The 288,358-nt window shown below is 42.5% G+C and overlaps 1 protein-coding gene and 1 non-coding gene across 4 annotated transcripts; both read right to left on the minus strand.

The window, feature by feature from the left end:
• Positions 1-77,127: 77,127 nt before the first annotated feature.
• Positions 77,128-220,231, minus strand: Hivep1 (HIVEP zinc finger 1). 3 transcript variants are annotated; one of them, XM_075969823.1, is made up of 9 exons: positions 220,138-220,231; positions 214,038-214,180; positions 141,105-141,158; positions 103,305-109,240; positions 99,987-100,117; positions 99,143-99,318; positions 95,889-95,990; positions 80,175-80,680; positions 77,128-78,770 (listed from the first exon to the last, which is right to left on the minus strand). In XM_075969823.1, exons 2-9 carry the CDS (start codon positions 214,075-214,077, stop codon positions 77,646-77,648), a joined length of 8,070 nt encoding a protein of 2,689 aa, XP_075825938.1. In that variant the 5' UTR covers positions 214,078-214,180; positions 220,138-220,231; the 3' UTR covers positions 77,128-77,645. The 3 variants fall into 3 exon arrangements, with proteins under 3 accessions (XP_075825938.1, XP_075825937.1, XP_075825940.1); XM_075969822.1 differs by lacking the exon at positions 220,138-220,231 and adding an exon at positions 217,461-217,579; XM_075969825.1 differs by lacking the exon at positions 220,138-220,231 and adding an exon at positions 217,060-217,189.
• LOC142849142 (U4 spliceosomal RNA) lies at positions 128,678-128,822 on the minus strand. Its single transcript, XR_012910538.1, has one exon. It is a non-coding gene; the product is annotated as a U4 spliceosomal RNA (small nuclear RNA).
• Positions 220,232-288,358: the final 68,127 nt, after the last annotated feature.

The raw sequence follows: 288,358 nt of genomic DNA on the forward strand, positions 1-288,358 counted from the left end.
CACACCCCTCTGCTTTTTTCCCCTAACACCATGGCAAGCATCCTCTGGCCCCTGTGTGAACTTTGAGCTTCTCTTCCTGTCCTTGTCAGTTTCACAAATGCTTCCTAGCTTCTGATCCCCTTTTCTTAGGGTCCCATGGGACCCATCTGGGGCCTGAAGGCAGTCTACAAGGGCCAGAATGAGCGTTTTGGTAACTTGACATGTAAAATGTTTAAACTTGGTCCTTTTAGTTTGCACATCGCTTTGAAAGCAGGCTGTTTGCTGTGCCCATGTCTTCTCTGTATGTGTGGCATGCTTATCCTGCCTAAGAACCTTGAATTTCTTTCATTACACCTCGCCCTTCACTGGTAAAGGATAACTGTTCCCGTTTCTGTTTTGTGTCCCAAAGGCAGATTTCAAAAAGCACTGGGCTAATGACTCTTTCATGAGTCCAGAGTTAATTGCCCCCCATTAACAAGGGAGATGCACCCTGAAATCCACCATAAGTTGAAGGTATTGTGTCAAAAGTGTATTTGCTATAACTAACCTGTAGCCTGATTAGCTGACTTTCACTGTGCCCGGAACATTTATATGAGCGGTAGCAAAACCATTAAACACAAAGTTTTTATGTTTTATGTTTTTATTCTTTATAATATGGTGTTACTGTCTCATGGAACTGATTGAATGCAGTGTGCAATAGATTATACCGATGGTTCATATGCCTCATGATCCCCTGGGAGCTGTGGTTTGTTGATACTGCCCCACATCTTGGGAGAAGATCACATTACAGATCATGGGCCCGGGAGAAGATTCAATAATAATCCAAGTGTTTGTCCTACTGAATGCATAAGGCTTGCACACCATGCTGAAGTTGAGAAGCATCAACGGGAGCTACTATAGGTCAGGAGCCTCCAGTTCCCAGAGACAATTAACAGCTCACAACTAAGAACACAGTCTAGCTGTTCTCCCTCTTCTGCATCATGCTAACAGTGCCTACATTCACACATTAACCTAAAAAAATAGAGCTGATTTTTTTCTTAGAAAAATTCCTACAGGGAAAGCAGGGGGTCAAAGTCCTTGAGGGTTCACAGGTTTGGCAATATAATGACAACCTGCTTTGTGGGGAGGCTGTAACAATTCACATTCCACCTGTGGATTTTGAATGTGGAGTGACTCGCCACACCCACAGAGCCCTTCAACAAATATGAACAGTGTGGCCAGATGTAGGATTATGGGACAGTGATCTAAGACCAAGATCGAGTTTCTAGTATGCCTACCATGATAAAGTCTTTTTTTTAAATACCATAAAAGCAATGACTGCTATAAAAAAATAAAAGCAAGTAAAGATTCCAGAAAGACAGAGGACAAAGCGCCATAAAAGACACACAATCATAAAACGTTACTGGGACATGCAGGAGAAAATATTTACACGGCCATAATAATGTAATGATTTAGAAGTCATACAGTTGCCTGAGCAGGACGGGAAGGAGGGCGTGTGATGAGAGCGGACACCTGCTCTGTTGGTGTAAGGAGCTGTGCCTAAAGTATAAACTCATTAAACAGCGAGAGCAATGGAAGCAGATTACTCAGAGATCTGAAGATTAATGTGGGAAGCGGCGGGGCGAAGAGTCAAGGCTGTGGATTTCATTGGGAACTCAGCTGGGAGCACTTTAACTCCGAATCTGAAAATGAGCCCTCTCTTCAGACACCGAGGCCTGTTAGCAGCCTTTCAAAGTTTGTGTTCTCTCGAAGAAGTACAGCGTTCATAGAAGGATCTGAATATTCTGATACCCTCTTTCTCCTGTCACTGTCCTGTTCCTGTACTTCATTCATCTCCGGACACTGCAGGGTTTTATAGGAGGTATATATAAAGAAAGCTGTCTGCTTGGAATCTTCTTTCTAATGCAGAACAAATGTAGCCAAACATACCAAACTTTATATACAGAAATTCCCAGTTGAGTTAGAGAGTCATTAGCATTTTTTCTATTTCTAAAGATTAGATTTATTTTATTTAAAAAAAAATAAAATATATTTTACTACCTTATATTTTATAAACTGTTCTTAGATACCAATTCAATGATTTCTGTATGTTGCTGGTCTCCCTAGGAAGCTGATCTTCCTTATGTATAGAAAATTTCATGCTTTCTTCCTAAAACCTCTTTTTGATTATGCACCTTGTTTAAGATTTGTTTTTTTTTTCCTGTAAAATTACTTTTTGAATGTGACTTACGCCTTCAATACAGGACCAGACATAAACTCCCTCCCATGGAGAGCAGGTGTCAATTTCAATCAAAAAGTGGCTGGTGAGCTCCATAACAGACGTGCCACTGTTGCGGCAATTGGGCATCTTGCCTGGATGGTAGGTAGTAGCACATGCAGGGTCCACAGCTGAGTGAGACAGTTGATGAGTCTTCTCCCCCAGCAGCCTTCACAGCACTTCCTGTGAGGGTTACCCAGCAGGGAGGAAGCTTCTTGATCAGTTCCGCTTGATTTCCCTGTATCTTATGACTAGAGCATGTAGGGTGTTACCACCTAGTTCTGATGAACAATTAATATTAGTGGCAATAGCCTTTATTGTTTTGAGGCTTCCAGGGGGGCTCCTTGCTCAACAACTTATATAGGAGTAGCTCACTGTTAGCAATGGGCTTTTCACTTAATGATCTACGGCTTCTTGGAGCAACTTTATCCACTTATGCAGATTCTGCCATGCAAATTCTTCATTTTGAACTCAGCTTATCATGTGCTGTGTTTCCTAGTGACACTTTCTGCTCATAGGTTTTTCAACACGACATTGATGTCATCTGTAATATTGTGTCTCTTATCTTTCAGGAATTATATTTCAATATTTAATGCAGAGAAAGTCTTTTAGTTGGTATTTTCAAATCCCCTACTAAATATAGAAATACTAGCTACATACACATTGTGGAGAAATACTGAAAAGCCAAGTGTTACAAATTAAACAAAAACCGTGCTAACACTATGTATCATCAATACAGAGTAAGCAGCAGAAATACAAACAACCTAAATTCTCACTAGTTCTACTAGTGAATTTTGGTCAGTTCAGAGCAAAAGCGGATGTTCAGAACATTCTTACACATAGAATGGCGACATTGTGTCCTGATCCAGGTTCTGGCTTTAATAAGCGGGATTCTCTGCTCCTTCAATAAGCAGATTCTCATTAGCAGCCTGAGCAAATGTCCTTTACAGCCTCGCTTTCTAAGAATTATCACCCCTAATGGTAGCAAAATGGTTTTATGAGCTGTCTGATTTTTCCCTCATTATATCCTTGATTTAGTATGCTAAGTTACTTCTCTCCTTCAGTTGCTCTTGAATCCAGGACAACTCCCATCAGATGAGCTGCATGATTCATGAAGATGGCTTATATTTTTATTGTAATTTTAACAAGAGACTTTGGCAAATTATGTCTGAGGATGACTCAATTTCACACACAAAAAAATGCATATTACTTATTCAACTGTTTGAATCAGAACCATTTCATTTCAGGAAAATGAGTTTAATTTTTGTTGTCTCGCTCTGGTTCATGGAAAAATGATCTAGGCAAAATTATCTGCTCCATGGAAATATGAGGGCTGTAAAGCTGTCTTGCTCACTGTTGCTCTTTGCCTTTGAGGTAATAATTTGAGAACAACTTCAAACTCTTTTGGTTGCTGGAATTTTCAGCCTTCTTAATTATTAAAACACTTTTGATCATTTATGTTTGTCCAGGAAACTGGTCATCTTAAAAGTCACTGTAAATCCTGAGTGTACATATAAATATTCTTGATATCTACTGCTTTTCCTCGTGCTAAATTTCTCAGTGTGCGTTCTCCCTCTTGACTAGCCACAGATCCACACACAGTGGTACACATATTTCTTTTCAAAGAAATATCGTTTTTTGTCTTTTTGAAAAAATACACTGGAACAGGAAGTTCAAAATGGGGAGGGAAGAGGGGTGTGACAGAGGGAGCATAAGACTGTTAAAATTAAAGGCCATTTGAGGGATACTATAGAAACCTATTACAGTAGAAACTTCCTCAAATAATACATATATGAAGGTGATCTAACTGAAATTGGCAAATATTGGGTGAGCTAGAGCCCCAATTAGATCCCTTTTGTCACTATATGAAGATTCCAGTACTGAAATCAGGTTACATCTAATTGAATTGTTGGCTAAAGGGGTCCCAGAGGAACACCCAAACAACTCAGGCTGTTGTCAAGACTATAGGTTGCTCTCCACAAACTGACAGCAAGGCCCTATTGCTGAAGACAACACCTACACAACCCATTGAACATGAAAAAGTTGAACTGGTGCCTACATAGAACCTTCATCCCTATGTTGTAGAGTCTCTGGTACAGAAAGGTACTTAGCATGCTACCAAACAAGAAATGTAAACACCAGTCCAGCCACAAACCCTTTGATCTGTAATGGTGTCCTGCCTGCAAGACACGCTAGTACAATAAATAGTGTCACAAACTTTGTGAGAGTAACCAGCCAATATCTGATTTAACTGAAGGTCCACTCTGTGAGATAGAACCCATACTCAACACTTCTTGGGTGACCGAGAAACGGAGACTAGATAGCTTAGGGACCTAGGCTAAAACCGAAGCTAACACTACAGTGAGAGAGAAGGAGAGAGAGATAGATAATGAAATTATTCCTAATGGCATTCTGCTGAACGCATAGATCAATGCCTTGTTCAGCCATCATCAGAGACCCACAGCAAGCAGAAAATGACCTTGCACACCCAGTTCTAAACAAGATGTCTCCATCAAATTCCTCCCTTCAGGCCTCGAGAACCCCCAGGAAGAGAAGACAAAAAGAGTTTAAGAGCTAGAGAGGATGGAGGATCCCAAGAAATCAAGGCTTCGAAATTGACATGACCAATGCACACATGACCTCGCAAACTAAGGTGACATGGACAGGCAGGGGCTGCACAGGTCTGCACCAGTCTGGGTCCTAGAGCTGAAAAGAGAAGTGAACCCATGTCCCCATCCTTAACTGAAACACTCTCTCCAGTTGATAAGTACTTACAGATGAAGATTTCCTCCAAGAGAGTCTCCCTGGGGAAACAAACCCCTCCTAAGGGGAGCCTGCACGCCCAGCAGTAGATGATCAAGAGAAAATAAGCCAGTGGCATCTTTGGAGGGTTCCTTGTCTCAATGTCATGTGAGGGCTCTTCCTTTTACTCCCCCAATCTTATCCTGATTTTTAATTTTTATTTTATTTGTATTTTTTTTCTTCTCCCTTTTTACCCTATTGGCCTTTTGCATGGACGTTAGGCTTTCTAGTCTAGTGTTTTCGTGGGATTCCTGAGTGTGGGAATGAGTGGGTCTCTGTTTCTTGTGCCTTCTCTTGTACTTGTTTTCCTCAGTTTGTTTTTCCCAATTTCAATGTGTGAGTTTTTGTTTTGTCTTGTTTTATTTGATTATTATCCTTAGAGGCCTGCTTGTTTTCTGATGGGAGACATAAAAACGATGGATCTGGATGAGAGGGGAGGTAGGAAGGAGCTGGGAGGGATGAGGGAAGGGAAATCATAATTAGAATATATTATGGGGGGAATCTAATTTCAGTAAAAGGGGAAAACATTAAAAAGTTTTACTTGAGTTCTTTTGTTGATTTCTGTTGGATTGTTTTAGACCTTTAATTTCTTACGCTGTTTTGTTTTAGCTTCTTTAAAGAAGTATTATATGACCCGGCCATGGGGGTTCACTCCTTTAATCCCAGCACTTGAAAGGCAGAAGCAGGCAGATGGCTGGGTTTGAGACCAGCCTGGTCTACAGTGTGAGTTCCTGCATAGCCAAAGCTAAACAGATAAACCTTGTCCTGAAAGAAGGGGCAGAGGAGAACTAGGAAGAGGACAAGGAGGAGAAGGAGAAGTATCACTGGTAATGAGAACTCTCTTGGGCAGACTTTTGAATGGATAGTGTGATATTGCAGTGGACTGGAAAGCATGCTGTATTAGAGGACCCTCGAGGGGTTGGCATGCTTAGACAAACAACTCAGCAGCTTTGGCAGAGTCAGAAAGATTTGCCAGAAGGAGAGGTGACTAAGCTCAGAGTTGGAATGGGTAGACAAGGGGGCCTAGGGGAAGAGAGGTAGAGGGAGAAGAGAGGAAAAAGACAATGGTTTGTAGTGATTTACAGTTCCCTGTTAGTGGAAAGTGTCTGATGTGATACAATCAGTCGCTAATAAATATATAATATGTATGCATAATATGTGTATATAATATATGCATATAAACAACATATATTATTTTTTAATGTTTATATTTTTATTTATAAGTGAGGAAAAATGAGCAAGAAGCACATAGTTTTCTGTGCCCTCTGTCACTGCTGATTTATTTTTATTAGTTATCTTTGTATTTTAAACCAATAAAATGAGTGCCTTTTCCCTAGTTTATTGTATTTTAAAGTAAAATGAGGGCCAGCATGACAGCTCTCACTGAATAAAAGCATTTGATGCTCTACACATCCATACTCAAAGAGGCGCATTACACATATGCACACACACACATGCACACACACGCACACACAAAATGTAGAATGTAAAAAGTGAAATATTAGTTGATTCAACTGAATTTGCTACATTCATGTGCATTCTGAATTTTGAAAGATTATTTCTTGAAGATAATTATTCCTCTGAGAGCTTGAACTGCTTCTCATACTCACGCCCTAGGTAGGCTTGTGAGTCACCTACACACGTCAATGTAAAGCCCATATTTAACCACATTGTGCTGTGTTTGAAAACTGAACAGAACCAGAGTTTCAGCTCATATGCCCGTGAAAGATCAGGCATCATGGCTGAGTAAAAAATTACTTACAATTTTTAAAAGAACTCGAAAGGATCTTGAGGATTTTAGGAATAAAAGATAGCTTTTCTTTTTCCCTCTGTTGTGCTGTCGGAAATCTGGTAGCAAAGAAAAAAAACTCACTTTTATTTTTCTTTTATGTTGTTATGTTGCTTGAAGGGGCATTTGCTTTTGTAACTTTGAGACTAAGTCACAGTCATTACAGATTAACTGTACAAATTGGCATCTAAATATTTTCTACAATTGAAGAAAAATAATATTTTTTTAAAGAAAGGGAAGAGAAGACACGGGGCAGAGGAAGACAGCCTGGGCTAGGCCTGGGAGTGGGAAAGAGCTTCATCCTTATTTGGGAAATGACGTGTTCCCGGGGATAGACATAAAAAGTGACAAGACCCATGCCCGCCTGGAGAGATCCTTGACAACCACACTGTAAAAGGGGGGGATGAAAGAGCTTGGACGATGGGATGCCAGAGAGCTGAGAGCATCTGCAGAAATGCAAATGGTGACGCCAGCAGATTGGAATCTCAGAAGATTACTTTGATCCGTTGTGTGGAAATGAGAAGGAAAGCTGGGGAACAAGTTAAAAGTCTGTGGTTGAATGCCCTGAGAGACTGTGGTGTCCTACAACAGCCATCATCAGTCGGCATGGAAGGAAGATGGTGGACTAGTCTGTGCCTCAGAGATAAAAGTGCAAACCCTAACAGCTAAGGGGTCCCGTGCAGGGATGAGGGAGCAGAGGATCAACAGAGAAGTCTGAGTTGGAGGTGGAAGTTTTGGGGTAGAGTTCCATGTTAGGAAGGCAAGAGGACAAACTGGGTCAAAAGAGCGGTAGGATGGGCTTCAGCGGCGCAAAGTCTGCTTGCTGTCTTATTTAATGCTGCTTGTGCTGACTTTGGCTTTGTAGAAGGAATTGTATTTCCGTCCTGTGCTTTGTACGTGTGTGCACCTGTAAATGCTTGCAATTATCCCTCATTTTTTTTTCTCCCTGCTCTGTAAGATACAGGAACTTAGCTCTCTTCTGCTTTCCTCTGTCTCCTTAGATCATTCCAATTTGTGTCATTAGGATCCGTGGTTTTCTACCCAAATCTTTGCTAATGTGTGATTTATAACGTGGCTTTCATTTATTTTCTCCCATCTCACTTCTGAATCCTGAATAATATATACTCCACACAGAAACTCCCCTTTTTATCTGTTTAATTAACTTTTTTTTTGTTTTGTTTTTTTGTTTTTTGTTTTTCAAGACAGGGTTTCTCTGTAGCTTTGGAGGCCTGTTCTGGAACTTGCTGTGTAGACCAGGCTGGCCTCGAACTCACAGAGATCCACCTGCCTCTGCCTCCCAAGTGATTATAGGTATGCACCACCACCACTCGGCCCTTGTTTAATTAAGTTTAATTTCACTGATTACACCAACATCTAGCAGGTACTTCTGTTTCTAATAAAAGTTCACTGCCTCGCTGAATTCAAGTCTCCTTATGTAATATGTGCTCACGCATGTTCTGCCGAAAGCACCCATGAGCGCGGGTTTTCCAAGACTCCACCCAGAGGGTGATCCAGTCACACCCCCTCCCCTCTGTGACCAGCCCCATTGTCTGCTGTGCTTAGAATTTGGAAAGAACATTCTGCGAGAGTCGAATTTCTTTCTGGTCTTTCATAGGCGACCCTTTCTTCTTGGATGCAAGTTGGGCTTTTTTCTTTATCTTTGAAATTTGAAGTTGTCTATTCATCGCAGACACCTTTATTCATTTTTGTATACACAGCATCTTGCAGACCGTGTGGCTAACTGAAGGTGTGAGGACTGGACTGCAAGGCAGCGATAAAGGCGTAAGGTAGGCCAGACAAAATGAAAATGGACCCACTCCTTTTCTGCTTCTCATTAGTCTCAAGTATAGCCAACATTGCCGATGCTGAAGGGAATCGGACCAGCTACTACACATTCCTGAAGATTTACTAAGACTAGAATGTTCTGGAAGCTACCCTAACCCTCTAGAAAGCTTCCCACCATAGCAATCCAACTCCGTTATTCTTTTAGTACCTTGATGAGCGAGCAAATTGAGAGCCTTGCTTCATAAATTCTCTTTTTCCTCCTTATGAAAATGGAGAGTTTTCATGTGATGAGGAATCAAAATGAAATTTAACTATTCATCGCTTTGGGGATTTTGTATGAAACAAAAAGGTGTTGAAACATAAAATGGGAATGATAACAAAGACCTAGGAAACAAATAGCATGAGAAATTAAAACCAATCTTTATGTCCCTTTCTCTGCTTCCCCACTACTAGTCATCTAAGTTTCAGCAGCCAATAGTTGTGTGTGTTTACTAGAAACATCCTCAAGTCTTGCATATCAGCCAGACCTTAGCAGCAAAAAAAAAAAAAAAAAAAAAAACAGAGAACAAAACCAACAGAATCCAACCCAACAATACCTAGAAAGTGTATGCCTGTGGCCTGACACACAGGCAGAGCATGGAGAGGGCAGGGCGAACCATATGCACAGATGGACAGGAAGCAGCCTTCTGGAAGAGTCACCGAGAGTGTGCTCACTTTAAGCAGAGTGTTGTCTCTTAATGGCCTTTCCCTTCCATCTTGTTTTTAACATCTTAAAATTTCACTACCATGCTCTGCCCCTAAACACTTCCATCTAACGGGTTAGCCTTCAATGCCCGTTCTAAAGGTGTTGTCTCCACCACCACAGCATTTCCCTAGCCTAGACCTTCCATCTGCTCAATGTTCCTTTACTCTGTGCTTGTGGTGACTTCAGAGGCATTTCCCCAGTCAGATTGCTATGGCTTTAATGTGGCCCAAAAGGCAAGTATTGGAGATTTAATTGCCAGTGTAATGGCATTAAGAGGTGTGAAGCTTTAGAGTGGATTGGCTTTTGTCCTCAATGCAAGGGCGGGTTCCTATAGAAAACTGAGTTCAGTCTCTTTGTCTTCCTACCCCTAGCCTCCTTCCTGCCGCTGATGTCACAAGAAGGGTCTCACTAAAAGTCAGCACCTCGGCTTGGTCTTGAGCCTTCAGAACTGTGAGAAGGTAAGCTTTATATTTTGTAGAAATCACCCCATTTGAGGCATTGTGTTCTTGCAACACAGAACAGATGGAGACACAGATTTCTGCAAACCTTTCCGTCTCTGTAGGCGTGGGTTAATCTGTGCTTCATCAGGTAAACAGAAGAGACTTGTTGGAGTTTATTATTCATTTGAATAACATGATAGGCAATGAATATATGGCTAACCTCCAGCTGTTCTGCGCAAACATGCCAAGAAGTCCAGACACCTTGTGCCTAGGCAGCTCTTGACTTCCCTGCCATGAAGGGCAACTGCCATCTTGCTCTAATTTCTTTCTCCTCAGAAATGCCTTTTGAAAAGAATGCTTAGTTTTATTCTAAAGCCATGGCTCTCAACCTTCCTAAGGCTGCATCCTGTTTACACAGTTCCTCCTGTGTGATGGCCCCCAAACCAGAATATTACTTTTGTTGCTACTTTGTAACTGTAACTTTGCTACCATTGTGAACTGCAATGCAAATATCTGTGTTTTCTCTCTTGGTCTTGGGCAACTTCTGCGAAAGGGTCATGACCCACAGGTTGAGAACCACTGTTCTAAAGGACCCCTTCTGCAGTATTAGAATGTAGCTTAGGGCTTTATGTTTTCCCTGTCCACTGCACTGTTCTGCAGTTACCTGCCAGAAAGAGGGAAAAGCTATGGCAGCGTTGAAACTAGGAAAATGCTATCTGTTCTCTCCTCTGCTGGACTCGTGTGGGCCTTTCCTGTCCCAATGCATACATTTGAGACTGAGCAGTGTGGGTTGAATTTATTTGCTAACTCATTGCAATAAAATTATTGTATTTTTAAAAATATTTTGAAGAAACTCTTAACTAAATTAATAATTTGTGTGAAGTACCTATGATGCTGTCTAAGACATGGCAGGTTCTCATTAAGTATTAAAAACTATGGAAATAAACTAAGATGCTTTTCGGACTAATTGGGGTCATAGACCCTGCATCAAAATCACATCAGTCAGTGTTCTTTCTACAGTGTGCTGACAGATTCACATCGACCAATACAAGCAAATTGCTCTCAGAGTACTTTATCTGTAAGAGAATCATCAATTTAACTCTTGAAAACCATATTGTATTGATTTCTGTGCAAGAAAAAAACAAAACTAGTGGTAACTCATCACAAACACAGAGACCAATGTTAGTTCAACCACAAATGCTGAATAAAAATGAAAATTTATCTGTATTTTTTTAAGTCAGATTTGGGGCGTTAGGTCACTAGGCGTGCTCCTCATGACCAAATTTGAAACTTGGGGACTATTTTCCCTTTATTAAGCACTACGTAATTTGTATAAACAGGAATTTTTCATAGATTGTGCAACATAAAACATTTTAGCACTCAACCTCACCCAACATTTCGTCCATCAATGCAGCTCACTTTGATTCATTTCAAAAATATCCTATTCATTGATAATGATAAGAAAGCCAGACAGTCTGAATTACTTTGGTAAAGAGCTTAACTCTACTGATCCTAAATAGATTTGCTGCAAATCAATCTGTCTGCAAAATATTCAGCTTTTTACCTCTAGCCATAGCGAGAGGAGGCTGGAGAGATGGCTCAGCAGTTAACATCAGGTGCTACTCCTGTAGAACTCATGAGCTTGCTTCTGCATCTGCTGTCTGGAGCTGATACCTCCGATCTCTTTGGGCACCTGCAGTGTGTGTGTGTCTGTGTGTGTCTGTGTGTGTCTCTGTGTGTGTAACACACACAAACTTGCTTGTGCATAATTAAAATAAATTGTAACTAGGCTAGAGGTATGTCCCTTTAATACCAACACTTGGGGGAGACAAAAGTACGTAAATTTCTATGACTTCAAGGCCAGTCTGGTCTATAGAGTGAGTTCCAAGTCAACCAGAATTGTATAGTAAGATAGGAAGAAGAGGAAGGAAGGGAGGGAGAGAAGGAGGGAGGGAGGAAAAAAGAAGTGAGAGAGGGAGAAAGAAAGAGAAAAAAAATGAGTGAGATAGTTAGAGAAATGAAGATTGTATTGATAGTGTCCATCTCAAGATCAAGTCTGACTGGAAAAAAGAGAAAAGACTTGGGTATCTCAAGTTCAAGGTAGCCCAGCTACATAGCAAGTGGACACATACATTACAGCACACACACGCACACACACACACGGGGGGGGGGGGGGACACAAAATAACAGAAAAAAATGTGCTATGGTTTATGCACTTAGGCCACTGACAACCAAGAGAGGCCATATTGTTTTCAAGAGTCAAATCATCCTGGATTGTACGGGACATCTCTCACCTTAAACGACACACACATCGCTGCGCACGGTACATCTCCATCTGCTCTAAAAGTACAAAAGATTACTTCACGCTGGAGTTTCACCTTTCCCTCGACCCTGGGAATTTCCTTGTTTCACCCACAGGTGAGGCTGGGTCTGGCAGTGCTTGGTGTCTGGGAGAGCTGGGTAGGATCTAAACAAGCCTAAAATCAACGTCAGGTGGGCCAGGAACGTCTAATCAGCCATAGGAATTTGCTCGTCATAAATCTCAATGAAGTAAACCGTGGCACACCCATATGCTCACCGAGCCTTGCAAATAAGTGTCCCAGCTTCCCTGGCTCTTGCCAAACGTTTCAGTGTCTTTCCTACAGTCTGGGAGGTACGCAGTCATAAAATGATGAAAGAAATCTTTATATATCCTCTAGCCATTGTTCATACCACGTGATTGGATGCTTACCAAGAAGCCACGCCCTAGGCTCAGGTGAACCATGCTTTCCCTTCATCATGAAGCCTGTCATGCTTCTGAGGCATAGAAGTCTCAAGTCCCTAAGGGGAGAGGGCCTCTATTATTTCCTGTCACTAGAAGGCATCTGACTTGTATCACGAAGATCTGTTTCCTATAAATCAATCAATCGATATTTTTTAGACACATATTTATGTCAGTTCTTTGCCTATCAGGTCCCTCATCATGGAAGTTTTCAAAGCACAACATTTCAAATCATGCCTTTGAAAGAAACTGTAAGACGAAACGACTCGATCTTCCCCCAAACACCTCCTATTTCAGTCTAGCATAGATTGTCATAGACCTTCCTGTTTGTAAGAGTGACCCATGGACCAGAATGACCAATACAAGTTGTCATAAATTCAAAATCCAGGACTCTTCCCAAATCCGCTGGGTCAGAATTTGTATCTTTTGTTTTATTTTGTTTTGTTTTTTTGAACAGGGTTTCTTTATATAACCTGCAAGCATGGGCATGATCACAGCCCCACCATGGCCTTCAGGAGAGGGACTTTTGAACAGATTGATATTCTTGGCGCAGGAGGGTCATGTTGCAATTCCTATGCCAACTGTTGTCTGAGGAAATGGTTTTCCTCCCAGACAAGTTTTTCCATATGTTAAGGAGGGATTGCATCTGCATCCTGTGTGTTCCTGATGTCGCTCCCTAACTCCGAGTGGTGGAGGGCAGCAAGGGGCTGAGGACACAGTTCTCCAGCCACCAGGTGGCCCCATCCAGACATGCTCCTTCCGCATCAAATCTTGGGTCAAGATTTGAAGGACAGAAGGAATGGTGGACGTAACAAAAAGAGTAAATAAATCAGTGAGCAAAGGTTGTTATGTCTGCTTATTTAAGTGTGGGCGTGAAGAGAAGGGCATGCATACCGCACTGTGTACACTTAAAGGTCAGAGGACAGAGAAGTTGGCAGAGTCAGGTCTCTGCTTCCACCACAAGGCTCTCCTGAATCAAACTCAGGCTGTTAGATTTGGGACCACTTGTCTTTCCTTACCGAGCAATCTTACTGGCCCCAAAACCCCTTTTCAGAGCAAAAACATTGGATGGGTGGTGCTCTTTTCTGCGCATAAAGGACAGAATATGTTTCTCTGAAGATCTTTCTCCACCTTGGAGAGGTAAAAAGTGATTCATATAAATACAGGATCATAAGGCAATTGCTCGATGGTGTCATGAAGCAAGGGCTCCAGTAGGCCTAAAGCTAAGCAACCAGGACTGGCATTTTAAAGTGACTTCTATAACGATAGGAAAGGGGCTCATGGTATCTATCCTCACCCACACCCTCCTCCCCTTCATCTCATTCTGCAGAATTTCTCAAGATAACCTCAAATGGCTTCCAACAGGCCAATGGCCTCAGAGTCCTTGACATGGTTTCCCCTCGTACTAAAGGAAAAGGAAAAATGCTGTGTCCTTTCAGAATGAAATCCTCCAGAACTGTGGGACCGAAAGCTCTGTCATCCCAGGGTGTTTCTGTAATCTGTGATTCTATATTTAGCAAGTGATGCAGCCAGGGCTGAGAGAATTTCTTTCCGTAAACTCACGCCTATCAGGAGAAGCTGGAAAAGTCCGTGGTGCTCACCCTGTCCCTGTGGGTTTCCTGCCACTTGGAAAACTCCACATTAGGAATTCCCAAAGTTATAGGGTTTCTCAGAATCTGTCATCAATCTGTTTCATTAAAATGGGACGAATTTGCTGAGACTGACTGGTAAGTGGCCAAGTGACGGAGCGGAAGCCTCAGGAGAGGCCTTAAAGAGAATTCTCCAGGTCTTCCACCAACTCCCAGGCAGTTGGGGGCGCGGTATTCCCAGTGGGTGTTGCTCAGTCCCTTTCTTCCCCATTTCCTCCCCTTGTGATATGGAGTCAAGGCCTATGAACCAGTACCACAGAGATAGCTTCATGTTAAAATCTGTGTCGACACTGACACTTTAGGGAGGCACAGCTGTGGAAACTACCTTCAAAGTGTGTTCTGTACTCGGTGTATGCAATGTCAACCAACTCTTAAATTACAGACTGTTTCTAGGGACAAATTATTTAAAAAAATAATAAAAGTTTTATTAGTGTATTTAAGTATACCTAATTATGGATTTCATTACATTTTAATATATGCATATAATGCATTTTAATCATATTCATTCATATTATTCTTTCTTATCCCTTCCTGTTCTGAGTCTCCCCCCCCCCGCTTCCTAATTAGTTCCTCTCTACTTTCAGGTGTGTGTGTGTGTGTGTTTGTGACCAAATCAGTGAAACTCATTTTGAGATTTTTTTTTCCATTTATAGTTTTGGCTAATTTATTTTTAGTGCATTGGTCTGTAAGCGTGCTGTGTGCACTATGAGTCAGAGTTTACCAAACACACACGTGACAGCTACTTCTGGAGAGCTAACATGGACATCTCCATCTGACAGATGTAAAGACTGAGGCATGGAGAGAAAAATCACCTGCCCACTGCTGTGCAGGAAAGGAGAAAGATGAATTAGAATCAAAGCAATTTGACCCTAAAGGTCACAGTCTTCATTTCCTTACAGACCACCTTCTAGTCTAAGCATTAGACAGCAGCAGGCTCTGGTCTCACAGAAAGGCTTGGGCTAACCCACAGTTCTCTGTGCCTTTGCATGTCACCATTCCTATTCCCCGAGTTCGATGTCAACCTGGTCAGCACTGGTCATAGAATTGCACCTTCTTTTAACAATCCCTTCAACACCTTGAGACACCCCACACTTCCTGAAGGCCCCTGGTATTTAGGTGGACAAATCCTAGCCAGGCTACTGCTTAAGTCCTACTCGTTGCTTTGTTACAAAGACAAATATGCTATTGAGGAAATTCTCTCAACACTGAGTCTTCTTTTCCTTCCTCATTCCAGATAAGTTGCATTCATGCACAGTCATTTACCTAATGCTGTTGTGGTTTAACTTCCTTCTCTCAAGCCTTTTAAGGAAAAGCCATAAAGACGGATGAGACCCTTTTCAAACAGCACGGAGTGGCTGTTCCAGGAGAAATTTATAGCACCCTACTTTTGATCTCTTCAACATACTAAGTTTGATATGCACTAGGCATGTAAGCTGGGGCAATTCCCAAAAGTTGCTAGAGAGAATTCTTAATATGAGAGTGGAAACCGTGACGGTGTCTTCAAAAAAGTGTGGCTAAAGCAATTGTCCCCTGTGAAGAGAAGAAGAAACTGGTTTCAACTCCAAGATAAGTTTCCTTTAGGAAGGAAATGAATGAGCACCTGTTTTTAAGACCCATTTCCCAGAGAACATTGATGGGTCTCATCAAGCGAAAACAGCTATACCTTTGCAAATATCTTTAATACGTTTTGGAATTCCGCCCCTGTTTCCCCCACCATGATCTCCAACGGTGCCCGCTTAGGAACGGGCATCCTGCATTGACCACAGTGAAAATATCTTCCTAGGTACAAATGGGCTCAGCTAACAATTGGAAATGCAGAATAGAAGTAGCTTTGAACTTCCTGGAAGTGTGCACAGCCACTAACATGAATGGGAATGATCCAGGGTGACTCAAAGGCTCCACCACAGTCTGAGCATCCAGTGTTTCTACACGGCATTACAGCATCCTCGGCACACAAGAGGACCCCACGCCGTCATCACGTTTGCATTCCAGACATGGAAAGTTTTTTTAACAAGAAAAGATAAAAATTTCATTATTTCCTATTAAAACACCCCAAATTGTACAAATCAGTGCTATTGTGTCCTCAACTCTTTCACTGACAAAGGAAGAATCAACACCAAAAACAATTACATCATTTGTTTTACTGTGTGTGTGTGTGTGTGTGTGTGTGTCTACTTCATTTTCATGCTTAAAAGAATTCAACCTCTCTTACACTAAAGCTCAAGTTTGGGGGTGATATTCTTTTGTCTTCATTAGGCATAAGTCTGTCTAACTACTGTTCTTGGCAGGCCTGAGACTCATATATGTTTTTTTCCTGATACAATACATTCAGGAATATCATAGGTAGAGAATGAACTACAGACAACCATTTATCCCATTGAGGAAAAAGGTGAGACTCATGTCATAACTATTTGTCATTGAGAGTGATCAGATCAATGGTTAGAGAGCAAAAAGAAAAACATGCTTGCCTTTCAGACAGGCCTCGATCTCATACCCTGGAAAGAAGGTCTTTGTATAATGTCACCTGGGGCTCTCCCACTTGATATACTACCTTGTCTGTGACATTCTTCAATATGTGCTCTTCCTCAAGCTGCCTCAGTTTTCACTGCCTTTCTGCTGAGCTAGGCTCCAGGAAAGTAGTCTTTTTGGTCACCTTTTGCAACGCGGGCTTGCAGACTTGCCAATATGAAACTTATGGGTTTGTATTTTAATTCTGCTTTTAAGCAACTGTATGAACATTGTCTATTCACGCTGTTTATGCTTCATGTCTGTTATATTTCACTTTGCGACCTCTCCTCAATATCCACCATCTCTCCATTTCTCTCTCCTTTCCCTCTCTAATGTTCCTCTACCTGACCTCCTTCTTTGCATCATCTTGCTGCAACCATTTCAACAGTTTCTCCTTGTGGTCCATATTGGTCTTTCTAATGCAAGCCATCATACTAGGGTTCTTACAGGAGGAAGTAGGAGCAAGTCAAGAGAAGGGCTAGCTTTCCCTTCAAAGACAAACCCTGAGAACCAAACATATTCCTCCTTGTTTATAACCACTCAACAAAGCTTAGTCATGCTACTGTATCTAACTACAAACAGGACCTAAGACACACAGATTTTCTGGTCATGGCCAAGACAGATTTCAGAGATTTTTTTGATAGACCTGGGACAGTTAGAAACAACTGGCATCCTACCCCAGGGATATTGAGAACTGCTATGGGGAATGTATGTGCCAGTCAGAATGGGGTGAACAGAACCGAGGCATTCTTAGCAAGGTGCTACTTGCCTCATTTGCCTGCTCTGTGCCCACACTTGTAACAGAGCCCAGAATAATGACACGTGTCAATGGATGAAGCTTATAATTTACCAAGCCTGGAAAAACATTTGCCCAATTTATGCTCGATGAATAAGGTTGTAAAACCTGGGATTTTATACCATCTACAAAGAGATCAGCTGAAAATAGCTAAACCCTTCCAATTTATTATCAATATATAGTGTTTCAAAATTTTGCCCCAACTCTAAACATATTCATCACCAATTTAGACATAGCATATGATATGGGTCTCTTCGATTTCTAATTCTAATTCATTCTGATGTGGGATTCCCCTCTGTATGCTATGATTATGTTTTATTACTATTGGTTAATAAAGTAGCATGAGAAAAACACATATGAACTCACAGAGACTGAGGCAGCACGCACAGGGCCTGTATTGGGTCTGCATCAGGTCTTTTGAGTATACATGATGGATTCCAGTTTAGTGTTTTTAATGGGATTCCTGAATGTTTGAATGAGTGGGTCTCTGTTTCTTGTGCCTTCTCTTGGATTTTGCCCAATTCTAATGTGTCAGTTTTCATTTTATCTTATTTTATTTTATTTTTAATCTCTTAGAAGACTGCTGTTTTCTAATGAGATACAGAAAGGAAATATATTTGGGTAGAAGGGGAGGTGAGGAGGAACTGGAAGGAATAGATGGAGCAGAACTGTATTAGGATGTGAAAAAACAATCTACTTTCAAGAAAGGAAAAATCAGAGGTGGGGGGGATGGTGAAACCTTTAAAAGGTAAGGAAGTAGTATGAAGTGGTTAGATCATTGGTGGCAATGGCCTCAGAAGTAACTAAGGTAGTTCTTATGGCATTCCAATGAGTTTCTACAAAAATGAGCTGTTTGCTATAGACAAGCAAGACTTGCTGTTTCCAATTTTCGGCTTTCTGTCACACACACACACACACACACACACACACACACACACACACACACTTCCATGGCACCTGTCATTATACCCTCACCAGGGATGCCTGACTTTGGAAATTCCAGCCTCAGCATAAATCTCCATAAACTCCCGAGGCTCAGGAACTTTTCTATAACAATTGGCAAGGATTAACAAGCTCTGATTTTGCCCTTGTAGCTATAAAGGTGAGGTCTTCATTTCATGGCTATCCAGCAGGTAGTACCAAAATACCCTCAATTTCTCTTCCTGCCAGTGTTTTAAAAACAGCTTCATCTACCATATTCCTACAGAGTATTGACTTTCTTTCCTTCCACGGTGACACTGGGTATCCAAGCGTTGTACTTATTAGCATAGCAACGAGCTCTATGCATGTCCTTTGGTAACTTTCTGGCAAGTGTGTCTCAATCTTGTGGTCCAGAAGTCAGTGAGTCTGCGATTCTTAATTTCCCAAGAGGCTGAATATTTCAGTCTCTTTTAACCACTATTTTGGCCACTTGAGTAGGAGCTGAGTGGGTAGGGAAGGCTGCTTCCACTTCCTCTGTATGACAGAAGTCTTTGACATGGACTGGTCTTATCATGGAACAGATGTACGCTCACACTAACAAAACGCAATATCCCTTCCAGCTGAAATTTCCTTCCTTGAAAGTCTAATAAGGAATAAACAATGGTACGTATGACTTGGTTTCTGTTCTAGTTTCATTTCCGTTGCTGTGATAAAAAAAGAAAAACAAAAAAAATCTAGGAAGAAAGATTTATTTCCATGTTGCAGTTTATCATGTGGGGAAATAAAGGAAAAGTTTCAAACAGCGAGTCACACCACACCTACACTCAAGAGTAAAGTGAACAGATGCATACGTGCTTGCTTGTTTGCTTGGTTGTGTTCCACTCAGTTTCTTTACTCTTAACTAGTTCAGGATCCCCGTCTAGGGAATGGTCTCACCCACAGTGGGCTTGTTCCTCCTACATCACTTAAGTTAATTAAGAACATTCCCCACAGATGTGCCCATAGGCCAACCCAATTTAAACAATTCTTCATTGAAATGCTCTTTTTATATGGGATGAACTGTCATTCAACAGAGAAGTCCTGAGTTCAGGTCCCCAGGATCCATGTAGAAAGCTGAGCACAGAAACATGTATTTGAAATCCCAACCATAGATGGAAGGGATTAACAAAGACAGGCAGATCTCTGAGAACCTTCTGTAGCCCAGTCTATCTGAATCTGTGAGCTCCTGTCTCAGCAAAAGATCCTGCCTCAAAAAAGAAAGAAGGAAAAAAAGAAAGAAAGACGGAGGGTGAATGAAGACTGACTGAGGAAGATACCCGCTGTCTACCTCTGGCCTCCACACACACACACCTAGGCAAGTATACTTGCATACACACACACACACACACACACACACACACACACACACACACATGCATACGCCACACACACAAATAGTAATAATAATAAATAATAGAAAAGAAATTGAAATAATTCAAAGTAAGAAATTGGGAAGAAAAATCACAGGAAGGAAACAAGAGAGGAGCAACTTTGAAACAAGTGAGCGAGGGCTTGGTGTTTCTACCCAACTGTCCAAGGGAAGGCCATCCACATGGTGCTTCCTCTTCTTGTATAATTGTAAAAAGGAGGCTTTTCACTTTCTTTCTTTTTTTTTTTTTTGCTCTCTGAAAAGGGACTTCCTACCCCCTAGCTTCATCTAAACATGAACTATATGAATTAGCCTCCCTTGGAAAAAGTAGGTTCAAAATTCTGCAAATCAGCCTTGCTAGAAACATTTTCCAATGAGACTGTAGGCTTGCAAAGGGGAAGGAAGTCTGACCAGAACGGACTTTCTCCAGAACAGAGACAGTTGAGAGTCACTCTTTCCACCAGTCGCACTGCGCCCTAGGTCAGGGTCACCTTTCTTGGAAAGGATTTCTCAGCCGTCAAGTGAGAAAATGGTGTCCCAGAGACAAAGTGATCATGTGCACAAGGATATGTACAGCGTCACAAGACCAATACAAGCTGCCCCTTGAATTCACTCATATTCCTATGACTTACCTTACATGTCAGTCAGGAAGATAGCTACCCCTCTCCCAAAAGCAACATACCTAATTAAATAATTACTTGGTTAAAGACTCTATTGCAGTTAGAGTAACCACTCTAACTGTCCCAATGAATTTTTGTCAAATATCACCTCTTAGCTTTGTTTGCTTATGCAGTAGTTGATGATCATGGTCTGTGTTATTGTACATTTTCACAAACAGGAATTATTCCTTTTCCTCAGACTATTTCAGAAGGTGGTGGGGTACCAGTGAAGTGCCCCTCTCCAAGTATGGAACCTTCTGGGCCAGTGCAATGTTGAAGAATGGGCAACTTCAAATGCAATCAGAAAGTGCCAAGCAGGACTCTAGAAGCTCTGGTTTGGGGGTGGGGATCCTGGAAGCTTTGGTTTGGGGGGTCTGACAACTCTGGGATTTTTATTTTGGGGGGGGGGATGGATGAGGGGAATTGACAGGGTCTTGACCTTATGGCCAACAGAGCCATAGTTAAGAATAGAGACTTTATCTTAGAAACACTTGACTTCTAAACCTTCTTTTAGCTAATATGTAATTGGGCCATTTGATGACCTCAGCCTCAGTTTCCTTACTTATAAATTGAAGTTATTAGCCCCATTTCTCTGTGATTTGAGAAGAATTAGATGATTATAATGTATGACAAACACGGTACATTAATGTCCCAAACCTGGGACTCATTCCATGAAAGAGTGTGACACCAGCAGCTGATCTAAAAGTCTTTAGAAGCAGCAGGAAAACTCCTTAGGGACTCTTGCTTCGTCGCCCTCCTAAGATTCCATTTTCAGATTCTGGCTTCTTTACCACCAGCTGAGGGAGCATTTCCAGCTTCAGCGCTCAAATTCTGCCACTTTAATAAAAGCATCAGACCACAAGGTGGTGCTTTATTCTAAAGTTTGATATCAGGGAGCTTTTCCAACTGCAAAGAGGGAGCCATGCATGGCAAGTACATTCACTGTCATTAAGTCCAACTTCCTAAGCATGATACAAACCTCTGTGTGAAATCCCTAGCCCTGTGGCTAATCAGGGCTACATAAAGGCTTCCCAGGATAGAAGGAAGGTAAGAGACATTACATGGCCAATGCCTTTATTCAGTTCCATATTCTATGGTGCTACATAAACCCTGCACCAAACCCACATTGGTCCAGTGGCCTTCAGTCCCCTACTAAGCAAAAATTCAAGGAATAATTCAAGGATATAAGGGACAGAAGGAGGATGTCCTTGTGACATTGATCCTGAAGTGGCAAATTATCCACTTGCTCTATGACACCTTCAGCCTAAAGCATGAGCCAGGCTCATGGGGTCTCCATGTGAGGCATATTGCCACTCTCCTTCACTCTCTACACACCCACACGTATGCCACTGGGTCTTAATGATCAGCCATCCTACCATCTGTGGCTGCTTGCTCATGGGTGGGAATCTCTGTAGGCAGTAAGTTTCCTGAGTGCATAACTTTCACATCTGCAGACGCAACCAGATATACATCAAATGTTTATATTTGCCTCTGAGGTTCTGGGGCTATGGCTTAGCTTTAAGAACACTTGTGACATACACAAGAGCTCTGATCTCTAGCACCCGCATCCCTGGAGTTTCTTAGCAGGCCCGGTTAGACAAAGCTACAATCTTCAGGGTCAGTGAGAAACCAGATCTCAAAGTCATAAGGTAGAGAGCAATGGAACCGGATGCCCATCATCCTACTCTGGATTTTACATATGCATGGACACACACACACACTCCACATCACTTATACACACACACACACACACGAACAGACACAAATAAATTGTCTCTGTAATGCAATCTGAACAGATTTTTTCCTTATCATCATTACCTAAACAACCAAGAATAACAATTTTTTTCATAGTATTATCTTTGCCTTTGATATTGTAATTTCAACATTTAAGGTACATAGAAAATGCTGGAGAGAAATGACTCAGCAGTAAAGATTGCATATTAATCTCCCAGAAGACTGGAGTTGAGTTCTTAGCACCCATATAGGACGGCTCACAACCACCTGCAAGCTCCTACTCCAGATGCAGATCTGATACTTTTTCTCTGGCCTCCTCAGGCACACACACACACACACACACACACACACACACACACACACATTTAGAAGAAAATAAACCTTAAAAACTAATAAAGTATATGAGAGGATGTGCGTAGGCTCTGTGCAAACATTGCTTTACTTCATTTTATTGAGGAGACTTAAGCATCAAAGGGCCTGGATTCTTCAGGGGCTTGAAACCCATCCATAGATTCTAAGGGCCAGATGTAGAATCAGCAGCTTTGCCCTGGAATTTGGAGTAGATTAGACTGTCAGGACATTAGAGCTATTATTTTAAAAAAAAATGGAGAATTAGTCCTGAGAGATCATAGTTCAATCACCAACTTTGGGAGCTTCTGCAATTCCTGTTCTTTATAAATGGTGGAGAAAAAAAAAAGACAGCTAGAACAGAAAGCGGCAAAGACCCTCTGTATGTCTAGTATTCTGACGCCAGGAATGGAGGTTTGCTACTGTAATCCCAGCACTTGGGAGGCTGAGACAGGAATGCTACAAGTTCGAGACCAGTCAGGAGGATGTAGAGAGTGCTAAGCCAGCAACAGCCTGCATGGCAAGACCCCTGCCCTCCCCCACAAAAAAACGAACAAAACCCTAGCATTCTCTAAGTCAGTCTTATCTACCACCACCATCCCTCAAAGTCCTTAATTAGTGAAAGTTAGGGAAATCACAGATGATGATAGGGATGGAGGAGAACTCTAGAGAAAACCAAGCAAAGGGACTTCAGGTCAGAGAGGGCTGGGACAGGGACGGTTTGGGAATGACAAAGCCGAGAAGGGAGCAAAGGAGGGGCGTGAAGGAGGGGCTGTAGATAGGACAGGACCGGTGAGTCTTGCAACTTGAGATAAACTCGAAGGCAAACCCAGATCTGTTCATAATGGGAAATTGTCCCTCTAAAGACCAAAAAGAAAAGAAGAAACAGCCTCCCCAAATCTGTCAGGTTTAACCCAGAGGATTAGCTCCCAGATTGTACTATAGCGGATCCTCTTTTTAAAGGCCGCCGGGACTTCCCTTCACTAACCTCCCTGACCCTTTAATCCTCCTGAAAGTGACCTGTCCACTCCTTCCACTAATGAGACCAGAGAAAACCAGGCAAGTTTTCAGGCGGCCTTTCCAGGAACATTCTGTTGATCTGTCACTCTTAAGGCCGCAGGCAACAAGCTTTCATCAAAAAAAGTTTTTAAAAAATTCTCGGCATGGCTCACAATAACTGTGGCTCATGAAGACACTGGAAAATTTTTTTATTGCAGAAAGTTCCTTTAGTCTGTTCGTTGACTAGAATAAACTTGACTTTAATAGGTGAAATTTCATTTTAATTAAGAAAGTTGTCTCTTTTCGCCCTAATAATGAAAACATTAGCACTTAAAGGAAGGCAGAGGGGGTGAAAGATTCAGGCATCAGGCGGCAACATGAGAGGCCGCCACATTCCACGAGTTACTGCATTTGGAGGAGGCTCTGCTCTTTAAAAATGACCTGACTCAGCGCGTTTGAATTTTATGAGTGCCCTGATGTGTCATTTGGAGACTGTGTGACCCTTATTTATTTGACATTGAACATTTTATTGTCTAGTGAAAATAATAAATACCATAACTAAAAGTAGAAACAGACTTGCCATCTGGAGACCTAACGAGGCAGAGGTATCCGTGGAATCTAAGACCTCATTATCAAAAATAATACTGACATATGTACATGTAATAGCATATTTGTACCTGTAATTAGAACTAGAATTATATAGTTTATATACAAAAAGATTCCGTTACAAAGTGGTGTGTTACTTGTTTTTGGGAAAATGTCAACATTGTACCCCTTTCTTTTATCTACTCCAAATGCTAAAGAATTCTTTATGATTTTCAAGTCCATGTTTCAATGGTTTTTAAACTTTTGACTAGGTAATGGCTAGGAACTTTTGTCAATAATTTTTACTTCCCTTAAATATCCGCTATAAGTGATTTGATGAACATTCATTAATAAATATATGAGATTATAAGATTGAGAGTTATCATAAAAAAATCAGCATGTATGTCTCTTGTGGTGTCTGTGTGAACAGCCTAATGGAATACAGCAGACAATGGCTCCATTCTAAGGAAGCAAGGTTAGGGACTGGTGTCTAAATTTCACCTACGCCTCTCCTGTTTTAACCTTGTCCTACAGGTGTGTGTGTAATCTAGGCTGTCCTCTCTCAGTTGGAGTCTAAGAAGCCACAGGATGACTGTCACTTCTATTCAAAGCATGGCCCTGGGAGAATCTATCACAGTCAAATTCTCATAGAGGAAAAACATAATTTTAATAAAAGATAAAGAGGAATGGGAACTGCCTCAATAAGTTAAGGCACTTCTTTCTAGATGATCCCCAGAAATGACGTCAAGGTGGAAGGAAGAACCGACACCAACATATAGCCCTCTAACCTGCCCACATGTGCCATGGCATCTGCAAGCAATTGTGGGTGCGTGCACACACACAAACACAATAATACAATTTAAATTTTGGGGGACAGCTTGCTGGGTTTTTGGTTTGTTTGCTTGCTTTCTTTTTCAAGGCAGGATTTCTCTGTGTAGCCTTGACTGTCCTGGAACTTGCTCTGTGAACAAGGTTGGTCTCAAACTCATAGAGCTCTGCCTGCCTCTACTCGAGTGTTGGAATTAAAGGCACGAGCCTCCACTGCCAAGCCATTTTAAATGTTTTGAAATAATTGAGAAAGGGCGGTTAATGTACAGGGAACAACAAGAAATTGTTTCTTGGATTTTATTTTGTATGACTTTCATTTTCCATCAGGTTTGGGTTTTCTTCATCGCATTTAGTGCTTTTATCTTCTGTTACATTTGGAATTGACTTTTGATTAATTAAATAGGAGTTTTGATTGCTTACTGCAGTTAACATTTCAAGCAAAGAGCGTGGATCCTGGCAGCCGATGTGTGTCAGCCTCGTTAAGGTTAAGCCACCCAGTCTCTGATACTGAACGGGAAGTCAGTGTTGGGGTGGAGGCAGGAGGTTCAGCGTTGGATGGCTGAGAATTCACGGCCAGTTCTGGCCTGGATAACCTCATGGCTCATTGCCCAGCTATAAATCTATTTCATTAAAATACAATAATACTTACATGGTAACAGAGTTCACATGTGACGGCAAGCATTTCTCACCTGAAGAGAGCCACAGACAGACGACTAGAGATGAGAGGAATCTGGTGTCTCTGCGTTGGACCAGCTGACTGTTGTTTTGGTTCTCTGTCTTTGGTAAGTCGTTTGCAGAGGCGTCTTAGCTAACCCACAACCTCTCAGCCTTTCTTTCTGCTCCCCACAACAGACTTCATTACTCAATAGAGAGGAACAGGTACGGCAGACTTTTATTTCCCATGATTTCTGTTCTTTGCCATTTTGTTTACTTGGTTTATGGTCTCCAAATCCATTCCCGTGGTGTTTCAGGTGATTCGCGGTCATGCACAGAAGTGACTTGCTTAACCTCTCAACATGTGTGCTGCTTGCTGAGCTCAAATGAGATGATAAGAAGTTCTGCCATCTTAGCTCCCACACTGCAAATGGACCCTGCTTGTCATCTATTTTATGTTCCTGCATTGTGTGTGTTGTGATTTGTTGTTTAAAATGACTCCTTGGTGTAATGCTGTCTAGAGCCCAGGAGTTCAGGAAAGCTACAGTGCATATAAAAATAAACATTTTAGATAAAGTTTCTTAGGGCATGGTTTAAAGGACTGTGGACAGTGAGTTCAATGTGAACGAATCAACATATACATTACATAAGGTGCCTTCAAACAAAATTACACGTTGCAGGGTTATCTGCTGACTGGTGAGAAACGATGCAGGAGCCCTGGCACACAGTCAGGGCTCGCTAACTTGTGGGCACAGAGGGCTCACGGGTGGCAACTGCAATGAGAATAACAAGGCGAGAATCCTGTGAAGAGTACAGATTTTGTCTAACATTGGTAACACTTTTCTTTACTGCAAGGCATGTGCCCATTTAAAAACGGGGGAAAAGCTACTCATTGAGAGAAGACTAACTTTTTATTTCCAACAGAAGGAGGAGAAGGAATAAGAAGACCCTGCACTTCTTGAGTTTAAGAAGACATGTGTCATCAGAGCAGGGGCGCAGACAAGCAGAAACAGCCTTCCATCAAAGCAGACATGACCCTGCCTAAACTTCGGAATGTTTTAACTGAATGAAATAATAGAATTTTAGACACTGAGTTTTCACCCTCAGAGAGCTTCATGGAGAAAAGAGATAAATGATATGATTTTGCATAATCTCCTAACCTGAGCTTCAGAGTTTCTGAGAAGACCCTCTCTAATGGGCTCTCCAGAGTCATGGGATTTTAAGACAGTAGCCCTCCACAAGGAACCCTGCTTGACTGAGACGTGAGATCTGAGATTGCAGGAAGTTGCTTCCCAGGATGGAACTAACTACTTTAAATCCCCATATAGAGATTAAACTAAGCTACTTAGCTACTGTGGGCTGACTGATATTTCCCAGGCCTGAAGAAAGAAGGTCAATTGTTAGCGTGTATGTGTCTGTCTGTCTGTCTGTCTGTGTGTACAGCTCAGTCAGTAGAGCATGAGACTATTAACCACAGGGTCATGGGTTTGAGCCCCATATTAGTCAATATTTGTAGGCAGAGTTTCTGTGTGTCTCAGCAGCTGCTTCCCAAATAACCACTCGGAGGTTTAAGATTAGTTATAAATGCTTGGCCAATCACTCAGGTTTATTACTAACTAGCTCTTACAACTTAAATTAACTCGTATTTCTTACCTAAGTTCTACCATGTGGCTTATGGTTTATTACCTCATTTCATACATGTCCTGCTTCTTCTGTGTCTCACTGGCAACTCCCCAGACTTCCCCCCTTCTTCCCAGCATCCTCCAAGCCTGGCTTTTCTGCCCAATCTCTTTGTTCCAAGTTATAGGTCAGTCAGTTTTTTTATTAACTGATGAGAGTAATACATATTTACAGTGCACAAACATTGTTCCACAGCACCTGTGTCAGCGTGTGTATGCATGCACACGAGCATGCATGTGTGTGAAAGTAGTGAGTTTCTTTTTATAATAATTTCTATTTTATATAACAATCTATTACTCCATTTTTGGGAATCACACAGAAGTGAATTTGAAGCTTCTACTCACAACCTTCTAATTCCTTCCCTGGAGAGTGGGTGACCATGCCTTCTTTGCAGGATTGCTCGAAACATTCCCTTGGTAGGTCCAGTCCCTCTATGGCCTTTCTAACCCTTACACACACCCCTGCCCAATCCATTCTGTGCCCAGCGAATTATAAGTGGATCAGGAAGTGTTTGCAGCATGTGTTTTCATAATCCATGTTCACTGGGTCTCCTTAAGAAGCCAGATCTAAAACTATACATGTCTTATAAATAATTTCCTTTTCAAGTCAATTCCAGGTTAAAATTGTTCAGAGGTGTGTAATGGCCCACTGAGGAAAAGTCAGACTTCTCAGGATGCCATGAAAGCTGTTCGTGGTTCAGCCCATGCTTAGCAGTTGCGCCAATTCGTTTTTAGAGTCACCTAGGAAGGGGAACCTCGGTGGAAAATTGGTCTGACTTTTGAGTACCTCTCCCTGGGGAATTTTATTTTATGTTTGATATGGGAGGGCCTAGAGCAGTATGGACCGTGCCACCCCTATCCCCAGACAGATGGCACTGAGCTGAAAAAAAAAATCTGAGAAAGGCATGGAGGACAAGCTGCTTCTGACTCTAAGTCTCTGTCTTGAGTTCCTGCCCCAACTTCTCTCCATGGTGGGTTGTAACCTGTAAGGTGGAGGGGAGAAAAACAAAAACAAACAATAAAACAAACAAACAACAACAACAACCAAAAAACTTTCTCCCCAGTTTGTTTTTGGTAAGCATTTTATCACAGGCATAGAAAAGCAAACTAGAACGGCGACACAACTCGCCTCGAGGTTCCCTGTTTCCTCTTCGAATGCTAGCACTGGCTGTGGCAGTTCATGTGTGAATGGACTTGGGCACAGCAGAGAGATTTCACCTAGGGGAAAATAGAAATGTCTGTTCCATTCGGTTAGCCTATGCAGGGGACACCATTTTGCAATTTATCAACTTTGGGCTGATACTGCATCTTATTTTGTCCAAGAGTCCATGGATAAAGTAAGGTCTCCTGGGGTCTATTGGACAGATCCATTGCATACCCCTAGGGTACTCCAATACCTCTTTCTTTAGGACCTTTATACCACAGCTATTTTTCTTTAAAGCCTGGTTTAACACTATTGCTCCTCAGGTATCAGGTTAGATATCATACATTCTTCCAAAACTTGACATGCAGGAGACTGAGATACTCCAACTTACTAAGTTTGCCTCTCCCCTGGAACTTCTTTAATTGATTGCTTACATGCGAGAGACTACAAACACTCCTTAACTTATAGGTTATGCCCCAATATTTCCACCATAAACCAAAAACACTATGAATCAAATACTCCTACAGACATACTGGCTCCGCTTTGCAGGACAGTGGAGAGTGTTACTGTTTCTCTGACTTCCCCACCTCGGACAGCATCCTGTGAGACCACTGAGCCATACCTACTTAGCTCAGATTCAAAATGCTAGGCACAGTTTCGAAGCAAACATTGACCGCATATCCTTAGCTCAGGTTCAATACACCAGGTACAGTTTCTACTGAATATGGATCACTTTCATACCAATGTAAAGCCTAAGAATTGAAAAGTGAACCTTTCTAAATTGGAAGGCCATGGGTTGCTAGCCAGCACGAGGTACCAGTGCGTTCACAAGATGGTCCTTACGTTCTGTTTCTTGGAGTTAATGACCTGTCAGAAATGCAAGCACAAAACAAGCCACTGCACCAAAGATGTTTGCTTTTAATTACAAAGAGATCACAGGTACTTGGAGAGGGTGTTTCATACTTGAATAAGAAAACCACCCTCCTCAGCGTGTTTCATTATTTCCTAGTTACTTATGTCTCTCTACTTGGGTTAATAGACTTCTTGAACTCTGAATCTCATTTCTTTCTAAGTCATGGCCCCAGAGCTTAGCATCGTCATGTACCTAATAAATTATCAATATTATCATCTTGGAAGCAGTTTCTAGAAGGCCATACAGTTGGTTCTCTATGACAAAGCAGATCCTGGAGTTCCCTGGTCCACATTCATTATTTGTCTCCTATTCATCAGAAAGGTCAGGAATCAGTTTGAAGAAAATCTTGTATAGCTAGAGGCATCTACTTTGAGAATATCATTCCCTTACCCCTTTTTCCTTTTCACCCTGGAGGCTGTTCACCCCTTCCCCAGGCTTTGAGTGCTTTTTCCTATCAACTGAGCTGCCACCACTCTTCTTTGTCTGACACACGCTCACACCTGTGTGTCAACTCTCCAAGAGGCAGCATTTTTAGCCTTCACTCAAATGCTCAGCACAAAAGCCATGGGTTCTGCAGAAAGAATGCCAGTCAATTCAGAGTTAAGAGGAACACCAGTCTAGGACCCAGTCCTGCTGTGTTAACTCAGTGCCCCACAAATATTTCTGCTACATGCAACAAGACCTATATATGCCACAGAAATACATTTCCATGATTCAAATACTACCAAGAATAAATTTAGTAGCTTTAAATTTTATTTGATGTTCTTGGTTTCAATTGACAAAAGATAACTGCATGAGGCACAGGGTATGGAATAATGCTTTGATAGATGTGCAAATAAATATATTGTAAAAAGATACAGTATAAAATATTGAAGCAAACTAGTGAACACACCTATCTACTTACTTATTGGTAAGAACATTTAAAAACCTTCCCTTTCAGTTTGACAGGAAAACGTTTTAGAGGGCTTTTTACCAACCTGATAACCACAGTTAACAAGTTATTATATAGCTTAAGCTGTTAAAAGTAGATTTTAAACGTTCTCACCACACACCAAAAAAAAAAAAAATGAAGATGTCAAAGGATAACAGTGGTCGGGGAGGCAAATTGGTTTGTTTGGGTGAGGAGAAGGAACCTCAAAAGGTTTAGGAATTCTGATCTGCAGCCCACTGAATGCCGAGGCTGAAATTTATTGCAACAATAAACTGCTCACACGCATCACCCACACATTAGGTTACAGATGAGTAAGAACAAGACTGCTGTGAGCCTAGACATGTCTGGCCAGGAACCCTTGGAAGCTACCCGAGGTCAGGCAGGCTAAAATGAATGTCCACTGGTGGAATTCATCTTTATTTACCTGCCATTGTGCTCCTTAAGAACTGCTTGTCATCCAGAAGCAGGTTCATGGAGTGATGGAAACCCCCCCGGGTGGTGTTTACAGAGCCTAGCCCCACACCACTTGAGATAGACCAGGGGTAGGTGACTCTCCTCCTCCTGTCGGCCATAGACAGACTCTCCTCCCCATTCTGGACAGACACTTGGCCATTTGCAGATGCATCCATATGTTTGTCAGATGTCCTTTCCCTTTCTGCATGACAAAGTCCATTTAGGAGGATTCTCCTTGAACAACCATTTGCAGTGTCTGTTATCAAAGGCAAACCATTTCTTTCTTCACACTGGGAATCACACTTGAGTCAATCTCTTTAGCTCTGTTCTTTTCCTGTTTTACAACAGCTAACTAGTATTTTCTGGTTAGTGTTGTTTGCATAGGACACAGACAGACCAGCAAACCTCCAGATATACGTCATCTTTGCTTCTTTTTAGAGCACCTTGGAAATATGCCAATAACCTTGCTAGACTCCAGCGCAATTATCTCGGGGTGGCTGCCTCTTGCCCCCTCGGATGGGTTTAGCTGCCTCTTTCATTCTCAACACACTTTCCCTGAGCCTCATCAACTCCGTCTATCAAATCCAGGAGTCTGGGCAGCTCTCCATCCAGGAAGGCGGTCTTTACAACTGACTCGGGATGAGACACTGTGGTTCTGTGACTCCCCAGAAAGGGGAACTTTCTGCCATGTGGAGTGAACTCCACCACGGGATGTCTTTGTGAGCTGTACATGTAATCAGAGGCATGAAGAAAAGCCTGAGGGGAGAGAGGAGAATCAAGCAAAATTGAAGATGCATCTTAGGGTATCAGATGCTTTCCATGGAATGATAGATGCAATAGCCATGTATACCACGTACGCCATCTGACCTGCTTCCTACACTACAGTTTAGAGCTGTCATCTGAGAACCCACACTGAAACCCCACCTCCTCTGAGTTCCCAAGGTCAGATGGGACAATGTGATGGGGTAGGATAATAAAAGGAAAACTGACAGGAGATGAAGAGAATTAAGAAAGGTAGACAGGAAGCAAAATAGAGAAGGCAAATAAGAGACCTGGGACTGGAGATGTGGCTCAGTGGTAGAGTGCTTGCCAGGCACGCACAAGGGCCTGGGCACTGTTCCTAGTATCGAGAAGAAAGAAAAAAGAGAAAAAAAATAAAAAACAAATGAAGAGTGGGCTTTGTAGCTTATGAAACCAGGTGAATGGGATAAAACTGTTGGTAGCCAGAGGCTTAATCCAAATTGAGAATCTCTGTGGATACCATGTATTCAAGCCTGATGAAGGTTAGACCCAAACACTAAAGTATCCAGTGTTGTTCTAGAAATACAACATCCTTTGTGTCCTGAAATGGACTTTTTTCAGTATAGACCAAGAAGAAATAAGTGTGACAGAAAGTCAGGACCTAAGGATTCTGAAGGAAAATGAAGTCCAGGGTGAGATGGGGATTGCAGTTGACGGGAGAGCGGTAGAAGCCATGTCTTTCTATGCAGTAATGCAAAGAAGGAAATATATGAAAAATAAAGACTGCAGAACTCAAGTGCCTGAAACAAAAGCATGCCAAGTTTTGAGAACAGCGGCCAAAGGTGAGTAAACACCACAAAACAAGATTAGAGAAAAGCGGGGGCGGGGGGCACACAAGAAAGCACAAGGAAAGCCCAAGAAGGAACTTCCAGGGCCTGTGAGCAGGAGGACGTTCTACGGGGTGTGAAGAAACAGCATCTGCCTCTTATGTGGGCCTTGGGATTGGGGAAGCTCTTGGGAAAATGCATGGCAGAGCCTGCGACACCAAACACACAGACACAACTGACAAAGCTAGCAGCTTCTGCCCACCAAGAACCGAGAAAGAGCAGACTGTAAGCTATTATAGCACAGAAGATTCATAATTATAATGATCACTATATGTTTATTCATGCTATCTCTTGGGCCAGTGTGAAGTCATGGAGTTGAAAGTCACATTAAAAGCGTGGGAAGCCTCTTCACTCACTTCCTCTGCAACCGTGGGAAGGGGCAGCATGCCAGTTATTGGGTCCGCTCATACTATGCCCTGCTTTACATAGGGGAGACAGGCAAGAGCCTGGATGCTAGTCCTTGAAGACTATGAAAGCTTTAAGCTGATCGTGGAACGTCAGATAAGAGGAAACATTTATAAGATGGAGAATAATCAACTCATTTGCAAAATATCTTTTCGCCACAAAATACATTCATCCAAAAATTGTGCTGGTGAAATCATTATTGGGTAACTTAGGAAACTGATGTGTGCTAATTTGGCTATCCACATATACTGAGCCTCACAGAGTAGTGTGGTTGCTGAATTAACAATATAATTAATAGCAGATCTCTGTGAGTTCGAGACCAGCCTGGTCTACAAGAGCTAGTTCCAGGACAGGCTCCAAAACCACAGAGAAACCCTGTCTCGAAAAACCAATATATATATATATATATATATATATATATATATATATATATATATATAATTAATAATAATTCATGACAAGTACTGGGAAAACTGACCATATAATCCATGCCACCTGATGCCATAAACTTTATGGTATACAACAGTTTCTTGATAACTGGCTTTACTGATAACTAAGAAAAGGTTCCAGTTAGAAACGGTAAAATGACATAGGATTATAAAAACCAATTTTTTCGATTGCTCTAGATAAAGCACATGTTTTTAAAATGTGAAAATTTCCCCAAGAGAAACCAGATAAGGGTAAGACATTATGTTATAAATAGTTTTTAATATCTAGAGAAAGAAAATGAAGATTTTGAAGTACCATGGCTTCATGTACTTTGTCCTACAACGATACTAGGGAAAAGAGGTCACCATGCCTTATGAAAGTCTTGTAACATAATTTTGAGAAAAGCAGACTAAAGGTGATAAGAATGTCTTGGTACAATCCCAGAAAAAAAAAATCTAAGGTTCAGCAGTCTCCCAAAAAAGCAGAAATCAACCTGTAAGTCAGACTAAAGTCTGAAGGGTCAGCACACATGCACGGTTTCCCATACGGAGATTCCACCAATCTCTGATCAGAAATATTTACAAAACAAATTGTGTCTACACTTGGCCAGTGCACACTTTCCTTATTCCCTAAACAGTGGAACACAGCGACTATTTGCTTGGCCTGTGTGTTGCCGTGGTGTATTAAATAACCTACGGAGCACTTAGAAGTGCCGCTGCACACGACTCAGTGGGCAGGATGGGATAAGCTCTAGCAACTGGATCAGGTTGGAAAATTGCATAAACATCTGTCCTAATATAAAGCTATGCAGTCTGAGTCAATCACTCCCTCCAAGACTTCTTGATTCAATCAAAAGATGCTATAGCACAAGGTTTATGAGGCTGTCCCATTCCATAGCAAGTTTTATATGTTCAGAAGTAGAAGTGAACACAAAAATAGTGATAGAAAGTATAGTTAGTGCATAAACAGTCACTCTGTCTTTTGTTAGCATGATCGAGGATTCTGTGTTGAACAGAATCAAGCGTGCTCTGCTTTAATTTGATGGCAGCTTATTGAGGGTATTTACCTTGGCATTGCCATAAACCTGGCTCGTATGTCATGTTGTGACATTACCATAGCTGAGGTATCACCAGGCAATAGGGTTTTCTGGTTCCATTATGATCCTGTGGGACCACTGTCATGTATGTAGTCTAAGGGGTGAAATACCAGTATGTGACATGTGGCTGTATGATGGGAAGGGCATAGATTTCTCTGCAACTGCTGAACCATTTAATATAGCATACAGTAATAGCATTGGTTGTGAGTGTCTGCAAGGGCCCTGGCATGACTCCACCATGAGTTCCAGGAGACAACATAGTTAGTATTATAGCAATTATTATAATTGCAAGTATAAAGTTTCAATCTCGTAATGGCTTCGTCATCTTGCACTTGTGCTTTGAGAAGTTTTTGAAGACAAAGAATTTAGGTTTGGCCATGGTTCCAGTTTTCATGACAGCCTGTTTAATTTGATCAGGCGTCATTAACTTTTATTGTGATTTTTTTTTAGATAGTTGTCTCCCTAAAATTTTCTTATTATTGACCAATCATTTGACAAGCTGTTTGATGGAGGAAGGTCATTGGCTAATAAAGGAACTAACTGCCTTGGCCCATTTTATTGGTTAGAAGATAGGTGGGAGGAGTAAAGAGAAGAGAACGCTGGGAGGAAGAGGAAGTGAGCTCAGACTCCACAGCTCTTCTCTCGGGGGCAGACGCCTCAGAGAGACACCATGCCTCGCTCTGGGGCAGACACACGCGATGAAGCAAGCCGCCAGGTTAGACGTGCTGAATCTTTCCCAGTAAGACCGGTGCTCACAGATTATTAGAGATGGGTTGATCGGGATGTGAGAATTAGCCTGTAAGGGCTAGAGATAAAGGGCCAAGCAGTGTTTAAATGAATACAGTTTGTGTGTTGTTATTTCGGGCATAAGCTAGCCGTGCAGGCGGCTGGGATGTTGGGGACGCAGCCCACCGCTCAAATTACTACAGCTGTTCACTTTTCGATGTCTATCTGCCCACCCATCTAATCCTGCAAAATAAATACCACAGCTAATGGGCTCCTTTCCATATTTTATTTATCCCACACAGTTTTAAACAGTTTGGGGGAAATAGTTTGAAACAGGGAGTTTCACATGAAAATTATCAGTCCTCACAGGTCAAGAGGTTTGACACCTATGGGACCATATTTGTGCCTGGAGCCGTCTGCTTTACTGAGCCATTCTTGCCCCTCCTGGCCCCAGCATGCCCTCTTTATTTTATCACATTGGACCTTGGCTGTAACAAGAGAAGTTGCTTTTATTTACTATTGGCCTTTTATTGTTATTGTCCTTAGAGAACAATTTCTCCGCACAGGAGGGAAATCCCACAGTAGCCTCAGAAGCACAAATGGGTTTTATCTTATACCCAGCCAATCTCTACCACTCACGTTCCTTTGGACTCTCAAAGGTACTTTAGTTTGCAAGGTAGACTTACAGAGGCATAGATAACGTTTGGCATGGCCAATGGTTTTCTTTGGGGGGGATGTGATTATGTATGACTTATTACTTCTTCCTTCTTTCTCCTCTGTTAATTTTCTTTATAATGCAAGCATATTCTTTTTATTGAAAACTTTATACTACAAACTTACATATATACATGTATGTATATACACACATGTATATGAAACACACATATGCATACATAAATGTGTATAGTTAAACAGACACTGTTTCTTGTAACAAGTTAATAGATTTGAAGCACTTGTCATCTGGGAAATCATACAAAGTTTTTCTGGAAGAGAGGAGCATGCACAACTCTTGAGATCGTCTATGAATTTTCCTTTGAGTTAGGAAAATGGGGTTTTCATTATAATCTTCAGTCAGACTTCCAAAGAGGAAGGGGGAAGGCAGAGGCGGGGGATAGACCTGAGTTGTCAGTGAGACTCTCATTGTCAGAGTATTGAGAATTCACAGAATTTCTAAACAGCATTGAAAACAAAATTGACTTTTTCCTGTCACATAGGAAATGCTTTTGGAAAGGGGAAAGCCATGTCGAAATTACAGAGCAGTTTTTGTTTTGTTTTGTTTTATTTTCTAGGAAATAAAAACCAGCCAGCAAACGTCATCTGGATATGTCATGAGGTTTCCGTTATATTGGGTTCAATTAATCTGCCCAGGACTTATCTGTAATTTATTTACAAAACTTTATCATTTCCCTTTTCAAAATTAGTCGGTTCAGCCCCAACATTGTTTCCCAATATATTGAAAGCCAGAAATGATGAAAGGAGGAAGACAACAGCTTCACCCTTGTTACACAACTTTTATTATAGACGCTGTAGAATATTTTCTTTTTCCCAGAGTCTGCCAGCAGTATTGACATTTTTGCTGTATGCTTGGCCTCAGCATCTCTAAACCAGTCTGTGTGGAAACACATAACAAACGAAATTCACGGTGCTTAAAAAAACAATGAGTGTGAACTGCGATGTTTCAAAGGAATTATCAGTTTTAAAACGACCAGCTTAGCAGAGGCTAGCTTTCATCGTGGGGTCAGTAAGGAAGGGGGTCATTTATGGGCGGAGGTCCAGTATATCTGCATATCCAGTCTTTGTATTTCATCATGGCATTTTTTTTGCTCTGGGGATGACTTTATTCTTTCCTCTGCTGGACATATAAGGCAAGGACTACACACAGCATTGAAGCTCAGCAGCTGGTAGCACTGGCCCCCATTTATCACAGTCTCTTTTCCGAAGAGATAAATCATTCTTTGTTCTGAGCCAACGTTTCCTTACAGGCTTTATCAGCAACTCTTCAGCTTCCAATGAATTCCTTTGACATTTTTCGTGATTTTACAAATCGTGATTTAAAAAAAAAAATGAAAACATCAGCATTTTTGAACAACACAGGGATATTTTGATCATATGAGTGAAGCAATTATATCAGGTAGGGTGCCTTGCCATAGGTAGACCTGTGAATTGATTAGTTTAAACAGTGCTGTGTATATATCTTACTCAATCCACATAATCACCACAGTTAATTCACTACTTCAATAATTGTTTCTTGAGAACCCACTATGTGCCTGTCACCGTCCCAGAACTCAAATCCATCATCGAGGGAAACAGACAAATTTATTCTTTCATGGAGCTTGCCTTATGGTGCAGAGGTGAGCTGATTAGACAAGAATATGGGATGCTTAGATGAGGAAAAGGTACTAGAAAGAAAGGATAAGTAAGAAAGGTATTTAAAGAGGTCCAGGGCGGTAAAAGGTAGAGGTTGGTGTGTTGTGCTGAGCGGGGTGACGAGAGAGAGCCTGGCTGAGGAGGTGATACAGGAGAAAGACTTGAAGGAAGCCAGAGAAGGATCTGTCCAGACACCTGAGAGGAGTGTGTACCAGGCAGAAGGAAGAACATACCAGAGGGCAGTGAGGAGAACATGGCAGCTGAACTTGAGGGAACCCGAGGGCAAGTAATATTTCCATGGCCACCTTGTGTTCTGTGAATACGGGGAGTACTGGAAACAAACACTCGCTAGTTCCGCTAGTCCATTCGCAAGGGTCACCACAGCACAATGGCCTGGGAGCCCCCAACAACAGGATTTATTTCTTTGTAATTATGGAAGCTGGAAGTTCCAAATCAAGGCATGGGCAGGCTAGTTTCTCCCGAGGCCTCTCTCGGTGGCTTACATGTATAGCTTTTGCTCCCTAGATCTTCACATGGTCTTCCGTTTGTGTACCTGTCCCAATGCACCTTCTCATAGGGACACTGACCACTCTGGATCAGGACCTGCCTTGGCTTCATTTCACAATAATTAGCTTTGGTCTGACCTCAAATTACGGACACAACTCCGAGGCATTGGAGTTGGACCATCGGTGTGAATTTTGAACACTTAACCTATAATCCACACAAGGACTTCCTTTGTGGTCACAAATAGTGGCAAAATTCCCTTACAGCAGGGTTCCTGCCTACTGCCTGAGTCTCCTAATGAGATGCTAGCTCCAGAGGAATCTGGGGACTCAGCTCCCTTTATCAGAACCACATCCTCTCATGGCATTCATCAATGTCCCCGGGCCGAACTGCAGCAGAATGCTGGGGTTACCAGTGAATTCCACAAGATTAAGTCATCTTCTCATCAAATAGAAGGATCAGAGCACATAGGGGTCTCTGAGCCGAAAGAGAAAGAATGTAATTACAGGGAAACACGGTGACGTCATAATTTCCTAAGCTCCCCATTTGCAGCTGCATCTACAAAAAAAGAATCTGAATAAACAGTGTTGGTCATCTGTCTCCTCTTCCACATCTTCCACGGTTTCTCTTTCGGTGCTTTACCAGGAGCCTCTTCTGTGTCTGGAGATTTGCTTTTTCCATTTCAGTGCACAACCAGGATGTGAGCCATCAGCCTCGTTCTCCAGCTGCTGTATGGTCCCCATTCTGAGGGACCACACCTCCAGTCTGACGTAGAGGAAACTCTCCTCCCCTCACATTCTTTGTATGAAGTGTTCAGTATGACCCCAGCATGTGTTCTGTATGACCCCGAACATGTGTTCTGTATGACCCCGAACATGTGTTCTGTATGACCCCAGCATGTGTTCTGTATGACCCCAGCATGACCCAAACAAGTTGCCTAGATGCGTCTATTCTTCACTTATCTCTCTTTGAAACTGAAGATAAATATGGCTGTTTCTTGGGGAGAGTTTAGAAGCTTACCCCCCTCCCGTGTGTGTGTTTGTGTGTGTGTGGTCTGTGTGTATCTGTATGTGTTTAGATGTCTTTAGCCCATTCAAGAGCCTTTGGACAAAGTTTAATCACACAGTTCTTTTCCACAAGCTATCCTTTCATCTCTACCCTCGCCCCACTTCACACGCCCACTTCTGAGAGAACGCCCCTCCTCGCATCTTTCCGATCCTCACCAACTGTTGGGGTTATATAGTTTGGATGTGGGATGTTCCCATAAGCTCACGTATTTGAACACTTGGTCCCCAGCTGATTTGAAACCTCTGGGCAGAAGGCCTTACTGGAAGAAGTGGGTAGCTGGAGGTACCTTGAGGTTCATCACTCAACCCTGTTTCCACTTTGTGCTCTGTTTCCTGACCCACCAAGATGCGAAGATGTGAGCAAGCAAAAGCATGTTCCTGCCACCACACCTGTGACCCATTCCCGCTACCGTGCTCCCCACCATGGTGGAATGTATCCTGAAACTAAACCCTTCCCAACACCGTGCTCCCCACCATGGTGGAATGTATCCTGAAACTAAACCCTTCCCAACACCGTGCCCCCCACCATGGTGGAATGTATCCTGAAACTGTGATTCAAATCAGATCCTCCCCCTCCTGAGTTGATGTTGTCAGACATTCTGTCACACTGATGAGAAAGATGGTGTCTCTGGATTCTGGTTTGTATCACTTGACAGCCTTGTGTGATCATGACCTAAACTCAGCCATGCCTTAGTTAGCTCACTTGGGAAATGGGGTAGTTATGTCTGTTTGTCAGGGTGATTTAGGGACTTTTAAAATATATGTCTTGACCTAGGGAGACAGTTCAGTTGCTAAGGTGCTTGCTGTTCAAGCATGCTTGATCTCATAAATCCATGTTCCAAACCCAGGGCCAATGGCAAATGTTTGTCACGCCAGCACTGAGGAGACATAGACAGGAGGACCCTTGGGGCTCCCTGGCCAGCCAATCTACCTTCTTCAGTGAGGCCCATAAGAGACCCCACCTCAAAAACAAGGTGGATGAAACCTAGCGAAAAACATCCAACACTAGAAGTTAAAACGTGGCCCTCTAATGCACAGGTACACACACACACACACACACGCACACACACGCACACGTACTTATGTCTCTGTGTACATGCACATTTTAATAGCCACTGGTTCCCAGCAAGCACCACGTAAAAGGCTTGTTTTCATTACCATTACCCTTTTCTAGGAAATTGCTCAAAAGTCAGTGCTGCAAAACATCCTTCTAGGTTAATGAAACATGCAGATTAAGAGATATAAAAAAAAAAAACCAACCCTCATCACGATCCTCCTATTGAGAAATCACCATTAAGGAAGTGCTGCCTTCGGTCATTGCTATGGAGTTTCTTTCTTTCTCGGGTAACCAGCAACGCTTCTTAAGGGAGAAACTACACATTGAATTTAAAATACTTTTGAAAAAACTCTTCTAAAAATGTCAACAAAGTTGATTCGAATAAGGCCAATGATCCTCCACACTGTTAAAGCTTGGGTCTTAGATATCCCCCAGGCTCACCAACTTCTGGTGCTACTGAAGACGGCAGAATGACTAGCTGGTTAGTGCAATGGAGGGATGTTGTGTCACTTGGGGTGTGCCCTTGGGAAATATATCCCAGCCATGCTCCCTTCCTTTTTGTTTTTGCTTCCCTGATACCATGTGGTCTCTGCTGTAACTTTCCTTACTACCACAGCCCAAATACAACAGAGTTATGAGCCAGACTTCTGTGACTACGAGCTAAAAGACACCTTTACTCCATGTTAATTGGCTGGTGCCGGGTGTTTTGTCACAGCGGCCACTCCATGGCCCTTAAGTTCATGATTCTTGTTTCTAAAGCAGTTAGGAGGTTGTCCAACAACCTATCAGACTTGGGGCTGTTGGCTCCACTTGTTCCTGAGACTGTCACAGCAGTGATGGGGACATTTTCCAAGGAAAAACTACTTCTTTATGAATGGGTCATGGGTCCATTAATCAAGTAAGGAATTTGAAGAACTAGGGGAGAGATGAAGGCTGAGGAGCAACTATTCATTGTACATTTCCACGTCACCGCGCTGCACAGACGTTAAAGACACGTGGAGGACATTAAAGCATTGGTTTCTAATCAGGTCCGTGAGGAATAACTGAAAGAGGCAAAATTCAGCTTCAGCGAGCACATCACCTTTCCCCGTGGGTGCTGCAAGCAGTCACTGCAGGAACCAGGATCCCAGGCTGCACGGAAGCCACACAGCCGGCAATCAGGTCGAGGTGCGCTGCCAGGCTCTCCAGGTGCCGGCAATCGCGCCTCATCAGGGATAACATCTCATCCTTAAAAAGTCAGCAAAATCCGAGCAGATTTTTCAAAATGTGTCTGATACTTTGATGTGACACTTTTCCCCCACAAGATCCAATTTCCTCGCAGCTTTACTTGATCAATGTTGGCAACCGCCTAAGTTTATTAACAGGTGGTGTTGGCAGGTTAATTACAGGAGGAAATTAGCGCACATCAGCGGCATAGGTGATCACTCCCGCTTGCACTTGCCTCTGATTGCAAATGACTTGTTACAGCATCCTGTTCAGCCTTTGGGCCAAGGGTTTAGGCCACACACAGAAGCTGCAGGATCCACATTTTTGCAGTAAGCAGATCTGGGTGGCCGGGATGTTTGAAATAACCGAAACACAAATTATTCCTCTCCTAGGGCTGCCATAGGGAAGGACACCTGGCCATGAGGCTTAGGTGCCAGACACTTATTCTCCAGTATTTCTGGATGCATCTGGTCCAAAGCCAAGGGGCTGGCATGAGTAGGAGAGAGACAAGGAAAGGGCCCTTGACTTCTTTCCCAGCCTGGGGTGACTGCTCTGTTTCTGGCAGTTTCTGTCTGTATCTTCACGCAGGATTACACTTGTAAACAGGACGGCAGTGTTAATGGGTACAAGCTCACTCTCCTCAGCTCATACTAACTTATTGTTCCTGTGGAAGTCTGTCCCCAGGTCAAGTCACGTTATGAAGTACGGGCATTAGGATAGCAGCATGTATATCATTAGACAGGAGGAATTTTTAATTTATACCTCATGTCACTCTCTGATGAATGATAGTTTCGTCATTAATTGGACTAACACACCTAAAGCTGAAGAAGGGAAGAGGAACGCACTATGTTGTATGACAATAAAATGGGCACCTGTGTCATACTGATCTGGATACGAATTCTGACCTGGTCATGTATGGTGTGTAGCCTTTAAGGCACACTTTGTTAATTACTGGAGGATTGACCTGAATTACCTTAAAAATTTCTCAGACATACTTTAAAGTATATTTATTTCATACTTTTAGCAGGCATTCACTTCATAAATATTAACTTATCTAATCCTTATAACAAGCTTAGGGGATAGGTACTCTAGTCACACACAAGATATGTCGTTGGCTTCTCATGCAGCCAGCAAGAAGCAAAAGCAGGGTTCCAGTATAGGAGGGTGACTTATAGACATACCCATGGTGCAATGCAGTGACTCCTGCCCTGTATGTTGTTTCTCAAAACTTGAATCCTCAGCTTATAAGGACTTAGAGGCTTGTGAGCCAGTAAAACTGTCGCTCCTTCCACTTCTGTAGCCTGCCTCCTATGTTTCTGCATCGTCACGATTGCTCCAGCCACAGGGCTGATTTTATTTTTGAACAGGCAGACTGGGACTCGGGACTTCACATCTGCACTTGTCTCTGTCTGCAACGCTATTCTTTACCAATGGTCCAATCGCTCCCTCCAAAGCCACTTCCCATCTGGCCAGTCTCTCTGGATGCACTATCTCGGTTTTCATCCTGTGGAGCAGTACCGCCAGATGTGTGTTTATTGTTCATCTGCTCATCGCTCCTCTTTCCCCAGCCCTCACCAAGAGTTGCATATGGTCCACACAGGATGGGAATCATGAGAGGATATTCAGGCTCGTGAGCCTTCCCACGTTCGTTCACTACCGTAAAACCAGAACCGGGCAAACCACAGGGACTGGAGAAGTATTTGCAATTGAACAAATGCATTAAAGAGCGCGCCGACTCCCACGAGATCTGCTCATAAATCCCATCAGTAGTGAATGAAGTTTGCATCCCAGAAACCAGAACTTACTGAAAGTAGCACAGAAGTGAGTTCAGAACAAAACACTCTCCCCTAGGGCATCCCCTCGCCCCTCAATATTTAAGAGGGGTGAGGGGATTGCTGAAAATCTCCATGTGTGGTGTGGGGCCCTCTGAGTGGCACAGAAGGGCTCAGGAAGCTGCGAAGAGTGGGAGAGAGGAAGAAGATGGGGGAAGGGATGATGCTGCCTTCCGGATGATGCGACCCATGCAGCCCGTGACTGCCTTATCAGAAACATAACAAGAAACCGAGACATACATATAACACTATAAAACAGAGCATGGCTCTCACGGTGTCTGTTCTCGTGGGGGTCATCTCGCACCGCTTGTGTACTTGGTTTAATGCATAGGTATTGAGGAGGAAGAAACTTTTAGAAGGGAGACATAAAGACAGTGATCTCACAAGGGATTAATGTCTATTTTGTGAGAGTGGGTTAGGTCTCCTGTACCTGACTTCCTGACAGAGAGAACCGGCAGTTATAAAGGAAGGCTACCCAACATGCTGTGCGCGGTCTCGTCTTCACACAGTTATTTCATTTCCCCCCTCCCTACCCTGCTATAATGCAGCTGAAAGCCTCTCCCAGGGCTGACCAGATTAAGCCATGTCATCTTCATCCTGCAAAACTGAGGTAGCTGAAGAGTTTTCCTCCTTATGACGTAACCAACCTAGATGATTCTAACAACACCACATGGATTGAGAGGGAAGGTAAAGGGTAGCAAGAGAAAGGGGAGGAGGGAAGTGTGAAAACCTTGTATGTGCTGGGCAGTGTAAGGATGCGCTAGAAAACAAAGATGAAAATCGAAGTGGGCATCTGAGGAGCGCTGGCGTCTATAGTTGGTGCGTGTCCCCCACAGAGTGAGGAGACATGACAAAGCCAGCAGCCGCATACACACAACAGAAGCGATCTCTGAATGCTTTCATTCGCCATTCTTTAAGAGAGGAAAGAACCTTCTCAGAACCCCAGAACTCCATGTCTTAAGCCTCAGTTATACCAAGCCCAGCCTGGAGCGTCTTTCACCAGGGTAACATCTTCAGAGGTGTGTCCTCTCAGCGACAAGAGCAAGTCTCTGCCTGGCTTCTTTCACTTTCCTATCACATCCCCAAAGTACAGGTCAAATACGTTCTGATGAGCTCTTCTGCCTCTTCCTCAACAAAGAATAACTTGCCAGTGACTCTGGGTGCCCGTGTCACCTCTATAGCCTTAATGACCTCGCTGAAAGGCCCCACAGCAGAGCAAAGTCACCCCATGGGACGTACGTATTGGCTAGAGAATTCCAGACGTTTAAAAGAAGCCCAGACCAAGTCCAGGTGGGAATATGTAGCGGCAATGACAGTGACACACTGCTCGTCCCAGATCTGAAAGCAGAGCCAGTCCCCTGGCATCGCCGCTGTCCCTCCTCCGCAGAACCACTGTGTTCCCGCTGTCGGAATGTCCTTATCAGCATCTGATGGTAAACGTGAACCAATGCTGCTATATAAGGTCATTTCCAGCTGCCCCCGTGCAGTTCTCAGGGCCAAAGCCCCACAGGCTAGAACATTTTCCCACTGACTTCAGAAAGAGATTTCATGAATGACAACATTTGAGTCTGAGATCACACAAATGGGTAAATATTCTTGCAGTCACGGTATTCCTGACACCTGTCTACAAAAAAACATGTGTCTGAGAAGATGCCCTGTAAATGGAGACTGTGCTTTTGTTTCTCGGCCACCCAGACCCGAAAATTCACACAGAAACTATATTACTTACAACACAGTCTGGCCAACAGCTCAGGCATATCCCTCGCTAGATCTTACATCTTAAATTAACCTATTTCTATTCTTTTATATTTTACCACGAGGCTCATGGTTTGTTATCTCACATCTTGTGCGTTGGGTGGCTACACCGTGTTTGGCTGACTCTGCCTTCATTCAGTTTAGTTTTCCCGCCTAGCTGTGTTACACTCTGCCATAGGACAAAGCAGCTTGTTTTTTAACCAATGGTGATAAAAACGTATTTATAGCATATAGCGGGGATTCCCACACCAGATGCCCCAAGTTTTGAATCTACAAAAAACCAATTCCTTGGGTTCAAAAATATATATTCTGAATTGGGGTTCATCATACACATTTGAAAAGGTATATCATTTGATTACTTAATTTTCAACAAATTTGAAGAAGAAATTACTATTTCTAGAGAGCCCTCCAATGTCTTTTGACTAAAGCTCATCTCATATCATAGGTGATGGGTCACAGAAAGACAGAAAGGGAGTCTGTATCCACGTGACTAGTTGTGGGGTGGATAGAATGTACTTCTCATCCTCGAGATGGGCTTCTAATTTTAATATTAAAAAGTACCAGAGGTGCTGTTACATAGATGCAATCTTAGCACTCAACTGGCTGAGGGAGGAGACTGTAAGTCCAAAGCCTGCTTGAGCGATGCACTGAGATTGTCTCAGAAATAAAGAGGGAGAGGCAATGGGGAATCACAGAAAGGCAGTGCTTTCTCAACACAGCAGGGCAGTTGTGCGCAGGAACTCATAGCAGCTGTGACAGCGGGCAAGGCCTGCCCAAGCTCAAGCCAGACAAAATCCCAGCACGAAAGAAGGAGACTGTAGAGAAGTACCACCCCTAGCTGAGGAGCTATCGGCAAGCAATGGCTGCTACAAGTTGGAGGACCAGATGTCTTCAAACATGCTGTTCCCAGAAGGCTACCTATGATGGCCCTGCACCCAAGCACACATTGTAGCAATACATAGACTCAGTGGGTTTAAAAACAAAAACACCACAGAAAACTAGGAGGGAATGATTGTGGAGAGGATGGGGGGAATGGAAGGGGAGGGAGTGGGTGTGAACTAGATCAAAACATAGTGCAAGTGTGAAATTCTCAAACCAATCTCAAACCAAAAACGAAGGAAAATAACACTAAAAAGTTGAAATGAATTTGCACTTGGGAGCATTTCCTAGTTAGCTTCAGCTGTCACTTTGACGTAATTCAGAGCCAAGGGAAACCCATTGGGAATCTGCCTTGATCAGATTGGCCTGTGGGCATGTCTGTGGGACATCTCCTTAATTTCTTATTTCATACAGAAGGTCCCAGCCCGGTTGTGAGCAATGACACCCCTGGGCAGGTAATTCTGGGTTATATAAGAAAGTTGCCTGAAGGGTCTGGAGAGATGGCTCAGTAGTTAAGAGCACTTCTTGTTCTTACAGAGGGCTTGGATTCGATTCCCAGCGCCTGCATGGCAGCTCCCAGTCCTCTGCAACTCCAGTTCTAGGGAGTCCAACACCCTGTTCTGATCTCCGTGGGTACCAGGCATGTACTTGTTACACAGACATTCATTTGAACACAACACTGTTTATACACATAGAAAGTTATAGAAATAAAAGTGAAGAGCCTGGCCAGCTTGAGTAGGGAGGCAGCTCTGGCAGGCCTTGATCTTCTCCGTCACTCCCTCCTTACTAAAAACCTGTTAGACCACACTCCTAAAGCTAGACCCTAAGGTCTGTTTCCTTATATGGCCAATCCTTCCTCCTGAGACTGACTACCTACCAAGGTCCCACTAATAAAATATTGAAGTTCAGCAATCAAAATCACCTTTTGGCTCACCTAAGTAACATGCCCAATTAAAATTATACACCTCTTCCTAACATGGGATTTCCCCTTGTACCTTTATAAACCACCAATTTACTATGTGTCATGTCTGTCTCCTCTCTATCCAAAGGCAATCCTTTGTCCTCTGAGACAAATACCCTTGCCTCCTTTTTCTTGTTTGCTTCCTCTTCCCCATCGCCCTCTATCTCCTGTCTTTGTCCCTTATCCCTGTTCTCTGTCCTTCTGGGGTAAATAAATCTTTGTGTTGAGAACTTGGTCTTGGATGTCTTGAGGCGACTTCAAGGTTCCCTACAAGGAGAAGAAGAAGAAAGCTGCCTGCGTACGAACCAGGGAGAAGCCAGGAAGCAGCATTTTGCTATGGTTTCTGCCCAGACTTACCTCAGTGATAAAGTGATGGACTGTGACCCAGAAGTATACGAAGAAGTAAATCCTATCTCCACCATGTTGCTTTTGGTCCTGGTCTTTATTCATAGCAACAAAATACGAACTGAGTCAGGGCTTAGGCCTCTTTTTTTGGTGATGCTGCCAAGATTTATCTACCACACACTCACGAGCTGGAAGGGAAAGAGAAGGGGCAAAAAAAAATGTGACACTAAAATAGAAATTTCCTATATCAAGTATCAGAAGAAAATTAAGAAGCAGGGTTACATATTTCTATAATCCTAGCACTTAGAAGGTGGCGGCAGGAGGATCCGGAGCTCAAGAGCATCCTCAGCTACATACAGGGTTCAAGCTAAACTTGGTTACTTGAGAGCTTGTCTCAAAGAGACAACAAAAACAAAACCCATGCTACCTAAAAGAGTCAAAATAACAAGGAAGGAGGCATCCACCCCAAAACAGGAAATGAAATAAATCTCTCAAAATAACAGAAAGTACTATGATGGAAAGCTATAGAAATTTAGGATCTGTCACCTGTGGTATCTTAAGATGGTATAAAGTTTGTTGTTTCTGGAAAACTGGGAAATACAGAAATAGGTTAAAGTGCTTTTCCAAATCACCAAATTGTAGAAAAATAACTCCTTAAATGTAAAGGGTACCGTCCTGGTCATGGTGCAAGGCACTTGGACGATATCCCACTTTCTTCCATCGTATGAGTCTGCAAACATTTATTTTAGTGGCATTTTCAAGAGCCAGCCATAAAAGCAATGAGCCTATAAAGGCTTTACCTAAACTGTATTGGAAAGAAACTAGGAAAAAACCTTTTAAAAGTAACTTATGGGCATGGGAGATGGCTCATCGAGTAACATGATTGCCAGAAAATCTTAAGGGCCTGAATTCAGATCTCAAGTACCTATGTAAAAAGCCACATATGGCTGGTGCAAGCCTGTAATCTCAGTCCCTGTAAGGTGGAGACAGAAGAATTCCTGGGATCTGCCAGCTAGCTAGTCCAGTCAATCTGTGAACTCCGGATTCAGTGAGAAATCCTGTCTCAAAAACATAAGATGAAGAGTATTTGAGGAAGAGACAGGGCATAAACCTCTGGCCTCAACATGCATTCATACACATGTGTACATATACCTGAATACACACACACACACAAGTAATTCCCTGCACTGCGTACCATAAGAGGTCATCTTTGGCTTCCCAACTGAGCTTCTGCAAGCATCTCATCAAAAAACCAAAAATGAGATGAAAGTAATCCCAGTAACAGTATTGGAATTAGAAATGAAGAAAGAACTAGATTCTCAGATATACTCAGGAGGATCTCACCCCTATCACCAGTGAAAACTGAATCATGTACATGAAATCCAAATTAATACATTTTAAGAATCTTTAATGCAATACACCACATCTTACAGTGCTCAACAAAGTTTCTCTTTTAAGTGAATGGCAAGAAACTCTAAAGGAAAAGTGTATATCTGAAAGCCCATGGATTAATGAAACAGCATGAGAAGACTGTGCCAATTAGCCTTGGTTTATTAATCACATCCTTGGTTCCCACTTCTTTCTCAAGTATATAAACTACAAGCCTTAAAAGGTTGTGTCTGGGGCTGGAAAGATATCTCAGCAGCTAAAGATTCTTACCCCCAAGCCCTAAAACCAACCTGAGTTTGATTCCCAGCATTCATACATGGACCCAACTCCACAAAGTTTTCCTTTGGCTTTTAAACATGTAACATGGCACACACACACACACACACAGGTTGTGGTGATTTGAATAAGAATGACCCCCACAGGCTCATAGATTTGAATGCTTGTTCACCTGGGAGAGGCACTATTACCAGACTGTGGCCTTGTAGTAGGTGTAGGTGTGGCCTTGTTGGAGGAAGTTTGTCATTGGGGTTGGGCTGTGAGACTTCAGAAGCCCAAGACAGGACCACTAGTTCTTTCTTTCTGCTGCCTGCCATTTCAGATGTATAAGTCTTCAGCACCATGTCTTGCCTGTGTGCTGCCTTGCTTCCCACCATGTTGATAATGAACTAAACTTCTGAAACTGTAACCCAGACCCAATTAAATGTTTTCCTGTATAAGAATTACTGTGGTCATGGTGTCTCTCCACAGCAATGGAACATTGACTAAAACAAAGGCTGTGTGTATGGGGTGTGTGTGTGTGTGTCTAACTTAATGAGTAGTTGTGTATTAATCTCCAGGCCCATGTCTCTCCATCTGTCTAACGTGTTCTTGTTAAAGTCGTATAAGGGACATTATGTAGGACTCAAAGACTAGAGAGTTGACTAGGCTGGTGACTTCTACAGAAGTCATGACCCTGGCCCAACCTTCTGTTCTGAAGCTACAGTTCCTTTCAGATTCCTGTCTGCCCCTGTAGGTTTTCTAAGCATTGAGACTCAGCATCCTAGTACTGAAACCAGTAGCATCCTTAACAAACTGTCTCTCTAAGTAATAGCCTTTCTTGAGTATTGCCTGTATGTAGTACTAACCAAATTGTCCAGGCCAGAGACCTAGGTTCTTTATGCCCCCTCTTTCTTCCTCATTCTGCATCTAAATTTTTAGGGGGAAAAACTGTTTTTCAATGCCACCTCCTAAATTTCTTTTAAACCCATTTTCTTTTAGAGGGCTCTCTTCAGACTCCGCCTTCTGATGACTTTCTGTCCCTTTTGTGGTCCTTCTCTTGATTTCACCTTCCAGGGCTACTGAGTTGGTCTCATAAATCAAGTTGTGATCTAGCTCACATCTCAGAGGGACTGCTGATTTATGTGACTAACTCAGAAGACTCCCTCCTTCATGATGACTTAACTGCTGTCTTGATACTTTTGTAGTATCACATGTATGCTTCTTAATGGCATGAATCAGCTCAGATGGAGGCAGATTTGCTGTCTCCATCTCTCTAAACTTTGCATTATTGAGGATAAATGACGTCTTTACATAGCTTTTAAAATCCCCCACCCTCGCCTCAGTTTCTGGCACAAAGTAAGTGTTCAATAAATCATAAATGCAATGGCAACCTCCCTGTCATCTCCTAGCACAGCACAACCCCAAATAAATCTTAATTAAATGAAATAGATGGAATGTGATACCCAAGGAAACTTGAGGTTAACTCAAAGCAGAAGGCTCCTTTCCCAAGGAAAAGGACTCCTATCGTGCAGGGAGAAATGCAGCTACTCCCACCAATGGAGAATCAGACCACTACCACAGTTGAAAGCAAATCTAAAGCAAGCTTGAATTAAATTCTGGCCAGATGGGTGGGCTCTGACCCGGTCCATATCCAGGTTCCTGGGAAGTGGCTCAGAATCACAGTTTGCAGCAGCTTAAGAAGGAAAATCCACAATTCTTTGCATTTCCCATTAGGTCCAATCAGGGACAAGCATGCATCCTGTTGTATTTTCTGCCTGTGACCCTCCCACCCACCTGTGATCAAGCAAATCCAGTACAAATGGGTCACACAAACTTGTCTAGGGGAGTGAAAACAGGTGACTTGTTATCTCCTGTAGACAATAGCCTCCAGCGTTTCGGGAACTCTCTGTTCTTGGATAAGGGCCTTGCAGGTCAGAGGCCTTGTTGTTTCGTGCACCTCTTAGGCATAAGTAATTAAAATATAACTTTGGCTTTCACCGGGATCATGTGCCAAGAAAGAAAAGAGCAGGCATTAGAAGCATGTTCAGAGGTTGAGTCTAGCACACATGAGGAAAGAGGAGGGAGGAACAAGGAAGCAAATTCAGAGTCCTGGTGATTTGAAAGGGGATAGGGCAGAGGAGGGTCATGTTCAAAATGAATGCCAAATTACATAATGCAAGTTCCTGCTGGGGCGATGAATGAGATAAGTGGAGATATCCCCAAGTCTTGGGGCACAGACAGTAGTACTGTTGGCTACCAAGAAAAAGTCGGTAGGCAGAACCAAGGAGATGCCTGGTCTACAAATACCCAAGATCTTTTATGAATTATTATGGGATTAGGGACATGAAGATGCTACCAATTCCTTCTGTGATATTTAGCAAACCAAAGATTTCAGATAATGGACTACTGCTAACCATCGCTCACTAGACTTCAACTATAATCCCCTCTTGTTCTTCCAGAGAGTGCTTCTCAGCCACAAGGTTTAAAAGAAGATATGAGTAAAGGGCAGTGTGTCAGCTACTGAGAAGTTGTGTTGTTGACTTAAATTGGCAATATTACTTTCTCCAAGTCATTGACCATGCTGTTGAGTGTGAAATGGCAAGGAGTGAGCTGTGAACCACAAGACTATGATTTCTTTTTCTTGTATTGATCCATTGATTCTCTGTACTTGGGACAAATGGTTTCACATTCAACTGAGGAGTCTGACTGACAGGAGGAAGACTTTGCTGCAAGCTGATCAGCAGTGTGCTACCCACGCAGCTAGCTTCCGGAGCACACCTCTAACACAGCACTGGGAGGCCAAGACAAGAAGGTTGCGGGTTCAGCACAGTACCACCTAGATAAAGAGTTCAAGACCTGCCTGGGCTGTATGGCGAGATCCTATGGCACAATCCTATAATGCCAGAACTTGTGAGTTGGAGAGTCTGCCAGTTTTGACAGCATGGCAAGTTCAAGGTCAGCCTTGGCTATAGGAATCCTAATATCAAAAAGCCAAACCAACCAAACAATAACAATAGCAACAACTACTACAAAAGAAAAAGAAACCAAAGAACCCAACAGAACGAAGCCTAGTGTGTTCCTCTTGTTCTGTTTATCATAAACAAGTTCTGTTTATCATAAACAAGTGAATGGGTGACTATTGAGATGGGAACTTCTTTAAAGGATTCTTGTGAAAAATCCCTCACCTATGGCACTGATCCTTTAGTAGTTGGGTTTTTTGGGTTTTTGTTTTGTTTTTAAAAGAAATTAGTAGAGTTCAGAATTCTTGGTCCCTTTGCACACAGGTTGATTCACAGTAAGCACAATGCCCTAAGGGAGCAGGCACTAGAATAAAAATGCCAGGCCTGGGTCAGGCGGCTGCATTCCAGGTGGCGGGCCTTGTGTATTCCAGATGTGGGCTCCCAAGGCACACGGCTGGACTGCTCTGGGAGAACACGTCCTTACCTGCACATTGTACAGACCGCCAATGAATGGTGCTGTTCTGCCAGCTGTACTAGGCATAAAGTTCTGGAAGACTCCTGGAACATTATGCATTTTTAAATTCATCCACTACATCCGCTAGAATACACTTTTCCCTCCTCCCAATATTTCAGGAATTTCTCTCTTTCTGTTCCCTTGTGCTACACATTACCAGATGCCAAGCAATGTTGTAGCTACTGGAACACAACACTTAAAAGAAATTTATCCAAGTGCTCATAGATCCCAAAACCTAGTGGCAAGCTCTATATGATGTTGGAGAAAACACACACACACACACACACACACACACAGATTATCAATGATTTCATATAAAAAAAAGTTCAGATACAGCCCAAATGGAAGTTTATTTATAAAGTCTGCATATTTATATAAATATATACAAATATTATATATTAGTTATTTATTGACAGGATCTCACATAGCTCAGATATCATGGTTTGAATAAGAAGAATGGCCCCTTGGGTTCACCGAGGTTTTAAAAGCCCACCTTCTTCCCAATTCTCTGTCTGTCTGTCTGTCTGTCTGTCTCTGTCTCTGTCTCTCTCTCGCTCTCGCTCTCTCTCTCTCTGTGTCTGTCTGTCTGTGTGTGTCTGTCTCTGTCTCTGTCTCTGTCTCTCTCTCTCTCTCTGTCTCTCTCTCTCTCTCTCTCTCTCTCTCTCTCTCTCTCTCTCTCTTTCTCCTTCACTCCCAAGCTAGTGGGTCAGGATAGAAACTTTCAGCTACTGCTCCAGTTCCATTCCAGTTCCATGCCTGTCTGGCTGCTGCCACATTCCCTGCCATGACATGATAGTCATGGTCTCGCCCTCTGAAACTGTAAAGGCAAACTCTCTGCTATAAACTGTCTTCATCCAGGCTTCTTATCACAACCATGGGCAAGTAACTAAGACCCCAGCATAGCTTTCAACTGCTGATTCTTCTGCCTCCACCACCCAAACCCCATGATTACAGGCAGGCACCACCATACCCAGACTGAACATTCTTTTAAATCTCCTGTTTTTCTCAAGATTTGTTCCTCTCTATTCCAGCTTGAAGGCCATGTTTCCCTAAATAAGAACAGAAACAAAAATAATACTTGATTAACTCTGACTTCTCTCTCATATATATTAATGTTTTCTCAGATTTCTTAGGTAGTGTCTGTCCTTCTTGGCTGTGGGGTGTGTGTATGTGGTGTGTGTGTGTGTGTGTGTGTGTGTGTGTGGTGTGTGTGTGTGTGTATGTGTGGTGTGTGTGTGTCTGCTCTGAATATAAAGTAGTTATCAAGCCCCTTTGGCTTCCTCTACTTGACTCTGTCTTAGAATCCTGGCAGTTCAGCTGCTGGTGTTCTCTTCTGTCATGTGTCCTTTAGAGCATGATTAAATTCCACTTGCCCCCTTTCCTTCTGGTTGACACTGAATGCTTGAATATCACCTTTTTCTTGTTTTAATTACACGATATATTCTCTCTCACTCTGTGTGTGTGTGTGTGTGTGTGTCCACTTTTAGAAATCTTGCCAATGTGCTGAATTTTTGTCATACCTGCCTAAAACATGAACTTAAACTAAATCTATTTCTAGGCCAGCACTAGCCTAATAGCTCAGTAATAGCGGCCACGTATGCAATGGTAATTTTCTAGAAGTAGGATTTTTGTTAAGGAAAGGCAAAGGGCATGAGTAATGCTCATCTCAGTAACATGTTTTATCTAACCCAGCAATAAATATTAACATTTGAACATTTAACCAATACAAATTATTGGTCTATTTTGCATTCTTTTACTGTTTGGGTCCTGAGTCCAGAATCACTTACAAAGCATTCCGGTTCCAATCTGTACAATTTCAAACATCAAGCAGCCATACCCACCTACTGCTCCCAGACGGCTGAGCATATCTTAAGACCCCAAATGCAGCATGCAGATGGCATACATGCTGCCTGTTCTGTCCATTTAATATGAAATTGACAATTTCTCATCACAGTATTTGCTTTGTAAAACTCATGGCAACAGACGAAGTTCGGAGGTTCTGAAAGTGAGCCAGTTTTAGGCAGGGTTTCGCGCGGCATGAGCTCATGCTTCAAGCCCTATGCTTCTCTTTTCTCAGAAGTTTGCTAACTAATGTGCCCAACACCACCCCTGAGAAGCTCAAAGCCTCAGCAGGGGTCATGAGACACCCGCCTTCTCCACGCCTTTTTATCTTCAGTGTCTGAGCTGGTCATTAACACTCACAGCAGATTAACATAGCCTTAACAGATCTCTGGCAAACAAACAAATACCAAGATGTTTGATCACATTAGTAAGCAAATAAACGAAGAGTGAAGGAACAATTTGGTGCTATTTCAGACTGTAAGATATCAAGCTTCTTGCAAATGGCGATACTCAAAAGAAATAAAGTCCCCAGAGCTGTTTTTCACACTCACTTGCTGATAGCGCTACATCCTTTGAGAAAAATGCTTTGACAATATGAATCAATGATGATAATAGTATTTATTCCAATTGATCCTATAATCACCCTGCGGAGACTCCATCCCACAGAGATCCCAAGAGATTTGACCAGGACATCCACACAGAATGCTCACTTCAGAACTATTCACAGAAGCCAAAAGTGAGAACAAACTCCATATTCCACACGGGAAAGAGAGCAAATAATTTATCTAGCATCATTAAGCAGCATATCAAAGATGTATTTCAACTGTTATTATGAGAAATCTTAGTAATAATAAGAACATAAGGATAATATGTTAGTGAAAAGCACAGATAAGTTGGGTATTCAGTGGCCCCAAAAGTCCATGTGTTAACAAGCTTAGTCCTTAACTTGGAGCTATTGGGACCTGGCAGGAATTTACGTGAATAGGGAAATGTCTTTAAGGAGGATATTGGAAGGCATATTTTTTTCTTATTTTCCAATTAGTGAGACATTTATTCTGATAGTTGGTTATGAAAGTTTAGATTTTGATAGGTACATTAGTTCATGTAAGGGATATTTGCATTCTAAACCAGTTGGAATATGTCCGGAAATATAATAAATACTAACTAGAGGAATTACAGAAATAGTAACTCAGAACATTTACACTCTCAGAAAAAGTGAGGCCAGATACACTACACAAGCCAATACATAAAGACATAAGACAATGCGATAAATAATTATGATAAATGAGAATAGAAGTGAGTAACCCCTCTTGGTTATCCACCAAGAACTAAACACAATAATGCTATTGCTGAAGTCATTATACACCTTGATTGCAAGATATAAAGAAGTCAAGTTGTAACTGAGCTGGAATCTTCCTCCTTAATAGCTGGTTTTCATAGTACCAGAGGATACTATAAAGGGAAATGTGGGGAAATGGCATCATTGGTCTTATCAAGATTGAACCCTATGAACAATATTACTAACCTGGCAGGCAGAATATACACACTCATGTAATAGTGATACAATTGGTATGGTATAGCCAAGAGCACTCTGATTAGATTCAATCAGACTATGTGCCTGGTACTGTAAATATGGCCAAATGTCCATGGCTGGAGAGTTCACAGAACTTACCAGAATAAAGCAACCTAAATTAATACAACTACTTATTTATTTTTATCTTCACAGACAAATACTCCAACAGCTCAGTCAAAGAATCCCTTCTTTCCTCTGAGTGGCAGTGAGCTTACAGAATCATGGTCAAGGTGCCAAGAGTGTGTTAGTTTCTGTGTAATGAACACAAACTGGAGTCATCTGAGAAGAAGGAACCTCAATTGAGAAAGTGTTGTCATCAGATTGACTTATAAGCAAGCCCTGAGGCATTTTCTTGATTGATGATCCACAGGAAAGGGCCTAGCCCACTGTGGCACTATTTCCCCGCCCCCCTGCAGGTATTCCTGGGGTGTATAAGAATGCAAATTGAGCAAGCCAAGAGGAGAAAGCTAATAAGAAGCAGCCTTGGGCAGCTTCTGCTTTAGATCCTGCTCCAGGTGCCTGCTTGAGTTCCTGTCTAACACCCCTCAGCGCTGGACTGCAATGTGAAAGTGTAACCCCCCCAAAAAATCCTTTCTCCCTGTGTTGTTTTGGGGCAATGCTTTATATCAGCAATAGAAAGCAAACTAAGACAGGGAGTAATGGTTGAGTGTCCAGTCCTAAAGAAGATATTTACACGATTCCTTTTAAAGTCCAGGGAACAGCGCAGAAAGGGGAGAGGTACTTAGGAGATGGAAGATAGGAGGAAGGACTGATAAAAGCCATTCTTTGGACAACAAACAACAGTTGCAATCATGGTCAAACACCGGATGCAGTTGATTGCAATGGGTCTACCCAAGAATGGGTCTCTCCTCGTGGATGAACTATTAGCTAGAGATAGAGTGTAGAAGTCGGGGAGTCACTGCCTTCCGTTGTCTACACCTGGAAGCCCACCAGGCTTCAGCGAATAATTTCAGGGAAAGGCAGCACAGATGGCTCTGGTTAAACTCAATGGGTAATGGAAATAAAGCCTTAAAACCACATTTTTCAAATCTGCTATTTATTTGGGCATTCAGCATGTTTCTAAAGCGGCATGCCAAATATCATTGTTCAATATTTTGTTGTTGATAACACATTAATAAAAATAAATTCCCACAAATAGAGTGACTTCCTAGAAATGCGCATTTTAAAGTTGATGTATGAGACCAAATAGCCTTCCAGATTGGTTGGAACAATTATTCTACTAAAAGCAATAGCCATGTGCAGAAAACCATTCTGTACCATCCCCCCAAACAGATCATCAGTGTCTGGACTGCTGTTCCTGCGGGGTGGATGTTGTGTGCTCCTCTTAGCTCATGTTTCACTTACGGACGGAGATTTCTCAGATCACACACTTACCTGAAAGTTTCTCCGCTTTCTGGGAGTTATTGGCTCATATTTGGTTTGGTTTGGTTTTGTCCATTTTTCCTTTGAGTGATTAGCTTTACTAACTGATAGAAGGATATTTTATCCAATTGTTACCCATAACCTGTAGTTTTGTATGCTGTACCTTGTATTAACAAGAAGACCTTTCTAAACAGTATACAAAACTCAACAACAGTGGAAGGGTTTTTAACTTCTGCATTAAAAAAATAAATAAATAGAATAAAATAAAAACAATCATTTTAGCCAGACATGGAGCTCATTCCTGTAATCCTAGCACTTGATAAGGTGAGGCAAGAGGCATACCGCAAGGCTGAAGCCAGCCTGGCCTATGCAGTAAATCCTAGGCCAGCTTATATTACAGTAGAAGAACTTGCATTAAAAAGCGAAATATAAATAAATAAACATAAATAATAATTATTCAGTATTTTACAATATTTTTCATGGTTGTAAATTCTTCTGTTTAATCAACCTGGAATTTATTTTGATGAAACAAAAACTGAGGTGATATTTCAAATTAATCCATTCCAGATGAGCCACAAAATTATTTCATGATTTTCTCAGTAAGCCATTATTTTTCTAGTTACATGTAATTCAGATATTATGTTAAAAAAATACAGGTTCTATATGTATCTACTTTATATTTGTGATCATGCCCATTTATTAAAGTATATTTCTAGTAATCAACTATTTATAGCAATAAACTGATGCCTAGTAGTATAAGAAAACTAGCTAGGCATGAAGCAGCCAGAGTGAGCAAGCTAATCTATGTTATAACTGATCTTACAGCTGCCTTAGTTATTCCTTATTTTTCCATTGAACTTAAAAAAAAAATTCTGCAATTTTTTTCTGGAAAACATTTTCTCTGGTACATTTATTTGTGATCACACAAAACTTATCATTCAGTTTTTAAAAAATAGGGTTTATAATACTGGATGACATTACTTAATTAAGACCAGTGCATACGTTTCCATTTAGATGATCATGATTTTCGTAATAGTGACATTTAAACTATTTCTTCATGTAGATCTTTGTTATTTCTTATCTTAGTTGGCTTTGTCACTCATTTGACACAGCCTGGAGTCACCTGAAAAGGGAGTCTCAGTGCGGACTTGCCCAGATCATGCTGGCCTGTGGGCACGTCTGTGGGGGTTTTTGTTCTGTTTTGTCAACTTGACAGACGCTAGCATTATCTAAGAAGAGAAACTTCAACTGAGAAAATCCTTCCATCGGATTTCCTTTGGCAAGTTTAGGGCATTTTCTTAGTTAAGGATTGATGTTCCAGTCCACTGGGGGTGGTGGCACCATAAGCAGGTGCTCCTGGGTGGTATAACCCTATCTTGCAAACAGAGCAAGCTATGGGAAGTCAGCCAGCAAGCAACTTTTCTCTGTAGCTTCTGCTTCAGCTCCTGCCTCCAGGATCCTGCTTTGAGTTCCTGCACTGGCTTCCATCTAATGATGGACTGTGATGTGGTAGCAAATGCCTGGTAAATGCTTTCATCTTTAAGTTGCTTTTTAAGTAGCCTAGAACCATGTGCCGAGGGAAAGGTGTCACCCATAGCGGGCTGCGGCCTCCCGCATCAATTAATAATCAAGATGGTGTTATTTCAGGTTATTACCCTAGTGATAAAACATCATAAACAAAAGCAACTACAAAAATCACTACAAACTGGGTAGTGGTGGTGCATGCCTTTAATCCTAGCACTTGGGAGGCAGAGGCAGGCGGACCTCTGTGAGTTTGAGGCCAGCCTGGTCTAAAGAGCTATTTCCACAACTGCAAGGGCTGTTACACGGAGAAACCCTATCTTCAAACAAACAAACAAACAAACAAACAAACACTACAGTAGTAACCTGAAAGAAGACCATCTTGATTGGTAATTGGTGTAGAAGGGCTCAGCCCACTATGGGTGCCACCATTCCCTGGGCAAAGGGTTCTGGGCTATTATGAAAGCTAACTAAGCCTGTCAAATCCATAACCAACATCCCTCTATGGTTTCTGCTTCAAGCTCCTGCCTTGAGTCTCTCTCCTGACATCTCTCAATGAAGGCCTGTGACCTAGAAGTTAAGGCCAAATAAATTTGTTCAGAACGTTTTATCACAGAAACTGGAAACAGAAAAATAAATAGAACATTTATTTTATTGGTTTCTTGTCATCTCATTACTATTATAAATGAAATATTTTCTTCATGTTTCTTATTGTTATATAAGAAATTAATCCTTAATATTAAATTCATGTTTTATCAATTCATTGTTTTTTCTGCTTTTTGATATACAACAGTAGAATTTACAAACATCAATATAGTCACTTCCTCCTTTCTTAATTTTTCCTCATTATTTGTTTTTCCTGATTGTAGTGGTTGGGGCCCTCCAGAGGAACAGAACCATACAGGGTTTATTAGAGTGGCTTCCAGGCTGAGTGTAGTCCAGCTAGTTTAACAATTGGCTGTCTCAATGAGGAGCCCAAGAATCCAGTAGCTGTTCAGTCCACAAGGCTGGAAGTCTCAGCTGGTCTTCCAGTATACACGGCAATCATGAAGAAATGGACTCCAATGCCAATGAAAGAGAGGACTCGCCAATGAGAGTGAGAGCAAGCAGGCAAAGAACAAGCTTCCTTCCTCTGTGTTTTTTATATGGGCTGCCCATCAGAAGATGTGATTCAAATTAATGGTGGATTTTCCACCTTCAAAAGATCCAGATTAAAGATGGATCTTTCTATTTCAAATGATTTAATTAATAAAAAAAAATCCGTCATAAGTATATCCAGCTGCTTGGGTCTTAGTTAATTCCAGGTACAGTCAAGTTGACAGCTAAGAATACCCACCTCACTGATTAAACATATGTACTCTTTGGGGTTGTGTGAAAAATTGTAGTGACCCCAGATCTGGACATCCTCTGCATACATAGCAACCTCAGCAGCCCCCAACTGTACCAGTTTCCTCTACCCATCCCGACTCTTGCTCTCAAACTGGGTTAACTTGCTTATAGGTGAGAAAATGCCCTAGGCAGGGAGCTGAGATGAAGGTAAGATGGTTCTCCTTTCCTAACATAAACATGGCAGAAGGTGTGGTACACTGTCAGATGCCTGAAAATATTAGCGGCAAATACATTGTCCTGGGTGGTGCTTGCTCACGTTGAATGGCTAGGTCCAGTACCTGTTACTTGACAAGATCTATAAGCAGAAATCTCTTATATTTTAATAGTAAAATATTTATCTCAGAATATTGCTTTTGAATATGTATATCTAGGCAAAATGAATATGTTTGTGTCTAAGTTTTAGCTTGAAACTTTGAAGAATATTCCAAAGTTCTCTTACTGATTTTCATTTTTATATAGTTAATGACTCCTGGGAAGGTTTTTGGTATTGCAATAAAATGATAATACCTATTACTTTCCATTTGAACTCATTACTGTGTAGGACAATTAAATAATACCACATAAAACTTTCTATTTCATTGCTGGAATTTTAAGTATAAGGGTATAAAGTGATTTTTTTCCTATTCTAACTGTTTCATAGAATAGAAAGTGAATTCTAGAAATCCCATCTGTGACAACAGATTGATATACAAAAGAGCTGCAGTTCAAATTTAAGAGGCTAATAAAAGGGAAATAGAAGAAGCCATCAACAGCCTCATTATCCTGATCATAATGAAATTAAAATGCAAATATAGTCTGACAAAATGCAATTGTTTGTGAATGCTACATTAATAGACGGCAATGAATACAGATCAAAATATACTGTTTTTGTATGCAGTTCTGGAAGAGCAGGAAGTTTGTTTGGATCTGTATTTACTCTAATGATTGTATAATTGAAGTAGGTGACAGACAAAATATTGACATTTGTGTCAGGTGTTCTTAAAGACATTGTATGTAAACCTTTAGTAACTAGCAGTCTAGAAAATTCTAGATCAGTCTACAAGGTAGAGAGAAGTATGTTAGCTTCATTCTTTGGTGTGTGTGTGTGTGTGTGTGTGTGTAGACAAAAGATCAACTTTAGCTATTTGTTTCTATTACTACTCATGATATTGTCCATGACAAGACTGGTCCCCGAGACTGAAGCTCACTGGTTAGCTACAATAGCTAGACTAGACTAGATAGGGATCTTCCTGCCTCTGCTTCCCGCCATTGGAATGACAGGTGTTCCTGTCATGCCTAGTTTCTAAATGAGGATGCTGGAGATCCAAAGTCAGGACCGCATGCTTGCATAGCACACTCTACCTACTGGCCATCACCTGAGCCTTCAACAACATCCAGAATGAGAGTCTTGACCTAAAACACTCTGCCCATAGTTCCTTGAGACCACATAAAAAGGTAGCTCTTAATCACTTGTGTTTCCAAGTAACGTCACCTGATAGAGGACTGTAAAATGCTTCTTTAAAAATTCTAACAAATAGCTCCCAATTCCTTAAAGTTGAAGTTTATCCATCTGTTGCCTGTTCATCTATTTATGACTGCATTTGTATTCGTAATATGATTTTGTCTAAAAGCGCTGCCGCTCTGCCCCCTTAAAATAACATGATCTTTAATAACCTGGAAGATTTAATTTCAGTTTTGTTAACCGTATTTCAAACACCATATTGTCTTTACTCGGATAAAGACAAGCACGGACTCTCTGATATCAAGGAATACAACACACTTACATTGAATTTTAATTCCCATCTCCAGGAAGTATTGTTACAATACAATTTGGAGTGATGACAGCCAAGCAGGGTTTGAAAATGAGTTGAAATCAATGTCCTATAGTGAGATGATCAAATCTTATAAATGTTGGAGATGGGTAAAAGGTGGAAAAAAGAGGAGGAGTCAGGAAGTCTTAGCTGGGGAAGAAGCAGAACAGGATTCAATTCAGTGGTGAAAGTTTAGTTATCACTTCACCTTTTCATCATAAAGTAGAGGTTTTTAATCTGATGGATCCCTGCAAAACACATTTTTAAAGAACTCCATGTGTGGTTGGCAGTGCAGACATTTGCACAGGGTATTTAACAAACACAAGGGGGTGCTGAAGCAGTTTGTTCCATGGAAAAGAAAAAAGTATCGGATCCTTTAAGTTTCTCTCCCCCGTGCCCCTCCACGCCCTCCTCATCTCCTTCCCTTCTGAGCATGCACTGTCTCTAATTCCATAAGAGATGCAAAGATCAGTTAACAACAACCTTGTTTGACTATACTGATAATGTTCATTTGTTCTCAAGTTTTCCTGGTTTTCAAAAGCACAGAAACAGGACTGATCAACGTCTCTAGTTTCCCATTTCATTTCGGGTTATTTTTTTTTCCTGGAATTTTTATAAAAGCCATTCTTCTTAGTTGTTCTAGAAGAGAGCACACTTTGTTGCTCAGGTACTACTCTTCTTTCAGAAACGCAGGGTCAGTAGGTCATGCGGGTATTTGGTCTTTGGCATCATTTTTAAAAATCATTAAGAAAGAGAGAGAGAGAGAGAGAGAGAGAGAGAGAGAGAGAGAGAGAGAGAGGGAGAGGGAGAGGGAGAGGGAGAGGGAGAGGGAGAGGGAGAGGGAGAGGGAGAGGGAGAAGAGAAGAGAAGAGAAGAGAAGAGAAGAGAAGAGAAGAGAAGAGAAGAGAAGAGAAGAGAAGAGAAGAGAAGAGAAATTCAGTGCTGAGATGTGCAAACTTTCCCATCACTGTGCAGGGCCACCTCCTGAGCTGGCAGCATATCCCACAGCCAGGCCTCACAGAATCACCCCTATCAGGAATCACTTAGAAATGCTGACATGCATAAAGACATGGTCTGTTTGCACCGTGGTGTTTATGTCACTAGGTGAGTCTAGGATGTTTCTTTATTGGCTTTTCCTCACAAGACTCTTGTGAGACAGAAAAGCAAATACTGTTTGTTAAGAAGAAAGAAATGGAAGGTCAGAGAGAGGAAGTCCCAATGGGGCATTTCCTTTTATGGAAAACGAAAGAAAATGTAAGAGCAAATTTAAAAGCTATGTGATGAAACTCACTCTGAAATTGCTTCTTCATGCCATGCTCCAGGAATGGGAAGCTAAAAGGTGACATTCATCAAAGTCTAGATCAGAGAGCCAGCAAGGAGACCGTCAGTTTCAATACACAGTGCCCTCTTCCAACTAGTAGCAAAAATTCTAATTATGTGATCTAGCAACAGGAAATTGAATTCCATAGTGATTTCAAATAGTCTTCTTTTTAGTTTAGGAATAAAGAAATAGCTGTCTCTTCAGAGAGGAAAGAGAGCATGACGTAAATGGTTGAGTCTGGCCCAGAAGGCAGAGCATGTGGGTTGTCGTGTCACATGATCTGTTTCTTTCCTTTTTCATAAAAGGAAGATGCATTTGCTTAGCAGAGAAGACAATGATGTATAGGAGCTGTGTTTTTGTTTGTTTGTTTGCTTGGTTTTTCATGTCAAATCCCAAAGTTGATTCTAGATACCTCATTAACCAGCGTCTTAAATTGTGTCTGTTCTTTTTGCTATTGCTCCTCACCATTCATAGCAGGGAGTCCTTGTGATTTGGGTCCAAAGTATGGGCTGTCAAGCTTCTTTTTTTTAAAAAAAAATATTTATTTATTGATTATGTATACAATATTCTGTCTGTGTGTATGTCTACAGGCCAGAAGAGGGCACCAGAACTCATTCCAGATGGTTGTGGTTGCTAGGAATTGAACTCAGGACCTTTGGAAGAGCAGGGAATGCTCTTAACCACTGAGCCATCTCTCCAGCTCCAGATGTCAAGCTTCTTAACTTTAGGGGCTGAGAACTGCCTGCAGAAGAATTGTCCTTGGCTATCAGGGAATCTGGTCTGGAAAGACAAAACATAAGGTCTTCCATTGTTTGTCTTTCTTGGCTCTGATGACAACCCCAGCCCACTTACGCAGATAAAAACAAAGCTTCCAAGTTGCCTCATTAATTGTCACTGACAACAGAGAAAAACAAACAACCCAACATACGGATGGTGGTTTGTCAGCTAGAACGCCTTGTGCTTTACCATGTGGCAGTCCATTCTCACCGTAACAATGTGAGCTTTCACCTTTCCTACTCAGGTTAGTCTGCCTGCCAGCATCCAAAATACAGAAGAAGCGCATTTTAATGGCCTGGCTTTAGAGAAAGAGTCCTCGGTTTGGCATTTAAACGTATTTTTACTGGCCTGAGAATCTATTGGCAGTCCCCAGGGGTTAGTCTTTTGTATTACCTTAGCTCTTTCCTACAGTATCAGATTGGATGGCATTCATGAGCCAAGCTAAGCATATTTATAATCAGAATGATAAAGCTATCTGTATATTTAAAGCAGCTGCTGCTGCCTTGAGTTATCTTTGTTGGCTCAAAAACCCTATTAGGCCGCATCATTGTGCTAGTTCTGCCTGCCGCAGTGAAATCACGTGATGTTTGCTCATCTGCACATCATATGAACAGCTTCCCAGCTTATTCAGCATTGAATATTATTCACAATAAAAGACTGCTGGATGTGAAAGTGAAGACATGTTCATGTATTTGAATATTCATCTTTCATGTAATTTTCTAATATTTTAGGTCAAGATTTACGATAACACAAAAGAAATAGATTTTGGACTGGTCTAAAATTATTATTATAGGTTTTTCAAGATAGGATTTCTCTGTTTAGTCCTTGTTATCCTGTAACTCACTTTGTAGACCAGGCTGGCCTCGAATTCAGAGATCTGCCTCTCCCTGCCTTCCAAGTGCTGGGATTAAAGGTATGTGCCACCACCACCTGGCTTGAATGAAACTTTGACAAAAGGAAATTGTATGGTACTTATGAAATACAAAAAAAATGGATCTCATTTTAATTTTTTATATTATTCCATCTATTTATAAGCATTTAAAAATGTTAAGCATTTTAAAAACAATAGTGATCTTACAGAAGCTTACACTTAGAAGGAATCTGTAGGTGATTACTAAATACCTGATATGAATGGACACATTTTCCCCTATCAAAATATTGAATGTTTATCATTATAGTTTATAAAATGAAGGATTCTTAATTTTAGGTAGATGAAGATTAAAGTTTGTGAATCACTGCAAACACATATTGCCAAGAAAACAACTGAGCTTCCATTGAAATGCTCATGCTCATCTCATCCAGTGATGAGCCTGCTGGCTAGGACTGAATATGGACAAAAACAAATGATCGTATATAAATACACTCTAGAAGAGGGCCCCGATTTTCTAGGACCTTGGTCAAACATTTATGTAGTCTAAGCTTCACTACCATTAACAGAAAACAAATGTAAGCTCTAGGGTCTTAATGCTGTGATTTAAATGCATTCCTCCTTAGCGCATGTATTGAACGATTAATCCCCAAAGCCAACAATATTAGAGGCACTTAGGTCCTGAAGGCTCCACCCTCACAAATTAAATGCAAGTGGTTACAAAAGTCTATGAATCTGTGAATTTTCACTCTTTCTTCTGCTCCCTTGAGCATTGCCTTTTGTTGTGAATTGGTGCATCATGAAGTCCCTCATCAGATGGGAGGCACTCAGTCTCGGACGTGCCTCTCTTCAGAACTGTGAGAAGTGTCTCTCTGTTTACTACAAATGCTCCCAGTGTCATATATTCTGTTACAGTGGTAACAGTAGTAACTGCCTGTGCAGTACAGTTAATAAGAGGATTAAATGAAAGAAGCGCCACGGTGACAGAATGGTTTGTCTTAAGCAAGCATACATCTTAATACTCATTACTTTTCACTATATTACAAATGCTAGTTCATCTTTGGAATGAGTATTAATAGAGATAGAAAACTCCCTAAAATCCTTTGTGTCAAATTTTATAGTTTTTATCAAAGGAAAGTTTACATCATGACTATTTATTAGCTCATGTTGCTTTTCTTTATTAGTTTTTCATTTTATTACACAATGTAATGTGAGGATATATTCCATTTGGGAAGCAATAATCTATTATTTATATGAAACTATAGTCAGGAAAAATGTCCAACCTCATTGTAGATTTCTATTTAAATCTTGGTCCAATTAAAATTCCTTAAAATAAATTATGACATGTTTAAGGCATGACTTGTAAGTAATTTACTCTTTGAGGAAAAACACTCGCCAAGTTCATGGAATAATAGTAATAACAACAGCAAGTATAGCAATGGCAAGAACAAACAGAGACTTGAGTTTGTGTTTTCAACAACCTCCATTCTCTTGGGGATGAGAAGGAGAAATAGTTTACTCATTGTCTGCAAAGGTTTGGGCCATGTTTCCAAGTAAGTAGAGCCAATCTATGAAACATTGAAGTTGAGGAATCTATCTCCTCATTTCATGGTTTTGACCACCAAGAGTTTGGGTAAAACCAGACTCCATCACTGCAGATTGCCTATGGCTTAGTCTAATAGCAGGAGGAGGGGCTTGCAAGGAAGAAAAGAATGATGGGCAGTGTGGGAGGGAGACCATAACGAGCACAGCTGGGTGTGAACCTAAGAGACTTGCTCCAAGTTACCAGAGCTGGCATTTTCGTCTCCGTGTACCTACTAGTTTGACCCCGACTTGGATAGGAAACAACCATATTACTCATATGCTTCCTAAAAGACAATCATTTTCTCAGTGTCATCCTTAGTGCCTCTCCCAGGACACACAGAACTCTGAGGGTTGTACGTGTCATCCCCGAGCTTTCCAGTCTTGCTGGTGAGTATTACTCTACAGTTAATATAGGGAAGTGGAGTCACAGGAACGTCAACTTTGCAGTCTTACTTTAATGAATGCTGTAAAACTATCTTTCCAAGTGACTCCATCAACTAAGACCCCCTCTGTCTAGTGTCCCTCAAGATACTGCTTCCTCCACTCATCCCACAACTATACCAGATAAATATAGATAGATAGATAGATAATATAGATATACATGTAGGGTTTCAAATCTCATTTCAATGTCCATTCCCCTCATTTGCATTAAAATCCATGTTATTTTTTTCAACTATTTGTGGATCATTTGTATTTTTTTCTGCTATGAATTGTATAGTCTTAATTTTTTAAAAATATGTTCCTATTGGAGCATTTGACTTTTTACTAACTACCTTAGTTTCTATTGCTGCTAAGAGACACCATGACCACCGTAACTCTTATAAAGAAAAACATTTAATTGGGGAGGAAGCTTAGAGTTCAGACTCAAGCTTTTCTCCCTGATCTTTCGGGGAAATACTTAAGATCGAAACTAGGGAAACTATCCTATATTTTTCTGATAGATATATAGCTTCCCACTTTGTAGTTACATTTTGAAGTACCATTTTGAGCACTTTGAATTGAAGTAGCAGGAAACAAACACATAGGTGGTATGAATGGTGCTATGTGCGGATAATCCCAGCACTCTGGAGACTGAGACAAGAGGGTTGCTGAGAGTTAAAGGCTAACATGGGCTTCATGGTAGCATGTTTAGATTCAGACCAACCTAGGGTACATAATGAGACAGTTTCAAAAAAAAGGGAGGAAAGGCCTAGCAAATCAAGTTCTTTTAAGCATTGCTTACTAATGGAATCACACTTATTTAAAATATTTAACATTACAGATCCAAGTTTTCTATAGCAGGTTTCCCCAACTTTCAATACTGCCCTGACAGATATATTAATTAAAAGCAAAACCCCAAAATTTTATTTTGGTACAGTATAAAAATAGTTATCATTTAGCTCCCTTGTTAGAAAAATGTACAGTAATTTCAGAGTCAAAAACCTCAGAGCAGTAGGAATAGTTGCTGGTTGTCCATTGCCATTTGTTCTCAGATTTCTAGCTTTGCCCCCCCCCACACACACACAAATGGCAACAATAGGAAGAGCTACGTTTAACTGAACACTTGTCAAAGGCTAGGTAGCTTTCTGACACATGCTATATGACATTTCACTGAATTTCCTCTAATTTCTAAAGTTGCTAGTATTATTCCCACTTATAAAGATGTGGTAATAATTCTCCAGCTTAGAAAGCCCGTCAGTTATGAAGGAAGAATGTAATTCCATACACTGCATCTAAAACCTATACGTAACGCCACCATGAATGTGGTTCTTTCTATTTCTGGAGAAAGTCTCACTTACCCTAGGTGGCCTTGACCTCATGACTAAGTAGCTGAGGCCAGATTTCGTTTTCTCTCCTCCTCCTCCTCCTCCTCCTCCTCCTCCTCCTCCTCCTCCTCCTCCTCCTCCTCCTCCTCCTCCTCTTCCTCCTTTTTTGTCTTCTCTCCTCCTTCATCTCTTCCCCCTTATCTTTCTTTCTATTTGTGGTAGTGGGGCTCATAGAGCCTTATATATGGTAAGCAAGTGCTAGAATTCTATCATCCCTTTTTATTTGCATCTTTTTTAAAGGTGGGGGTTCTCTATTTTCTTTGAACCTTATTTTCTTTCTTTCTTTTTTTTTTTTTTTTTTACTAAATAAGTGTCTGAAAGCGTTAGCTCGAGCTTTCCTTTTATATATATATAGAATTCTGAGCTTGATAAACAGGACTTAATAAGTAATATTCTCTAGAGTCAAACAGCACATCTCTTTGACTCATCAGTTTCCAATTATGCTGAGAGATCAGATTCTGCCTTCTCCAATTGGGAGCAGCCTCAGACCTGGCAGAAGGTGATGGGGAATTAGGAGTCCAGCATAACCCAAACTGCAAAGGCCAATGGGCTAAGTGGGTCTCCACGAATGCTGGGGACGTTAGTGGCTTACCATTAGCCCTCCAAACTCTTCAGTCTGTAAGTGGTTTCTAGTCATGGCGTTTTATCACAGCTACAAAAGAGCAACTAATGCAATCTGATTGTCTGATTTTTCTCTTAAATACTGAGGGAGGACATTCTGAATAAGGCACAGTATGTTAAAGTGTGTGTGTGTGTGTGTGTGTGTGTGTTCTAATATGACTTCCAATGAAGATATGACTGCCATCTGACAGGTGATAAGCTGCTCCTGAGTATTTGTCAGTATCTGTTCTATTATAAAGCATCAGGGCAGTGTTAATGTTAACTCGTATATTGCCAGGTCCTAAGAATTGTTTAGTACATTGCAGTACTCCTGCTTCAATTTCCTCAAAAGTCCCCTCAAGAAAGGACTTCTTTCTGCCGACTAATAAATGAGAAAATCGAGGTACAGAAAGCACACATTCAGACAGTCAGCTGGTTGGCTGTCCACCTGGAGTCTGCATTTACTCAATCTGTTCTTCAGCACTGGGTTTCTATTATTAAATAATTGAATCAGGGCAAATGCTTGTTTTTGTTTGATGAACAGATAACCGCAGATTATCCTTAACCAATGATGTTGTTGCAAAGAGGGATTTTTGTTTTTTTTTTTTTTAATGTGTTCTTTCTCATTCACACGCTACTGGCACACACATTTGTGAAATGGCATCTAACAGGAAAACAGGCTATGGCCACTTAAACCTCGAGCAGTGACTGAACTATGGTTGATTATACTCTATACTCTGAATTAAGGAAATGTACAGAATCTGTAAGGTGTTCATTTGTGAACCATTGAAAATCATGTATACATGCGTTCAGCATGTAGTCCTCATGCTGCAGTGGTAGGTGTTTAAAACAACACAATCCAACAAAGGCTTTCCCTACCTTAGGGAGAAGCAGTAATGAGCGCCTGCCGTGGCCGTATCCATTTCAGCTGAGATTCTAAAGAACACACAACCAGACTCAGCAGAGACTTTACATGTTTTGATGCCTGAATCTGTTGTGTCTTTCAAATCCCGCCTCCCACCCTGTCACCTTTTCTCTTTTTGAAGGATTTAGAAAAAGAATAACAAAGGGTTCAAGGAATTTGTTTAGTTACAAAACAAAACAAACAGTACATTTTTTTTTTCTAGGCTAGGCCCCTGGGGTCCTGGTGTCAGGTCGGATCATTATCTTTCTTTAAGGGACTTTGGAACTCTGACCTGAGGCACTCTGGGTTGCTTAAGCATCAAAGAAGGCTGCTGTGCCCTACACTGAATGCTTTATACTTTTTTCCAACACAGGATGAGACCAGAAAAATATTGTATTAAACATTTAACTGCCTTAAATATACAGGCTTTTTTTTTGTGTGTGTGTGGTTTGGGACTGAGTCATTTTCTTAAAAAACAAATTTCTTCTCATGCTTATGGTGGAATATTTTCGAGGTTTTTTTTGTAATCAACATCATGAATGCAAAATGTCTCAACTTTTGTAGACTGTGAAATTATGTGAGTTATATTAACTATTCATTAGAATAGTTAATATGCTTTTAATGAAGATTGGATTTTTGAATCAATGATTATGATTGCATGAGTGGTTATTAATAACAACTCTTTGCATGGAATTGCAAGATTCTTCCAGTGAATATGAATGTCAAAGGTCCTGGACATACCTTGCTGTCTAATGGATAAAGATGTTTCAAAATAACTAAATCCAAATATGTCAAAGAATACAAATGGCAAATCAAAAGTAGTCTTAACATTTGACCCTACTGGGCAAAAATAAGCCTTGCTGTTAGCAAAGAAAACTAAGCTTGCTGGACTAATTGAATGATCTCAAAGCTGGCTTTTCCTTCCATGACTGCCCTCCAGGAATGTAAAGCCTGATGTCTTCCGTCTAGATTGGCTTCTTCAGATCCTCCCATTTGGCAACACTCACAGGTAAACAATTAAACAGACTGTCTTTCAAGTCACTAAAAACAAGTGAATAAAAGATGGTTTGTCTCCAGCAAGAATAAAGAGTAGCTAATGTCTATTGGTCTTCATAAAAGATATATATATTTTTTTAAATCTACAGGTATATGAACAACCAAAGTAAGGTAATTTATTCACTTTTACATTTCTCAAACCCAAAGAAAGAGTCTGAGAGCTGCGTGGTGACCCTACTGGCTCATAGCGAGAAGAAGCATTTGCCACGAGCTCTCTCTCTCTCTGTCTGTCTCTGTCTCTCTCTCTGTCTCTCCTTTCATAAATGGCAACAATGATTATTTTTGTTTCCTTCTAAATTTTCTGATTACTTTCTTTTCATTGTAGTTAAATAAGTGTATGAAAAGAAGGACAATCTGAAGCCTTGTTTCACAGGAACAAGTGTTTTAGTGATCATTCTCATCATAAATACTGAGGATTTGCTCCATTCCTTTTGAAAAATATTTCTGAAAGGATCAAACTTGGGGACATTATAGTATTATTATAATAGACCAGGCTATTTTTCAACCACAGCAAGACCCAAAACAGTATGAATCCACGTTTTTCTTTCTTCCTTTCCACCTAAGCTTCATCATCATAAGATATTTTAACAAAGATATTTTGTTATATAATGATTAATAATTGAAACCTACTGTACTTAGGAATTTGCATGTCTTATGCTTGACTGGAATTGTCACTTTTGAATACCATTTTTCCTCCTGCTATTTGAATTAAATGTTTCATCACTAAATTTTTTAAGACTCCTATTATACAAAGCATGAGAAAGGGATCAGAAAAAGGTTATAAAAATCTATTATCTACACAAATATGCATAGCACTAGACATATTCATTTCTGAAGGAAATGGCATGTTTTTTGAATACTAACCGGTTTTCACCTAGAAATGAACACAATATAACCCAACGACTATAAATCATGACTGGAAAAGCAACAGAGGTTGATGGGGAAATGTCAGGCAGCCCACTATTCAGTTAGCTTTGTAAGCCTGAGCAACTTTCTCAACCATAAAATGGGGATGGCATCATAGTGTATCTGTTGTGTGACTAGTTTCATACTGTACTGGCCTACAAATGGAGCAGTTTACATATACTCTCTGAACAAAAATCTGGTGTGAATTATCCTATTAGCTTAAGAAAATTACCCGGTTATTAAAATGGGATCATTTTGGTTTATCTGTGTATACATGTGCTTGTTCGCATGTGTGTGGGTGTACATGTTGGGATACACACCTGCACATGTGTGTGCTTGTGTGTGGAGGCCAGAGGTTGATGTCAGGTGTCTTCTGAAATTGTTCTCTAATTATTGAGGCAGAATTGCTTGCTGAACCTGGGGCTAATTCTGGCTAGTCCAGCTAGCTAACTCACACCAGGGACCATGCCCTCACCTCTACCTCTGAAGCTCTGGGATTACAGGTAGCCATTATGTCTTTTGGGGGGCGGGCATTCCTGGGGATGAAAACTGTGGTCTTCATGGTTGTGTACCACGTGCTTTATTCATTGAACTATATATCTACTGACTAAACAGTATACTCTTAACATCCCCAAGATTGTACATTTCCTGGTGGGCTACAAAAGGAACAGAAGATACTAAATTGGTAATTGGTATAATTTCATTCCAAGTGCTAAAACTTTATTTTCCTGCTCAATTCTGTCTGACATGAAATCTCTTTGCCTGCTGATGCACACTTACTTGGGTCATCAACCATGGCTTCTGTAATTTCACCAAGTCTATTGACTATAAAAGAAATGATATCGTGGCCTTGGCAAAGGTAGCTTGCTTGCTTCCCACTCTCCTCTGCATCACCTCCCTCTCCTCTCTACCTGTTGTCTTGTTAGTGCCATAAATTAGGATCTTAAGCCTGTGCTGTTCTCTCTACTAAAATGGCCTGCTGAGTGCCCTGTGCTCTGGCGCCCATAGTCCTAATCAAGCTGAGATTTAGCCTTTGTTCTCCAGAATGCCATCACAGCCTTGTCAGATGCTTTGCTGAATCCCAAATAAGTGGCTTACATATAAAGAATGCTGTTGCACTGCTCAATCCAGCAAGGCAGTGTTGTCGGAGGTTCTTGTCCCACCCAGTCCCACAAAAAACACACAGAAACTATATTATTTGCAATACTGTTTTGGCCAATAACACACACACACACACACACACACACACACACACACACATATATATATATATATATATATATATATATATATATATATAGAGAGAGAGAGAGAGAGAGAGAAGATGGAGTCAGGAGAAGACATGTAGCCACTGCTAGAGACAGACGCTCTGGAACCTTGCCAGTAAGCCACAGTCATGTGGCGATACACAGACTAATAGAAATGGGTTAATTTAAGATATAAGAGTTAGTCAGAAATATGCGTAAGCTATTAGCCAAACAGTATTTCAAATAATATAGTTTCTGTGTGATTATTTTGGGTCTAAGTGGCCAGGAATGAATGAGCAGCCTCCTTCAACAAGGCAGACTTTCATAACATCTGTGAGACAGAGCTCCCTTGCTTAAGACCTGAAAAGATCCAGCCTGATCAAAGGAACAAAGGAGATCACAAATGGTATTTGGTCTGGTTATGTCTGACGTCTGCTTCTCCTAGGTGTCCCTCCCATCTGTACTGTTCTTCCCACTGATTTATTTTCTCTGTTTATCAGGGTCCCTGTAGGGCCAAGGTTTAATGTCACCTCTTTGAAGCATTTGCTGATCAGCCCAGCCGGAAGTTCCCTCATTTGCATTCTGCTCAGTTGCACCATGTACCACTTTAGACCACTCAAGTTCCTATTCATTTTGCTTACTTATTTTCTATAGAGCTCAAGCTCCTGAAGGGCAGATGCCATTTAATTTGTATTACAATTGCATCCTCTGAGTACTTTCTGTGTTGCTGGTGCTGCATATTTATACAATGTCTAAGTGATTCTTTCCTTTCCCACTTTTCTTAGTCTCTTTGACTTTTCTTGTTCTACCATTTGGCATGATGATTATTTTAAAGTCTCAAATCCTATACCTCCTTCAAAGTACAGCAGTTCCCATTACACTTAAATAATTTATTAATTACTTTATAATTAACTCTCACCTCTCATATGGTCATAACCTAAGGTTTCTAAGCTGTATATGGCTTAATGTGATTCTTTAGCTTTATATGGACTCAAGCAGGTGCTCCATTGGGTTGAGAACTAGATCTTCCAGTGTAACTTGCATAGTTTTGGAATTGGTTCGTAATTAAGTTGTCACTTAGTTTTCAAAGCCTGAGAAACTTCAGATTCAACCCTGATTTCAAAAACTAGAAAACATCTGAATAGCTACGCATGCAGGGTTTCTCACAATGCTTCACACAGAACGTGCAAGGCTGTAGATTAACCTTTGTATGAAAAGATAGGGAACACACTGTTTATAGGTAGAAAGTCCTTGAGACTTTCAGATTATGTAATTTATAGACAAAAACCATTTGACTATCCTTGCTTTAAATGCATTCTTTCCATTTTTATGACAGTAGGAAGTTATTGTCATTAAAATATCATAAACATATCTAATAATTATCTTTGAAGATTAAATAAAACAACAATCATATTTTGAAGGAAGATTCCTGTTTTAAGATTTACTACCCTAAAATTTTATATAGTTTTAAAATGAAAATCACCATTTTGGTGTTGCTCAATCTTGACATCAAAAGTAAAAGATTAAGTATAGACAGTGTAAATTGGAGTCAATGGGTTATTAAAACGACACGAACTTGGGTGGGGAGTAGGGAAGTGGGAGTGGATCTGGAAGGTAAGAAACAGGCCAGGAAAACGATCAAAATACACTGTATGAGGTTCTCAGAGAACAGGTGAAAATGCTCAGAAAATTAAGTGATGGGGGAAAGACTCAAGGTCAAAGTAGAAATATCAAGAAGATGGTGTAGTTTGACCTGAGCATTTATCAAAAAAAGAAAATGTACTTCACAATCTTCAAACAGAAATACCTATCACATTCCCTAATCCTTGTTAAGGGATGTCATTTAAACTCCAGGTCAGAGATTAATGAGAAAAGTGTTATTTACACCATTTCTGTGAAAGGAAAATCATAGCTGTGTTATAAAAACAAGAAATGAAAAGCAAAAATCTCCACATTAAATGTCAGTTAATTATCATTCTGAAAGGAATAATTATCGCTGTGGCTAAAGTTTTGAGCATGAAAACAAGTTGCTTGAATGCCCTTGATTTTTGTTAACTTATAATAAGGTTTCCAAACTGGTAAATTCATCTGTGAAAACGAGAAAAATGACCTTCAGTTCAGGTGTTTTTCCAACACGGCTGGTGGTGGCATGGTGGTAGATTCATGCAAGAAGATATTAACATATTGTTTTTAAGTCTTTTCAGAACTAGCTAGGGCTGTGGTTCTCAACCTTCCTAAGGCTGCAACACATTAATACAGGTTCTCATGTTGTGACCCCCCACACTGCTACTTCGGAACTGATTTTTGTTACTGTTATGAATCATAAAGTAAATATTTTTGGAGACAGGTTTGCCAAGACTTATGACCCACAAACTGAGAGCCACCGACCGAGGCTTACTATATGCCCTGCAAATGCTCTACCACTGAGTTACAGCTCATTGTTACCAATAATTTAATAATTAAATAAAGAGATTAGATGTCATTGCATCTTAGTTTTCTCCTAATCTGGGTCTTGCAGGAAGTAAAAAAAGGACAGAAGTCTAACGCAGTGTCACCAGCTCTGTGGATAGCATTATTTGCAAATCATTCATATCTGAAAATATCAAGAGGAAAGAGCTTCCTTGGGAAGATAACTGGAGAAACCACTCAAAATGAACTATTCCCTCACATATTTTGTGCGTGTAATTATTTCAAATACAAGGACTTAGGTTTTAGAAATATGTTCTATCTGGCTAAGATGATCCTCAGCTAGGATGGAATTACATCCTGATAAACTGCCACAAATTGGAAGCATTTTGAACCAAAAATGCAGTTATTGCACCCACCCACCCATCTGGGCAGTCTAGGTCAGCAACACAGCATACTCCATTACTGTTGTTCACCTTTGGGACTGCAAGGCTGGCTGGACACTGGAGTCCCTGGTGCTGCCTAGCATGCAGCTAATCACTGGCCAGCACTTTGAGAATGCATCTTTTTTGCCTTATAGTAATTGGAAAACCTTAATTTGAATGATGGTGACTAACTGCATTAGGAAAATGCTTGAAAAGCCACATTGAAATATGAAAGTCCTTAGTATTAATTGTATGTGCAAAATAGGTTGAATCTTGAAACACCTGAAGTACAAAATAATATTAAGTTACCCCAGATCGTTATTAAATTTCCAAAAAACATTGAGTATAAAACAACATTTAATCCATGGTTAAATGTAGGAATCCTCCAAATTAATGATATCTATTTAATGCATTTGAAAACCTCAGTGCTAAAATTAGCAAGCAGGACTTTTGAGTTTAGAGAACTCATAGACCCATCTACAGTGTCCTTATTGGGGGCAGTGTTGCTTACATGTTACTTTAAAATGCTAGGCAAAAGCAGAATTCAATGTCATGACAAGAAGGGAAAACAAGGACTGTGAGAGATCGGGTAACAGAACTTGGTTTTAACTAGGCTGTGAGAGCAAGGGAACTTCCATAGTTGAATTTTCTAGGATTCTTTTCAAAATGAAGTTTGCACTATTTGTGGAAATTTAACGTTTGAAGCAAAAATGTACTGCCATAAGAAGAAAAAAACCAGTACCATAGATCCGGAGTTTGCTTGTCAATTGGAGTGCAGGTTGGAAAACCTAATTATAAGCCAGATAGGTGGGGCTCCAGGTGCCATTTCCAGAGCCACAGAAATGATCTTCGGAGTGACTAGCAGGGTGTTTCCAAAGTTCTTGCATATTCCCCTCTAACAGTCTCACTGGCTTCATGAAGAGAACAATTAAACCTGTGATACACTGTCTGAAAGTTGTGCTAAATATTCAAGTCCCAAATTAAAATATGTTCCACACACACCTAGCACCTGCAGTCCTTGGAAAACAAGGCAAAGAGCTGCAGTGAGAACTGTGCTATCCCACCGCCAGGCATCTCCCTATACGACTGAGTGGAATTTCTCAGGATAGGAGCAATCATTCCTAGAATTACTTAAATTAGAGGTCTAGGTTCTTCTTACTGATAACTCTTGGGTCCTTTAGGGTTTGGTGGTAGACAGAACTCTCCACATAAAAGCACATCTGAAAGATGGCTAAGAACATAGGGTTAAAGCCTGGAAGGGAGCTTTGTGGATCTCAGGACTGTTTTTCGCTTAATTTACATTTTCCAGAGTTTTCCAAGGCCACATTTAAGGTCAGTATGCCTGTTTTAGACATTTATAGACAATGTTAAGAATTCAGTCTTCTAACAAGTAGACAGCTACTAAACTACTTCTGACAATTAGAAAAACATTGTCTTTAGTCCCAACTGTTGGACTCTAGCCAGTTTCCCAGGGAAAGAGACCACTGAAGCCTTGTTTCTCAGAACTAAGAACCATTTGTGGAAGGCACACGTCTTGAAGCTACTTTCCCAGAGAGGTTTAAAGTCAGCACGACCACAGCACCACTAAAGTTAGTAAACAGTATTTTACTGGAACGGTTCATAACACAGAAACTCTGTCTGAAGTGTACAGTTTACTGTCACACACAATGACAGATCCATTTGCAGAGACTAATATGGATACAATAAATATGGGGTTTACATACTAATTTATACACAGAAACTGCCCCACAGCCATAAAAATTTATATTTAACAGTACAACATATAATTTAATCATCTGATTTATTTGACAGGTTTCTACTAAACACAACTACCTGGTTTTCATATACATATATAACATATTTGTATGTATATAGATAGTCAACGATCTGTACAGATTCTAAACATAAACTTCTAAAAGGCACAATTGTCTATACAACATGTACAAAAATGGCTGGAGTTGACACAAAACACAATTATTGGTCAAAAGTTCATGATTGCACAAAGATTAGTCATGAGTTTATGTCAGAAAAAAATGTGCTTTAAGGAAAGGAGGGTTTTCAAAAAAAACCTGTTATTAAAAAAAATCAATAAAAAAGAAACCACTAGGTTGCTATGACAAGCCTGTCATCGTCATCATCGCTGCTCACGTCGCTGAAGTGCACAATGGGTTGCCTGTGGGGCACCGGGGGCCTGGGAGCTGCTCTGTCTGTGGGGAGCGATGCAGGGCCTGAAGTTGCTATCTTTTGTAAAGCTTCCGGTGTGGGTGCTGGCTGCGCCTGCGCAGAGGAACGCCCGGGCAACACGTGACTCACGGAGGCCACCTTCTTGGTGTCCATTTTGCTTGGGGCCTCAGGCCTTGCGTGGTCGGCTGAGGGTCTGGGCACTGTTTTGGGGGTTTCCTGAGGGCCTTCGGGTGAGCCCTGGGGCGGCTCGGCACTGTGTCCCTGGCCTGCGGGCGTCTGCAGCTCCTGCGCTTTGCTGTTGGAAGCAGCAGTCTCGGGGGTTCCTGCGGTGCCCACAGCCACCGGGCTGACCGAGGGGATCAGGGTGGGTAAGGCAATGTTGAGGATCTGGAGACCTGGGATGTGCGCCTGTGGGGCGGGGCTGCTCTGTACAGGCGCATTCGCCAGAACCTGGAGCCCCACTGCGTTGAGGGCCAGGCCTGGCGGGTGCACCTGCGGGCCCACGGTGGCGTTGGCCAGGCCCACGATGTTGACGGTTTCCATACCCAGGGATGTGAGCGACTGCAAGGCTGGGGGACTCAGGTTCTGCAGGCCTGGTACGTGGATTTGGCCGATGGGAATACATGGCACCACACTGCTCAATTCAGCCACTCCAGTGGGGCGATTAGCAGGCCCAGAAACTTCGGTGATGGTAGTCCCGGGGGTACCCATGGTTCTGTGAAGAACGCTCACAGCAGGGATGGTGAGTTGCATTGGTCCGGCCTGAATGGGTACAAAAGTGGAGTATGTGAGGCCCGTAGGCACCACATGGATACCTCCAACAGGAACCATGTTGTACGGGGTCCTTGATTGCTGCTGGGAATGCAAGGGGAGGTGGCTGAACAGATGTGTCTGAGGGGAAGGCAAGCCTGGAGGCGGCTGCAAGGTTATTTGCGGCTTCTGTTCTTGGCTGTCAGGGTGAGGTGAGACAGAGGGAGGAATCCGGGCTGCAGGCTGAGGGTTGAGCTGGGCCACGGCAGGAGACAGTCTTAGAGATGACGAATCCTGAAAGACAAGAGACAATGAGCCTTGATAGCTGCGCCTCCTTCATCAAAGCAGAGTTCTAGTGTTCAGTCTGTTCTTTTCAATGAGGTAAGATTATATGTTTGTATTTTATAATTGTTGGCTTCCTGAAAATTATTTTAATATAAAAATCTTCATTTTTAATTCTTTCCTACTTCATACCAGAAAAAAAATTGTATTTTGTAATTTGCAAACCAGTTTCTTGGGTGTCATCACTTTATACTGACAGATGAGCATGGTTATATGTTTATGTTGGTGCTATTTTTCTGGCAACACTAGCACCGCTTTAGAGACTAGGAAGTGCTGAGAAATTGCCATATTAGTTGGCTGTGAGCACCAACTCAGCTGGGAAAAAATTAACCGAGAAATTATTCACTCATGAAATGAAGAGCTGCTATTAAGACAAAGGTCTGCAGTTGTTCATTTATTTGCTCACTGATTCGGAAGTTGATAAAACATCTACTGAAGACTGAATATTTCGGCGCTGGTAGTTATGTGGAAGATGCTGAGATACAGGCAGTTAGAACACAATGGTAGGGAGGGATAAATCTTGCCTGTCCCCCCTTCCACCCATGCATTTTATCTAAATACTACCTTCTTCTTGATAATACATACATGCATTTGCATATATATAATTTAATTTCTGTATTAAACTGACAGATTAAATTAGTTTAGGCTAGAATGTAAAATTACAAGCTTTTATTTTTCTCTAGTGGGAAACATCTTTTCCCATTAAAAAATAAAGCCTATTGCCTTATTTAACACATAGGAGAGGGACGAGAACTGTGAGGCAAAGAGAATTATTTGTTGGGTAGGAGGCAGCCGTGGGGAAGCATGCAGCACACTTTCTCTACCGGAGCTGGGTTCCGGCCTGAGCTTTCTTCTTCAAGGAAACTTTCCCAAGCTCTCCCAGCAGTCTGCTCATCCAAACAACATGAATGCTTGAGTTATTTTTGTGTGAGGTTAATTTTGCATTGAAGTCTACTAGATCTTTTGTCAACGGGAGCAAACAAAGCACAAAATCTAGATAGATGCTGAACACACACCATATCCACACTAGTGGAAAAACTAGTCAACCACTTAAGTTGCAGGATGTGAGTTTACAACTGGTACATACATATTTTATTGTGATTTTTAAAATCAAATAATAAAGGATTATTTTTAAAGGAGGCATCACAGGCTATGGATACAATGTGTGAATTTTTTGTCAGATACTTAACAGGAGTTTAATAGATAAAAATGAATTCTGTCATTGGCTATAACAACAAAAAGGTAGATACTCATATGGTCATGGATAAATTTTTTAATCTATTAGGTTTAATCTATTAGGCTTTCCTAATAGAATAAGAGAAAACAAAAAACCAAATACCACCAATGCTCATCTACCTGTATTGAAGCAACAGTCTTAGCAGCTGTAGGACTTCTCAGAACATCAGATTCAGGGTACTCCACAGACATCTGATGGCCAGGAGACCTGGGGGGAACTTCTGGGGACCTGGAAGTGTCTACACGAGGAACTACTTCATGCTCATCTTTTGCAGTATTCTGCCTGACCTTTGATGGTAAGTCTGTTCTGTTGGAGTCAATCTGTACTGTGCTCAGAACAGTCATCTTGGTGAGTAACGCTCTAGGTAGAATGTCCATGGGGTCTGTGTGTACCCCTGAGAAGCAACTGGGAACTCTAAGGTCTTCCTCTATACTCCCGGGATCCTGAAGGCCACTTCTGGATGGAAGATGCTGTGGGCTGGCTGTGACGGAAGGTGCTGCTGAGAGCCCAGACTCTGCCTGGCTGTCCTCATCATCCTCTTCATTGTCATTATCATCCTCGTCTGGGCCGTCAGAGTCTTCAAGATCATATCCAGACCGCTCATAACTGAATCTCTGCTTTTCATCTAATATGACAAACAAGAGGGTTTGTTATAGTGTGCTCTACAATCACACAAACACCATGTTTTCACTTTTACAAGCTTGGCAACACTGAAGCATGTAGAAGATGGGGCTACCCAGAGCACACGCCAGAGGAGTGACAAGAAGCAGCCAGTCTAGTAGCAGGGACTCAGGGAAGGATATCAGAGTAAGGGCCATGGTTGGGGTAGCAGGGAGGCACAAGAAATGAGGCTTCAAAGAGAATGGACAAGCAGAGTGTGAGAGGTATTGGAGAAAATAAAGCCTCAAAAATTAAATATAAAAAGATCAACTGTTCATAAGCTTTTTTCTATTTTCTTGTTTTGTCCAAAGGAAACTCCATTCCCCCAAATTCCCAAAGGCAGAAAGGACAAATGGCTGTCTGTACTGCCCATTAGCATATCATAGCAAGCTGGTCTCTAGACTCCCTTGCTATCACAGGCTTGCTTCCTGTGTCCTAAACTTCTTTAGCTCATGGGCTTCCCCCTCCACTCATGATTTTTACTCTATTGCTATTTTCAATGTTCTCAGTCTGTCTTCTTGCCCCCCCCCCTGCTATCTTTCTCTGTGTCCTCCCAACCCCCACTCCTCTGCTTTGCTTCTGCTTCCCTTGTGGCCAGGTCCAGTCAGTTCAATCTGCCAATTTCTCTCTCTGCTCTAGATTCCTGCAGCTGCCTCTGACTTTTTCCTCAGATCTATAATAAAAACCTCTCCCTTAGCCATCGAGTGGTCATGTCATCCGTATATATGCTTGTATCCTCCTCTTATTAAAAAATAAAATTCCAAAAAAAAAAAATAAAATAAAATTCCATCACACTTTGATGGTACTTGAATTGTTAGTAAAACAGTTTAAATTTGAACTATATTGGAAACATGTTTTAATTGATTTCTTAGTAATAATGCTTAATAAACTACCATCACCTCCTTTTATTAAAAATAAATACTTAAAATAAAATAGCATCACACTTTGATGGTATTTGAATTGTTAATAAAATAAATTTTAACTGTATTGAAAACATTTAAAACGATTTCTTAGTAATAATGCTCATATTTAAAGCCCATGCCCGTGTGTGTGTCTGTGTGTGTGTGTCATATATCACCCATGTAGGTGCATGTGAGAGCCAAAGGGTGGCATAGTGGCTTCCTTAATCACTTCTCCATGTTGTGTTTTTTGAGACAGGGTCTTTCACTGAACCTGAACTTTCTTCAGCTAGACTGGCTTGCTGGTGACTCTGGAAGATCAGCCTATGTCTATTTCCCGCACCGTGGTTAGAGCGCTGTGCTGCTATGCTTGGCTTTTTCATGATGCTGGGGGCCTGAGCTCCAGTCCTCGTGCTTATGTAGCAAGCACTTTAGTCACTGAGGCATCACTGCAGTCCCTCCCCCTTTTTTTCAGAATTTACTGATACGTCTTCTTATTTCTATGACTTGACCCATTTCTTACAAAAAACGAATATTATCTAAAAATACTATCATTAATACTAACTACTTTTCAAGAACTATTAGAGATGATTCAAATGATAGTGTTAAAATTCTCATGCATTCATGTGAAACTTGGTTTTAAAAAATCACTATTTAAAATCTTGCAAAGTAAAAAGATAACATTTAAGGGAGGGATGGGAAAACTCTACACTATTTCTTGGTCACTATCCCACACGGGTGTTAGACCATATATGGTTTAGTTGTATGTGATATACTCCAAATTTTTTTTATTAAACTGTGACACTGGTTTTGATTTTGGATTGCAGTCAAAAAATAAAAATTAAACAGAGGGTGCCAGAAATAGTAGGTTTTATCCTATGCATGATTCTGAATAGTGGGATAAGATTGTGCCCAGATTGCCCTGTCTTGCCTGGAACAGCCCTTTGTCCAGCACTCAACAAAGACCTGCCTGCTAACCACTGAGTAGCTTGTCGGCTTGGTAATGGGATGTGTCAAGTACTGTCAGGTGGAGTGCTGTGCCACTGCCACGTCTAACACTGGATAAACAACACCCACATCATCTCACTTCCTCTCAGCCCCGGGGCTTTGAACGCATCATTCTTCCACAGGAAGAGGCATGTTGGTGTAACTGTTCTAGGCTATGCATTATGGCTGCTGATTCTTTACTGTGCCCATGTAAACATGAAGTACTGGCTCAGGTTGCAGTTATTCACTGGTTCCTCGATAGTGTTACCCCGGCAAAAGGAGCCCACCCTTAATTTTTGAAAAACAGAAAAAAAATGCAAACAGAGAAATATGCAGTAGATATTTTTACCAACTTTCCCAAGCATTCATTTATTCTAGTATTCTTTCTGCATGGCAAAAAAAAAATTCTTACAAAAATAAATTCTTAATAGAAAAGTCTTATAGGAACTATGCACCAAAGCATTGGAGGGTGATTTCTAAGGGATGGAAAAGACTAAAATGTTTATTATCATAGATGTGTGTTATTTTTACAATTAAAGTAGTTAAAGATAAAATATGCAAAGATTTCTTCTTTGTTTTCAAAGTTCTACTACTATGTAGTAAAATAACAGAACAACATTAATTAGTTGAATCCCACTCAGGGTCCATGTTAGAATGAGTAATTTCTGGATACATTCCTGGAAACTCTGGGTGCCTCAGAAAATGGGGAAACAGAAAAGACACAAGGAACTGGATATCCTGAAGAGGTTGCTGAAGAGGAAGGTTTCATCCCATGCTGACTTTCTGCAAAGTCTAGCTTGGCTGAATCCTGCTCTACCCTGAAATTACTGCTTTGTAAAAACAAAAGTAGGCCTTACTTTACATGTATAACTTTCCCCCTACTCAGCCAAGAACTGTAATTTAAGACAATCAACAGCCCAAATCTAAGGCAAGACAGTGTCTGCAAGGAAGCAGACAAGAAGAGTGTTACTTGGGATAAAGGTAACAGAATACTGGGCAGGGGAGTTCATCAAAAATGGTTTGACAGAATCCAAGTTGTTTCCAGTCAGGTGTCTGTTAAGACTGTTAACAGCTCTGGGGTTCTTTAGGTACCTACACCATGAAGCCCATCTAGACACTGAGTGGTGAGTATTCAATTTAGCCCCAAGATGGGAGAGAAGCAGCAGCCTCAGGAGAGGCGAAGAACTTCACCTGGACCCTTCTCCCCTCTCTCCACTGTAGAAACAAAAGTCTGATCTAGTGAGGCAAAACACGGCGAGCACTGATGACCTCAGATGCTGGTGATGTTCACTGCAATGGGGAAAGAAACAGGAGGAAACGGAACTTTCCTCTCTGTGGGAAGAACAAGACTATTGCCCAGCCTGGGGAGGGGTAGAGAAGCTAAGCAACTAGAGCCCAGGAAGCCAAAAACATGGTGCACGTAAGGAACCCAGTGAGAACAGAAGTATGCACTATCTTCTGTTTCTGCATCCAGTGCTAAGTCAGCTCTCAGGAAGGCCCAGAGCAGAGACCGATTCTGACTTGCAGCCCCAAAGGAAGACCGTCAACTGAAATACTGAACAGACACCATTCTTGCAAACCAACCCCCATGCAAAGCACACGGTATCTTTAGATGAATAAGAAAGCTCTAGGCAATGATGACAGACAGCAGCCAGAGTTACTCCCAGGCAATCTTGTGCCTGCTTGACACTGACGACACAGCCAGAAGAGCGTGTCCATTCCAAGCATGAAAATGACTTACACAACTTTAGCATGTAATATAAGATGTCCATCTTGGAACATAAAATTACAAGGCTATGATTGCAAATCTCTCATTGGGGCACAGAGGAGAACCTCCAAACCTAGTCCACCTATGCTAGAGCTGTAACAATATGGCCAACTGTAGCTGATGCCGATTACAGAGACCCTTGACTTCTCACTGTGCATAGAAGAAGTCAAAAATGAAGGAAATAGAAAAAGCAAAGATAAATACGGGGCAGAACGAAACAGGAAGTTTCAGTATGTATACAAACGGTGTGTGTGTGTGTGTGTACACCGACATGCACACATCTATTGCCTAATTAAACCTTATGATGGAGGCACAAAGAGGTGGCAGTAGGTAGCAATGAGTACACCAGCCCGTAGCTAGGTCTTGGTTCCTCCAGCAAAAGGAACCAGGGGTTCTAAGAGAAATGCATGGCATGACTCTGGAGCTAGAACTTCTTGGGCGTGAGTCCTAAAGAAAGGAACTACTTAGAAAAGATGATCAGTTTGGATCAGACCTGAAGGGCTCTTCCTTTCTAGGGCCAATGCTGGAACCTGAGTGAGACACTGATCTAGCCACAGGGCCTGGGGATGACTGGATGAATGAAGTGGACTCTGAGTCCACAGACACAAGCAGACGGATGACGATAGTAACTCCATAGAAAAGTTCGGTTAATAACGCCACAGTGATGCCACTGACAAGGTCAGCATTCGCTGGACAGGGGATGCAGGGTGTCAAAGTCCTCCACAGGGGTTCAGTACTTCTGAAGGGAAGGCAGTTAAACTTTCAGCAGAGTCCTAGCGGATGCCACCTTAAACCTGTATAACTTAAGGTCAACTTCAAATGTCCAAATGTGCTATGGTCAAGGAGGCTAGAACACAAGGAAGGCTGGGTAAAGAATGTTCATGAGAGTTTTACAATTTCCCATATAATAGAAAAATATTTTTAAAAAAAGCTAACAAAAAAACTGTCATTGCTTCTAGGTCTTGATTTTGTCTCATAAACCTGACTAGATCCTCTAGACCTGCACGGTCACATCAAGACTTGTCTGGGAAGCATGTTGCCACTGTTTACTAGAAGTCAATTCTTAAAATGAAGTCTAACTCTTCTATTGATTAATTTCGAGGCACTGAAAATTATGATCCCTGCCCTAACTTAGATATATGCTCCTTGGATTTCTTACCCAACTGTACATGTAAAAGCAGCGTGGCTCCACTCTTGCTCCAACCATCTATACTAGTAGAGAACCTGGCTTTTAGCACTAAATACAAGCAACACCACCTGATCATAATTAAAACAAGCACTAATTAAGGGTTAGAGCAGGTGAAAATGCAGTTAATGAGTTTTATTGTTGCACTACTGCTCACAAGTGTCAGACTCGAGATTCAATCCTCACTGTCTGTGCTAAATACTTCAATTCAGCCACATTTAAAACTGACTACAGGATGATCCGAAAGGTCAACGATAGATTATAGTCATTAAGCTAGCTTATTAAAGATACACGCAAGCTCCTTGTTTATAGAGAGAGACATGAAAAGCCTCATATAATTATTTGATTATGCATAGCAGACTATATGAAACACAGTCTCCAAGGAGAATGTAAACTAATAATTGAACCTAATTTCATAATAATGCTACATATTCCTAACTATCAATAGGATAGTCGCCTATTTGTCTAACAAGGCCAGTATTTTGAAATAAAATAAAACAAAACAATATGGTGAGCAGCATAGCTGAGCAGAAGGTACAGGTTCCTGGAGACATCTGAACAAAGGCTCACAAAAATAATCCCACCCCAAGTCCAGCTTGCTTGGAACTGGGGTTATTTCCAGGATATATATGGGCGGCTATAACACTAAGAAGAGTCAACCCAACCCCAACAACTGTTCACCTCCCAGATATCCTTGCGTGGGAGAAGGGCCTCGTATATGGCAGCTGAACCTTATAAGCTCTCCACAGTTCAACCAGGAAGGTCAGTGGGCCCAGTCTTGTCTCATACAGATAACCACACCTGCTCTGCTGTCACATTCTGATGAAGCTTCACAGCAGGACCCTAAACAGCCTGGTAAGCTCCTGGAGAAGCCTGGTGGCACTGAATCAGAGGTTGTGTCCACAGAAGTGGCGCTGGTTATTTTTTTTTTTAAATTTAAAATGTTTTGAAATTTTTTATGTACATGAGTGTTTTGCCTACACTGTGTATGTATACTGTGTGAATGCAGTGCTGATGGGGGGCCAGAAGAAGCCTTAGTACTTCCCTGAAACTGGATTTACAGAGGGCTGTGCGCCATCGTGTGGGTACTGTGAATCAAACCTGGATCCCCTGCAAGAGCAGTGTTCTTAACTGCTGAGCCATTTTTCTAGCCCTGTTTGTGGCTTTTATCAGAGCCAGAGAAGATGTCATAGACTTGACCACTTCTCCAAAAAAACCTCACCAAGTATGAATTTATGAAACTGTTTGGGCTACTTAACATAGTAACTATGACAGCATTCTCAGGACCTTGGTTACCAGGGCCTGGCAACTCTGGTCACTACCACATTTCACTCACTGCCTATTCTTATAAAGGTTTTGTGGGGACACAGCCAGGCTTGTGTGTATGCTACAGTACAACTGGAGTTTGCTAATGGTGACAGATAACAGAGACTATAGTCAGGCATGCCTGAAAATGTGCTACCTGGCTCTTTACAGAAAAAGGCTGCTGGTGTCCAGTTGATCGTATCATATTACCAAGTCAAAATCAAGCCACCATGCTATGACAGTTAACAGATACCCCCCCCTTATGCATACGGCTGTAAAGCATCAAAGCCAGCATGCAAACCCCAGTCTCCTGTTGCTATTCCAACATGATAGACTGTCTTCTTTTTATCATATTGCAGCTATTCCTCATTTTGGTGTGTACAACATAGGCTAATAGCCCAGGAAGATAAATGCTATACTTTAGCCTTCTGTAGCCATTAGAGGCTGTAGAAAACACATAGGACACCCACATTTGCTTAACAAACTCATAAATAAATGGCTCTTTAAAAAGCTCCATGCAATTTGTTCCTTTAGAACATTCTTCATTCATTGTAAATGTTTCTGACACGACACAATTTTAGATCACAAAACTATTCTTTCTTGCATGTGCAATCTAACTTCAGAGGGGAAAGGTAATTTTTAAAGTAGCAATGTCTTTTTCTCCAAAAGGAATGCTCTCATAGGCTGGCAACAAGACTTTCCTGGAAGTGTTTGGAAAACAACCTTCTCCCCAAGCCTGCTCAGATGAGCCATAATCTGCCCCCATTGCTGCCAGACAGTGACACCTGCTGGAAGAGCTGGAGCCAGAGCCAGCAACAGCCCGAAAGACAGGGCCCCCTCCCCAACTCTGTTGTTACTAGAGCTAGTCTGGTTTTGTTTTCCTCCTGGGTTAGGAAATACTGGGTTGAAAGCCAAACAACAGCAACCAGGGGAACAGTTTTGTACAGCTTGTGAATAATAGTTCCATTTAAATTATGAAAACAACTTATATGAACACAGCAGGCCAGACTGCGAATCTGTTAGCTTTCGTCAATAAACCAAAAGACCACCCTTGCTGTGTTGTTCATAAATAATTGCTATCAACACTGCATTAAGTATACATCTTAAGGGCCATTATGGTTACTTATCCTACAAAGAAACTTTTCTTAAAAGCAATGGATGTTTGTATAAGAATTCCAGTGCTGGCAGTCTATAGGCCTCGTTTAGAAGGAAAATGTTGCTAGTACTTTTATAAAATTCACTAATTGTTTCTAAGGGTAAACATGATACAGGCTTTCAGAGCTGTGGTCTGAATCATTATCTCATGCATATAGGTCAGTACTTAAAATTCCATTGAAAAGCATGGTTCTCCCTGCACTTGCCCTTTGAGGCTGTTGTCCCTGAGGTGGCAGCTGAGGGCACACATTAACATTCTTTGTGTTGAAGTCTAGCACTCTGTTGATGAAAACATTCTTTGGATCAAAGGCTGAAAAGCAAATTGCTGGTGGCCCCATTTCTAACACAAAGGTGCAAACTAAGACCTATTCCTTACTCTCAAAACACAAAGGCAAAATTCCCGAGGCTATATAATTTTATATGTCAAGAATATAGTAATGTGCAGTATGAGGGCTTGAAAGGACCCAACTTTTCATAAGCATATACTATAATTACAGCTTACATTGCTAATTTTAAGCTAAGTGGAAACAATTTCTAAATTTCAAATGTCCAAATTAAAATGTCTGGTGTACAAAAATGTATATTCAACTCTGCTTGATTCGCCATCCTTGAGTTTGCTCCACTGAGAATGTGATCATGGATTCATATAACAGAGGAAGAAAGAGGAAGCCAGGAAGCTCACTCTTGCTAAGGCAGATAGAGTCATGAAGCTCAGGATCTCTGGCCTGCCTCACCCCATGTCACCGAGACCTTCATGAATGCTGTCAATGGAGAATGTGCATAAGAAAAATTATCAACTGATACCTTGGGCAGTGCCACAGGCACAAGAGAACACAGCTGTAGGATCCACAGAACACTCAGATAGTAATGCCTTCAAGACAGTGAAGCTCAGTTGGGAGAAATGTAAAGGAAAAACCTTCAGTGAAACCTGCTCAGGGGCCAGAGAGCATGTGCTGCTCTTGCAGAGGACCAGAATTCAAGTCACAGCACCCACGTTAAGCAGCTTTCCTGTACTCTAGCGCCAAGGGATCCAGTGTCTTTTCTAGCCTCAAGGGCATTGCAAGCACATGCACAAACCTACAATCAGACAAACATGCATACCCATAATCTAAAAAAATGAAAAGTAAATCTCAACAACAAACAAAATAAGGCAACTGTAAAGGAATAACTCAATGGAAGCGTACTTATAAACCTAAAGTTTTCCCAGAGAGCTGTGCAGCTGACCAAGAGATTACCAAATGGTGATGGTGCTTAAACAATGAAGAGCAGAAACCATGCAGGTGCATCCTAGTGTCTAACACATCTTCATTCAGTGAAGAAAAGCTCAGACATCTCTTCGTAATAATTATTTATGTCCTAAAGAAAGCAGCAGTTTTGATAGCCAGAACCCTAAAAGTGCCTTTTAAATGGAAAAGTTCTGTTCTGGGATTCTGGGAGACTCCGACCTCTTGGATTCTGTCCTGTTGGTTTGTAAAGACTTGCCCCATTTCCCATGTCTGTAATAATCAAGATCTAAACATGGAGGTGTACTTTCACGTGTCTTCCCAGCCCTTATGTGTATACAAAATGTGCCAGATCATTCTTAATTCTCTTGTTTTTGTGTGTGTGTGTGTGTGTGTGTGCGCGCGCGTGGTGTACATATATTTGTGCACATGTGTGTGGCTGTGCTCACCTACCAGAGGTCAGTGTCAGTTTTCTTCCTGGACTGTTTATAGCCAGAGACAATGTCTGTCACTGTTTGCTGTTTCAGCTACACTGGCTGGCCAGCAAGCCCCTGAGATTATAGGCACACACTGCCACACACAGCATTTAGGTTGGTTCTGGGGATTTGAACTCAGGTCCTCTTATTGTAAAGCAAACACTTTGCCTATTGAGCCAACCCTGTAGTCGCCTTACAGTCCGTCCTTCTTTAAAAACTGCAGGATCCCATGACTGATTTAACTACCAGCCTGCTGCCACCTTCTAAAGAAACAGAAACCCTTTTGCTTATGGATTTTTAATTGTGTTTATTTTATAAGATAGGCTATCCCTATTGCCTAGGCTGGCCTGAAAACTTCTGGGTTCAGGAGATCTGCCTATCCTGAGCCTGCCAAGTAGCAACAAGGACTATAGTGTGCCACCATTCTCAAGATGACTTCACAATTTTCCAGATACTCCAGACTCAGGCTTCCTGGTACTGGCTTCTGAAAGGACATATGGCTCAATCTGGCGCTTTTCTTAACTACTGCATTCCACAGTGGACAGCTGCAATCTGCTGTCAGAATTAAATGACAAAGTTCACCTGTATCGAGGCACAAACCCAGAGGAAGAAGGAACTCACTGGGTTACTTCAGTTTTGACTAAGATCAGCCTGATTTCTCATAGCAGGAACAGGTCTAAGTCAGGACAGAGGCCTCTGAGGGCTGAAGGGTAGACTATATGAAGCCCTGACTTCCACCTTCAGTAGTGAAGGGAGGAAAGGACCTCCTAACCATAGCCCTGAGAACCGCAAGCGAGGGGCTGCATGGTGGCGACGATGATGATATGTACTTGGGCCTTTGGGACCTATTCACCACCTCTTCACTGCACAGATAAGTACAAACACATCTGTCCTCCAGAGCCTTGTCATGGCTTAGATGGGGGGGGGGGTGTTTCAGATGTGGCTCAATGGCAAGGCCCAGGGTATCCCAAAAGGAAGGCATGGTAGACTTACCCTTCTAAAGCTTTATTGAAAATGTCTTGGTGTGGGGCTAAATAACCTAAGCCTTTTAGACAAGAGTCTTTTGGGGCAAAGGTGCCCAAATTGAAGGAAGAAGAGGACTTAGGAATGACAGAGTTGGATGTAACAGGCAGGGTGAGCCACAACCAGGGAAGGGGTAGCGGCTCTGGAACACTGTACAAGGGAATTCGGAGTGGGGAAAATCTATTTGAGATTTAAATTTGACTTCTCATTGATGCGATCCTTCACATCTTCAGGGTTTCTGCTGGAGCAGTGAAGATCAACTGCTTTGTGCATTCACACCTGAAGATCACTGCTGGTTAGATATCCTTTGTCAGTATTTATTCTAAATAGCTAAAATTATGTATGTTGTTTCTTTTGATTTGCTTTTTTATTTTAACATCAACTGAAGTCCTTGCAGTCTCTTTAGAGCCACAAATCCTGCTTATTTGCTTAAGTCTTGCATAATTTTATTTTCTCAATTGCTCTAGAAATGTGGAGCAAAGATCATTTGGCTCTTCACCTGTGACCTGGGGTTTGCATTCTTCAAGGTAGTGATGACACTGATAGCTGCTACTGCTGCTTTAGTTTAACACTGCCCTGTGCTAAACTAGTAGTGATTAGCGTGACAGAGGAAATCCTAAGGAGGTGGGTGCTTTTATTAACAGAGCAGCTCAAGGGATCCGATCCTTTTTCTCTGACAGGTAGAATTTCCCCTTCGGATGAAGAGCAGATTTGGTGTCCTTTGGTGACTCCAATTTTATGTATAGATGCATAAATGCATAAAGACTAATTTGGAATCTTGTTCTTTACTAAGTTAGAGAGAGCACTGTTTCCCACAGAATGGACTAAGGGAAGGGACAGGCCCTGACTTGATCAGCTTTGAATGTCCCCATGTTGTCAACAGTCTAAAAGAACAAATTTTCTCTGTAGAAGTTACTGGAAAAAATGGAGCATATCTCTACTAATCTGGAGAGAGCATTATCACAGACGAGAAGATGCAATGTTAGAGACTTAAAACGTCTGGTATTTAGATCCAGTGACCAAAACCCAACAAATTAAAAAACACACGTACCATCACCTTTGTAATATCTAATGTTAATCTGGACTTGTAACTGAAACATTACAGAGAGTGACGGGTATTAAATTTTTAAATAGTATATTACAATTACCATTTGATTACAACTGTTCAAGCACTAATAACCAAGTATTTCCTATTCAATCATATGTCATTTCTCCATCATTAATTCAATCAACAACTGTTTACTATCTACTGCCACTAGGTAGTGAACAAAAATGTGAAGATGTTTGTGAGCCCCCACCCATACACACACACAGTGTGTGCTCTATGTGTAGATGCCCACAGCAGCCAGGACAGTAGTTAGATCCCTTGGAACAGGAGCTACCAGATGTGGGTGCTGGGAACTAAACTTTAGTCCTCTGGAAGAGTAGCAAGTGTTCGTAATTGCTGGGCCACTCTCCAGCCCCCGGAAGACATTTTCTTGGAAGCACCAAGAGGTTTTACGGATATATTAGAGGAAAAATGGGGAAAGCATGGCTATCAAGACAACTTCAAGATTTGTGGTGACACAGCTGAGAGAATTCACAGGGAGGAAGTGTGCCTCTTCATAAGGGGAAGTGGAGGAGGGGCGTGGGGGATACATTAATCTGAATATCTACTAGACAGCCAAGCAGAGATGGGTTGCAAGTTTGCAGAGAATAAACAAAAGACTGAAGAAGATGACCTGTGGGAGTGAGCAACGGCAGAGGAAAGAGAAGGTCAGAGGCCTCTGCCCTGGGAAACATCTGGAGAGGCTAGAGAGATGGAGGAACCAGCCAAGGATATAGAAAAAGAATATCCAGCATATTCCAGGCTACTGGGAGGCTAACAACTGGCACAGCCTCCAGACAAAGAGCCCTACATTGAAAGTTTCTGAGTCCTGCTCACCCAACATTTAGAAAGCTAGTGAGCAAAATTTTCAATCTGCAGTGCCAGAGAGAGCTCAGGCAGTCAGAGAGCTTCCGGTACAAGCATGAGGACCTAAGTCAGATCATAGAGCACATACAAAATCCAGGCATGGTTACTTTTCTTGTAGACTTGACACAAGCTAGGGCTGTCTGGGAAGAAGGAACCTCAACTGAGAAAATACCTCCATCAGATTGGGCTGTAGGTAAGCCCGGAGGCATTTTCTTGATTAATGGTTGATGTGGGAGAGCTAGGCCTACTATGGGTGATGCCACCCCTGGGCAACTGGTTCAATGTTGTGTAAGAAAACAGGTTGAGCAAGGCATGGGGAGAAGGCTGGCAGCATTCCTCTCTGGCCTCTGCTTCAGTTCCACCCGTCCAGATTTCTCTCTGGAATTCCTGCCTTGAGTTTTACGATGGACTATAAGCTGTAAAGCTGAAATAAAACATTTCTTCCCCAAGTTGATTTTGGTCAGTGTTTTATCACAGCAACAGAAACCTACCTAGGACACCAGACATGTATACACTTTTAACCTTTATGCCATTCCGGAGGAGGGGGGCGCAGAGACAGGAGGATGGCTGGGGCTTGTTGGATACCAGTGTAGCTCCAGGTTCAGTGAGACCCCAACTCAAGGGACGAAGGCAGGAAGTGACAGAACCGCATACCTCACTTCCTCCTCCTATGCCACACCCAACCTGTACCTCCACACACAGACCCTATCACCCATCTGTAACTCCATCTTAATGGAGTGAGAGCTCTGGAGGAAGACTGAGGCCAAACATCGGTCATTAAGAAAACACAACCCTATCTGTCCATTGTGCCGACTCTCCAACTGTCGAATCCAGACAGTGATATACTGGAGAGGGGGGAAATGGCAGGCCCCTTCTGGAAAACAATATTGTAAGAAGAGATACTATACTTTGTATCTACATCAAAGTGCTATTTTTTCTGCAAATTAAAACCACCAGCATGAAGAAAACCATATACTGCTCATCTATATAGAATATGTATTAAATGACTTGAAGGGAAATCGTCCTGTCTGTCGTAGGGGAGGAAAGCTGCTGGAAAAAATCAAGGGAGCATGAAGTGCTTTGAAAAATTTTACTTATCAGCTATGATCACATATGCATTTAAAATATTTATAAACTCCATCTTGAGCATGAGCACAGATTTATTTAAAATGATTTTAAATGGAAAAAAAATGGAATAATTGAAAAAGCAAGATAAACAGTTTAAAACAACTACCTATTTTATTTTACTTACACTGTAAGCCTACAATAAAGTCAAAGGGAAGACTGTCATTGTTGGCATAGTGATAGAGAATTGTAAGCCCCCACTCCATGACACAGCACTCAGGATTTATTTAGTATTTGCACACTATGTTTTACTATTTGATAGAAGCAGATAATGCTAAGTACACTTACCATAAATACGGTAATCCGAAAAAACACAAACTGAAAAAAGACCAACTGGGAAAAGGAGCTTGTTTTGTCTTAACAGGGAGCCATGCTATAAACTTTGAGTTAGAGCCTACAGTCAACTTTGGAATGAGAAGAAAATATGAAAGCCAATGGGTAGATATGTCTGTGGGCTAGCAAGTCAATCCACCCAGGAATGGGTAGATAGGTCCGTGGGCTATCAAGTCAATCCACCCAGGAATGGGTAAATAGGTCTGTGGGCTAGCAGGTCAATCCACCTAGGAATGGGTAGATAGGTCCATGGGCTAGCAAGTCAATCAAGCTAGGAATGGGTAGACAGGTCCGTGGGTTAGAGTCAATCTACCCAGGAGTGGGTAGACAGGTCCATGGGTTAGAGTAAATCCACCTAGCAAGGTGTAATTCACAGAACTACACTTCTTTGTGGGTGTAGGATGTAAGTACCAGCTTCCCTTGAGAATTCAGAAGAACCTGCACAGGTAACCTATTCCCCTAAGGCTCATCTTGAAGTAAACGCAGCAGTGTGCCGGGCAGCAGCAAGGCTGTTCCAGCCTTTACTTTGTACCTGTTCTATTCACTGGTGGGTACATACCCTCGCTCAGTCCTTAAACATTCTTCCTTCCTCTTTAAACTGGAATTGCTCTTACTACCCAGACCACGTCACTGCTCTTGCACATTAAGAAATTAATTCAGGATGATTCACTCTGTCTATTACTGGTTGAAAAGTTGGATTAAATAAGTTGATAAATTCTTGAGTTAAGAACAGAAACTTCACAGAAATATACTTCTATACTCTGGGCAAAATAGACTAAAAGTTTTTCCCTCTAAACTGTAATTATCTACACTTGTTAACAGTATTAAGGGAAAAATATTATTTCAAAACAGTAAGTGTTTTCAACAGGTAAAAATGTTTTATCCTCAAATGCTTACACCACTGCCTTCTTGTTCTTTTCATTAGGGGGGTGTCAGAGACTGAACCCAGAGCCCCGGCATGCCATGCAGGCACTGCACCACTGAGTTGAGCCACACTCCTAGCATCTGCCAATACCAGGAGCAGGGTGACTTCCTGAGCTAAATGCTGAATGTCAGAGAAGCTGACAGCTAGGCAGTGGGCTCCGTTCATGCCACACTGCATACTGCAGCAGCTCAACAGGGAGAGAGAGAACCAGAATAATAATCACACAAAGAAGATGGGTCAAAGGCTTTCAGAAGAAACACCTAAGAACAAGGAGGTCAGAGAAGGAAAAGGTTTCTGGCAGGAGCCATGCAAGGGAAAAGTAGGCACTGTTTCCGAACAGCACAGGGTCCTGTTGCAGTTTAAAGAAAGCAACAATGTGACCAGTGCAGGCTGGGACAGGGGTGAGGAAGGCAGGGGGCTATGGGGGGCATGAACCAGGGAGATGGTCCTTTACACAGGACATTCGAGTGTCAGCCTGGGAAACAATGAGAAAAGGAAGAGGAAGCAGATAGTATTCTGAGGACTCTCAAGTGACTTGTACTTTATATTGGCAAATTTGAGTTGTCAATTCAAACACTGGCCAAAGACCAGCATGACCAGATACATGCTTTGGGAAGGTTAATCAAGCACTTAAGAGTAAGCTTCTGGTTCTGTATGTTAACTCTTCCATAGTGGGGCAGGAGAAGCAGGAAGAAAACTGCAGATGAAAACACTGGTCAGGAGTCTATAGCAGAGGTAAATAAGAAGGGGGATGGGTATGTGAGATAACTGACATGCTGTGAAAACACTCTGAAAAGCACCGGTGAAGGCTTACCTGATTCTTCCGTATCTTGCTCATCTATCAGACCCACCGAGATGCCCAGATCCACACACTTCTTGCTATGTGCCTTGGACTTCATGTGTTTTGTCAGATTTCCTTAAAGGAAAAGAATGTTTATCAAACTTATGCAGTATTATTCTGCCATTGTATTTGTCAACTCCGGACAACTCTATTCTTGCTTCAAACAAACATATACACAGGGCTTAAACAATCCCAACAACTAAGACTGTATGAAAAAAAAACACTGGAATTTATAGTTAGTTGCAATGACTTTTGTATTTGCTAGTGACAGCACTTTGTTTTCAAATCTGTCTTGTCTATTGGGATGGTAGCTACTTCTGTCTGTTGGGAACTATTCTGTACTTCTGATTTCCTAAGAATGTGCACACTCTATGCCTCCTTCAGAGCGCATTCTGCTCTGCAGTTCCTGAGAGCAACTTGTCCACTAGCTGCATCTGCAGCCTCTCACAGCAGCTCACTTCCCTGTATGTGTTTACATTTCAATTTGAAGTCCATCTTCTGGAATATGGTCTTCCACAGAGTCCCAAGGATCCCAAGTTATAGAAGGACCTCTAGAAGAGTTTTCAACCCGGAACCTTAACAATTTCAGGACATGTTTATTTCTCATATGGCCCAAAGTCAATGGAAAGGAGGGTCAGGTGTATTTCAGGGGCCTTGACAGGCATTAAACCCCAGACCCAAAGGCATGAATATTGTCTTGACTCCCCTATGATGTTTTAATGATCTCCCTACCATGTTAGCTTTTAGTTTCTTTTTTATTTCTGGTACCCAGGCATTTACAGTTTTAAATTTTGGACCTTTAATGACTATTCTGGGTTGCTTTTGAGCATCATCAACAGCACTGTGCGGGGCACAGAACAGAGAGCCCGCTCCACACTGTCACCTCATGAGCCTAGCAGTGCAGGCTCTCTGCTCTGGCAGCTGACAGCCACCTATGCGAGGTATCGCAGGTGCACAGGGCATACCTGTCTGGAGTGACCATGGATGACAACGAGCAGCTAAGGGTCTCCCGAGGACCCCAGACATCCTGAGTGGACGGTGCTACACCAAAGATACTGCTGACAAGGGCACACTATTTCTTTTGAGAAAACACACAGAGCAAAATTTAAATACTGAATTTTGGCACAGGGAAAAATTAGAAGTGCTTAAAATGTTGGAATCCTTGTTCTAAATCTGGCCTGTATTGAAAGCCCATGCAAATCAGTTGGATTTATACAGCTTCAATTTCTTGGTTGATGCAGAATTTGTGGGGTTAGGCACAGTTGTACATGCTGATTCAGGCACTACCTGGTATATTCTTGTCAAACGACCACACAGCACCCTAAAGCCAAGTGCTTAAGAAGTTCAAGTCTAAGATGCTCCTGCAGCAGCACGTGGTCACTACGAGGTATTAGCTGCTGCCAGGGGTACCCCACAGATCACACCGGGTTTACATGGTCTGCCTGTGGCTGGCATTTACATTACATGAGAAATATGGCAGAATGTTAAGTGTAATTAAGACACACAAGGCAAAGTGGTATTTATTATATAAACCTTGACTTTTTTGGAAGTGTCAAGGTTTTCCCACTCAAAAGTAAACAAATCAATAAGCAGGTGGTTAAAAGCCACCTTGCTGTGGCTGAGATCTCCATGTCTAAGCCCAAATGCTTTCATAGTAGGTAAAATATCTAAGGTAAATTAAAAGGCTCACTAGTAGTTCACTTTCAAAAAGCTTTGGTTCCCGAGACAGATAGACAGACAGACAGACAGACAGACAGATGGAACAAGGTATGCACTAATAAGAAACTAATATAAAACTGTACGTGGGTGGATTTGGGAATTTAAGTTCTTAATATCCTCTCACAGTTACTGATTAACTCCCTGAATAGTTTAACAAGACAAAACCTACGTGTTTACATGCGTAGGACGTACTCATTCCAGGTTATACCTTGATCCTCTCAGCAACACTGTTATATATGTGGTAATGTTTTATTAAGGTTAGCCTTGTAAACATGTTTCTCTTCTCACAACCCAAGTTAACAGATGCTTCTTAAATCAGTGTCTACCCATAAAAGAGCAGTGAACGGTTCAAAGGTCCTCATTTTCAGGCAATACTGAGGACTGATGCTGACTGCTGCCTCCCTGACCATCTCCAGGGGGAGAAGACCTATATCAAACTAGCAGAGAGTTCATGACTGAGGACTCCTCTCTCCCCCAGGCTTGCTTGAAACTCTCCAGAGCTGTTCAAAATTTTCTGAAGAGTACTTTGTTTCTCTAGATCCTTCTTAAGAAACCACTGTTGTCTGAGCTAACATAAAGACACTCAGTTGATACAGCTGCAACTTTCTTTAAATGCCAATAAATCTAAGCCAGCAATACACACATGGGCTCCAGAGATGACTGATAAAGACAGCCAGTGCAAAACCAGCAGCAAACAACACGGGCAAATGTGAACTCGAATGGAACAAAGATAGTTCCAATAAAATGATCATTTTTTTATGGGCACTGCTATGTAAGTCAGACATCCCCGTAATTAGATGTGTTGCTGAAGGAAGCCCTACTTTGTGAAACCGCTATCTTTAATGACTTGTTACATAATGATCTGTGAACATGAGCAAAAATTTTATAATAGCATATTCATTACACGTAACAGGAAACCTGTGCAGGGTAAAACTACTTCACCTGAGGGCTATGCTTTAAGTGAACATAAAACATAAGCATGCCAAATACAATCTTAATGATTATTTCTGAGAGTCCATTAAAAACTTTAGTAGTAGAAAAGTTTAAAAACTTTAAAACTGAAATTTAATGTAATTTGGGTTAAAGTTTATCATAAAAGATAGCTATTTATGGCTAAAATCAAATAAAATGAATGATTATGAAAATGTATTCTGTTTATTATTTAAAACTCTTGAATCTTTTTGACCCTAAATGAATTTACTTGTGGTTGCAAAAACTTATTTCCTTCTTCAGTCCCACAGTGAGGATTCTGAAAACACGTCAGTCATTGTTAAGGAACTATGATTCAGGGAATAAAAGGTAAAAATAAACAGCTGATCCTTTTAAAACATTACTTTTACTTATGTATATTCTAAAACCCTGTAATTAGACGTATTTTCCTCAAAGGGTCTAGAAACATAAGGAACAAACACTCCAGTGCTGGCAAGATGTAACTTAGTCAGTAAGACAACCTGGCCTCCCAGCAGAAAGGCACAGGATGACGGCAGTGGCAGCAAGCCCTGTCCTACCTTTCGTCTTGAAGGAGAAGTTGCAGTAGGTGCAATGGTAGGGGCGGACATCTGTGTGGGTGCGTATGTGTTTCTTTAACATGCTCGGTTTCTTACACCGTATTCCACATTCTTCGCATATGTACTTTCCTCTTCCCCTGCCTCGGACGTATACATACTCCTCATTTGACTTGTATCTAATTTAAAGGGGAAAAAGGAGCAGGGAAATTGGATACTGTGTCTTTGAGAAAAGATTGATGAAAACGCAACCTAAAAAATGAAGCACAACTTTTATACACACTCTACAACGATTTTATGTACATTTAAGAAAGAAGATTCCCAGTTTATGCATCACAGCTAAAGTTCTGACAGCTGGTTCTACTTGTAGTCATTCAATGTAATGTTTAACTCTTAAAATTTCCACAAATTAAAGATGCCAGTTTGAAAGTTTTTTTCATTTTTTCATTGTTAAATTCAACGCAGTGACTGTAAACCCTAAACTATTCTGAAACTCTGCCGGTCACTGGCTCTTGCAGCTTGTTTGTTATTCTTGAGCTAACAGGAAGACAGCAAAAGGCAAGGCACATCTCTCTTAGAGAGGTTTCTCAAGTCACTCCATGCTACAAGTCCATGTGGGAACCAGGTTTCCTCTCAAGCTGTTCTCACAGTACATTTCTTACTAGGCATCATTTCCTCTATCAAAATGGAATTACTTAAGAGATACTGACACGTCTTGTCAGGAAGACTCGCTTAGCTACGAATCCTTTAAATAAAATCCTCACTGGCAGGTCTTCACCCACAAGACAGCAAATGCACATTTAAAAGGCTAGAATAAATTACATTTGAGAATAAAATATGTACTTGCCCTCCATCAAATATTTTAATTCTTCGTGGTTCACTTTTGATTAAGGAATTTTCTTTATCTTGCTCACTGTTGATTTCAGAGTCATCTTTATTGCTGAATTCAACTACTGCGGACTTTTGACTACCTACTCTCTGAAAGGGGAAAACAAAAAGAGAAACTAAGTTCATTAAGCTGGAAACACAAACACATAACAAAGTACAGACCAGTGGTTAGCTCAGCAGGTGTGTGCCTAAGAGGCCTCTGCTGTCTTCCTCCAGTCCCCACTATAGTCCAAGACAGCTAAATGAACTTGGGGCCCAGGAACTTGACAAAAAACCTTCTTTAACAGACTAAACAGTCTTTATGTTTCACTGGCCACCTGTAACAGTTTCACTCTATTTCTTTCTTGTCTTTTTTTTCTTTTTCCTTCTCCCTCCCTTCCTCCCTCCCTCCCTCCCTCCCTCCCTCCCTCCCTCCCTCCCTCCCTCCCTCCCTCCCTCTCTTTTCCGAGACAGGGTTTCTCTGTGTAGCCCTGGCTATTCTGGAACTTATTCTATAGACCAGGCTGTCCTTGAATTCAGAGATCCTCCTGCCCCTGCCTCTTGAGGCCTGGGATTAAAGGTGTGTACCACCACTGCCAGGTTAAGTCTACCTTTTAAACAGTTACTTCCTTGGAGATGGAAAAACACTAGCTACTTCTAGATACAGTCTCAGGTTCCTCGAAGGCAGCACTAAAACCCCTCCAACTTGGGAGAGCCACGAAGATGGAGCAGAAGCCACACTTCCCAGTCTCCATCCCACCCCTCTCCCATTTCTTTGAAGAACATGGTTTCTGTCTCTAAAATAGTTGTCAAAAACCAAACATTGGTTAGCGTGAAAGTAAGGTCAGACCAAAGACAGAGGTGGGCTGACAGCAATAAAATCTTTGGAAAAGACAGCAGACATCAAAATGACAATGTGTAGTTATCCTAGAGAGTACCACCTTAAGTCTAGGCTATGCCACTTTGTCAAAGCCAAGTGTTAACAGCAAAGGCTACAAGTCCTGTCCTGGCCTTCACAAGAACCACAACTTCCACCAGGACAAGTGCCTTTTCTACAGCGGGACTCAGCCAGACTGAAGCGACTTCCTTGGACCAGAGAAAGTGCATCATGGAGGAGTGGCTGGGTCCACTGGAAGAGTCTAGGAGCTCAGGCTGCTGGCCAGTTCACAGAGGCCAGAGCAGTGATTATGGACACGCCCACCTGTTTTCTTCCACTCCCTAGCAAGCAAGCAGACCAGATTCTTTAGAAAGTAGAACACACACACTCCTGCTTGATGTTACCCCTTTACCAACGGTCTTTCTTACCTTCTTTTCCATATCAAATTCCCCCCTCCCTGGCGGGGGAAACGGCATTTAAGAGATGGACACTGGAACCCATACATATTAGGCAAGCTCTTTTTTTCCAGGAGCACGCCTCAGCTTTCACACCCTGTACCTTCTACCATCAAATCCAGCTTCAACTTGCTAAAGACATCAGGTAGTTAAACGGCTCAGTTACTGCAACAGTTCTAGTATGCCTGCGCGGTCCGGGCATCACCTGTACACTCTTTCCATGTGCAATCCTGACAGTATTACCACATGGGTTATACACAACAGTAAGCTAGGTGCCCCAGCCTCCCGAGCCACTTGTTCACGGATTCAAGTCTCCGGTGAGAAGATTGTGTAGAGCACAGACTCGCACCCCCCACCCCTCTATACAACGGCACTTAACAACTCCAGGAACACATACTTCTGAGTTGTGCCTGCTACCATTTCCCTCTGGGGCTCTGTCTGAGTGAACTTTCTTCACTGTCTCTCCATTCTCCTCCCTCTGATCAGTCACAATCGTTCCTGAAGCTGATAGTCATCCAGACAGACCTTCCACCTGCTGCTTCCCCCAAGAGATTTGAAATCTAAGTACCTGGTGCCAGGACTTCTTCTGCGGCTTTGTAACTCTCCCCTTGGATTCTGGGGATGGAAAGGAGGATCTTACATATGCCCAACACTGAGTTACAGCTCAAGCCTGGGAGGACCACGCTCACTGGGACATTAGGAACATAAACCTGCTTATATCCTCAAGGAGAGGGATGGCCCATCTAGAGTTCCTATTTAGGGAACTTGGGGTCTAAGAAGTTACAACAACAAATCTCTGAATCTGTGGCTGTACCTTCCTTCCCTGGCACAGATGGCCCTCTGTAACCATGTACAACCCTTGAGCTGTATCCATATTGTCAACTTTAAGCTACTGACAAAACCTCCAGTCCATGCCAGAGTCCCTGCGGTCTTTAATTAAACCAATTTCTTCTCATTTTCACATACTTTAAAGATCTACTAATTTTTTTTTAAAAAAAACCTCACTTGTCTAAAGTATCTATTGCTGTTATCATTATCATCACTATTACCATCATCAACTCAGCTAAGGAACACCACCATGGAGTGCCTTCCTGGATCCACAACTCCACAGAATAGTCAGGTTAGAACTATGCAGACTTCTATGTCATGCTAGTATCACAAATATTTCATGCAGATAGAGTCATAAATGCTTATGGATCAGTACTATGTGCTTGTGAATCTGAAGAAGTCAAAGAGTTCATCAATAATTCTGAATGACCAGAGCCTAGGGTAATACTCTTATTTATGTAATTGCTTAAATGATTTCCCCATTTTAAAAAGGCAACAATTCTAATGAGAATTCCACATATTACTCCAAATTATAATGTCATGACCTTAAATTATTCCATAATTTTTGATCAAATCAACTCATAAGGGCATGAGTTCTTTCATGCATCTTTGGCAGTTATGAATGGCTCTCAGGGGTCCACTCAGAATACTGAAGTGGGCGTGGTGAGAGCAGATCAGTCGATAGGAGGCATAGGACAAGTTACTGGATCTTTGTATAGTTCACAAGAGAATATAGCCACTTCTGGTAACCTACAGGTTGGTGTTTCCAAATTAGCCTTGAGAGATTATGGCCATAATCTTCTCTCAGCTAACAACTCACCAATGAAGAGAAAAATCAAAATTCTAACTCCCGCTGAGTAGAGTCAGCTGAAGGGAAAACCAAAAACAACCCAATAGTCAGTGCCTGGGGGAGTCATTGCTTGCAAAATATTTACAGACAGAATCACTGCCAAAACTGTAGGTGATTCTTCCCATTGTGACTCCTGGGGAGAATGTCGCCTCCCCTTTAATAATCACACAGTACAACTTGTCATTCAGAATTAAAATACTTATTGTAAGTAAGACACTTAAAGGCATCAAGACTTATTGAAACTAATTTGCACAAACCACATTCAAAGATAAATGATATCTCAAGTACCTTGCTTAAGTTGTTTTTCCACTTGCTTGAATAGACCACTAAATCTGATTGTGAACGGGTGGTTATTGCTTGGCAATACAGTGACTTTGCAGTCTTCTGTTTAGAATTAAGAAGAGAAAGGGCAACTTTTGTAGGCAAACCAAGTGGATTTGGGTTACTGGAGCTCACTGTCCATCCAGTATAGGCTGAAGTTTTCTGGTCGCTCTGAGGCAATGGCGATGACTTCTGTCTTAACAGATAACACCACGTAAAGCTAGTCGCAGTCTTGAGGCTGGGGAATGACAGCTGAGTGTCTGAACTGCTTAACGGTGAAACAGCAGGGACTGAAAGCTGACAGGGCCCTGGAGTGTTTGCTTTGTTCTCTTGCTGTTTAGAACCTGGTGGCTCCTCTTCCTGGTTGTTGTCGATAGATTTCAAGGGCAAAACACAGGCACTTTCTGAAGGGACAGGTGAATCTTGCACCGTAGGAGTCACCGATGTACACGACTTGGTATTTTTAAGCTCCTGCAATTCACTGACATGGTTTGTGACCACAAACTTGGAGGGGCCCGATGACAAATGATCAATTGGTAAAGCTTGTGTCAAGTCAGCACTCTGGCAGCTCCTTTCTGGTGCAGGGCACGTGTCCTGCTCTGGGGTCACTCCTTCAAGGGGCTCTGTGGTACAAAGCTGCCTGACCAGCACTGGCTTCTTCTGTTTATTGCCCTCGCCAGCCCTTGAACTCGGCAGCTCCGAGGGTCTAATGTTTGTGTTGCAAACAGCTCCGTTCTCATCTTTAGCCCGCTTCTGGTGCTTCTCCATGGCAATGTCTAAACTGTTTGCTGGGGAAAGCATCCTTTTACTTGAGGCTGAGACTTCTTGTTGCGGGGAGAGTCTACCCACAGACATCTTCTGAACTGTGGTCAAGGATTCTGAAACTGAAGCATTTTGGCCTGTCTCTGGAAGAACACTTTTGCAGGTAAGATCCTTCTCTGGTGTTGGCAATGCATTTTGGAGAGGGTTCTGTGATTCTGGCATGGAATTTTGCTCTTCACTGACTGGCACTATACTCTGATTAGTTTGACAAATTGGCATGTTGGACAGATCCTGGGTCACTAAGATTTGTGGCAGGGATGTGACAGTGGCAAAACAGTACACAGGAACTTTACTCTGTGGGGGCACGGGCAGCACAAAGGATGGCAGTCCCTTCTGCCCCTGATCGTTTGGTGGCCTAAGCTCCAGTGACGGCAGAGGGCAGGAGTTAGACACAGGATCGACTAGTTTGGCTGCTAGAGCTACTGAAGCCACACACGGATCTGCTCTGCTTTGATCTGGAAGAACCGGATTAGGTACAGAATGCAGAGGACTAGAAGAGCAGCCCTGGCCGGAAGCGAATGCTGGACACCGAAGCTGGTACTTAGGAGCAAAGCTCCCCTCGCCAGGAGAAGACGCACACACATTGGGGTGCGTACCTGGTTTGCCGCCCTGTGCGGACGCTGGCAGAGACAGTGGTGTGTTCTGATGACTAAGGGGAGTAGGAGTTCTATTCAATAAATGGACACCAAAGAGCTGTTGAGGAGGGATCGTAGAGCTTGAACTTGACATTTCTGGCTGAAGATCCTTGGTCAGGACCTGGGAGTGCACAGTTCGTGAGGGAAACTCAGCGGAAGATGCATCGGGAAGCCTTGGACCCTGAAATGCCATTGCATTCACGCTAGGAAGAACAATATTCTGGAAAGATGATGCACTAACAGGAGATAGATGACAGTCGGAAGCTATGTTTAAAGATATCTGCCGGATCAGTGGACCTCGCCTTCTTTCCAAAAGGGGTACGTGTCCGGTGCCCCCAACACCAGAAGAGGAGCTGCAAGGCTGGGACTCAGCAAGTGTTGCTGGCGTCGCCTGGGAAGGAGTGATGCTCCCACAGTCAAAGGACTTACTCCGGAACTCAGAGACCTCCATCACTGTGGGCATGCAGCTGATCTGCTCGGATGCAGCGCGCCTCATTTCCCTGTGGCTTCCAGGGACACTCAGTGTGTTCGCGCCCAGTGGAATCAGAAGAAACTCAGCTTTGTTGGGAAAATCGATTTTGGGGGATACCTCTGCTTTAGAAATGTCTTCTATGTCTAAGGAGGCTGAGAAGCTGGATGCGTGGGATAAGCTGCTTTCTCTGCTGAGACTCCGGGAGAGAGTGGAATCGAAGCTTGACTCGGTTGAAGAATGCTCTATCTCAGCCAGCCGGAGTCTTTTCTTTTTGGGTGGCAGTTTCTCTGTCGGCAGCTTTGATAAGGTTTCGCTGCGCTGAGGCCAACTGAACTTCTCTGACTTTTCTTCATCATGGCCCTGGGCTTCCAGGTCCCGGTCGGGCTCCTCAGTGACCAGAATTTCTGGGACCTGGATGTTGTGCTGTCGGACCAGTCTCAAGGGCTGACCTAATACATACCGCTCACTTGGCATCTTTCTAGAACTTTCCCGTGGCTCTCCTCTAAGGGCCTGTGATGGTGCCATCTGAGGTGGGTGACCTTCCTCTGGGGAGAGTCCTATCACTTTCAGAGTCCCAGGCATGCTGGTTCGGCCCAGCTCCTGTAAAGTAAAGGTGGTGCCTCCTTCCAAGGGCTCCAGCTTGTCAAATGAACTAGGCCTGCTCAGGGAGTTGGTGTGTTGGATGACAGAGATGCCACCCCCTTGTCTCTTCACTTCCATCTTGTCCGGAGCGGCAGAAGTTAGTTGAGGTTCAACCACAGGACATTGCTTTAGGTGTAGGGCCTGCTCAGGGACCCTGGCCACAAGCTGAACAGGAGAGCTCTGCAGCTGGACGCCTCTGGGCACCTGGTCACCTGCTGTGGCAGTGGCATGTTTGGATGGATTGGGAGCAGAGCCCAGGGCGGGCTGCAGAGGAAGGGCTTCAGTGTTTTCTGGAGATGTCCCGCTTTCGCGAGGCTGCAGGTCCTCATCATCGCCTACACTTTTCATTTTCCGCCTTTTCCTTAGCTGGGGTGTCTGCTCCCACACACCGGTGGTACCAGCAACTCTGTAGTGGAGAACCTGGGGCTGGGTCCCACCAGAGGCCGGGCTGTGCTCAGGCTCTCTCACCTTTGTTTTGGGCCCATGTAACTCTGAACAGTAAAATTTCTTATGGTTCTCGAAATTCTCCAGTTTCCGGTACCTGTTTCGACAGGTTTCACACTCAAACATGGTCCCTCGTCCTTGGTGGGACTTCTTCTTTTCTAGGTGAGGGGCTGGGAGCACTTTGCTCTGCACTGGCCCGGGCTCACTGGTGGCTGGGCATCCCTGACAGCTCTCATCCGCAGACTGCCCAGAGCCCAGCGTGTGGTTCTCACTGACTGTCGAGTCCTCCACGGCAGCCTGTCTGACCAGGGGCCGGTGATGTCCGCTTGGGGGAATGGACGGGTTAGGTCCTGACACAAAGACATCATCATACAAGGTACCGATTTTATCATCAAATGACTGGCTTCCTCTTAGAGGGGGAGGGGGCGGGATTATATTTGCAGGGACTGCTGAATATCCTGTGGTTGGCATGGAGTTACTTCTCGTAATAGGCAGGCAGTCCAAGGAAGGAACGGACAGGAGGAACACTTGCTTTGACTTCTCGGTGGGGGTGAATGGGGACTTTGGTATATCAGAGCTGGAACTTGTTCTCCGTCCCATTGGTTTTAGGTCAAACTGGAAGGAATCTTTAAATATGTATGATTTGGGGGAGTCAATGCTTCCCCGTCTGGAAAGCGAGGTTCTCCGGGGCTTCACACTATCCAGTTGCTTGTCATCAACCAGGGCTTCATTGTCAGATATCAGCTTTGAAATCCTTTCCTCCAGAGTTTTCGTGGCTAAGGGTGGACGCATCTGTCCTGCTATAACTGATGACTTCTCTCCAGGGGCCACAGCAGCTGGTGCTGGAGCACCAATTCGAGGCCCCAGGGGCCCACTGCTCTTAGCTGGGTCAGGATCCACGGTGGGAAAAGTTCTGGCAAAAGGAGTCGGGGGACTCACAGCCTGATCAGCACTTTCAGAACGTGAAAAATAGCCAGAATCAGTACTTCCTAAGCTCCGTGGACTCAGCAGCAGTTTTCCTTGCTGCTCCTGGGGGTCGTCTGTGGCCTGCTGCCTTTGGAGTTGCGCGTGCGCTGCTCCGCTGTGCGCCTCCTGCCTCCCTTCCGATTGCGTCACATCCCCTTTCTGATGGGACTTCTCATCTGTCTCTAGGGATGATATCCCGGCTGGATGCAACAGTATGTTTGCAACAGGAAGATCCTTCTGCTTCTGTGTGCTAGGAAGTTCCGGCTTGGGACTGGTCCCCTGCGGACTGTCACTTCTTAGTGTGGAAATACTTACTGGGTGGACCACAACTTTTGGTAACTCTGTCAAAGCTTGTGACTCAGAAGGTCTGTCCTGTGAAGAGAAGCCACTGACCACATTATCTGAATTGCTTGAAACAGACTTGGGTAAAACTTCGGGATTGGATGTCTTCTTCATTATTTGCACAGACTGTAGGTCCATAACCCCTGGATCATTCTGCCTCCCGTCTCCAGGCCCTTCCTCCTCACTCTCCCCACTGTCTTCCACGTCTGAATGGACACTAAGTGCTTTGGGGCACTCTTGGGATAAGAACAAACCGCCAGTCTCAGGCTGTAAGACGAGACCCAGTTTGATAGTGTGCGCATGGGATTTTTTGTGCTTATACAGGTTACTTTTAGTCTTAAATGAAAACCCACAAGTCACACAGGGGTAGGGCCGCTCTCCAGTGTGGGAGCGGATATGCTTTAAGAGCACGCTGGGCTTCGCACACGCTCTATTGCAATACTCACAGATATATTTGCCTTGCTTTTTGGGCTTCTGATCTCGCAGAAGAAGATTGCACATTTGTTCCACACTTTGACTGACAACAGAAGCGACATGGGTTGAACTGTAAATGGGCCCTGGGGGCGACTGTGTGGAGCTGGCGGGGCTTACTGACGTGGGTGACGCAGAATCCATTTGCTGGTGTGGAGGAGTAACCTGAGTTCTACTGGAAGGAGGCATGAGACCTACAGTTGATGGCATTGCTATGTTATAAATCGGTTCAAGTTTAGTGTTCTCGTGGGTGTGCAGATTTGTCAATGATCCTGTTAAGCCCAGACGCTCCGGAAGCTGCTGATTCTGTTGGCTAGGTTTGGGAACAAGGTTGTCGTGTGGAGTATTCAGGTGAGAGACAGGCTGAGCTGCAGCTTGCTCATTTTTCTTAGCAGACGCCTCATGTACGGGGTATGAGGTACGCGGAGAACACTGCGATTCGACAACCAATTCCTGGGAAGCAGGATTAGAGACATCCGGGGAACTGTTCTTTAATTTACAAGGGGGCCATACAGTTTTATTTGGTCTCAGTTTTTCTGTCTTAATTGCACAAGATGAGGCCTTTTGTGACAAGGTGCTCAATTCTGGCTCCATTGCTTTCAGTAAGACATCGAACGCGGTACTTGTATAGGAAAGAGGTGTGGTGCTACAGGAAGGAGAGCTACATTCACTATTGTCAGTCCTGATTTTACTAGGTGAGGAGCTGGAGTCCTGCTGTTCATCAGGGCCACTGATCCTGGCTGGGTCTGAGCCCTCGGACCTCCATCTCCGCAGCTCCGAGCGGTAGTGGGGAAATGAGGCCTTCTTTGGGGAGACCGAGTCTTCAGATTTTGAGGCCTCGGCAGTCATCCCAGGTATTTCTCCATTTTGCTTGGTACATTGCTTCCCAGTTTTGGCAGGGGCACAGCTGTGTTTCTTATGTGCATCTGATGTATCCTGGACAACACTGAACGCCGCTGACTCTTCCGTGTTCTGCTTGTGTTTGGTCTGAAGAGGATTCCTCAGGGGGGATTTTGGTATTTTCTTCAAGTGATTCTCAGCAACAATCTTTTTTCGCTTCACACCTTTAAGAGACTCAGAGCCTCCTTTAATGCCAGCCTCTAGGATTTCTGTTAAGACAAAGAAAGAAAGAAAGAAAGAAAGAAAGAAAGAAAGAAAGAAAGAAAGAAAGAAAGAAAGAAAAAAAAGGTAAGAAAACCGGTTGGTAAAATTATATACATGTCATGATTGTTTAACAACTATAGTTACGATCAAGAGAACAAAAGCCTCCTTTAACAGAGCCATGTCCATGGTGTGGACATTTTAAGGTTTCCAATCAAAAACCTACAGAAACACTAATACAGAGGTCATGCTGAGTGGTTCTGGAATACTCTGCTCCATTCTGGAGAAACCCATGTCATGGAGCTAGACCCTTTCCCCATTGCTCACATAACAGTAAAGAAGATACTGACCTTATTTTAAAGTGCTTTGGAAGCAAATCAGTTCAAGTCAGAAACTACCTACAACTTCTCTAAACTATTATGTATTTAGGAAGTGATTAGTTACCATTTGTTGGATCCTTGGGCATACAGACAGAAATTATTTCTCTATATAACATTATTTCATAAAAACCAAGGTTTTAATTGATTACTTTCACATCACCGTCACAATGCACATATTTGAAATTCATATTACCCTGTAATACCCACTTTGCCTTTAACGACGATGCAAGTTTACATACAATGTTCTTTTCCTGCTGTGACATGTATGCATGTGCTCTCATACATACACTGATGAAGAGAAGATAGTGACTCCGCTGTAGACACCTTTACTCCCTGGGGCATGATGGGACGGCAGGAGCATCACTCAAGTGCTGCACTGAAGCAGCACAGAAGAACCAGCTGTTTTCTGTAGAGCGGTGCCCAGCACGTCTTTTGTATCCTTCTCGGCACTCTTTTATGAAGTGACATTTTCCTCACTGGATTCCCCTCAAGATACACATAACAAGGCTTCCCATAACTTGCTTGTGGCACTCTTTGAGCTACCAGACAAGGGTGACAAACTGAGAAATGATGATCACCCTAAAGGGGAGTAGTTTCCCCTCCCATTTCCCAGAAGCCAGGAGATGAGCTGTCACCAAAGTGAAAGCCATTAGGCTCTGAAAATAACTCAACTGGTAAGGATGAGAAGTCACTCAGGGGGGATGGCCCATGGACCTGAAACCCTGCCTACACCAAGACACATATAGTCCTGCCTGGGTACTGATGTGGGATTCCCCTCTGTGTGCTGTGAATACCAATGGTTAATAAAGAAACTGCTTTAGACATATAGCAGAGCAGAATAGAAGTAGGCGAGGAAAGCTAAACTGAATGCTAAGAGGAAGAAGGCGGAGTCAGAGAGAAGCCATGGAGCTGCTGCTGGAGATAGGCATGCTGGAACCTTGCCAGTAGGCCACGATCCTCGTGGTAAAATATAAAATAATGGAAATGCGTTAAATTCAGATGTAGGATTTAGCCAATAAGAAGTAAGAGCTAATAGACCAAGCAGTGATTTAATTAATAGTTTCTGTGGTTATTTCGGGAGTATGAGAGGTCGGGAAACAAACAAGTGGCCACATACAACAGGGTATGTATAGTAATTTTATTGTTTCACATACTTTTTTAAATAAGCTGTTTTCAAGTGTTCATATTTTTAAATCAGATCTTGCCATGTAGCCCAGGCTGCCCTAGACTGGGATTATTTATTTATTTATATCACCATGTCAGGCTGTTCTGTTGTTGTTGTTTTAATTAAATGATGCCTGCCATTGCAAAGAAATCAACCTGTAGGTGAAAGTCAAAATCATGTTGTTTTAAATAAAAGTAATAAAATTTTGGTTTTGTACAGAAAATGAAAGATGGTTATAAAGTGCACGCAGCCTACAACCTTAGCACTCAGGAGGATGAGGCGAGTGAAGTGTATGCTTGCAGCCATCTTGGGTCACACACTGAGACTGTTTCAAAAGAATGAGAAAACAACAGATTTCTTAAATATCTATATTTACTTGTTATTTCTAAAAAAAACTCCTATAATTAAGGATAGGAAAAATATTTTTAAGCTACATGTTCCTATTTCAGATATAATCTGAAATTGTCATATTTCTATCAATTGTCAAATTTCTACCCAGTTTGTAAAGTTGCTTATTTTCAACTCTTCATTTGTATCTTTAACTTTAGTATATAGCTACTGTGTGTGTGCATCTGTGTCATATGTTTATGTGGTCGTGCACCTGGCTGTATGCCTATAAGCGTGTGCACATCTGTGTTGTATGCTTATGAGTGAGTTCACCTTTGCTGTATGCCTACATATGTGTGCGTGTGTGGATGTACCTGTGTCATATGTCTGTGTGTGTGCACCTGTGTTGTACAATGTCTTGGTGTGTGTGTGTGTACTTGTGTTATACACCTTTGCATGTGGACACACCTGTATTGTATGCCTATATGTGTGGGTGCACCCATATGTACAATGTGGAGACCAGAGCTTGCATTGATTGGGTATTCTTTTACATCTCTCCACCCATTTCTAAGGCAGGGTTTCTCACTGAACCCAGACCTTGTCATTTGAGCTACACTGTCTAGCTGGCAAAGCTCTAGGATCCTCCTGTCTCCACCCCAGCACTGGTATCACAGGCATGTGCCACCACATCCAGCTTTTCTGTGGTGGCTGGGGACTGAAGTCAGGTCCTCATGCTTGAGACAAGCCCTTCACCCACTGAGTCATCTCTCCAAACCCTCTTTATAAACTTATGGTATGTATGTATATATATATATATATATATATATATATATATATATATATATATATATGTTTGTGAATATCTACGTGCCATGAAGCATGTAGAGTTCAAAGGAATTGGTTCTTCCTTTCTACTATGTGTGTATCAGAGATAAAATTCATCAGGCTTGGAAACAAATACCTTCAAATGCTGAACCATCAGGCTGGCCCATTTTGTTTTTGATATATGGTCTCTGTAGCTCAGTGATCCTCTTGCCTCAGCCTCTTGAGTACTGGGATTATAGGTGTGTGCCCCCAACGCTGGCTCCACTTGCATCTATCCTAGCATCTAATAACAACTTCTTCCCTTCAAATTAATACATTCTCTACTAGCTTCTGGCAGCTTAGTTTACTCAAGAAAAACTTTTCTTCTAGTATAGCTCCCAATATACTTTCTAATACTGTTTTCTGTAGGGTAAGGTTCTCTTACTTAATGTCAGCCATGTATTGTGAGTACCCTCACGATGATTTTATACTGCTTTCATATCAACTCTCCTCTTTCTTTGGTTTGTTCTGTTTGGCTTCCTCTGTAATTCCCGAGTGCTTTTCCTTTATGCCAACAATTCCATTTTTAAGACATTAAGACAATTTTGATTTCATTTATTAGCTTTGGAGTGAGGTTGTTATTTTATTCTCTTAGTTTTTAATTTCCCATTTCATCTCATTTTAGTCTCTTAAGTTCGAGCTCTTTTTTTAACATTTATGATGTCATTAACTTAAGGTTACTTCTGTTTCTGTCATACTGTTTCCTTGAAAGCTATTTTTGGTCTGTCTTTCATGTTCTCATAGCTTTTCTTTAGATAAAAATATGGAGGCGCTGTCACTAAAGGACACAGTCAAGCTGCATTCCCTTCTTGCTTTTGCTAGGATTCTGTCACAGGTACCTGGCGGGGAGAGAGTGGTGCTGATGTGCAGAGGGTCCTTCAGGCTGTGTCAGAGTGACAGCGACAGTACAAACGATAGCGATGACGTGACTTTTCACAGAGGCAGAAGGCAGAGCCTATGACCAGTTTGCCAAGGTCTTTATAAGGGGACATGGGATGGGCGGGATCGTTTCACTTGGCAGGCCACAGAACCTCAATTCAGTATGCGTGTATGAACTGTAAACCAGAGCTGGAAATTCAGGGCAAGTCATTTTCAGCAGGCAAATGGTTAGGCTGATTATGGCAGAGCCAGTTAACATAACATTACTGGCCCATTTAAAATAATCCCAAAGATTATACAGCAATCTGAAAATTAAGATACATAAAGTACACATGCACATTTTTTTCTTAGCCTGGAGAGAGAGAGGTCTGGGCTAGAGGCAGAGATCTGGGAATACATAGTGAGAGCTGTTTTTGTAAAAGTAAACAAATGGCCGGCCACAGAGAAGGTAGTGTGGAGAGAAGAAGAGGTCTGACACCAGAGCCTGGGTAATTGCTACATTTAGGATGAGCTGGGAATCACAAGAAACAAGGTTGGAATTCAAAAGATACAACGAGCCCTATGATAGGGAAGTGTCTGGGGACCAGAGCGTAGGCAATTCTCACAGCACAGCTGTTCTGGCCAAACACACAGAATGGTATCAAGGCGAGGGCACCAGGCTTGCTGGTCATGGGAATGGGAAGGATGCCCTCATGTCTGAAAACATGGCACGTGGGCTCTGGAGGTCAAACCCATCTCATCCATGGGGAACATGTGTGGAGGAGGGACGAGCATTGGGCCAGTGGAAGCAGACTGCTTCCAGGGAACACAGTTCTGAAGGGAAACCCTAGATGTTACTGGCAGGGCAGGGGAGAAGAAACTTCTCAGGGGAAGAGGGCTGACTGTGCTTGTAGATAGAAATGTACCCTCAGCAGAGAGGAGGATGCGGACCCAAGAGGAGAACTAGAATGTCAAATGTATGGTGAAGAGATAGAATCAGGATGCTACGGAGCAACGAGGACAATTGAGTGGCTGCTGGAGACAAAGAGATGGCAGGCATAGTTTCAGAGGAGGCACATCTGTGACTTGCTCCTGGCCTGAAGCAGGCCAGAGGGAGACACTTTCAAGTCAACGGAGGTTCACAAACATAATGTGTTTAGAGAAGTGTTTAAGACACATATAGAAAACAGCAAGGAAGCCCTGCTGCACACACACTGTGAGTGGAGGACACCGTGGACCAGCAGGTCATGCTCAGCCCTGACTACAAAGCAGGAAAGGTGGGAATCTGGGCAGAATGAAACAGAAAGCTGTGGAGGTTCACCGCCAAGAATGTGATCAAGAAATATTAACGTGATGGTGGCTTCTTAAATCTCACCCATCTTCCCAACCTCTGTCTACTCTGTTTTTACACTACTTAAAGAAAATCAAACTATCAACCCAAAATTTTGTATTGAGAAACAATTTAGCTTTCAACGATGAAGGTTAAAACATGCAATAGGGATGCTACAGCTCAGTCAACACGGTGTTTAGTAGTCAAACATGAAAACCTGAGTCTGAGACTTAACATACAAGGGGAAGGAAGGAAGGGAGGGAGGGAGGGAGGGAGGGAGGGAGGGAGGGAGGGAGGGAGGGAGGGAGGGAGGGGAAGAGGGAGGGAGGGAGGGAGGGAAAAGGGGAAGGAAGAGAGGAATGGAAGAAGGGAGAGAGGGAGGAAGAGAGAAAGGGGAAGCAAAAAGAAAGGGAAGGGAAGGCAAAGCAAGGGAAGGAAAAAGAAGAAAAGGCTGGCTGTGGTGGTCCATGTCTGTGGAAAGTGGAGACAGGAGGATTTCTGGGCTGGCCAGCTAGTCTTGCAGAATCATGAGCTCCATCTCAGAAAAACAACGAAAGTGCTAGAGGAAGAAAACCAATGCCAGCTTCTGCCCTCAATACACACACGAACAAGTGCACCTATAACCCTCACATACAAACAAAGGCAAAACAAAGAATCAGGAAAATGAAAACGGACTTCCTTGCCAGCAGACCTGTACCGAAATGTTAAGCCTTTAATCTGAACCTATGCACATAAATGAGCTCTGCAAGTGAACAGGGAAAGGAATTCTCAAAAGATTGGCAAAGCTGCCACTGCTTTGAAGTCCACCATGCTAAAGATGTTATCATAATGCTGTATTTTCCACATGGCCATGTGGAAAGCAAATAATGGTCAGCAAAATGAGGACACCCCAATCCCTGGAACATCCGAGCACGTTTCCTTCAGCGCTGGAGAGGCTGTGCAGCCTGATGAGATTATATACTCTGGAATGAGGAAATTATCCTGAACTGGAAATGGGAATCTTTCAAATTTCACAGCACAATCTCTGGTTAAACAGCAGCCAGGAAAGAGACTGGACCAAGAGACCTGACCTGGTCCTGCTGCCTACAAAGCCGCAGAGGGACCGGTTATTTACTCCTCGGAGTGAAAGAACAAGACCTGGAGTTCTCAGACTCTTGTATCGAAGGCCTGGGCCCAGAACAACTGTTCTCAGAGTTGGAACCTTGGAGAATAAGCTGGATTATGGGGGCTCAAACTCCATCAGAGGATTGATCAATTAATGGGTTCATAATCAGATGTATTACTGCAGAGCAGGGATTCAGAAAGTGGGGTTCTGCTCTTCAGTGTCAGGTTGTCATGAGACAAATAGTCTCTCCAAGATTCTCTGCTTTACTTCCTGCCCAAAGAAATGTTAGTGGACCACCCAGAAACTGTGAACCAAAACAAAATTTCCATCCTTTAAACTATGTCTTGGGTGTTTTGTTTAGCAAACACAGCTGACTCAGTGTGTGCTTAGCTTATGCAAACTGCTGGATTCAATTTGCTCTCCTGTAAAATAAAGCAGAAATAACTGAACACAAAAGAACGAATAAACAAATAAAAGGAGAGAAGAAACATTGAACCCTGAAGTCTGAAGAAACAAGAGTGGCCATTAGTTGTAAGACAATAAATCAGTCTGGGAAAAACTAAGGCATATAGCAACAATATCGAATCCTGCCAACAGGCCAAATGAGAGAGAAAACAGATTATCTTTTATCATCTTGAGAAAGAACACAGCCATCTGACACCTAGGTAGAGCCCACTCTACGACAACAGAATGACAGGCAGTGAGTACTTTACACTGCTCAGCCTGTTCAGGGGTGTAGCCCAGTGGTAGACTGAATGCCTCACATGAAGCGGGATACTAGGTTCAATGCCCTGTACTACAAACATTAATAATAACCATCATCTTAGTGAATGAAAATAAAAATTAACTGTCTAGAGCAATCGAAGCTGACTATCTCTGCCAAGGTCAAACTACACTGCTAAAGTTAACTGGGCACAGCATGTCTCCTGACCACAGCAAAGTTCAACCTGAAAAAATAGCAGGAGATAGATGGGAAATTAAGCAAAGCAATTCTAACAAGCTAGCTAAAGAGTAAAAGGAAGTCACCAGGGAAACAAGGAAAGTCAGAACAAAACTTGCAAATGAGGAAACCATGATGAATATTTGCTTTACACCAAAGCCATACACCGCCACTAAGCCACACATCATCTCAATGCCATATACAGCCACAAAACCACGCATCGCCTCAATCTCACACATCAACACAAAACCAGGTGCCACCAAAAATGCCACACACCATCACAATGCTGCACACCACAGTGCCACATACCACCACAATGCCATATATAGCCACAAAGCCATGCATTGCCACAATCCTACATATCAACACAACACCAGGCATCACTAAAAATGCCACACACCACCACAATGCCATTCACCATTGCTCAGAACCAAAGCCCAGTGACCTCTCACTGCATGACTGGGACAAGAGGGACTCTGGCAGGATCACTGATGTTCTTAACCATTTCTTGAGAGCAACCAGCTTATACAATAAGCCAGAAGTGATAAGGACAAGCAACATTTTGTGGGGACAGTCTTCCACATCCCAAAGAACTGACCAAAGGCCTTGAGTGGTACCTCCTTACCAAACTTACAAAAACCAATCATTTCACTTGCACCAAAACTGGTCAAAAATAAAATGGAAAATGCTTTATTTGTAGCAAAAATCTGAAAACTCATAAAAGTAAATTTAATGCCAACTATTAAAAACATGCAGGAAATACACAGTCTTGTGGTATGATGCACCTGGAGCATGGAAGATGGGGTGAGGAGTAGGGGTATGTGCAAGTTCAGAGGTACCAGTCTCAAAAACGTGGGGGGGGGGTACTTCATGCCTCTGGCAAAAATCAGTCTTGTGAAGGTGCCAACTCAATTCTTTTCAAATTTCCATAATTTACAAAATTTCAAGGAAAAAAATCCTTCAGTTTCTAATATGACAAGTCATAGTGTTTATTCAGAAAAATAAACCTAAATTAAAAAACGGCATTCTGAAAAGTAACCTCCATTAGACAAGAGGGTTCTTCCAAGGCCTGTAAAGACAAATCATGGCCATGACACAGCACCCCCCCGCCACAAGATCAGATCAGTAGTGAGATGGAAACTTATAAAAGTTTAGTATGTTATAAAGCCAGAGTTCACAACCTTAGAGAAAGGATGGCACATTTTCAATATAAGAGTCTGATCTCATATATGAGATGAGAAAATAAACGTAGGCTATAAGCAAATATCGTGCAATAAATAAACTCAAAGATTCAATATAAAAAATAAAACCAGAGAGATGGCTGGAAAAACACAGGTGAAGTTTTGGCTTATCTTATGCTGGAAACATAGTAAGTTTTTAAAAAGCAAGCAAAAGAAAAGTGATTTAAATACATTAAAACTACAATCTCTAGGCATGTAAATTTATGCAAATAAATATATAGTAAAAAACTGAAAAATGTACCTGTAGTAGATGAAAGGTTGATAGAGTAATGTGTAAACAATTTCTATGTGAGATTTCTGGTAAAGGAAAATGAAATAATGAAGACCATCTCTGAGAAATGGTTAGCTAAGCAAAACACCAGCATGTTCAGCTTGGAGGTAATAGAGCACTAGAAAGATAAAGAAGTTACTAAGTCAAGATCCATGAGGAATTAAAGTCCCCCCAACAACTCGGAACATTAGTGTCCTTTTCCCCAGGACAGGTGGGCATAATCAAAAGGGAGCTTAAGGCTGTGTGGTTCTGGCTGTCTAAGCAACACTAGAAAGGCAGACTGTGGGGCACACTATGAACGGTGTGCATGCTAAGTCCTGAATGGTATCCTCTCTGGAGCTTTAGGGTCCTTGGTTTAGGAGTGACAATGACTTGGAAAAAATCCGTGCTCTGTATGCTGCAGTTCACCTCTCAAGGCTCCTCGAGTCAGAGCCCTGAAACTATCAGGATCATCTTAGACTGTTATTTTCCTAGAAGCCTGCAAGAGGAAAATTGATCTTCTCTGAAGAAAGATTTCAATTTAGCCTTCAAAACACTTCCATAGTTTTCTAATAAAATGTCCAGTCACCTGAGAAAAGACCATTACCATAAATGTAGTGAGAGAGCCAATAAGCCAGAACAAGTAAAGACTTTATGTGTGCTTATACTGTTGAAGAATACTAAAGGTCTAGAGGACCACAGGGTACAACAGAGACACTGTAGACAGGAAAAGCAAGCAATAATACAGCAGGGCTTAGAACCTTCTTGACAGATTGAAGTTCAGATTAGAACTGGAAAAGATAATATGCTGAAGGACACGTCAGAGGACAAAGGATGTCAGACCCTAGTCAGTTATGGAAGGCCTCTGGGGGTCTTTGATGGTAAACAGTGATGTGGGATGTCCTTTTGTATATGTGTTGCTTTTATCGGCTAATAAATAAAACTGTTTCAGCCAATGACTTAGTAGAGTAAAGCCAGACAGGAAATCAGAACAGAGATATAGAGAGAAAGTAGGCAGAGTAAGAGAAGCCATGTAGCTGCTGAAGATTAATAGAAATGGGTTGATTTAAGATGTAAAAGTTAGTTAATAAGAATCCTGAGATAATAGGCCAAGCAGTGTTGTAATTAATATAGTTTCTGTGTGATTATTTGGGACTGAGTGGCCAAGAACGAACTCTGTTTACAAAAGAGTGGGCATTCTTTGTGGAAATAAGATAGAAAAAAGGGAGTTACAGGTTTTTTTTAAAGATTTATTTATTTATTATGTGTACAGTATTCTCAGTGCTCTGCCTGCACACACACCAGAAGAGGGCGCCAGATCTCATTACAGATGGTCATGAGCCATCATGTGGTTGCTGGGAATTGAACTCAGGACCTCTGGAAGAACAGCCAGTGCTCTTAAACACTGAGCCATCTCTCCAGCCCAGGGGTTACAGTTTTAAAAGCACTCTGTGCTGCTATTAATATAGCTGAGCAAATATTCCTGTGATATGAATGTGTATCCTTTGGGTATCTGCCCAAGAATGGTATTGCTGAGTCTTGAGGTAGATTGATTCCCAATATTCTAAGAAAACACCATATTGATTTCCGAAGTAGCTGAACAATTTGCACTCTCACGAGCAATGGAGGAGTACTCTCCTTATTCCATGTTCTCTTCAGCCTAAGCCATCATCAGTGTTTTTGATCTTAGCTATTCTGACAGGTGTAAGATGGTATCTCAGTCATTCTGATTTGCATTTCTCTGATGATTAAGGATGTTGAACAATTCTTTTAAGTGTATTTCAGCCATCTGAGATTCTTCTGTTGAGAATTCTCTGTTTAGATCTGTACCTCATATTTTAATTGGATTATTTGGTATTTTGAATAATGCAACTATATTCATAGCATCACTATTCATAATAGCTAGAACATGGAAACAACCTAGATGGCCTTCAACCAAAGAATGGATAAAGAAAATGTGGTACACTTACACGCTGAAGTATTACTTAGCAGAAAAAGCAATGATATCTTGAAATTTGCAGGCAAATGAATGAAACTGGAAAAAAAATCCTAAGTGAGATAACCCAGACCCAGAAAGACAAACACAGTATGTACCCACTCATAAGTGGATATTAGACATAAAAGAAAGAATAGCCAGGCTACAATTCACAACCCCTGAGAAGCTAGGCAGCAAGGTGGGCCCTAAGAGAAAAATAGACATGCATCCCCCAGGGAAAGGGAAATAGAAAAGCTCTCCTGAGTAAATTGGGAGTGCTGGGTGGTGGGGAGAACATAAGAGAACAGGAAGGCTGAGTTGGGAGAGAAACAGAGAGGCAGAGCAAGAAAAGAGATACCTTGATAGAGGGAGCCATTATGGGGTTAGGGAGAAACCTCATGCTAGGGAAATTCCCAGGAATCCATAAGGATGACCTCAGCTAAGACTCCAAGCAATAGTGGAGAGGGTGGCCTTCCCCTGTAACCATATTGATGACTACCTTAATTGTCACCATAGAAACTTCATCCAGCAACTAATGGAAGCAGATGCAGAGATCCACAGCTAGCACTGGGCCAAGCTCCCAGAGTCCAGTCGAAGAGAGGGAAAGAGGATTATATTAGCAAATGGGTCAAGACCATGATGGTGAAACCCACAGAGACAGCTGATCTGAGCTAATGGGATCTCACTGACTCTGGACTGACAGCTGGGAAACCTGCATCAGAACAAACTAGGCCTTCTGAATGTGGGTGACAGTTGTGTGACTGGGGCAGTCTGTGGGGCCACTGAAAATGAGACCAGGATTTGTTTCCAGTGTATGGTATATGAACTGGCTTTTTGGAGCCCATTCACTATGGAGGGATACCTTGCTCAGCCTAGATACGGGGGAGGGGCTTGGTCCTGCCTCAACTTGATGTGCCAGACTCTGTTTACTCCCTATGGGAATTACCCTTTCTGAGGAGTGGGTGGGGAGATGAGTTGGGGGAAGGTGAGGGGAAAACAGAAGGAGGGAAGGGAGAAGGAGCTGTGATTGGTATGTAAAATGATAAATAAAAAATAAAATAAAAGCACTCTATGACACAAGCAAGATAAACAGAGAGAATGCCACCTGTGCTCCACAGTGGGAAAGTGTAAAAGTCAAAGACACCATTCTTAGTGGGAAAAGTGTATTGGTAAGAATTTTGAAAACCCGGATTACTTTGAAGGACCAACAGTTGGCATGTAATATTACCACCTGCCCTAGGGGAAATGAACTTTCATGCCAGATTTCTACCTTCCCGCCCCAGCTGGACTTCTCCAGACTGAAGGTGAAGTAGATACTGCCTAAAAAATGACACCTTCAAGAAATTGCCACAACAGGGACATATTAACAGAGAAACTCAACCCAGGAGATACATACACTGATAGAAAAGGTCAACACAGCAAGCACTAGCAGAGAAATTCAGTACAACAGACACATATTAACAAAGAATACTACATGACAGGCACTAATAAAGTCAACACAGCAGATATATTAATAGAGAAATTCAAAACAACAGGCAACACACTAAGAAATTCAACACAGCAGACACACATTAACAGAGAAATTCAACACTGTTCTTTAAGCAAAAGCAAAGCTTCAAAGAGAAAACTCACATAAGGCAAAACCACCGGCTAAAAAGTGACTCAGGGGTGAACGTGCCAAGAGGCCTAAACTATGCTAAAGACTGAATCTACAAGTCTTCCAAACGTGCATCATTTAAGGTTGTTCCCAGCTTGGCACTGGGTAGTGGTAAAAGCTTCGAGCACACAAGTCTTAGGTCTTTGGAGACATGCCCTTGAAAGGAGACTGTGGACACTCAGTCTCTCAGCTGCCACTAAGAGAGTGGCCACCTTGGTTTCACACTACTACCAAGAAGGGGCCTTTCCAAGGCCCCAGACCATTCAAGTCAATCAACCATGGACGGAATCCCCCACAAGGACGAGCTAAAAGAAACCTTTCCTACATGCTTATTATCCGACATTCTGTCAACATAACAGAATGCCAACTTACACAAACTGCATGAAATGTAATCAAGTACAAAGAATTCAAACACAGGATAACAATGGGCTAGTCAAAAGCAGAACAACAGATCAGCCCAGGGAAGAGGATCAGTAGCTATGCCTGTGGTAGTGGCTGCATCCTCTTTTGTCCCTGGTGGGGGAATTCCTGTCACTCACCACATCTCTAAATGTTGGATCCTAACAATACTTTGCCACAGTTACAACGTTACCCACCTGCCTTTTAAAGGTATTGCCAAGGTGAGAGTGGGCAATACCTAGTGCTGGTTCTAACCATCTCATCCTTTCCTTAAGAACCAAAGAGAAAGTTACACAACTGTGCGCCCTGAGACAGGCTCTTCGCCTCTGCCACAGCAAGCCTGGCAAAGCAGTAACAGAAGATCACCATGACAGATGCCAGGTGCTATGAAATAACGCTATCTTCTGTTTCTCACACGCTTTAATTTTGAAGAGCGAATCACGCAAATTAGAAGCCCAACAGAAAGGAAGGAAGGAAGGAAGGAAGGGAGGGAGGGAGGGAGGGAGGGAGGGAGGGAGGAAGGAAGGAAAGAACACAACAGGTAAAGCCTCTGTGGTGGTGCATACTTTAATCCTAACACTCTGGAGGTAGAAGGAGGCAAATTGCTATGAGTTTGAGGCCAGCCTGATCTACATAGCAAGTTCTAAACCAGCCAGGGCTAGATAACAAGATTTTTTCATAAATAAATAAATAAAAAGAAGGGGGCGCTGCAGAGCTGAATCAGCAGCTGAGAACATATCCTGTTCTTCCAGAAGGTCTGAGTTCATTCTGTCAGGGAGTTCCCAAGGGTCCGTATTTCCAGCTCCAGAAGAGCTAATGCCTTCTTCTGGAGCCCATGAGTACCAACACACACATGCCATACATACACACGGATGCACAACTTAAACAGAAAAAAAACAAAGTCTAAGCCAAACTATTCTCATGTATTTTTGCAAGTTCACAAAATCCACGAATAGGAGGTTGACTCTGCCTTTGATTAAAACACAAACCATGAGAAACAGTTACATCTCCCTGCCCCGAAAGTCTTTGCAGTTGTTTTCTGGTTGTTTCACTTTCATGAGAAAGATTCCAAGACCTTAGTGATTTCTTTAGGGAAGTCCACAGAGCTGTACAATTTAGGGCTGCTTTCATCCAGCTCCAGGATTCTGTCACCCGAAGGCCGAGTCCGCAAGAGCCACATGAGATGATCATTTCCAAGCAGCAGGTGCTCTCAGGATCACTATCAGATGACACTCGGAAAGCCTCCAGTCAGAACCACTGGAAGCTCGACATTTATTACAGCAGGGGATATGGCTACTAATTTGACAACTGCCTAAAGAGTGTTCGCTCTCTGAGTTTCAGTGGTTTACCGGCGTAACGCTGACCCCTAGTCACAAGGAAGGTTATAAACTGTATAAGATACTGTCTATTACAAAGGTAGGAAAATGTGGAATTTCCTGAACATTTACAATATTGAACTGTCAGAAATGCGGAATCCTCATGTCAGGGTTTCCCACCCACCAAGCTAGAAAGATGCTGATATTACACAAGTACAGAAGAGTCTCATTCCTCGTGCTTAAACAAAGTCTTAAGGAAAAAGCAGTTTGTAGCTGTCCATAGACTCCATCAGAGGTTAAAGAATGAAGCTTTTTGTTACTGAGACGAACACCAACAGTTTGTAAGCATCACTGTGCCAGATAATTGAAGAAACAATTTGCTTCGGATAAGCAATCTAGGCGACATGTACCACGAGAAATAAATAGCTATTTACCTACACTTGAGAAATGAAAGCAATCGTGTGCATTGTTTATGAGCCCTGCCTGTTGGGTACAGGAATCCATCTTCCCCCACTCCCCACCCATCTTTATGGATTCAGCAACTGTCAAAGACCTTCCCAATGCACAGGCACCTATGGTGTCTGGGAGACGACTACAGGCAAGCTCAAGCTACAGGATGAGACCCAAGGCAGGGAATGGTAGGGTGGGAGGGAGAACTGAGATGAAGACCTGAGGGTCACCTTAAGGAGCTCTGCCTTGACAGGAGAAGGCTAAGGACATGCTCAGTGGGGGGCCTGATGAGCCATACCCCACAAGCTGAAACAGCCACAGCCCCTCTGAAGTTGGGGTGGTGGATGGTATGGACGGGAGGAGACGGAGCCCCTGCAGTCTCTCCCCACAGGGCACAGTGCTCATCCACAGCTTAGCTCTCCCTAGCTCCAGCTATTTGTGAGTAACCACACTTGAAAACTTTACATAGGAAACTCTAGAAATAAACAATTCATAAGTTCAAGTGACTTTTGTGATAATACCTTGCTATAAGGACTCTATTTTGTTGTTGGTTGACCTTCATCAGAGAATGTAGATGAAGGGGGGGGGGGGGAATCACAGCAAACAAGGGACTCAGCACTGTGCACTGGGCCTGGACGGACAACTACTGCCCACACCTTATAACACACACTAGCTTCCCAGCATCCCCAGCATTTCATGCCTATCCTGGTCATCCACCCAAATGCACCTGCTGCTTTCCAATCTTTCCCAGAATGAAATCATTTTGTATCAGAGCCTTGGTGATCAGTCCAAAATTCTAATCCAATATGCCACCTTCCTACGAAGAACAGAGTCTGTGGAATGCTCTGGGGAGAGGAGCAAGAAAGAGCGCTGTGGCATTGATAAAACGGCACTTTACTCCCACGCACTTTGCTATTTGCATTTTCCAAGTTTATTTTCTGAATCTCTTTTGCTTCTCTGACTTCAGTCCATCTCCCGCCTTCATTTCCATTTCCCGTTCTTCCCCCTTGCGTTATACTTCTCACACATCTGCGGGTCTTTCTCTTGTTGTCGGCATTGTTGTTTCCTTGAGGAACACTGAGCGAGTCCCTGTGGAAGGAGCCAGGTCTGAGCTTGCTTTTTCTTTTATCTGTTTTTACAGAGGCTACACTCGCAAAGCTAGAGAAAAGCATAAGCGGATAAAGAGCCACACACTCTCTCTTTGAGTCAACATATAACATTTGTTATAAAAATACTGAGGCGTGCGGTTATGAAGTTAACTGTAGCTGCCCGATCACTGGCCCAGGAGCTGAGTGAGCACAGAAGATCTGCTATTCTACAGTCCTCAGGGGTGCTGGACCAGTGTAGTTCAGGCCACACACATCCTTATCTTAGTTAAGGGTAGCGACTTGCCTCGTGCTAAGCAGAGTGGCTGTGCAGCTCACAGTCACCAGCACTCTGCTGAATGATACGCTGCAAACCGCACACACTGCACCTTGTAATGAACTACTTCCTGAAATTCACGTCATGTTCACGACCTAACTCTCTAATTTAATTACCAGCTTGACAGATACTCAGTGGCACCCTTAAAAATGAGGAGGAGGGGCTGCAGCGAGCGTTCAGCAGTTATGAGCATTGGCTGCTCTTTCCTGGAACCTATATGGCAATTCACATAGGTTTGTAACTCCAGTTCCAAGGAATATATCATCCTTTTCTGGTCTCTGTTGGCACTACATACATGTCAAACATACAAACATACACACCGGCAAAACACACACACCAAATTAAAAACTGAAAAAAAAAAAGAAAAGAAAACTTGTAAGGAGTTTTTGCCTCCTGTATTTCACACAAAGCTCGGGGTGTTATACTCTAAGACGGTGAGGATAGACTAGTTAAAGACACTTACTTTACATGGAAGTGCCATGAAGGTTTCATTCCTATCATTATGCAGCTCATCTGTACTGATTGGTGAAATTTGTCATTTTTAAATCTAAAACTGCTCACAAGCTTGATAATATGATACCTTTACAAATATAGCACAGATAATTAAATCAATAGTAATTTTCCTATAACCCAAGATCAGTGCATTATATTTTATATATGAGAACAGAACATGAACCTGATTTTCCAAGTTGGAATCAGCAGTACAGTGCACATGGAAAGTATCTGGGCAGTGCACATGGGAAGTATCTGTGCAGTGCACATGGGAAGTATCTGTGCAGTGCACAGGAGAAGTATCTGTGCAGTGCACATGGGAAGTATCTGTGCAGTGCACATGGGAAGTATCTGTGCAGTGCACATGGGAAGTATCTGTGCAGTGCACATAGGAAGTATCTGTGCAGTGCACATGGGAAGTATCTGTGCAGTGCACATGGGAAGTATCTGTGCAGCGCACATGGGAAGTATCTGTGCAGCGCACAGGAGAAGTATCTGTGCAGTGCACAGGAGAAGTATCTGTGCAGCGCACAGGAGAAGTATCTGTGCAGTGCACATGGGAAGTATCTGTGCAGCGCACAGGAGAAGTATCTGTGCAGCGCACAGGAGAAGTATCTGTGCAGCGCACATGGGAAGTATCTGTGCAGTGCACATGGGAAGTATCTGTGCAGTGCACAGGAGAAGTATCTGTGCAGTGCACATGGGAAGTATCTGTGCAGTGCACAGGAGAAGTATTTGAGCAGTGCACAGGAGAAGCATCAGTGCAATATACATGGGAAGTATCTGTGCAGTGCACAGGAGAAGTATTTGGGCAGTGCACATGGGAAGTATCTGGGCAATGTACACGGGAAGTTGGATAGACTCTTTTCCTTAACAGTGTCACCATCTGTTGCTCTTTTATCCTGGCAGTGTCTCTGGCAGCAGACTAACACACAAACCACATCTGTGGCAGTGCAGGTGTCGACAACTGGGCAAGCACTGGGTGAAGACCTGAGGGTTCCCTTAGGGTTCAGAGTAGTTTCTTGTAAGGTTTCAAAGACTCCGATTGAATGCTGATACAAAATAAACATTTAATGAAATGAAGGAACTAACAACTTTATAAGAAACATGGATGATTTGGGGGGTGTCTAACATTAAGAGAATAGGATTTACAACATTGTTATTTAAAGTAAATTTTCATTAAACCTGCTCACTAAAATTCATTTTTCCTAATAATTACTTGTAAACCTAAAGACCACACTTTCCAGTAATATATAGACATATATTAGCTTCAGTATGATACTAAAATGGAAAAGCAGGCCCACCCTTTGAAAGTACTTTGGAGTCCAGATGTTTATTTAAGAAATTGCCCTAGTCTTCTTATTATGAATATGAGTATTCACTATGTAAACTGCTAATGTCCTTCTGGTTTAAAATACTCAAACTGGGTTTTTCAAGTGTTTTTACTAAGCATACTTTCCCAAGAATGGTTAAAACATTTCCATCTTACCATGAACTATATTAAAATTATATGTTTTAATTTAATGGTATCTGTCCAGCTTTTCCATTATGCCACCCAAATGTCTGTCCTACATGAAGACTTTGTCATGCTTGTTGATAAAATATGCTCTAATTATCTTAATTACTATGCTCAGCATATTTATTAAGGATAACACCATTATAACTTGTCTTTATAACATGAGCACTGGCATTAAAGTGCACTTTTGGGCCAGATTTGTTGTCACCTTTAAACACATAGGGTGTGTTTGGAAGTACACCCGCACTGTAAAGGTCTTAAAGCAGCACAGTGTTTGGGCTGTGGGGAAGAAAACTCTTGTTTTCTTATCTACAATTACTGGAATCCAGGGTCAAGTCTCCTATTCTCTGGTTGGTTGTCACCTCCAAGATATGCAACCTCGTCTCAAGTTTCCTAATAACAGAAGAATATTCCAGTGCATAAATTCTGGCCATGTTAAAAAACAACCAACCAACCTCCTATTTGTCAACCAGCTCTGCATGCTGTCCAGTTCCTACCACTGTTCCCCATCTTTGTCCACTCACACTAACCACCTACTCCTGCCAGCCCTATTGTTTGCTCACATACAGAAAGATACTTTATGGACACTATTTTTAAAATAAAACTTCTGTAGCTGCACTCTGAAGTGTCAGGAAGAAAGCAGTTCTGCTGAAAGGATTGCCAGACAGTGTGGCAACTGCGGGGTCTATTGAGAAAGAACAACATGAAGGAAAAATACAAATAGAAACTGACCCAAGAAAATCCATCTTTCCTATACCCATGTCTGGATCTTAACTATAACTTCTCTTTTTGTTTGTTTCTTTGTTTTGTATGCACGAATGCTGTGAGAGTGGAAGTCAGAGGTCAGCTGTGGAGTTAGTTCTCTCCTTCCACCACGTGGGTTCTGACCTTAAGTCCTCACACTTGGCAGCGATGCTTTCAACAGAAAATAAAGGCATAAAAGGGAGTTCAGTTTATAATATCAAAAATTTGAATAAAAATTTCCCCAATGAAAGAAAAGAAGGAAAAAGACAGTAAGAATTAAACATAATGAACCAATGAAAATGAAATCATACATTTAAAAAAACAACAACAACCTGGAAATTGAAACACTGAAAAGGAGAAAGCCACACAATCCTCTGGAGATGTCAGGAAAGGATTAGTAAATAAAACTGCATTCCTGGAAAACTAGAGCCATCACTACAGAACCAGCAGCAGCATAAGAGATGCTGTGGATTAATCTTGGCCGACAAATTTAATAGTTAAGAGAGCAGCAATAAATCCTAAGAAAATACAGCTTCTTAGGACTGGCTAACATGGTAGAAAAATACTCTGCCCCACTGTTTGAAAAATAGGAATGTTTCCAGAATCCACAACAAAGAATCATCTAAGTATTAAATACCACCTCCTACAAACACACACACATTCCCCCACAACCATACCACCACACCCCACATAAACCCCTACCCTCCCACATATATCCCCCACACCATCCCCACATACTCTACATATACCCCTACAACCCCCCACCCCTCCCCCACACCATCCCCACACACCCACACACCTGCAGACCCCACAGCCCCCACAACCCCCACACACCCTTACACAAACAGAAACATACAGCCACCAGATCACTTTCCTAAACTAGAACTAACTCCCAGACAAAATCTTGCAGGGAAAGCAAACTTTAAAATGTATAGACCACTATAGCTCTATAAAGCCTAGAACTCTTCAGTATGAATTTTTAAAAATGAATCTAGCAACATCTTTTTTATTCAGTCTCTGTAGAGACTATCAAAAATTGCCAACGTTGACTATATTGCAAGTTGTCTGTCACTGCAGGGTACTGGGAAACGCTTTCGATTAGCAATAATTGCACCTCGGATAAACCTCATTGGCCAAGACACCGCCACTGCGCAAAGCACCAGCAGTGTGTTTTAAAAGAGTAAACATCTAATAAATGCAAGTCAGATTTAAACAACACAACAAAAGAATAAAAACCATGGATTTTCTCTATAGTTTCTGTTTTATAAAGGGCTGCTTTTAGACAGCAAGTCATCCAACAGTGAGATATGGGGATTTCTTTAAACAGCAAGGGAAGACTATGTCACCACTTTGACATTTATTGATTTATTATTATTGTGTGGGTGGCTGTGCTATGGTATGCCTGTAACAGTCGGAGAATGGCTCTGTGGAATCCGGTCATTTCCTGTCGCTTCTCTGTGGGTTCTGGGGACTCAGTGCAGGTCACCAGACTTGCACTGTGGCTCAGCAACCGCTTTCATTTGCTGAGCCACCTCACTGACCTAAACACTACAATTTCGTCATCATTTTATTTAACGCAAGTGAATAAGGCAAAGAAGAAAAAAAAATAGTGGTGTAAAATGCAAAAATAAAACTTTGATTATTCCCAACCAGTATGACGAAACATATCACTATAAAAATTTATCAGAATAAGAAATAATTCAAGTGGATGATTAGATAGAAATCGATCTATAGTTATTCAGCATTTTATTTTCCAGCAAGAACTAAAAAATTATTTTTAGTAAAACAGAATTAAATAAATATCGCAATTAACTAAAAAAAAAAAAGTTAAATTTGTGGCCAGGGATACAGCTCTGTGATACAGTAAATTGCACGAAGGGGGCAAAACTAATATAAAGTTCCCCCAACCCTAAAATGTACTCATAAATGAGATCTTTATGAAGAAAGTATAAGACATTAACAGCCAACAAACCCCCCAAACTGTCCCCATATTTATGAGCAGGAGCCAGTCGGCAAAGATGCCGAGTTTGCTTCTTCTAACTCAAAAAAAAATCCAAAATGACTTACTTCTACATAATATGAAAATTTAAATAGTTGTGTGAAAACCTTCTTTCTACTCTCAAAGCACTCTGAACAAAACTTGAGAGTCCCCACCGCTGTTCATGGTCCCCACACACTTCAGTATCCACACATACAGACAAACAGAACAGAAAATCTAATGAACCCAGGTATATATCAAAATTGAAGAGTCACAAAAAGAGAAGATTCAATAAATGTTTCCCAGACTACAATGTTTATTACAGCACTTTCCAGAACAGCTACGGAAGTGACGGAATTGGGTAAAGAGAAGTGAACAAGGAAATGCAGTATACACATAGTGGGAAACCATTCAACAATAAGAAGAACTGGATTTGTAATTTCCTCACCAGATTAGGGGGATCACGGTGCTAAGTGAAGTAAGCCAGGCACAGAAAGGCAATTACTGTATGTCATTACTCAAACGTGCAATCTAAAGAGACACATCATAGACATGGAGAAATGAGCGTGGCTCGAAGCTGTAAAGCTACAGTGAAGAGCAGCAGAAGGCTCTAGTGTGCTGCCGCCTACAGGGTAAGGCAGCTGCAGATGGCAATGCGCCTTTGACCAACTGATTAAATATTACACATATCATCAAAACATAAGATACCCCAACAATGTGACACTTAGGAAATTAATTCAACTAATTAAAAAAATCTTTAAAATAATGAAAAAGAAAAATATCAGCAATGGTTACTCATTTGAAAAAATGAATTGGAAAAATATGTAAAATGATTAAGCGGGTTTTAAAGTATTTTTACATTTATTCATCTGTGGAGGGAGGCGTGGACAATTCCTGGGAATCAGTTCTCTCCTTCCCTCCACCATATGGGTTGTGAGGCTCGAACTCGGGCCATCAGGCTTGGCACTCAGTGCCTTTACCTGCTGAGCCAAATCACAGCTGCTTAAATGTATTTTTAAAAATCAACTCTGGGCGGTGTCCAGACGCACGGAGGCGGAGAGGCCGCGGCATCCAGACATGGCAGAGAGGCACCGCATTCAGGAAGAGGCTTTGGGGGGCCGGCGGTGGCAGAGCGGAGGCAGACGCAAGCGGTGGGGACAGGCGTGCAATAAGGAGAGCAGATCGCCCTACTACAATTAAATCAAAGAGGTAGGCCTCTGGTTAGCCAGGTCACTGGCAAACGGGGAGCTTGGTCCTGTCCAGAAGACCCTTCGGAGGGGTGAGAGGGTTCTTGGCCTGCGCAGGAACCAGGAAACAGAGCGAGGGCATTTCGTAAGTGGAGCCCTTGGCCAGCAGAGAAACCTGATCCGGTTTTTAAAAGACCTATTAGATAGGATCAATAGGAGGAGATGGGCAGGCGCCAAGGCAAGAATTCACCCAATAATCTGAAAAACAACATGAAAACACCAGAACCCAATGATCTTACAACAGAAGTATTTGAACAACCTAACACAGAAGAAGTGGAAAAAATTGACTTTATGAAGGCAATAGAGTCCCTTAAACAACATGTAAAAAATGCCCTTATAGAAATGGATGAGAAGTATAACAAAAAGTTTGAAGAAATGAGTAAATACGTACATGATACCCTGGGAAACCAAGAAAAAACGATCAAACAGGTAATGGAAACAGTTCAAGAATTGAAAACTGAAATGAAGCCAAGGAAGAAAATACAAACTGAGGATCAGCTGGATATGGAAAATCTAGGTCAACGAGCAGAGTCTACAGAAACAAGCATAATCAATAGAATACAAGAGATAGAAGAAAGAATCTCAGATGCTGAGGACACCATAGAGAAAATAAACGAACAGATCAAAGAAAACAGCAAAGCCAACAAATTCTCATCACAAAACATTCAGGAAATATGGGACACAATAAAAAGACCAAACCTAAGAATAATAGGAATAGAAGAAGGAGAAGAGTCACAGCTCAAAGGCCCAGAAAATATTTTCAACAAAATTATGGAAGAAAACTTTCCCAACATAAAGAAAGATATTCATTTAAATATTGAAGAAGCATACAGAACACCAAACAGACTGGAACAAAGAAAAACATCTCCTCGCCATATAATAATCAAAACACAAAATATACAGGTTAAAGAAAGAATATTAAAAGCTGCAAAGGAAAAAGGGCAAGTAACTTATAAAGGTAAACCAATCAGACTTACACCTGACTTCTCTATGGAAACTATGAAAGCCAGAAGGTCCTGGATAGATGTACTGCAGAAGCTAAGAGACCATGGATGCAAACCCAAACTACTATACCCAGCCAAGCTATCATTCATTATCAATGGAGAAAACAAGACATTCCAGGATAAAAACAAATTTAAACAATACATAGCCACAAATCCAGCCCTACAGAAAGTAATAGAAGGAAAATCGCAACCCAAGGAATCCAACACTGCCAACACTGCCTACAATAACTCAGGCATCTAGCAACCCTTCATCAGCACATCTCAAAGAAGGGAGACACACAATCTCTACTACCAAAAGCAATAAGAATAACCGGAGTAAACAACCACTGGTCATTAATATCACTTAATATTAATGGGCTCAATTCACCTATAAAAAGGCACAGACTAAAAGATTGAATACGAAAACAGGATCCAACATTCTGCTGTTTGCAAGAAACACATCTCAACCACAAAGACAGGCACCTACTCAGAGTAAAGGGTTGGGAAAAGGTGTTTCAAGCAAATGGTCCTAAGAAAAAAGCAGGTGTGGCCATACTAATTTCTAACAAAACTGACTTCAAACTAAAATCAATCAGAAGAGACCGAGATGGTCACTTTATACTCATAACAGGAACAATTCATCAGGATGACATCTCAATCCTGAATATCTACGCCCCCAATATAAAAGCACCTACTTATGTAAAAGAAATATTACTAGAACTCAAGGCAGACATCAAACCACACACACTAGTAGTAGGAGACTTCAACACACCTCTCTCTCCAAGGGACAGGTCAATCAGACAGAAACCTAATAGAGAATTAAAAGAATTATTGGAGGTAATGAAGCAAATGGACTTAACAGACATCTATAGAACATGCCACCCAAATAGGAAAGAATATACCTTCTTCTCTGCAGCTCATGGAACCTTCTCAAAAATTGACCACATACTAGGAAACAAAGGAAACTTCCACAGACACAAAAAAATATCAGTGTCCACCTGTGTCCTATCTGATCACCACGGATTAAAGTTAGAAGGCAACAACAACGCTACCCACAGAAAGCCGACAAACTCATGGAAACTGAACAGTCAACTGAACCACACCTGGGTCAAGGAAGAAATTAAGAAAGAAATTAAAGTCTTCCTTGAATTTAATGAAAATAAAGAGACAACATACTCAAACCTATGGGACACAATGAAAGCAGTGCTAAGAGGAAAGTTCATAGTACTAAGTGCCCACTTAAAGAAAACGGAGAATGCATACATTGGGGACTTAACAACACACCTGAAAGCTGTAGAAAAAAAAGAAGCAGACGCGCCCAGAAGAAGTAGAAGACTGGAAATAATAAAACTGAGGGCTGAAATCAACAAAATAGAAACACAGAAAACAGTCCAAAGAATCAATGAAACAAAAAGCTGGTTCTTGGAGAAAATCAACAAGATCGACAAACCCCTATCCAAACTAATTAAACGACAGAGAGAGAACACGCAAATAAATAAGATCAGAAATGAAAAGGGGGACATAACCACAGACACAGAGGAAATTCAGAGAATCATTAGATCTTACTACAAAAGCCTGTATAACACAAAACTGGAAAATGTAAAAGAAATGGACACTTTTTTAGATAAATACCATATATCAAAGTTAAACCAGGACCAGGTGAACAATCTAAACAGACCTGTTGGTCGCGAAGAATTAGAAGCTGTTATCAAAAACCTCCCTACCAAAAAAAGCCCAGGACCAGATGGTTTCAATGTGGAATTCTACCAGAACTTCCAAGAAGAGCTAATACCTATACTCCTTAAGGTATTCCACAATATAGAAACAGAAGGGTCATTACCAAATTCCTTTTATGAAGCTACAGTTACTCTGATACCAAAACCACACAAAGACTCAACCAGGAAAGAGAATTACAGGCCAATCTCACTCATGAACATCGACGCAAAAATCCTCAACAAAATACTGGCAAACCGAATCCAAGAACACATTAGAAAAATTATCCATTATGATCAAGTAGGCTTCATCCCAGAGATGCAGGGCTGGTTCAACATACGCAAATCTATCAATGTAATCCACCATATAAATAAAATGAAAGAAAAAAACCATATGATCATTTCATTAGATGCTGAAAAAGCATTCGACAAAATTCAACACCCCTTTATGATAAAGGTCTTGGAGAGAATAGGGATACAAGGATCCTACCTAAATATAATAAAAGCTATTTACAGCAAGCCAACAGCTAACATTAAATTAAACGGAGAAAAACTCAAAGCCATCCCACTAAAATCAGGAACACAACAAGGATGTCCACTCTCTCCATACCTCTTCAATATAGTGCTTGAAGTTCTAGCAATAGCAATAAGACAACATAAGGAGATCAAGGGGATTCGTATTGGAAAGGAAGAAGTTAAGCTCTCGTTATTTGCAGATGATAGGATAGTATACATAAGTGACCCCAAAAACTCTACCAAAGAACTCCTACAGCTGATAAACACCTTTAGTAATGTGGCAGGATACAAGATCAACTCCAAAAAATCAGTTGCCTTCCTATACACTAAGGATAAGGAAGCAGAGAGGGAAATCAGAGAAGCATCACCTTTCACGATAGCCACAAATAGCATAAAATATCTTGGGGTAACCCTGACCAAGGAAGTGAAAGATCTACTTGACAAGAACTATAAGTCTTTGAAGAAAGAAATTGAAGAAGACACCTTGCTCTTGGATTGGGAGGATCAACATAGTAAAAATGGCAATTCTACCAAAAGCAATCTATAGATTCAATGCAATCCCCATCAAAATCCCATCAAAATTCTTCACAGATCTGGAGAAGACAATAATCAACTTTATATGGAAAAACAAAAAACCCAGGATAGCCAAAACAATCTTATACAATAAAGGATTGTCTGGAGGCATTACCATCCCTGACTTCAAACTCTACTACAGAGCTACAGTATTGAAAACAGCTTGGTATTGGCATAAAAACAGAGAAGTCGACCAATGGAATCGAATAGAAGACCCTGACTTTAACCCACAAACCTATGAACACCTGATTTTCGATAAAGGAGCTAAAAGTATACAATGGAAAAAAGAGAGCATCTTCAACAAATTGTGCTGGCAAAACTGGATGTCAATCTGTAGAAGAATGAAAATAGATCCATATCTATCACCATGCACAAAACTCAAGTCCAAATGGATTAAAGACCTCAATATCAGTCCGAACACACTGAACCTGATAGAAGAGAAAGTGGGAAGTACTCTACAGCACATGGGCACAGGAGACCACTTCCTACGTATAACCCCAGCAGCACAGACACTAAGGGCATCATTGAATAAATGGGACCTCCTGAGACTGAGAAGCTTCTGTAAAGCAAAGGACACTGTCACTAAGACAAAAAGGAAACACACTCACTGGGAGAAGATTTTCACCAACCCCACAACTGACAAAGGTCTGATCTCCAAAATATATAAAGAAATCAAGAAACTAGACCGTAAAAGGCTAATCAACCCAATTATAAAATGGGGCACTGAGCTGAACAGAGAATTCTCAACAGAAAAAGTTCAAATGGCCAAAAGACACTTAAGGTCACGCTCAACTTCCTTAGCGATCAGGGAAATGCAAATCAAGACAACTTTAAGATACCATCTTACACCTGTCAGAATGGCTAAAATAAAAAACACCAATGATAGCCTTTGTTGGAGAGGTTGTGGAGAAAGGGGTACACTCACCCATTGCTGGTGGGAATGCAAAGTTGTGCAACCACTCTGGAAAGCAGTGTTTCGGTTTCTCAGGAAATTCGGAATCAACCTACCCCTGGATCCAGCAATACCACTCTTGGGAATATACCCAAGAGAGGCCCTATCATATAACAAAAGTATATGCTCAACTATGTTCATAGCAACATTATTTGTAATAGCCAGAACCTGGAAACAACCTAGATGCCCTTCAATGGAAGAATGGATGAAGAAAGTATGGAATATATACATATTAGAGTACTACTCAGCAGTAAAAAACAAGGACTTCTTGAATTTTGCATACAAATGGATGGAAATAGAAAACACTATCCTGAGTGAGGTAAGCCAGACCCAAAAAGAGGAACATGGGATGTACTCACTCATATTTGGTTTCTAGCCATAAATAAAGGACATTGAGCTTATAATTCATGTTCCTAGAGAAGCTAAATAAGAAGGTGAATCCAAAGACAAACACATAGGCATCCTCCTGAATATTAACCATCAGGCGATGAAAGGAGACAGAGACAGAGACCCACATTGGAGCACCGGACAGAAATCTCAAGGTCCAAATCAGGAGCAGAAGGAGACGAAGCACGAGCAAGGAACTCAGGACCGCGAGGGGTGCACCCACACACTGAGACAATGGGGATGTTCTATTGGGAACTCACCAAGGCCAGCTGGCCTGGGTCTGAAAAAGCATGGATAAATTTGGACTAGCTGAACATAGCGGACAATGAGAAAGAATGGGAACTCAAGAACAATCGCAGTGGGTTTTTGATCCTACTGCACGTACTGGCTTTGTGGGAACCTAGGCAGTTTGGATGCTCGCCTTATGAGACCTGGATAGAGGTGGGCGGTCCTTGGGCTTCCTGCAGGTCAGGGAACCCTGATTGCTCTTCGAGCAGATGAGGGAGGGTGACTTGATCGGGGGAGGGAAATGGGAGGTGGTGACGGGTAGGAGGCAGAAATCCTTAATAAATAAATAAATTAAAAAAAAATAAAATGTTTAAAGTGTGTTTAAAAAATAAAAAATAAAAAAAACAACTCTGAAGAGCATTTTTAATTTGAAATGTAGAAGTCTCTTAGAAGAAAATATGGGGGGCAGGGGAATTAGATCTTGTGGTAGGGAAGATGTGTCTTACTAGAAACAAAACACCCAAATGACAAAGCTGGGTGTTTGTGCAGGCCTAAAGTCCCAGAGTGTGCAAGGGGGTGGGATTGGACGGGGACTGAGGAAGGGAAAACAAATGAGTCAAGAATTATGTGTATTCAAAGGCAAAAGTTCATGCCTGTAATCCTGGCACCTGAGAGGCAGAGACAGCACTGTCTGGTGAATCTGAAGCTAGATTTGGCTACAGAGTAAGACAGAAAAGATGGAGGAACAGAGAGACTGAAGGAAGGAGAAAAGGGAGGGGAGGGGGAGAAGGGAAAAGGAGGGGAATGAAACTCCAGACAAAATCATAAATGATGGAATAAAGTTGAGGAGTTATCACCCAATATACTCTGATAAAGAGAGGGAGCTGGGTATCCTGGAAGCGTGCAGACAGCACTAGAGAGCAAGCACTGCAGCAGGCAGAACACACGTGCAGGAAGACATGCCTGATGTTAGCATTCAGCTTCCTGGGACACCAGTGTGGCCAGCGCTGCTTCCTGATGTTAAGCGCCTATCTAACTATAACCTGGTTCACTAAGTAAAAAGCCCAAACAGAACTTGGCTGCTCCAGGCTCACACCACCGGGTTATTGGTGCAGGGCAACTAAGGAATAGGTCATCAAATAAATCAGATGAGTTCAGGTTTTTCCTTTCAGCTTAGTCATCAAAGAAAAAAAAAAGAAAGAAAGAAAAAAATAGAAAGGAAGGAAGGAAGAAAAAAAAGAGTGTTTAACATCCATTACATCCATTCAAATTAGAAACAGTGCTAAGAGCTGGGAAGAGGGTCTTCCAGCGGGGTGTCCCGGGGTCACCATACTGTCCATGTGTTACAGACGTGTGACAATACCATAGAACATGATTTTAAAGCGAAGTATTAAAGCTGATCCAAGAAACAGCACACAACCAAACAAAGTGTGCAGATCCAGGCCTGAACACTGGGAGCCCAGCAGGAGGTCAAACTGGTCACAGAACTGAATCCAGCACCAACACAAAACATCTAAGCAAAGAAATAGGACACACCCCTCCTAAGGGATCTATTGCTATGTTCCACTACCATGTAGGAGACAGCAGTTTATGTAAATCCTATCTGACGAATGCTGTGAAGCACAGTGACGGGAAGAACAAGTAGACTTAATTTACAGCTAATTTAAATGTTATGCTTAGAAACAATTCCCTTCTCATTTGATCACGTGAGTATCTCTGCTGTTCGGCTGTAGGCACATATTAAATATAATCTCTTTGGATTCTGCTTTATTGTCAGGTGGGAAATAAGGATCCAATTACGTTCTCCTCCAAATGATTTAAAAAGCAGGAGCAGACAGCACCTGGGGCAGGCACAAGGACATCATGGGGACGGCACGAGTGTCGCACTCGCACACCCACCACCAAGCTAAAGTCAAAATAAATCGAAGTTGCTTAGATTTTATCCATAAAGGGATAAAAAGAAAAAAATAAGTGTATTAGCATAATTTAAGTCATTTCTTTAATCGACTGGTTTATGACTGACAAAGTCAGGTACCCTTCTCTTTTTTTTTAAGACTTATTTATTTTCATGTGCATCGATGTTTTACCTGCAGGTATATTTGTGTGGGGATGCCAGATCCCTTGGAACTGGAGTTACAGACAGTTGTGAGCTGCCATGTGGGTGCTGGCAATTGAACCTGGATACTCTGGAGGAGCAGTTAGTGCACTTAACCCGTGAACCATCCCTCCAGCCCAATTTAAGACACTTTTAAATTCTACTGATTTATGACTGGCAAAATCAGGGTCTATACTGACATATTTACCCTTCCTTAATATATTAAAACAATAGAAAAACCTTGTAATTTGGTCAACGAGCAGGTCTTTGTTGGATTGGTCCTGAAGGAGCTGCAGCTACACTGCTCCCACTAGGTGTCAGTTAGTGACGCATCCCAGCTAGAACCGACCGCAGTGGTGTGAGCAGGAGGGACAACCCATGGTCAGGGACAAACCATGGGCTCTTTGATGGACACAAAGCATTTTAGGACCATTTGCCATGTAGAGCAAAACAAACAAACAAAACAGCTTTTTATGTCCCATAATTCACAGACACAGTGACATCACGATGCCTTGCCATCACTAGAACCAGGTAGCCCATGCTCACATGGCCTCCTTTCATGGAAGAAGTGGTTTCCTTTATGAAAAATATATAAGCCACCAAGAAAATGAGACCTTAGTGCTGCTCTTACAGGAAGGCTTCTCACACTGAAGGAGAGGAACTGATGTTCTTACTTCCAGGTGGAAGGGAAGCTGTTTTCTTTCCCTTGCTCAGAACTTTTGTGTGAAAAACCAAAGCCAGCAGCGAAGAGAAGGAACTGCCCTCATTCATTATTCATGCGGGGTCTGCCCAGAGCCACCTGTCAACCAGAGCTGCCCAATTATGCCAAGGCGCACTGCCCAGCTTCTTTCCTCCCGCCTTTGTTCTTTCCTCCCTCTTCTTGCATTTAGTTCACGTTTGTGAGAACTTTTTGGTCTGGAGAAAAGCAGGCAACACACGTGACATTCGTTCTTCTGCTTGGAGCTGCTCTCCCTAGCCCTGGCTGTGAGCAGAGATGGCTGTAGCAGTATCTGAAGGGGCCTCTCCTAACCTCACGAGATACCACAGTGTGGCAACGAGGGCAAAGGTGGTCAGGAACCTTTCAAGGTAACAGCATGGTTGTGGCAATGTGTATCCTTTCTAGTCTGGCTTTTATGCAAGAATCACCAAGGGTCAGATTCCTGTTGGAGTTATAATGGAACAGAAATGGGGTGGGTGGGGTGGGGGTGAGAATTAAGGAGGACACTAATGCTGCCTCAACACCACATATGAACAGGCACAACGCTGCACCAAGAAATGGGGACTGGGAGATTACAAAACTCTTTTCTCTGAAATTGCCCAGTCAATACTCAGTCTAGACAGAAAAGAAAGAAAAACAAAAAGGAAGGAAGGAAGGAAGGAAGGAAGGAAAGAAGGAAAGAAGGAAAGAAGGAAAGAAGGAAGAAGGGGGAGAGGGAGAGGGAGAGAGAGAGAGGAGTTTACAAAAGTCTTTTCTCTGGAATTGCCCAGTCAGTATTCAGTCTAGACTTAAGAGAAGGAAAAACAAAAAGAAAAAGAAAGTAAAAGAAAGAAAAGAAAGGGAGGGGAAAAGGAAGAAAAGAAAGAAAAATAAAGGCTTCCACTGGGGCCTATTTAGCTAAATTATTCTGTCAACTAGTTTACTCAAATTAGAAAATATAATAAGGAAATGTAAACATTAAATCATGAAAATGAACACTAAGAGAACCTCACTCTCCCTAACATCAGAGAAGCACCACCATCTCTCTACGAGATAGTGCTGGGACGGACACATCCACCACTGACCATGCAGCTCTCACGTCCTGCAGGCTCACCACTGCCTCACTAACAGTGCTGGGACACATGTCACCATTGCCCATGCAGCTCTCACGTCCTACAGGTTCTAGTACAAACAAGATATTTTCTGCCATGAGACCAATAATTGCATATTGTTTTGATTTTTTTTAATTTATTTATTATGTATACAACATTCTGCCTCCATGTATGCCCGCACGCCAGAAGAGGGCGCCAAATCTCATTACAGATGGTTGTGAGCCACCATATGGTTGCTGGGAATTGAACTCTGGATCTTTGGAAGAGCAGCCAGTGCTCTTAACCGCTGAGCCATCTCTCCAGCCCCCTTGTTTCGATTTTTAACACTGATTAAAGCCACCATATAACCAGAGCAACATAAATGCAATGCAGTGACCTCGCTTACTCCCACTTCTTAAGCACATTTGCCTAAAGAAATCCTTCCCAATTCTTTCCAATCCAATAAGTGTGTTTATACATATACATATCCACATATATGAGGCCACCGTCCTGACTTGATCATTTTTACAAAAACTAGGACTTTGTATGCTATATTATAGGTTTATTTTTTATTTAACAAAGTCAGCACTATCCTTTGAAATAAGTAACATTTTGTTAAAAATCTGCATGATCTTCTCTAGTCAAACATGTCCTCTTACATATATTCAATTGCTCTTCAACTTCAGACAGTTTGAAATGTCCCTGACTTCTGTCATTGCACTGGAACACACATGAGAGTCATGGTGTCCACACTGTCTACTACATGGCAGGGTCCAGCAGTGCTCTCAAAGGCATTGCATCTGTTCCTCACATTCCCAGCATCAGGACATGGAGAGGAGAGAAACGGTGTGGGGAGAGGTACTGAGACTGCCCAAGTCCACACACATCAGCACCAACTTCCAGAAGAAAGGCTTCAATTCTGAGAGGTCCATGTGGGCATCTCTGCAAGAACCGAGTCCACACAGGGCTGGTTTCTTCTTACCTTTTTTGGAAACTTCTGCCCCATTAAGTTCTTTTTGTGCTTCTTCAATTTTGTCTGGGGGAAATAAAAAAGAAAAAGTATACATCAATCATAACAAATAAAGAATAAATATGGCCAAAACAACACATTGCTTACAAGCACCAACAGACATCTAACACAATAAATGAATTTATTTGTAAAAAAAATTTACAATAAAATAGAACAGACCCTTCAAATAGGACATTCCCTTCAAATCTGCAACTTTAATCAATTTGTCGTTATAAGAGCTTCTTTTAACTAATGTCTCCATAATACAAATTATTTCATTTTTCTTTATTCATTCATCCATTTATTCATTTAATAGACAAGTCTCATGTAGCCCAGGCTAGCCTCAAACTTGATAGCCTTCAACTTGTGATCCTCCTGTTTCCACCTCATAAGTGCTGTGATTTCCAGTACTCACCTCCACACCTATTTTACCTAGGGTTTTATGCATGACAGGTAAGCAAGCGCTCTGAGATAGACCCCGCTTCTTATTGCACTCCATATACTCAACTGTATAACTACTAAGTATTTTTGCAGATTAAAAAGTATATCTAAAAATAATAATTTCCTTACATATGAAGTGTACACACCTGGATCTGTTAAAAACAGATGCTCACTAGATTAGGATCAGTATGACTACCCCAGATGATGGTGTGATTAGATACAACCTGAGTGTCCCCCAAGGGTTTCTGTGTTATAAGGTTGGTCTTTAGTGGTACTGTGTTAAAAGGTCCTGGAAAGTTAAAAAGTGGGAATACTTAGTATGTGGGAGGGGGGGTTGTCTTTAGGAGACGGAGAATTACCCTCAGAGGGACTGAGGGAACTCTCATGGGACCTGAGTCAGTTCCTGAAAGAGATACTGTAAAGAAAAGCCTGGGCACTCCCTAGCCTCTCTGACTTGTCTTGCAGAGAGCTCTGCCTTTTGTATGTGAGCCCACCATGAAGAGACCCACCAAGATGTGCTCTACCAAGATGCACTCTATCATGAGGTGCTCCATCAAGAAGGCTCCATCATAAAGTGCTCCACCATGAGATGTTCCACCAAGATGCTCTCTACCATGAGGGGCTCCACCATGAAGGGCTCCACTGTGAGGTGCTCCACCGTGTGCTGATTTGGTTGAAGCCAAACTAGTTCTTGCAAAGCCAGCATTATACTATTCAGAATTTTAGTCTCCATAATAGTGAAATGAATAAACCTTGTTCACTTAGGAAGCATCAGCCTGAAATATAGTAACAGAAAGTGAACTAACCTAATACCAAGACTTAAAACAAACATGAGACAGAGGTAATGAAAAACTGAAGAGCACTGTCTGTGCTTGATGATGCCATAGCATATCTAAAAGATAAAAGGATGTACCAAAGAGATGGCATATAAAAAAAGATCATGGAACTACTGAATAAGCACAAGGCTCGAAAAGGCAGGTATAGAAAAAACATCTGGGCCAGGCAGAGCTGTACCCAGAAGTAAAAAGAGCTGGAGTAGGTAGGCCTGGAAAAGTAACTCAGTGGTAAAGTATTTGCCACGTGCACAAGGCCCTGGGTTCAGTCCCCACCACTGCAAAAGCAAACAAATGAACTTGGATGCTGTTTCTGGACAGGGAAGGAAGAGAAAGTGTGTCCCTGGGGTCTGCTGTTCACCAGTCTGTGGCTCTAGGCAAACCAGGTTTTATGAATATATCCAAGTTCAGTTTTGGGTAACAATTAATTTGAATTTTGTAAGACTATACAAATTTGATGGTGGTGACGGTGGTGGTAATTCGTTCAAGTACAGCATCAGTACCAGTGCTTAGTATAAAAGGCACACAATTCCCAGGATACTGGCTCCTGTACTTAGTTGAGCATGGTCAACAACCATGTAACATTTTAAGTATCACATCAAAGTATAATTTAGACAAATGTTCTACAGTGTTGTGCCAAGGCTACGACAGCCTCTGCCCTCTGCCACTGCCACACCACTGGCCCCAGAACAGTCTCCAACACCAACCCCATCACAGCTGGCCAGGGAAGACTCAGGCTCAGGGACCATGTTCTAAATAAACCAAAGAAGCAGACATCACAGGGCTCTTGGCCTCTGCTGCAGCTTCCCCTACGTACTCCTGTCAGAATGACAGAGCTCAAATCTTCTTCAATTCACTGAGCAAACTTCTTACAATCACTCACTGGCCATCCAGTCACAGCAGAGCCGTAGAAGGAAGGAGGGAAGCTAGTGTGAGCTGCAGGCCTCACACAACTGTCCCATCCTGAGCAACTAAGGAAAATGCATCCTCTAAAGCCTTGTCCTGTTTGCTTCCTGCTAGTTATCAGACTCAGAATGGAACTAAAGGGAGCATTGGAGACTTGTGAAATAGGGGAACTGTTCTTGGTTTCCAGATCAGAGTTATCTGTCATGAACGATGAGCTGAAAGTGAAAGCTGGCCAGGCACACACACACACACACACACACACACACACACACACAGAGGCACTCACACACACAGGCACAGACACACAGATGCAGACACACACACATACACAGGCACACAGAGACACAGACACACAGAGACACATAAACACACAGGCATACACACACATAGGCACACAGACACAGACACACACAGGCACACACAGACACAGTCTCTCTCTCTCTCTCTCTCTCTCTCTCTCTCTCTCTCTCTCTCTCTCTCTCTCTCTCAATGCAAAATACGGGGAACTTGGAGTTGGAGCTCGTTTAATGCATGCAAGATCCCACACATATCCCAAGCACAAGAAGAAAGGACTTGGAGAATTTTCCACAAACAAATGATAAATATTTGGGGAAATAGGTATTTTTAGCCTGATCTTGAACATGACACAATGGTCACATATCTAAAAACATCACGTTACCTCACAAATGCATAATTTATATAGTTTTGTGTAACGGCTAAAATTAAAAATAAACAAATTTAAGAATGGTGTGAAAAAGTAGAACCAGAATTAATAATTATTATTTTCTAAGAGAGAGAGAGAAAGAGAGAAAAGGAGGCAAGGCTGAAATCTGTATAAATACAAGTGACAAAAGAATAAAGGCCATTTTTAACAAAATAAAGCACTAAATACATTGCTAATACTCAAGCTATAAATAAATAAATCATGTGACTTAAACACACAGCCCTTGAGAAACATAAAAACCTGTTTTTTTAACCAAAGAACTATTATTACTCTGCCAGCAGTTCATCTAAACCTTAGTAATAAATAATAATGTGTGTATATTATATGTATTCACTGTAGTAATGGCTGGGGTGTCTAGAGTTTGTGCATACATAATTTGACATTATTGAAAAAAAGGAACTTTTATTAATAGACTAACTGTAGCTCAAAGCAACAAAAACTTATGATTTAACAAATACTTAAAGACTGGTTATTTAAGATACTGAGGCTGGCCACATCTATGTGGTTATTTAAGATACTGAGGCTGGCCACATCTATGTGGTTATTTAAGATACTGAGGCTGGCCACATCTGTGTGGTTATTTAGGATACCGAGGCTGGTCCATATCTGTGTGGTTATTTAGGATACCGAGGCTGGCCACATAATGTGTGCATTTCATATAATTCCTTACAAAAATGACCTTGGCATAGGAACATAAAACACCAGTTTTCACTTTTCAATTGCCTTTATCTTGATAACAATGCTACACAAATTTGGGGCCTGACTTAGAACTGCATTTGGTGCAGTAAGCATTGCCTGCAGCCGCAGTTCAATAAACAGGTGAGCAACATCTTCAATTGGCGAGCTAGGCAAGCTTTTGCTGCTGTCAGTTTTCACAGAAAACCCTCTTTATATTTAACCCGTGCTTTACAAGGCTCCTTATAACATAATGCATTTTTAAAACAATCTCTGAAATTTCAGATTGTGGACATGTATTCTGTGTTTGTAGATTATACAAGATAATTTGTCGATATTTAATGGAATATATATTTTCACTATGACTCAGAGCAAGAAGCAGTTCTACAATTCTATCCAGAGAGAGAGAGAGAGAGAGAGAGAGAGAGAGAGAGAGAGAGAGAGAGAGAGAGAGCGAGCAAATAATAACAGCAAACATTTCCTCATCTCTCTCCTTTGCATCCTTTAGTACTGAAAATGAAGTCATGCCCCAGGACATCCACTTCGGGACTGACTGCTGGGTGTCAAGCTAAAGCTTGATGCCATGATGAAAGGAGCATCTGCCACTGCATCTGACCACACACTCACCAAGTCAATTGATGAAACTTAGAACCACGAAGGAGACAAACTCTGGGCAAGTCTGTGATAGGCTTTCCTGGGGTGGGAAGACCCAGTCTGCAGGTGGGCAGCATCACCGCATGGACTAGTGTCGTCACAGACTTAATTTAAAAAAGAAAAATTCTTTGTCTCTGTTTCCTGACAACAGACACAGTGTCACCAACGGTCCTGCCACTCCCAGCCATGATGGCCTGTGGCCGTCCTCAACCATGAGACAAAACAAACTTTTCTTCCCATCAGCTGCTACTGTCAGGGTTCGGTCACAATCTGGAGAAGAAAACAACTCATGCGGTCTCCAGCAGTAACATCTGACTGCGGTCTTTACGCGGGAAAAGAGGGTAATGAAGGGTTGGAAAGACAGGGCCTTCAGTTCTGAGACAGCCCCCAGCCTGACCTCCCCACCACCGTGGATCCAGACTTAAAGTGCACAGAGTGGCACATTTGGGGGTTGCTGCATGATAGCTAAGTTTTGTCCACACCAGTTCTAGTGTTGAGCCTCTTGCTACTAGCGTTGGCTCTAAACCCTAATGTACTCTCCCATAAACTAGTAAAATGTTAAAAAGTAGAACCCAATAAACTGTAGAAAGGCGCCTGTTTTCTGCCATTGACTGAAAAAGAAAAGGGAAGAGCAATGTGGACACTGTTTTTATTACTACTGGATACAGCATGGCTCCTACTTCCTCTTGTCATCTGTGTCAAAACACACCCTGATACCATCTGTGGACTGCCACAGCTACTTCAGCAACACCAGACACACATGGGTAACATCAAATGCCAAGGCACACCAACCATTTGCACGTACTCCTCAGCAGAAAGAGCAAGCCTAGCCTTTGCTAACCCCTAACCTAGTACCTGCCTTTATAAGCTACCTCTCTTAACTTACAAGTGCCATAGCTCCACAACCTCAGGATTGACCTGTGTCTGTAGGGAAGAGAGAGAACCAGCTATGGGAACACTAAAAATGCAATTCTAGACTACTGATGTTCTGAACCACAGAACAGTGAAATACGCGAGAAAAGCCACAAATCCACCTCTGTGTGAACAAATGTGACAAACTGGAAAAACCCAGAGAACATTGTGGTAGTTATCAAAATGGACACAGCAAGAAGAAAGCTTGACCAGGTGGCATCACAGAGAAAATCAGAATGACAGAGAACTGACTTTTCTAAGGCTCTAGGCCTAGGGACTTTTGATAACAGATTCTTTTAAAATAAAAAAATAAATAAATAATAAACCATTTTCTAAAGAATTCCAAAAGAGAAGAATCACAGGTGCTCTGAGCCACTAGACAAGCCCAACTGCTATATAATTTCATACTAACAACAGGATAAGGAGGATAAAAGGTAACTCACGTAATATCAAGAGTTCCTGATTAAATCACATCTGTCTTTACTCATAACAAAAGCCTCAGTACTGAATAGAAACGAGTATGCAACATCACAGTAACCGAACACTCTTAACAGATATAGCCAGAGAAATGAGTCCATAAGATGTCCGTTCAACCCAAAGCCCTTCAGAAAGTCTATCTGGAGGCTCCCAGCCCACACCCACCATAACTCTCTCCTTACTCCAGGGCAACTTCCCTCACTCTACTGTCAGGTCTTCCTTGCTCTTTTCCTCATTAAACTACAGCTATTAAACACAGTACAGAGAGACACTAAGCCACTAGACCCTCCCGTCACAACTGTGTAACATGAAGTACTGCTACAATGCTTACCATAGCACATGTGTTAACAATGACATGGGGGAGGGCTCACGTGTGTAACAGGAGACGAGCTAAAGAAGCCTTCCATAACATATGCCATCATTTAGCTTCTTGAAAATACTTACGGAAGATACTCAAGACATATTCTGTTGAGGAAGATGCTGTGCTACAAAGACAAACGTCAACTTAGGTATCAATGGGCAGGCAGGCTCACCACACATACACACCATGACACACACATCTGAGAGTAGTGCATTAATGTTTTCATATTACTACTTATAATTTCTTCAATTATTAAATTATCTATAATGAGTAGGAATGCAAAAATAAAAACTTAAATTGAATAGAAATGAATCCTAACAATGTGCTAAATTACAATGGTCATAGATCCTAAATTACAAATTTACAGATCAATTGAAAAATTGCAGGATAATTTCTAAAATGTAGCAATACCCATGTTGGGCAGCCCTAATCTCAAAATACAAAGTGCTACCAACCTTGAAACATCACTGCCCAAATATCAAGTTTTAGGAGCATTTTAAATATCTTTATTCAGATTTCAGACTGCTCAGCTTGTAAAGTTGATGAAAATATCCAAATATCCCCAACTTCAGATGTCTTCTGGTCCTCATCATTTTGGATAAAGGATATTTAATTATTATCCATGGTTCAATATATCCAGAATATATTTATTTGTTCCTGTATACCAGAGTACGCGGCTGCATGCAAGAACCTGAGAGACATGAATACACAGGTCCTATACTGTGGAAAGTGACAATGTCCACAGGTAAAGGCGTTCAGGCTGGGGAGCATCAAAGGCTGGCAAAGAGGCAGAAAGCAAACATTCTTCTGGAGGAGGGCAAGCAAAACAGTTTGGACACATAAATCTAGAAAGTAAATGGAAAGAAACTGAATTCAGAGAATCCTTAGAGAAATGGTGGTTAAGACAATACAGAAGTCCTGCATGCAGAAACAGAACTCTTTAGGACTCAATCTGACCACAAGATCTTAGAAACCATGGCTATACTTTAATAATGACCCCTTCAGAAAAAAAGAAAAGAAAAAAACTAACCAAGGCTAGAAAAAGAGAAAAACGAGGGCTTTTTATTCAAAGCATTTTATGACAGAAAAAAACTGAATAACTAATAGTGCCACTGCAATACAGTAAGTGCTCAGTGAATATCTACCGAATGCGTAAATAGTTAAACAATGGCTAATTGCTACCTCCCAATGACACAATACTGCAGAACCATCTTGCAGGCTTCTAGAATACCTAACTGAATCTGACACTTTAGTAGTGTACATTATAAAAACTTTGGAAAATTGTTTTGATGGGTAACCTACACTTCAGCTAAGAATTACTGGCAAGAGAAAAGTGCCCTCAACTTTCAAAGAATAAATAAGAGAAAAAAAAAACTCAAGACAGAGGTAGCAAGGGAATGGTCAGAAAAAGTAGAAGAATCTGAAAGGATTTTGTACACAGACATCAACAGGGGGTTAGTTCGATGCCAAACTTGTTGAGATGCACAGTTGGATGGCACAGCTGAAGAGACCATGAAGGGTGCTTCCCAAAGCATGTGGGAGACCAGGGAGCATGGAAGGTTCTAGTTGGGGGACGGGGCACAAGATCGCTAATGAAAGCTGGCAAGGCAGAAAAGTCAAACCACAGAGCGGGGGGGGGGGGGGGGGGGGGGGGGTAGGGGGGGTAAGGGCTGACAAGAAACACAGGCTCAATGGGAGGTTGTTTAGCTCCTGTCCTGCCAAGACGTTTTTGGAGGGCCATGGGGAGAATGCAGGCAGAGTGAAGGTGTGAGAAAGGACAGGAGAAAGGAGGGCGAATTTCAAGAGTGAAAGCAAGAGCCCAGACAGTGTGCTCAAACAGAAAACACATGAGATTTAAAGAGAGACGGCAAGAACCCAGCCAGTGTGCTCAAACTGAAAACACATGAGCTACTCTCTCTGAGAGGCCCCTTGAAGGATGGAGGGCAGGCAAGTGTTGGAAAGAAAAGCCCACTACAGGAAGGAGTTCCCTTCAACTGCCTCATTGTAAGAGTCTACAAAGAGAAAGACCTAGGGTGTGGTGCAAGGGTCTTAGAGGCGATGAAAACAAGACCAATCACTGATGAGAACGAAGAGCTAAGAGATTCTAAGGACATAAAAGAACTGGGTCTCAGATCCAGGGCTCTGCAACTGGGAAGTTAATGAATGTTTGCTGGCTCCAGTCTGTGGTAATGCCATTTAGGTCGGACACAGCTTAGTCCCTGAAGAGCACTAGAGATAAATGAGGAGAGTGTTCTGTCCATCAAGGACAAAGAATTCAGTGACGCGAAGTTACCAGGTTCCATGACTACCACTTGTACATGATGGGCAAGGAAGGAAAGAAGGAGATGCGGACCTCTGGGGCAGGAAGTTAAGAAGCGGGTGGGCCGGCGGTATGAGGACTCCAGAGATCTGGGGTCTGAAGAGTTATTAATTTCTAGTGAAGTCTCGAAGGCTTTATGAACATGGAGGGCTATGAATGAAGTAGAGACGGGCTGAGGGAACACGAATATGCTATTCCCGTGTCAAAAACAAAGAGAGCCACAGAACACAAAAGAAGATCCCTTGTGGCACACACTGCACTGAAGTTTCTTATTAGAAATGCCACACCAGACTCTGTCCATTCACCACACCTTTCACCAAGTCTGCCTTAGTTAGAGCTGGCACTAAGGAAACCCTGAAATAATCTGAGAGAAAAGCAGATATGGGCTCCATGCGCTTTCAAACTTACCACAAGCTACATGTACAGCCTGACAGGTAAAAATGCACACAGACACACAACGCACACTCTGGTGAGCCATCTGGTTTTGCTCCCTGAAAAATACCCAATTATTCCAGTGGAGACTGCAGTCGCTCTCTCCACTTGCTGGCCTTGATCAGCAGGAAATAGGAGGCCACTGAGATTAAACTGTCCTATTAACAGTGGGTGGGGAAGACAGTTTTAAATTTTTTCATTATTTATTTACTATATTAGTATATTATTATTTGATGCAAGGTCTCACTATGTAGACCAGGCTGGCCTGAAGTTTCTACACTTCTACCTCAGTTCCTCAAGAACTGAGATTACAGATGAAGGGACCCTAGCCCACTGGAGCATGTGGCTCTGGCAGGCCTTGCCCTTCTCCCCCATTCCCTCTGCCTTGCTAAAAACTTAGCCCCCAAGGTCTAGTCCCTTATTTGGCCACTTCCCCCTCCTGAGGCTGACCATCAAGGTCCAGCAATTCTCCATTTGGTTCACCTAATTAACATGCCCAATTAAAATCAAACCCCTCAACCTAACATGGGGTTTCCCCCTTTACCTTTATTTATTTATTTATTTATTTATTTATTTATTTATTTATTTATTTAAAGATTTCTGTCTCTTCCCCGCCACGGCCTCCCAAATCCCTCCCCCTCCCCTAATCAACTCCCCCTCTCTCATCAGCCTGAAGAGCAACCTGGTTTCCTGCCCTGTGGGGAGTCCAAGGACCTCCCACCTCCTTCCAGATCTAGTAAGGTTAACATCTAAACAGCCTAGGTCTGAACTCCGAAATATATAAAGAACTCAAGAAACTAGACCATAAAAGGCTAATCAACCCAATTATAAAATGGGGCACTGAGCTGAACAGAGAATTCTCAACAGAAGAAGTTCAAATGGCCAAAAGACACTGAAGATCATGTTCAACTTCCTTAGCGATCAGGGAAATGCAAATCAAGACAACTTTAAGATACCATCTTACACTTGTCAGAATGGCTAAAATAAAAAACACCAATGATAGCCTTTGCTGAAGAGGTTGTGGAGAAAGGTGTACACTCATCAACTGCTGGTGGGAATGCAAACTTGTGCAACCACTTTGGAAAGCAGTGTGGCGGTTTCTCAGGAAATTCGGGATCAACCCCTTTACCTTTATAAACCAACATTTGCCTGTGTGCCACACCTGTCTCCTCTCTCGTCAGAGGCAGTCCTTTGTCCCTCTGGGGCCAAATACCCCTTCCCCCTTTCCTTTGTCCCCTTCCCCTTCCCCCTCATCTTCTATCTCCTTTAGGCCACATCCTAGGCCACAGACCTTTTCTCCTCTTAAAAAGCACACCTGCAAGGTGATTTGCTGCTGTTTTCTGCCTGAGTCAGAAAGCAGCCATTTAACTTTTCTTCCCTGCTTAATAAAGGATCTCTCAGGAAAGGGAGAATTAGGGTTAGACCCGAAGGAGTATAATCATTATCCGTTGCACAGGGGTGCTGAGGCGACTGAAATCTGGAGGGGAGAATGGTAGCACAAAGTAATTGGCGAGGCCTCCTAGGGGAGTCGAGGTTACTAGGGATCAGTGTTTGACTAGCAAATATGCCAGAGGCTGCGCGCACTCCAGTCCTGGGACTGGTAAAGTCAACTCGTATGCACTAATAAATCCATAAAAAATAAAATAAAGGAAAGGATCTCTCAGTGAAAATAGGTGTTTGGGTATGGTTTGTACCTAATCCATGGTCTTGGAGGAAGCGCCCACTGTTTGGGGGCTGGAATCCTCCTTCAACAGTCATGTGTTATCACACTGGCAAGGAGTTCCAGCACCTTTTACCCCACAGAAGATCCTGAGAAGACAAGGGACTTCTTAGGGCTAAGCATGCACTTCCTAGGTGTAAGAGCTGGGCCAGCTTCCCCCAACCCAGCTGTCTGGGTGTCACAGGAGCCCAGAGGAGGAGCTATGCCAGCAGGCTGAGCCTTCCTGCCACTGTTCCAGGCTCTGGTTTGCTAACTCTTTACAGCATCCTTGAAACATGGCACCAGTACCGTACATTCGAGTCACTTGATATTACTGTCCTATAAGCCATCTTGATGCCAAGGCTGCATCCTGTATCAATGAAACCAGCGTTTTAAAATATTTCTTGGGCGATTCCGACATGTGCCAATCTTGGAAAGTAAAAGTCTCTAAATTACAGGTATTGTAGGAATGTCTTATCAACTGGCTCTTGTCATTGTCATCAGGGGCAGGGATGGCTGCATCAGCCATCTGCATTATCAGTGCTAACACGGAGGCCAGGGGATACTCAGGGAGATGAAGGAGGCTCCACAAGAACCTAAAACCTAAGGAGCGCCAATTAAATCAAAACACAAAGCTACACATTCTCAATAAGGTCACACCAAGACGCAGACTCAGTAGTTCTCACTAGTGCCAGTCCTATGATAGTCATTTTGTAGTTGAAAACACAATGCCTTTTTAAAAAATGCAAAACAATCAGCTGCCGCATAAAGACACTGAAAACTGATGTGTTTTCCATTGTATGCTTCCACCGGTTTCTCAATAATCAAGAGCACTTTGCCCACTGTGCAATGGGCAGGGTTAGAGTCTGACAACACCCATTTCCGCTTTCACTGCTAAGGATCTTTGATGCAGCAAATGAAGGGAGTAGTCATGGTAACTACAGTGGACGGGAAAGGAATATGAAGCCAGACCATCCTTACTGTGACCACTAATGCTGGGGTCCATTGAACATGGGTTCCTAAGCTAGTCAGGAATGGATTCCAACAGGTATGTGGCCATTTCTGTGAGCGCAGGCACACTCATAGATGCCTACACGTATGTACACACACACACACACACACACACACCTCTAAGGATGCAGAGACTCAAGAAGTATGGACTTCACTAAACAAAGCTGACAATATGATGTTCTGGCTTTTCTGGACGGCTGGTTGTATGCTTCATTTCTTGAAAATGCCCCAGAATCAAAGATAAAAGACTAAGATAAAGATCTGTTTGCTTGGGCTAAAATACAGAAACTTAGGTTTGTGTACCTGGGTGGCCAGCCAACAGACTGCCTATGGTCAAAGTTCCTGGCTGTTGTGCAATATTTTCACCAAGATCGGAACATCCCATGCCATGCAGAGGAAGCTCCCTAAGCAGGAAGGTAAACAACTCAGCAAGGCTTCAGGAGTCCCTGAAACTGATCAGATTCTCTAGGCCCCTCCCTGCCAAAGTAAGCAATAATGTCAAGTCCCCCTCAGAAAAGAGAAATCTGAGCTGCAAAGACAACTAACTCTCAGCCAACCCAAGCTGCAAAGATTACTCTCAGACCAGACCAGCTGCCTGAAACTAGCAGAAACCAAGTGAGCGGGCTGAAAGAGGTTTAGGCCAACTCAAGCTGCCGAGCTGCCTGCAGTGTGCTCCGGGTTCCCAGCTTTGTGGGCTGTCACCCATGTTGCTGTGGGCTCTGGTGAAGCAGCTGTCTGAGTCATATTCTCTAAGTAACCCCAATAAAACTCACTGGCTCACTAAGTTGGACTCTGGTGGTGCCTGTACTCTGCTCTGCCATGGGATCCCTATCTGGGATGAGCACACGCGTATGTCGCATCTTCCCAGGAAGTTCTGTAGCACGCTCCTGCTCTCCTTGACCCAGCCTCCTGCCATGCCCAGGGCCTTCGCCACAAAGTCTCCATGGGGAGCAGGCGCTTGCATCCTGCTGGCTAGCTGTCCCACAAGCCAGGTAAGCCATATTTGGGTATCTCGGGGTTTTTGTTCATTTTGTTAGCACAAGACAGTCCAAGACAAGGCTGACTGATCTGCTGGGGTGGAGTGGGGGGGGGGGCAGAGGCTCTTAAAAGAATGAGTCATGGAAAATGGGGAGAACAAGTCTGATAACTAGAAGAGTAACACTGGGAACTCTTTGACATTTTCTTAATCTTTAAATCATAATTTGCCAACGGAGTCGAGGCTTTATTAACATCTTTTCATACCCCTCCTCCAGGTATTGAGTCTTAAGCTAGTTAGCAATTACAACCATCTTGTAAATGTGACATGTGTGCACTTCCTCATCACACCTAGTCTCTCTTAATCCCCCCAGCATGGGGAGCCCTCAGTTGAGGGGTGTACCAGCAAGCAGCATACTCCTCTTATCACAGCGGGACTCGGCTGTGTCCAGGAGCACAGAGCACCACAGACACATTTCTGAGTGGGGAAGGGGAGGTGGCGTGTGCGAGAAGAAACATGGTAGCAGTCACTCCCTGGGGTTTAAACAGCAGTTTCCACGTGTACAGAAGACTGTGTGGGGAAGAAGGTAAACCATGCTACTTCGAGAGCTAGCTGAATGAAATGTGGGTCTCGCAATACTCTGCTACTGGTTTTCTTTTTCAGGAATGAGCATTCTTAGCTCCCTGCCACTGGATTTATTTCCTGTGTTGGCACCTTCCAATTCAATTTCCTTCAGGAAGCTCTGCCCCATCACGCAGTAGGAGAGAAGACATGAGTGGTTATGTTGAAGCATCTGCCCAGGTTCCTGTGCCACCTCACATGCTGAGCTATGGCGATAAACATAAAGAATGGGGTTGATGTCACCAGTCACAGTCAACCAGGGTACCTCTGTGGGCTAGCCTAGACCCCAGAAATGACAGAGGCACTACAACCATGGTACCTCTCTCTGTGGGCTAGCCTAGACCCCAGAAATGACAGAGACACTACAACCATGGTACCTCTCTCTGTGGGCTAGCCTAGACCCCAGAAATGACAGAGGCACTACAACCAAGGGGAAGGTAATCGGAAAGGCAAACGAATGATGGAAACCGCAGAGTCATGAACATGTGAGTCTGGTTAGCAATGCTTCCGACAACTCACCTGGAAAGAAAAGCAGCCCACAGTAAGAGCCAGATGGGCTCCTCCTAGACTCTGACCTTCTCACTGATACCTGGGATCCCTTCAGCAAGAACCACATCTGTGGAGAACTTGCAGTTTGAGTTTTGCGTGTGCACATCAGAGACTCTCAATAGGCCTGCCTCCACAGGACACAGAGCAGCTGATCACATTCTCATTAAAAGCCACCACTTCCACAGATGACTGAGCCAATCAATGCACATATGACTTCTATCGTGGTTAAGGGCTGGTATCTGCTATGGCTTGAATATCTTTGCCCCCACTGAAATTCCTGTTTGAAACGACTGTCAGTGAAGAGCAGTGGGAGGCAGGGGCTAATGGTAGGTCACTCATGTTATTTAAGCCACCACAAAATGGCTTGCAGGGCTAGGTTTGCTCTTTCCCACTCTCCTGAGAACTGTGGGCTACAGTGCAGTGAGATAGCCTCCACAGATGCTAACACCCGGTCCTCATCCTCCCAGACTCCAGAGCCCTCAAACCTGTTTCCTTCCCGAGTCATGCACTTGCTGGTATTCCTTTACAGGAGCAGAGACGACAGTGCTCTGTGTCCTTGGTTAACACTGCGTGGTGCTGAGTTACTTCATTCTTGTGAAGTTTTATGCAAAGAGCATTCTCTATTCTGTACCTATGGTCATTTACCAGTGATCCATGCAAGTCGCTGTCAAAAGCAAAGCTATGCTGAGCCACAACCTGAAAACATAGCCTAACATAGCCTGAAGACAGCTAGAGATAGCTTCAAACTGGAAGCCACTGGCTGGAACAACTTCAGTGACACATAGGTACGTATCTGGCTTTTCAAACACTCAACAGTAGAAGTTTCAGGACAGACAGCCCAATTTCCCTAGCAAATAATCTACAAAGAAACAAGGAAACTGGGAGATGTGCTCACAGCACAAAAGGATGGCAAAATAGATGAAACCCAATTATCCCAACAAAGGGTTTGAGAACCACTTGGAGACAAATGGAAACCACAGCGCTGCCAGGGCGTCTGAGCGCATGAAAGAACTCCTTTGGTGGAGTCTTGGTGAAGGCTTAAGGTTTGGGTGCTTATGTAAGAACCAGAAGGCAGCCAAGGTAGGGCAGAAGTAGCCAGGGGAGTGAGTGGGAGTGGACAGGCTAGGGACCGTCAGTCACAGCTGGACAACAGCCAGGGCAGATTTATTATCACTGTCTATTTTGTGGCCACTTAGAAAGTTCCATAATGCCCAACTTAAAAAAGAACCAGAAGGAGCCTGTTCTGATTTCAGAAACTCTTAGCGAGATATTATTCACAGAATCATTACGTTAAAAACATTAAGCAGGGCTGGAGAAATGGCTCAGTAGTTAAGAGCACTGACTGCTCTTCCAGAGGACCCGGGTTCAATTCCCAGCACCCACATGGCAGCTCACAACTGTCTGAAGATCCAGTTGCAGGGGATCTGACACCTTCACACCAATGCACATAAAATAAAGTTAAATAAACCATAAAAAATATTAAAAAAAATAATAAAATAAAATAAAATATGTGCTGTTTAAAAAAAAAAAACATTAAGCAGGAAGTGACCTACAAATGGTTGGGGGAGTCAATGTCCCCTCGGCCAGCCCTCGGCAGGATCTAATAAGACCCCTGCACCCACCCTCCCATTCCTAACCCCCAAAGAAACGACACCAACCTGGGACAACAGCATGGAAATACCCTCTGAACTGCCACTAGGAGGCAGGTTTGCACACTTCAAGGCAAGAACAACGCCAGTAAAAAGAAGATATTTTCTAGAAACGAACTTAATTCCTTTGGGATGAATAGGGACGGTGGCAGAGTCGCAGCCTCTACTAAAGAACCTGAAGACTAAAAATCTTTCCAAGATACAAAGCCTTAAAAAAAGAAAATCTAAGGAGTAGGTCAATATGTCAGCACACTTCTACTTGTGGAAGAATATCAATGGATGTGTATGTTGAGTGTGTTTGTGTGTGACACAAAAGGACATATAGGCCACTACTGTGGCATTTAAAATCACACCAGGGAAAGTGACCCAGAGTAAAGACCCATTCTTTATTGTACTTTTTCTAATTGTCATTGCGTTTGAATTATTTAACTATGAAATTTAACTTGCTTTTGAAATTTTAACAATATATGCTATAACAAGAAAATATGTCAACCCAAGTTAGCCACTGCTAACATCAGTTCCCACTTGTTTTTCTTAGACATTTACAGTCTAATACCTAAAAACATAAAACCCGCATGAAATTGCACAGATACACTCTTCCTTCTGGGTTTTAAAGAGCGTTTCCATTTACTACCATACTGACCTATCCCCATTCCAATTCAAGTAAGCTAATTTAAAAAGTAAGGGAGTTAGGAACACCCCTACTAAAACATCCTAAGCAGTGTGAAGCCTTTCCCAGAAGTCACATGATGCACTGCCTACAAAATAAAGATGTGTATTACTACATGCAACCTCAGCGACTGCAGCAGAACCTGACCATGTTCCAGTCAGGTAAAGGCTCCAATACAGACCTAAGCTACACTGTCATCGTTCTTCTCAATGAGATTTTATTTATTCTGTTTTGTTTTGTTTTGTTTTTTAAGGCAGGGGTTCCTAAGTAGTCCTCACTGGCTTTGACCTTGACGGACAGGTCAAAAGTTGGCCTTGAACTCACAGAGATCTGCCAGTCTCTGCCTCCCAGTGCTGAGATTAAAGGCGTTTGCCACCATACCCTGCTTGAGTGAGGTTTTAAAGACACATTTTTTTTTCCAGCTCACCAAAATCCTAGGGTTTTTGCTTGCTTTCATCTTTCTTGGTTGCAAAATTCCTCTCCAAATGTAACTCTTATTAACACAAACTAGTTTTGGGCTGTATGAAAAAAAAAAAAGAAGCAGAAAGTGACACACATAACCTGATCCTTTGTAGCACACCATCCCACCCACACTGTGACTCCATACAAGGTGGGGGAGGACAGACAGGACAGAAGGCATCACCCATCTCAAGGCCCTGCAGCTAAGCTTAGCATAGACCTCACTTCCCCCTCAGTGCCTTGGTACGCTTGAGCCAGGCTGTGAATTCCCTTCAGACTCTGGGCTCTAATACAAAAGAAACAACATTCAGTAAATAAAATACATTTTATACAAGCACTTACTACACACAGTATGACAGGTAATCTTCATTGCCAACTTGACTATGAGGCACCAGATCTTAACTCCAGGTCTGTCTGTGGCGGTGTTTCCAGAGTTGACTAGAATGCGTGGCAGAACTGAGGGAGGACTATCCCCGACTGAGATGGAGCCACTCACTAGGCTGGAGACACATATGAAATAAAAGCAGGAGGAGAAGGAAGTGTGTCAGCACAGGCAACTCTGCCTGCTCTCCACCATGCAGAGCTGATTTGCTTCATCCATGACCCTGGCCAGGATGTTCTGTCTCACCACAGAATCAGAAGGAAAGGAGCCAAGGACTGTGAGCTGAAGCTGCCAAAACCAGGAGTCAATGTAAATCTATCCTCCCTTACACAGCTTTGTCATTTGTTTAGAGACCCGGAGCTAACTAACATGTAGTATACAATGTTCAGTGACAGTTTATAGAATGGCATGGAAAAATGCATGGCCAACTTTAACTAACTCCTTCTGTTCACAGCAGCAGTGCAGGAGAGACTCCTATTGGCTCCATGACACAAAGGACCCGAGTCCTTCCTGTCTCAGTTCCTCCATCTGCTACAGCAGGGACTTGCCAGGATCAATGGTCAGTTCTTACCGGTGTAAAATCAAGAATAATACAGAACTCAGTATCTACTCATTTGGGACTTGGACAATGATAACAGTGACCTAAATGGATCAAACCCTTATATTAATGATAAAAACCTGGGGCAAAAGGTTTTTAAAGTTGAAAATGACCAAGGTAAGAAGGGAAAAAAATACAAATGAGCTGACATTTAATGATGAGAGGATAAGCAAGAAAGATCACGTGCCAATGTCCTCTTTCCTAAGGGTGATCACCACCTGCAGAGAACACAGTTGAAGCAAAGAGCAAGTCTTTATGGGCTGAGCAAGAGCCGAGGTCCAAAGGCTGTGATGAGAGAGAAACCACAGGCAAGAAGGCAGAGGAGACCCTGAACCCATAAACACAGCTTGGGTCCCAAGCTGGCATCTTAATTACTTGCCCAGAAGGTTAACTCTAAGAAGCCAGGCAAACATTGCATCTCAGGGTTGACAGCACATTCCAGAGCAGCTCCAAGACAACACCCAGAGCAGCTCAAGCCAGGTCCAGTGTGACTCTATGGCAGTGGCTCTCAACCTGTGGGTAGGAACCCCTTTGGGGGTCGAATGATCCTTGCACAGGGGTCACCTAAGACCACCAGAAAACACGGAAGCTTGAGAACCACTGCTCAATCCCAAGACGGAAATGCTGTGCACACAGCTCTGTAACCCCTAGAAACAGTTTTCGTGTGAGCCATGACAATGTGGTACACACAGAGAAAGCAGAACTCCCTAGGAGAGAAGGAAATAATGACTACATTTTCCCCAATTGATTGAAAACATCTTTGGTGAATCTCAAGAATGACAGCAAAGAGCACTACACATGGTCACATCAAACAAGACAGAACATAGGGGCGAGGGGGACGGGAAGATGGCAGGTAGGTGAAGGCCAGCACAAATTTGGGTCTTGAGCACCACATAAAACTAACTGGCAACAGCTGCCTGTAACCCTTGTGGATCAGAGGACAGCCTGGAGGGAGGAGCCATGGCAATGTCATTCCCCAGGTGCTGTCAATCGCTATTTCCCTCCTTTTTTGAGAGGGTCCTTTACTGGCCTGCCACTTCCTGGAACACATCTCTGCCTCCCTGGTGCTGGGACTGCAATCTCAGGGCATCATCTCTAGCTTTCTCTTGTTTGTATTCAGAGGACTGAGTTCAGGCCCCCTGTTGCCTCAACCATCTCCCCAACCTCATACTTTTCTTCAAGAGGCAACCGACAGCTTCAAGCAAAAATGACAATGAATTTATAAATAAATTATAAGATAGAATGTTAGCTCTCTAAAGGGCCCCCAGGCCCAGGCCCATTCTATAAATAGCAAACAATCCAGAATCTTAGTCACTGAAGTATTTCATGCTATGTAATGTATGTTTGAAAATTGTTTACTGACCAACACCACCTGACACAAAACAGTACCTTCTGTTTTCTAATACACATCACAAAGAGCAGGTCAGTTATCTGCCAGGGAATGCTCTAGAAAACCTACAAGTTTCTTCTTTGATCTAAGCACTTCTTGGTTTCTTCTTCCTTCGTGTTGACACAGTAGTATGCCAGGACTGATGGGGAGTTCGGCAGTGCAGAGGCTCCTTCAAGAGAGTGGGGGAGGTGAGTTGCAGGAGAGGACATGACATTATGAAAGCATAAGGCTGCAAGCAGGCACCTAGCATGCAGGATTCAGACCAGGGACCAAAGCTGCCTATCTACAAGCTCTGCAAACAGGGGACCAAGTCTCCATGCTGCATTCAGCACTTCATACAATGGGCACACAGGGGAGCACAGCAGTCCTCCCTCAACCGTGGTTCTGCTTTCAGGTACCCAATGTTAGAAGGAATATTCCAGAGCTATTTCCTAAGCTGTAAATAACTTTATTACAGTATATTTTATGATTATTCTATTTCAGGAGTGATTATAATTTCCTATTGTCCCTAATTTACAATTTAAAACTTTCTATAGGTAAATGTATGTACAGGAACCAACACAGGCTATAGAAGGTTCAAAGCTACCTTTTAGGCATTCAGTTAGAATCTCGGGATGCCATGCACTAAGGATAATAGAGAGAAGAGGTGGGGTCAGCTCTCAGCATTGGGAATCAATAGGCCAATGACTAACTGGAAAGGATCAGTTATGTATGTAAAGTCAAGCTCACATGTGATAATGAACCTGGAATTTAAGACAAGGGGATGGGTCTTTCTCTAGAGAGAGATGTCGGAATGAAACCTGACACAGAAATGTCATGCACAGCTCACAGCCGAGCATTTGAACGCTGACTGGGAATTGAGTTAGATTTCTCATTTATTTTAATGGATTCTAGTTTGTACTTTGTTATATTTTATTACTACAGAAGTTGAAAGTTTTGCTATTTGAAATAGTATTACTTATATTGTATAAACTTATGTGTTTATAATTTATTGTTGCTTTAATATTCTTACAAGAAAATTTAAAACATCACCGAGAAATTCAAAAGATTCTGATGAGATGGGCGGGACTCAACAATCCTCTAAAACCATGTAGGATTTCATAAAATCGAATTTCATAAGTATTCAGGTGACAATGTTTTCATGGGTGTGACTTTTACATTCACTTTAACCTTAGAGCTGCAGGTATTTGAGAAGCGGCATTTTCTTACTGTGCATGTGGTGTCTGTTTCTTCTGCCCAGTTAATGGTATTGTAACCTCTAACAAAAAAGACTTCCTTCCACGTTAGTCACTTTCCTCGTTGTTATGATAAATACACAAGGAAAAGCAACCCTTGGGAAGGTGGCTTTATTTGGCTCACAGCTCAAGGGTGCAGTGTACCAGAGTGGGAAGCATAGAGGAAGCCTGGTGGCAGGAATGTGACCTGGTCCCTGGTCACCTTGCAGCTGCAATGAGGAAACAGACTAATAAATGACGGTGCTCAGCTGCCTCTTTTTCCTTCTTATCCAGCCCTGGACCCCAGACCACAGCTTGACACCGCCCACATTTATGGTGCATAGGCCCACCTCATCTAGCAAATCCCATATAGAAATGCCCGCATGTTTGTTTCCATGGTGATCCTAAATCCCATCAAGTTAGCAAGATTAACCATCATAATAAATACTATAACTACTATAAGATATTCATTTAATTTAGTCAAAGTGTCAGTCAACATTCCAAAGTCAATTAAGAACTATGCTCGTTTACTTCAGTATAACCCAATTGGCATGTTTTCTGAATGATAACCCCCTCAACCACGAGAACCAGAAGAGGATGTGAAACACTGCATGTAGGTGGTAGAAGTGGGAAGAAGCTGAAAACACCGGACTGGGCCTAACAGCTTCAGTCACCAATTATGGATGTTGCTTTCATGTGGGAACCTGTGATCACAGCCAGCCAAAACACTACCATTTTGGAGCGCTCTGAGACAGCCTTCAGCCACGCCCAGGTACCATTCCCACAGCTCCTGAGACCTGCTGGCTCTTTTCCACGGTGATCATTTCATTGTACTGCAAGGACCCACACCAGACCTGGAGTCCCCAAGGGAGGGCCCCAGACAGTGTTGTTCCCCACGGTGCCTAGCACCGCACTGGACACATGGCCCTGTGTGTGCCTACTAATCCAGACAACTGTAGCAACTCCTTATTGTCCCACACAGCGCATGGCTCTTCAAAAGCAGGGCAGAGTTGAAATTCTACAACAAGAAAAACACACACTCAACAACAACAGTAAAAAAAAAAATTCAAACTGAAAAAGTTTAAAATTAACTCCAGTGTCTAAATAGTCCTTGCCACCCTCTCAGTGAGATGAATGAGCAAACAGCTGGACTTCCACGGGAGGCACAGGCGCAAGGTCACAGGGTTTTGCTGCTTTGTTTGATCACTATAAATAGACTATTTCTGATCGCTAATTTTCTACAATTGCCATAACTTCAAATGCAAACAATATTAGCTACTAAGTGATACACTTTGCTAAAAACAGAAAGTTATTTTTAAAACTTCATTAACTTGGAGCTTTCAACCATGTATTCTTAATACTAAAAGCCAATAGCTAAATAAAGGGCCAGCTTTTTATTACTGGCCGCCTCTGACAAAGCCCCTAAACTGGTTTTCAAATAACTAATATTTATAAAACATGATCACCAAATCTGCCTACTAAAATACATGAAGTCACATTTTAAGGGGAAAAAAAATCTGTTCTGTGTCTAACATCATCTTTCCAAACCATTAGCCTAAATAATTAGTGTAACAGTTGATATATTTTGTGTGTGCATATGTATTATATACAGATATGTGCTATATATAATATGGACACACCCTTTTTGAAATGAAGCCATCATCCCAACTAATGTGATAGGTACAGTCTTCTGTATCTTCACCGTTATCTTGACATAATAGTTCACAGAAAATTATGAAAGTGTTGAATGTTCTTAGTGCATTTAAGTGCCTCTAAACAAATATTTATGATAAAATTTGTAATGCATGAAAATTTCAAACTAATCTCCCTAAGCCAAGGGACTCCAAGGACTGCGCTTCAAGAGTCATCACAGCCATGCAGACAATCTTTCTTGTGGCTTACAAAAGGACACACGTGGTCAACTCAGAGCCACAAGTAACAGTAATTAGATTTAGGATTTTATACACATGGGCCTATCTCAACTAGCCAAAGCCAAGATGGTTTGCCAGCCATTTGTCAGTCGTTCTCAATGGTCCGGGAGCCTAAGTGCATCACAGAAGCCACATTAAGCAAACCGCGAGGAAAATGCATTAGCAAATGCCCAGGCAAGGAAAGCCGTAGAACTTAATGTTGGGCAGCACTGGAAGGAGATAAGTGATGTCATTACTTTGATAATAGTATAGCTGATAAGGCTCACTATTTCTTAAGTCCCCGAGCTATAAATAACCCAGCAAAACAAAACCAGTGTAGGTACACTGCTCTTAAATAGATGGAGCTAGCACATGCTGTTCTCCAGCTACCGGGAGGATTTCTTCCTAGGGGCTGAAGGCATGACTCAGTGGTAACACTAGTCTATCATAGCACAAGGGAACAAGAAAAAAGGATGGGGTGATGGAAAGAAGGAGGTGGGGTGGAGGACAGGGAAGGCACGATGGTGGAAAGGGTGGGGAGGGGTTAAGTAGTAGAGGAAGAGAGAGCCAACACAGCAGAGGAAGGCTATGTGCCCTTGGTCTTTTTCTTTTTTTTTTTTTTCAGTGTTTTTTTTATTTTTTATTTTTTTTTAATTTATTTATTTATTAAAGATTTCTGTCTCTTCCCCGCCACCGCCTCCCATTTCCCTCCCCCTCCCCCAATTAAGTCTCCCCCCAGCCCGAAAAGCAATCAGGGTTCCCTGTCCTGTGGGAAGTCCAAGGAACCCCCACCTCCATCCAGGTCTAGTAAGTTGAGCATCCAAACTGCCTAGGCTCCCACAAAGCCAGTGCGTGCAGTAGGATCAGAACCCATTGCCAAAAGACCCTTGGTCTTTTTCTAAAAGAGTGTGCTGCAGCCTACAGAAACAGCCTCACAGCACTAACTTGGGCTAGCTCAGGCACAGGAACCTGTGGTGTGAGTGTGCAAATAACGTACTATACATATGAATGTCTGAACTCTTCATGCACACCAGGAAGGCACCCTGCCTAACAGGGCATTTCTTATCTTTCCAGTGTGATGTTCCACGTCCTGTGCCTGTGGAGCCCTGTCCTGACCATCACTGCATGTCCCCCCCCACCCCCCCCCACCCCCCCCCCCCCCGTCCCCGTCAGAAGCATCAGCAGTACCCATCTCCTCCTGCCCTTGGTGTTTCATTACTCGCTGAAGTCATCCAACTCCATGGTGGGGATCTATCCTGATTTTGCATCCCAACTCACAGAAATGTCTGCTGATGATTCCAGAGAGGTATCAAAGCCTTCCTTTCCCACACCTCACACTTTATCTACTCCCTATAATGTGATATTTAATTTTTTCTCATTTGTCCATTATGACTTGAGGCCTTAGGTAGACCTTAAGTTTTCTATTTTGTGTGTATCCTTTCTATCTTTGATGTTATTTGTCTGGGTATGTATGGTTTCAGTATTGTTTTTCTCTTTGTTTGGTAAGTGTTCCATCGCCGAGTGACATTTCCACCTTTTGGTTTTTAAGACAGAGTGTACAATCAACTATGACTAAATAACATGGGCTAGCCTTGAACTCACGACTGTCCTGCTTCCACATACCAGGGACCACAGAGATGCACACTATTCCCCCTCGCTCCTGCCCTCTCTTCTCTCCCACTTCCTATTTTTGGCAGAGTAAGTTATCGCTCTTAAACTAAACTGCAGTGTGTGTTAACTAGTCAGAGAGTAAGTTATCGCTCTTAAACTAAACTGCAGTGTGTGTTAACTAGTCAGAGAGTAAGTTATCGCTCTTAAACTAAACTGCAATGTGTGTTAACTAGTCAGAGAGTAAGTTACCGCTCTTAAACTAAACTGCAGTGTGTGTTAACTAGTCAGAGAGTAAGTTATAGCTCTTAAACTAAACTGCAGTGTGTGTTAACTAGTCAGAGAGTAAGTTATCGCTCTTAAACTAAACTGTAGTGTGTGTTAACTAGTCAGTTTGTTTTTTCACCTATAACATTTTCAATTATTTTATTATAAAGCAGAATTATTCAATCCTCACTTAGATTTCTAAAAGTCAAATGAACTCCACTGTCTTTGATGAACTTAACCAAGATGTGTTCCTCAAACAAGAAGCATATTTTTACTTGGAAATATTTTCTTAAATATAAACTTGAGAGTTTGGTTTAAAATTTCCAACCATGGGGCTAGAAAGATGGTTCCACAGTTAAGAGTTCTTGCAGAGGTCCCCATGTGGTTTCTAATGCTAGTACCTAGCATTCAAACTGGATGTCTCACCACTGCCTATAACTTCAGCTCCAGGAGATCTGACACTTCTAGCTCCCTTGGACATCTGCAATCCCATGCACGTACCTCAACAGAAACATATGCATATACACATAATTCAAAATAAAATAAAATGTTTAAGGAATTACCAATCCACAAGAACACATGAATTAATATTAATGTAGCTTCCTGTCCAACAGGCATCTTACCTCAAAGCAACAGAAGCCATAGTGAGCAGCTACTACATTAATGATTTTCCATTTGACATCAAATTATTCCCTCAAAAATATTAATAGCAATGATCAAAACTGATCTCAAGATGCAGTACATTCACCTTCTGGACACCCAGCTTCTCCCCTTCGGCATGCTTGGCAGCTCTCTCCACTGTCACTCTTGCATTAGCAAGCTGCATGCTCTAGACACCCAGGTGTTAATATTTCCAGCTAGTAATGCATTCCTTTCTGGTTACCGTTAAGCCTACTATATTAGATTTTTCTGAATGTATGTATTATTTATATGCCATGCTTCAAGACGTTATCAAATGCAAACAAGCCAGGTGAAGTTAACTAGTTTCTTAGTATAAACAGGGCTCACATTTGGTTTAACTGTTTAAACTCTTCATCAGCTCCAGTCAGGTGGAGGAATCACATCAAAGGGTGGGAACACACAACAGCACAGCGTCTCCAGTCACAGAGGGAACCTCAGGCAGCTGCACACACATCACACCCAGGAGTGTGTGCACAGTCACATTACCAGCCATGGCAGGTCAGCCATCCTCATTATCTGTGTGTTGGCACACCTGAGCTCCCAGCCCCTTTACGTCACACTCAGAAGCAGCTCTGTTGCTCACTGGCTGGCAGGCTGCAGTCCTGGGAGTCCTCCCCCACTACCTCTCCATGGCAACCGCAGCCACAGAGAAGCCAGTCCACCTCTTACGCAAATGAAAGGAGGCCACAAATGTCAGCAGTCATAACAGCCTGCTTTCCCTCCAGATTTAATTCCCTTCTTAAAGAAACAGCTGTGCATTCCTCGTTCTGGCTTCCAGGGCATCTTTCTGAACTTAGGAAAGTCAGAGCTAAAAATCCATTTGTTTGACCACTTATATAACCTGACAGAAGATCCAAAGACAATTGCAATTTGCTGAGGCCCAAATCCCAATCTAGTATCTCAGCAACACCCTTTGTATCCGGATTCCAGGATAAGAGTCCTTTAAGAGTTTAGCTAGCCTGCAGTTTGGCTACAGAAACAGAGACGAGAGACATTGACTATCCATTAGAATGATCCCAAAGCAACCACATCCAGACTACACTGCCTCCTTTGAGACTGAAATTTATTTTTTTAAAAAAATCAAGTTATTTTTAATCGCTTTTTTGAAACAAGCAGTCAATTATCTAGTCAGAATCTCACAGGAATCACAAACTGGTCAGAAATCTCTTTAGCTGTTAACACTTTGTAATTAAAGCAGATTGAATAATTCTGCTTTATAATAAAATAGTTGAAAATGTTATAGGTTTATTTCTTGGATCCTACAGTTAAAGAGGCAACATTTGTTCTACTTTGTGTGGCTACAGAGATCACAATGGCAGGTGCCTCATCTATAGTATTGTATTAATAGCAGCTGACAGATATTAATGATCACATTAGAATTTAGTCCATATATATAACAAAAATATTAATTTCTGTATATTGTTATTAATTACCGGGTTGTCTCAAAATAAGGATTACAACTGAAAAAGCATGAGGCGATCTCAAATAGTGGTTTTAATAACCTCTAAAAGGTTATTCCTAAGAGAAAACAAGTTGAAATACATACACAGAAATCAATACAACAGAATAGTTCATTTAAATACCCAAACACATGCATGTGCACATGCACACAGGCACACTCGCGCACAGGCGTGTATAAACATCATGTTTTTTTTTCAACTGACCTACACAAAGGGGGACTTAGAACTTTTATTTAGGGTCCTTGAGCTGGCACAGCAGGTGAATGCACATGCCACAAAGTCTAATGATCTGTGTTCAATCCTTGAGACTCACATGGTGGGAGGAAAGAACTAATATTGTTGTTTAACCACTCTCCCCCATGAGACACACACACACGCACACACATGCATGCAAGCACGCACACATGCATCTACGCATATATGTACACACAAAAAAATTAAAAGTAAAATAGAAAACAAAATTTTCATTTAGTTATTCCACAAGCATTTAATGAATCCTATCGACATGCTGGGCTCTCTGATGTGTGGGGGCAGATAGAAGGGTCACTTGGGGCCATGGAAGCAGCATCTCAAGTAGCTAAGCCCAGCCTGGCCGACCAGCACTCCAGAGGATACCAGGAGTGGCCAGAGGTGTCAGACCATAGTAGGATCAAGAGAGGCAGAGCGAAGAACAGGATGTGAGGGAAACCAAAGGAAAGGTAGCTGGTATTCCTGATGTTCAAGTTCAAAGCAGGACACGGGAGGGAAGTGGCAAAGCATCGATTCAGCATGACAAAAGATTCAGACCTTTACCCTGGGTCAGACGACACAGGGACACAACTGGACCAAACCCCATGGAAATTACTAATTGCTTTGCTTCTAACAGCCCCACTCCTACCACATGCCCCCCAAAAAGTAAGACTGAGACTCAGACGCCCAGTTATTATTAACTTACACAGCTGCTGGCTGCTTAGAGTGAGCTGCTAATCACACACATACTCTCGGCACACTAGGAAGCTCTTCCTTTTCAAGCTGACAAGGCCTCCCAGTGTGGCTGTGTTACCAGTCCCAGTAGCGGTCACCTCACAGAGCTGGAGGAAACTGCCCACATGCCCAGTCTGTCGTCCCAGGCCAAGAGTACATGAATCATCCAGCTCCTACCCAACAGCTCTATTTCCAGAACTCAGCACCCAGAAGGCAGGTATTTGTTCAGATACTATCTTCCAGGCTAGGTTTTAAGAGCAAAAGCTAGATTTTATTCATTTTTATAAACCTACCATCAGAAATGCCAAAAAAAATCCTTTCTAAATGAATGTTTTACAGCATTCCTTTCAACCATAAGGTTAGTAATTATAGGACTTTATTCATGCATCAACTCCAAAAGAGACAGGCAACCTAGAAGTAGCCCTGCGACACCATCATCTGTTTCTGACTTTATCGGTTTCTCTAAGCACATAACTCACTGGGTGAATGCTATTTTAAGAAAACTACTTGTTTAGTATTCCCACTAAGTATCGCAATTCATATGCTAATGCAGATAAGTTGTACACATCTCCCAAGCCTCTGGCAGTACTGACCCTGGGCCTGTGCTCTCGGGTCAGAGCCCTAGCATTACAGCGCCATCTTTAATTTACGATGACCTCCTACTCTGAATCTCTGCATACAGTCCTCCAGAGAACAAAGGCAAAGTTTCACGCAAATGTAAACTGCCTGGCTTCCTAGATTCCTCCTTGCTGGCCTACTTGAAACAGACAGGATAATTCAACATGCTGGCTTCAGGGAATTATAACTTTAAACTTCAGGGACTTAAACTCTAAACTCAGCATTTATCACATCTTAATACTGATTGTTAAGAAGGGTCCTAAAGAAATAAAGATTCTCTTCCCACCCATCCCCCCAAACTAACATTTCTATCCACCATTCTAGTCAACTTGGAAAGAGCTGCATTACCAAATATCAATAGAAAAACGTCCTTACAACCCTGAGCATGCTGGGAAATGCTACCAGTCACATGGTAAAGTCTCCAGGACAGGAGGCCCACTGCTAAAAAATAAAGCAGCAGACTAGATGTCCTGCGGACTTCCTACCTGCAAGTCTTTGATAATAGGAAGAAAAGAAAACTTGAGATGCCCTCAAGTCCTTTCACATTGGATTGTGGAACCTACAAATGAGCAGCTAGGCCATCTTCTGACCATGCACTATGGAAGAGGACAAGGGACACTTGACTTTGAGGCAGTGGACTGCCAATCAGCTCAAACAGAAGACTCTCTCTTCAGCAATGAACCTATCTTCTGCACGACAGTAGCTCTGCTGATAGGAAAAACATATTAATAATAAAAATTATACAAAATTAGTATTTCAAATCTGCCTGCATTTCATTCATTATAAAAACAGCTACCTTCATGGACTTACTTAAAATGCAACGATTAGAGTATCATTGTTGCATCAATTTCAAAGAATGTAAGAATGACTTGACAGCAGAAAAAAAAAATATATATATATATATATATATCTGCAATACAGAATCACAGAACATATAAAGCAGAGCAAAACAAGGGTATGAAATCCCAACCTATTCACGATAAAACTGATCATTTCCAAAGCTACTGAAAGAATATCCCCAAAACATGAACTGTGCTCACTGTATGACTGTGGACTATGACAATATCCCCATTAAATTTAGTATTTAGATACTCCAGACATCTAGCACCACAGAGGATCACCTGCCAAAGCAGCTAATTCCGGTATCACCAGCACCAAAGCCAGAGCAGACACTCACATTGCCTCCTGGTACACATTCTCCAGATCATGACAGAGGTTCTCTTCACTAGCACTTAGGCAGCTCTTGTAGCCATCATACAGAAGTTTCAGCACCCAAATCCTCTGAGCTCCACCCATGTATCTCTCCCTCTCTACAACCTGATGTGTTTGTCTCCATAGGTTCCAAAATGCCACATAGCTGGATTCACAGTATGTAGCCATTTCAAATCCTCCATTCAGCAATAGGCATTCAAATTTCTTCTTCATTTTTCCCTTGCAAATAAGAATATGTTTTATTTTGATCAAATTCACTGTTTACTACCACCCTCCAAGTCCTGGGTCTTTCTCTTCCTACCTTCTTTACAAAGCACACATACTTGTATGCGTGCATGAGTGTGTGTGTGTGTGTGTGTGTGTGTGTGTGTGTGTGTGTGTGTGTGTGTGTGTATAAATACATGGGGTCAAATTAATGTCTGCAGGTACATGGGTATAGAGCTTTCCACTGTAGCAAGGGCAACACATTCCTGAAACTGCTCCAAGGTTTAGTCTAATCTCCCAGAACGACAGCCCGAGTCTTAGCCTTGCATATGACTTCAGCAATCAGATGTGTAACAAAAGGCCCATTTCTTCATGATGTGCCACAGTGCAGTACAAGGATGCATGGTCCCCATTTGTAGCTCGCTGTGCCCTCTTACAAACAATAGTGGCTTAGAGAATGCCTGTCTTGTCTTGGCTTTATGGACTAGAAACACTGATGCTGGTCACTTTGGTTATCTTGGATAACTTGTTTAATAAGCACAGATAGGCCTCGTAACCATCACAGTGTCCTGCCTCAAATCCAGGATACTGACAGAAATAACTCAATTTATACTCTGAAATTTAATAGCGTCAAAAAAATAGCCCAGTCCAGAAATCAAATACTCAAACAAAAGAATTAGTGATTGCTTGTTCTTCACACTACATAGCTAACTTATTTTTCATTTTATTTTTATTTTGTGTATGGCTGCTTAGCCTGCATGTCTGTGCACCATGTGCATGCAGTACCTGTGAAGGGCCGAAGACGGTGCCAGATTTCCTAAGACTAGCCTTACAGATGCTTGTGAGCCACCATGTAGATGCTGGGAATAGAACCCAGGTCCTCTGGAAGAACAGCCAACGCTCTGAACCTCCAGCTCTCCACACTGCATGTCTCTCAGACATATTCCATGCTGTGTCTTCTGATTTGTGGCAACTCCTCAGATATAATCTCAGATTTTCTACTTTAATTAGAAACAGCCATCCCAGCACTTCTGGGGCTGAGACAGGAGGGCAGTGAGCTTTAGACTTACTGGGGCTATACAGAGAGATACTTATTTATAAATAAGTAAAGGAATGAGTAATATATTTACTATCAAACAATTAACTTTGGTGTGTGTGGATATGTGTACACATTGCGTGTCCGTGTGTGTGGAGGTCAGAGGTAACACATCTTCCTCCACAGTTTTCCATCTTATCTTCAGAGACAGGGTCTCTCACTGAACCAGGTGCTCACCATTGGCTAGACTGGCTGGCCAATGAGCTCAAAGGATCAGCTTGAAGGCCTACTCCCCATACCTAGCTCTTCTGCTTGGGTGCTAGGTCCTTATGCTTGCAAGACCAGAACTTTACCAACTCCAACTAAGTAAGCCATCTCTCCAACTCAAAAACAATTATTCTAATTATAGTTGTTTTTCCTTTTTTTCCAGATTTTTCAAATAGATATTCCATAGAATACTATAACTTTGGTTATCAGTGTTCATTGTAAGTATAATTTTATAACAATTTATGCAATTATCAAATATTATACCTTCATAGAAGGCAGCAGGCACTGTACAATTCCCATTCTGCCCTGCAGAGCAGCCCTAACACAAAGACAGGATCATGGAAAGGGGAATAAAACATGGAGACAGAGGCTAATAAGGATGGTGTTCAGCTGGAGATGCAGCCAGAAGTACAGCACCTACCTAGAATACATAAGGCCCTGGGCTCATCTCCAACTCTGCAAAGAGAAAACAGACACAACCCTAATTTGTTATTTAAAATGGTGATTTTTTTTTCTTGAAACTATTGCAGAATCAAAACAATAACAGAATGAAGAATCTTGAATTAGGTTTTCAAAGGAGATGTTCAGACTCTGGAGACTGATCCTGGGTGTACATGCTCTACCATGGAATCTAGCCCAGCCCCAAACAATCAAACTTCTAATGAAGAAGAAAAAGTATTTTTTAATCAAAAATACACTCCAGTAAATCATGATTTTGAACTAGAGAAGGGAAAAAAAGACAAAGAATCCATATTATCAAGTAGATACAATAGAAGCCATCTAGTCACACAGCCAGTTACAACAGTCATGTGACAACACAGGGCAGTCATTGTTGTGGCATTGACAATACTAGTTACTATAGAAATGCTTGCCGTACCATGTCAGCTGTGCTGTGTATTCTAAACCGTTACACTCATGTAGTATGTGTAAATGTTCATGTCTAGATGTGCATGTAGCTACAGGAATACATATATAAACTACCATCACTAGCTGTTACTTCTACGATACATTTATGAATGACTACTATTCTTTCAGTATATAATCTGATGGGCAGTATAATTTCTTCTACATCGATCCATGGAGGGAGGGACAGCATGCTGTTCTTCCTAGAACATGAACTCTCATATCAAGCTAGTTTTTCACAGGATCCTCAGGCAAATGATTGAGGGAAGTGTAACACTACAGAGTACTTCAGATTGCCACCAAAATTGATAGATAAAGTAAATGAATTCAGAGTAGGCATGTTTTCTGCACTGCTGAGAGCAATGAGCTGTGGAGAGCAAGAAAGCTCTTAGCTTTCAAGGGTAGTTATCTCTACTTGAAACAGGGAAAGGCAAGGTGACCCATTTTCCTGGTACTAACCATTGGGTGCTCACATTTCAGCATGGGGATCACTGAAAATGTACACCCCCCCTTAATGTTTTTATTCTAGTGAGAGTCCTGATCAGAGGAAAGAATAATATTGCTCTTAACTAGGCAACAAGCATCGTTCAGATATCAAGATGTTCATCCGAACTGCATGTGTGCCGAAGCTGAAAGCCACAGGCACCAACCAGCATGCCTTCCTCCTACATTCCCATGGCCTTCCTCATTGCAGGGGAGCTGCTCGGGCTGAAAAAGGAAGCTGGCTGTCCCTTTCTCTCCAGACATACGTCGGCTGAAGAAAGTACAATAGCTGAAGAAAGTACAATAGCACCCCACTGCCACCCCGGCTTCAGTCAAAACCTGCCTCTGCCCTTTCTAAGCTCTGTAGAACCTCATTACTCCATGAACAAATCTCCAGACTTTAGATTTTTTTTATGCTTAGTACTTGGTGGACTCATTGAACTTCCCTTCCCATGATCTTCTCTTCCTTCTTGTTTGCATCTGTCTGCTGCGGTTGCTCTGACTTTTCACAGACCTGATAACAGGAAGCCCAACTGTCAAATGAGCCAAAAACTGGCGCTCAGAGTACGACTTTGAAGAGTGAGTACAATCTGGCTAGACAGAACACAAATATGCCTGTGCTCACAGCACATCACAAACCAACAGCTATCGGCCTTGCCTCTCACACACTTGGTTCTGAAACATCAAATACTCCTTCTATGGCTCAAAGGAGATGGGGTTAAAGCAGCTGCACAGAAAGTCTTCTCATCTGGGGAACAGTAAACTGTAGTAGAGTGGGTGGCAATGGAGGAACAGTTCAGTGGCCAAGAGCATGGACAGTTCTTGCAGAAGACTGAGGTTGGTTCCTAGCGCCCGTGTCAGGTGGCTCACAACCACCAGTAACTTCAGTTCCAGGGCATCTGATAACTCTGACCTCCTTGGGTGTGCAAGTATGCATGTACGTGAATGCACACACAGACACACAGAGAGAAAGATAAAAATGAAGTAAATCTTCACAGAGAAACCCTGTCTCAATAAAATCAAAAAAAGAGGGAAGGAAGGAAGGAAGGAAGGAAGGAAGGAAGGAAGGAAGGAAGGAAAGAAGAAAGAAAAAGAAAAAACTCTCTAAGCTGTGAAATACAAAGACTTGCCCAAGCCCAGCTATAGGAAGTGAATGGCTTTTCTAATAAGAAAAAAAATTTTTTTTCAAAGATGTGGTGGTGAAATTTTTACTCCACCCCCCCCACCCTCCAAAGTCAAGTTTTCTGAGCCCAGGTCTTCTCAGGGGAACATTCCCAGGCATTTCAGCACCAAAGGCTATAGCACAGCACTGGCTGCTACTAAGGCAGAAATGGTTACCAAGTGACTCTACTGCAAGGGATCCCTTGTGCTGAGCTTGAGAACAAGAGAAGTGAGCATGCTGCGGTGACATAGTCCAGTGAGCATGACAAGGGTAAGCACCGGGATAACTGGGGCTCATTTCTGGTTCCTGACCAAAAAAAAAAAGATATCTTAGGTTTGCTTTAAAAGATGGTTCTGGGGGCTGGAGAGATGGCTCAGTGGTTAAGAGCATTGCCTGTTCTTCCAAAGGTCCTGAGTTCAATTCCCAGCAACCACATGGTGGCTCACAACCATCTGTAATGAGGTCTGGTGCCCTCTTCTGGCCTGCAGACATACACACAGACAGAATATTGTATACATAATAAATAAATAAATATATTTAAAAAAAAAAAAAGATGGTTCTGATTCCTGAGATAACTAATGTGTCACAGGACACACATAATGATATGAGCACCTACCACTGTCTTCAGAAATGTTAACTTTTAAAAACTGATCATATACAAGCACAGAGATCAGATAACTGGACTTGCTTCATATACGATAGGCATCTAATAATGTTCATATTTTAAATATTAAAACCCTCACTGGTAATAAGGCGCTGCACAAAGCCACCTGAGGTCCTTCCACATACTTCCCATGCTTTGCAGAAGCTGCACGGCATTTCTTAGGTATGTGTTGGCAGGGATTAATGCAAACTAAGAGAACACACACTCTTTATCTCTATGGGTAAGCTCTATCTCTGCTTCCACCTGAAAGACATTTCTTTATTCATCCCAAGCTATGCACAAACCAGCGCTAGCATCTCCAAAGCCTGCTCCTAGAGGCCTGCTCCGGCTGGCTGCAGCAGCTGCTGAGCTCTGGCTCCACAGGGTAAACCGCGTCTCAGTGTACCTCCTCATTTGGAAAGTCCCCACACAGGGCTTGAACTCATTCTGAAACCAGAGGCAGCACTTCCTCCTACCACTCATCTGGGCCAGCATGTGTGAAAGGACCGCTTTTCAGAAAGTCACAGGGCTCTCTCCTAGGATGGCTGCAGTATCATCACAGGCAAATGTAACTATGGGGGGAGGAGGGGCACGGGGAAGCAGCTAACCAAGAGTTTACAAAAGTTAAAAAGTAACAACAAAGGCTTCTATGCCTCTTCACAATTTTAGCCATATCCAGTCATGTATGACCCTTTCCCATAATTGCTCTCTGCCTAGAGAGAAAGAGCAGCTTGAGTGTGCACAGTAGTACACAAATGTAGCTAGACAGGTCTCCTCCCAATTAAATATGAAACACACACTCATGGAGAAAAAGATATAACATATATAGATATAGATATAACATAAAATAAGACCCCAGTTATATTTTACCTGTGAAGCCAGCCTATCTGTTTGTATACACACATACATAAACACACAAAGTAAAGACAAAAAATAATAATCCAGATGTAGATTTACACCATGGGTAATCCCACCACTTTTAAAGATGAGGCAGGTGGGTCAGAAATGAAAGGCAGTTCCAGAGTACGCTAGGCTGTGGAATGCAACCTTTCTCAAAATGTATTTATCATTTACTCCACACAAAAAAAAAAAAGAAAAGAAAGAAAATAAGCAATAAATTTTAAGTGGACACTTACTGGAGAGGAAAAACAGAAGATGGAAGCTAGTTTCCTTAGCAATATTTTGTTTCCTAGATTATACTTCGAATTATAAAATGGATTTAAAATGATTTCATACAACAACAAAAAGGCATTATGTGGGGGCTGGAGAGATGGCTCAGAGGTTAAGAGCGTTGCCTGCTCTTCCAAAGGTACCGAGTTCAATTCCCAGCAACCACATGGCTCACAACCATCTGTAATGAGGTCTTGTGCCCTCTTCTGGCCTTCAGGCATATACACAGACAGAATATTGTATACATAATAAGTAAATATTTTTTTAAAAGGCATTATGTGTTAAATTGTAACATAAACAAAAGGATTGGCAGGTAACAGCAGAATATTAAAATATATTAGAGACTGAGTCGACACATCATGCTAGGTAGGCCTTATTAGGAACAAACTATTCTTTGGAGAAGAAGGAGATCGAGCTGTAAGATCAGAAGTTGAGGAGGGGAAGGGCAGCGGAGGCAGATAAGAACCAAACAAGCCCAGAAACAACGGCAACCAGGAGCCATGCACCCAGCAGACACAGCCTGGCTGCCAGCTCCAGTCAGCTTTAATCTTTCCAATGTCCATAGCCGTAGACGTCAAAGCCCTCCTTATTCACAAATGAGAGCATCGGTGCTTAGCATGTAGCATGCAGACAGTGTATACACAGGTGAGACCTGAAGCCTCCCCCATGGTTTGTTCTTGCTAGAGTGGCTGATGAAGAATGCCTTAGCTCTCAGCAGGTAGTGTGTGGTCCATGGAAGGAAGGACAGGCTGAGTCCCGGGCTGAGCCTACTGACCCAGCCTACAACACAGCATCTACTGAGCCTAGCAAAATCAGGTTCAAACATTCTAGTGGTGAAAACCTTCTGCCTTCCCTCCCTCATTTAATGTTACAAACCAATTCATCAAATTCCAACTCTATAAGTAACATCTAAAAGAAGCAAAATATCACAAAAGAAACATTTCCTCATTGCAAAGTAAAAACTATTGAGGTCTCAAATAATGCACTCTAGAAAAATAAAGCACATTTACTACACAACTCAACTTTGCCAGAGAAAAATAAGTTATTAGCTAGGAATCCACTAATTGAATGTCTGTAAATAACTTCAAGTTACTTGTAGGTCACTCTTTCCCTTCCCTTCTACCCACCAGTAAGAAGCATCATCATCAGAGTCAGCCAACTGAAAGACAGCTTTTTTGCTACTTGTGACACCTGTTATAAGTAATGGGAGACCGAAGCATCCAAGGCGTTAGATTTCAAAAATGAAGCCATTCAAGTGAGCTATGGCTTGCGGCAAAATTATCATCAGGATGACACAGAACTCAAAACCCCACACTGGCACCCCGAGCTCTGAAACACCCAGGAGCCAGAGCCGAGAGGGAGTTAAGAGCTGCTGTGGGGTGCACATGATGATCCATCTCGGAGGAGGGAGGGGAAGGCTGGATGCCAATATGAGGTGTGGACCAGCATGTCCTTCCACCTGCAAGAGAAGCCAGGACTCCCATGATAAATTCACTAAACTTCTGCACTCTAAAAAGATCTCTACACTTCGGTACCTGATTCAGTAGTATTCATGTTATTGAATATACTGAAACTAAAACAGAAGCTACACACACACACACACATACACGCGCACGCACGCACATGCACGTATGCACACACACACACACATACACACATATAAGGGACAGCATCGCCACTGTGTTCAGAGATGAGCCAGAACTGAAGATGTCACAAAACAAGTTGATATCAAGTCAGAAACACTGAGGACCATGTTTCCTAAATAATGTTCAAAACGAAAATACCTGGTTTCATTCCCTAAAGCCGTTCAAATGAACTGAAATGGCACTTTTTTCTTTATTTTTTTTTGTTTTGGTTTGGCTTGCTGAGACAGACTTACTATGCAGCCCAAGCTGGCCTCAAACTTGCCTCAAACTGCCAAGTAACGACATTATAGGTGTGGCTTAGCAATCCAGTCTACACAGACAGTTTTAAAAAACAAACACTTCAACTTCGAACTTAACATCAAATTTCAAAATAGTACCCGGGTACCATTATTACTAGGTTGGCTTTGCATGTGTATAAACATCCCAGGAATCACAAAGAACGACTTGATTACATTTACAAAAAAACAAAACAGTAAGCTCTGACTGGAAAGCCAGTGTTTGCAGAGCTGGCATACTAAAGATGGAAGTCATCTCTTCTCAATATTACACGTCCTGTGATGCCTAAGCAGCAAGGTCCTTTATTCAGGCACAGCTTCCTTTCTTTATCTAAAATGTCAGAGCAGGAGACATCTAGAATACGCTGTGTTCACGAACACCCTTGAGGGCCTCCCACAGTCAGCCTCATACTCCACTACGACCCATTTGCTCTATCCTCGAATCCCCTGGCTCCTAAAACTCAAAAAAGGCTGAAGAATTGGATAAAATGGAGACGCCTAGCTAAAGGAAAGTCTAGAAATGTCTATGGGCAAAACAATGTTAGAGCAGTTGTTCCACTCTGTGTAGACGTAGCCTCCCTGCTAAATTCATCAGAGTCGAGCACAGGGATCATTTAAGATCTCTGGCCTGGTCCAAACTAGATGCTGCTCAGTGCTCACCTGTGAAGGGAAGAGGCCACTGCTCCAAGTGGACACATGACATGAGCCTCACACCAGGGGCTATGTTCTTTCCAGACTGATAGGGAAATTGATCATGTCTGCTGAGTAACAGTTCTGGCTGGGGGAGCTAGAACAAGTTAATAGGCTATCTAGGGCCACTCACTCTAAATCTATCTCCCAGCATGCTGAGGACTGCCAGGAGCAGCACCTGTGACAGTACCCATCCTGGAGCTTGTCATAAAGTTAGACATTCAGTTACATCAGTTTCTTCCCCGACCCCAAGGATGCTTTCCCAAAACACTATTGCACCTGCTGAAAAGTGTGCAACCCCGAGTCCTCTAACCAGGGCCTAGCAAAGTGCCTCCCATTGGGTAAGACAACACAGCCTTTCTGTATGCTGGCCTGTCACTTCAACACCTAAAATTAAAACTCACAGCCTACACCTTAGGCATTCCGAACTGTGCCATTCTCTCTGATTTATAAACTACGGCTAGCCTTCTTTGCATGGTCTGTCCGAACCTTATACAGGGCAGCAGCAGCAAGAAGTGTAGGCTGTGGAGACCAGATAACAAGAACACTCACTATCTCCATCCCTGTTCTGACAGCCTCTAACTGAGGACCGAAAGCTTCCAACAACTACACACCAACAGGCCACAGAATGCTTTTTTTTAGTGAAATTAAGCCTCCAAAATGAGGACTGAGTCACCGGGAGAGCCCCCTGATAACCACTGGGGAGGGATGCTTCACACAAGATAGGCAATGCTCATCTGAGAGTCACATGCCTTCATAAAAAAGAAATTTCAAGGACTAAAATACAGACTACTTGTCAGCTCCCAACAGGTAAATGTAGAAGGCAGCTGTAAGCCAGGCTTCTACTCCCAGCATTTGGAAATATGACCACACTTTCATCAGGCGTGTTGGCAGCACCATGGTTGTGGTGGAGAGCATTTTCATAGGTATGCACTGTTGAAATTATAACATTTTAATTATTAATAAATTAGGTTTGAAATGTGTTATAAAAAGGTGTTTATGTGCTATACACCTCGCTAGCAATCCCTCTCCAATCATCACCGCCAGCAAAGATCCCCTTAACTCAGATGGGTACCCTTCATTACTACACATTTACACGACGTAAATTTACTCTAGAAATTAACAGACCAGATCCAGGTCCTGCTGCTGTTTCAGGTACCACCATCCTCATCGTGCGCCACCGGGCCAGGCTTTCACCCTGACAGCACCCGCATGAGTACATCCGGCTCATGAACTCCGCACCCCCACCCCCCATTTGAAGGCTACATGAATTTGTTTGGGGTTTTTGGTTATTTTTTTAAACTTTCTTTTTTATTTATTCTTTGTGTCCTTCATATTATGTATCTCCATCCCATTTATTTCCCAGTCCTTTTGTATCTGCCCTCTGCCCTGCCCTTGCAACCTCTCCCACTCCAAGTAAAATAAATAAAATTTAAAAGAAAAAAAAAAGAAAGAAAAATCAGTTTCATCATGGAGGCTGTAGTGTGACATGGTGAGTCACACAATACACCTTTTATCCATATGTCTTTACTTGCAAGAGTTTGTTGCAAAGAGTCACTGGTCCAGTTCGAGGCCTCTGGTTTCTACTACACTAGCAAGGCTGGGCACTCACTCGAACTCTTCTAGGTTATCCTGTTGCTGCCCTGTGTTGTGGAGGTCCTGCAGCTTTGGGTCTGTGGGCCCAGCCCCTTCACATGCTCCACAGATCACAGGTGGATGCTGGGATGGGCCAACTCATGACCCTGGTTCGGGGTCTGGGTGGTTGCAGAGTTGGTCAGCCTAGCAGCTCTCCCTGTGAGCTCTGCTGTGTTGCCCTGGCTGGTTCACCCCTTGCAGCAACAAGCCAGGGACGGGGCCAGCTCTCTCACTTTCATTTCTTCAGGTAGGTTCTCCGCACATACACCTTCAGGGCCGCCTCTACTGGGTTGTCCAGGCATGGGATAGGGGCACTCTTTGGGGACAGGGGCGGCTCCCCCCCTCTTACAGCCTCAGGGCCAGTTCTCCCACCTGCCTCAGGCACTAGTGGAAGGGAGGAATGTGAGTAATGGGGAGAGCTCTCCCGTGCTCACATTTTCAGGGCTGACTAGCCCACACCTCTGCCAATGGGGTCCACTCTGCCATGCTGCCCAGGTGAGGTACAGGCCTGTTCTCCTGAGTGTTGTGGCTGGTAGGGAACAGGGACAGCTCTCCTGCTCATATGACCTCAGGGTCAGCTAGTCAGCTCCCCTATAACCATGCTGACCAAGTCTCCCAAGTTCACCTGCTCTCCCCCCACCCCCGAGCCAGCCCATATGTTCGGCTCTACTGTGCTGCCAAGGTGAGGTACAGGGTCCGCTTTCCCGAGTGCTGCAGCTGGTAAGGGGGAGGGTCAGCCCTCAACCACCACAGGCAGCAAGGGTAAGGGAGAAGGGGCATCCTTCCCTCACCCTCAACCACAGGGCAGATGGGAGGGTGGCGAGTGTTATCCCTCTCTGACACCTCAGGGCTCTCTCACCCACTACTCTGCCAACAGGGTCAGCTCTACTGTGCTGCCCAGGCAAAGAACAGGGCCTGCTTTCCTGAGCACTGCAGCTCAGTCCATGAACTATTAAAAGAAACATACAAATACAAACATTTGCTCTGGTATGTCAACATAAAACTCAAATTTCCATTTTCTCTTAGCTTAATCTGACATTTCAAAAGCCATTGCTTAATGTGTAGAACACAGTGTTCTCTCTCTCCATCCTTGCAGCAAACTCTTGGTCCCTCTAAGACCCAGCTGCCACCTGCTGCTTCAATGGCCATGGATCTGCGTGGATCATACATATTCACTGGGATGAGCATGCTTCTGATAAAGTAATGTATGAATAAAACTCCTTAAGACTAGAGCTCAGGCCAGAGCCAAGATGCACACAGAGCCTCATCCTGTCGCTCTGATCTCAATGTCCGCTGCTCTGGAAGCTTATCTAAGTAGTCGCGAGCCTGTGAGACAGGAAATGCACACAAAACCTACGAGATGGCAAAGTAAACACGGCTTCACAGATGGATCAGAGGCAACGGAGGTAGTGAGGGCTCCAACACGACCATGGTGGAGAAGTTAGTGGCAGGCTGAAGACTTCCTCGGGTACCTGACTGCAGACTTTCAAGGAAATCAACAGAAGAATGGGATGGGGACAGTGGCAAAGCTTCCCAGGGGACCTTCTGCGGCCCACCACATTCCGAATCACAATGCTACTGCTGCAAAATTCAACTAATTGTTTTATTATTTACCAATTGGGAAATATTTTCTTAGAAAAAAATCATACAATTGGTCAGCTTATTAGTCCCATAGAATTGGTCAAGATAATACTCATTATAAAGTATTTTCATTCATGAAACTAAAACCCCATTTTTCACGGCCACCACTTACTTTAATATGGTGCCGAGGAAGCAGGCCCGTCAGACAGTGCTGACTGGAACACTAAAAACAACTGTCTACTGTTGGATGCTCCAAGTGTCCATTAATATCCCTGCCCTATCCTGCATTCAGGTCCCCACTCCTCAAGTTAAGCACACTCTCCCAGCAGCTCTGAGACCTGCCTTCCAGGTGACTGTGGCAAGCAATGCTCTGGGAATCGCTGATCAAAACAAACACTACAGTGACACTGACATTCAGGAACAAACACTGGAGTCACCAGAAATTCCAGGAAGCCAGAGATAATCTCTCCACACACATTCAAAGTGCGATTTACAACCCAGCAAAGGGCGTGATTGGGCAAGCAGCATCCATAGAGCTGAGACCTTCCAAGAAATGGGAAGTACTGTCACATGACACTCCTGTGCACATAAACACACCACACATCTGCCCAGCTAATCAGCTGATAAAGACAGGTGATAAAACTAGAAACTTAGGAATTAAACACAGGGAAGTTAATGGAAAGATAAAGAAATTTTTAAGTAGATAATGAAGACAAATCTATCCCTTTTGAAATTTAATGCTCACTTAGAAACTACTGTTGGTAATATTGGTACAGCAATATATTAATAGATCAACTAGGAATGAAAGAATACACTAGACATTTCTACATGGCAACCGGGTCAATGACCTCCTGTTTCGAGAATGTTCCTGACAAATGGGCTGTATCTACTTACCTCACAATAGACTAAGTATAAAAGATCTGAAATCTTAAACACAAAATTAACCCATTAAATTCAAGACCTCTCCATAAATCTATAATTTGATATAGCCCTGAAAGGAGGGAGAAATTACTAAAGGCTAAGATATGATGCAATCTAAGAAACTGCTGCAGAGACAGGAAGTTGTTTAGAATCTATGCTAAGTACTAGAAGAAACAAACATAGTACAAGTTTTAGAAGAATATGTAGGCAATTGCATAATCAGGACAAGAAAAACACTGACAAACTGCATGTATATATGGTATGTATGTATGTATCTTCTGTATAATAAAAATGTTCCATAAAGAAAACTAGAATGCAGGCTGGGAGAGTCACCGAGAAACAGTGCAGCGCATCCGAGGGAAGGCCCCCCTGCAAACTGGTGGGAAAGCCACCAGCAAGACAAGCCATACACAGGCAACACTCAGAGAGTCAAGGATGAGCAGACCTTTCCAGCTACGGGCAAATACAAGCAAGACACCATCTCTGACCTAACCCAAAATAAAACGGTGAGCCTCAGGTAAGTAGAAAGAGGTGCCATTGACAATGGCTGATCTCGTGGACTAAAGGACAAATTTGAGTGGGTAGGGGAAAGTGGGTGGATCCGCGAACAGATGGGGGATGGAGGTAAATACGATCAGCCCATCGTACAAAGTTCTCAAAGAATAAAAAACGGAAAACAAAAAAACAAACAAAAAGCTAGTTATAAATTAGGGAGATGGCTCAGAGAGTAAATTGCTTGCAACGCATGTGTGAAGACCTGAGTGCAAATCCCCAGAGCCAATGTAGAAGCCAGATGTGTTAATGTGCACTTTAATCCCAGTGGTCCTATACTGAGATGGGAGGTAGGCACAGAAGAATCCCTGAAGTTTGTAGGCCAAGTTGGCCTGGCATATGCAGCATTGAATGTCAGAAAGGCTCTGTGTCAAACAAGGTAGGCGAGGGGTGACACCCAAAGTCCTGTGACCTCCACATCATGTCATTGTATGCCTGCACTCACTCACATACAGGAATACACATACAGGAAAACAAGAGGGAGGGAGGGAAGGGGCAAGGGAGGTATGTTTCCTAAAACTAACAGTCTGGGCGCGTTTGCCTCAGTAAGTACAATGTGAAGACCCTGTTCTGTTAAAATAAAGGCTTATGTGTACTCACAGAAGGTGGCAGGTAGGAAGGTGATGGGGGAGGGCATGAGACCGGGGAGATGATGGGAGGATAAAAAGAATGTATACAGTGTTTACGATAGGCTGGAATTTGTCTTTATGTACGGCACCATGTAAAAGGCACATGTTGACTTTTTAAATCAACTAATTTAAGTGCACTAAAGAATCTTCTAACATTAAATAAATTAAACTCCTAAGTGAGGTGCTCTAGAGAGCACTTTCCGAGTCCTGAAAGTTTCTTTAAAGAAGTCTATCAAACATCTGAAATAGTAGTAACACTTTTCCAGTGTTACTCCCTCGCATTAAGGAGCAAGACTTAACTAACTTAGTTTCCCATCAGCTCTGCTTTGTCATGTATAGTGCTAAAATACGCTGTATTCTTATTTTCTGGATTTTATTTTTATTTTACTTGAAATATTTTATTTGTTTAATGAATTGTACAGTAGAATGTAGCTATTATACATATCATTGTAAATTTTTATATTGCCTTTCTTTTATTGAATTTTAGTTTGAGGGACAGTTTTCTGGTCAATTAAGTACTTCCAAACATTTATTTCAAATACTTTAAAATTTGTTTTGCTTTATTCTATGGCTCAAGATATAATCTTGGCAACTGTATGATGGAAGCTTGAGTAAAGCATATTCTGTTGATTCTTAAAAAAATAAAGGCATAAGGATATGAATAAACAGAGTGGGAAGACAACTCAGGTGAAGGACCTGCCATTCAAGCATGAGGGCCTGAGTTCTATTCTAGGATCCACATAACGGGACAGTCAGATAAGGAAACGCACATTTGCAAGCCCAGCACAAGAAAGAGGAGAGAGTCTAACCACTAGGGCTCGGTGGCCAGCCAAGTTCTAGACCAGCAAGAGAATCTACCTCATAAAACACATAAAACAGACAAAATCCAATAGACAATGCCAAGGAATGACACCCAAAAACATAAGGTTGCCCTCTGTCCTTCCCACGCATGCGCATATTTATGCATACATATACTATATACATGCACACATAAAAGATAAATAAATAGAATACTATATCAAAATTATTACTACAGAGGCAATTTTAAAAAATAATTATTTTGTTCTACCAAGGAAACAGATGAACAAACCAGGTATATTTGTAATACAAATTCCTATACCTACTACCTATACATGCATGTACGTATAGAGCTGTAGCAAGTCCACACCAAGGTCTGAAACAAAGGAAAAAGTAATTACAGGGCAGGCCATCCTTGCGCAAAATAGCAATTAGCAATCTGCATTCTCTCTAGATTCTTAGCTTTCTAAAAACAAAGATACAGAAGATGGAGCTGCCATTTGCAGCTCAGGGAACACCACGGGAGGACAGACCTCATATCTGTGGCCTCTCAACTGGATGCTTTTTCCAGGTAATTGAAATAAAAATCCCTTTTATGCCTCTTTAAGGGGCTGTCCCTCAGCCCGCCCCTTTCGAAAGTCAAGCCCTGAGTTAGCATTGCTGAAACATCACCTGAAGAAACTGACTAGAAGCTACTTGAATACCACATTCTACTCTATTCTGTTCCCATAAAACCGAGAGGAAATAAAGCACAATCTTGCTATGTTTGCATGATTTTGCTAAACGCGATTCATGCTTTATTGATACCATAACTCTGCTGTGGTTTCCTCTTTCAGGCAAGTCCACAGAATGCACAGCTGGAACAGAAAATCCAAGCCGTCATCACTTCTGTCTAATGGTGACCAAAGAAACTTCTCTCCAAAGGAAACCGTTTGGGGGGCGCGTGGGCCTGGGAGGCAGGAAATCCCTCCTTGCCGGCATCTCTCTAGACAGCTTGGTGGCCATGCTCTGGAAGCAGGAAAGAGCCATTCACTTTATCATAGGACAGCAGCACATGGAGAAAAGCTCCAAAGCCAGCAGAGCTTGCACCACGATTCTTCCACAAGGAAAATAGCATCCTGCAAACAAACAAACAAACAAACAAAAAACCCTACCTCTTCAAACATATTACCTATTTCTGTGATCTGTCCAAAGACAATCCTGTAAAGAGAGACTGAACTTTCATTTCTGGTCATCCAGACTCTCCCAAAAAAAAAAAATCACACAAAATTATTTTATTAATTATTATATTAATTATAACATTGTTTAGCCAATGGCTCAGGTGTATTCCTAGCTAGCCCTTATATCTTAAATTAACCCATTTCTATTCATCTGTATATTGCCATGAGGCTGTGGACCACCGATAAGGCTCTGTTGTACTTCTCCTTCGGTAGCTACATGACATCTGCCTGATTCTGCCTCCTTTCTCCTGCATTCAGTTCAGTTTTCCCACCTAGCTCTAATCTGCCCTGCCATAGGCCAAAGCAGCTTCTTTATTAACCAATGGTAATAAAACATATTCACAGCATACAGAGAGGAATCCCACATCACAATCCTGCACAACAAAAGGGGATTCTTCAGTATTTAATTCTTCTCAGTAAGGCTGAAATTCAATTTTTTTTAGCCCCTATGGGGTGCTCTGACTGAAGGCCTCATCCAGCTTCCACAGGCTGTGTAGTACACAGAGATACATTCCAGCACAAAGCACGAATTAAGCAACAGATTCCTGAAGTGACGCTGCTAATGGTTAACAGATAACTAAACTTGGCCACTGCACTCCAATACTTTCAAAGCACTTCCAAACGAAAGAAAGAAAGGGGGAGGGGAGGGGAAGAGAAGAGAAGAGAAGAGAAGAGAAGAGAAGAGAAGAGAAGAGAAGAGAAGAGAAGAGAAGAGAAGAGAAGAGAAGAGAAGAGAGAAGAGTCCAGGCTACCAAGACTATCCTTAAAGATGCCTGAGCTCAAAATACTCTCTGTCCTGGCCATGAGATGCACTCCACTGCCAAGGACCTGACACTAAGTTGTTGGGACGCAGTGGGGACTGAGAAAGCTGCCAGTAGCTGTTCCTTGAGCAGCGTTCCCTCCTGTTAGCTAATCACAGCAATGCTCTTGTTCCAGAAGTCACATCCCAAGACAGGAAAAATGTTATGATATGACTTTTCCAAGGTTGAAAACCACTTGCGTTTTCTGCATTAAGAAAAGTTATAAAAACTGGTGTTTTTCGCTCCAGTAAGAGAATAACACACCCTAAACTAGTGGCTGGTGCCTGTGATTCCAGCACTCAGGACAGGCAGGTAATGGTTTGGAGCACCAATTGCTCTTCCATAGGACCTGGGTTTGATTCCCAGCACCCACATGGCAGCTCATAATCATCTGTAACTCTAGTTCCAAGGGATCTGATGCTCTCTTCCAAGATCCTTGGGCACCAGGCATACACATGGTACACAAACAGACATGAATGTGGACAAAAGATCCATACAGAAAAATAAAGTTTAAATTTAAAACAATTATTAAAAATGAAAAAGATTTGGGCTGTGTTTCCTGTGGACAGAAGTAAATGCAGAGACTCATGGATGAAATACCGAAACTAAGTGACGAATGAATGCTCACTTAGTCCTAAGAAGACATTTATATCATCTCCTCTAAGACTTAAGGAACACATGGAGGGGGGATAGAAAAAAAACCTTAAGATCTGGGAGATAAGGAGGGCCATGAAATGCATTCTGGGTTAGCACAAGGGTTGAAATCACGAAGTCATAACAACTGCAGGTGCCTGCAGGAGAACAGGGGCGCAAAAGCCAGGCGAGGGGGCTGGGGTGAGCTCAGTGGTATAGCACATGCTAGGAAGTGAGAAGCCCAGGGTTTGACGCCAGTATCCAAATACGCCATGGCTCAGGGAGCTCCATTCCTCACTGATAAACTATTTAGTATTATTTAATCTTTTTAGAAAAGATTCAGGGAAAGGGGGAGTCACCACTTTCAGACATGTACCCACAGGGACTGCTCCAGGCTGCAGTGGATTATCCTCAATCCAATGGTCACACATATGGCTCTAGTTAAACTAAATGGGTCACAGCTCACACCAGTCATAAGTACCTGCATAAGACTAGAGTCAAGCCAGCCAAAATTCCTGCCTAGATGGAGAAGTTGTTCTCCAAGCCCGTTTCTTACTGCAAGCTATTGGCAGCTAGGAGCTGCTGGGGAAGGGAAAAATCATTATTTTTTCTATAACCACTGGTAGATTTCTCAAGGTCCAATGAGTTCCCCCCCACTGCCCCCAATACACAAACATATGGACAGCACTAACAGCACTTAGTGGATTGTCACAAAAGAAAAGAGGACATAAAGCTGGGGAGGCAGTGTTGGAGGGACTTGGAGAGAACTGAAGGGGAGAAATGGAGGAATGAAAGATAGGATGTTATATATACATGGTATCAAGTTCTCAAAACATGAAAAACTAATACAAAAACTGAAAAAAAAATAAATTAAGAAAAGATATGAATCTGGGAAAGAAAAGTGTGGTAGAGAATAAGGCATTATTGGGACGACAGAAATAACAGGATTGGGGGAGTAATCAGAGTATTATATACATGCATGAAATTGTCAAAGAACTAACATTTTGTATTTGTTTTGTTTTTCAAGACAGGGTTTCTCTGTAGCTTTGGGGTCTGTCCTGGAACTTGCTCCCTAGACCAGGCTGGCCTTGAACTCACAGAGATCTGCCTGCCTCTGCCTCCCAAGCGCTGGTATTAAAGGCATACGCCACCACTGCCCAGCGAGCTAATAACTCTTTAAATGTGTATGAAAAAAAGAAATAACGTAAGAACCTTAGACTTTAAAGAGGAGCGGGCACTTCCACCTTCTGCTGAAGGTTTCAAAATGCATCTTACAGACTTGACTGCCAGCTTTCTAGCTGGTTTTTCTTTATAAAAACTTTATCATTTCTGGCATGGAAAAATAACTACACTATAGTATTCTACCAAGCCTTTCTATTGTTCAATACTACACATAGGAATAAATGTACATGTAAACACATAGAGCTCTTTAATTTTAGCCAAGCCGTCTGTGTGGCCCCACCTTGATAGACACAGGAGCATACTGGCTCCCCAAGCTCATCTTCCGCCTGCTGTAATCACTAGTCTTCATGCTCCCAGATGACCACCTCCTGATTCTACAGAAATCATGTCCTGGCTTTTTAAATCGCTTTGCTACTCAAGCATCATTCCCAAGCATCATCAGTTAGATTCTTTCTGACCTATATGTACGTGGAATCAAAGTGCATAGTCCTCCATGTCAGTTTTGTTAGTCAAGTCTAACCACTGTGTTTCACACAGTAATCACTTATTCATTCTGTATCTCGGCAGTCTGTATCCAGCTGCCTCTGGACACCAGAATTCCCTCACAACGCATCCAAGCTGTGTTGTACAGCAGAACTTTGCCTTTTTCCCCTAAACTGTACCCTTTGTATAATCATACAGTAAATAAATCATGTATCAATTTATTGACCCATCCTCCTGCTGGTGGATGTTTGGGGCTGCTGTCTGAGTGCAAGCTGCTACAGCACGTATGAAAGAAGCAGCATTGATCTACCAACTCTGCTTTCCTACAGAAAAAGTACAGTTTCAAAAGCCCCGAAACCAATAAATGATTTACTATATTTAGGTAAACATATTTTAATATACATATAATCCACATTTCTTTATAAACATCAGAACGAAATCAAGAACCACATCAACAATTCTTCACAGTTTTGTGTCTAAAACAGAGAACATAAATTTTTTCTTATTCTTCAAGAAAGTTTTGCTTCAGTGAAGACCAACAGATCCGCACTTCCTCACAGAAATGCAAAGCCCCAAACACAGCAGTCTCTTCAAATGGCGAGGCCAAGTGCCTCTAGATCAAAGGTCTTTGAGGGCTCTGATGGAAGGACCATTCCCCTCTGAAGGCAGGTATACATGTACGCATGCACGGACGCACACATGCACACAAATGTACACATACACATGCACACACGGGCACACATGAACACATGTACACACATGTACATATACACATGCACACACGTGCACATGCGCACACACAAATAACTCAGCCTCAAGGCCCAGTAATAGGAAACATTTATCTGACCTGTGGCTCAATCCCCACACCTGCCAGCAATAAGAGTCTCTCCTCACAGCCAGGGCATCCACCACTGGTTGAGCTCCACAGACAGTCAAGTCAAGCTCTCTCCCCTCATCTCCAGCCAGCAGAAGCCAAGTCACCCGGCTTCTTTATTATAAACCTCTGCCAGTATAACCCTACCCATACTACAAACCAGCCCATTCTACGTTACTCAGCCAACTTGGCATGAGGCCTAAGAAGTCACAGAACATGAAGTCTGTCAGAGGAGAATGACTGTAAAATGAACGAATTTCACTTTTATCAAAACTAAAGCAAGACTCATAACCTAACCCCACGGGGAGGCTTACATACAAAGACAGTGTCCACATAGCAGTGATCCATGACAATTAAGTAAATTGCTTTTTTTTCACTTTAGGTCATGACCTTTGGTTTATAAAAGCTATGGTTTCTACCAAAGGAGACTGGCAAATATTTAATGAAAGAAACTGGTAAAGAAAAGACAGGATTTCCAAAAAAAAAAAAAAAAAAAGGCAGAGCGGTAAAGCACAGTTCCAGGCTGGCACTGGCGAGGGACGCACATGGTAAAGGTTAGCCATGCTCCATGGTCCAGGGGAGCTGGGGTGTGAAACACTCTAGTCCCAAGCATCTTGGATGAGGCTGCTCCACTGGCGGTTGTACGCATTTAACCAAATGGGGTTCTGTGCCTCTGTCCATCAAGGGGTGCCAGAGGAGCACGGGCAAAAGCCCAAGGCTCCTTCCCGCAGCCTAGCTGGGCAAGCTTCCCAGCTACAGAAGGGCAGTCCTGTATTTTGAAATTATAGCTGATTTTTCTTTTTAGCTGAAATCAAAACAGACACTGTGAGTGTAGATAAACACATGAGAAATGGTCAGGAAGTCTCCAGGAGCTTACAGCCAGCTTCTCATGTATGTTAGGACCGAGAGGCAATGGTGATCTCTTTCAACAGATGCCCTGCTAGGGGGACTTCACAGGATGTCTGGTTCATTCTTCATCGTGGGCCTGAGGTGGCTACATCAACTATCATTTGAAAATATCAACAATGACTCTCAGAGCGGAAATGTCACCTCCACAGAACCAAGCAGAAGCAGGGGACAACACCCATGGTTCATCTCTGTCCTTGCTGGTGCTGAGCATCCATGATGGAAAAGCTTCACTCTTTCTGCATGCTTTACGCCTTTGCCATCTATAAAACCCATGGCCCTTTCCAGGCTGTTTATAAATGCATAAAGCATACAGGATAAAAAAGGAGAGCAATTACACCAAAACACAGTTCTCGGATATTAAAAAGCGCATTTGAGAAATGGGCCTGCGTGAGCTTTCTTATGAAAGCTTAAATAAGCCCTAGCTGAGCTGCCAGCACTAGGGCTGTCACCAGGAAAGCGATCAACAGACAGCACGTTACAGTCAGTGAGGAATGTGCCTGTATTCTTCACGGCAGGAATTATCTACCAGTCATCATCATAGTCCCTGACACCGCCATGTTCCCTAAGCACCTCACCCAGAACACTTTTCAGAAAAAAAGTAATAAGCAGAATTTATCATGTAGATTTCATTCTTCACATCAAGAACGTTTAAAAGCAAAAAAGCAAAACACTTCTCGCTGCTGTTTGGACTCTAAACTCTTTCTCTAACAGTCAAGTGGGTTTACCAACCAATATGACCAACCAGTATTTTGCTCAAATGTGTTTATATTGAGCATAACCTTCGAAGTCACAATGAACTGTACAAAGTAGTATGGTTTCATGGATTAAGAGTTAGAAATTTTTAATTTTTGACATTAATTCACTCCATAGTCTGACAAAAACATTCATTGATCGCTATGGGTGACCACAATAAGTGAGAACATAAGAAACCGATGCAAACAAACACTGGCAGATTCTGCACCTCTTGTTTATTAACTCAGACAACCCAAGACGCTTGACAATCAGAGCAGGGCATTTCTGACAAGATCAATGGCACAGGTAGCACTCTGAAAGATAAAAGAGCTTCATAAAGAGGTTGCCTCCTCCCATCCTGTGGCATAACCCAGTCAGCCCTGGTCACCTATTCCGTGCCCCCTACTGTTCCTCACTGCCAAATGCACCCCAGGTCTCTGTAATTCCCCAACCTCCACAACCTGTACCTTACCATCCCTCTAACTCCCCTCCAGTGAGTCACATATCGCCACCTGTCTGCGCTGCTACATCTACCCAGATGCCCAGAGTTGGTTGTCAAGTCCCAGGCCCAGGCAAACTGCTAGAGAAAGAAGCTCCATCAAACTGTACAGCTGTGTGTGTGTGTGTGTGTGTGTGTATGTGTACATGCCTGCGTGCGTGCGCACGTGCCCTTATGAGGTTGTCTACGGAGCTCTATAGTTTTGACAAGTTTCTTGCCTTTGAAAATGGTATGTCAGTTATGTTAGGCCTTAGCCAAAGTTGGTTGCTTCAACGCTGCAAACGTGACCTTGGGTGATTGCCCAGGTAGCTAGTTGTCTCTGTGATTTGTTGCATGTTTTAGAAGTTGTTTGATTGCACTTCCTAATTACTCAGGTAACATTATTTCCCTTCTCAGATCTTCAATGGGGTTGAAGACTATATAAATGTAGTTACTTTCCACTCATGACTTGGCCAAGATATTTATTATATAAGACTTAAGCTAGTTAGAATAGGATATTTGTACTTATTGTATATAATTTCATAATAGGTTTAGAACTCTCTTACTTAAACAAAAGGGGGAGGTGTTGCGGGAGCTCCTTCCGCTCCTTCAGCCAATAGCCACTGAGATACCAGCCCATTGGGGTGTGGTCTCTCTCCCTTTAAAAAAGCGGCCACTTCCCTTTCCTCCCTCTCTTGATTCCTGCTCCGCTCCCGGTGACTAGACTCCCTTCCTGATTGCGCAGAGGGCTGTTGTCTGGGACGGTGATCTGTAAGTTTTCTTCCCTTTAAATAAATAACCATTCTATTAATCATAATTCCAAACTGGTGTGGGATTGTTTGTGACTTACGCCTTCGCCTTCTCTGTATGTGGAGTTCTGTACATGGCCCAAGGCAGAGTACAGAGTCAGCCTGACCAACCACTTGTCACCCGGCAAATGTTCAACTAGTTTCTGAAACAAGCTAAAAGCTACACACTGTTGCCACTCTATCGGGGATTCCCATGAAGATCATACAAGTGTGTAATTTGTATTACCTGGTTGTTTTTAAATATGTCAAATGTTAAATGTCAAATAGTTAAAATGGAATGTATCCCATAGTCTCTGGTATTTGCATGCTTGGTCCCCAGTTGGTAGCCCTATTTGGGGAGGCTTAGGAGGCGTGGCTTTCCTGGAGGAAGTATGTCACTGAGGGTCAGTTGTTACAAAGCTTAGCGACTGGCATCATTTGCACATTTTCTCTCTCCACATCCCATCTGCATTTCAAGATGTGAGTTCTCAGCTGCTCCTGCGACCATGCCTGGCAATGAGGACAGATGCTCACTCCTTGGAAACCACAGCTCGCAGTAAGCCTCTCTTCTCACAGCTGCCTTGAATGTGGTGTGTTATCACTTTAGCAGGAAACCAGGGCACAAGTTGGCAGCAAGGAGCAAGCTGTTGGTGTGACAGACCTGAGCGGTTTATTTGTAGGACAATTGCGGAAGACTTTGGGATTCTGGACACTAGAAAAGCAGCTGAACGTGGTTAGCCAATCTTAATGGTCCACCCTAGCAGGAACCTGGAAGACATTTTTCCTTTCTCCACAGTCTTTTCAAAGTTCTCATGTGTATGTCAGCTAGCATACAGGATTATGTCCTTTTCTACATTAATGGGCGCTTAAATCATCACAAGTGCTGACCATTACAATAACCCTGAAATGGAAATCTCAAGGTAATCATGTTTTAGCTTCAGTTTAGGATAAATTTCATGAAGTAGAACCTTTATATTTCAAGAAATATAACCCTTTAAACTCACACCACCACAAAGGAACATACCTACTCCACACAATCTAAGCAGCACAAACTTTAATCCTTAAACTATCAAAGCCAGGGCTGATGAGATAGCTCAGTGGTTAGAGTACTGGATACTCTTGCAGAGGACCAGATTAAGTTTCCAGCACCCACATGGTGTCTAACAACCATCCTTAAATTCCAGTGCAAGGGAATCCCACACTTCTTTTGCCTCCATGGGCACTGCTTGGTGCACACATATTCAAGCAGATAACATTCCCATAAAATAAAAGTAATCTTTGAAAAATAGCAAACATTTTGGAAAGTAAAAATTATCTTCACGCTATTCTCATTTCTACTTTTTATTACAGAGAATAAATTTCATTATGTTACTTTACAGCTAGTTTGCAATTAACTAATGTAACAGAATAAGCTACATTTTAATACTAACTTCATCTATCAACTGAAAACGTAGATCTTCTATTTTTGTATCCCCTGTGCTTTCTATTGCCAAGTTCTAAGTCTCCGAGCCTGAGGACATGCTCTCCGCAGAGGTCCGTGATGATCTACACTGCCCAACTCTGTTTTGCTTTTCTGCAGATCTTCGCCTTGCAGGGTGGGCTGAGCTTCCTTTTTCCAAACACCCACTCGGCTAAAGCTCAGCATGATTTGCAAAAGCTCCTGCACTGTGTATAAGTATTTATGTAGGATTAAGACTCATTCTGAAATTGCAAATGTTAGAAGGAAAGAGTCACTTTAGAAGATTCTGGAAACCACCAACTGGCTGTATTGGCAAAGGCTAAGGGATACATGCCAAACAAAAGAGTCCATGGATGACCGTTTGCTGAAATGCGGTGTGCCTGGATGTACCTGCTAATGAGACCTGGTCTCTCTGAACCACCTGCTAATGAGACCTGGTCTCTCTGAACCACTCTCTGTGTCTCATTAAAAACAGAAAAGTAGGGTTGCAGATACTTTCTGTGCCAGTCACCCCATAAACCAGAAGAGCAAGTCGCTCTTAAAGGTTACCTGGTCTTCACTCACAGAAGTGCTACTGGCCGGGTCATAGAGACTGAACTAGGCTATTTTTGTATCAACTAGCCTGTTATTTTACTGAAAAGATAAACTCCAATTACTTTTAATCCCATCACCAGGAAGGCAAAACAGAAGCAGGCAGACCTCTGTGAGTTCAAGATCAGCCAGGTCTACATGGTGAGGTCCTGTCTCAAAAAATAAGTAAAAATAAAAATAATACAATGAACATTTTTCATGTTCACAGATTAAACTCAAATGACCCTAACAGGTACAAGTCCTGATATACATACATATTTTCTATAAGAATAATAATGATATTCACATCCATGACATTGTCAGTAGCTCTTCATATACTTAGTGTGTGATCCCCACAAATGGTACTTCTCGCGTGTGTAATATGTTCTCAGCTCCAGCCTAACCAAGTTACCTTTTCCATGGTATTTTCTCTCATGCTCTGCACTTCCAGATTGTTCTAGCATGTCAGGTCAAAAATGCTTCATGCAGCAGCCTGTAGCCTGGTCTAGCCTGGTCTCAAGTTGAGGGATCATCCACTTGCACCATGCTGTTCTTCTTAGCCACACACCTCACTCCCTGAATTCTGCTTTCCTGCTTTTGGGAACATCCACAAATGAAGGGAAATTCTACACACAGGCGCTGGGGAGACGGGTTAATATGGACATAAAAACTGAAGAATGTTTTGGAGTTGGGAGTGACCTCCTCAGGCAAATGTGTGGCCTGTTACCGCTCTGCTAGCAGCCTTGCCCGAACAGAGCAATTAGCAGTCAGTTCAGCTTGTATAATTCGGAGCTTGTCTTATCCTTCTTACTGAACTGCAGGGCACTGAGGCCTCAGTTCATGTCAGGGACACTCTGGTGCCCTCCAGAGCTCTTGGCAGGCACAGGGAGGGTCTTATGAGACTATTTACCCAACATTGTGATCAAGTAAGAAAAACAGCCAATCAGTATGAATGCAAAGTTGAGCCTTCCACTTCATATAATAAAGTCTCTTAATTTTTTTCACAGATGACATCATCAGAAAATTTTTTTTAAAGTCTTAGGAAAAAAAATTAATCCCTGTTATAAACCATCTCAAATGCCACACTGACATCAGTGTTTAATGAGATCCAGACCAACACACACACACACACACACAACTCTACACTTCACTGCTCTATTAAATGTAGGTGCCAAAAGACCACTTAGCACCCATGAGATCCATACTTAACTACAGCTTGAATCGGACTGGCAGATGTGCACTGGTAAGCTGACCCTATCTAGACGGCATACAAGCCCAAGTGTGGCCAGTACCGTCCTCTTCCTGCAGCCAGGACTTCTGGTTTCCCTTGAAGATGAAAGAGCTCTGAACAGACTCTCAATGTATACACTGTAAAACACGTACCTGCCCAAGGACTAGATTTCTGAGAACGGCACTGATACACTACGCAACAAATACATTCTCTGGGGTAAATCAAAGGCTCCCCAGGAAGAGGTAGTGCCTAGAAACTTGATGGCAAACATGTACTAAAAAGCATTATAAAATAGCCTGGACACGGTAAGTCCTGCCAGGGTTTGCCCAACACTGAGACCAAGTACATTCTGCTCAGTCCTAAGAATTGAATTGCTAAGGGGGGGGGCAGGACACACCAAGGCCCATCCTGTCCTCCTAAAAGCGAAGATGACATAAGAGCCAGTGAGCTATAGTTCCTCCACAGTAACCACATATCATAGGACAGGCCTGCGGTGAACTCTCGACAACCCTGTTCCCAGCCTCTGTTTTCTTCCTTCCACAGACGGCCTGAGAATGCCCAACTACAAATTCCACTTCCCCAGTCCAGCCCTTCCCAGGACAGCCATGTTACATGAGCTGGCTCACCATCACCAAGATGGCATTCACATAAAACTCTGTCAGCTCTTATGTGACTATGACATAGAGATGTCAGAAAAATTCACCATGGATACTAGGAATTCTTCAATGTGTAGAAAGGGTACTAAAGTAAACCATACTCTAACAAAAACTGTGTGCTCCGTGTATGTGTATGAAAGACAAAATTATTGCACTGAGGGGAAAGGGCATGGGGCAATAAGATGGCTCAGTAAGTAAAGACCCTTGCTGCCAAGTTTGACCACCTGATACCTGATCACTGGATCCCTGGAGGAGAAGGTAAATGACAACTCCTGAACAACACAGACAGACAGACAGACAGACAGACAGACAGACAGACAGACACGCATACATATACAAAGATAAAAATAATTAAATAAAAACAAAATTTTAAAAATAAAATAAAGGGAGAGAAGCAAGGCCAGGCAAAATCGAGAAGATAAATCTGATAGTGAAACCACCAAAACTACCTACACAACCATAAGCTGGCCACAAGGCTATGCTAACCCTCATCAGATAGGGCTGGCCCTCTATGCCTATAGTTTCTGCATCCACAGATTCAAACATAAGCAGACCGAAAATACTTGGGCGGGGGGAAGGGGAACAGAAACTACCGAACACTCTGAAACTACTGAGTCCTCATGGCCCTTTTTGCTCCTCACTACTCCCTGAGCAATATGCATGACAGCTAGTTACACCTACATTGTGTGGGACACTAGTCCATCTGCAGACAACTTCAAACTTATCAGAGGTTAGATGTGGGTCGTAGAAACACTACATTTCTTGCGAGGAACTGGAGCATTCAGACTTTGATCTGTACAGTCCTAGAATCAATCTCCTAAGGAGTCCAAGGACTGCCTGGACCTACTATGTGCCAGGTTGTAATCTCCGAAATAACCTACAAGGCTGATTTATCACCCAGCTTAAGACTCTGTGAGAGAGAACAGCACTGTGCTGTCCACAAAGCTTATTAAACTGAAGAGCTAGCATTTGCTTCCAAACCCACAACTCAAACTCCAAGCACTCCTTTTTCCTTTTTCTCCAATTCAACCATTCTTTCAGTAACAACTCGTATTTAAAGTTCTCAGTGGGCTAATATTGGTATCATGAGTACAGATTTTAAGTATCAGTAAAGCCTACTAGGATCTTATAGTGCATTCACCTCACAATTTACATCTTTCAACCAGCATGTAGATTCGCTGCTGACTTAATGGGGTTCTGCAAGGAGCCTTTATCAAGAGGCTTATTAGCACACACTGCACACAGCCGCTTAAGGTTCAGGATGCAGTCTGCCAGAGGGCTGTTTGGACCATGCACATGCCTAAACCAGTACAGATAAAGTAAGGTATAAACATCTTCTCCCCGAAGCACAACCAAAGGGACAAAATGGTCCCAGCCGACCATTCTCTGCACTTTGAACACCTACCACACTCATCTGCAAACTCAGATGCACATCTTCAAGTCCTGACCTCTTGGGTGAGATCAGCACACAGGGGCCTGAAATTTCTTCCCTGAGGCTATTCCTGGCCCCCTACCATCTGCTCAGTCAGCATCATAGTTCAACCCAGGGCAGGCTGCAAAAGCAGCAAGTCCACAGCTACTGCCAAGCCCACTAGACAGGGCACACAGGCAGGTGAATGGCAATCCCACAAACAAGTGAACTTGGAAGGCCGGAGGCTCTCTGTGTCTGAGCGTGAATGCCTGTCCAGCATGAACAAGATTCCAAGGATTCACAGGAAGCTCTGGAAGGAGAGGCAGGCACTATGTACTAGATAAACTCTCCCCAAGCCCAGGCCCACCAGAGGCCTGCATGAACCATGAGCAGCAGACAGCATAATGGTGCTCCCATAAACACATGCAAAGATGCCAGAGGGTCTGGTAAAAGAAAGTCAAGGCAGGTATCAGAACTACAGGTAGTTCAAAGTGTTCCTGGCCTGCACATGGATCCAGTTGAGGACAGTAAAAGCTTTATAAACCAATCTCTGGCCAACAGAAAAATACACAGTATGATTCCTCAGAATCTTAGCTTTCAAAGGAAAAAAAATTAGAAAACAAAACATTGCCTGCTCTTCCAAAGGTCCTGAGTTCAATTCCCAGCAACCACATGGTGGCTCACAACCATCTGTAATGAGGTCTGGTGCCCTCTTATGGCCTGCAGGCATACATGTAGACAGAATATTGTATACAGAATAAATAAATAACTGTAAAAAGAAAAAAGAAAACAAAACATAAGCAAATACTGAACACAGGGCCAGGGAGATAGCTCAGTAGGTTAAAGTGTCTGTCTCCCAAGTCTGAAGACCTGACTTTCAATCTCAAGGACACCCTAAAGCCAACAGTAACCATGCAAGTCTATGATCCCAGCGGTCCTCAGGTAACACAGGAGGCAGGGACAGGAGCCCTGGAATCCCACTGTCAAGCTAGCACGCTGAAGACAGTACAATACAAACAGCAAAGAAACCCGGCCTCAGGCAAGGCGGATGGAAAGGCCCACACTAATGTTGTCCTCTGACCCCCACACAAGTACCATGGCATGCATGTGCACAAGTGCACACACAAGAGATCAGCAGCTGTACAATATGGGAACACAGAAACCTTTCTTCTTACCATTACTCTCTAAACAGTACAGTATAGCAATTGTTTACAGAGACTTACATTGTGCTCGGTACTGTAGGCAGTCTGAGATAACTAAGGAAACAGGAGGATATGCGCGGGAAGCCCACTTCCTCCAATGGGTTGGACCATCTGCAGACAGAGTCCTGAAAACAGTCTCCTTCACATACCAAGGGACAACTGAATGAGCGATGAGAGAAAACGGGGCCTGAGGAGGGATGGGGGAGGAAGGATGGAGGTGGACAAAAGGATACAAGGATATTAATGCGGAACAGACAGTTGTGAGGGGATTATGAGCAGCGGGATGTGGGGGGAGTGAGGTAGGTGAGGGAGAGGAGATGCTACTAAAGCATTTTGAAAATACTGCAACAGCATTTTGGGTGGTGGTGGCACAAGCCTTTAATCCCAGCACTCAAGAGGCAGAGGCAGGCGGATTTCTGTGAGTTCAAGACCAGCCTGGTCTACACAGCAAGTTCTAGGACAACCAGGGCTACACAGAGAAACCTGTCAAAACAAGAAAAGAAAAAGAAAGTGCTGCAATAATATATAATATCCTATATGCTAATTTTAAAGTTATTTCAAAGGAAAAGGGGAGAGAACAATGAGATGACTCGGGAGGTCAGCACCCGTCACCAAGCCTGACCGGCTGAGTTCACTCCCTAGGCCATACATGACGGAAGATGAGAACTGACCCCAAAAGTTGCCCTCCATATGTGTGTGGCTGGCGCGTGCATGCTTGTGCATACACACATACACTAAATATACAAAATTATCAAACTTTATTAAAAATAGCTATTATAATTTAGACATCTAAGGACAGCACGCTGAGAGCTACATCTGAACACATCACACTCAACTGCTGAAAGGCAAAGGAAACTAACCAATTAAATATCTCATGGATCTTGGGAATATACCCAAGAGAGGCCCTATCATATAACAAAAGCATATGCTCAACTATGTTCATAGCAGCATTGTTTGTAATAGCCAGAACCTGGAAACAACCTAGATGTCCTTCAATGGAAGAATGGATGAAGAAAGTATGGAATATATACATATTAGAGTACTACTCAGCAGTAAAAAACAAGGACTTCTTGAATTTTGCATACAAATGGATGGAAATAGAAAACACTATCCTGAGTGAGGTAAGCCAGACCCAAAAAGAGGAACATGGGATGTACTCACTCATATTTGGTTTCTAGCCATAAATAAAGGACATTGAGCCTATAATTCATGATCCTAAAGAAACTAAATAAGAAGGTGAACCCAAAGAAAAACATATAGGCACCCTCCTGAATATTAACCTTCATCAGGCGATGAAAGGAGACAGAGACAGAGACCCACATTGGAGCACCAGACTGAAATCTCAAGGTCCAAATCAGGAGCAGAAGGAGAGAGAGCACGAGCAAGGAACTCAGGACCGCGAGGGGTGCACCCACACACTGAGACAATGGGGATGTTCTATCGGGAACTCACCAAGGCCAGCTGGCCTGGGTCTGAAAAAGCCTGGGATAAAACCGGACTTGCTGAACAGAGTGGACAATGAGGACTACTGAGAACTCAAGAACAATGGCAATGGGTTTTTGATCCTACTGCACATACTGGCTTTGTGGGAGCCTAGGAAGTTGGGATGCTCACCTTACTAGACCTGGATGGAGGTGGGTGGTCCTTGGACTTCTCACAGGTCAGGGAACCCTGACTGCTCTTCGGGCTGATGAGGGAGGGAGACTTGATCGGGGGAGGGGGAGAGAAATAGGAGGCTGTGGCAGGGAGGAGGCAGAAATCTTTAATAAATAAATAAATTAAAAAAATAAATAAATAAATATCTCGTGGAAAGCCAACTTATCTCACAGAGAGCAAGCAAAAGAAAACTGACAACACAAACAGCTAACTTCTCAGACAATGGGAAGCCCGGAGCACAGAGGAAATACCAAAATCCATAAATCCAGTTCTTCTGAGGTGAAGGGGAAATAAAGGCGTTCAGAGAATGTGCAGGATGAGTCCTGGCTTCGAGAAGACCTGCTCTAAGTGGAAGGGACACAAGACAACAGCCTGAGTTCACACAACTGTGTCAAGAACGGCCATCATGAAGACCGATATGGGCTATTAAATATTTTATCTTTTCATCTCTTCTGTTAAGATGTGTTTAAAATCGGGCTGGAGAAAGCACTCACTTCACCCTGTCCAGCTGGCTTCATAATGTGCATGTCAAACACTGATGACAATGGCAGAACCTGAGGGAAGAAAGGAGATTTGGGCTAAATTTCTATATTTTACCCAAATTTGGTTTGCATCATTCCCAGACACTGATGCATGAGGATGCGCTCTAGAATAATCACAGAGACCATAAAAATGGAAATTAAGACAAGCACTAACAGAAACCAATGAAGTACAAGCAACAGAAATAAAACAGCAAAATGGCAGGTATAAACACAGTTCATGGATGTGAAGCTGACGAGCCACCATTAGGCTGTATGACAAGGCAGCTGCCCAAATGGGCTGTCTACTAAGGATTTAATTTAGGCTCATACAAGCAAACAGCTAAAGAACAGGAAAACATACACAGTAAACCAAAAAAGAGCTACGGTAGTATCAGGGAGAGTGGAGGTTAAATCCCACTGGACTTGTGGATTTGAGACGCTGGGCAAAACCACGTGTCCATCAGCTCATGGATGCACAAGCAGGCTGTGTATAAAAAAAAAATATCACTCCACAACAAAATCCTGGTGTGCATTAATATGTGGAAGAATCTCAACACATTATGTCAAATATGAGTTAAAAGTATTGCGGAGATAATTTCTCATGATCCCCTTTCCAGAGAAGGCCATGTAAAGTAGGAAACAGGGCAGCCATTATCTAGGCTGGAGCTGGGGTTGAGGTCAGATTACCAATGGCTGAAGATCGCCTGGAGGGTGAGCACACACGATCGTGCCAAAGGCTGCCCATTCTTTAAACTTACTAGGCATTACTGACTATATATATCACAATTTACTAAAACTCAAATACACACTACACAGTAGTGTGGCTGAGACAGTAACTCTACTACCTGGAGACTGGAAGAGGTAACTTCCCTGTAAAATAGTTTATCATCAAATCCATTCCTAGTGCAAAATCAAGCTCCTCCAAGATGCTGTATGAATCGAATGTGGATCATCACACATTGGACACTAGCCTATGGGAGCACAGTAGCATCCAGAAGGTGAAGCAAGACACCCAAACCCCTTGCACAGTGCCCGCTGTCAGCTGAATGCCTGCCATGTTCACTGGTCAGCTAGTCACACCGATGTTTGAACTTTCATGCTTGAACACCACAGTCTGTATGTCCTGAACTAGCACAGGACAGAGCAGGGTGTCGGAAGCTCCATATAGGGCTTTCTGGGTGATGGAAGTCAACGTGGCCATTGGCAGCCACCGTACTTGAGGCCCACCATGGACTCCGCTGTCACAGAAGAAAATCCACCGCAGCAGTTACTGATCTGCACACAGCCTTTGAGCTGTGTGTTAACACTGGCTCTACTTAGAAGCAGATACTTCAGCCTGGTCAGACAAACAGAGGCACTCATCGCTGCCACCACCTCATGAAAACGGCCCTAGATGGAACGTGAGGCAACGGACACAGTATGTTTTAAGGAAACAATTTCAGAAACAGACAGAGCCTGGATTTGGTCAGGTGTTTTCTGACCCCTGCTCCAAATGACAGCCACTGGAGAGTGAGCCGGAGAGCTGCTCTGTGTGCACTCAACCTTGACCGGCTCGTTCCTTGCTCATAAACAGGAGACCAAAGAAATACACCTCTGCTGCCTTGTTCATTTGCAGGAGGTTTTCCTAACGCTTTTCAAAAGATTGCTTCATTCTTTCAACCTTCCATCTTCTTCCCTAGACATCAACAAACCAGTTGGCCCTACATGGGAGGTAGAGTCGCTTTGTTTTTGTTTTAATAACACAGTGTACAATAAAAACACCTGGTCTCTAACCTCTTATAGAAGGTTGAATATACCTACCCTAGTAGAATAAAAAAATATCAACTTAATAATTTTATCTTTACCATAATTTTATCTTTACCAAAAAATAGAAATTACACACATCAAATCTAAGAAGTCTTTATCCTTTGGGTCCTTGGAATTCGACTTCATTAAGAAATACACTCTAACTAAAAAAACCAATCTCAGGATCCCAGACTGATCCCTCCATCCCGTTCTTTCTTCTCCCAAAGCTTGATGGAATTACTTTCTCTGCCATTCTGTCTTTCCTTTCTTTAAAAATCTGTGTCAAAGCTGTTTCCTCAATCAAGTTCCCACCAGAAAAACCTGAAGTGGACGGCTCCAAGCAGGACGTCACACGGCTCCAGGACTGCCATTACTCCTGGCTTTGTCCTCGCCGTCCCTGCTACATGCACATGTTCCCCTGCAGCTGTATGTCGTACTACCACAGCTCTTCCCAGACATGCTACACTGAAAACTAGGAAGGCAGGAACTAGGTTTTATTTCACTATACCAAGAAGTAAAATAGAAAACTAACCCCCCGACACTCTGATCCCTATAACTAGTGCCACCTACAATGTGGGAGACCCCCGACAATGAACCAAATCTGCGTGTTCTAATTTCTGTGATGCATATCAAACAAGAAAAAGCCTAGAATGGCAGTTATATTTCACTTAAATATTTAATAGATTCGCCTCTGAAACTCAAAATATTCTGCTGAAACCTTCAGATAAATATTGTCCTTACTTTTAGACAAGACATGTCTATTTCCAACCATGTACAACTAAGCAAACCACATGCACAAACATCTTTAAGGACTGATTAGTCTTAGGCAGAGTTTGGCAATTTCCAGGACTGTCTGTGATGGCAAACTCAGCCTGAAGTCACAAACAGGTCTGAAATGGATTCTAGGCAGCAAAGACTTAAAAGGAAAACAGTTTATAATCCTCTAACTCTGACCTCCCGGCCACTGGTTCCACATGCTATTCTTAACGCTTCACTCCATAGATGGAGAGCACTCACAAACCTGCCCACCAGGAAAGAGCCACTGTCAGCATCAGCCAGTGTGGGGACGCCTGAGCATGTTGGAAGCCAGGGGAGTGGCTATGTAGATCCCAGCTGTGACACTCTGGGCAAGTGACAATTTCTCCAGCTCTTGCTTCCCTCAGCTTTAAAACATGGTAATAACACACCTACTTCATGTAGTTGAAACAAGAACATATGAGAAAAGGCACTTGGCATACAACCCTGTAATAGACCTGTTGAAGGGGTAGCTAAGCTGAACACCAGAAAACCATCTGAAGAGCCTCTTTCTTGTCACCAGCCCATGACAGCCCTACTTCTTGGTATAGTGAAATAAAACCTAGTTTCTGCATATCTGGGGAAAGTTGTAGGAGTACGACACACAGCTACAGAGGAACATGTGCATGTAGTAGGGACAGCAGAGGAGAAAGGAAGCCATGGAATTTAAAAACAATTGAAGCCAAGGCACCTGGTTTGTCTGAAGCATACAAGAGTCATCACTTGAGTCTATGGCTTGAGGTCATCCTGGGCAGCATGGCAACATTCCAGCTCAATGCACAAATAAAGCAAAACACTGGAAAGAACACCGCACAAAGATCATCTACAGGGAACCAGTAGGCGGCACAAAATGGATTCATCTATCAATCACTCCCTCCGCTCATCTGTAGAGCAAGGCTGAGTGAACCAAAGATGAGCCAGGGTCTTCCCTAATCTGACGAATACTGAGACTGAAAGACTACCAGGTTCCAGGGTGCGGATGCTTTTTCATTTACTTCTGCAATACAGCATACTCCCCGAACTCTATGTCTAGACTATTCTTACCTGAATATTGTAGGTCGGGGGCAGCCATGTGCTGATCTGACGGTTTTCTTCAGTGCCAAATCTCAAAATCATAAAACAAGAAGGTGGGAGCACACTTCTAAACAGTACCTCCATTAAATCTCATCATTTAGTACCAGACAAATCAAGCTTCATATCAGCCCAATACGTATACACATGTCAAGACCACAATGGTTCCATTCACACTTAGGGACTTCTACGCTGACCACACCGTAGCTCTAATCGTATCTGAGTGTTGTGCATCGGTGAATACTTCTTCCTGCACAGCAGCGCGGCCTCTGGCCTCACAGCACTCTATAGAATGGAATATATCATAGAACCAACTCAAAACCTGGTTGAATCTTTACAATGAGAAGAGTAAAAACTAAGGTAATATGATAGGCAGGGTGGCTCTTGTCTTTAATCCCAGCCCTCGGGAGGAAGAGGCAGGGGAATCTTTATGAGTTCAAAATCCACCTGGTCTTCATATTGAGTTCCAGGCCAGCTAAGGCTATGTTCTAAGATAAGTCTCAATAATAATAATAATAATAATGATGATGATGATGATGATGATGATGCAATCCTGTACAACTGTACATGTATAAGTCAAGAAATCTAAGGTCAAAAGGCCCTTCTTGAAGAACCGAGCACTCTTGTGAAATGATCTGATCCTTTGTGGACAGAAATTCTCAAGCTCAGCGAGTAATCTCTAGTGTCGGCTCTAGCTGTAATGAGGTGATGTACTGCACCTGGCATATTAATACACTTCAGAAGAGCACCCTTAATTAATATGCAGAAAAACACTGCCAAATGTTTTAAATACAAATTGAAAAGTAAATCACTTCATCTATTCATAAAATAATGAACGCAAGAACAAACGTTACCCAGACTTGTTCAAATCTTTGCATTCTCGTTGTGGGGCTCAGAAGTTGTTGTACAGGTGGAGACTTTATTCCCATTCCTTAACCCCTACTCTACAGTAAAATAAGAATGATACCTCGCCAGAACACACTGTATGCAAAGAAGCTCTAAAAGAAAACCATTACTGTGGTTAATTATATTATTACATTTTATATTTTCTTTCAAAAAGAAAAAAACTGGTTAATGTTGAGAAGCATTCAGAAAGCATCAAATGTACTCTCAACATAAACTGAAAAATAATTACCTTCAAGACGAAATGGAGATTTTTCTATATTAAGTCCGTTCCTGTATTATCCCAGGCTAATTAAATAATACCAGCCATTCATGTGCCAGCTCCTCAAAACACCAATGGCTTTTCATATATATCATCTAAAACTGGTTTTTAAATTATTACTTACTTCCTTTCTAGTTTCAGTCACACGCGGAAAAGTATTTTAAATAAGCCAAGGGGTTGTTTTCCCAACAGGATTCCTGACCTGGCAAATCATTCGCTGTCAGCATGGAACGGCTGACCTAACCTTCAAATGTGTAAAACTGTGTAAACAGAGTTTCCCATGACAGTCATTAGAATGAGACAGAGTCTGCTCATGGACTCAATAAGATAATCCTTACATTAACAAGGCAAGCTTGCGTTCATGATAGAAGCTTTTAGGAAAAAAAAAAAACAAAAAACAAAAAAAACCACACCACTGGAGCAAGCCCATGAACTGACAGCAAGTGAAATATTCTCATTGGCTAGATAACCCTGAAAAGCAGGTTGGGTTTCTCTTCCTACACTGGAGTGGAACAGGGGACAGAAATGGCACTGCAATCCCATGTGAAGAGTCACACTGAAATATTTTATAATAAGAAAATCGGAGACCTTTCATTTCCTAATATTGAATGGAGACTAATGTTGTTTAACCTCTTAACATGTTTTTAAAAAACATTGTTTTTTTAAAAAAGAAAACAACAACAACAAAAACCCACAAGAACAGAGTGAGTTCAAGTAGGAACACAGATGGGGTGTACTGAACGTCCTCTCCCAGGTGGCTGTCTGCCCCCGATGCCCTCTTTCTGGATCCAGAATGACCTTCCCGTGAGTGCAGACAAGAGGCCTGTGTAGCACCAAGTGCAATCAATAAAGGGTTCTTTGTGGGCACTCCTATCCTCTGCTTGTGAAACACATGCAACCCAGAGGCTTGACGTAAGCCAGCTCTAGGAGGTGGCTTCTGTTTCAAGAGCTTACCCTGCACCAGGCATGTGACGAACACTGCTGTAGCCAGCCCTGAGGTCTAGTTTACCCACTATCTGCGCTTTACAGACAAGGAAAACAACTTGCACAAGACCACACAGCTCGAGGTCATAGCAAGAAGTCCAACTCTCTGCCTTCACCACCAACCATAAATACAGAGCACAACCATAATCAGAGAAACTTTCTCCTCCAGCATATGTGAGCTAACACAGAGACCCACAACCGGACAATATGCAAAGAGCAAAAGACCTTTGAACACCGAGTCCTGAATGGGACGTCTCCATCCAACCCCTCCCTCGGGGCTCAGGGAATTATTTAGGGGAAGCAGAGAGATTGTAAGAGCTAAAGTGTCCTCCAGATACAACAGGATTGGTGCACATATGAACTCAGAGACTGTGGTAGCATGCACAGGGTCCGCACAGGTCTAAGCCAGATGGGGTCCTAGTGCTGAGGGGGGAAGCAGTTACCAGAAGGTTTTTCCAGAGGGTCTTGTTGGGCATACAAACCACACTTAAGGGCAGGCCCCATACGCCCAGGCGGTAGATGGCCAACACACGTCAAGGATGGCCAGGATCTCAGGGGCCCCAAATACTGTCTGGCAGAGTTTAATGAAGCATATTTGCAGAGAGTGAAAAGAGGTCACTCTATGAGGTGTTCAGAGTCAAACGCATGTAACCAATAAAAGTGAAAAACAGCCACACCAAATTTGCAAAATATCATTTCCAAAACAAAAAAGGCTAATACTCATATTTCCCACATTGACTTTTAATCTTAAAGGTGAGGTTTTGAAACCTTAGACTCAGATACAACAAAAACGGTAGCAGTGCTTCCACAGCTCTGAAACATATTGTGGCTAGTACAGCGCCAAAGAGCCCTGTGTCTGAAACAGATCATCACATGAATTACCAGTTCCTCAAGCCTCAGCATCTAAGAGGTCACGGGAAAAAAACAGGAAGGTGACGAGGATGGCCCTCCATCCTCCGAGTATGGACTGTGGGTCAGATCGCTCCGCTTCACTGTCGTCTCGCTAGGACCACATGTGGGATCTCGGGTCTTGACATCTGCCACACCAACCACTGTCTATTCTTCTGCCTAGCTTGGTCCGTAGAGCACAAGGCTGGAAGATGCCCTCTCCAGGGCGCCAAGGACAGCACTCAGAACTGTTCCTCTCAACATGTCCTTTCCTGTGCTCTTCCCCAGTTGCCATCACTGCACAGAGCACAGCCAGGGTTATATATGACCACATATAATGTGCACTTCAGAAAGGGCAAAACCAAAGATTCTACCAGGGTTAAATGACAAGAATGTGGAAACTGAATCCTGTATAACTCAGCTCATGTGTACTTCAAACCTACTTTCTGCCTTTGCCAAATGGACTTCTCAGATTTGCCTACTAAAGCATTTCTGAGAGCAAAATTGTATAAAGCCTGCCCCTTTGGGAAGCACAGCCCACACAGGCCTAATAGTAAGAGCCAAGCAATGCACACATGCTGTTTCAGAACAATCCAGTATTTAAAATACTACTTTCTGTGCCTAAAAATTAATTCTGATAGCTTCTTTCATCATCTTATTTCCAATTCCAAACTGTTCCCCAGGGACAGAAACACGCACACATGCGCACAAATGCACACACACACGCATGCACGTGTGCACCCCTAAATAGGAAAGCTGTGAGAACTCTGCACTCTCTACAACCCGCCTCTCTGGACTCAGCTTTCCCAGCAGAACTATAAGTTTCACCCTCAGGCAGGCCCTGCCCAGTGAGCAGAAAGGGCTCGGATTCCTGCCCTCAGGAAGCAGACCCTGCAGAGGGCCCTTGTACCTGGCCTCCTGGGCAACTGTAATTCCAGTCTGCCTTTTACTACACAGTCTAAGTTAAGTAACCATCTACTGTGATGGGCCAGGACCCAACATTTCAAGTCCTCTTCAAACAGTGAGATATATCCTAATTTCAGAAAAGATGCAAGTTTCTTATTTTCATCTATTCTATATTTGAATAGTACAGAAGGTATACTTCTAATATTTATGAGCTAAGGAATATTTCAGATTGAGCATACACAAACACACCTTGACACAGAACAGAATTATACCCTTATCCTAAACTGAAAACGGCCTAAGTTGAAAATGTGTTTGGCAAACACAAAAATCAAAAGAAAAAGTTCTAAGACTTCATTAGAAGGGGGAGGGCTGACAGGGTAAGAGGGGGTAAGATGAGTGGAAGGTGTGTGATTAGATTACATTATATAAATGTGAAACCATCAAGGAACAACTTTAATTTAAAAGTGAGTTTAAAGGGATATAGCTCAGTGGTAGACCACTGGCTAACAAGTACAAGGTTCTACAGTCAGCCCTCAGCACAGAAAAGAAAAAGACAGAGAAAGTACACTTACTCCACCGACTAATCACCACTTTCCCTCAGCAGTGCTGTGCATTCCAGGGTCCACTGTGTCCTTAGTAATCACAAACTGACTAACTGCTGAGACTCACTGCCACTGCCCAGCAGCAAGTGATCATAGAAGCATCCTATGAAAATGGCCAAGAACTAACAGTCTCTACTGACAATAGTCGGGTTTCTTTCATTGGCTGAGATAGCGACGTACTAACTTGCCCAGACTAACTCTGAATTCTTGGCCTCAGGAATCATTGAGCATCAGCTTCCTGAGTTAGCTGCCACCACTGGTGCAGGTTACAGGTAGTTACAGGTGAAGGTCACGGCCACCAGTCCCAGCTAGAGAGGGCATCTACCAAGCGTGGATCACATTACACATTGTAAAGCTAAGAAGTCATAAATTAATCCTTAAGTCTAGGATTCATTAACAAATTTCTGAACTCCATTAGCTAGCTAAGGCCACTATTAACCTTATCTGCTGCCTTTATGGCTCTCAAAACAGATAAAAACCTAAAGGCAGGCCTCCAAATGCCCATCCTGGCAAGCATCACTATCCCGAGGGCCTTGTCTGCAGCTATAAACAAGATAAAGTCCACTCTTTGAAAAGTTCAGATTCTGAGAGTGAAGCACCCATTTTCAAGTTCCATGGTTTCTCTGTGATGCCCAAATGTTACATTCAATTTGCTCATCTAAATCCCCACCTCACTAAAGACTGTACTATACTCGTCAGTTCTAACACAAGTCCAGGGGAGTTAGCAGCAACAGAGTTCTGGAACATTTTTAGACAGGAAACAAGCACTGTTTCAAGATTCAAGTAGCTCAGAATATTGATCATATGTCCAAATATCATCTTATGATGACTGGCCAAGTATGTTTCTGCTGAGAACACTTACAATCAACTGTCTAACTGTTAAGGCATCTCTGACTTTGAAAGTGTGTGCTTTACAGTCCGTTTCTTATTACTGAGCTAAAGATTATCTGTCGCCCAACTGCACAGCGAAAAACATCATCACTGTGAGGACACTGGTCCTGGGAAGCTGCTGCATAGCAGACATGCAGAAGCAGATCCTACAGAGTGCAGAATAACACTGATATAAACAATGTTACTGGGCTGTGTATTTATTACACTATCCTCCTTGTCATTACCATTGGGTTTGGACCTTCTACACACACACATACACACACACACACACACACACACACACACACACACACACACACACACACAGCTGTAGAGTGGCCTCAGGCAAGACCTAAGAAGGGATCCTGAAGAGAGTGCTGTCATCACAGGAGGTGAGAGCTCCAAGAAGTCAGCTCTGTGTAAAGAGCCCTGAAAACCTCCCATGAGGACGAGATGCTAACCACAGGCAGAGCTCACTAAAGAGCATGCTTACTGTTTGCAGTTTTGTTGGTTTGTTTTTTACTTTCATTTTAGAACTTTTTGTTCTGATTTTCTGAGACAGAATTTCTCTGTGTTAACAGCTCTGGCCAATCTCTGCTTCCCCAGTGCTGGAATTAAGGCGTGTGCCACCATCAGGCATGTGCTTTTAGTTTTTAACAAACAAATAATAAAATTAAAAGCAAAGAAACATAGAAAACTGAAAGAATAAGAGTACAAAGACAAAATATTTTTGGACAATTGCAAAATGTATTTCTATTTTATGCTAATTTTTATTATAGGAGCCAAAATCAAGCTTCCTTTTCATGTATAAGATTAAAAGGTAACCTTGGTATGTCAATATTATTACTGAATAAAAACATTTTTAAACACAGCCTGACTGCACAGTATTCCCGAAGTCTACCTTGGTGCCCGTGCCCAGGGCATCAGGGTCACTCATCACACTCTGACCGCCCAAGGCAGCTTCCAGGCCTGCAGCCTGTAGCCTCCACACACAGGGGCTTGGACAAATGCAGCATTTTCACCTTTTATGCTGTACTTTTTTACTGTTTTTTAGATATGCAAATACCACTGTGTTACAACTCTCTCAGCTCAGATTCTTAAATTGTGGGTCACTTGCTTAATTCTTAAAAACCAAATGTAGGGGTTGAAAAAACTCTTTGGTAACAGTGAAAGATTTCTAAATAAGCACAGACCAAAAATTAATTGAAAACCAAATGCATGATGAATGCAAAATCGAGGAGGGGGAGCAGTGCTCACTGATCCTGCAGCATGGACTTGCTGCAGCCTTGGCTCTGGATAGAAAACAAGTGAGCTTCATACCAAACCGGCCATCACACGTTCAAGGAAGCCTGCCTGAAATACCTCGGCTCAGATTCCAAACAATTATATGTTATAAATTGCCCTGTTAAACTGTCCACAGTTTCCTGCTCCTCTGGAAACATGCAACAACTTAACATTTTCCAACCACAGCATGTATGTATCAAATTCGTGTTGTGCATTGTGTTGTATTGCTAGTGTTAAGATTTTTGATTTTAGGGGCTGGAGAGATGGCTGAGCAGTTAAGAGCACTGCCTGCTCTTCCAAAGGTCCTGAGTTCAATTCCCAGCAACCACATGGTGGCTCACAACCATCTGTAATGAGATATGGTGTCATCTTCTGGCATGCAGGAATACATGCAGACAGAATACTGACAATACTGTACACATAATAAATAAATAAATCTTTAAAAAAAAGATTTTTGATTTTAAAAATTGCTGTTACAGTTTCTGACTTGAGTTTTGTACAGATAGATGGATGGATGGATGGATGGATGGATGGATGGATGGATGGATGGATCGATGGATGGATGGTTAGAAAGAAAGAAGATTTGGGGTTAGGACAGAATTCCCAGGGTTCTGAAATGGCCCTAACTATGCTTCTGCCATTTGGCACCATGTACTGTGTGAAACAGCGTTCTCAGCATCACCTCAGAGCACCAATCAACTTAAAACCTTCCAGCTGCTCCACATTCTCTAGCATCAAAGGGTCTTCTGAGACCTAATCTTTTGTGTAAAAACTAACAGGCACAACAAATTTAGCACGCAAATCTTTTTATCATTAGTGACAAAAATTAATGAATAATTATTTTTTAAACTTTTATGAAAGATGGCTTGACAGTTAAGAGCACTTGCTAATTGTGCAGAGGATGGGAGTTCCGTTGCCATCGTCTGTGATGCTGGATAACCAAAGCTGCCTGTAACTCCAGGGGTCCTGACACCCTCTTCTGGCCTCTGAGGTAATTGCATACACATGTGCATATATAAACATATAAAAAATTTTAATTATGACCATTAACAAAAGCTTGCTTCATATATTTATTTTATATTCTTATATAAAACCAAGAGTTTGTAAAACTTCCTTCAGTGAGAAGCAGATATGAATGAAGAAGTTTTAATCAGCCCTTGCCTTATACAGACAATATATATGCACATGTTTGCAGCTACGAGCAATACCTTAAGCAACATCTGTAAAATGTTAAGTGTCAGTTCTCACCTTCTACCCAGCCTGAGACCAGATCTCTTGGTGTTTAGGTATACCACGCTGACTGGCCCACAAGCTTATGAGGATTCTGTTTCCACCTCCCATTTTGCCACAGACTGAGATGACAGGCCTATGCTACTGCCTTTCGTCTTAGATGACTTCTAGATATCTGAACTCGGGTCCTCCTAGTAGCACTGCAAGCATTTTACCAGCTGAGCCATCGTACAAGTCCAATTCTGCTGAATTCTTATACAGGGGAGTCAAATAGAAAAGATAACTGCTATTCCCAGTGAATGAAACACATCAGAACGATACAAATCATTTCAAATACAGCAAAATGTTTTTCCTTTCCTGATACTAAATATCTTTACCTTAAAGAGAAAAACATTTACCTTCTAGTGTTTGTATGAAATGTGTTTAATATGTATCCTTTGCTTTGTTTTGTTAGGTGCTGGGAATAGAACCCAGGGCCTCGAATGGTTTAAACCCATATCCTAGCCCCAGGCTAGACCCCTAGCCTTATACACAAATATTAACAAGATGCTTCTTTGTTAAAAATGAGTCAGTTTGCCGGGCAGTGGTGGCGCACGCCTTTAATCCCAGCACTTGGGAGGCAGAGGCAGGCGGATCTCTGTGAGTTCGAGACCAGCCTGGTCTACAAAAGCTAGTTCCAGGACAGGCTCCAAAACCACAGAGAAACCCTGTCTCGAAAAACCAAAAAAAAAAAAAATATGAGTCAGTTTGTTCTGACTTCTGCAAATAATATGCTGTGTAAATGTCAATTTCAACTTTCTTCACCTCTTTATCCTGATACAACTTACAGAACTAAATCTCTAATCAATAAACATGGAATTCAGTGAGAAAGCTCACTGATAGAGCACCTGCCTAGCAAGCTTGAAGACAGCGTTCAATTTCCCAGAGATACAAAAGGATAGAGGATTTTTTTATAATGAAGATAAAAGTGATTCAATTACCAGAACATATCAACCATCCATTTCAGATTCCATAGTCCCTATTCAGAAATGGCAAATCTCAGCCTAGAACAGGTCACTGGAGAACCGTAATTCTGTGGAATTCATTCATTCAACATGTAAGAGACAACTACTACATAAGACGAGAGGAATGAAGCAAAATGGAGCTGGCTGGGAAGCAGGTTCAGAGTCTAAGGAACTCACAGCCATTGCTGGTGCCAACAACATGCTGGATGAGATCACTGGAAGCCTTTCTTCCCTGAACACAGAGCCTTACCTCGGAGATTTCTGGGATGAATCTGCTTTGTTCGAGGCATTTTCTTAGATTTAAGAGCTCTTTTTTCTTCTTAGAAATTGTTGGAAGATCAGGTTACAAAAGGCTGGCTCCATGTACTTGTCCGACATCAGTTAATCCACGTGCTGTAAAGAAAAAGATAAAAGCAGTAAACCCCACTACCTTTAAAAGAAAAGGATACTTCAAAAGTTAGGGTTTAGAGCAGTGCTGATCTAACCACAAGAAAAAGTAACCTTTGCAAACATTATTTGCTGTTAACTAAGCCTGAGACAGGTCATCATACTACTCCCCAGGTCCTCTTGTTGTCTACACGAGGGAAAGAAGTCACTAGACATAAACTAAACAAGTGAAAATATTCACTTAGGACAGCATTACTGGAATTACAATGATAAAGTTAGTATAAGGTGACAAAGAGTCAGGATGTATATAGTCCATATGCCCATTCTAAGGGAAGCCCAATGGTCTGGTCATGTCTCTTTCGTTGACTCAGCTAATATGCACAGTTGCTATGGTGGCTGTTCCCCAGTGATGGCAACACCTTCATTCCAGGCTCACTGGCAGGACTACACATGCCTGTGATCAGCAGCTGCATGCTGACCTTTGAGTAGACCACAGACATGCCTCACATCCATGCTGGTGCACTCGGTTATCAAACAAAGATCTTCCAGAGCATTCTTTCCCCTCTAGCACAGGTCAGGTACTGTTCCAGTTGGTGTAGGTTACTAAAGGGTTGCAATTCCAGTAACACAATATGATCATGTCCCCTTAGCAAAAAACAGTCCTTCGTTGTTTTAAGTCTCTGTTGCCTGGGAATTACTTGTTACTGTAGCATAACTTCGTCTGTCCTGACTGTGCCTTTTCAAAAGCAATCTGAAATTCATCATGCCAATATATAATTATCCAGCAGGCAGGTCCAACCTACAGCCCATGGACAGTAGCCAAGTTTGACTGGGGATCTCTATGAATTCCACCCAATACAAAATGGCAAACTTACTTAGAACATTACAAGATTTCTTTTGTCCTTTGTGTGAATGTAACTCTGTTGCAAGGTTCTTGAGCCATGACATTATGTTGCAATGTCAAAAGGCTGAATGCGCCTGAAACCTAACCACCCATATGCCCAAACCAGCAACCCGAATTCTCTTCTCTTCCATTACATTCTTTCCTAACAATCTGTTAAAACTTTAGATTTAACTTCCTGCAACAACGCTGATAAGCAAAGCCCATTATGTTGGCACTAAAGGTGAAACAAAGTTTAATTACTAAGCAAACAGAAAGAATAGACTAAGGATGCTTTGTTTAAAAGCTCTCATATCTATTACTACACACAGCACAAGAGAACATTTAGTGGGTACTAGGGTACTAGTTTTACTGTAGTATTTCTACTTATCACCCAATTTAATCCTAACCACTGGGACAACAGCTCTAATTCATCCGTTTTATATTTAAAACAAAATAGTTTGGGGAGGTTATGAAATCTGCCTCAGATCAGTACTATGGAATGTGGTCCCACATGACTCCGTGCCCATTTCCTCAGAGAAGATAACACTTACCTACTCTAGACACCCCCCTCCCAAAGGGATGAGTGACACAGCAAATCATTGTGAGGACATACTTTGGAATCAAACCAGACAGGTTCGCGACCAGGCTTTACCCCATACTGTGTGGCCTTGTTCAAGGTACTTAACCTCTCTGAAAAGATCAGATTTCCCAAGCTGTAAAACCAGAAAACATTATCCACCTCAGAAGGGTTGTTATAAGGACTAAGCTAAACAATGTAGAAGCTTTGCCTGCCTCACGAAAACGCTGAAATATTAATTCCCGGGAAGAACGCCTCTAAGGGAAAGAATGCATCTAATATCCCAGAATAAGGTTTGAGAAATGTATCCTTTCACTTTAGCTAAAACGCATATGGAAAAGGCGGCTACAATTAACGTGCTAGCGGCTGTATTCCTAACAGGGCTGTTAGTCGGCTCAGGCATAGCGCAAACTGATCACAACCTAATGCAGGAGGAGGAACATGAAACACGATGGTCAACGATGGATGATGTCCCTTGCAGCACCAGCTAATGACCTACAAAAGATAGTGCTCCTCAAGAAGGTTCCGACTGCAAGGAGAATTTAAAGATAAAACCTATGAAGGCTCCGTTCCTTATTAAAACTAATGCTTCTAAGCGGTCACAATATTAGGAAGTTTTCAAAGCATAAACTCTGATTGTAAGCCGATCACGTGACCCCCCATCAGCTTCCCAAGCACAAATGTAGAATATGCAAATTCCCAACCTGTAACAGCTTTGGGCGACCCGGTTTTGCAGCCTCCACCCCCTGACCCTAGCTGTCCAGCCCACGTTTAAATCCGAGGTAGAGAAGTGGTTATTATCAAAGACGACAGCACCGTAGCGACAAGGAGGAGTTAGCAACCATTCTTTCGGGAAAGAAATATATACTACGAGGTGCAAAAACAGGACACGATCAAAAAGCGTAAAGACAGTCACAAGGAGAAAAAACATGAATGAATGTGGAGGGCGGAGCCTGGGAAAACCCCTCAGCAACGCTGCACTGAACAAAGCGCTTCGCATGCCAGAAGGAGGGGGGGAATGGAAGTGCCAGCTCCGGAAGGAGCCTGGAGTGGATGCGGAGAGCCGGAGGAGGAGGAGGACAGAGCAGGCGAGCGCGGCAGCCTTGAGACTCCTCCTCGCCAGCCTCGCCACCGCCGCCCCCTCCCCTCTCTAGCCGCAACTCCTGCTGGAGCCCGACCCCTCGGCGAGCCCCAGCAGCCCCGCGCCCCAGCCCACCCCCCGATCCACCGGCGGCGGGCGCGCGCCCTACCCTGAGAGAAACTACCCAGGTGGCCCGGAGTAAACAGGCACTCCGGGCAAAGAACGAAAGGGAAAGCGAGCCACAAAGCCGGGAGGTGCGGAAGCCGCGGCCTGGTCTCCCGCAGCCCCGCCGAGTCCTCCTGCAAGAAGCGGCGGCGGCGATTCGGGAGACCGGCCCTCCGTACCTGCTGGGCTCGCAGGACCACAGCTCCCGCCGCCCGTGCAGCCAGGACCCGCTGAAGTGGCAAGCGGCTCCCGCACGCAGCATCCCCTCCGCAAGGTCGGCGCCGGCACAGGCGCACACACTCACACGCAGACCCGCGCGCCCGCCCGCCCGCCCGCCAGGGGGAGGTGGTCCCGGCCCCCGCCCCCCGCGCTGCGCTCTCCCGGGTGCAGCGCCCCCACCACCGCGCCCGGCCCGCACTCGTCGGGAGCTGCGCTGCACTTGACAACCGGGACACAAGCAAAACCTCCTCCTGCGGCTCCGTCCCTGCCGCGCCCGGTCCAGCAGCCGACCGTCACCAAGGCGCGAGCAGGGCGCGGGAGGGACGGGGTGGGACCCGGCGGGACAGCGGCCGGCCTTTACCTCCTCCGGGTGTCTGTGAGGACGGCTGGCAGCTCGAGGGCGACCAGGGCGAAGGTCGGCGGCTTCCCCCGCGCGTGGGCGGGGCGGCAGGGGATCCCCGGGGGCGGCGGGGCGGGGGCTGCGGCGGGAGGGCGGGCTCGCGTGAAGCCGGCCCGGGGCCCCTGCCGCCCCGCCCGCCCGCCCGCCCGCCGCAGGCCCCGCCGCGGGGACCCAGGACGCGGGAGGAGGCGCGGCCCGAGGGGCGGGGCGGGGCGGGGCGGTCGAGGAGGCGGGGCTCCGTGGCCGGGGGAAGCCCGGCCGGGCCGCAGTCGGGGGCGGTTGGCCCGGGAGGAGGGGCGGGGCCGGGCGGCGCCCGATTCTCTTTACCGTCTTTTGACTTTCTAGAGCAGGATGTGGGCTGGCCCGGTGACGTCATGGTGTCTCCCAGCCCCGCCCCTCGCCCTGGCCCTTGTTGGGAGGAGGAGGACCCGGGAGGGAAGGAGGGAGGGAGGAAGGGGGGACCCCAAGGGGGTTTCCTCAGCTCCACGTAAAGGGAAGGGGAAATCATTGTGAAACTTTAAACTCATTAACTTTGAAAAATAACTTTAAAAAAAAGAGAGAGATAGGGGGCGGGGTGCTGATTTGGAGGGTCGGAGGGGGGACGTGTTATTAAGCCCTGAACTGAAACCACTATTTTGGTGGCGGATGTTCTATTAAAAGACCGAGGAAAGCCAAGGTTATTCCGGAGAGAGCCGGTGCTTCCCAGAGCCCAAGCAGGGAGCGCAGTTAACCCCTCCTTGCCTGCCTGACAGCTGGGGACTAACCTGCTAGGGAACTTTGGGAGCAGAGGAGGGGGTGCGGGGCGGAGCCACCCAGCGGGCTTCTGGAACTCTGGGGGAGTGAAAGGGAAGACAGACTAATTTATTACAAACCAGAGTTTGACCCCCGGCTGCTAGAAAGCGTTAGTAAAAGGGGCTGGAAACTTCTGGAAATATCAGCAGAGCTGAGTCTGGGGAAGGAAGCAGGTTTTCAAGGTTAGACATAAGGGTTGGTAGCAGTTTGAATTTAAAAGTTCCACACAGCCGCTAAAAAGCCAGCAGAAGTGACTGATTTAACGGGCCACCTCAAAGTTGGAAAGAAAAACGTGTAAAAAAAAAAAGACGCAAAACAAAAATATTCATTGCTAAATGACCGTACGCCTACTAACAGCTGACCATCTGTGCAAACTTGTTTTGTTCCCTTGGGCTTTCGTAAAGATGTCTAGGCCGTTCCTGCTAACGGTTGACCCCTAAAATCCCCTGAGGAAGTCCTACCTCTAACTCATTCGAGCTAAGAAAAGCTCAAAGCCCCAGAATGGAAATGATTAAAAATGGAATACTCAGTAATGGCAAGCTTAGAGCCAAAAATAATGTTTTGCAAAGGGGAAAATATGCCTACGAAAAAGTAAATTTGGTCATAGAGCAAAGATCATGCAACTAGAAAGTTCAGATGGTGGGTAACATCCTGTTAGCCCTACAATGAAATAGTGCCATTTTAATATTTCACTGGGCTAGCATCTATTTTATTAAATGAAACACCCAGTGGGTAGGATTCACAAATCGCGCAATGTAGCGCCCCTCCCCTAGTTGGGCTGTTTGAATCTAAAGCTACACATACAGGCAGATGTGAACTAATGTGTTAGGGTAATGACACATTCTTTGTAAGTCGAGTTTGTGTTGCTAGGAACGGAAAAACAAAAGCTAAGTGCCAGGGTGCGTTTTTGACTCAATAGTTACCGAACACAGTTGGCATATACCCACGGACCCAGTGTCTTCAGGATATAGCAATGCTTTGAACGTTTGAACAAACTGCATTATCTGATTTTGAATTGTCATTTCACTATATTTTCTTTATCAGCAAACAGGTATTAAAACTTGTCTCTGAGACAGATAATACAGAACACTTTCCTGGTAAGTTTTCTGAATTTTTGAAACACGGTTTCTTTCATGCCAGAATGCAGGGGAAATGCAGCTATGTTATAATAAATAGCTTGTTACGGCTTGTTTTGTAAATAATAGGTCCTCGGAATATTGCAAATAAACGGAATTGGATGTGTGAACCCGACTAGCCTGTGAGTGGTAAACTTAAGCTTGAACTGTCAAAAATCCTGGAACAAGGGAGATCCGGGTGACGGTTCTAGATCAGGAGAGGCAGAGAGGTTCCTAGGGGCCCCTCTGTCTCTACCCAGCGGGCCATGTAAATGTCTCTGTTGCTCCCCTTGGGAGAAGTGGGGTCCTGTGGGGACTCTGACCGTATTTCTCCGGCTGAACAGTTCAGGGAGATCCCCGTCAATGCCGCGCTGCGCCCGCTCCTTCCCTACCCTGGTTCCCACGCGGCCACCCGGTGCTGCCTGGCTCGTGCTCCCCCTTGGCGCGGCCCCGCGGCTCCGGCCCTCCGCCCCGTGCAGCCACCAGCGCCACCGCCACGCGGAGATCCCGGAGGTTCCTCCCGCTGGCCCTGGGTCACGCCGCCAGTCCCTCCCCTTCACCCTGCATGCTGGGCTTTCCCGTCCACCAACGAGTCCCCTCCCCCCCACCTCGCCTCCCACTCCGGGCCACCCAACTACAAACCCTTCCCCTCAAGCTCCGCAACAACTGTCCCCTACGACCCAGCTCTTCCCAAGCCAAGCAGACAAAAGAACCGAGGGAAGAAAACTTACCGAACTGCAGAGCAAAAAGTCTGCTCCCAAGCTTCCTGGGTTCAACTTTTCATTTTAAAAACAACAAAAGCAGAAACCAAAAGCCTCCTAGGTTGGAAGTGGGCGTGAGAGGAAACGCTGGGGGAGGCGCTTGGTTCCCTCGCTGCGCTGCCCCCCCCACCCCCTTTTCTGGCCCCTGCTTGTAGCTTTGATGTTATCTGGTGAACCGCCTACGTGGGTTATACCTTGAGCTCAGCGCCTGGTGACAGCCAGATATTCTCCACTGTGGGTGCAGCTAGCAGCCAGCGCAGCAGGTGGCCAGAGGACGGAATCCCCAGCTCTAACCCAGGCTAGGAAAGGACCTTGGCGGACTCCCTTCCTCACCTGAGCTGAAGAAGGCTCTCCCAGCTAAGTGATCCTGGTCTCGGAACAGTGCTGCTTTTTCTGCTCGAATCAGAGGAGGTCTCCCAGATTACATTCTTTTTCCTTCCACTCACAGTACAAACTTGTAATGAGATCGTCTGGGTATTTCTCCAGGCTCTGTTCAGTTTTTAGAGCTCAGCTTTGGAAGCGGATATTATTTTCTCTCTGAGATATTCCTGCAGCCTTGAAGAGACAAGAATACAACTCCCAAGATGAGAAACTATAATAATACACTACCGATTCCCCTATGGGTCAAAATACCTGCACGCCTTCCCCCTTCTGTTGTGAAAATATTGTAACTCTCGCTTTTTTTTTATTTATTTATCTGCACTCTAGCTCAACCTGGATATATATTTTATTTGAAGTTTCCGGTCTCAGTCATCACGGAGGAAAGATGATTTGAAAATCAGAAACATAGGGGGCTAGTAATAAAGGAAAGGCGCTGCCTCTCGTTCATCCTCCTGGGCACATGCCCTTTATGACAGCACCAGGCCATGTTTAGGCCTTGCCCTCTGGGAGTTTACAAATTAATGGAGACAGCACAAACACATGGAAAAATACCTGGAGGGAGAAAAGATAGAAGCCACAGCTTATAAACAGCGCCAATTAAAGTTACACAGGGTTATTTATATGACTGCTGAGCGATCTTTGGGTGGAGGGAAGGTCTATCGGAAAACAGTTCCAGAAGAGGGTGAATCCTCAGTAGAGTTTTGAGGGAAAGTTCAAGATGTGCCAGTAAGATAAGCACCCTTCTCAAGCCCAGAGAAGCCAGCGCTAGGTGAGGAGGGAACTGTGAGGGGGTTACTCCCTTCTGCTGCAGTAGAGTCCTGGTGACTGGGGAATGACTGACTGACACTCATAATTAGGACACTCTTGAGAGGGGGAGGGAAGCTTCTTCCAGATGGGAGCCGCCATGCACCTGGGCTGTCCAGGTAGGCTCTTCTAATAGTAGCTGTGAGGTAGTCAGAATGACCTGGCACCAGGCCATTCGAGAAGAGCCAACTCATTCATCGTTTGGAAGGAATTAAGACATGATACGGCAAGCAGTTGGTAGCCGTTTGGAGACATCTGGACAGAGAATGGTCTTTTTAAGCAAAGTTGTTGTGGCTGATGGATTTGGGATCAATATGGGAGCTAGGGACAAAGACTATAGCAATTGTCACCCTAGCTGCAGTCTTGAGAGCGGGAGGGGTGGTGGCCCCCTTCCTTTTCCCACTTCTCCTTCATTCTAAAATGTTAAGAAACCTTCCAGAAGCCATGGAGTTAGTGCATGGTACATTCATGACTGGGAGCCAGAGAACATTCGGATGGTTAAAGCCATCACGGCTGTATTTTATGGGAAATGGACTATAATAACTTCATAATATTCTGCATCTGTGGAGCAGAAAAGAAGTCCTTGTTTAGAAAGCTACAGCTATTCAGGTTTTGAGAAATTGGTGCCTGATGTCATAAAAGTGTAGCTGTTGGGATCTTTGAGGCTGGAAGGAGTGAAAGGAAAATGGGTTTGGGTTTGAACACATCTAATTTTGAGAAGGCTAATGTCCCCCGCATTTGTTTGATCCACACTGCTTGGCTCCATTGAAAAGTGCCTAGTTTAATGTTAAGTACAATTGTTTCATGAATATTATTTGGTGCACTATCTGTTAAACAGTCTAAAAGAAGGGTAGTTGTGATTGACAGATATACTACATGCAGTTCTCAAAATTCCCTGTAAACTGAGTCCTGGAGAAACATGAGGAACCGGTCAACAGCATTCTACATAACCAATCCCTACTGACCTGTGATCTCATTGTGTAGCAATAAGTAGAACAATCTAAGACACTGTAGCAGTCTGCTCCGGACCACTGATGTAACAAACTATCAGAGACTGGAGATCTTAGGCAGTATGCATTTATCCCCTCCCGGTTCTGGAGGGTGGAAGTCCAAGATGAAGTTTGTAGCAGATTCCTTTCTATTGCTATCTGTCTTCCAGGTCTGCAGATGGCTACCTGCTTGGTTGAGTCTTCATGTGGCCTCTCTGGGTGTGGTTTGTATGCATGGAAGAGGAAGGGAAGAAAAGGTGACAGCTCTGGTCACTCTCCCTATAAGGACACTTCAGTAGATGGAAGATGAGACACCCCCCCCCCCACACACACACAGTAGTGGTCTCCAGCTGGTGGCTCTGTTTGGGGAGCATGTGGAACCCTTAGGAGGTAAAGTCTCACTGGTGGAAGTGAGTGACTGAGAGCAGCCTAAGGTTTTCATAGCTGGCCCTGCTACCTGCCTTCTATTGGCTTCTTTTCTGAGAGCAGTAAGATGGCAGAGGGTCTCGGCTGCACACTGCCTCTAGCTCAGCTTCAGTGTCTTCCCCTCTGAGATGGACCACACCCTTAAACTATGTGCTAAAGTACTAATCCCATGGGATGAGTGCTCGCATCTATGATATTATTTTAACTTCAATTGCTTATAAAGTCCCCGTTTCCATATACAGTCTCTGCGGGCAGTAGCTTTCCTGAGCGAGGGGAGTGGAAGACACAATCAGCCCTGTGACTTGCAAGAGTTTTATTTTGAGGTTCTTTTGTTTCATCTGAGACAGTGTCTCACTATGTAGCCCAGGCTGGCCTAGAGCTCATACAGCTCCTCTGGCCTCTGTCCCAGTGCTGGGATTAAAGGTTGTTTAATCTTTAGGCCACGATGAGTTTTTTATTCTTTTTTTTTTTAAGGGATCCTGAACAGTGGAGTTTGTGCAACCTAGAAAGGGGGTGCTAACTGCTTTCAAAAAGATCAGGACTTTCTTCTAGACTTTTGCTACTGGGGAAAATTACTACTAAGAAACTCTTTTTGTTGGTTGGTTGGTTGTTTTGAAGTAGGTTCTCTCTAAGTAGTTTTGGCTGCCTTGGAACTCCATAGGGAAACAAGGATGGCCTCATTTTCACAGAGATCCTCCTGTTTCTGCCTTCTGAGTGTTGGGATTAAAGGCGTGTATCACCACACCCGGTTTACTCCTAAAATAGTGTTGTCTACTCTACATCTTAACATTCTTCAGAAAGGGTATCAACCCCTCATGGAAAGCCCTCTGTGTACACAGGCACAATGATAAATAAATCTTTTTTATGGGTTGCCAAATGACCAAGGGGTTCTCATTTCCCTGAATACATGTAAATTAAACATCATCCCATCTAATGGCTGCCTATCTCCTCCCATAGTACAAACTCTGTCTTATCACGCCTTTAATTTCTTTTGTGATATCTAACATACTAGAATTATCTAATTGGTTTCCATGTATATTATTTCTCAACCCTTGAATACAGGGGCCTAAACAGGACGTAGGCATGCACAACTTCAATCCCATAGTTCTGGAGGCACAAGCAGGCAAATCTTTGTGAGTCCGGGGGCTAGCCTGGTCTACAGAGCTAGTTCCAGGTAAGGTAGGGCTACCCAGAGAACCCTGTCGCAAACAAACAAAACTAGAATACAGGACTTGGAACGAGTGGAGCTGGTTGGTCCCCCACTGTTTCAGTTCCCACCTAGAACAATGTGGAAACAAACGTCTGTGGAATGAGAGAATGCTGGAATCTGAATGCCGCTCATCTTCCCCGTCAATATAAACGAGCTCTTTCCTCTCACATCATCCTTTTATAAACATTGTCTAAACTTCCATTTCTGGACTCAAAGTTATATAACAGAGCTTAAAGAGCTCCACGCAGGTTGCAGAGGAGGCCACTGGAATTCAGAATGGCCCTAAAGTATACAGTGTCACCAGCAAAGCACTGAGAGAACGCGAGTGGAGAACTTGCAGACTGTCCTGCTCCTCCCAAATGCTTTCCTTTACACTCTGTCCCGGTTCTCACCAGTCACTGTATTGCCTTTGGCTTGCTCATAATCTTTATTCTCAATTGTAGAAACAAAAGTTCTCCCTACTGTGTTTTGATAGTTTTAGTAGCTTATTTTGTGGAAGAGAAATGGAGAGATGCCAAAAGAAGGAATGGAGGAAGCGTTTGTCCATTAAAAAGGAAGAAAAAAACACTGTGGATAAAAGTTTAAAGTGTGTGTGTGTGTGTGTGTAGATCCCACCTAATTCAACCCACATGCCTCACCTTTTCTCTTTGGTTGCTCTAATTGTTGGATTATGAGGTTTAAAAAGCAAACCCATTCTCAGTCTCTGAATGGAAGGAGAACATGAGGCCATGAGTATTTCTTAGTGCTTGCACTGCTGGGTCGGAAGGTGAGCAGTGCCTTGCGGAATGGTAAGAGAGGCTCCAGAAAGGAAGGCAAGGGCCTTTTACCTCAGGTGTATTTGTTCCCTGGATTGTTCTTGGATGTGATCCCATGCTTCCTGTGACAACCATTCACATTTTCACTAAATTTATGAGATGTTTATTCTTGTTGGATGTCAGAACATAGCTCTAGAACCCAATGTGGTCAGTGAACTCCGGATCTGGATATGGCTTTCTGCCTTGCTTTCACGATTAGAATCTATAGAATGTGCCAGGCAATTGTGTTTAAATTGGTCTGTCCTCAGAAAGTTCTGGGAAAGGACTGTTCTGGTAGTATTTAGCATGTGCTTACTTACATTTTATATTTTTCTGATCATGTTTTTCTCACCCTGTCTTTCTGGACTCAAACAACCTTCCTTAGATGATGCTTCCTCTAAAACTGAAGTGAGGTTGTCTACAGCATTAGACTGTGGTCCACCCCATACTTTCAGGGCCCCAGATCCCAGGTCCAGCAGACAAGACCTGCTCAGGTCGTCTGAAAAGTCGACACTGCTGCTGGAATATACATCCATAGGTAAGACTCCCGGTGTCTTTAGACCTCGCTGAGATTGCCCTTTCCCAAACCTCCCAGGCCAACAGTTTCCAACTCTCAATATAGGGTTCTACAAAGCCGTTCCCACGTGCCTGCTCATTGAATCAGATTTTTGCAACTGAATTGCTTCAGGCAAAAAACAATTCAGCCATCAATTTTCCCATCTGCCTAACTCTCCATTGTATTATTCTGTACTAGTTTGTCAATTCTTCTGTTTAGAGAAGCCACGGTTATGAATTTGTGACTTGGGGTTCGTTGCCCCCCCCTCCCTCCACTGTGGTAATTCTAATTATGCCAAAATGTCTTTGGGTATTGGTATAAAGGAAGCCAAGAAAATCAAAGTCAACTTGTTGAACAAGAGTTTTAGGGAAAGAGCTGACAAAATGAAAGGAGTGTTAACACTCCATTAGAGAGATGAGCTGGCGGAGGGAAGACAGAGGCTAGCCACTAATGACAGGACAGTCATGGCTCGTGGACAGTGTTTATCTGTTTCTAATACTTTTAAATTTTTCAGCTATTTTAATTTCTGCAAGAGGAGGTGGAAGTTTATTCATGGGAGATGATAAAATAAATGGAACAAGGGTTAAAATAAGACATCTAAATAAGGTTAGGACGGGGGGGGGGGGCGGGGGTCAGCCTGCCAGATGGCTATTTAACCTAAGACAGTATAGATCTTATTTGAAAGGTCTTTTTGTTTTGGTTTGGTTTGGGTTTTTTGGCTACTAATGGTGTGCACACACGAGGGCTGGTAATTATAAAAAATATTGTTGCAAGCAGCAACTCTTGGCACAGTCTCAGTATGGAGTGCTCAGAGCCAGAGTAACAAGACATACACACATTTGTCTTCGACTTGCTACTAATACATCTGTGGTTCCTGACCGCTGTGGAACCTTCTGGTTGTAAAATTCCATCCCTCACATAGTAACATAGTAACGGGAGAGTCACAACAGTCCCCTCCCCCTTCTCGGGCTGGGATGGTCCAACAGTTTCCTGACAGCGTTCTCTCAGAAAGTCCCATAGTCTACCACAGTGAACAAAATAAAGCGACTTCCAGGAAAGTAAGGCAAAAGTTGCCTGCTGATACCTCTCCCTATGTTTTACACTTCTAAGGGCATAGTCCTCTTTTAGCAAAACAATGTACAGGAGGGAAATGGTTCTTCCAAAAATATTTTTCTACTGTCTCAATAACCATGTATTCTTTGGGGGTTTTTAGTCTGAGTAACTGATAATCCTGTATCCATTTGGATACAATAAAAAAAATTCACGCAAGTTTTTTTCATTAAAACCTCTAAGATTTCTTCTCAAAAAGTCTCAGATTGTCTTAATTTTTAAAACACGACATTTCCCAACCAAAAAGATGTTATGACAACGGCTCATGATTCATGACCCTCAAAGGCCAATCTGCAGTCTATCGCCTCGGAGTCCAATCACATCTGCTCTCAAACTCTTGGGAAGACTGAGTAAGAATAGGAAGTATTTAACTGAGAAATTGGGGGCTGGGGATGTAGCTCAGTAGGTAGAATACTTGCCTAATGTGTGCACACCCCAGGGTTTGATCCACAGCACTACAAAAACAAACATACAAATACTAAAAATAAAATTAAAAAGTGATTGAGAAATTCTGAGGCATTTTGGAAATACAGGATGGAGTTGAACAGTGTGGTTGGTATTCTTGCTATTGACACTTTCCTGAAGCTTCTCTGCTTGAGGCAGAGGGGACAGAATATATGGCAATGTTGAGACCATGGCATGTGCTATTGACCAGTTGGGTAACAACTGAGTAAGAAGCAGTCTGCTATGTTAATCTGGATGTTATAGAAAAGAGGAAGATATCTTTTTTTTCTTTTTCTTTTTCTTTTTTTTTTGATTTTTCGAGACAGGGTTTCTCCGTAGCTTTTTTGGTTCCTATCCTGAAACTAGCTGTTGTAGACCAGGCTGACCTAGAACTCACAGAGATCTGCCTGCCTCTGCCTCCCGAGTGCTGGGATTAAAGGCATGCGCCACCACCGCCCGGCAAGAAGAAGATATCTTAATGTCACTTCCATGGCCAAATTCCAACCTAGATACGTTGCTGATTGGCAACCTAAGTTGAAACATGTTAATAAACACTTTGCATTGTCCTCATGGGTAACATAGGTTGTAATGATGACCTGCTTCCTAGAGACGTTCTACGGAGGAGCACAGTATGCTCATTAAGTGATCTGGAAGTAACTATTTGCATAAATATATAATTAAAGACCTTTCCCTTTAGCCTTTGTGGTGTGTGTGTGTGTGTGTGTGTGTGTGTGTGTGTGTGTTGGATCTCTTAGAGATGTAATCACAATCCACCTGACATGGGAGCTGGGAACCGAACCCATAATCCCTGAAAGCATGAACTGCTTAGCGGCTACATCATCTCTCCAGCCCCCAGGTCCCCTTTTAAGGAAGCCTTTATTGCCTCACTTGTACCTACTTGCCATTCCTTTGTGCTGTTTCCTTTTTCTTTTTTGCTTCTTCATTTGAAGTAAAGAGCTTATTCCTAACCCCAAGAATGATTACATACATTAGATTATACGAACGTGATGAGACATCTGCCCTCAAATCCACTTATAATTATTTCTATTAATATTTACAAGTGTTCTCATCTTTAGATGAGAAATACTACTTTCTTTTACCTTATTGCCCCAACACCTGGCTTCTTGAATTTAGATTTCTTGACTAATTGCAATCAGAATTATCTCTTTACAGCCGCCTACATCCTGCAGTTCTGACCTCAGCTCCAGCAGTGCCTTCCAAGCCTGCTTTTTCTCAGAACCAGCCCCACCTCCCCTCCCTTCTCACCCCCCAGCTCCAGGCTTTGTTCTGGCATTTAGAAAATTTGTACAGACCTAATGTGACACATTGTAAATTTTTTCCCCAATCTTCTTCAAAAGATAGCTAAAGATGAAAAGCAAACACATCTCTATTACATTTCATAAAAGGCTCAGTAGCAGGTTGCTCCCAAGGCCCTCTGGTGCTGCCAATATTAACATCTAAGGGTATCTGGGGGGAGAAGGCAGTTGTCCACCATGACATCAACTTGGCAGAGAAGGCCGGAGTCCAAACATGCCTAGCTTCTTTTAACCAGACACACCACCCTAATTATCTCCTACAATAATGCTTTGATCTGGTGCCTCCCTCCCTCACACTACAAAACCCATCCTCTGCAGCTAGATTTCAAACCTCAGTGTGATCCAACAGATCATGTCCAGCCTTCTCTTCAGCCACTTACCTAATGAGGACCTTGTTCCCCTGTATGGCTTCATCCATCTTGCCTGCAGTTGTGTTTCCCTCTTCCCTCCCTCCCTCTTTCCCTCCCTCCCTCCCTCCCTCCCTTCCTCTCTTGTTCCCTCTGCCTCCACATTGCCCCATGTGACCAATGCCTACCTTCACCTTTGACATTTGAACTCTGCCTTTCCTCCATGTTCTACATGGCCATGCAGAAAGCCAGCTTCCTTTTAGATAGCTACATACTTGCATTGTGGCTCTTACTGCTGATCTTTGAAGCAGCACCAATAAACCGTTGATTCTTTAACTTCAAATGGATTGCAGTGGCCTGCAGTTACTTTATACAAAGCAGCTAAGGCACACATACAGACACACACACATACACACACACACACACACACACACGTGCACGCGCACATGCACACCCCTCAAGAAAACAACCAACAGATCATGAATCGTCTTTTTCCCCCTGGAAGGATGATTCATGATTAACCAGGACACTCAACTAATAACTTAAAAAGAGAGAAGATTCAATCTAGCTCAGAGCTTTGGAGGGTGCATTCTGCAGTAGGTTGGTCTGTTGCTTTAGGGCCTGTGGTGAGACAGGGCATCACGGTGGACTGTGTGTGGCAGATCAAAGCTGCTCCTCTCATAGTGGCCAAGAAAAATAGGTGAGGAGAGAGAGAGAGCTGGATCCTCGAGTACCTTTCCTTCAAGGCAGCACCCCTAGTGGCCTAACTTTGTTACAGTAAGCCCCGTGCTATAAAGGTTCTTCCCACTACCAGTACTGATACCCTGGAAACACACTCTAGCACAGTGGGCTTTAGTAGACATTGCTGGTCCAGATTGTAGCCACAACTACTCATATCTATCGCTTCAGTGTTGCTATGACCGGCATCTTCTGTTTCTTCATTCTGGTATAGACAATTCATACATCTATTATAGATACCCTCCCATTTGTCTTCCTTCCTAATTAACAACCAACTCTATATATCAGCTATGACCTCTCCATCCAAGGAAATGTGTAATATTCTATTGATTATCTACTTTTGTCTGTTTGGGTGAGAAATATGCAAAGGTTTTACCTCCTACCCTGACCCTGAAACCCTTTTTCTCTTTAGTGCCTACTACTAAAGAGATGATTTGGGACCCTATCAGTAGAGTACAATCTAGGCTCAAGAATCTACGGTTTGTAGACAAGTTTTATAATCATGTGCTTTGTGATAATAAAAATTTAATTATAGAACTCAACTTTTAGGCAGTCTTTAATCCATTTTCTTATGGGCCTCTTAATTAATTGACAGCTTTTCCTCTTAAAGTGGTATGGTGAAAACCACATAGCACCTCTGATCTAGAGGAAGCTTCAGTAGTCTTTAGTCACGGCATTTAGACTTTCTGTTCTAGGCCCCTCTCCATCCTAGAGACAGGCTGAATGTACTGTCCCTCACTGTAAGTCATCAATTTGAGAACAAATTCAATGTGTACATTTTGTCTCTTTCTACTTTATCTGTTCAAAAATCGTGTGACTATTTTCCAGAGCATTACATCTTGGTAAAAATTAGGAAAAAATATTTTGAATTGCTTTTTGAGAAAACATTGAGACATGGTTGGCACCTATAGATTAGAAACTTTCCAAAATGTAGTATACACACATGCGTGCGGGCTTTCTCTCTCTCTCTCTCTCTCTCTCTCTCTCTCTCTCTCTCTCTCTCTCTCACACACACACACACACACACACACACACACACACACACACACACATGGTCCTATCAATGATTGCTTTGATTAGAAACAGAATCACAAATCCAGAAATCTACATGTTGGTTTAATCTTTCTAATGTGCTGATTAACCACCAAACAATGAATTAAAATCATTTTCTAGATGAAACAGTGGAAAGGATACATTGAATGCACTGGGTTGAGCTGTGTAACACAAGAGGTGACTCTAATCTAAACCAGGAACTAGTAGTAATAATGGATCAATGCTGCTTTATCAATTGTATCAGTTCAAAACTGTTATCACCAGAGTAAAATGAGAGCTAGAAGAAAGGGGTACACATGGACTTGCTGTGGGAGCTCTTTTGGCCAATAGCCTTTAAGATACCAGCCCACTTGGGCATGGTTTCTTATACTATAAATGCAGCTATAAATCTTGCATTTGCTCTCTTGCTTCTGGCTCTCACTTCTGGCTGCTGCACTCTGTTCCTGTTCCCCATTCCTGCAGAGGACTGTGATCTAGGACAGTGATCTGTGAGTCTCCCCTGAATAAATAACCCTTTATTATATGTAATTCTGAACTAGGGTTGGATTATTTTGTTTCTTCTGCCATTATCTGATGACCAAGGTGGGGCACAAACCCATGACCCTAAGATTAAGAGCCTCATGCTCTACTGACTGAGCTAGCTGAGCTAGTGCTGTGGGACAATGGTCTTTTATCCTACCACTTGTATTTTAATAAAACGCTGATTGGCCAGTAGCCAGGCAGGAAGTAGAGGTGGGGCAACCAGGCAGGAAGTAGAGGTGGAGTGACAAGAACAGGAGAATCCTGGGAAGAGGAAACATTCAATCTGGAGTCATCACCCAGACAGAGAGGAAGTAGGATAAGAATGCCTTGCTGATGAAAGATATTAAGCCATGTGGCTAACACAGGCAAGAATAATGGATTAATATAAGATGTAAGAGTTAGTTAATAAGAAACATGAGCTACTAGGCTAACCAGTTTATAAGTAATGTAGCCTCTGTATGTTTCTTTGGGACTGAAAGGCTATGGGACCTGGTAGGACAGAAACCTCTGTCAACATGGATTCTCAGTACTTTATACGTAAACTGCTTAGAACAATGAAGCTTTATTTATATTCTTTTTCTGTGTGTGGTATATGTAGACTTTGTGTAATTGTGTGTATTTATGTGTGTGCCTCCAAATGTACATATACCTGAGTTTATATGTGTCAGGGCGACATGGAGCATGTTCCTCATTTTCTCTCTACCTTATCTACTGAGGCAGGGTCTTTCACAAAACTTGAAATCCATTTTTGCAGCAAGTCTGCCTGGCCACACAGCTGCTGGAATCTGCCAGTCTCTGCTCACCCAACATTAGGGTTACAGGTGTGTGCTTGGATTTTTACATGGGTGCTAGGAATTTGAACTCAGGTCCTCAAGCTTTTACACCCAAGCACCTTCCTGAATGAGCCACCCCATCCCCATTTAAAAAGATATTTATAAAACTGTTGTCTCTCAATGCAGTTTGATTCAATAAAATCTTCAAAGACAGAATACAAGAATTTTTCCTATCTTGTTCATTTCTTTTTTGTACTTTTTATCCCAGAAAGGGTTCCTGCTATCCCAGAAAGTTTTTTGTTCTGTTGTCAATTGTAACTCTTTCTATCCTCAAGCATTTTGTAGTAAATAGATATTCCATTATTCAAGTTCAACGCAGACATGTCAGAGAGGTTACCATTCTACACTGTGACTTCCATGTCCCTGTCTTCAGATGATTGAAGGTTCAGGGCAGTGGTTCTCAACCTCTTCGGGGGTCAAATGACCCTTTCACATGGATCAGATATCAGATATCCTACATATCAAATATTTACATTACGATTCATAACAGTAGCAGAATTATAGTTAAGTTAGCAACATGATAATTTTATGGTTGGGGGTCACCACCACATGAGCAACTGTATTAAAGTGTCACAGCACTAGGAAGGTCGGGCTAGAGACTTAGGTCATAGTAAGATATGACATGAAATGCTGTCTCTTAGCATCTGGTCTCTCATTCTGAGGAGCAAAAGCTTTCAGTTCTTTAAAGGCAGTCATTGTATATTTGCATATGTTTCAATATAACCTAAGCATCCTTCTGAATTTTGACTTTTGAATATTAGTTATTGTCTCAAGTCTCACCCTCAAACAGCTTTGATCTCACTTTCATCCACATTCCCAATCCCCAGCACACATCCCATGTGCCCCTGTGGAGCATCGTTTGATTGAGTCATCAATCAGTGCTCAGTGTCAAACCCATGATCATGAATGTCGCTGAGGATATGGTTCCAAGCCAATCCGCACACACTACTATGATTGTTTTTCGTCTTATTTCAGTCAAACCCTTGATTTGTATTTTTACTTGGATATGTATGCATTTATTAATTCATCCTGTTAGCTAAGCATATCAATACACTTAAATTTGAAGCATATAATATTAATCTTGCCTTATGGAACGTCTCTGGTTTTGCTTGTGATGGAATTGCACTATGTCGTCCAAACTGGTCTTGAAGTGGCACTCGGCCTGCTTCAGTTTCCCCTGAGTTACAAATGTGAGCAAACATGCCTAGTTTTCTGTCCAAGCTTCTAAGGTCTGACTTGCTAGTTTTGGGGGTACCCTTTCACAGCCATCCTGACAGTTGCCTTCTCTCTTCCCCTACCAGACAGCCATCACCTGAAACCCTTGCCTTTCTCCTTCGGAGTTTATCCTCTCATTTTGGGTGTGTCCTCCCTCCAGGGCCTTTTCAGGAAAGGGTTCATGGAAAACAAAACTCTTGAAGACTTTCCTTCGAGATCACCATCATCTGATGCTCAGGTTTAACTTACACTTCTGTTGAAGAGAGAATTCTAAAATAGGAAGGCTTTTTGCCCAGTGTTTTGAAAGGACCGAACCCATGGTCTCTGGCTTGTTGAGGAGTTCCCAGATGCTCTGAATCTCTCTTCGTGTGAGATGTCTTTTTTCTCAGTGCTCAGAGTCAGTTCTCTTCGTCTACATATTCTGAATTTCACAGTGAGATACCTAATTTATTATTATTATATTTCGGGCTCTTTTGGTCAAAGTTTGGCTTAAAATATAGTGTTATTTCATTTGGGGAAAATATTTTCAAGTTATACCTCCATCATGTTCTTACCCACCTTTTCTGGGTTCTTTCAGGAAGCAATCAGACATTATACCACCTGGGCATCGCCACCGGTTTTCTTTTCTTTTCTTGTCTAATTTTCTACTTTCACTTCTCATTTGAAAATTTTCTCTACATTGTCTTCTAACACATTCCTTGAATTTCTTCATTTTTACAATTCTATCTTTAATATCTAAGGACACCTGCCTAATATTTTTCTAAACACCCCTTTCTTCTTCCTGTAAACATCTTACTCTGGAATGTTAATGGCAGTTTTTCATTTTTATTCTTCCTCATACTGTCTGCTTTCTCCTGTTGCTGTTTCTCCAATTCTCTTCCTCTTATGTGAGATCCTGGTAACCTCCATCTCACTAGGAATAGCACCTCAAAAGCTGAGTCAGAGCTGGGAGCCGGTCTGCACTGACCGAGAAATTGCCTGCAAGCTGGCCTGGCTTACACTTCTTTTGAAGTCTTTACGGTCAGTATTTTCAGATTTGTCCTTATGGACTAGTCAAATTACTCAGAAAAGAGTTAGTGTATGTGTGTGTGTGTGTGTGTGTGTGTGTGTGTGTGTGTGTTCCAGACTACAAAAGGATTTTAAAAATGACGTTTCAGCATGTAGTTGTAAATTCAACCTCACTGACCATGATACCCTCTTGTATGTCTGACTCCCAGAAGTCATCCTTTCAACGCTGGTAGACAGACTGTAGGATCTGTCACCAACAGACCAAAAGAGGGTCCTGAGGTTCAGCTGGCGGGTTTGTTTGTTTGTTTGTTTGTTTTTTATGAGACAGGGTTTTTCTGTAGCGTTGAAGCCTGTCCTGAAACTAGCTCTTGTAGACCAGGCTGGCCTCTGCCTCCCGAGTGCTGGGTTTAAAGGCCTGCACCACCACCGCCCGGCCCCCAGCTGGGTGGCTTTTTATCTCACCTGCAATGCAACTTCCGGAGATAACCCAATGCCCATTCCTGAAATCTCCATTTTGAAATTCCTTTTTAAAAGATAAGAGAAAGGGGTTGCTTAGCTTTCCCCACAGTCAGCTGAAGTTTCTTTCCCTGACCTGGTTCTCGCTACTAAACTTTGATTACATTGTATACTCATATTTTGTTTCTAGCTTTCTTTGTGCCTCTCAAAATGTGTGTCGTCACCTGAGTGGGAGAATTAAGCTAAAAGCTGCTGGTCTGCCGCCTGTAATCAAATGTCCGGCAGTATCCAGTCCCAGGGCCCAGAGGATGTGGTTTATTTTTCAGCAAGAAATTATTCTAAAGTGTGATTGTGTGTGGAAGCAGAACTTCAAGAGACGCGTAATTATGCTCTTCATTTATATCTTCTCTGGGAGAGGAGCAGCATCTTAAAAACTTTTCTAAAAGCCAGGGCACATCTGTTTTTAACCTTAAATTTTGGTTAATGAGCACTTCCTCCTTTTCGTCTGTTCTCTTGTCAGCCTGGCGTTGTGGGCCTAGGACCCTGCAGCCAGTTGCCATTGCTGTTCTGAAATGTACCTGTGTGCCTGGGAGGTTCCTGCAGGTTAGATTTTGCTGCCGAGAAAGCTGCAGTTGCTGGCACTGAATTTCAATGACTTCCTGCAGGCAAACACCTGGAGGCAATTACCTGCACTTGCCTGCCAGCAGACACACGTACAGTTAGGATGGGGGAGCTATCTGTAGGAGTTTAAGAAGGGGTGGGGGTGAATTCGCTTTCCGTAATGTTCTGCTTGTGTCTAGCTTATCCAGTCTGAGAATTTGCCTTTGCCCAATTTTGTGTTAGTTAAACCATTTTTTCCCCTCATCATAGAATGGGCAAATTCAGTCTTTGTTCAGCCTTTTTTTTCTTCTGCGTGGTCATATAGACTCCTTCCATTTCCTTCTCAGGATATGGGACCATGGTAATGAGGAAAGAAATAAGGAAGGGTCAGCGATCTTCGTTTTCATGTGAAATAACAACGCTTTAACTTGACATTCTTTAATAATAGACCCGTCCGTCACTCAAAAGAAAAAATAGGTCAAGGCTGAGGACAGTCACAGGCAAAATTATATCAAGCTTTATCATTAATATTTATGCAGACTTAGTGGTACTTTTAATACCTGGATATGGTCTCTGGGGAGACCATACTGTTATGTTGATTATTATTTTAGCTAAGTGCTTCTTCCTTTAGTTAAATCGTAAATGTTTTTAATGTAAATGTTGATTTAAATCACACCTTCGGAAACATCAGAAATATCATTAAAATATATGTAGCGTTAACGTTACTATACTAGATAGCACTAATGCAATGTATTTTATGATTTTGTAGACCAGTGCATTGAAACCAAATTATGACTTGATTTTGAATCCACGCAGACCTCAGACCTTACTTAGCACGGCTTCAAATTGTCACTTCCTTCTGATTTTATTCTATCCTGGCAAATCTGACGATGACTAACAAGCCCTGCAACTTCCTGTCTTCAGCATAACCAAAACATCACACAAATCTCCCCCCTTCATGTCTCATTCCTGTTTCTAGAATCTCAGATTTATACTTCAAGTATCAGCTTTCATTTTTATAATCCTCGCCCTCCCTTCCCCCACAGTTGTTAAACACAGCTGTCTGGAGCTTTTTCCTCCCTCCCAGCATGCAGTCCAAATTTCTACCATACAGGCCACTAATACGTAAAGTTTCTGCTTTATTTACGCAGAGCAAACCCCCCCCCCCCCCCCGGGCTGTAAATAAAACACATTTTCCTGCAATTTTAGTACTATAATTGGCTACTGCATTGCCAAATAAAGAACTTGACATTAAGTAAAACAAGACAATGGCCAGCAATATCCCACAAAATGAAACCACCATGGTGATTCACTAATGATTTAAAATGCGGGAGCACTTTGTTCCAAGAATTACTAATTGAGAAAAAAGGCCACCAACACAGGGCAGCTTTAGCATGTGGGTGATAGTCTCCTCACATATTCCTGCCTCCCCACCCGCCCAGCCCCCAGCCCCCAGCCCCCAGCTAGAATTCTAATCTGCCAAACCTGAAGACCATCTGAACTGTTCCTTTCTCCTTTCTTCAGAGTAAAAGTTTTGAATAAGCATGAACTTATCAGTTCGCCTTTGCTGGATAACAAAATCAAAATGCAGTAGCCTGAAATAACTGTTTGCTTAGGCTACATTCATGCGGGCTAATGCTGCGAGGTGGACTTCTCTGGGTCCTTCTGGTCTTTCTACTGTGTTCATTTGTGTATCTGGTTGGCTGTGGGCTTAGCTGGGCCTGGCTGCCATAAGGTGGCTTCAATAGGATTGTCTCACATCCTCTAGTCACCCCCTTATAGAAAGTGAAGCTAATTATAATATTGTTTGTCAAAACAAGTTGCAAGACTAGCAAGTAGAGAAACAGAATCCAGAATCTGATGGGAGGATTTGAAAAATAATACAAGCAAAAGACTATGCATTCAATGAGAGAAATACTGGTTTCCAGCTTTATATAGTCAGGTTTCTAAGTAACCCATCCCGACTATCAATGATAGGGCAGAGCCAACTGAAAACAATAGCGAATTCCTGAAATGAGCTGTTTATTCAGAAAAAGGCAACTAAGGTGGAGCAATAAAGGAAATCTCCTTTTATCACCCACTTGTCTGTTAACTGAAAGAAAAGATAGACTATCGGAAAAAGAAGTTCTCTGATCTAGATCTCCATATAATTTCTGAGCAAACTGTGCCTATTACAGAAACATGCAATAATCAAAAGTGAAGACTCTTAAGATAAGTGAAATGAGAGTGTTCTAATTTCTTACATTTCCGTTAATGGGAATAAAGTGGTTGGTTCTAGGCTTTGGTAAGTTAGGAATACTTGTTTCTTCCTCGAGACTAAGCACTATAAGAATAATCGCTCTCAAACTAACAGAGGGGAAGACAAAGAGTGGCTCTCGGACTCAGTCCAGAGGAAGGGAAAAGACGGTAAAAAAAGCCGTGAAACAGATCACGCAGTTAATATAGCACTCAATAAGATGGAGATCGTGAAACAAAATATTGATAGCTACATGAATTAGGACTGACTAGCCCAGTTAAGAGATAAAGATGTCAGTCTGAATAAAGGGGGCAGCAAGCAGCTTAAACCAAGCAGATGAAATCAGGGGTACACATTGAGTGACTGAAAAAGAAACAATAGAAAAATATGCCTCACAACTGTCAGCTCCCCCAAACCGGCATGGTAGCAAAATCCTCAAAATAGGAAAACAAAAACAAAGGCTCATATGACTGAAAATGAGGAAGTTAAGAAACAAATCTACTAGATTAGTTCAAAATAGCACACCGATCCTAATGACGCTATGAAGAAAGTTAGAAAATAAAAATATGGTGATACATATTGTCTTAGGGTTATTACTGCTGTGACGAAATACCAAGACCAAGCAAGATGGGGAGGAAGGGGTTATTTGGCTTACTCTTCCAGATCCTGAGTCCATCACTTCAGAAAGTCAGGGCAGGAACTCAAAGAGGGCAGGAACTTGGAAGGGTGCTTCTTACTGGCTTTTCCCCAATGGCTTGTTCAACCTCCTTTCTTTCAGAACCCAGGACCAGCAGCCCAAGGATACTACTACCCACAATGGGCTAGGCCCTCCTCCATCAATCACTAATTTAAAAAAAAATGCCCTACAGGTTTGCTTACAGCCTGTTTTTGCAATCAAAGTTCTCTCTTAGATGACTATACTTTGGTCAAATTGACGTAAAACTCGCCAGCACAAATCCCAACTCTAAATACGGTTAACATGGCACATAGAGCTGTATGGCTTCAAATACTTTATTTAAATGAAGAAGACTGACATCAATGAATTAGGCCCCAATCTTGAAAATAGAAGCATCTTTTATTGAAATAAAAGGTAGATTATTAATAGAAACTTAACATAAAGAATATCAACAAAGCCAAAAATAATTTCTTTAAAAATAAATCAAAGGAGCTGGGCGGTGGTGGCGCATGCCTTTAATCCCAGCACTCAGGAGGCAGAGGCAGGCGGATCTCTGTGAGTTCAAGACCAGCCTGGTCTATAAGAGCTAGTTCCAGGACAGGCTCCAAAACCATAGGGAAACCCTGTCTTGAAAAACAAAAAAACAAAAAAAAAAAATCAAAGGAAGAAAAAATAGCAGTAAAGCAAGACTCACAAAGCACAGTCCAGCTCATCTGGGAAATGACAATGATCGTAGCAACACGATGAAAGCAATTCAACACTTTTGAAAGTGTCAGCAAAATGTTCTGATTTCTAGGGAAAAAAACACACAAGAAGACACAGAAGTTTACACAGTCTTGTGTCTTAGGGAAACAGATCCATAATCTAAAATCCGTCCAACAAATAAAAGCCCAGGTTATTTAAAAAGATACTGTTAGTCTTCCCAAACTTTTAAAAGGAGCAGAAAAAGGACCTATTTCTCACTTAACGAGGCCCTAAGAACCTCAGTGCCCTCCACCACGAGAAAGAACAATAAAAAGAATAGGAGAATCAAATTATAAGCCCGCCTTACCCACACTGATGAATGAATATGTGCTCACCCTTAAAGTAACTTCATGAAATTAAACGGAAGGGTATATTCCAAATATCTAGCGAATAATTATTAAAAACTTGCTTGTTATCAGGAACTTCTGGAAAGGAAGGAAGAAGGAAAGCTGTTCAGCACAAAAAAATATCTAGAAAAAAATGGTACATGTCAGAGAATCGTGATTTTATTATTTTAAATAATTGAGACTAAGTAACATTTACCTAAATATATACAGACCAAATATGTCCCAAAACACTGACGACCAAGACCACTACTTGACATGTGCAAATGATGTCTTTGTGATCAAAGCTTTTGCATGTGCCACTGACATTCTGTTGTTACACAGCAAAACCTGACTGAGACACTCGTCGCTTCACAGATCCAAACCAGAGAGTTCTAATGACCAGGCAGCACACCAATACTTTGCCATTAATAAAACTGAGAAATGAATTAGCATTATCAAGATAGGATCAAACTGCTTTCGCCCCTCGGTTTATGATCTAGAAGGTGCTGATCTTGTCAGCAACATTGCTGAACCTTCCATCATTTTGTATAAGAACAAGGCTCCTCGGGGCTTACATTTAGCTATGTGGAATATATGAGCCCAATTGATGAAAGTCCTGTCTTATTCAAATGATAATTAGTTATGTATACATAAAAGTAATATGTAATATGACCCCATTCATCTCATCAAGCTTTATTTCTAATCACTGAGTTTTGTTTAGTAATTATTTGTAAAGTTTTGTGACATGGTTATGTTGTTTTGACTAATTAGGTATTAACAATAGCAATCATAGCTCTATCCAAGAGGCAACTGACACATAAAGCCTTATGTTCACTGATAATTTAAAAAAATAGCTTTCAATTCATATGTTTATCTTGTTATAGAAAATTATTTCCATAGTTTTGTAAAAAATAATAAATAAATATTGAAAAGAATTGGGGAAGATTGTTTGAAGTAGAATGGGGAAAGATGTTGAGAAACAAAATGGGATAAAATACAATTTTTGACTATTTAAAAAGTGAATCACAGTTTCAAGAGTGGTTGGAGGCTAGTATTGGGTTGCCATAGCGTTGTGATGCTACTGATGAAACCAAAAGATAACTTTTAATATCAGTGGTGTATTCCTGAATGCACGAATTGCATCTTTACACACTTGTTAGTTTGTATCTGTATCTTACACACGTGCACTTGTACACATATGCAGAGCCGTACTGCACATCGATGTCAGGTGTCTTCCTCACTAGCTCTCGGCCTCCATATGTGAGACGGGATCATGGAGCTCATGTGTTTGGCCAGCCTGACTGGCCAGTGAGCCTCAGGGATCCCCCTGCGTCTGCCCCCTACCTCCAATGCTGGGATTATGGGCACCTGACACTGTGCCTAGTGACCTTGATGGAGATGATGGGCTGCAAATGCTGAGAAGAAATGGGAACTCTAATTGATAGAGATAGTAATACTGCCGGTATGGAAATTCCTCTGAAAACTGACTGCCATGTGACCCCAGCAATTCTACTATGAAGTATTGACCAGAAGGTAATGAGGTCAGCATGTCAGAGGTATCTGCCCTCCTGTATTCACGGCATTGCCATTCAAAACAACCGATGTGTGGAATCAACCAATGCTCCTAAAGAGATGAATCTGTAAGTAGAATGTGACAAAAGACACACGCAGGTAGAGAGAGAATATTATTGAGCCATTCGGGACACTATCTTGTCATTTGACGCAGCATAGACGGACCTGAAAGGCTCCATGCTCAACTAAATGAGGTAAACCCAGAATGCCCAGTACTGCACAGAGTTATGTAAAGAATCTCAGAAAGCTGATACCATTGCTGCAGGGAAGACCATGAAGGCGACTGGATCCTGGAACGACATCTTAGTTTCTTTTCCTGTTGCTGTTTTAAATATTCTGACGAGAGCATCTTAGGGAGAAAGGGTTTACCTTGACTCATTGTTCTTGGGCGCAGCCCATCGTAATGGGAAAGTCAAGGCAGCATGAGTGGGAAGCAGCTGGTCACAACCCATCCACAATCAGAAAACAGAGATGTGAGCAGAACTGCCCTACTGCCCAGCCCTCTTTCTCCATCTCCACAAACCAGGTTCCCAGTCAGGGAGTGTGCAGGGGTCCTCCTGCCTCAAGGCAAGCAAGATAATCTCTTCCAGGCATGCAGGGCCCCACCTTGATCAGACGTGATTCTAGAGTCTGTCTTGTTGACAGTTGACCCTAGCCATCAGAGAAGAGTAAGGAGAGGTGGAAGATGGGGAGAAATGGCTTAGCAAGCACTGAGCTCTAATACCCCGCAGTTAGCAGGGCACTGTACATTTCAAAATAACTAGAATATTTGCCCTCAGAGAAATGACAGATAGTTTAGGTGATGCACATGTTAAGTGCCCCCAAGGACCCTGATCCTCAATCTATTGTACATGCTAGAATACCGCACAGTGTCTCGCACACATACACGATTGCTAAGCTAGAGAATATCCCGGAGTGTTGACCCTTCTTGATGCTAACCAGCAAGTCTTTTCAAATAATCACAATATACTGAGATTTTTATCTTTTTAAGAAACACAACTAAAACTAAATAAGACGGGGGATGGTGAGATGGCTCAGGAGGTAAAGGCTCTTGCTGCCAAGCTTTAGGGATTGACTTTGATCCCCAGAATCCAGATGCTGGAGAGAGAAAGACAGTTTCTACAGGATGTTTTCTGCCTACCACATACATGCTATCTCCCTCCGCCCCCCCCCTCACATACACACACACACGCACAAATAAAAGAAAGTAATTTTTAAAATAAAATAAAAACAGTCTATGTATCACAGGCTACAGTGCAGGCCAGCCAGTTTTGCTGTCACGCTGCTAGAACAAGCAATGGATGTTCTTACTCAAACCTTTTTTAACTGGCGGTGCTGCAAGGGTGAACAATAGGAGCCACTTCCCCCTGCAACCCTTGATGAAGTGGATGGTCTGCGTGGAATATATAAATAACCCTGACTGGCTCAATATGTAGATGATCCACCCTGAATAAAATTGAAAACGATGATAATTATCCCCCAAAATTTGCCAAACCCAGATGATTTTATGGATGTTATTTTCGACTCTGAAATTACAGATTTCTTTTGCAATTTAAAACATGCAAGTAGAAAGAAAGATGGAAACCTTCCCAGTTTATTTCAACCTCATCCCAAAACCTGATACAATTATCACAATGGGAGAAGGCTTCAGCTGAATCTCGCTAGTGATTACAGAGGAGGAAAAAGCCCTAAAGAAGATCATCAGCCCAGATACATTAACAGAGCAACGAGTCACTACCATAGTAAGGCTTATTCTCAGAACCAACAATGGCTTAGTAAGAAGTCTGTTACCGAAATAGATACATACTGTTTTTGAAATTTCATCATTCAATAAGTGTCCTCCCAAACACACAGTCTAGTTCATTCTCCAGGGTTAGTCAAGTATTAGGGAAGCTGGAGAATTATGTTTTCGTATTAAATGTATATGTATATATACATATAAATATATAGCTACCAAGATAAAAAAAATCTATCTTTCCCTTCTTCCTTCTTGCTGTCTCCATCCCTTTCTCTTTCTTCCTCACTTCCTACATTCTTACGGGATAATACTATCAAATTCACAAATGCTTAGTTTAAACAATTACTACAGCCTGGTAAATATTAGCCAATATAATGAAAAATAAGTTAAAAAGTTGTCAAGAATGTACCAATATTTGTACCTGAAGATTATTTAAATATAAAAGTTGAATGAATGGTCATTTATGAAACACATATAGATGCATTCCTTATAAAACCATTTTTCCAAAACAAAAATAAATGACTTTGATAGTCTCTTAATCATAAATGCCCAGACATCATGTGAAGACATTTGGAGCATTTCCAAGCAATACAAACAACTACAAACTGCCTCCATTAGCCAAGAAGATTCAGTGTTATTAAAATAACAGTTCTTGTTAATTAATTACAAATTACAAGACTTCTAGCAGAAATTTTTAATTTTTTTATGTGCGTTAATGTTTTATCTACATGTATGGCAGTATACCACTTGCATGCAGTACCTAAGGAAGCCAGAAGAAGAAGTTATAGAAAGAATTATAGATGGTTGTGAGCTGCCATGAAGGTGCTGGGAATCAGACCTGGGTCTCTCAACCAGTGGGCCATCTCTCCAGCCCGCTCTAATAAAATATTGAATTATGTAGGACAGATAATTTCAAAGCTTACCTAGGAAAATAGATTCCAACAATCCAGAAAAAAAATCCCTAATAATGAAAAGGGATTTTTAAATAGCTTTCAAAATACAAAGACTAAAACAGTTTGGTGGAAGAGGCAAGGCCCTAGAAGGATATCAGTCATTCTCCAGAGTTTCAGACATGCTACAGTAACTTTATTAGCAACAGGAGATATTTATTGTTTAATAATGATATTGAAACCGTTGGTAGACTTTTTATTTATTTATTTATTTTTCAAGACAGGGTTTCTCCGTAGCTTTTGGTTCCTGTCCTGGAACTAGCTCTTGTAGACCAGGCTGGCCTCGAACTCACAGAGATCCGCCTGCCTCTGCCTCCCGAGTGCTGGGATTAAAGGCGTGCGCCACCACCGCCCGGCTCAATTTCCCAACCCTCTAATACAAACATGAAAAGTTCAAGTATGTACCTGGGGAAATGGGCCAGTAAGACCAGGTGCTGAGCAAGCATCAGGACCAGCGTTTGAATCCCAGCACCCACTTAAAAAGCCGAGCATACCTGTAATGCCAGTGCTGGTGAGGAGTGGGTCCTAGCAGAGATGGAAGGACCACGGGAGCTTAATGCTACCCTTCTAGCCTAGATGTGGTGAGCTATAGGTTCCGTGAGAGGCCAAGTGTCAAGGCAGAGCAATCAAGGAGAACATTCAACATAAATGCATCCAGCCATTCTGTGTCCTCCTCGGGGCTCTGTATGTGTGCATGCATGCACGCACACACACACACACACACACACATACATACATGCCACACAAACAAAAACATCTTGAATATGGAAACCAATCATCTTTATATTTAAGAAAATGTCCCTAAGCAGAAGAACTTGTTGAACTTGTTTGTATTCAGATTTTTCTAGGAACCAAGTTCAATAAATCTTTGAGCTAGCATTTGTCTAAGGAATGCAGAATGAGAAACATAGTAGATCCCTATTTCTAATGAGAAGGCACAGCTGGTAAATATCACAGACATCGTGGAAGTCCCCCAAATTAAACTTCTATGAGCACTCCAGAACTTGATTCTCTGTTATTTGTCATGAGATCGCTGCCTTATAGGACAACGAATTTTGAAATTATTTTCATAGAATGACAAAGCAACCTTGAGCCTGATGTTAGCCCACTGTGGGTTCCTTGAGCTGACTGATAAAGAAGAGTTCCCCACGACTTCACCACTCCCTGGTGTCAGTGTCACGTGACTCTTTAGTCCCACCTGAACTTCAAACATTCCTCACATTCCTTTCCCCAGGGATTAGACAACCCAGGGCATTTCAGGCTGTCTACCTTAGCTAGCCCTAAGACACTCTGAATCAACTGAATTATTTCAATAAAGTGTCCTGATGGTCGCGAAATGCATTTTTCTGCCCTGATGTTTGTAGTTCATGACAAACTGCAAGAAAAAGTTTTAAAAAATCTTTTTCACCTTAGTAATAAGGTCACTCTTTTTATTAGCTGGAAAAATCTAACAATCCTGTGGCTTATCCACCACTTATCTCTTTGATAAATGTTTCAGTATTAGGTAAGTACTTTTGGTTAGATTTTGCCTCTTACTGTCCAAATATTTTATATTCTATAAAAAATTGCAACAAATGGTTTATGGTATGGTTGTTTAACAATGACATGTAATGAAGTACCTAGCAAAGGCTATTATTAATTTTTTCATGCTGTGGTTAGATACGGAATGTTCCACAGGCCCTGTGATAGAGGTTTGGTCCTCAGCTTGGCACTATTAGAGGTGGTCATACAGGCCTTTAAGGGGTGGGGCCAAGTGGGAAATTTTAAGTCACAGGGGAGGGGAGATTACCTTCCAAGGTGACTGGCATTCTAAAATTCTTGCAACCATAAACTCTTCTTCTGTTTCCCTCCTCCTCTTCCTCCTTTTCCTCCTCTACTTTCTCCTCCTCCCCTCTTCTAGTGTAGTGCTGGGGCATGAACCAGGGCCAGGACATTACTAAACAAATGCTCTCCCACTGAATGGTACTCCAGCAATGTTTCCTCTTTTTACATTATCTCAGTTGTTTGCTTATGGTACTGGAAACAAAAAAAAAAAAAAACAACAAAAAACAAAAACCCTCAGTGTTTTTCATGGCTAGGCATTGATGAGAATCACACTCTGTGCTTACAATGTTGCAGTCAGTTTCATCACACTTCAAGCATATTGTATTCATAAACATATTTCAAGCAGAGTGTGCTTACTCCTGGGAAGTATTCCTACAGAGACACAGTTAGCAGTACATAATCTGCAGTCAGAAATGAGGGCAAGTCACAGAAGTCTATCCAACAAACCCGATGTATCTCTATCTCAACTTTAGTCAGAGCCTTAGCTGCCCTCTGACACATTGGGCTTGAAGTCTGACATAAGGGCAAGGGAGTAGGAATAAAGGAGGCTGAGGGAGGCTGAAACATTCAACTTTCAGCAAGTGTTATGGCCAGGATAATACGTGACTAGCTTCCTTCCAAAACTCTTTGAAGGCCCAGGTAAGAAAGGAGCCCTGGGGCTCAGAATATCAGTAAATTCTTTCCTCAGATGTGCAAGCAAGGCAATAAAGAACATTGTTGCCCAATTAAATAACATGAGTCTTATCAACAACTGTAACTCAAGTGTGAATTCAAAGTTTTCAAAAGCACGTGACATGTAAGGAAATTTTCACTACGTTTATAGCAAAAAATTCATAATAATTCTACTGTAGCGGGGCTGGAGAGATGACTCATTGATCAAGAGCATTGGTTGCTCTTCTGGAGGAGGAATGTAGGAAGACTAAGGTTGGATTGCCAGTCCCAACATTACAACTCACAACATCTGTAACTCTAGTTCCAGGGAATCTGATGCTCTCTCCTGGCTTCTGTGGGCACTACAAACCAGTGGTGTAAGGACATGCACGCAAGCAAAACAATATACATGTAAAATAAAATGAGTAAAACTATTGTGGCATACTTATACACTGTGTTAAGATATGCTGCTGTGATTGCTTTAATAAAGAGCTGAACAGCCAATGGCTATGTAGGAGGTATAGCTGGGACTTCCGGGCAGAGAGAGGAAGTAGGAGGAGATAATTGAGGTGCAGAGGAGACATGGAGGGAGTTGGACATACAGAATGAAAGAAAAGTAAAAGCCACATTGTAAGATGTAGATTAATAAAAGCAGGTTAATTCAAGTTATAGGAGCTAGTGAGACAAGCCTAAGCTAAGGGTCAAGCTTTCATACTTATTAAGAAGTCTCCATGCTATTATTATTTGGGAGCTGTTTGGAGGATTAGAGAAAGAGACTCACTACACAAAACCTTTAAAAAATGCTGCGGTATTGAAAAGCATTCACAAGAAAGCTTATCATATGCACAGGTGGAGAAGGATTTCAGGGTGAGGGGCCACACCTCAGCTGTTTGCTACTGACACATTCGTGGAGGCAGAGTCATAGCTGTCAGTCACACACCCACTGATGATCTTTCCAGGCTCCTAAGGAGGACAGTCCAGGGGACACACAGCCCTGGTTATTAGTGAGTCACAAAAAGGCCTCATGGTCATGAATCCAGAAAGGAGACTTGTAGAGAGAGGGGTGTGGGGTAGATAGTAATCAGATAATCAGAGTACATTATATACATGGGTGAAGTTGTCAAATAGCAAAACAGTACAAGCTTAGTAAGCTTAATACCTGATATAAAACACTTAAAGAAGAACAGGATTTAAGAGCCACCTTTATAATCTAAATGAAAAATCTAAATTATCTAAGAGTTTGATCAATTCTGAATAAAATATGCTAACATGAATGAGGAAAATAGTTACATCATATAGGATTTTAAGGTTTAGTTCTTCAATTTGATTATAGTTTTCAAGTATCTGTGCAGACTGGTTTCAGGAACACCAGCAGATACCAAATTCCTAGATCAATGATTCTCAACTCGTGGATCATGACCCCCATATAGGTCACATATCAGATATGCTACACATCAGATATTTACATTACAGTTCATAACAGTGGCAAAATTACAGTCATGAAGTAGCAGCAAAAATAATTTTATGGTTGGTGGGGGGATCACCACAACATGAGGCACTGTATTAAAGGATTGCAGCATTAGGAAGCTTGAGAACCACTGTTCTAGACTTTAAATCATTTGGAGGATACTTATGATCTTCAATATAAGGCAGAGCTGTGTAAATAGTCATCATACTGTACTGTCTAGGGAGTATTGATGTGGGAATCCCCTCTGTATGCTGTAAATGTGCTTGGTTAATGAATAAAGAAGATGGGCCTTTATTACAGGGCAGAATAGAATAAGGCAGGGATTCTAAGCACACTTAAAGGAGAAAGTAGGCAGAGTCAGTGAGACGCCATGTAGCCACTGGAGGAGATAAACTCTGAAACCTTACCGGTAGGCCACAACCTCATGGTGATGCACAGAATAATAGAGATGGGTTGATTTAAGGTCTAAGAGTTAGCTAAAAATATGCATAAGCTAATAGGTCAAGCAGTGTGGTAATTAATATAGTTTTGTGTGATTATTTTGGGTCTTGGTGGCCGGGAAACAAACAAGTAGTCTCATACTATAGAGTATGGCAAAAGAAATGGCTAAATAGTCTTAATATTGATGCTGTTGTTTAGATGTTTTCTGTGTGTGAGTGTACACGTGTGTGTGTGTGTGTGTGTGTGTGTGTGTGTGTGTGTGTATGTATTCGTGACAAACTTGTGAGTAAAATAAAGCCCTCTGGTACTAAAAAGGCTTAAAATTACTTACAAGTTTTCATTTTCAGAAAGTGCTAAAGTATGATTGCTTTTAAAGTGTAAAATTACTTGACTTATTACTAATTTAAACTTTTTCTTAAGCAGCATGTATAAAGTGATGGATAAGTCCTGTTGTCTTTATGTTTGAAATCACTGTTCAAAATGATGTATAGAAAATGCTGAGTGCTGAAGAGATGGTTCAGCAGGGAAAAGCTCTGGAGGTCAAGCTTGATGACCTGAATTCAATTCCTCAGACCCACGTGGCAGGAGAGAACATACTACAAACACGTGCACATGTGCGCACGTGCACACACACACACACACACACACACAACACACACATGAACAAATAACAAAATGTGTTTTTTAAAAGAAGAGAATACTGAGTGTCTAATTGGTCAATGTGAAATAAAGACGACCACATGGACAGCAGCGTAGCAGAAGAGAACAGGAAGCTGACAAGCCACAGAAAACACATGGTGGAAAATGTACTTCAGGGATGCGCAAAGAAAGGCTGTGGTGATAGAGCTATTGTTTCTGCCCTGAGAGGTAAGAGTCAGCTGCCCCGAGGCTTTTCCTGCCATCCCTGTGAGAAAGAGCCTCCTGTAAAACCTAAAGGCTGTCAAATACCTGGTATTTTGCTTTTCGTTGATACTTAAATGATTACTCTTTCCAATTCTTTCCTGGTTTTGCCTTTTATTGACTTATTTATTTTTTAGACAGGGTACCACTATGTCGTCCAGGCTCTTTTCAAACTCACTGTGTAGTCCAGGCTGTTCTTGAAGTTGAGATCCTCTTGCCTCAGTCTCCTGAACTCTGTATTTTTTTTTCTACTACATACTATTGGGTGTTATGCTGTTTGGCCTTATGTGTTTCCCTATGTATCAGAAGCACGAGTGTGTTCATTGTTACCATTTTTTCTGGTCTGAAGATGAAATTGTCACCTCTCCCTATAAGTTGTTGAAATGCTCTGAAGAAAGAAGCGCCACTCAAGTCACCATTTGGGGATGGTTAACATTGATGGCCACTTGACTGTGTCAAGAGTCTAATAGCCATGGACATAGTGAAGCATGCTGGTGTGGGAAGTCCTGTCTATGTGTTGCTTTTGTTGTTAATGAATAAAGAAACTGCCTTGGCCTCTGATAGGGTAGAGTAGAGATAGGCGGGAAAAGTAATATAAATGCTGGGAGAAAGAAGGCGGAATCAAGAGAAGCCAGGTAGTTCTGCCAGAGACAGATGCCAGACAGAACCTTGCCGGTAAACCACAGCCACACAGCAATACACAGATTAAGAGAAATGGATTAAATTAAAGTGTATGGGTTAGCCAATAAGGAGCTAGAGCTAATAGGCCAAGCAGTGATTTAATTAAAACAGTTTTCATGTGGTTATTTCGGGTCTGAGCTGCCGGGCAGTCGGGAAACAAACTAGCAGCCTCCTACAACGGCATGCCTCTGTATGTGTCAGTTGGATCATGAAGGCTCTGGCCTAATTAATAGACTAATCCCTGATGCATTCATAATATGATAGTATTGTTGATTGTGCTGAAATATAGGAGGCAGGGTCTCTCTAGGAAGTAAGTCACTGTGGAGCAGGCTGCCCCTCAGGCTGTATCTTGTGCTCGCCCCAGATGTAGTCCATGTCTCTTTGCATTCTGTCTTCTGTGATGTGTGTTCCTTCACCATGTCTTTCCCAGTAGGTGGCTAGAAGTCTTTGAAATCATGAGTTGAAATAAACTGCTATTCCCTTAGGTTGTGTCTATCATGAGTTTGATAATGGCAATGAGAAAAATAACTGATAAATCTTCAGTTCAGTTCAGTTCATTCCATTCAATGGATGTATACTGAAAATCTGACATGAGTTTGGTCTTTGGCTAATTTCTGGGGACTCAAAGAGCCAGTTAGGAAATAATCACAGGGAATAGGCACAATAGTGTTTGATAAGAACTATACAGGATATGACTAGTCAATTATATGACTATAAAGTTGAGGGATAGCAAGGGCCATGGATGAGTTCAATGGGAAGAATAGGATGGTACATATCCATCAGGAAGAGGTGATGGGTAAATGACAGTAATGGCAGAAAACACAGAGCAGTAGAGCATCTTGGGATATTCAGTCAGAAATGGCATAGACGGGACCAAATGAAAGGGCTAATTTCACTGTTGTCTAGAGTACTCACATCTTGACTGCCCCAGAAACCACAGGCACGCTCAGACTATGTTCAAAGACATAGAGGTGCGAGAGCCAGGGCTTCAGTTTTGAGTGCGGTCTTCTTGACTGACTTCTTTTGTCTTGGGGGAGGGGGCAGAAGAGAACAAGGAAAAGGGGAAGATGTCCATTGATCTTTGTGTCAAGACCTCCTGGTGCTTGTGTGCTGTCCAGCATCCTAAATACCACATACAAACTCCTTTGTGATATAAAACCAGTGTGCTATTCACTTGCCATTTGCTAGAGTTATTTTGGCATGAAAATAATCATTTTCATGAACTTCTTGGCAGAAACTATGGCTGAAAAATAACTTATATTTGAATGTACTTGTCTTCTCTAAAAACACCATCTTCAGTATCAATGTGTAATTAAAAATATGGTTCTCAGAAATTGACATCTTTGAACACTTCAGTCTTGGCAAATGGCTAAGTTAGAAAGGACCAGAACACAAACCACACAGCTCAACCCTCTCTGGAGGCAAGAAAATAGCAACTGTGTCTTCAGAAGTCATAACCCTCAGCCCACTGAGCAGAGCTAAACCTGGGGCTGGGACCTGTCCTTTGTCAGAGGATCCACATTTAGTGGAGGCTCATGAAAGAAAGATCCAACTTTTATTGCCTTTCTGACTTAGAGGCCAAGAAATATTAAAGATTCGTCAAGAAGCGGGTCAAGGAACTAGAACTCCATAGAGAACTGAAGTGGCCGGCAATTACATCAGCAAGCTGATGAAGGTATTCTGACCATAGAAGAGGTGACAACCTTTGACAAAGACACAGAGCTCAGCACAGCTGCTTCCTCCTCTGACAGTGCCTGCAGCCACCTGCACGGAACCACAGAGACTGTTCTCTGAGATGAGAGTGGTGTAAGAATGTGGTGTGTGTGTGTGTGTGTGTGTGTGTGTGTGTGTATGAAAGATTTCATTCTGTGTCCATAACAGCGAGACAGATGCCAAAGATGTATTTTAACAGTGCTGACTCGGGTTAATCCAGCTTTAGGGCTACTCTTGGAGCAGCCTATGCAACATTATCTTTATTATTATCTATGAAAAATGAGCTCATTACCATAGTTAAATCCTTGCTTCTGTGGGGCATGTCTATTCTCACTTCAGTAAGTGTCTTGGCAAATCATACAGTCACTTAAACCAGAAACTCACCTCCAGGACCTTGCATCATGATGTACTGCCTGACATCAGACACAAAAACAATGGCTTTGGGGCTGGAGAGATGACTCAGCAGTTAAGAACACTGACTGTTCTTCCAGAGGTCCTGAGTTCAATTCCCAGCAACCACATGGTGGCTCACAACCATCTGTAATGAGATCTGGTGCCCTCTTCTGGGGTGCAGGTATGCACACAGGCAGAACACTGTATAGATAATTAATAAATAAATCTTAAAAAAAAAAAACAATGGCTTTTACAAACCATGGGCGGAAACCTTCCAAATCGAGAGTGAAAAGGAACCCTGCTTTTATGTCAGGAATTTATCACAGGCACCCAAAACTGATTATACACACAAACTCAGATGCATGTTCTCCAGAAATGAGAACAAGGCCCTTCTTGCTCAGTGAACTTATACTCTGATAGAGTAGATCTGTTAATAATTTTGCAGAAAGTAAGAAATAAAAAGACACGGATCGCAACCGTCGATCTTGATGGAATTTAGAATTTCCCAGGAGACAAACATCTGGGTGAGACTGAGGGCATTTTCACTGGGGAATCTCTCTCTGGTGGATGGTGGAACACCCACTCTGAGTTTGGGCACTATTCCATGGCCTAGAGCCCCAGGCTGAACACAAAGAAACAAAGCAAGTGGGGTGCAGGGCATCCATCCCTCTTCCTGCTTCCTGACTGCACTACCAATGTGCCAACAGCTCTTGCTCCTGCTGCCGTGATGCTCCTCCTGCTCCGAGGTCTGTACTCTCAAACTGGGAGCCAATTTGCCAAGTATTTGGTCAGAGCATCAAGAAAAGTAACTACTGACAAACATATATGCATATATATTATTCTCCCACATATCAGAATAGTTGTGTACCTTTTACATGGCTACACACACTGCTGTGTTGAAACAGACATGTTTAGGCCTATGTCAAAGTAAAGATAAGCACACACTTTTTTTTTTTACTTTTAATTTCTTTATTGTTTTAAATTGAGCTATATATTTTCCCTACTCCCTTTCCTTCCTCCCCTCTCCCCTTCACCCTGCCCCCCACTTCCCAAACTCCCAATTTACTCAGGAGATCTTGTCTTTTTCTCCATCTTAGGAGGATCCACGTGTTTCTCTCTTAGGGTCTTCTTTGATGTCTAGGCTCTCTGGGGTTGTGGACACACACTTTTTGTATTAAACATAGCTGTATGTAAAGATATACAGATTCATAGGTGAGTTGTCTACGTTTAGTTACCACTTTCTGTAAAAGTAATTGATGTCCCTATACAAAGTGTGAACTCATTGAGAAAAATTATCGCCATATTTATTCATCCAAAGCTTCATATGCTACCCAAACACTAAGTACTAAACTGAAACAATACTTTTATATCCTAAAATGGTTCAGTCATATGCCACATAATCTATGTAATATTTGACCATTTTCAAATTAAGTTTTTAAAAAGGTCAACGTTTTAAGATGTTGGTATTGAAAGATGGCAGGCCTGGCATATGTTTTTATATTTATTTATATTTATATCCTCTAATGATAGTGCTGGACTTCACTGACAGGCCAGATTCAATATTCCCTAACAGATGAACATCTCAAGATGTCATTCATACCTGCAGAAGGCACTGCCTGTGGTACCTAGCATCCATGGCCTTCGGCAGGCTCCTGTGATGTTGGTGACAGCGCCACACCTAACGTGGCAAACTGCCTGTCCCTCCTAGGATCAGCACAAAGATGCTTGTTTCTAGTTCTGTCCCACAAAGACTACCGCATGATCCGTGAATAAATCAGACTTTCATCCTCCAGAATCTTCCATTCTAAAAATAGGCACCACAGGCACACCTAGTGACAGATAAGGCAGACATGCAGAATGAACGGTTGGGGTGGCATTCTGAAGATGGAAACAGTCCCCACTCTTCCTTCTATCAAAGCTTCCTTCCTTCTGTGAAATGGAAGGTAATCATTCATTTTGATAGCCCCCTCTCCCTGCTTTCTCCTCCATGGTTGCCATAGAAGGGTGCATTGAAGGGATATTTATCAGTGCAGATGATAGCATGGTAATTTTTCAAGCAATTTTGACTCAAAAACAACTTCTTTATCACCTAGAAGCATCCTCTGCTAGAACTGCTTTTCTTCCTTCATGCTATGCCCGTCGCCTCCGGAAATGCACTTCCTTGAGGAACCGAAGGTGCGGGTATTCGTGTATTTGCTGTGGAATCCTTTGCTCTGGACTAGGCTTAAGTCTCTGCTTTTCCCTCTCGAGTTTCTTGTGTACTTAAGGACGCCTAAGCCTCCGAAGCCCCTCCTCTCCCACTCTATAGTCTGTCTGCCGTGTTTCTGTAGACTGCTGCTCCCTAAGGGGAAATGTCCAGCAGGGCATTTGCTTGATTGCCTATGATTGATTAATTTCCACTCACCTCCACTGGAACCAGCTGCTTAGAAGCACGACAAAACCATGTTTTCATCGTTTCCTAATGAGTTCAGCGTGGGTATTTCTCTTTTGGATGAATAGCGCTGCTTCTTTCATAAACCGATGTGTAACATGCATTTACTGTTTTATTTCCCATGAATGCCTCATTTATCTCAATAGTGGTATAAATGGGAAAGGCATGCAGACCCATTGTGGACCCCCCGATTGTGCTCCAAGGGTGACGCTTAGGACCCGTAAACAGAGACCCACAGGTGGCTTCCACAGAAACAGAGGAAATGACTTGCCTTTTAGGTCTGCTCAGCTTGTACCGCATTTATTCTGTAGAGAGCTAACAATGACATGTACACTGCAGTCCAAATTTAATTTCTGCTGTTTGTTGTTTGAAATGACTCAGTGTCTGCAGCATTTACCAGGGGGCTGTCGAGCAAGGCTGGCGCATTCCTTTGGAATCGAGAACTTCCATGCTATGGCAGATTAGGTGTTTAACTCAGAGTCATGTTTACCCAAGACCTTCCTGTCAAAATGGTGTCCTGCTGGACGTTCCAAGGAGACGTCTGCTCCAAGGACACACTTCTGCTCTGAGGATGTACTTCTGTTCCAAATAAGAAACGGAGGAATGGCTAGAACTGAAATTCCATTTTCATGTTTGTTGACTCATTCCTCGGGGACTTGAGACAGAGGGAAAACTTGGGAAAGAGGCTCACTGAGTCAACCTGGGAAACACAAATGCGGACCCTGGGACACTCCACATTCCTGGTGAAGGAATGCGAAGGGAGGAGGAACGCCCAGGGCAGGTGGGGTATCTACCTCCCACCCCTATCCTAGAGATGATAACATCTCCCACATATATTCGAAGATGACTGGCATGCTGGCTAGGCAAGCTGACACTCGAAGACTTGGGGCAGTTGAGAGAGAAACCATCAGGCACCTAGAAATTATCCCTGGAAGTTGTCGGTGGGCTCAGATTGAGGGAGGAGATTGCAATGACATCTACTATACTACTGCATCATCGACCTTCCTTGAAGAAACACATCCAGCCTGCATACCTTCTGAGGGTGAACTCTTGGGAGACATTGTGAAAGTGGAAGCTACTTAACCAGGGTTCTCATCTGAGGACTCTCTGAGCACCTTGGGAGAGAATGTCTTTACACCGCAGGTGCAGCGCCTTTACAAGCGAAGGAGAGAGGCACGGTGCTCTAAGAGGTTGAGAGGTCTGATTGCCCAAGTGTTAACACTTGCTCCTGGTGTGGCATTCCGAGATCTGCTGGGCCTATCTAGTCCTGGGTCTTCCCTTGGAAAGCATCAAGAATAAGGCTGTTGGGAAGACCAATTGAGATCCCAGGAAGGAGGCTCAGCAAACTGACTGGCATATCAAAGGGACAGAGAGCTGCCATTATGATGATGTCTTCACAGTTGCTGCTTCTCAGCCACAGGGAGATAGAGCTGAGGACGTGGAGGGAGGGGAGTTATTAAAAGCACAGTGCACGCCAGTCAGGAGAAGGCCAACACTGTATGATTCCACTAAAACGCAAGGTACATAAAGTAGGAAAACAAAAAGAAGTGGAAAGTAGATGTTTGCTTAGGGTCTGGAGATAGGGGACAGGGAGCTATTGTTCAATGGGTCTGTAATTCTGCCTTGCAAGATGGAAGAGTTGGGTTAGCGATCGCTTGTACAGCAGCATGAGTACACTTAGCCCTGCTAACTGTTTAAAAGGAGGAAGAGGGCTATGTCATGTGAAAATATTTTCTGTTTTTGATTTGAGATAGAGACTCTTGATGTAGCCCAGCCTGGCTTCAAACTGGCAATCTTCTTGCTTCAGTCTCCCAAGCACTTGGATTATATTACATTGTTATCACACTAGACTAAAACATTTTGCTTTTAATTGTGGTAACACACACACACACACACACACACACACACACACACACACACTAAAACGGAACATGGTGGCACATACTTGTAACCCTAGCATTCATATCAGAAAGTAAAGACATGGAGATTGACCCCAATCGCAAATACAGGCCTTAACTGGCCATCTCCTAGGACCAGACTGGTGCCTAGCCCAATTATCATCAGAAAGGCTTCATCCAGCAGCTGATGGAAACAAATGGAGACCCACAGTCAAACATTAGACAGAGTTCACGGAATCCTGCAGGAGAGAGGGAGAAAGACTTGTAGAAGCCAGAGGGGACAAGGACAACACAAGAAAACTCACAGAATCAACTAACCTGGGCCCATAGGGGCTCACAGAGACTAAAACAATGTCCAGGGAGCCTGCATGGGGTCTACCTAGGTATGTTGCACATATGTGGCAGTTGTGTGTGTAGCTTGGTCCTCTTGTGGGACTCCTAACAGTGAGACAGGGGCTGTCTCTGACTCTTTTACAGGCTCTTGGGACCCTACTCCTCATCCTGAGTCAACTTGCCCAGCCTTAATACATGGGGAGGTGCTTAGTTTTACTACAACTTGATATGCCATCTTTTGTTGATACTTCTTCCCTAAACAGAAGTGAAGGAGGAGTGAGTTAGGGGTGGGGTGAGAACAGAGAGGGGATCGGGAGGGACTGGGAGAAGGAGGAAGTGAATTTTAAAAAATTAAAAAGACAGAAAGAACAGGAAAATTGTAAATTTGAAGGAAGCCTGGCAACAGAAAAACTCTCTTGAAAGTAAAACTAGGTAACTGAAAACATCCAATCTTTCTGGAAAACTGTATTTTTCCAAAGTTCCATTGTTCATCATTTACTTATTAGATTTATGGGTATCTACAAGACACCAAATTCAGGAAGCCTATGTGACATTTGAATGATTCATTTTGGGTACCTAAGGCAAGTCCCCAACCAGTGAGAAAGAGAGAGAAAGAGAGAGACAGAGACAGAGAGAGACAGGGAGCAACAGATCATCACTCCTGCCACAGAAACCAACGTAGCTGCCCTTGTTGTACATGATCTTCAGCTCCAAATCTCCAACACAAGAAAAGCACATCCCAGAGGTACCCCAGATCCAAACGGTGCCTCAACCATCAGCCCCATGGAGGTAGATTTCATTTTCTCATTGCAAAGTCAGGATGCAAAATAAATGGTTCTTTAGCAACAAAGACAAAAACTGTAAAAAGATTTTAAGAAAAGATGATACCTATAAAATCAATCAGAGTAAAGTCCAGTAAAGCTGGCTTTGTACCAAAGCTGAACTGGGCAGCAAAGCCCCAGGAGTTCTCACCTATATATTCCAGGAGGCAAAAAAAGTCTCTCTGTAGGCAGAGTTTCTCTGCATCCTGGTAGCCACTCCCAAATAACCACAGGGAGACTTATTATTAATTATAAATGCTTGTCCAATAGCTTGGGCTTATTACTAGCTAATTACATTTAAATTAACCTACATTTATTATCTACGCTCTGCCATGTGGCTTGTTTATTAACTGGATCCCAGTGACATATATTCACACAGTGTAAAGGAAACTGTCACATCTGTCCATCTTTCCCCAGTGGCCAACAGGGAAATAAGTTCCATTGTGGCTCATTATTTACTGCTGACCCCACTTTGTAAGCATTGCCTTTTATGGATTTTAAACTTAGTTCCAGGTGCAGAGTAATGGTACTTGTGTGTGACTTTCATTATGACATTTCTCCACACCGCTGTGTCACGCTTTCACCACTTGTTGGATGTTTTCCCTCAGTCATAGTTCAGCTTCTCAGAGATGAATGTTATTCAGATTTATAAAAGATTGATGGCTATGTTAAGACTTGAAATGCAATCATTTGTCTGCAATCTAGACACTCATTTCTAATGCCAAAGTCTTAGTAGTTGGAAGTCTGCATATATATGGAATTTAAGGAAAGAATCTGAGATAATGTTAAGAGAGATTTGCACAAACAGGGAAAGAGGTCACCTTTGCCTTCAGAGCTAGGTCCTCTCTGGTGATCTATCAGGCAGTATGGGATTAACACTGGTAAAATCTAGACCTCTACTCTGCTATTAAAGCTCCATTTAAGCCATTCTTTCCTTTAGCATATTTGTCCAGATGGGGATCTATTGATTAGACTTGACCTTTCTTGGTTATAATCTCATTCTTTCTTGGCTTTCTTTAGATGACTCTGATGTAAGTGCTTGGGGCTTGGATTTTATCCAAACTCTCAAGCCATGTACTTACTGGAAATCTCTTGGCTTCTTTCTTGGCTTCTTTCTGCTGACCCTATGTGGACCAACTGACCATGGATAAAACTTGGAGAATTTGCCAGACATTCATGAAGCTCTAAATTCAAAGTCATATACTTCTGAAAAAAGAAAAGATCAAGTTGACTTAATTGTTGTATTTTATAATGAACACATAAACCTGTCATGTGTTTATTCAGTATTGATCAGCTGCTATTCTTAGTGTCTGCATTTACAAGTTATTGTTATAGCCATTAACAACAGAGCAGGCATGGTGGAAAGACACATTGCAATCCTGTTGTATTGTTTGGGGAGCCATTCCATCTCCCTAGAGGGCTAACCATATAAGACAGTTTCTGTCATTAAATAGAACAAACAATAGTTATTGCTATTAATGTTTGCCTTAGTAGGTATTTACATCCTTTTGAAGTATTTCTTGACCCAATTATACAAGCATATTTACCAAACTCTGCTGTGAGACAATGGTCCTGTACCCTGTAAAGATCTGTTACTTGTATTTTAATAAAACTCTGATTTTCCAGTAGCCAGGCAGGAAGTATAGACAGGGCAAACAGGCAGGAAGTATAGGCGAGGTGACGAGAACAGGAGAATTGTGGGAAGAGGAAAGATTCAGTCTGCAGCCATCACCCAGACAAAGAGAAAACAAGATGAGAACACTTCACTGATAAAAGGTACCAAGCCACATGGCTAACACAGATAATAATTATGGGCTAATATAAGCTATAAGCATTAATAAGAAGCCTGTGTTAATAGGCCAATCAGTTTATAATTAATGTAGACCTTTGTGTGTTTCTTTGGGACTGAAAGGCTGCAAGACTAGCAGGACAGAAACCTCTGCCAACAAAACTCATTTATTTTATAACCACTATATGTCAAGGCTAGATGCTAGGAGCACAGTTGTGAAGGAAGCAGACATGTTACCTACCTTCTTGGAATCTATATAATAGGGGAAATCTACATTAAACAGGCATATCTTCAAAGGAGTAGGTAATTACATATTTCTGTAATTGCTACCTGAGATAAAAATGCTGACAGCCTGGTCAAGGAAGCATTGATTAGCAACTGTGGTGTGGCAGGTCTTTCTGTCTCTGTGTTGCTTTCACTGGTTAATGAATAAAGAAACTGCCTTGGCCTGTTGATAGGACAGAACATAGGTAGGTGGGGAAAACTGAATTGAATGCTGGGAGGAAGGAGGAGAGAGAGAGAGAGAGACAGTTTAAACTGAGGTATGATGGATGAGAAGAATCAATGAGGACGTAATTGGTGATGAAAATTGAATACTGGATACAGATGCAAGGACAGAAAGGAAGAAAAGCTAGTTTAGCAAGCAGGTGAGGCTTGTGAGGAAGCTGGAGAAGCGAAGGTGTTTCATGGCAAGAACTTCGGTTCTGAAGGTCACGCTGGGGCAGTATCCTTAAAGAACATAGGAAAGAATGCACACACAGACTACAGAATGAGAAGCACTGAAGATCACATAGCTGCCCTGTGGTTGGGTGCTCAGGGCAGGAGTGGCACAGAGGTCAGATCACTGTGTCTTTGCTGTGAGATGTGCGCATTTCAGGAAATTGGTCTTGGCACTGACTGTAGAAGGCAGTGAGAAGATTTGAGAGATATTTTGAAAGTTGAATTGATGACATAATTTTTCTCAAAGTGATGGAAAATGAAGAGAAATAGCAAAAATGACTCCTGGCTTTCTAATTTGAGCAACTGGCAGATGGGTGGAAAACTCTATGTTTCTAGCCTCCCCCAACCCCCTGCCATATATCCTCCTTTCTTTCTCTCTTTCTCTCTCTCTCTCTCTCTCTCTCTCTCTCTCTCTCTCTCTCTTTCTGTTTTTCTTTCTTTCCCTTTCTTTTGAGGAGACAGAATTTCTCTGTGTAAGCACCCTGGCTGTCCTGGAACTTGCTCCGTAGACCATGCTGGCCTTGGACTCACGGGGAACCATTTGCTTCTGCCTCCTGAGTGCTGGGTTAACCACCACTGCCCAGTTCCCTCCATAAGTCTTAAAAAATTCAAATGCATGATCAATATCCAGTGAGTCTGTAATTTGCTCACTGTATCTCAAACATTTCTTTCAGATTTTTTGCTTTGTTTCGTTTTGGTTTAGTTTGGTTTTGGTTTTTCAAGACAGAATTTCTCTGTAACTTTGGAGCCTGTCCTGGAACTTCCTTTGTAGATCAGACTGGCCTTGAATGAAGAGACCCACCTGGCTCTGTCTCCCAAATGCTTGTATTAAAGGTGCTCACCATTACCTGCTCAGCTCCTCCAAATTTTTAAAGAGATATTTGTGTGTGTGTGTGTGTTTACTAGTGCATAAATGCAGCTGCCAGCAAAGGCCAGGGAAGGCCTTTGGAGTTCATGGAACTGGAATTAACAGAAGTTGAAGCTCATCCACAGTGGGTGCTGTTAATGAAACTTCGTCCTCCACAAGAGGAGTATACACTGTTGGTTGCTGAATCATCTTTCCAACCACTCCTCTGGTTTGTTTTTTTTTTTTTTTTTTTTTTTTTTTTGGTTTTTCGAGATAGGGTTTCTCTGTGGCTTTGGAGCCTGTCCTGGAACTAGCTCTTGTAGACCAGGTTGGTCTCGAACTCACAGAGATCCGCCTGCCTCTGCCTCCCAAGTGCTGGGATTAAAGGCGTGCGCCACCACCGCCCGGCTCTCTTCTGGTTTTTTATGTATAGTCTTATTTGTTAATTTTTGTGTTGCTCAAGGACTCTTCATATCTTGTTTGGTGGAACCTCCATTTGTTTCCCGTTGATCTTGTCTAAAGTTTATTTCTCTAATGTGCAAAGAATGCACTGAAATTCTTAAATTCATTCTGCTGCCTCCTTGTCAAGTCTAGGGGTCAGGTTTACAGATCCTGGACGTGTAAGACATGAAGAGCCATGATTTTAGTAGAAGCAGGATGCTCTCTGGCTCCTCCCACCCCATTTCATCCTTAAGGCAATTATTGTACAGATATCCCTCCCAACATCACACCTGATGTGTATTGATGAGTGTGTTCACAGGAGGCCATCTACATTTCAGTTTTACAAAAGAAACAAATGCTTCATTTCACCTAACAAATATGCACTTTGGGTATCCTACTTTTAAGCTAATTTCCCCCCTTCTAAGTTTGACCTTAAGCACTGGAGAGAAGAGTGATAGTGGTGGCCTAGACCACGTGGAAGCTTGTATTTATTTCACTTTATGTTTACAGCTGCATATAGCATGCACAAATGTGTGCTCCATGTAACCGTGCAAACCAAGGAAGCTGGAGAGATGGCTCGGTGGTTAAAAGTGCTCCCTGTTGTTTCAGAGGACACAAATTCAGTTTCCAATTCTCTCTTGTATTATCCTAATACTTTTTTATAAACCTAAAGCCTATTTAACTCTTTATTTCATTAGAAATCAATTTTATGTAGGTGGAATTGACTATACATTTTAAAGACATTCAGAAATTTAAATATTTGTTTAGTTAGTAAATGAACCTACTATTTCCCAAAATATTTTAATTATTCCAGTACCAATTATTACATAGCTAGCCCTCAGCATGCAATGCTGAGGTCTCACAGAGAGAGATGAATGTGGTCTGGTTGGTTCTCTATCACATGCCATTAATCTCTTCTTATTCTTCATCACACCATTTTAAATACTATACATTGAAAGTATATTATCTTTATTAATATCTGTTATTAATTTTCTACGATCTTAGGTATTTCACCATCCATATAAACTTTAGAGTTAACTTACAAAGCCCCCCGTGTGATTCTGTGGGGGCTTTATACTGAAAATGTGTAGTATTACTAGATCAACGTGAAGAGTGTTTTACTATATTGCTCTTGTGACCATGTCACCATTACAAATAAAAATGTCTGTTCTTTGTTTTTTGAATATTAGAACTCCCACCTTAACATTCGTAATAGGGAATACTTAAAATAAACATAAATGTGTGTAGAAGCATTAGATGGACGTCTTTTAGCAAGCTGCCCAGCACAAGGAATTCATTCAATAACTATGTGTTAATTGAATAGTATCATCATTTAAAAATCTGTAGATATTTATAACTGTGTCATTTTTGTTCATTTTAAAACTGGAAAGATTTTATACTTAGAAAACATGAAAGAAATTTCTGAGACACATTTCCAACCTCCTCTTCTATAAACTTCCTACTTATCTATAGTACAATGATGGAAAGGAACAAGGTAATAGTGGTACAATAGAATTACCACCAAACCTTATTCATATGTTTCCAGCTTCCGATTTCTTCCACTGCTGTCTGATTTTCTTTTGGGACCCAATCATAGAGCCATGTCATACCAAACTGTCCTGCCTTAATCCCCTTCAATCCTTGACAACTGAAGTTCTTGACACTTTCTTGGTATGACTCTAGGGATTGCTGCTCAGTACTTATGTACGGTGTATGAGCGTCCTACCCCCTGGTCTACCTCCCCAGGCCAAGCTGAAGACTTTTCATTAAAAGTACTTGCTGGTCATTTTGTACACTGCCCCTCATTGTACACCATCCACTATTTTCTGGAGTGAGTGCCAAAGTGATGCTAGGTCTTCCTCAGGCATCATGTCAGGCGATGCTATGCGTTGGGGTGTCTTCTTGTGGATGTAAACTTCAGTGACTTGGCTACGTTGGTGTTTACTGGTTTTTCACTATAAACATGGGATTTTTCCTTCTTGATGAGTTAAGAGTAGATCTTTATCCCTCCTATGGTTTTGCCCGCTAATGTTAGCATCTTTAAATCTTTCTTCTGTATGCCTTCAGGATATTTCTAATCTCCATTTCTTTCCCATTACTAATTGAGATTCTATCATGAGGAAGAGTATTTCCCACTCCCTGTTGGCTGCTTAAACACGGACTAGTGGGTACTTGTTTGATTGGCGGGTTATATCTGACAGTCATCACATGTTTCAGCCCTCATAAACTTCAAATATGGGCACACCTCCAAGGAGTTTTCTTTTCCTCTCATTATCTTTGTTCTTTCCAGCATCGCAGGACTTCTGGGCTCACCTTTTATGTTCTGCCACACTCTGGATGTCTTATTATCAGGAACTGATGCTTAGAACCAGTATCTGTGCTCTTGGCTTGCTAGTTGCTACTGGGTTGTCACTGTTTCTAGAGCTTCTCCATAGCTAGAACTAGAGGCGTGGATGCTAGTCTGTGCATATGTACATGCCACAGTCTTTGTTCGTTGCCCTGTATGGATTTTATAAACAAACTAAGCATCCACAGTCCCCTACTTAATCAACTAACAGGGAGATATTCTTGTTTTTTTTTCTTCAGTTTTTCGAGACAGGGTTTCTCTGTAGCTTTGGAGCCGGTCCTAGCACTAGCTCTTATAGACGAGGCTGGCCTCGAACTCACAGAGATCTGCCTGCCTCTGCCTCCCGAGTGCTGGGATTAAAGGCGTGCGCCACCACCGCCTGGTTGGAGATATTCTTATAATAGAATCTTAATCTATATTAATTTCTTTTCCTTTAGCAACCATTCAGTACCATAGAGGTCATTCTAGTCTCCGTTCCCCTTTATTTGTGTCTCACTGAGCCTCACCAGTCACATGGGTTTGCATATTTTCAACCCCAATAGGGTGTTCAATAATTCTGTGGACTCATCTCAGTTAGAAAAAAACCTTTGTATGGTATTTTCTGTAATTCTTATATTCTGCAAATGAGAAAATCCAGCCTCACGTGATCACGTTGCCAAAGGGAAGAAGCAAACTATTAGACAGAAAAGCAAAACGATAGCTGTCAGGATTGAAAATTCAGTATTGCGCGTTTCACAGTTGGAAGTAGCAAGGGCAGGAAATGTGGTCAGGTCACTGCTGAGAAGGGGTCCCCACTCGTTTTTCTGCCCTACGTCAATATAAATGAAGTCATTTGTGCTTTTGAAAAAAAGGTCAAGCTTCCAGTCACCATGATTCATGTATTTAATAGGGCCCAAAGCCCGTCAAAGACACACACACTCTACATGTGATATCAGGACAATTCTGGGAGATGGGAGAACACTATATTCCCTTACCATACTTCATTTCTACAATTATGGATACAGTCACTAGCATTTATACGCTTGTTGCAAAAAATAAATATAAAGAAAATATTTTATCTCCTCCTCCTTCTTTCTCTCTCTCTCTCCTCCTCCCTCTCCCACCTTCCTTCTCTTCTTCCAAACATCCTCAGGGCAGGGTCTTGCTCTCTAAATGAAGCTGGCCACAGACTCACCATTCAGGCTGTCCTTCAACTCTTGGCAATCCTCCTGCTTCAGTCTCCCAAGTTCTAGGATTATAAGCATGAGACCCCACAGGTGGTTTCCATCCTGACCGTCTCCCGTGAAATGTCACTGGCATCTTTCATGGCTGTCATGAGGCCACAGAACCTGAAACTTCCTGTCACAGTGAACAGAAACGTCAGTGTTCTCCTGCAAGGCAATTTATTTTCAAGTCTGCAAAGTGAAATCGGGCAGCATGCTAGAACACTGATTTGCACTCCTCCCCGCTTCTGTGTCTTTTCTCCCCTTGCTAGGGAGAGTTTTGGGGTCTTAGCTTAATGACTGTTTAGGATGCACTTTTCTGTCAGAGGACCAGTACTGGGATGAAGAGGAGGAGCTTGTCTGCCCCCATTGTTAGTGTGGTTATGTCTACGAGAATCTGGAAATTGAAACACGGGCCTGGGTTTTCTGTAAGATGATGCTACGTGTGACCTTTCGAGAAGGCTAGCTGTGGCTGACGTCATGCACATACGCTGTAAGCTAAGCCTAATTCTTACAGGGATTGCTAACTGTGTAGGAAAATACTTGCAGGCCACCACTTGGAACTGGACTCATTGGTTCCTGGAACCCCACTGGGGTCATTTGTCTATAAATTTTAAACAACTCTACTTTATGGTAGCTATTTCACTATGTATAATAATATGTTTAATTCCGAAATCTTAACCTGGATGCTCGGTGGAGTTCATGTATTCTTCATCCCAGCAGAATAAAGACCCAGCAAAAGATGAACTGGGCCATTGCCTTGGATTTTGAGGAGTACTTCAAAGCTGCCAAATGGAGCCTGATTCTTCTGTAGGAGACAGGAGCTTTGTACACCCACCAGAAGTTCAAAAAATGCCATACGCCTAGAGCAAGCACAAGGGTTATCTGCATGCTCTCCAGACAGCCTGCATCTTTCCAGTTTCTGATTTTATAGCTGCTCTCTGCTCTTCTTCACTGCCATTTGTATTCGCTATATATTTTTCACTTCCTGTCAACTATAATAAAATATTTAAGTGGAGATGAATATAAAGGGTGATTATAACCAGGACTGCTCTCTGGAGATATGAGTTAGTCCCAAGTCTTTATCCTGACTTGAGATATTTACAGGCATTAAAATTAGAGATGAAGGAACTCTGCTCCTGCTTTGTGTGATTTAAGGGACCTGAAATTACATTTGAGTTTCTTGATTAAAAAGAAGACCCATGCCAAGCATGGTGGGGCACCCCTTTCAGCCCAGCAATCAGAAGGCAGAGGCAGGTGGATCTCTGGGTGAGGCCAGGTGGGTCTACACAGTGAGGGACAGGACAGTCAGAGTCAAATAGTGAGACCCTGTCTCAGAAACCAAAAACAGAAGAAAGACCCATTGCAGTGCCTTCTCTCACAACATCAAAGAGCCATTGTTTAAGTAACCTAGAAATGGATTCTTCCTGTTGAATCTGCCCCTCTTGAAGGGAGTCTTCAGGTTGCAGAAGACATTAATAACAATTTTTCCAGGAAAAGCACAAATTCTCCATGGTTGCTGTGCTACTGCATCACCTTTTCCATTTATCAAAGACAAGAAAGTAGTTTTTCTTTGCTTTGATCCAAGAAAGTGAAAGTGTTTTTAATAAAAGAAATGAACTAACTTAAGACAAAAATAAACCCAGATCCTATTATTTTTGAAAAATCAACCAAAAAGAACCGTGAAGAGTTGGAACGAGCTGATTGAAACACAAAATTTGCAATAATAAGAGAGAGAGAAAACATTATTCTCCAAGTAGATTTGTGTCATCGGTGGTTTCTCGCTTTCACATCTACTAATTAAGATGAGACAGTTTCTCTTAGCTTTACAGGGAACGGGAACCCCGAAGTCTCCGTGTATCTATCTAAATAACACTCTGAAATTAGACCTGTAAACTTTCCTGCATTGCCCGTCGTCTCTTTTTTGGATAAATTTTGTATTTGGAACAAGAAATTATGTTATGGCAAGAACATCTGGTTATCTGGTGGGATAATTAAAGTATTCGGGAGAAGACGGAGGGTACTTCAAGCTGTAAACTGAAAACAGGCATTGACTGCCTGGGTCTGAGAGGGCAAAAGAGCATTCTTTGTTATGATATGATCTTGTTTAGGACAGTTCTTAGAAAGCTGATCTCCAAAGCAATCCTAAGAGGCTTGTTCTTACACCATTAATGCTTTTAACGGAGTAGAGAAGACTCCAGCATATTTCAAATCAAATCTAACTCAAGATTATTACTTTTTCCAGATATTAAAACAGAGTTCTTCGCAAATAATAACAACTATGTAGGCCTAAGATGACCTATGAGAAGTTACTCTTAGCTTGGAAGATACATATGCTTAGGGACTCAAGAGGATATTTTTTTTAATGAGCATTACATTTTATGCACTTATTTTAATGATATTCTAATGTGATTATTTGGTGTCATGTAGATAGATGACTTATTTTTAAACATTGAATGTTTTTCCAAAATCCAGTGTTTTTGTATGATTCAAGATCTCTTTGATCCCAACACGTTCCAGTGTGACTGGTAAAGCGAGCAGGATCTGGGCATATGGTTTACAAGCATCAAGGCTGTGTGGGATCCATGCCGTACATAGCATGGCTTCCTGCCTGAACCGGGACAGCATCCTCAGTCCTCAGGAGCACTGACGTGAAACTCGGAAGATCCTCCCTGCTTCTGACTTAAGATTATGAACAGACCCCACCTCCGAGTAACCTCTCTCTTGAGAGCCCTGGAAACAACACCGGGATTCTGATAAGACACAGTTCTCAGTCCAGAGCACTACAGAGGACAAGAGGGGATGCACTGTAGTTTCACCAAAATTTGAAAAATCGGGTGAAGAACCCAAGAGGAGCCACTGCCTAAAACGTACACATGTTTGAGCAGAAGAAAACTGCGTGTGAGAGAACAACCTCACTTGCGTGGCACCTTCCAAGTTTCAATGCTGAAAGTCACACACCCCCAGGCAAGTCTAGACTGTTGAAAACCTTAGGGTATGGAGCATAACAAGCTCACAAACCTGCAGCTCTCCTTTTCTCCCTCCAGAATTTTGCATTTTCAAAGAAAGAGTCCCAGAAGGTGCTCTGTGGGCTGCTAGGGGAGTCCCCTAATTAGCTCCAGCTGTCAACCTGACGCAGCCGCCCCCCCCCCCCCCCCCCCCGTTATCTCAGGGAGTCTCAACTGGGGGATTGCCTCAGTGAGACTGGCCTGTGGGCATGTCTGTTCAGCATTTTCATGTCCCCTGGAAGCAGGAAAGCCCAGCCCATTGTGGGCAGTGTTGTCTGTCTTTGGGCAGGTGGGTCTGGGCTGTAGAAGAAAGGTAGCTGACCTTGGGCCCGGGAGCAAGCCAGTAAACCGTATTCCTCCTCCGTGGTTTCTGCTTCAGTGGATACTTGAGCTCTTGTCCAGACATCTCTCCATCTGGAACCATAAGCCAAATAGACCCTTTTTTTTCCCGACTTGCTTTTGGTCGTGGAGTTTACCAGAGCAACAGATGGCCAAGTAGAACAAAAATACCCAGCTGTGGCTCCTTCAGTCTTTAAGAGCAATCTGTGAAACACTATGGGCCCACTTGTACAATAGGTGCACTATTGCTGGAGGGGTAGCCAAGAGCTCTCTGATTGGATTTGAGACCCAGTCTGTGGGAGGACATGTATGCCTACTACTAGAAACCTGGTTAAAAACAACAAAACAAAATTATGATAGGGGAGCTCACAGTCCTGAGTGGGGAACAAAATACTATGGCTTAACTAAATGGATACAGCGTTGAGCTGCTCTCTAAATATTATAGTTATAATCAATGTAGCCATGACGATCAATGCTAATCACCATTATTGATCATTAATAATAGTCAATATAGATCAATGCTGCCCTCAGTCTTAAACAGAGAAGCTTTATTTTTCCAGAAAATGGTGGTGAATGCAGAGATCTGTGTCTCTGAAAGGTGCTGAATTAAGTGATAGATGAGCGTTAGCTGCAAACCAGTCATTAGTGTCATTTCCTCCGAAGCTCAGGGAGTACTGCGAAGGGAGGATGGGAAGGATGTGAGAGTTGGAAGACAAGGAGAGGGCAGTGAAATAATCACTTTGGGGCAAGACAGGCATTTACAATCAGAAACTCATAGCCCCTGTGGATGCCCGCATTGGATCGGTACAGCAGCGGGCCTGTCAATAGTCAGGCATAGATGAGGAGGGCCTTAGAAGGCTCTGCCCCTCACCAATGAACGGTTTGTTATTGGTCGATCCAGGGACAGGAGAAATCATTACCTTTAGATGTGTACCCACTGATAACCCAACCAGGCACCAAGGAATGGTTCCAATCTGCTTGTCACATAGCTGGCCCTGGTTAAACATAGGTCACAAAGAACACAGAGAATCACTAGTCAGGGAAAGGGACAGGTGGGGAGAAGGAGGGGGTTTATAAGGATAGGAAGGGAGATGGGGGGAGTAATCAGAATCCATTGTATACCCTATGAAATTGTCAAGTAGCAATATTAATTTTAAAAACCAAGAAAATGAAAGACAGAGAAGAGAGTGGCATGGGGCGGCGTGCACACTTTCTCTTGGAGGCTGAGACAGGAGAATTCAGAATTCAGTGCCAGCCTGACCTACAGTGTGAGTTCCAGGCCAGCCTAGGTTTTATAGAAAAACCCTTAAAAAATGAGACAGAAAAAAATACACTAAACTGGTCTCTGAGATGTATCTTTTGGCATTTATATTTTTTGTATTTCATAATTTTTAAAGAAGCCAGTAGTCATAAAAGGTAGTTGTAACACTATAGTTTAGTTTATATGACAAAGTATATTTTCAATGTATATAATCTTATCTAAAATGTTACTTAACACCTACTTCTATTATATGAAATATAATTGAGTACTTTATGAATATGTAATCCTGAAACATGAAAGAATTAAGGTTTTCATAGTTGAGGAATAAAGGCAACCCTTCTTCACCTGTGTAATCATATTAATGCACAGCTAGCAGGTCTGTTTTAATTTTCAGTTTATTGACAGTGTATTTTTGTTTGCATTCGATTGGTATTTTTATGGTTATATAGCTAGAACCGAGGCAATGTTAGACTTTCATATGTACTCATTTGTATAAATATTTAAATAAATAAGATAATGAAAAGAATTTCAGCAAACAATGAAGTATATGAAAAATGTGAAGGAATATATATATATAACATATATATGTTTATTTTCATCAATATGTTTATTATTTATCCATTCTTTGGTTGGCCTGATGACTTGAGTCTACTCAATTTTAGTTCATTAAGTCTCCCAGCCTTTTTGGCCCATAGGAAGCTGAATGTCAGCATCCACATTGCATTTGCTCTTCCCAAGTAGACAGGCCATAGCACATTTCCCTATGAAGTAAGTTACCTTAAACGGTTCTTGGTGTCTATTATAGGATGTGAGTTATCCGTCAGAAGATGTACACCAGGGACAGCCACAAGCCTAGGTGATCTGAGTCTCTTTGACAGCTCAGAGACACTGACATCCCTTGGGATTCGCTGGCTCAAAAAAAGCTGTTTAACTCTGAATAAGAGGCGGGGAATGTGGGCACAGTTTAAAGAATAGTTTTCTAGAGTCCCTGAAATGACTAGGAAACCAGATAGCCCAAACTGAGCTACACTTTGTCCTAGGTATTTATGGGAGATTAATAGAGAAGGGGCTGTCTCCTATCCTAGGGGTTTCTTGTCTATTTTTCCCTGGTAAGAATTAAAACAGAGCCTGTTATATACTAGGCAAATGCTCTACCATTGAGCCACATCCTAACACCATCTAAAGTCTTATCTGGCCCCAGGATGTTCAGTGGCTACGCAAGGCTGTGCCAGGGATGGAGCAAGCAGTGCCCATAGCGATACAGGTTTTAAAAGAGTCAAGAAGTTGCATCTTAGTCTCAGAATATCAAATATATTTTTAGCTTTAGGTTTTTAATGAAGTGAGGTGAAACTTAAAAAATTTATCTATGTGTATGGGAGTATAAGGTATGTCCAGTTATTTTGACTTCTTGGTACTATTTAAACAGTTATATGTTGCTTTTACTGAAAACTTGAAACTGCTTTTGAATAACTGTTTTTGAAAAACCATCAAAATGGTGAGCAATTATCTAACTTGTTTAGGGATTGAACGGTGGTGTGGCTCTCTCCAGTGTGTATGCTGAAGCAGTATTTCCCAAGGTGACTGTATTTGGAGACAGGATTTTTAGCAGGTAGCTCTGATTAAATGATTTTTATTGTGGGACCCAAATCTGGTAGGATTGTAATCTTATAAGAAAAGAAAAGGAGAAAGGAATTCCCCTCGCCTCTCTGCCATCGGGAAATTTGGTGAGAAGGTGGCTGCTTATGGTCAAGAAGAAATCCTCATGAAAGCCACACAGCTAAATTCTCTGCCGTGGACCTCTGTTAAGCCACCTGGTCTATGGCACTTTGTTGTGGCTGACTGAGCCAGATCAACACATCATCTTTAGCAAAATCTTCAGTTGGCATCTGGCCCAGGCTGTGATGTAAAAATAGTTCTGATTCAGCTTCTCTATACCCATGAGCAATTTGGAATTCATGGTATAGAATACATACATCCTCTAATACAGGTCAAGTTTCAAATTAATTGAATTTTTGGCTTTTGTTGTGTTCCAATCCCATGAACACAAGGAGGTTCTGTTACCGCCAGTTTCCGGTTTTCTCGCTTTAGCTCTCTGCCTCCTCCCTTGAGACAGCGTCTTACTGTGTGGCCTAGGTAGCCCAGGCTAGCCTTAAGCTCACAGTCCTTGTGTCTCAGCCTCCCCAGTGCAAGGATCACAGGTATGTCCCAACATGCTCTGCTTGGTTTAGGTCTGTTCAAATTTACAGTGAATGACTTGTCCTAATAAAATAATGCTAGGTTAATAAAATAGTGCTTGTGTGTATGTTTTGAGTTTTTTTTTGTTGTTGTTGTTTCTTTTACAAAGTTGGTTTGCTTTTCCTCTGTTATCTAGGAAATCATACAACTCCTACTTACAGGAAAGACTTCATGCTTTATCCATGAGTTGCTGTAGAGTGACGTGGAGGAGGATGTCAAAAGAAATGGGCTTCTTCCCGTGTGTCATGCTGCCCTCCCCCGCTCTCCCTGGGGCTAGCCCAGCTGGGTTTAGGGTAAGCCTCTTAGCAAGAATGACGACAGTCTAGAGATGTTGCTCAACAGTGAGTCTGTTTATTTCTCATTCTCGCCCCAGGATTCTCCCAGGATTCGGAGACTGCCTTGCCTGGTGGAAACTTCTTGCTTTGCCAGATTTTCCCCTCCCCTCCTCCCAAGCACTGGACCTTTAACCACCTCCTTTAACACTTTCCCTCTCCCAACAAAGAATCAGCAGTCAAGAGCCATCATTTTTACTGCATTGTTACTCTAGATGTCATACACATTTTGCCCCAGTGGTATTTCATCCATTGCCTCAAGCCCATGGATATCCAGTGTCTTAATTCACGAGAGAGGCTGCAACAAATTGCCTAGCCTCGGTCATTTATAAATAACAGAAGGATACTATATACTGTTCTGGAAGGAGACAGTCCAAGGTCAAGGTACTGGCATATTCCACGTTCAGTGAGGCTACATTCCCCAAACACAGTTCCCTATACGTGTCCTTGAATGGCTGAGAGAGTAAGTGGGATAACTCAAATCACTTTATATAATCTTTCTTCTCTTTATGTATTTTTACTTGTATATATTCATATGTGCATTTATACATGTGAATGCCCATGGACAGGTATGAGTGTATGTATGTGTGTGTGTGTGTGTGTGTGTGTGTGTGTGAGAGAGAGAGGGGGGTGGGGAGGAAGGGCGAGGGAGGGAAGGAGGGAGGAAGAGAGAGAGAGGGGGGGAGGGAGGAAGGGCGAGGGAGGGAAGGAGGGAGGAAGAGAGAGAGAGAGAGAGAGAGAGAGAGAGAGAGAGAGAGAGAGAGAGAAGGCCAGTCATCTGTGTTGGGTATCTTTTACTCTGTCCACCTTGTTTTTTCCAAGGGTCTCATTAAACCCGGAGCTTGTCATTTTGGCTAGATTAGTGAGTTTCAGGGCCTCTCCTGCCCCCACTGTTGACATTACAGGCATGCATGGCCATGCCAGCTATTGACACGGGTGCTGAGGGTATGAAGTCAGGCCTTCATGATGACTTAGTAAACATTTTAGCAACTGAGCCATCTTCCCAGTTTCCATTTGCTCTAGTTTTTGAAGCAGGGTCTTGCTGTCTGAAGCAGATGTAACCAAACTTTTAAAGCTCCCACCTCCGCTGCTGGGCCTGGGCCCTCAGGCTTCTTCATAGGCCATTAATCCTGCCCCTGAGGGCAGAGGTCTCATGACCTAAGCACATTCCTAAGGTTGCTGCAGTTAGGTCTTAGAAGAGGAGCTGTAAGGGATGCAGACTTTCAGTCCATAGCATCCAGGACCCTGAATCAGCGCCTTGAGTCAGCGGTAAACGGGATGCTGGCAGGAACGTTTTACTTTGTTAATCTCTCAAGGTTCACTTTTATGGGACATGGTTTATACGAAACATTTCTTTTCTGATTCATCCAACAACCCGGGGCAGCATGAAAGTAAGGCAGTGAGAACTAAGGGCTACATTAGAGCCCTTGGGAGTGAGGCAGAGATAAGATGGACGGAGCTAAGCTTAGTCCTTAGGAAACAAAGAGAAACATCTCTGCCACCCAGGGCAGTGCAGCTGGGCAGAAGCTCCCAGAATTCTTTACAAAATTGTACATGGCCTTCAGGTAATTTACAGAAAAATTGGGCAAAGCCATCCAGATAGTTGCTTTTCTTTTGTATGCACTTAATGTATTTGTTTAGCCAAGTCTACACAAAGCCAACCCTAACAAAATGGGGTGCTATTGAGTGCAGAGTGAGGGTGGGGTACACAGGAGGAGGATTAGCTTTAGCTAGTGAAACGTCTCGTCATCAAGAAGCTTTTATTGAGATTTTCATTCATCCCTGTTATGCATTTTCATCAAATCTACCCTCTAATTTCTCTTCATCTCCCACTACCGTGTTTCCTTTGCAACTTTACACAGACTTTGTTTCCAAATCCACTGGGTCCTCTTAGTACTGCCCGTATGTGCGTGGATGCAGGACTGTCCCCTGGAACACAGGCACCCTCGCAGGGGCCACATCTCAGAAGAAAGCGTTCTTCCTCCTCCAGCAGCTGCCATTGTCAATAGCCTCTCATCCAGGGGTGGAACCTCGGGAATTTCCCCCATCAATGCTGGGATTTTGATTGGCTCGATCTAATCCTTGCATTTCCAGCCACCATGCGAGCTCATGTATGCAATGGCCCTGTCATGTCTAGCAAATACACAGCAGACATTCAGTATGAGGCTTAATATTTCAATAATGCATTTTATTGAGACTGGTAGGAGATTAAATTAAACCGAGAAATGTGTGGGCTTTAGTATATATTATGCAGGTAGTGTGGTTTTATTACAAAAGCTATATGGATATGAATATTGCTATACTTTGGACACCATAGTAACTGATGCAAGTGGATCTTATTAAATATTTATTGCTGAGTGAAGTCATAGGTCATTGTGCTGAAGCCTTCAATAATGGGATTTTAGTTTAACCCAATGGATGCCCTTTCACAACCCTAGCTAAACAATTTGGAAAAGAGTTACATTACTCAATGAGTTTTATTTTTGTGGCCTTCTTGTCTATAACAAACCACACACAGATTTGTCTACATACTCTGCCTGTGAAGGACAAATGCTTAATGGTCAGTCTAAAGCAGGCATTTGGTTTTTGCCAACAATAACTCAAAGAGAGTTAAATACAATAAGCCATCTATGTATTTCTATAAAGAGTATTACTTTTTGAACTTTTTCCTATTTTGATGAAGGTGTATGTGTGCACATGTGTGTGTATGTATATTATGTGCTCACACATGTCTTTGGGTGAACATGTCCATATGCATGGAGACCAGCGGAAGACACTGGCGTCCTGCCCTACCATTCTCTGGCCCAATTCCCTGGAAATAGGGTCTCTCGCCAAACTTGGAACAAGGCTGGTAGCCACAGATCCAGCAATCCTCCGGTCCCTTCCCCTACAACAGGTAAATTACAGCAGGAGGAGGAGGTTTAAAAATGTGTGCATGCAGATGAGAGGGCATCTTCCGCAGGGGTGCTGTTGATTTGAACTGAGGTCGTTATGATTGCACAGCAAGTGTTCTACACACAGAGCCATTTCCCCAGCTCCCTCATGAAGATATGCTTAATAAATCGAAATTATGTATATCTTTGATGTACATTGTGATATATGCACTGTAAATGGTTAACCAGAGCAAGCTAATTAACCCATTTGTTACTTATGATCATTATGATTTTATTCTGTGTACTGAGAGCACAAGAAGTCTATCAACTTTGTGTGTGTATTGTTTTATATATATGTATATATACAGTTATCATTTTGTACATGAGATTTACAGAACTTGATTATCCTACAAGATTGATCAACCTCATATTCCATAGCTTCCTACCCTCAACAACCACCAACCATCACCTGGCTGTCTACTTTTTAATTAGTTAGCTAATTTTTCTTATTTTAAATTATGTGTGTATGGGTATGAGTATGTACCCATAAGTGCAGGAAATCACAAAAGCCAGAGGCATTAATCCCTTGAAGTTGAATTTATAGCTATGAGCCATCCAATGTCTGTGCTGGGAACGAAATTTGGGTTCTCTGCAAAGGCAATGCCCTTTCTTAACCACCTCCTCATCTCCTCTACCATCTCCTTCTAATGAGTCGGATGGTTTTAGGTTCCACATGTAAGTGTACTCAACCAGTTTTTGTGTTCCTCTTTATGAATTTTTCACTTAGCATAATACTCCCAGAATTCATGTTTTTCTAAACAGCAGGTTCTCCTTCTTCTAAAAGGCTGAATAATATTCTCATGGGTATATGTACATTGTATATATGCAAGTATATATATATAGTGTTTATGTATATAGATATACATATCATGTGTTTTAGCGATGAGGTTCAAACCTGTTGCCTGGTACATGGTAGGTAAGTATTCTGCACTGAGTTAAATCACCAGTACACATCACATTTTCTATGAACTTAAATCAGAGGAAATCATGACAAAAACTTACTAAATAAAAGTGTATATGAAATTCCTTCAGCAGGAAGAAGAGAGGGTATAGGCTGTTAGAATGCAGGGGTGCTCTTGGACAGAAGGGGTAACTTTAAATATTCTTTAGCACAGTAGGATAGCTATAGGGACAACACTTACTTGAATATTTCACAACAGAGGTAAAGGGTACTTTCTGCCTCTAAAACCCTGTGTGTTAAAAGCTCATCCCCTAGCATGGTGCTATTGAGAAGTGGTGGAGACTGAGGAGGGACCTGGCTATGAGGTGAACAGCTTTTCTTTCCATGTGTTTTCCTACGATGTGGAGCGGCACCCCAAGTCCAAAGGCAAGGTGGACTGACACCTCCAAAATTGTGAGCCAAAAACTCTTCCCCACTTTAAGGTCACCACTCCACTTCAAGGTGAATATGTCGTTACAGTAATGGGAAGCTCACTGACACAGAAAGGATTAGAACAGCACAGAGAAATGTTACATACCTGAGGTATACCAGATGCCTGGATCCAGCCACCGCATAATGTACAGATGTATTGAAGTGCCCCAGTGTACCATGCATGGATGTGCAATTGCCTTGTGCAAACTATATTTCTTGGGACTGGAAAGCTGGCTCAGCAAATAAGAGCACTTATTGCTTATGCTGGCCAGTCTGTGAGATATTGTCTCCATTGATGACTGATTTGGCAGGCCTCAGCCAATTGTGGGTGACATCCTCAGGCAGGCCTGGGCTGTACAAGAAAGTCAGCTGAGTGTAGGCCAGTGAGCAAGCCAGTAGGCAGTTTTCTCCAGGGTTTCTGCTATCCTTTCTATTAGGTTCCTGCCCTGACATCCCTCAATGATGGACTGTGTCCTGAAAGTGTAAGCCAAACAAATCCGTTCCCCTCCAAAATGCTTTTGTTCAATCATAGCAACAGAAAAGCTAATTAGAACACTGCTCTTACAGAAGGTCCAGTTAGTCTCCCAGCACCTAAGGCCTCCATAGGACCTGCATGTATATACATGGTGCACACAAATATACACAGGAGGTCACAGGCGCGCACACACACACACACACACGTGTGCACATACACACACACTATAAATGAGTCTTCTGCTTAAGTTTCTGGATGTAAAGTATCTGAGTACAGGTGTATGTCTCCTTTTAATAGATTTATATATCAATAAATCTGTAAGTTGAAAACATTTCAACTTGAAACACATTTAATACATCTAATTTCAGAATATCTTTATTTATGGATGTGGTGGCACACACCTTTAATCCCAGCACTTGAGAGGCAGAGACAGGCAGATCTCTGTGAGTTTGAGACCAGTCTGGTCTTCAAAACAAGTTCCAGGACAGCCAAGAATAAACAGAGAAACCCTGTCTTGAAAAAAAAAAAGAATATCACTTAGCAACACAGAATACTGTGGATTGCTGGTCCTCTGTGGTCATATGACTGATTGGGGGTGCTGGTACCCACTGTTGCACCATGTCATGAGAAAGAAAGGCAAAGTCTATCACCAGCCTCAGAAGAGATACAAATTTAGAAATCAAATTATGATTTCTGATGAATGTGCCTTAAGTACAGCCATCACAACCTAGAAGCCATTTGTATATTGCCATGTCCAGCATGGCTCTAGGGACATATCTGACTGGGGTGGTAAGGGGTTGAAGGAAAGACAGGCAGTCAGACACATGGACAGAAAGCTGGGATTGGGTAGTCTCCAGCTGAAGAAACCTCTGCACCCCGAAAACAAAGTGTGTTTATCATATAGAGCTGAATGGGGAGGCGGGGTTGTTGCATACAGCTGAACAGGGAGATGGGCTTATTGCATACAGCTGTACAGGGAGGCGGGGTTATTGTATACTATTGAATGGGGAGGCGGGGTTGTTGCATACAACTGGACAGGGAGGCAGGGTTATTGCATACAGCTAAACAGGGTGGCAAGGTTTTTTCCTACAGATAGAGTCAGGACTTAACGGTATATAGCTGTATCAAGGAGACAAGGTTAGCTAATCTTGGTTGGGGGAGGAGAAAGCTATGGTGGAGACTTTCTGTGACCACCACCACCATCCACACATGGACCTCAGGAAGGCTTCGCCATTTCTCTTTGAGCCTCATCCCCTCATAAGTGCAGGTTGGGGTGCCATTCCTCCATGGGTCTAAAGCTCTGGGGCCCTCCACATACCTGTGCTCAAGACAACAGCACAGACTTTTCCAAGACTTCTCACACAGGGCTTCTTCTGCTCCCCGCAGTATATAATTTCTAAATTCAAGAGGCAGTGTGTTCATATTAGAGAGTTAGACCTGGGCATCTGAATCAAAGCCTTTGCGGCCATGGTCAGTGCTGTATGCAGTGAGCAGGAAAGCTGCAGCCACCACAGTGAGGAGATAAGCCCAGAGGTTGGCCTTAAACTTGAACTTATTTTAAATGAGATTATTTGTTTATATATGTGGAGCCATACACATGAGTGCCACAAACGTGTGAGGAGATCAAAGAACATTTTTCGGTTTTCTCTTTCTACTATGTGGGGCCCGAGGAATTCAACTCAAGTTGTTAGGTTTGGTAGCAAGTGCTGAGCTTATGAGAAGTATAAGGTGCTTGGTATCATCGCTCAGGGCAACGCAAACTAAAACCACATTGAGAATATACCTTGCTTCAATCAGATGGCCATTATCAAGAAAATAAAAGAGAAATGTCTGGAGGGTGAGGGGTAAAGGAGCCTGTGTACATTGTAGCCAGGAATGAGAACTGGTGCAGTCCCTAATAAACACAGAATTGGCATCCATGGGTAGGGCAGTACTATTCACAAGAAACAGACCCAACTTGATGCACCTTAACAGGTGAGCGGATGAAGTAGTGTAAAACACTCGCCACACTGGCAGGCACCACTCATATATACACAGCATTTACACATATACACATCCCATATATAAGACAGACTGGAGGTAGAAGGTTTTTCTGAAGGGAATATTTTATCTCTGGCTTTCTCCTACTTACCCCTTCAACTTCCAGTTACCAGAGGAACAGCGTCACTCTGCCACACTTTCCTGCCTCCCCACATGTCCTAGAGCAACAGCCCAAACAACAGCAGATGGAGTCTTCTGAAACTAAGAGCCAACATAACCCCTTTCTCTTTCTAAGTTGGTTTTTCTCAGGCATTTCTGACATAAGTAGAAAGTTTAGTAGCTCAACTGATCCAGGGAAAAATAATAAGTTAGCATCCTCTGTAACAGTAACAACTAGAATTGGGTAATTTACAACTAGAATTGGATACTTTGTTTCCTGGTGCTTGGGTCTGCTTTTTCCTCCGTTCACTCCTGGATTTCATTTCTCTTCCTCAGGCTTTTCTGTCACTGTGAGGTTTGGATGCAGTCTGTTCTCCGAAGATTCATGTTCTAGTGGCTTTGTCTCTGTTGGAAGGGAACTGACGTGGGCGTGTTCTTTAAAGAGAAGTGATTAGGTCATGAGAATACTACCCCACCCCCTAAGAGACCCATGCCTTTCTTAGAGTAGCAGACTAGTTTTCTGAAAGAGGGGGTCTTAGAAAAACAGGCTACCATGAGTTTGGTCTCTTCCCCCTTTTCTGCTTGCAGTTTGGACACAGGCTCTTGCTGTATGATGTCAGTTCCACACAGCACGGTAGACAATCTCCCTGGAAGCCAAATAGATGGAGCTGCCTGGTGTTGGATGTAGAGTCTACAAAATTATGATGCTCTTCTCTGCACAAAGCCTGAGCCTCGAGTGTTTTGTTATAGCAACAGAAGTGCACTACAATATCATATATATATTATATATATATATCACGATGCCAGTTGCCCAATACCTACTGTTATCCTTTTAACTGCTTTGTGATTTGAACCCACAACCTGGCCACGCTGCCCACTGCCTGTTCTGTAACGCCTCTCCCAGTTGACAGCATCATTTATCTTGTCTTTTATGCCACATATTTGGATTTTTGCCCGTTGCTCGGAAGCTCACGACTGACATCTGAACTCTTCTCAAGGTGACATTCAAAGCTCTTTGGAGCAGTTTCAGCCATTCTGCAATCATGGCTCCTCTTTTGCCCCATGTGTTTCTTGATGCCTCCCTCCCGTCATGCTGATACCCTGCCTCCAGACTTTTTCTGGGGAGGTGGGAGCTCATGTCTATTCATTTCAGATAAAGCAGTGATAATGGGTGAAAGAAACAAGCCCAGGTCTGACTTGGTGAACCAGTGATGGGATTTCTCAGAGGAGCAGAGGTTCCTCATAGGGCTCTTTGCTCTAAGCAACTGATTCATATAAGCGGTCCATGTGCTGCTCCCTGAGCAACTTGCTGGCCACTCTGCAGGAGAGTCTCCTCCTGCCTAGAAACTGTTTACTGATTCTAAAACCTTGAGAACTGGACTTTAATCTTGAGGGTTGGGCTTGAGAATCTTGTAACTACAGAAGCTTCCAGAGCTAGTTTCTTGAGTTTTAGGAGCTTGCCTCCTCTTTCCAGGGGAGACTGTTTTAGTTCAGAGGAAACAGCTACAGCTTCCCCTCATGCATCTACATGGTGTCCTGCCTCTGGTTATGCCAGTTGAGCTCCTGCATCCCATCCAAGCCACCACCACCTTTTGTACCCAACTCAGGTGCCTCCCCCTTCTCCCTGGGTCTTGCTGCTCCTGTCTTCTGACCACCCTCTAGACCTTGGCTAAACTAAGTAGATCTATTACTAGCCTGCCTTTTCAGACTTTTAAGGTACCAAAATCTGTCAAGGAAATTGTGGTTTTTCCCCTTCAACAAATGCTTATAGATGTCTACATTCAGGCGCTAGGGAATAATCATTTCATCAATGCCATGCTTTAATAACAGTCTCAAGAAATAACATATGTAAATCAAATCTCATTTTCTCATTCAAAGCATCAGTCAATGATTCGGAGGAAGTAGGATCTTGAACATTAATACTGAATTGTAAAAGTGCGTTGCAAAGTGATGTTTATTTAATTATGAGCATGGGTTTTCATTTAACTGATCTTTTAACATCTGGAATTTTAATCTTATCAAGAAAACTGATTAATTGGCCTGTTTTGAAAAGACAAGGCCTATGAGCTTATATAAAAACAAATTAGAATATTGTAGATTTGGGTGCAGAGGTGTGGTACATTTGCTTAGTCTGTATGAGTTCATGTGTTCCATTCCCAATATGAAAGAAAGAAAGAAAGAAAGAAAGAAAGAAAGAAAGAAAGAAAGAAACTAAGAACTATAGATTGGGATTTATACACCCCAAAGGATTTAAAGAAATTCTAGCCCTTAGTGCTAGACCTTATTTGGAAGTAAGGCCATTGCCAATGCAGTTAGTTAAGATGAGCCCAGAAGCAAGTGAGGGAAACTTTTAACCTAGTAGTCTGGATTCTTTAAGAGGAGGGAAGGCAGTCAACATGGTGTGCAGGTCTGAATCTAACAAATTCAGGATGTTGAGGCAGGAGAATGGCAAATTTAAGACCTGCCTGGGTTACAGAGTGAGTTCAAAGCCAGCCAAAATAACTTTGGAGACACTGTATGCAGAGGGCTGGCAATAGAGGATTTGTCTACAGATGGAGTGACATGTCCACCAACCAAGGGATGCCAAGAGATGCTTGACAGGTCATGGAACAGACTGACCTCTAGAGCCTTTGGAAGAAATCGCCTCAGTCAATGACTTGAAAGTGGGTTTCTGGCTTCCAGAACCACGAGAGAATTAAAAAATAAAATGCAATAGCAAACTATCCAGTTGTACTTTGTTAACAAAACCCCAGAACCACGTCCACTGTGTTACTACATTTAACAGTAAGTGCCATGTGATGGGGGTCAGGGATCCATGACTCATGCACAAATCCTGCCCAGTATTTGTTTATAAATACAATATTATTCAAATATTAAAATACCATGAGAATATCAAATGCTATTTAATTAACTAATTAAAATTATCAAGTCTCTCTGCAGTCTTTTAAGATAGAGATGAGAAGTTGTGGTAGAGACTATCAGACCCACAAACCCTAAAGTGCTATTGTTTGACCTTTATATAATAAGCTTGCTGATCCTGAATATATGCTATTAGATATTTTTTTTTAAGATTGGGATGGTAGAAGACTGTAACTATAGATTTCTGGTTGACTTTCAACACTCCTAACCCATGGCTGTATTAATCAGGACAGGCTAAGCTTTGCTGCAGTAACAAACATCTCCCGTATCTCAGGCTTTTCACATAGTTAAGGTGAGTTTCTCACTCTTATGCTGGTCACTATGTGCTTTAAAAATACTGCTTTGAGGTTTGGTTGCCATGGAGGCAGCTTCAATCTCTGCACCCTGGGACACATTGGCCAACTTTGTAGACTCAGAAAGACTAAAGGATCATTCAAAGTCCTTCCTGCCTTTGACTGCAAGTCAAATATTTCATTTGCTCTCACATCCACTGCCACAAGCCATGTTTATTATTCTTTTTATAGAGGCTGAAGAAAGAATAGAATGAATGGAATATTTCTGTATCTACCATACTAATACTTTAATACTTTGATAATGTACTAATCCTTTAAGATTTGCATTTCAGTAACTTCTAGAAACACACACACACATTCTCATAGTCGATATGTTGAAGGGCAATGTGAGTACACTTATAATGAGATGATTTCTTAGAAATATTAGCCATTCATAAGCTTGTGATCTTTATAAATGAGGCTAAGACTTATAAACACTGTAAACATGCTTTTTTCCCCTTGCTATAGCCAAGGAAATACCCCTTGTGACTTACAGAGTATCAAGATTAATAACTCCAATTAAGAAATATAAATCTGCATCACATACCCTGGCAACAGGCTGAAAACATGCTTAAGCACTGGTATTAATCTTTTCTTTACACACACGTGAAGGGAACCAACTCTCGGGGGCACCCCCTTATTTAAAAATGCAGAAAGAAATATGCTTGGGTAAGATTTAATTTCATTTTTACGAAGGAAACTAGGTTCTCTGTCAGACATCAGCAAATAGATGAAGGAAAGTAAAATACTTAACATTAAAAAACGAAACAGAAACCTTGGCAACACTAGTTGTTACTCCCTAGCTGGAAGAAACTGCTGGCTCAGTGGGGTATTGGCCCATCTTCCTCATGTATGTAGAAGGAATAAGGAAGCAGAGAAGACAGTGGGAGTTTCAGAAAGAAAGAACCTTGGTCAGGATGCATAGTTCAAGGTGCCTAGGTTTCATGACTTTCTCTTCCCACAGAGGAGAGGTCCATTTAGATTTCATCATAGCAGGAAAAGCTGTCTTTCCTTCAGCCTCTGGGTATTACAAACTCTCAAGTCCTCCACGCCTTCTTCCTCACTGAAGGTTCCACCATCTCGCTGCCACAGCTTCTCTGCTCTGAGCATGTTAGCAGGGCACCCCGGGAGGGAAGAGGTCGCTCCTGAGGAGCGAGTGGTCCTCCAGCTGCCACCAGCCTTCTTTTCCTGTGAATCACAGACAGCATGGGTTCGGGACCCCACCATACAGTAGCAAAATGACAGTTATGGAGTGGTAATGAAATAATTTTATGCTTGGAGGTTACCACAATATGAGAAACTGTGTTAAAGAGTTGCAGCGTTAGGAAGGTTGAGAACCACTGAATGAGAAAGTTTGCTTTTTCATCTTGTCTAAAGCCAAATGTTGTCTTCTAATCACCTCGCTGACTTGTCTTAGCCTCAAGCCTAATCTAAAACCTGATGGCTGCCAATTGTTTCTAAACATACTGGTGCAGCCCATTGAACAACTTAGTGAGGATATATATATATATATATATATATATATATATATATATATATATATTCCCAGAAAAAACTCAAAAGCCTGGATAATCACTTAAACCATTAAGCTATTCAAATATGCTTGTTCAGATAAAATGGAAATAAAGACAGAAAAGAATATTCTGGAAAATGAAGTAAACACATAGACCTATCTTCTGTGATGATAACAAACACCTGGATTGTGAATTTATAGATCATCCCCATGAGTTCATGCTTCTTATTGAAGGAACTTTTTAAAGAAAATGATATCAAGTTGCTTAATAAGTCTTGCAATACAGATTTGAGCCACTGAACTCAGGAGACTTTTAAAATTAAATACATTTACAGAGCAAAAACAAAAAATTAAGTGGATCTCAACAGCCAGTGTCATGAGGCACACCTGCATGGGGTCAACTCATCACACCAGCGTGATTATAAGGAAACATCTTCCCAACCCAGACTTCAGTGATGTCCACACTGGAAGCTATAAGACCATAATTATAACTCTGTATTCTTGCTGTGTAGCCCACATACGGAATCTCACTTATCTGCATTCAGCGCTTATGGGAGAGGTACAGTGGTCTTCGTTTTATTGGTAAAACGCAGGTTTCATATAGATCACTTACACATGAAATGAGGTTGGAGCCAACCAACACACATTTCAGAGATTCAAGGAAAGATGATTAAAACCTGGAGTCTCAGAGCAGGAGGTGCAGCTCAGTGATAGAGTGATTGGTTTATCTGGCACGCCTGAGCACTGGGGTCAATTCCCAGCACCACCGCCAAACCCCAAACCAAACAACAGCAAAACCTACCTACCAGCTTTTAATCAGCGACTGAACGTTTAGCTTAGTTTGGCTTCTACACACTCAGGAATTATTCTACATCACCCCTTGAGGGAGATTGTGCCGAGGGCACTCACTCTCCCAAAAATTATTAGCCTACTCAATCGCACCAGGCTCGGCGATTTTGTTTGTTGTGATTTTTTTGCTTGTTTGTTGTTATTGATTTCATGGGTAGAAGAAGGTAGAGGTAGACTTTTGGTTTCCTCCAAGTCCATTTGGGATGTAAAGTTTAAAATCTCAAACAAGGAAGTTAACTCAACGGAGTTAGATGTAAGTAGAATTTTCACTTTAAGTAAGACAAACTTTTATTTTCATGAGTCTTTGATTTGTTTATCTTATGTACCTGGTGTATTATAAAAACAAAAAGTATTTTGTCTGTGGTATCAGTATAAGTTATTCCAAGATGTATAATTGTAGATAGAAAGTTATATAATGAAATTATAAAGTCATAAACAATTTATTAGTAACCCAAATATATTAAAATCTAGGATCATCATCACCAGATCTAGCCCAGTATATGCAGGCAGATTTCCTTACCCTGCCTCACAAGAAGCTCAATATCTAATTCACAGACTTGTTTATAAAATGCATAGCCATAGTGTTGATGTAGCCGTAACCCTGGGTCTAGACCACTCCGTGAATCAAGTGTGTACATTCACTAGAAAATTAATAGATCACATAGCAGGATAGGTTTTTCATAGATAAATGAACAAATCAGAGCAAAGTCACTTCAACCATTTCTAAAAGGGATGGTCCTTTTACATGAAGCAAGCAAGATTCTTAGGGGAGGCATGTCTTCCTGTATCAAACTGGGAAAGTGGCCTTTATTACCAAAGACTACAGCTTGGGACTGTGAGGACGCTTAATAAACCAGCTCGACAAAGTCACCCCCATCTCCCACCAGCTTCGGTGACATCCCTAGAATTTATGACTCTACCAAAGACCCAGTTATCCTGTCCTTCCTTCACAAATTTATCAGTCTTTGTTTCAAAGTATAAAAGGGACAAGTCTTCAGGTCTTTTCGACTTTCATTCTCCTGAGGAGATATTCATGTCTATGCGAATGTAATAACACTTGAGTAGATTCTTGTGATAATCAGTCTTGTAGAGACTAAGTTCCCAGATTTCACCCGAGAACTAAGAGGGACCAGTGGACAGAGGCAATCTCTCCCTGCCTTTCAAATGCCTAATATAAAAATACATATCAAATACAAACACACAGTAAAGGAAATTCAGTTCAGAGCGAACAAGGACTAATTCTCGGTGACAGTTCATGGAGTCAGTTTCTCCCTCATCCTCAGATCACAGGGCAGAACGGCTGGGGGGTTTTCCAGGCATCAGTGTTCCCTCCCACACATCTAACACCGACTGGGGTCCCTTTGTACTGCAGCCTCATCTTCAACGCATGATCTGGAGAGGGTTTCACTCACCAAAGTCACATTCAAGTTCAAGCAGGCTCTCATGCAGAGCACTGGCACACACCCCTTGTCTGTGGCTCAGTGTCCACCTGCGATGGACCTTTGAGGTAACAGATACAAAGGATAAAAGGGATAAAGTAAGAAGCTAATGGCTCCGACCAACCAGTTAGCCGATGATGCATTGGTTTATGAAACGGCAGATGCCTTTGCAAATACGTAAAGTACATTAAGCATTGATTTGGAGAGAGAAACAGTGTATCGAAGACATGCAGTCAAGCTTTCAGAAGAGCTCCCGCTAAAAGCACCGGGCAAGTAGCGTCTTAAACAGATCCGACCCAGAGGAAAGCATCACACAGCTCCCAGAACTGAACTGCAGCTCTTGCAGAGCCCAGGCCAGTGGAGAAGGGCTTGCAACTCAGTACCAGAGTCTAGGTTTTAAAAACCACATGGTGTGTTTCTTCCTTTTCCTTCTCCCCTTCAGAACCGGAGGTTGGGGGCGGAAGTGCGGCGAGGGGGGGGAGATTTGCAAAGACATTGTGGATGCAACCGCACAGAGTCCCTCCTTCCTCTCCATCAAGTTGCCCACGGTGCTTTAAGTGCTGTCTGCCACACAGAGCTGGACTTGGAAATGTGTTGCAAAGCCTGTACGAGACTCGCTCGAGCACCCTAATCTTGTTTGTGCAATAGAAAGAAGTGAAAGTTGAAAATATTTTGGTGGCCAAAGTCAGCTCAGTAAACTAGATTTTACCCTAATCACCACCTCGCTCAAACTCATCAGGCCCTTGCTGAAACGTGTTAGTATTAGCTTTAAAACTGCCCCTATATGAACGCACTGTGACTCACAGTGCTCTCTGGGACCAAGGAACAGAGGGAGCTACCACCTCAAACCCTTCGTAAAGCAACTTGCAGTTAAACAAGAGACATGAGGCCCTTTGCATTTAGCCCCTGGCTGTGCCTTAGTCTTTTTCACCAAACACCACTGACTAACCTGTGGTACTTCAAACAGAGAAAAGAGTTCGAAAGAGCCCCCATGGCCCCAGATTGCTCCTGGCTGAGCTGGTTTTTTAGATTTGTTGTTTAGATTTGTAAGCCGCTTAGCCAATGGATGGTGTCTGATGGATTAGACCCAGAGAGAGATGTCTCCCTCCAGCTCTCTGCCTCCCCAACTACCAGGTCAGGAGAGGCGGGGACACCTGTACAGGAGTTCTGCCTCGGAAGACCTGCAGGTAAGTACCTTGTTCACTTCAGAACTTCTTTCTGAGTTCTCCCGTGGCTCTTCTGTGCTTACTCATATTCTAGGTTGTGTTTATTTAGTTTCTCCTTCTTAGCCTTCGAGCTTTCCCTCTGTTATGTTTCCCTGCAATCTCCACTAATGCTGGACTTCGGGATATTGACCCAATCTACATGGAGCTTAGCCATGGCTCGCAGGAAAATCTTGGGTCAAAAATATTGGTAGTCTAGCACCCTGGACCCCCTAACTTCCGGCACTTTCCTATTGGCTTGGGATTTCTTTCATTTCTTTACCCCTTTCCTTCAGTCTGTCACCATCCCTGTGACCCACTCTCCCAGGGCTCTCAAGTTCTTGAACCATGTTCCTTTGTTCAGTTTTGCTTTGTTGGGCTCTCTCCAGACCTATGGCTTCCCCTGCAGTTCTGTCTGGGTGCTGACTGTGGTTTCCCGGAGACAGTGCTCAGAGAGAATCCTGGGTGCTGACTGTGGCTTCCCAGAGACAGTGCTCAGAGAGAATCCTGAGTGCTGACTGTGGCTTCCCAGAGACAGTACTCAGAGAGAATCCTGGCTGCTGACTATGGCTTCCCAGAGACAGTACTCAGAGAGAATCCTGAGGGCGCTTGTTTTCTTTAATCTCTGTGTCACGGATTCTTTAGGTCAAAGGTGGGGTCTGGGAATCGCTCTACATTTAGAAGGCATCCCAGATCATTCTTATGCAATCTGAAATCAGATATGTCTTTTGAAATGACTGCCTTGGCTCCATTCATCAAATATGATCGTTTTTAGATAGGCAGAGGGTGACAGTGGGACTCCTTTGGAAGGCTTGTTGAAACCGACGAAGCACTGAGAACCTTAGGACCTGGGACAAGCCTTTTCCAAGAGACTCTGCAGCTTCTCCTGCCTCTGAGGCAGCCAGAGGGGAAGCCGAAGAGAACCTCAGGCAGAGACAAGGCCAGGTGCAGTGAACAGATAACCAATCTACAAGCCTCCACAGGGACTATTCCCCCTCTGAGTCATTTAGAACATCTCTTTGCAACACCGTTTAGAAAAAAAAAGCATCTGTATTTGAGAAGATCTCCAAATCGACAGAAACATACCCAGCCATTTGTGTAGTTAAACAATCTTCCAAGGTTTTGCTCTCAGGAAATCTATGGACTTAAAAAAGATGAACAGCTCAAAGACAATATAGGTTGCATCTATCAATAGTTGCTACTCTAGAAATTCAACCAGAGATGACATGTTTTCAATAGGCATTAAATTCATTTATAGCAATAATAAACCACTGGATTAATAACAGTGATGTGTTTTCATGAAAGATAATTAATGTCCAAAACCAAAACAGTGAGGGAGAAGAAAAGCATTACTTTACAGTCTAAAAATTCTTTTAGTGTTTTGCTGGAGAGAAGAGAGCTTGCGTTCCTATATTCAGTAGACCAAACAATGCAATTTACAAAAGTACTAAAATCTTGACATTATTATTGAACAGCTTTGACCATGAAAACGTCCTGGGGTCCTAAGCATGCCAAGCTTGGGGAAGTACTAGGCTCTATACCCTCATTTCCTTCGTTTTTTTATGGATCTCAAAGAACAGTGCATTATAGAGAGGAATACTTATTCTTATAAACACACCTCACCAACAATTTCTTAATACTATTTTTATGAGGGCTTTAGGAAGCATAAAGCTGCATCAGAATAGTCTACTTTTGCAAAATATTTATGTGTTAAGTAGTGCTCATAAACTGAATTTAATCTCGTTGTTATTCTTAAAAGGGCAACCTTTTATTTAAAAACAACAAAAACCAACCTCACTGTCCAGGAGTAAAATAAAGAATTTAGAGATTAGTACAGATAAAGGTAGACAAAGGATGGGTACGCTCTCTAGGGACACTGATCACGGCTGGAATAAACAG

This window comes from Microtus pennsylvanicus, chromosome 4 (assembly GCF_037038515.1).
Source record: "Microtus pennsylvanicus isolate mMicPen1 chromosome 4, mMicPen1.hap1, whole genome shotgun sequence".
NCBI lineage: Eukaryota > Metazoa > Chordata > Mammalia > Rodentia > Cricetidae > Microtus > Microtus pennsylvanicus.

What these genes read in the sequence shown, in the direction of transcription:
- Hivep1 (XM_075969823.1), bottom strand. Translation starts at nt 214,077, where the DNA reads ATGCCTCGAACAAAGCAGATTCATCCCAGAAATCTCCGAG. An exon ending in CTTCTCCTTCAAGACGAAAG is followed by an intron (nt 95,991 to 99,142) that starts GTAGGACAGGGC and finishes TTTTCCTTTAAG; the next exon opens with GAAATCTGACAAAACACATG. An exon ending in GCAAGATACGGAAGAATCAG is followed by an intron (nt 80,681 to 95,888) that starts GTAAGCCTTCAC and finishes TTGTCATATTAG; the next exon opens with ATGAAAAGCAGAGATTCAGT.